The 237,252-nt window shown below is 44.5% G+C and overlaps 3 protein-coding genes across 12 annotated transcripts in view; 2 read left to right on the top strand and 1 right to left on the bottom strand.

Annotated features, from left to right (window-relative positions):
• LOC147620018 (Nucleotide-diphospho-sugar transferase family protein) overlaps positions 1–7,220 on the top strand; it is an 8,229-nt gene extending 1,009 nt beyond the window's left edge. For 2 of the 5 annotated variants that reach the window (XM_086772152.1, XM_086772154.1), the window contains exons 3-6: positions 4,469–4,721; positions 4,814–5,788; positions 5,887–6,130; positions 6,277–7,220. In XM_086772152.1, coding sequence (XP_086628278.1) covers positions 4,469–4,721; positions 4,814–5,788; positions 5,887–6,130; positions 6,277–6,719 — 1,915 coding nt within the window. In that variant the 3' untranslated portion in view covers positions 6,720–7,220. Of the gene's footprint in view, positions 1–4,468; positions 4,722–4,813; positions 5,789–5,886; positions 6,131–6,276 lie in introns of those variants that run through there. The other 3 variants (XM_086772155.1, XM_086772153.1, XM_086772156.1) reach the window with 3 other exon arrangements.
• A 38,356-nt stretch (positions 7,221–45,576) lies between these two features.
• EMB2757 (Transducin/WD40 repeat-like superfamily protein) lies at positions 45,577–166,979 on the top strand. 6 transcript variants are annotated; one of them, XM_086772146.1, is made up of 16 exons: positions 47,958–48,450; positions 48,568–48,777; positions 71,588–71,679; positions 72,892–73,012; positions 73,826–73,888; positions 98,774–98,842; positions 98,977–99,033; positions 99,323–99,453; positions 99,605–99,675; positions 99,804–99,894; positions 137,791–137,857; positions 138,022–138,104; positions 138,238–138,329; positions 153,182–153,288; positions 153,496–153,559; positions 166,340–166,979. In XM_086772146.1, exons 4-16 carry the CDS (start codon positions 72,909–72,911, stop codon positions 166,454–166,456), a joined length of 1,116 nt encoding a protein of 371 aa, XP_086628272.1. In that variant the 5' UTR covers positions 47,958–48,450; positions 48,568–48,777; positions 71,588–71,679; positions 72,892–72,908; the 3' UTR covers positions 166,457–166,979. The 6 variants fall into 6 exon arrangements, with proteins under 6 accessions (XP_086628275.1, XP_086628272.1, XP_086628276.1 ...); XM_086772150.1 differs by lacking the exon at positions 166,340–166,979 and adding an exon at positions 166,048–166,322; XM_086772149.1 differs by lacking the exons at positions 47,958–48,450; positions 48,568–48,777 and adding an exon at positions 45,577–45,601.
• An 11,136-nt stretch (positions 166,980–178,115) lies between these two features.
• LOC147620016 (RING-H2 finger protein ATL2-like) lies at positions 178,116–179,528 on the bottom strand. Its single transcript, XM_086772680.1, has one exon. It carries the CDS (start codon positions 179,376–179,378, stop codon positions 178,467–178,469), a length of 912 nt encoding a protein of 303 aa, XP_086628806.1. The 5' UTR covers positions 179,379–179,528; the 3' UTR covers positions 178,116–178,466.
• Between the last annotated feature and the right edge of the window lie 57,724 nt (positions 179,529–237,252).

Genomic DNA, 237,252 nt, shown 5'->3' with positions numbered 1-237,252 from the left:
AGCCTTAGCTCCTCCTTTGAGGACCGCTTTGCAGCCAGTTTGATCAGAGTTTGGGTTCATTTCAAGCCAGTCCTTCTCCGGTTGCCTCCGGCCACAGATGAGGAGAGACACAGCCCTTTGATGTGGAACCCCTTCTTTAGGATGCTCAGTTGCCATCCCTTGGGCGCTCACTCTCACATTGCCTGGGGTCCGGGGGGGGGGTCGGGGATGGGGGATGGCTGAGTCGATAGTGAAGGTAATCTGATCTCTACCCCAGATCCCAGCAAGGCGTCTGTCCTACGTCTCTGGGGGGGGGAGTCTCTTGAAGCTGACCCACTCTCCCAAAGACTCCACCACAGTGGCTTGACGCCTTCACCCGCTATGATATCCCCCTACCAATCCTTGGTTCAGATGGGGGGCCCTTGCTGATTTTCTCAATTGGTCCCTAGGGTTGGTTGACCCTTTCCCCCTCTAAGGATTTCAGCGGTGGATCTCTTCAGCGGGTGAGGATTCTTGGCTTTCATGATCATTGGTGGCATATTGACCTCCCTCCCATCAAGGTGGCTTGAGAGAGCTCTTGGTGATTACGGATTTGGGAGAGCCGACCTCTGATGCATGTTCAGTGGGATCCATGCAGATGGGAGTGGTAAGACTCCCTAAGCCCGGAGAGCCCGACTACCCCCTTCTCTCATTACACGGTGAGGATGGTCGGAGATGGCACCTCGGTAGCTGCTTGCCTCCCAAGTCATTCCCTCCCGCTTCTTGGAAATTTTTGGAAGCGTTTGCGGGACACAACTATCGGTGAAGGAAGGTTGCACTCTTCCTTAGACAGTTAGCCCACCATCCTCGCTGTCGGCACTTGGCTGGCCGCTGGAGGTCGGCCGGCACAGTGTGTGCGGTTAAGCTATCCCTTGAGTCGCATGAGCATTGCCTTTGGGACTGTCCCAAAGTGCAGCAAGTCTGCGAGAGGATTCTTCGCCTCTACACAGGGGTGTGGTCCGCACTGCTAGTCTGGGTGACTGAGGCTGGCCCTGCCCGCTTCTTTGAGGAGGCAGTAGGAGGGTAGGCTCTTCGACTATTGTACTCTATTGTACTGCACATTGATGAAGTTCCTACTCTTGTCAGAGATGGGAGATCATCAGCAGCATTGTTGCATGGCATATATGGCGGGCCTGCTGCAGCGAGGTCATCAAGGCCACTCTCGCTGTTGGAGTATGCACAGGTAGAAGCATAGACAAAAGAAATAGAGAGAGCAATTGTTGACAAGATCACCTTTTGATTAGCACGAGGCTTTACAGTGGCAATAGCCAATAGATAAGTGTTACAATGTGCTTGGGGATTGGATGCTAAACAAGTAATGAGGGATTTCCTTTATATAGCAAGGCAAGAAGCTGGCAGGCTGCTCATGAAGTGGCCGACAGAAGCCCATGACCCTTAAAACATGAGAAAATACATAGTATGCCAAATAAAAGGCCATATTCCCTCACACAGATGCACAAAATTCTAACACCCCCTATGTAGCTCATATTGTGCAAAAGTCTGAAGAAGATGAAGATGCAACCATGGACATTGCAGTATTGTGCAGTACTGGACACACCTCGGAAAGAGCACCTGCGAACTTGACGACTCCAAACAAAATGCCACCCTAAACATCAAAGAAATTTGCTTGGCTTTGAATTCCCACACCAGTGTGCATTGAACTCCAAGTATATAGAATGTTGAGCTGTGGGACAAACCATACCCATAATCCCCCAACAGTGGACTATGAACACATCACATTCCAAAACCTCGAATAATGAACTCGGAACACATCTTGTCCATAGTCTCTGCTACACCAAGCAATGAACCTGGAACACATCTAGTTCATAGCTCCCAAAGTTGACCTTGTCTTGCTAGATTTTCATGCTTGGAACTACGACTCACGGTTCCCAGGTTCCAAAAAATTGGAGTTGCTACTAGCAGCTCCCTCTCTCGCCCACAAGCCTCCTTTGGTTGGAAGCACATGGGGGAAAACTATCTCTATAATTAGAGAAGAACACCATCTTGGTCCTCTCGAGCTGGAAGCGCCTTGGGAGCCCTAGATGAGTCACTAGAAGTATCTGAATCACTGTTCTGTGTCGTGTCTTTGTCCTTCTTTTGGGATGAAGACTTTCCCTTGTTCTTGTCCTTCTTCTTGGACAAACAGTCTTTAGACAAATGTCCTTATTTCCCACACGAGGAGCAACGACTCCCACCTTTCTTTTGCAGCGAAGAAAGTGCCCAATGAAGAAAGTGCTTGATCCTGACCATTCTTGACCTTACCTTGTAAAATGAGGATGGGCTCTTCCAAGAGAAGGGAGTTGAGGTCGTCAAAATCCAGTTGACTTGTTGACCTGGCACCTCAAAGTCTGAGAAACCACATCATACTCTGGGGGAAACTCTTTGAGGATTAGTGCAACCAATTGAGGAGAGGACAAGGCATCACCCATTGCTAGTAATTGGTTATGGATAACCTTGGCCTTCATAAGAAAATGATTGCATAGAACTACCAGTAGGAAATACTAGACTGTAGAGTTGCCGTTGCAGAGTAACTATCCTCATCGAGGGATCTTGAGCGTAGAGATCCTCCAACTTAGACTAAACTTGATTTACACTAGCAAGAGTTTGCACGGCATGTGTGACCTCCTTCGTAATGGTCCACACAAGCATTGAGTGCTCCTTCGAATCACGATCTTACCAGTCTTGTAATTCTGCAAGGAATTCATCTTCTTGAACGTGGGTCCAACGCCTCGAGTTTTGAAGACGCTCGGGCTTCTTCTCAGATATAGGACAGCAGAGTGCATGTCCACGATATGAAACTAGCACCAAGGCACAAAAGATTTAGTTAAAGAATGAGCTTTATAATGTGGAGAAGAAAAATATTTATGTGAACGATTATGCCTTGAAGATCAAGGGCATTGTGGAATCCCTTGCATCAATTGGTGTTTCTATTTGATGATGATGATAAGGTGGAAGTGTGTCTACATGGTCTTGGGCCACAATACAAGGCGTTCAAGATGTCCATTCAAAGGAGAAACACCTAAATGGACGGGCACACCCACAACAATGGCTCTGGTGTGTAATGTACAGACAGGAGATGACTGCTAACGGTTCTATGCAGAATTCTTTTGCCCCCAAATGCTGGAAAGAAGATCATCAAGAAGTGGGACAAGATAGAGCAAAAGAATAACAAGACCGTGCATGCCCGTCACAAAGTTTTGGAAGGTCCTCTTGGAAGTTGCACCTTTCATGCATATTAGTGACAAAGAGAAGAAGAAGAATCCGGGCTGCATCTAGTGTACCAATTAGGGTTGGAATTGCATCTAAATCATACTTTACAACAGCTCATAGCATTCGCTCTTGCCTCCGAGCAATTGGAGCAAAAAATAAAGCAAAGATGTGCTTGAATACAGCGCAAAGAGAGGGCCGTCCTAAACCCACAAAAAGGTGGACAGCCACCTAAACGGGGCTCAAAAAGGGCCAAAAGCGGGGGTAAGGCTGAAAATGCCTCTAGGACAACCCCAACAAGAGGCACTGGTTTGGGGTAACCGTGGAGCAAAGAGAGCAGTATCCAAGAGAGGGGAAGTGCTTCTCATGTGGTAGCAAAGACCACATGTTTAGAGAGTGCCCACAACTCAAGAAGAAGGGTGAAGAGAAGAAACCAAGGGTGAATGTACATGCAATTGTCAATGTGCAAGGGAATATGGAGCATGGAGGCAAAGAGAGGGTTGTATGCGAAGCTTGGGGACAAATCAAGGATTAGCTTGCTCTCTTTATGTTTGATGATTGTGCGGTAGATAACTTCATCTCCTTACAAATGGTAGCCGCTTTGGGCAGTGAGGTAGGAGACATGGGATCCCAAATTGAAGCAAGAGGGTGCCTTTGTGGGGGAGGAGGTGTGTATTTCTCCGCTCATTTGAAGGTGTGTGCATATACAGGGGTATTTGGATCATGAAAACTTTTTAGTTGCACCCCTAAATGGATGTGATGTGTTGCTTGGAAAGCTGTGGTATCATCTTGAGCCCGGAAAGGAAGTCAAGACGAAAAGGATCACTTTTATGCATAAGGGCTGTATGCATGCTATTGATGCCGGCAAAGAGGGTGCCTTTTTCAGGACTCAGTGCCCCACTTGAGCATAATTCAGCAGCAAGAAGGTTTCCAGAACCAGCCATAAAAATCATCAGCGAGTTCGAATGAGAGGATGTTGTGTAGGGTAATCAAGTCTGATTCATATATTGGTTGTTGTTTTGCAAGTCGGCATCCCAAGTTCGTTGTGAATGAGCAAAACTGAAACTATTTTGTATGTTTTGGTGCACATTATTCTCCTCCTCTGCTTGTGTTTTGTATTTTAGTTACTTATTTCCTATGTATAAAAACCTTTTTTTGTTCAGTTCCAAAGTAAAGCTATGATTTGAACCTCGATATCTCTTATGATTTATTTTTACATTTCTGTAATCACATGGGCTTGCAGGTTTTCAGGTGCACCTCTCTTCAACAGCATAATGGCCAGAGCATGTTTTTCAACCTCTGACATCTCAGTGCTTATAGATCCACAGTTTGTACTCATGCAGGACTTCATCAACACCCTTGAGCATGCCCACAGTCTTCAACACAACTGGCTGCTTGTTGCCATTGCCAAGAGCCTCCATGCATTTCCTTTTGAGCTGAACTCCCTGAACAGCTTTTGGGTTGATGAAGATAGTCAACCTGTAGGGGATGAGCAGGTGTGTGCTTGCTGAAGTTTTTGATTACTTGTGTTTTATCAACTACATGTGATTGGTCTTGTTGATGCAAAAATCATGGAGAAAATCAACAGGTACGTGCCTATGTCAAAGATCATGGTGTATGGAAAAGTTGCACCGGCAGATACCTTTGGGCTTGGAGCACAGAAAATGTACCCCTGCATGTTGGGGTCATGCCATCGTTTGTGTACGGATATGGTTTTCATCACGAGTGGCTCTTGAATGAGGCATTATCATCGGGGATTCGCTTTATTTTTGATGCTAGTGATGCTATTATGGCATTTTTTCCCTCTGATTTTGAAAATAACTATCATGACCACAGTAGCGCTGCTAATGCGAGAGACAGGTCTTGGGAAGCAGATAACAATGCCCACCTGGCAGCTTTATATGGCTCTTTCTATTTTCGCCCTTTTGACTTTGCAAATACGCCAGCAAAGCTTGTAAGGTGTGGTGATCCAAGCTTTAAAGTTTTTCGGTTTCTGTATCCATTATTTGGTATCAGGGCATCCGTTGAGGTCGGGATGCCTGCTTCTTTGAGTGGGCGTGATTCTGTTGAAATGCAGGATGTTTCAAGTGGTCAGCAGCCTTGGAATGAGAGCTTCCTGACTAGCTTTAGAAGGTTTGGTCTTGCTTGGAGGCAGACAAGTGTTATAGGATATCCATGCCCTTCAGCAGAAGTAAAAATCAAGACTAGGGGTCACACAAGCTTGAAGAAGAAGCTTATGATAGGAAGGCTAAGGGTAAGCTGCGATTGCAGCAACAACACACAAGAAATGAGGTTAGATTGTCCTTCCTCTAAAATGAGGAGACTGCCAAAGCTTATACCATCTAGGTCGTCTATGAGGGCAACAAGTGAGTCAATGCCTATGTCATTGGACTCTTTGCTTGCCAAAGTCTCAAATATCGACAAGGTTGTAGTCCTGTCTGTTGTTGGAAATAATTACAGAGATATGCTAATGAATTGGGTATGTAGGCTAAGGAAGCTTCAAGTTACGAGCTTTATCATTGGTGCAGTTGACACGGAGCTTTATGAGTTTGCTCTTTTGCTGGTATATGCTTTGCCACTCTACATCTACTTGTGAATTTAGGTAGTGGGTTTACCTTTTACTGCTTTGCATTTACCTGGTTCTTGACTTAAATGATGCAGGGACTGCCAGTGTTCATGAGTGGTCCAAGTATGAATTTGAGCTTTAATGACTGCCACTTTGGAACAGATTGCTTTAAGAAGGTGACAAAGATGAAGTCACGGATGGTTTTGCAAACATTGAAATTGGGCTACAGGGTGCTCTTCAGCGACGTGGATGTTTACTGGTTCAAAAATCCCATAGAGTACTTGATGTCCTTTGGCCCAAGGACAGTCGTTGCACAGAGTGACCAATGGAATGTAACAGGTAATCTCATTAGCATAGTAAGCTTTGTGCTTTGAGCATCTCTAATGCAGGGAGCCTATTTGTTTTTGTGGTGGGAGAGTTGTTTTACAATCATATTGAAAAACATAGTCCAAAGCAGCTCAACCAACCATTTTACATGTTTGCAGAGGCCCCTAATAAGCCGCGGCGACTCAACTCAGGGTTCTATTTTGCCTGGCCAGATTCTTCAACCATTGCAGCCTTTGAGAAAATAGTCAAGCATGCCTCGGCCAGCAACATGTCAGAGCAGCCGAGCTTTTATGATGTGCTTTGTGGGGAATCCGGACGGCATAGGCTTGGTGATCTGCATTGCTTGGAGCCTGAAACTAACGTTACTACCCATTTCTTAGATAGAGAGTTGTTCCCAAATGGAGCTTTCAATGACCTCTGGGGTAAAAAGAATGTAAGTGAGGCATGCAGGATTCAGGGCTGCTTTGTATTGCATAACAATTGGGTAAGTGGAAGACAAAGGAAATTTGGTAGGCAAATCGCTTCGGGACTGTGGGACTATGATGTAAAAAACAGGATTTGCTTGAGGAGTTGGCATGGCCACAAACACAGCCACGCTTAACCTAACATAATGAGAAGGATTTTTACACACTAAGGTGGGCAGCTGGCTGCCCTCCTTTCAGCTCAATCCCACTGTGGATTTGAACACTTGCTGGAGCGGCTGCTTAGATTTAAGATCAGCCCCCCCAGCCCGTTCCTGAGGTGGTTGCAGCAGGTGAAAGGTTTTTTAATTGCAAGGCTTGTCCTCATTATAGGTTGCCTGCTCATACTTTAAACCCTGCTGAGATTAAAGCCGGCTACTGGATTATAGGTTGCCTGCAATATAAGTTTCTAAAAAGCACGTTAATCATACTTTAAACCCTGCTGAGATCAAGCGGCTACTGGACCTCGAGGCTCCTGCGAATCATGAGAACAGGCCCTTTGTACCATTATTTGTCATAGTTACCATCAATGCTGTATTGGTAATGGAGGAGTGACTCACAGTTGAGGATTTGGGTGTATTTTCCATTGCCTCGCTTCTAAGGTTATGTAGCAAGGAAATAAACTCACTGTGTGAAACAAATGCATTTTGTGCCTTCTACATGTGCCATTTGAGCAACGGTTGCATTAGACAAGCACAACATAAAGCCCTGGAGTATGCCATTGAGGTACACAAGATGCTAATGTATGTACATCATCAAGCTCAATGTCAAACATGTACTTGGATATCATGGCACACGGTTAGTTTATATATACACATAGTAGTTGAGATAGACAAAAGTCTTGAACTAGGAGGAAAAATTTAAGGGGGTGGGCTTTCCAAGAACATAAACGCAATTGAAAGGGTGTAAGGAGGAAGAGAACATGGAAATCAGGGCTCAAGGTCCTTTGTGGGTATTGAAATCATCATGCCTTCACACTCCATAGTGGGAGGTGGGTGGATTTGAAACCAGTAGCTCTTGGTAGAGGTGCAGAAGCGCTACCGTTGAGCTATAATCCAAGAGGCAAGTGTCTAATTTCTTAATCATATCCTCATCCAATACTCTGGATGGGGATATGATGAATATAAGTTCCTTCTCAACTTCTTCGAAAACAAAAGAGAGAAAATTCCAAAGTTATTTGCAATGACAAGGGCATAATTTAATCAAACAACATGCTAGACCGTGGTCACTATAGCTTCCCAGGGAGCTGGTTGTAGACAATTATAAAAGTAATAGAAGACCAATACAAACATTGGACATGTTATTGCTTGTAATAGAGCCAACCTCTGACGTGTGTTTGATGGGACCCAGGTGAGTGGGAGTGATAAGACCCCTTCTCAGCTTGGAGAGCTCGACCACCCCCTTCTTTCAATACATGGTGAGGATGGGTCGTAGGATCCAAATGCATGTGATAGATGGCACTTTGGTAGCTGCCAGCCTCCTACGACATTTTCTCTTGCTTCTTAGAGATTTTTGGATTCCTTTGTGGGACATTATTGGCCAAAAAGGTCACACTCTTCCTCTAGCTTGCCCACCATTCTCGTTGTTGGCACTTGGTTGGCCATTGGAGGTTGGTCGGCACAATGTGTAGGGTTCAAGTATCCCTTGGAATCTCAGTGGCACTGCTTGTGGGACTACCCCAAAGCACAATAGGTATGGTAGAGGTTTCTTTTTCTCTACACAGCGGTGCAAACCACACTGCATAGTTTGGGAGATTGAGGTCAGCCTTGCCATGTTCTTTAAAGATGCAATAGGATGGCTATCTGTAGGATTGATGAAGTTCCTATAATCGATTTAGTCTCTAGGGACTTGTCAATGATGGGAGATCATCAACATTATTACACGGCACATATGGCGGGCCCCTTTTAGCAAGGTCATTGAGAGCACTCTCATCCCTCCTCCGGATTTCATCCCTACGGATTGACATCATTCATATCCTTCGTGGCATGGAGAGCATAGCTCAAGATCTGTTGTGGGTATTGAAATTACGATGTCGTCACACTCCATAGGGGTGGTGGGTGGATTTCTTAATCATATTCCCATTTGTACAAATCATGAGCTTACCTTAGCCTTGCTGAAGCATGTGTTGTTGGGTCTTGTTGTTGAGTTGCAACATCCCATGTGGATGTGCTAGCTCGTCTATATCTCGTGCTCACTTCGTTGTCAAACCGGAATGCTTCTTGTCAAAGGGGTCAAGGGAGAGCTCTCAATGCCTAGATGGAGGTAAGAAGAGACGATGCTTCATGATTGTTCTCTCACAAAAAGGAGGGAAAGAAGAAGCTAATTGAAGAGGGAAGCGTATAGTCAAACCTACTCAAGCATGCATCCATTTAGCAAGCATAAATTCGAAAGCATACAAGCAAGGAAGAAGAGGGAAGGAGAGCTCACAACTAAACTATTGGAAGGGAAAGATTGTGTATTGCGTATTGTGAAAGATGACTTATATACAAGTGACTAGTTCTCACACTAGGTCAGGCAAACTTAAAACTGGTTCGACCTCTATTACTAGTCTTAAGCAACTATGTATAGTAAGTTTGTAGGCTTTTCCTAATGGACATTAAGCACATAGTAAGGCAGCTTTATATGTCCAAGTAACCTCTTACAATAGTTAAGTGTCTCTTCTCATGTGAGTAAGGTGGCATGGTGGAATGAGTGTCAAGTCCAATGGAATGTTGAGCATGGATAAATGGAGGTTTAAGATACCTTGGCATAACAAGGTATTATGCTTGGATCTCATAGCGTGATGTTCAGAGATTAGGCCTTTGCTTGACAAATATCGCAGCCAGGTCGAGGTTTTGTTGGTATTGAATTTGAGTCGAAGAAAAGGATATAGGCATAGAAGCTCATTGGAAGTGTCTATGATGTCGAGGGTTCTTAAGGTGATCATGGGCCGGCTTGCGCTTGCCATGGTCCCCCCATCCAAAGATGTACCTAGAGGGTTGGTGTTGACGAGGTAATGTGTAGGTGCATGGGTTTGTGTGTCCGTGAGATGAGAAGTGAAAAAAATATAATACTCGTGATATATGTAGGTTACGTGCATGGGCGATATATGGAAGGTGTGTCCATGTGGGTTCAAGGACTTCTCTTAACATAATTGCTTTCTTTGACTCTTTTTTTTTGCTATCTTTGACATTTACTTGACATCCCTTTTCTTGGGGGTCAAGATTAGTAGCTTGTTAGAGGCATGGTAGCGTATTTGCACATGGTGGTCCCCACCACACAGCTGCAAGGAAGCAAGGCGCCCTCTGTGGTTTGAGGGATTTGGTGGTGTCGAGTGCTTGGGATAGGTGGATGGTGAATTAAAGGGGTGGGGTGGTCAAAGAAGAGGCATGGAAGGGTCTTGCTGATTGTAGGAAGGTCTAGGCGATGGGTCGTACCATGGGCCAGGCTTGCGCGTGCCATGTTCCCCCCATCTAGAGATGTCATGACGGTTGTCTGTGATGAAGCTCATTGTAGGTTCGTGAAAGCACAATGTCTATATGTGTATTATATGTAGAGTAGGTGACGTAAATGGGCATTGGGCAAAAAGGTGGACCCATGTAGAAGCTTGTCTGGTGACAACTCCAACACACTGCTTTCTTTGCTGTTTTCATTGTGCTTTCTTGGACTCTTACATATGGTTTTGAAATAGGACATTAGTAGTTGATGTGTAACGAGGCTGTAATTCGATAAGGCGGGTGTGACTAAGGTTGGGTTGTCCATGAGAATGGAAGAATTTTAAAACACTTAGGTGGGCTAGAACCTTGGTAGGCCATGAACTATGTGTAGCTTGTTAGACATGGCCAAATGGATCCGGGCACTTTATGAGCCTCTTTTTAAAGTGTTGGTGGCTCTTTGGTCTACTAGCTTGAAGAGTAGGGTAATGCCAGAAGGGAAGCATTATAGAGTGGTTGCGGCTTGGGGGTGAAATGTTGGAATGCCGAACATTGCTGACATGGCATATAGCGTTGCTTTGATCCTTTGGCATCTCTACCTAACTTGAGTAGCACGGATGTAGGCCTATTGTGTGATGTGGAGGGAGATGTAGAACACGCTTGATGGAGTTACCACTTTGTGATCTCCACTTGGGTGCATGGACCCAATATCTCCATAGACCGCAATTGGGATGCCCATGTGATTAGGCAAGTTGGAGGTTTTCATGAAGTCCCAGTGTGCCAGACATGGATGGAAATCTAGTAGCCATATGAGATAGGATGGCGGAGAATGAGAACGAGACACTCAATGAAGCTGAGATAAGACAACCAGATTGAAGGCAAGTATGCAAAGTGTTGGCATGGGGCATGGATGTTGCGTCCAAGAGTGGCAAGTGTTGGTGGAGTGCCTTGATAAGGTGTGGTGTAGACCATGGGTGCAATCGGAGCTAAAGGCATGAGTGCAAAATGGGTGCATGATAATACCACAAGGTACGAAGGGCACTCTGGTATGTGTGGCAGTGGTGAAAGGATGTGAGTGTAAAGGATTATTTGCAAACCGAAAACTTGCAAGGGTTTGACTAGAATCAGAAACTAATTTGAATTTGGTGGTGGCAATATTTTCTTTGAGATTTGCAGGTGGTTTGGTGATTGGGCTATCCGACGATGTACGAGCAAAGAATCCTAGTTGAATGAGCTCTACCCTCAATGAGGAGTGCTTTACCCACTCAGTGAGGAGCGAAAGTAAGTAGTAAAAAGAGAATGAAGGCCCACACAAGATAATCGGGTTCTTCAACACCACCACACCAGCATGCTCGACTACCTCACCAACAAGCTCCCTCACAAAGCCATTAGCAATGCTACAAGCCTGGTAAAGAGACCCAACTGCTTGCCCATCAACCTCGAAGCCCCAGTGCTACCGCAAGCTACTAGGCCGACCATCATCAACACCAATAATAAGGCAAACCATAGTAGGCACGAAGCTATCAGCACACAAGCACTTTCATTTGGCTGCTACTATCATTTTGGCAAGCAACAATCAACGTAACGTCGGTGCTTGCATTCTTCTCAACAACCCCATAGGTGCAGGTAACCCATATCAGTGGAGGTTTTGGTGAAGCCAGGTCGTGTTGGAGATGGCTAACACACTGATGATGCAATTTGTGGTTGCGATTCATTCCCTCATGAGGATGATGCTCTCTTTCTTGTGGTGGGTCACATTTAATGTGTACGATACAGATTTAAATCCAATAAGATACTTAGCTTCAAAATAATCGATAGTCATAGATTAAGGATTATTTACCGCTCGTGGGAATGGTTGATGGGTGGACTAATGAGGTCCATATCTCCCAAGATAAAATATTGTGGTAGCCTTGGTGTCAACTAAGGCTGGCCATGCTGCTTGGTGCTGTTTTTGGGGGAACTCTAGCCGGTTCTGCTCTACTGGTTCTGCCTTGAATGCATCAAACACAAACATGGATGTGATTTTGGCACCTTCTAATCATGCAAACCTTGTCCCAAGATTTTGTGGAAAGAGTGCCCATGGTTGCAAGAACGTAAATATAGTCCTCAAAGTTGGCAGGCTTCGGGAGAGGTTCATATTCTTGGTCCTCATCTTCACCATCAAATATCTTGTTAAAAGCTCTACAGATGTCAACTGATGTGGTGTGAGGTTCTACGTTGCATCATGCTCTCTGCAAATATCGTCTGAAGCGGCCCGATTGGTTGTGTTTCACTTGTTGGCAAGAATACCTCGTCCCATGAGATGAGTCTTTCCTATTTTCAAGTTTATTTTCAAGGATTGGTTAGCCTTACGTATATAAATGTGATTGGTTTCCTAATCATAAACACTTGCGTCTCCTCAATTATATAAGGCCTTTCAACAAGGATCATAGTGTATGACCCTCTTGTTGCCATATATATATATATATAGGCAGTGATGTGTGTGAACACACTTAGGACCGTCGGGGCACTTTTTCCCTCTTTAGGAGGTTTTTTCCCCCGGCTTGTATATACGCCCATCCTTCTAGGGCTAACTTATCTTTTGTACATTGACACAATCTAATACATTGTGTGTTGTGTGCATTCTTGCTGCTTCTTCTCCAAGCTTTGTGTGCTTTCCTGCAACCCTAATTCCAACAATTGGTATCAGAGCAGGCATCGGCTCCCAGGGCTACACCGCCAACACCCTCCGACTCACGTTCTCCGATTGAGGTGAGCTTTCACGAGCGCTTGCAAGTCCCTATACTCTGTAAATAAGCCCGTATGGCTTAGCGTTCTCAGAAATCGCATCTGAGGTTGTTTCAGGCTCCGTTTTTGCATTTCAAGTTCTGCAGGTGTTTTCGTCATTTTGTGCAGAAATTTCGACAGTGTAGTTTTCTGCAAAACAGGCATACGTATTCTATTGTGGACCGTGCTACATAGCACGAGTTGTTCTCTGTTCAGTCTTTGCTTCATTACAGGTAGCTTTTGCATCAATTTCAGTCAGTGGCCATGGCTGATAACAACAATGATGTATTTCGCATGTTGTCTGCTGAAGACAAACTGGATGGAGATAGTAACTACCCACTTTAGGCATACATGATGCAGCATGTTTTGGTTGCAAAAGGAGTGTGGAACATTGTGCATGGTATGGATGTACGTCCAGGTTCTTTGGATGTAGGATCTATTGCGGATGTTGCAGGTTCTGGCAGCTCTACTGTTACTGCTGTTTGGATGTACGTCTAGGTTCTTTGGATGTAGGATCTATTGCGGATGTTGCAGGTTCTAGCAGCTGTACTGTTACTGCTGTTTTACCCACTACTGAACAAGCTCGTTGGGATGGTAAAGATGCGCAAGCTCATGCCTTGATTGCACTTTGTGTCAAACGTAACATCACCCCACATATTCGTTTAGCTAAAACAGCAAAACAGGCTTGGGATATTCTAGCTGGTTTGTATGCAGGTCGTAACGAGGCAAAAATCTCTTACCTACGTAAAGAGCTAGAATTGAAGATTATGCAGGAAGATGATGACATGAATGTTTTTCTTGCTGAGATTAAAGATCTCAAGGAACAGTTGATTTCTGCAGGTGAGATTATTCCTGATCATTCTCTTGTGCAGACTGTTCTTGATGCTTTACCTGAGACATATCAGATTTTTGCTTCCACGTGGAGACTTCTTGCTGATGAGGACAGACCTGATGCTGTCAAGTATGATACTTTAGTCAACAAGCTCTTGCAAGAAGCGCAGTCCAGGCAAAACAGGGCCAGACAGCGTGCAGTTGATCAAGCATTTATTGCTGCCCAGCAGCAGAGAAGAAGTGGTAAGGCAGCCCCTTTCACTGTTTCTTCTCCTATTAGTAGGTCTGTAACTTCTTCTCCTTCCACACAGGTAGCAACAATAAGTTTGAGAAGGCTCTTGATAAAGGTAAGAAAAAGACCAGGTGCAACTATTGTAAGGCAAATGATCATGTCATTAAGAATTGCTATAAGCTAAAGGCTAAAGAGGCAAAGAAGAAAGAGTCAAATGCAGCCACAATAGCGGATGCTTCTACAAATGCAGATTCTGCAAATGTTGTGCAGGATACAGAATGGACGTTTAGCGTGTATTGCCAGTATGACCCATCTGTACATGATGCATGTTTGGCAGTTTTTGTTGACTCTAATGTATGGTATTTTGATAGTGGTGCTACAAAGCACATTACCTCGCATTGTGATATGTTCACTTGTCTTGAGGTTGTCTCTAATGGGAATACTGTCACATGTGCTAATAATGCTTCTTACCCAGTGAAGGGCGTTGGTAAAATTATGCTTACTGCTGCAAATGGCAGCGCTTTCATACTTTCAGATGCTTTGTATTGTGCCAGGGATAAAGAAGAATCTATTGTCTGTCTCTGCGCTTGCTAGACTTGGACTTGTAGTCAAATTTGTGGATGACAGATGTACTGTTCAATGATTTGACTTCTGGTGATACGATTATTACATCTGGCACCTTGTTTCGTGGGCTGTATAGGCTCAATTCTTATGATAAGTGTGTGGAAGATTCAGCAAATGCAGTTTCTGATGAAAAGGCAGTTTCAGATGCAAAACTATGGCATGCTCGTTTTGGTCATCTGAACTTTGCTAGTTTGCTGCGTTTGCAGAAATTTGATATGGTTGCTTCATTGGCCCCTCTTGAGGCACCATTGAAACATGTTTGTGAAGGCTGTATTTTGGGCAAAATGCAGCGTTCTATGTTTCCAAAGGATGGTTCTGTGCGGGCCACTCGCAAATTGCAACTTGTACATAGTGATGTATGTGGGCCTATGCAAACTCCGTCATTTGGTAAACACTTGTACTTCGTGACTTTCATTGATGATTACTCAAGGCATGCATGGGTATATCCACTGAAGGCAAAGTCGAAGTGTTTTTGTGCTTCAAACAGTTTTTTCTTATGGTTAAAAATGTATCCAATTATACTGTGGGCACCCTCCGTTCTGATCGAGGGGGGGAGTACACGTCTAAAGAGTTTGATGCATTTCTGGCTAGTCGTGGGATAAAACACCAATGTACAGTGCCGTATACCCCTCAGCAAAATGGTGTTGCTGAGAGGAAAAACAGGTCACTTATGGAGATGGCACGATGTATGGTCAAGAGCCAAGCTTTGCCACATACGTTTTGGCTTGAGGCTGTCATGTGTGCTGCATATGTACTCAACAGGTGTCCCACTAAGGCCTTGCAGTCTATTACTCCATACGAAGCTTGGCATGGCAAGAAGCCTTCTATTGGTCACTTGCATGTCTTTGGTTGCTTGCCCTATGCTTTAGTGCCTGTGCAACAACGCAGGAAATTGGATGATAAGGCTATCAAATGCATTTTTGTTGGTTACAGTGCTGAGAGCAAAGGTTACAGATTGTATCATCCGCAGTCAAAGCGTATCTTGATTAGTCGAGATGTTGTTTTTGTGGAAGATGCTGTGCAGCCTTTGTTATCATGTACCAAAGAGACAGGTGTGAGCTCACGGGATGTATTTGATACATTGTTGCCTCTATTTACAGGTGGGAATTCAAATATAAGTCCTAATGAGGTAAATATTCAGCCTATGTAGATTTCAAACGACATCATAGATCAGCCTATTTCTGATGCAGATTTACAGGATGTAATTTCTGAGGATAGGGCTGAAAATGAGCAGGCTAGAGGTATGCCTAAATGGCTGGTGCAAACCTTGCGTGAGTAAAATTGATGCACCTATATCTAGTCATACTCGTTCAGGTTTTCAGCATGCCTCTTATGTTATGCTTTGGCTGTGTCTAGTATGTGTGAAGAGGAAGAACCTCTTTCATTTGATGAGGCACAAAAATCAGAAAATTGGTTGGCTGCAATGCAAAGTGAATATGATGCTATAATGAAGAATGGTACATGGTCTTTGTGTGATTTGCCTATTGGTAAAAAGGCCATTGGATGTAAGTGGGTTTTTAAGTTGAAACGAAAGCCAGATGGCAGTGTTGATCGCTATAGGGGCTAGACTTGTTGCAAAGGGTTATGCTCAAGAAAAGGGCATTGATTTTGATGAGACCTTTGCTCCCACTTGTCGTATGACTACCATTCGTAGCATTTGTGCATTGGCAGCTCATAATGGTTGGAATGTACATCAGCTGGACATAAAGAGTGCGTTCTTGAATGGAGATTTGCATGAGGAGGTGTATGTATCGCAGCTTCGTGGTTTTGTTCAAAGAGGGCAGGAAAACAAAGTGTGCAGGTTGAAAAAGGCTTTATATGGTTTAAAGCAAGCTCCATGAGCTTGGTATGAAAATATACATGCATATTTGACTGCACATGGGTTTCAGAATAGTCCAACAGAAAGCACTTTGTATGTTAAACGTGTGGATGGTGTACATCTAATCATTGCTCTCTATGTCGATGACATGCTGCTCACAGGACCAAATGAGAGTCATATTGCTGATTTTAAGACTGATTTGAATGCCTCTTTTGAGATGTCAGATTTGGGGCATTTACATCATTATTTGGGGATACAATTTAAGCAGTGTGATGGAGACAAAGTATATTGAGACATTGTTGCGGAGATTTGGCCTTGAAGACTGCAAGCCTATTGCTGCTCCAATGGAGACAGGTTTGAAGTTGAGTCTTCATGATGCTGGAGATCACTTTGATGTCACACTCTATCAGCTATTGGTTGCCTCATTTATGTATTACGAGGCCGGACATTACGAGACAGCTATTGGTTGCCTCATTTATGTATGCATTACGAGGCCGGACATTCAGTTTGCAGTCTCACAGGTGAGCAGGTTTATGCATGTGGCCACTTCTAGTTGTGAAGCTGAGTACAGTTTGCAGTCTCACAGGTGAGCAGGTTTATGCATGTGGCCACTTCTAGTTGTGAAGCTAAGTACAGGGTTGCTTTCACAGCTACGGTTGAGTGTGTGTGGCTCAAACGGCTTATGGTGGGCTGACTTGGGTGTTGGACAGGAGTCTGCCACCTCTATCTTCACTGACAGTCAGAGCGCATTGGCAGTTGCGAGAAACCCAGTTTTTCATGCTCGCACAAAGCACATTGAGGTGCATTATCACTATGTCAGGGAGAGACTCTCAGACAGCAGGAGAGATCAGCTTGGCGCCTATGTGCCAACACAGGACAACCTCGCCGATCTTTTCACAAAGGCACTTCCTCGTGAGAAGTTCGAAGCTTTCCGCAAAGCTTTGGGCTTGCTCCCCTTTGTGGACTGATCTACTTCGAGCATGGCACTCCCCTATACATGAGTGCCAGCTCTCGTTCACACCATCACTCCCAGGGGGGATTTGTTGCCATATATATATATAGGCAGTGATGTGTGTGAACACACTTAGGACCGCCAGGGCACTTTTTCCCTCTTTAGGAGGTGTTTTCCCCCGGCTTGTATATACGCCCATCCTTCTAGGGCTAACTTATCTTTTGTACATTGACACAATCTAATACATTGTGTGTTGTGTGCATTCTTGCTGCTTCTTCTCCAAGCTTTGTGTGCCTTCCTGCAACCCTAATTCCAACACCTCTCCTCTAAAAGTCCATTACCATGAATGTGTGGTGGAAGCTTAGCCCAAGGGTCTTAATCTTTACATCTTGAAGAATGCCCAAAGGTTTAGTTATGTTCCCATCGGCGACAAGTTTGACCACCATAAGGCTTGTGCCTATGAGTGGTGGGATTTGCCAGGCCTCCCAATAATCCAGTGATTATGCAAGTAACCTTAGTAAACAATCATTTTGTAAAGAAATAAAACATTAAGAAATCAATGAAGACACTTCTCATTATTTTGAGTTTTGTTATTTATCCTATTACCAATAATATTTAGTAATTTGTTTCTCATTATTGATACACCACAATTCGATTTATACAAGTCATCTAAAAAGACTCTCTTAAAAGGGGAAAAAGATGAATCTCCGGGTGTATCAATCCATCTATGTACATTTGAACGAACATTCCTATACTCATCGACTCAAAAGGGAATAAATGCTCTATGTTATCTTTCCATTCCAATAAAGGCCTAAAAGGGGAGTACCAACCTAGCAAGAACATAAGACATTGGCATCCAAGCATTGGTTTAGGATATTAAAACATCACAATTAGAAGGGTATTGATACAATACTTCAATGGCATCTTCCATGAAAACCCAAACCTGTAAAAATCTAGTCTAGGATGCTAGGCTCATCGATTTTCAACATGCCATGTGTTCGCCAGATGACATTGATCTTCTGATCATCAAAGAAACACTACATGTAGTAGGGATCTACAATGCAGTTCATCTCATCATGGAACCTGTTGATCTAGAGTTAAACAAGGCCTTTTTCACTAGTTGGGATCCACAAACCAAGAGGTCCTCAATCCGGAGGTAGGGGGAGGATGCCTTAAGCATCCATTTATCAATACCACCGGTTAGACAAGCATTTGGGTTATTAGAGCTTACACAAAACCTGCCACTTAAGGATGCATAGTATATGGATCCTTTTATTGCAAATATTTCAAGGTCCACTGCTAAAGAAAAAACCTTAGATAGAGTTCTTATCTCGATCGTAGTAATTCTCAACTGTAGAAAATCCTGGAATAATAGGCACCATTCAACTTAATCTATTGCTACAAGTTAAACATAAACGAAACTTTAGAAATTAACACATGAAAATACTCGAAAATACTTAACTCTTGTATAACACAAACATTGGGTGCAATCTTTCTCCCTCACATGTGTGGCCTATTCTCCACACATGAGTATTTTTAAGCTTGTAATTGCTAAAATAGGCCATAGCCTCCAAAAATACAAAAGTTGTGCTTTTTCTTGCACGATGCTCTCTCTTTTCCCAAAATAGAGAGCTCTTCAATATTACATTACTTGGGGCTAGGGGAAAGCTTTTAATATTTACAAAATAAATATTTGTAAGTCTAATCTTGTAAAAATAAATAAATAGATGTGTATAAGCTAACACATATATACAAAGTTTGTCTAGAATAATTAATGCCTTCCAAAAATAATAATTTATGTGCTTTTGTCCCAATCTTCCGAGTCCTCTTTACTTATAAAATATCCAACAAGAATTTGGTAAATAATTATTCCATAGGTATACAAACCGTCACCACACACATGTTCACATTAGGCGTAAGTACTTCAGGAATTACCTTGCTATACACACCAATTGCAACAAACATTATGAAGCCACAAGCATACGTCAATGTGCACCAAATGTATTAATATATGGCATCACCATGATATTAACATAATTTAGCATGACTCAAAGATAATCTAAGCATCCTCAAATTATCTAAGAGCGTAGAATAATATTTTTAATAACGCTTAAAATATATTCTCATAACATTCCCTCTTGCTTGACTTTGCAATTACCCTCAATTATGGGTTTGTTAAAAAGAATGGAGGATCTTAAGGAAGGCATAGAAATATTTATTAGGCACCCATCTCGCATCCTTATGAGAATGATTTAGAAAAGTCACTAAATATTTGATATATTAATTTCTAGTACAAGTTGATGTAATCCGCTAGTCAATGGTAGTATCTAGAATCAAAACTTGTCCCTCATCCACAAATAAGAGCTGGATCCTCTACACAAGATAAGTGGGAAGTGACTCCTAAAAGGTTTAAGTGAACTAACATGAAATGAATTGTGAATCTGCTAATGAGAAGGTAATTCTAGTATGTAAGCAATATCATTAATTTTGTGAATTGCCTTAAAAGATCTATAAAATCTTGGGACTAGCTTAATAGCTCTAAACACTCTTAAGTCCTGTTTCTTAATTCTCAAAAAAGTACATAATCTCCAATTTTAAAAGAGATAGCTTTACATTTGCAGATTGCGTTCTTAACATATTGCTCTTTAGCATGTGTAATAGAATGTCTTACCTCATTCAAAATGCAACTAAAATCAATAATGAATTGATCAATAGCTTTGATTTGGTGAAAATTTCTTGTAGCCAGAATAGGCAAAGCTTTTCCATATACAATCTCGAAAGGTGCTTGACCAGTATGTGAATGAGGAGTATTATTATATACAAAGTGTAGAAAATAAATATACTTATCCCCCATGAACTAGATTGTTGGATAACATACGCTCTAAGTAGATCGAAGATAGTGCTATTGGTAACCTCATTCATTTCTAGATGGACTATGGTGGAGAAGTCTAACTTAGTGCCTAAGTTGGAGAAAAGAGTGATCCAAAAATTGCTATAGAATTTAGAGTCTCTTTAAGAAACAATGACTTTTGGCAAACCGTGATGCACAAAAATTTTCTTGATAAACATAATCGTCACTTATTGAGAAGTCAATGTTTTCTTAAAAGGTAAGAAATAGGCTGGCTAGTCCAAATTATGTCATTATGACTGGATATAGTATGCACTCGTAAAATGAAGTCCATTGATATTTATTCCCAACAAGTATCATTAGGGATTAGTAAAGGTGTGAGAAGTCCTTGGGTCTTACCTTTATAACTTTTGGGGATTTTCTAATATTTTATGGCTATTTTTATGCCTTTCTTTGCTCAAAATAAGCCAAACTTTGAGTTTTAGGCCCAGAAAAATTATTGAAAAATCACCAAAAATTTTAAAATTTCTAGCTAAACCTCTAAGTACCCACTAGAGATTTACAATAATTCATTTAACTAACCAAATTTTAAAAAATAGACGATTTAAGTCTTTTTAAAGCCTTTTTAGGCTTTTGAGATTATGAAGCTTAATCATAATTAATCAAGACCTCCATGGCTGAAAGTAGGCACTTTCTAAAAACCTTTTGAAGGAATGATAGAAGTCTCCTAGAGCCCTTGAATTGTTGGAGAAGAAATTGCATGTTATGATGAGATTAAAGCAGTTTTGAAGCCCTCAAGCTTTGCTAATCACATCCATGTCTTTCGATTAAGAAGAATGTTAAGAAATTGAATAGTTGTTTAAACTTTTTGGGTGGTTTTGAATTAACAAGATCATTTTCAACCTTCCTTTTCCCTTTGGTTACTAACCAATGGTCACAAAAACCTAACCTTTGCCTTTAGCCTTAAATTTCTTCAATCCTTTTCAATTTCTTCCACAAATTAACCTAGCCCGTGCTCTGATACAAGTGACACAAGGATCCCCATCTAAGAATTTACAAAATAATAACTCAAGGAAAATAAACTTAAGCTATTACTACTACAGATTAAACACAAACCAAGCTTTCAAAATTAACACATGAAAATATGACACAAACATTGGGTGTAATATTTCCCCCTCACATGTGTGGCCTATTCCCTACACGAGTATTTTTAAGCTTTCAATTTCTAAAATAGGCCAACCTCTAACAATACAAAAGTTGTGCTTTTCCTTGTGCGGCACTCTTTCTTTTTCCAAAAAAAAAGAGAGATCTTTTATATTAGATTACTTGGGGCTAGGGGAAAGCTTTTAAGCTTTATAAAATAAATATTTATAAGTTTATGTTTTAAGTCTAAACTTTTATAAATAAATAAATGGATGTGTACAAGCTAGCACATATATACAAAGCTTGTCCAAAATAATGAATGCCTTCCAAAAATAATAATTATTCTCCTTGCAATTCAATCTTCCGAGTCCTCTTCACCTATAAAATATCAAACAATAAATTGGTAAACAATTATTCTATAGGCATACAAACTATTACTACACACATGTTCATCAGGTGTAAGTACTCCACGAATCACCTGCCATATATACCAACTGCAAAACAAACATAAGAAGCTGTAATTATATGTCAATGTACATCAAATGTATTAATATTTAAAATGGTATCACCCATAATATTAACATAATTTGGCATGACACAAAGATAATCCACACGTCCCCAAATTACCCTACGAGGGTAGAATAATATTTTTAAGAGGGCTTAAAATACCACATGAATAATATAATATGCCTTGAACCTTACAGAGACGTCATAAGCCCATATCATAGGATACTTGAAGGCCATCATTACGGACATTCTAACAGACTTGAAGTTGCCAAATAATCAATAATAAAGAATCACCTTTAATATGTGTTCAAGCATTGATCGTCAATCTCACCAAGCTCATCGCATTTCAAAGTTAAAAAAAAAACCCCATACTCCATTTCATTATTGGTATGCACATGCATGCACTAGAGACATGTAGAAAGAGAGACCATCTCCTCTCCTTGTGGGTAGAAGACAACCATGCCTCCACTCCCTTGTGCAATGAAACATCAAAATTAACCATAAAAAAAATAGATCATATGCATCAACTAAAGGCACAATCAGGATCCTATATACTTCTTTGGAGCCCTTAGGAGATGATGTAGCAAGCCCTTTCTAACTCTTGTTCTCCTTGTGAGCCAAGATGTTTGTAAAAGTAGAGCCTTGGGAAGAAGATAAGAGCAAGATTTCCTCAGGACCCTTCTCTCATGATAAGACCAATTCAGTAAAGTGGTTGCACAACTCTCTTCTCATATTTTTGCATGAAGATAACATCCAAAGCATCAATGCTCACAAAGAATTCTACTCCCTAATTGGATGGATTTAAGATGGGAACCTCCATGATAGCCTTGTTTGTTACCAAGAAGACCTCTTCATGCTTTCCTTTCCATGAGCTTTCTACCAAAAACAATTTGCTTGATGAGTAAGTTGATGAAGAGAATATAAAATTTGGGTAAGATTCTCCAAGAATCGAGTGTATTTTTGCACAAAAGTCTTAAGTCTCCACATTGTATCTAAGATAGGAAAACCAAGAATTGCTTCCACCATCTCAGGATCCATCACAATGCCTTTAAGAGAGATAAAATGTCCCAAAAGCACCAACTTTATCTTTGTAAAAATGACACTTTGTCGGATTAAGATTCCCATGAGTATCATCTACTCTCATAGATGCCAAATGAACCTTTTCAAGATGTGCAAATGTCCTAAGGCTTTATTGCAAGTATTTCTCAAATGAGTGTTTGGTGAATCACTAGAGGGTTTGAGGAGGGTTTTGTGGGGAGGTGGTTTGTGTAGCTGTGCAGATTAATAGGCAGGCACTTGTGTTGCTTTCCTACATTTAGGCATGCAATCAAGCAGGATAGGTAATTTTGTTAGAAAAGTGGTTGAGGGTGCATGTGAGCTAGGGAGGCTCAAAGCTTAATACAAGATTGAAACACATAATGAGTAAGAAATGGTAGAAAGGGTTGTGCACACAAGAGAGACAACAAGGTTGGGAAAAATAACTTGATTGATTACTTCATAGGCAAGTGCCCTTTTATAGATTCCATACAACTCAATATCACCTAGTGGTTTCATCAAAACAAGTGGTTTAACACAAAACTAAGTGCTAGAGAAGCTTCACCCACAAGCTAAGTGTTTTGGTCCCTTTCACATGTACATGGTCCATTTGGCCCCATCCTTCTAGGGATGTGTTTGGTGCATATTTAAACACCCCCTTCAAACACATATATTGATGACCTTTGATGACTCACTAAAACTTATGCTTACCTAAAATCCATGCAAGATGATTTCCCTCTTACTATGATTGCTTACGATGACCATACAAGTTTAGGATGAAAATTTAAGCTTGAGGCTAGTTTAGGAGTAGTTGGGCTAGAGGTTTAATGGCTGATTTACAACAAAGATTTACAAACACTTATGTAAAGTTGGGCATTAAGAGTTTGGGGTTGAGCCCAAGATATGATCTAGAAGAGATGATCACTTTACATTATGAGGGCTTCATGTTGCCCCTTGTTGTTCTCCTTTGGTTGTCCATGATCTTCTTCTTGATCTCCATACTCTTCATGCATAATATAGGCCTTTTGAGCCTTCTTTTAAAATAAATAATCTTTCTCAATGTGTCCAAGTTTGTGACAAAAATCACAAATGATTGAAGAGTTATACTTAGCCTTCCCTTTGATGTGTAGAGAGCCACTTCATTTGATGAAGTGTTGGACAAGGTGTCCTCTTTTACTTTGACCTTCAGCTTATTCTCTTCCTCCAAAAGAGAAGCTTCAACATCAACAAGCTTTGTGATAGGCATGTTGGTCAAAGTTGTCACAATGTTTTTGAAATCGGGAGGAGGCAATGACTTGAGTATCACCGTAATAACAATGTCTTCATCCACCTTTAGTGAGATGCCTCTGCAAGTTGGGTCATAAGACTTTACATATAGTTAAGATGAGATGCAAGATAAGTTATAGACTTCATATCAAGTTAAAAAACTCAATGAGCAAACCAAACTTAGAGCTCCTAGATTGAGGCCCAAATAGGGTACCCAATTGATCCCATGAAGCCTTGGAAGATTCACACCCATCCACATGGTGAATGTATGTGTCATCCAACTCAAGATTTATGATGGCTCTTGCTTTATCATCTCTGGTCTCGCATGCTAGAATAGTAGCTTGGTCCCTTGAGTCACTTGAAGATTCAAGCTTTTAGTGAATGAGAGATTTGAACTAGAAGCTTGTGAAAGGCTTGGAAGATGCTTGGATTTGATTTCAAGAAACTTGTTGGGCCTTGCAAGAGAGGTCAAGACTAGCATTGAGGTGGAACAACTGATAAGGCTTAGAGAGAACACTTGATTAGCCAAACACAAGTAGTATAAGTGATTATTCTTCTCTAATTAATATTAGAGAAGCTTTTGGCTATGGCTATGAGAAGACGCAGCTCTAATGAAGAGCTTCGTTCTCCTTATTGAGAAAACTATTGGACAATCCCTCTTAGGGAAAGCAAGCACACATATGGGCACACCTGCAGCTAAGATGAATTAGGTTGCTTGCAACCTAATCCACCGAATTAAAGTGATAGGCTAGAGCACCCAAAGGTAGGGAAGATGCTCACAAAGTTTGGTGGGCAATGGTTCACTGAGCTGGGAGCATTGAATCCTCCACCAGGGTCAGGCTATCAGCTTTGGAGCTTTGTGGAGAAAGAGTCAAAAAAGCTATAAATGAGATGACCTACCAAGAAAATGTCTTCCCCTCATAACTTGGCTTTAGATCTCATGTTAGAAAAGTGGTTGAGTGTGAGCTAGGGAGGCTCAAAGATTTATACAAGATTAAAACACATAATGAGTAAGAAATGGTAGAAAGGGTTGTGCACACAAGAGAGACAACAAGGTTGGGCAAAATAAATTGATTGATTACTTCATAGGCAACTGCCCTTTTATAGGTTCCATAGAACTCAATACCACTAGTGGTTTCATTAAAACAAGTGTTTTAACACAAAACTAAGTGCTAGAGAAGCTTCACCCACAAGCTAAGTGATTTGGTCCCTTTCACATGTACATGGAATATTTAGCCCCATCCTTCTAGCGATGTGTTTGGTGCATATTTTAACAAATTGTGGCGATGCTACTCCAGCTATGTGGCTGTCGGATGTGCGATGTGGCAAGTTGCACCCGTGTGAAGTTACGCTATGAGGCTATTAAAGAACAAGGTAGGAGGGCATCATTCCAACAAGAAGCTATCCCTTCCCATTCCCAAAGAACCAATTTTGTAATCATCATAAGACATGCGAGTATGAACCTTCCCTTATACGAAACGTTCAATAAATATGGCTTATGGTTTGAGTCTAGAATGATGACCTTCAAAGCATCTCCCTAAGGAATTCAATAAACATGGCTTATCTTTTTAGTCACACCATGATGACCTTCAAAATGAGCCCCCTCCTCTCTATGCATGGTGTAGGCATCAACTCAACCCCTCCTCCTTCCTCTTTCTTTGCATGCAGTGTTCTCAAGCTCCACATGTTGAGAAATGTGGTGACAAAGAGCATAGGAAAAGATATGGAGTGAGTTGAATTAGCCAAGCAAGAACAAAGTCCAATAAGAAGCCGCATGAGCAAAGGGAATTATCCCACATTGATGTACAAGCCAAAGGGTGTACCTCATATAAAAGGGGGCCATTTCAAGTAATGAAACATGAAGCAAGCTCTTAAGACTCTTTATGAGTACAAGTCTCAATCTTGTAACCTAATTGTGGTTGAGTCTAAGCTTTATTAGTTTAGTAGTTAATCATTATGTTTAAGCTTATACATCACCCACCTTAGATTAGCGTAATCACCATATTAATGTAAGATTAAAGCTAATCACCATAATCATGCACGTGGTACACATAATTCTCAATATGGTATTAGAGCCTTCCCTATCCCCACATCTCAACTCACATTAGTTCAAAAGCTTCACTAATCATCTAATCACCCACTAATCTCAATCTTATCCTCTTGTCTCTCTTGTGGCCGTGATTTGCCAAGCTTCATTCTCTTCATTTCCTTAGCCATTGCTCAAGCTATTCAAGGGGGACCTCCATCACTCCTAGGTGGTTACTTCCACCAAGGGGATTCTTAAAAAACGCCATCATTTGCTTGATTTTTGCGCTACTGTGTTTATTGGTTTTTTGCTCCATTTTCCTTGTGTGCACTGAATTGGGATAAGCCCCTTTAGGGTTGGCTTAACATTGCTATTACCTACATCCAACCGAAGTTTCATCTAATTTCATCATCGAATCACGATGGGAGGAGAGAAAACACAATCGCCCGTTTTTCAGCATAATACACCAATTCTAGGGTTTTTGAGCTAGCTTTCTCTACTCAATCCTTCACATCTCATCAATTTTAAGAAGCTTGTGCAAAAATCCCCATCAAACTTTCTTTCCACAAGCTCAATTGAAGGCTCCAACTTTCAGCCCTATTAATCACTGTGATTAGCACATAATCACTACCATGATCAATCATTTAGCAAAAATTGAGCTAATTAAAGTTCAAAATTAGAAAATTAGGGTGTAAATCCATTGTGGGAAACTCTCTCTTGCATCAAAAACCATCTCATCCACTTGCATTACTCAATTTAAGAGATCTTTCACCGCACACGTAGTTCTTTTTTTAGCACATAGTTTGCATCTTGTCACTTGCATCAACTTGAAATCATTATTGCATGAAAATTCAAAGCACATCACCAATTTTGTACGAGATTAGACACTGTCAATGAAGCAAAACACAAGCTCATTGTTGGTAAGACCTTCTCAAATGGCAAGTATTTTACCCTTCACGGCATCATTTGGGGAAGGGTTAAATCCTTGGGAAGCTCGTCATGGGAAAATACATGTGCATAAGCATCAAAAAATAGAGAAAATGTGCATTCAAGACTATTATAAACATGCTCAAAGCACCAGTGCATGAGATGACCACAACACACAGCATGGCATGCACACTAAAATGCATTAAAAGCACATAAGAAAATCAAGAACAAGCATTAAAGCAAGCAAGCAGTCAAAGAGCCAAGAGTCAAGCCAAAGAGCTAGAAAGCAGTCAACAAATCAACATGAAGAATAAAGAAGGCAACCAGGGGTCTTCATCAAGTAAAAGTAAGGAGATCTCAAGAAAGTAGTAGCACTAAACAAAAAAGGAGCTACCAACAATTACCCATTTTCTAAACAAAAATTTGTTGTAAAAAAATCCTACTTACTACAAAAAGTGCTTGTAAACAACCTCTGGGACCAATGACGTACCCAAGATGGAAGTTTATCTCTCACCTAGTGCCAAAGTAGCACATGAGCCAAAGTTGCTCATAGAACAAAGATGAATGTAGAAAGTCAAAATCATTTTGTAACCCTACTCTTAGAAGAGACCTCTAGACCTCAAAGATAGGTCGTCTTTATCAAGGAGGGGTCCTCACTCTTAGAAATAACCTCTAGGCCTCAAAGATAGTTCAAGTCACCATCGAGGGGGGGGGTGAAAATATGTTGTAAAACTGACATCCAACCACCTTGAGTAGCCCAAACATTTAGGACCAAGGGAGGGGGGGTGTTGAGAAATGTGGTGGCAAAGAGCACAAGGAAAAGATATGGAGTGAGTCGAGTAAGCCAATCAAGAACAAAGTCCAGCAAAGAAGCCACATGAGCAAAGGGAATTATCCCACATTGATATACAAGTCCAAGGTTGTACCTCCTCATATAAAAGGGTGCCATTTCAAGCAATGAAACATGATGCAAGCTTTCAAGCCTCTTTATGAGTATAGGTCTCAATCTTGTAACCTAATTGTGCTTGAGTCTAAGTTTAATTAGTTTAGTAGTTAATCATCATGTTTAAGCTTAGGCATCACCCACCGTAGATTAGCTTAATTACCATATTAATGTAAGATTAAGACTAATCACCATAATCATGCACGTGTTATCCATGATTCTCAACACCACAGCCTTCACCTTCCATGATGGCGGCTCCTCATGCCTTTTAACATCTGTTGCCACACTCATCACTTGGTTTTTATTTAAACCTTTAATTTATTGACTACCTTTACCTTATCCAATATGGCATGCCTTCATGCTTCGACTGTGCTTAAATTCATGACCTTTATCCCCTAAGGTTCTAAAGCCTTCAATGTCACCCCACTTATATTCTTCTCCAAGGTTGGTGACTCCTTATTTAATCCTCTCATTATCACAATTTATATACACACTCACAACATTTTGTCCATTTTGATACCCATTCTCTAACCATAAATCACATATCTACATATATAAGCTTGCCATTACACTTGCCTTTGTTGACCATCATTGACAACACTCAAATATCATGTACATAAGGCATCAAACAGTTATCTTGTATATGTATTCCCACCAATGATTTCTAATTATGCCCTATCTTTAATACAGAACCAAACATATGTGGGTACTTTAATGCAAACCCAAATGTATCTGGGTATAAGTGCTATACATGTCATAATTGGTACACGATCATTGGCATTCTAATTCCAAACATCATCTTCATGTAGGGTCTATGTTCAATAACATCGTCATCATCATGCATTGACAAAGCATACATGACCTCTTAAATGATCTATTACCCACCCAAGCACATGCCCAGACTAACTTCGCATTCTCCAAACCATGGTTAAGTCTCTCTACCACACCTGTACAAGCTACCCTAATGCTGACTGCTCTCTCTCTCTCTCTCTCTCTCTCTCTCTCTCTCTCTCTCTCTCTCTCTCTCTCTCTCTCTCTCTCTCTCTCTCTCTCTCTCTTTGCCTATGAAGTATACTCGATGGTTGGGGACTGTTTTGAATGCTTCCATCAAAAAGAAATATTAATGGTCAAGTGTTTTGTGAAACCCTTGTACCCACTTGGAGTTCCATTGATATCAGAGCTTTGACGCTTTCACATATGAAGATGATTATCCGGGGATAAACACTGGCTATTAGTGTAGTTAAACACGTCGAGTCTATCCACTTCTGAAAGCAAACATTCATCATTTACAGTATGAGAAGAAGAATTCTTAGCTTATGGATATATGAGTTCATGCAATCTATTTTGTGAGAGCATAGACTTTGCTTTTGTGTGCCTGGACCTGTTTAGCATTTGGGTTATTCTATTGAAGCCCATAGAAATCTCTTTCAAACTCACAAACAAACTTGAGAAACAAGAGATAAGTACTTTTCCATTGTTATTTGTTTTGTGTTTAGCAAATATTCATTTTGGATAAGTGCATACCCTTGTATGTGTATACAAGGAAAAGGGTGAATTGTTTGTCTTGAGTTGTTTGAAAAGCCTGGTATTTATGGTATACATGATTATCAATGGATTTATTGCTCCTTTCACTAAGATGTATGATAATTCATGGAGCACATGATAATTCATGGATTGAGGATTTTTATTGGCGGGGCTGCAATGCCTATAAAACTATTAGTGGCCAAAATGCCTATAAACTGTGTGGCAGAAGTGTTTTTTGAGCACCAGGCTATCTATGCCTGTGAGTAATTTTACATACTTGAGTCCACCCCTCCTCTAAGGTGTGTGGTGAGAGTGCCAACATGGAGTGCAAGTGGTAGAGTGGACATGATGAACTTGGTTGTTTGGTAGGGGACTTATGTCTATGCCAAGGGTCATGTGGATATGAGGCTTGGTTGGCACAGGACTTATGTCTATGCTAAGGGTCATGTAGGTATGACACTTGGTTGGAAGCGGACTTATGTCTATGCCAAGGGTCATGTGGACTATTGCATTGTTAGCAGGGGACTTATGTCTACACCAAGGGTCTTGTGCAGGGGACTTATGTCTACACCAAGGGTCTTGTGGACTAATACCTTATTGGCAAGGGACTTATGTCTATGCCAAGGGTCAGTCAACTGAAATTTGGTACGTTGGCGACTTGACGCTATGCTCAGATCCAATTGATGTTATCTGCATGCACGATCAATCGATCCAGTTGACGTTATACATCTGCGTGCACAATCAATCGATCCAGTTGACGTTATACATCTACGTGTATGATCAATCGATCTTCTATTTCTTGACTTGGTGTTTGCATGTGTAAGCATGGAAGCCAATGGAGAGTAAGGCATTTGACATGACATTGGCTTAAAGCTTAAAGTTGTAGACAATTTTTAAGAAGCGGGGAGGATGTCACCATCCTACTAGGAAATGTCCTATAGGATGTCACCATCCTATAGGACATTTCCTAGTATGAAAGGGGTTTGGTGGACTCCAAGACGTAAAATTTAGAAATGGAGGAGTATCCTATACAAAAGATCTAGCACCACCTAAAGCTTGGTCTAGGCACTCGAGATGGTTTCTTAAACATAGAAATGGACATTAGAGCTCAAGTGTCAAGTGAAAAACATGTATGGCGAGCTCTCGAGGATTTGGGAAAGATCTAGTATTGAAACATGCTTCTACGTGGTGCTCACATAAATGTTTAATAAGGTGGAACACAAAGGATCACACTCTTAAAATCTAGAAGGATACTAAGTGATCAGCTTAGAGATGTTGGTAGGTTTATTTCTCTCTTGTCTCAACCCTTGTGTTGGTGGCTGGACTGGTATCGGAGGTGTGATTTCGACGGCTACCCCCCTCCCTGTTTCCATGGCTATCCTCAACATTTTAGGGGTTACCTTGCCATGGCTGGAGCGAGTGCTGGTTGGGGTAAGGTAGGTGGGTGAGCTAGGCCAAGTGGATAATAGACCATTGGGGTCCTTGTCTTAAGGAAGGTCCGGGCTATGCTTCATACGACCCTATATAATATCCTGAGTATGCTCCATGAGGCAAGTACTACTGGTACATTGGTGCCCCCAGGTTGATATGATTGGGCTGGGTAGGTTCTCTCTCTCTGATAGGACCATCTCGGGCCCTTGGAGATCTAGTTCTTATCTTAGGTATGCCCCATGAGGTGTAGGTATTATTGGTACATTGGTGCCCTAGGTTGATATGATTGGGCCGAGTAGGCTCTCTCTCTCTAATAGGACATCTCGGGGCCTTGGAGATTCAATTCTTGTCCTGGGTTTAGCACTGGCCTCTGGGGCAATTCCTCCAGGATAATTTACTCTAACATAGTCAAAAGCCTTAACTAACTGATCTGATCTGATCGAACCCGTAAGTCCCATAGTCAAATCAAGGAAAAGATTGCACTTGGATCATGGAGACCAACGCTTTTTTTCTCTTTGAGAGGCACAGTTGTTGATTCTTTTCTATAGAATAATTTTTATCCGAGATTTATTTCATCTATCGTACCATAACAGAATTGAGTCTCATTTTAGGGATCCATCAATCCAGCCTAACCCCATCCAGTCCCGTGGGTTAGTCAACCACCCAACCACTGTAGTGATGGGATCCAATTAAGAATTTGGTTAGGTTTTGTCCCGAGCGGCGGGTACCAGGGAAAAGAGTTCCCAGGCCCCCTAGCCGGATATTCATGTAAACTTAGAACTAGTCACACCACTTACACACCCAATATTAAATTGCCTTTTTCACAGATTGAGCTGTCTTTAAAACAATCTTTTAATGAAACCATAGTATCACTGATCATAAACTTCCAAATTATCTGGTTGAATCCTAATTTCTAATTTTTTCTTCATCGGTGTACCTATGGCATCATTGGCAACCATAACGCTCACCACCTGTCCACTTAGGGGCCTTTTCGATAGTTCCTAGCTCATAGTAACTGGCAATATTTTCACTTATAAAAATCAAAATGGAATCTCCGTTGAAGATCAGCAAGATCAACCAATAGATCCATATAAAAGAGCCATGGACTCATCCGTTTGAGGACCAGCAAGGTCAATCAACCATCGCAGGTCACTTAGCACTTCACTCATAGGCCGCTTCCTTGGTCTCTCATCCACCGTACTGTAAGCTCACCATTTAACTCGAACCGAGGCTCGTCAAGACCTTAGCCGACCTTGCTACGCGAGACATCCTCCATTGACTCTCCGTCAGCTGCTGTTGCAACTTTATCAGATTAAGTCTCCCACGACCTCATTCACAAGACGGTCAAAATGCTTCCCCAACATTCTGGACCTAAAACAATCATTTAAAAATAGGTCATAAATACAACTTCTATAACGAACTCTCGTATTTCCATATCGTTCATATCCATCACATTCATTTACATCACATCACATCACATTCATTCATATCCATCACATTCATTCGTTCATATCCACCACATACATTCTCATAACCATCCCATATCGCATACATTCTATCCACATTATATCACATCACTTCTATCCACATCATATCTCATTCATACACATCTCATCTCATTTATCCACATCCATCCAATCGTTCACATGTACTACTTCTCACATCTATCCATACATTCATATCTATCACTTCACATCCACATATATTCATGTCACATCACATCTCTATACATCATATCATATTTTTTCACGTACACATCTATATCCATTCTTTCACATACATCCACATCCATTCTTTCACATACTCATTCACATCCATTCTTCACATACACATTCACATCCATTCTTTCACATACTCATTCACATCCATTCTTCACATACACATTCACATCCATTTTAATCACATACATTCACATACATTTTCATCACATCCATTCTTTCACATACGCATTCATATCCATTCTTCATATACACATTCACATCCATTCTTTCACATACATCCACTCACATCCCATATCATTCATTTATCATCCTGATTCACATGACATCACATCTCATCCATTCATTCACATCTATCTGACTCACATCACATCTCATCACATCTATTCACCTCACATCTCATCACCTCTATTCACATCACATCCATCCATCCATCCATTCACATGCATCTGATTCACAACACATCTATTCACCTCACATCTCATCACCTCTATTCACATCATATCCATCCATCCATTCATTCACATCTAATCTGATTCACATCACATCTCATCACATCTATTCACCTCACATCTCATCACATCTATTCACCTCACATCTCATCACCTCTATTCACATCACATCTATCCATTCATTCATTCACATCTATCTGATTCACATCTCATCACATCACATCTATTCACCTCACATCACATCACCTCTATTCAAATCACATCCATCCATTCATTCACATCTATTTGATTCACATCACATCACCTCTATTCACATCACATCCATCCATCCATTCATTCACATCTATCATCTGAATCACATCACATCTATTCACCTCACATCACATCACCTCTATTCACATCACATCCATCCATCCATTCATTCACATCTATCATCTGAATCACATCACATCTATTCACCTCACCTCACATCAGCTCTATTCACATCACATCACATCTATCCATTCATTCACATCTATCTGATTCACATCACATCTCATCACATCTATTCACCTCACATCACATCACCTCTATTCACATCACATCCATCCATCCATTCATTCACATCTATCTGATTCACATCACATCTCATCACATCTATTCACCTCACATCTCATCACCTTTATTCACATCACATCCATCCATCCATTCATTCACATCACATCTCATCACATCTATTCACCTCATATCACATCACCTCTATTCACATCACCTCTATTCACCTCATATCACATCACCTCTATTCACATCACATCACCTCTATTCACATCACATCCATCCATCCATTCATTCACATCTATCTGATTCACATCACATCTCATCACCTCTATTCACATCACATCCATTCATCCATTCATTCACATCTAATCTGATTCACATCACATCTCATCACATCTATTCACCTCACATCTCATCACCTCTATTCACATCACATCCTTCCATCCATTCATTCATATCTATTTCATAGAATTTAAATACAGAATTTAAGAGAATTCTAATTTTGATATAAAGATTCTTTACGCATCTATTTATGCATAAAAATCAACTTTAGTGGGAATACACATTTATAAAAATCCTTTTATGCATCTATTTATGCATAAAAATCAACTTTAATGAGAATAACACTTTTGAAATAAAAATAATTCCTTTATGCATCTTTCTATGCATAAAAATCAATTTTAATGAGGATAACACTTTTGAAATAAAAATAAATCCTTTATGCATCTTTCTATGCATAAAATCAATCTTAATGAGGATACCACTTTTGAAATAAAAATAAATCCTTTATGCATCTTTCTATGCATAAAATCAATTTTAATGAGGATAACACTTTTGAAATAAAAATAAATCCTTTATGCGTCTTTCTGTGTTTCCATTATGCATCTTTCTATGCATAGAAATCAATTTTAATAATTAATATCAGTGATATCCATGCATATTTATAGGTGAATATGTACATGGAGTAATTAGAATATTTCTTTTAGAATGCACAAACGGTGGGAATTACTCTTTTGGAATAACATAAAAACAAACTTTCTTTTCCATAAAATTCTGGAAAATTTTACCATAACCTTCTTTGTATGGCTGACCATTTCTCATTTTTATCATTCTACTTTCAACTTAAATTAACCCAATCTAGATGTATAGGACTCTAATCTAGTCAATTTTCATAATTCAAGAGAGTAAACAATAAGAAAAGTTTGATTAATCATTTAACTAATCTTTCTAGGATTAAGAAAGGCTCTGGGGTTCCTTATAGCCTGGTGAACCTAACAGAATCCTGGGAAAAATATCCCTTATATCGAACTCATCATCAGATAACAATTCTTTCAGATCATATCATTCATATCTTTAACACAATAATGGTCCATTAGATTGAAATTTTCATCTGAATAGTCCTCCATGGGAATTTTCAATTATACAGATTTTTAATTTGATATCCCTTAACTTGATCCACTGGGTCAAGTGTTAACATTAGCAATCAGTCCTCAGCACAATTCACTAATCTCATAGTGATTTGCTGAAGTCATTAATGTCATTCCAGTTACGAACATCATAACAGGGACTCGTCCCATTCATCCTCATTGTGGTTTTGCTCAGCTTATCGCTTTTCAACCAAAACTTAGGAATCATCATTTTTCAATCAGAATCCAAATCAACTCATCAGTTCTCAACCAGAGTTTTTAAAATCATATCAACCACATTCGAATTCATCATCTGGATAGCATTTTTGCTTATAATTTCAAGTCTTAGATTTACTCGTATATACTACCAGTAAAGAGTTGCAGTTATACCCTCGGTATATACGGGTAGTCACGGTCCTTGGAATTATAAAGTAAATACCATCATGTCTAGGCCTCAAGCAAGTCAGGGAGTCCATGCAATTGCGGTACTTCCATCTGAAGACCCAATTACTAATTTATGAATTTTAGTCTGAATATCAATTTGTATGAATTTCATCACACAATTACAACCTTTTGCTCTACTTCATAAGTTTTGACATTTTTGGCTTCTCAGTTGATCCACTTTAGCCAATTTGCTCTGATACCAGCTGAAAGATCCCTGTCCCCATCGCACAAGGAATTCAGGGGTGCTAGCAGCGGAAGTAGCACTTCTTGCGCGGGGCAGGGTCCCTCACTCGGGGCCTCGCCCACGTATATCCAGACAAGAGACTAATCCCTCGGTTCTTCCAAAACCGAACCCGAAAAAACTTCACTCACCCAAAAACATGGGCGATTCCTCCAGGATACTTTTACTCTAACGTAGTCAAAAGTCTTAACTAATTGAACTTATATGATCGAACCCATAAGTCCCATAGTCAGATCAAGGAAAAGATTGCACTTGGATCATAGAGACCAATGCTTTTTTCCTCATTGAGAGGCACAGCCGCCGCCGTTGATTCTTTTCCATAGAACAATTTTTATCCGAGATTTATTTTATCTATCGTACCATAATAGAATTGAGTCTCATTTTAGGGATCCATCAGTCCAGCCTAACCCCATCTAGTCCCGTGGGTTAGTAGCCAACCACCCAACCATTGTAGTGATGGGATCCAATTAAGAATTTGGTTAGGTTTTGTCCCCGGGTACCAAGGAAAAGAGTTCCCAGGCCCCTTAGCCGGATATTCATGCAAACTTAGAACTAGTCACACCACTTACACATCCAATATGAAATTGCCTTTTTCACAGATTCAGCTGTGAAAACTTAGAACTAGTCACACCACTTACACATCCAATATGAAATTGTCTTTTTCATAGATTCAGTTGTCTTTAAAACAATCTTTTAATGAAACCATAGTATCACTGATCATAAACTTCCAAATTATCTGGTTGAATCCTAATTTTCAACTTTTTCTTCATCGGTGTACCTATGGCATCATTGGCAACCATAACGCTCACCACCTGTCCACTCAGGGGCCTTTTCGATAGTTCCTAGCTCACAGTAACCGACAATGTTTTCTCTTATAAACATCAAAATAGAATCTCCGTTGAAGATCAGCAAGATCAACCAACAAATCCATATAAAAGAGCCATGGACTCATCCGTTGAGGACCAGCAATGTCAATCAACCAGATCCATGCCCGAATTTAGAAAACATCTCTTACTCCTTGTTCCAATATCTTCCCTGACGTATGTATGGGTATCTTTGGTGACCCCCCAGAGCCCGAGCACTGTATGGTCAGCACCCTCTAGGATCCTGCGCAGGTCACCTAGCGCTTCACTCATAGGCCGCTTCCTTGGTCCCTCATCCACCGTACCGTAAGCTCACCATTTAAATCGAGCCAAGGCTGGTCAAGACCTCAGCTGAACCTTGCTACGCGAGACGTCCTCCATTGACTCTTCGTCAGCTGTTGCAACTTTATCAGATTAGGTTTCCACGACCTCATTCACAAGATGGTCAAAATGCTTCCCTAGCATTCTTGACATAAAACAGTCATTTAAAAACAAGTCATAAATACAGTTTCTATAACGAACTCTCGTCTTTCCATATTGTTCCACATCAATTCTCATTTAGTTCATATGTATTCCCATTCTCATCACATCATTTTCCATCTCATCACATCTTTTCTCATTTATCCGCATCAGATCTCATCCACTCGCATCTACCCATATCCACATCTCATCACATCATATTCGTTCACATCACACATCACATCTATCTCCATTTACATCACATCACATTCATTCATATCCATCACATTCATTCGTTCATATCCACCACATACGTTCTCATAACCATCCCATCGTACACATTCTATCCACATTATATCACATCACTTCTATCCACATCATATCTCATTCATACACATCTCATCTCATTCATCCACATCCATCCAATCGTTCACATGTATGACTTCTCACATCTATCCATACATTCATATCTATCACTTCATATCCACATATATTCATGTCACATCACATCTCTTTACATCACATCACATTTTCTCACATACACATCTATATCCATTCTTTCACATACATCCACATCCATTCTTTCACATACTCATTCACATCCATTCTTCACATACACATTCACATCCATTCTTTCACATACTCATTCACATCCATTCTTCACATACACATTCACATCCATTTTCATCACATACATTCACATCCTTTCTTTCACATACTAATTCACATCCATTCTTCATATACACATTCACATCCATTCTTTCACATGCATCCACTCACATCCCATATCATTCATTTATCCATCGTGATTCACATGACATCACATCTCATCCATTCATTCATTCACATCTCATCCATTCATTCATTCACATCTATTTGATTCACATCACATCACATCACATCCATTCATTCACATCTATCTGATTCACATCACATCTCATCACATCTATTCACATCTCATCTCACCATCTATTCACCTCACATCTCATCTCACCTCTATTCACATCACATCCATCCATCCATCCATTCACATCTAATCTGATTCACATCACATCTCATCACATCTATTTACCTCACATCTCATCACCTCTATTCACATCACATCACATCCATCCATTCATTCACATCTATCTGATTCACATCACATCTATTCACCTCGCATCACATAACCTCTATTCACATCACATCCATGCATTCATTCACATCTATCTGATTCACATCACATCACCTCTATTTTCATCACATCCATCCATCCATTCATTCACATCTATCTGATTCACATCATATCTCATCACATCTAATCACCTCTATTCACATCACATCCATTCATCCATTCATTCACATCTATGTGATTCATATCACATCTCATCACATCTATTCACCTCACATCACATCACCTCTATTCACATCACATCCATCCATCCATTCATTCACATCCATCTATTCATTCATATCTATCTGATTCACATCACATCTCATCACATCTATTCACCTCACATCAAATCACATCCATCCATCCATTCATTCACCTCACATCCATCCATCCATCCATTCATTCACATCTAATCTGATTCACATCACATCTCATCACATCTATTCACCTCACATCACATCACCTCTATTCACATCACATCCATCCACCCATTCATTCACATCTATCTGATTCACATCACATCTCATCACATCTATTCACCTCACATCTCATCACCTCTATTCACATCACATCCATCTATCCATTCATTCACATCTAATCTGATTCACATCACATCTCATAACATCTATTCACCTCACATCTCATCACCTCTATTCACATCACATCCATCCATCCATTCATTCACATCTATTTCATAGAATTTAAGAGAATTTTAATTTTGATATAAAGATTCTTTACGCATCTATTTATGCATAAAAATCAACTTCAGTGGGAATACACTTTTATAAAAATCCTTTTATGCATCTACTTATGCATAAAAATTAATTTTAATGAGAATAACACTTTTAAAATAAAAATAATTCCTTTATGCATCTTTCAATGCATAAAAATCAATTTTAATGAGGATAACACTTTTTGAAATAAAAATAAATCTTTTATGCATCTTTCTATGCATAAAATCAATTTTAATGAGGATAACGCTTTTGAAATAAAAATAAAACCTTTATGCATCTTTCTATGCATAAATCAATTTTAATGAGGATGACACTTTTGAAATAAAAAATAAATCCTTTATGCATCTTTCTATGCATAAAGTCAATTTTAATGAGGATAACACTTTTGAAATAAAAATAAATCCTTTATGCGTCTTTCTATGTTTCCATTATGCATCTTTCTATGCATAGAAATCAATTTTAATAATTAATATCAGTGATATCCATGCATATTCATAGGTGAATATGTACATGGAGTAATTAGAATATTTCTTTTAGAATGCACAAACGGTGGGAATTACTCTTTTGGAATAACATAAAAACAAACTTTCTTTTCCATAAAATTCTGAAAAATTTTGCCATAATCTCCTTTGTATGGCTGACCATTTCTCATTTTTATCATTCTAATTTCAACTTAAATTAACCCAATCTAGATGTATAGGACTCTAATCTACTCAATTTTCAGAATTCAAGAGAGTAAACAACAAGAAAAGTTTAATTAATCATTTAACTAATCTTTCTAGGATTAAGAAAGACTGAATTGTAAAGAAGAGAAGGCGGTGGCCTTTTCCTCAAAGGCATAGCATTTGAATTTAATTCAAGCAACTATAAAACAAGAAAATCAAGAAAACCATAGATTTAAAATTAAAAAAGTAAGAAAATTTAGCTTACATGGAGTTGTAAGCTTTCCTTTGGCTTGAGGGATTGAGGGTTTTACTCTTGTTTGAAGCAAGAGTGGCCACCAATTTCTTTGGAGAGGATTAGGCCAGAAACAATTAAATTATTAAAAAATTCAATGTAAATGGCTCAGGACAAGATCAGAGTAATAGTGTATAAACACCATTAAGCTTTTACAAAGGGGGAGGCTTTTATTTATAGGAAAAAGTGAGCCTCTAACCAAGCAAACTGATTCTAAAAATTTTCGGATGAGTTTGGTCAATTTTTGATCATTTTTTGGTTAGTTTAGCTTACTTTTTGGATCTAGTTGAAACAGGAGAGAGGAGAGATGAAAATATCTCATTATTTTTTAGTTTAAAACTCCTCCACACGTGAAATAGGTGCCTCCTTAATGAGGGGAGATCCCCACACTGAGGTGTCAAAAATGCATCATTTCGTCTAAATATCTCTTAATTTTTAACTAATAAACCTTGTACTCAGTCAACTCTTCATCTTATATGAGCATTTACTCATTTTTGAGGCTTTTTTCTTTTATTCTTCAATTTATCTCCTCCCTACATTTGGGTTAATCTTATTGGTCCCATAGGAACCTTAATTGGACCATAATCTAAGAATTTTTGAAAATCTGGACCCTTAGGCTAAGGTCCTTTATACCTATTTTTAATTAATTCCAATTGCACATAGGAAAGTTCTTTTTGAATTTCTGTTTCAGGGGAGATCATTTTAGACACTAGGAGGATTTTTATATCCAAAAATATCTTAATTTTGAATTACCTCCCTCTAGATATTTTCTCTCTCTAAGCCAAAACATGATCTTTCTTTTATTTCTGAGAGGGGAATAATTATAAGATCAAAAGGGGAGGTTCTTACACCTGCACACCTCAAAAGCTGGAGGGAGGAATCTTACAGGGTTTTTAGCCAAAAGACCAGAAATTACAGCAAATAAAAGGACTGTTTTGTTGAATTTGAGCCATTGGGAGTGTGTAGGAGAGTGATTATCGCCTGGAAACTTTTTTTGAAGCTTGAAAACACTTTAACATGCTTGGATATGGTGTAGGGAAGGAGAAAGTGCAGAAAATACAGCCATAGATCCTCTTGAAGGGGGCGCCAACTTCTAGAGAGAGGGGAGAAGAGAGAGATGATGAGATGTCCACCCTAGGTGTGAGGTAGAGAGGGAAAGTGAGTTGGGGTCCAAGCTGGGATTGACACATGGTTGGTTGCTCTCTTTAAACAAAGGGGATATGGTTTGGGTGGTAGACATTGATCTTTGTCCACCTTGGGACATCAGCGTGTGCGAACACAGGGCTGGTCATAATTTATAAGTGAGTTTTCGTCGTCCAAAACTTAATAAAGTGTGTATACACTCACTTATAAATTAATGCTAGGTCGTAAGGCTCAGTTAGGACCTATACTTACCACATATCACATGCCACATAACGATGTTTGCAGACAGTTTCACACACAGTTTACGGGCGAGCGTCCTTTTACCCGGAACTACACACTGATTTTCAGCCTCCAAACTGTATGGCCAGAAGAGAGAGAGAGAAGGGAGAGAATGTTCTGCTTGCTTCCAATCAATGAAAGGACCACCTCTGGGAGTAATTAATCAGCATAGAAGATGTCAAAGCAGCCATGATTTTTAATTTTTAGCACCTTGGTATGAGTCGCCTACAGATTAAGAGAGCCAGTAGCAAAACGTTTTGGCCTATAGGGGCCTTGGGAACAGTCGACCCACCCATTAAAGCATGAAGAAGTAGTCGGCCAGCCCTGGTACTGTTGAATATGCAAAAAATCAGCCAAGAAATCAAGAGTTCTCCATGACAGAATTGCTCCAAAATCAGAAATCAGCCCTAAAACTGACACTTCTTCAGTGAGACAGAAGTCCACCATAGAATAGTCTACTAGCTTTGGAACACAGCGAGCATTAAGGACCAAGATCTGGAAACAATAGAGAAGAAGTTGCATAGCTGTGTAGCTTCAAAACCAGCCGAGAATCCTCAATTCTGTGCAAGAGAGTAGTAGAAAAGTACATGTGAGAGCTTGGAGAACTAGGCAAGCCAGGGTTTGCTTCTTTTAGTTGGGTGCCCTTCTAAGTATGTGTGTGGAGACCAGATTAGCAACTCGTGGAGTCCAAATAGGATGTCTGAATGCCCAAACTTGATAAATGTCCTTTGTACGTTAAATAAGTCAAGCCTGGATGTGAACCCACTTATAAGTTTGCCCGCCCACATTTGAGTGTGTGTACTTGCAAGCATAAAATTTTAGTAGCATGGCTATAAACATTAAATAGGGCAAAAGTTAGTCCTCAAGATAGAGGCAGCTCTGCGCGAAAAGAAAGTATTAATTGGGGTAGGGCTTTTCAGCATTCATTGGCTACACTACAACTTAGAAAAGCATATTTCCTCTCTATCTTTGGTGTACGCTTAGTTAATGATGTTGTTGATGATCAAGGCAATGTTTCCTCGGTGGAAGGCCTCTTTGACTACAGTTTGGAAGAGTAAATCGCCTCTTAAATAATGACTTTCCTTGTGGAGAGACATTGTGGATGCATTCCTGGTTTTCACCATCTTAGCTAAGAGAAACATTGCACTTGCCTCTTGCAAGAGGTGTTCTCATCGCCAAGAGAAAGTTATTCATTTGTTATGGGGATGGCCCTCTTCTCATGCTCTCCTGGACAGATTGTCAGGGCACTTGAGATTGCAATTTACCAACAACAACTTCGGGAAATTCTTTTGGATGTTCGACCACCTTTGTCTTTGCCAAATTACACGGTTTTCCTTTCCTGGACTAGATATTGGTCTTTATGGACGATCTACCATTCACGAAATTAGCTGATTTTCTACCATGATGAGATCATATGCTTTCGTTTTTTTAGGAAGTCTTTTTACCTTTCACTCCGAGATTCTTTTGACCTTGAAGATCTTTCCTCTCAACAGTTGCTTCCATTGTGTCTGATATTTGTGTAGTGGCTGTCCCACCTTGGGACATCTGTGAATGTACCATACAATGCTGAATGAAGCAGTGGTTTCACAAAGAAAAAAGTGTGTTTTGGGGGGGGGGAGGATGGATGGATGGATGTATATACTATGCATGCATGGATGTAGATCTTCGATTGTCGAACCGAGTTTTTTGTGTATTCAATGTTTTTTAGGAGTAAGCCAGTGATTTTCTGAGCCAGGTGTGTTGCTAATGGTTGGTCATGTCTTAGCTACATAGGGTACATAATCTAGTTGCTGGAGTAATTGGCATTGGCATTAGTCAGAGTCTGGGCAATAAAATCTTGAGGTAATGTGTAGTGTAGCTACATCTAGATTCAAAAAGAATTTTAGATAGATTTAATATGATGATGAGAGAAGCTGGGTGAGCTATCAAGGATTTTGAGAGAGATTTCTAAGCAGTTGTGAAATTCTGTGCATTTTAGTTAGGGTCATGATGGAACAATGAAAATTTGGGAACTTGCAGAGGGATGCCTATCAAGGTACTACTTTTGAGGTGTAAACTCGTCTAATGTGATAACTCAATGTTTAATGGTCCTATGTGACTTCTACCAATGCACAGTGAATATTCTTGCGGATCATGATTTGTATGCCTTTTCATGCTAAGCTGGGACCAAAATAGATGTGGTTGGTGTTGATTTGCATACTAAAGGCTCACCCATTAAACCTCTTTATCTAAAATGTAAAGAACTATTGTACTATCATGATGCAGTGAGAAACTTAAGCTTTTAATTCTGACCTCAAGGTGGTAAAGGGAACTGGTTATGGTAGTGGTGGGGAGGCAACCTTTGATGACTATCTAAACATAGGCATACCATTTTTGCAAGCTTTATGTGCAATGGATCCTCAGATGAGTGAAAACTCGACTGCACCTTCTTGCAAAGATCCAGATGGTGAGAATACTCAAAGAACATGTATAAATCGTGTATGTAACCAGTAATTACTTTAGAATTCTTGGTCTCATTGGTTGATTTGCAAGGTTAAAGCATATAAAGACCATTTAATCTATTAAACCTTTTCTCTTGATTGGGTTTTGGTTGCAGTTAGTGAAGGGTCTCCTATCGACGGCTGGGGAAAGACCTTCTTGGCGTTAGCTGGGAAAAATCCCTCTATGGTACCTCTTTTTGATCCCAATTGTTCATGAGAAATATATGATCACAGTGGTTCTATTGTGCTGATAAATTTTATATTTTTCGTGATAAAAAGCCCTATTTTTATTAGTAGTTTTGGGCTCATGTCAGGTGGAGGTGTGGGATGTGGAAGATGGTAAGCTAGCTATTCAATTTGGCCAAGGTACGTTTGGCGACTCGCAAAATCAAACAAAGTCTTCGGGTGCTACTACAATCAGCCCTTTGTACATACAATTTCGAATTGGGGGGATCTGAGTCAATATGTAAGTGAAATTTTCTGCCCTGTTAACCTACTAAGGCAGAATTGAAAGTACCCTATATAATCTCAAGGTTCTATTTGCTCCCATCTAATGGATCAGCCATGAACATGTCCACAATGTGTGTTGTTGGTGTGGCCTTTCAGAAAATGAAGTTGTTATTGAGGATACTCCTGTCTTGAATGAAGCCTTTGTGTGTGCTGTAAATAATTTCAGAGAGAAAAAGCTATTGGATTTCACTTGGCGAGGATCTGAAATGCAATGCCTGATGGGTAGTGAATATCTAGTGGTTGCCTCCTTCCTTCCTTTGGGATTATGTACATTATCTCTAGAGATGCTTGGAGTGAGGTAGGGGCTCCACTCGCCAAGTGTGTTTGGGCAAGGTATGGCACAAATTCTGTAATAGTCTGTGATGATCTCATGCATCCCCTGTGTGCATGCATGCATGCACTTCTTTTTTTTAAAATCGGGGGGAGGGGGTTGTGTTTTGTAGCCTTATCGATCCATCGTGCATGCAATGAGGCCATGTTGAGGTAAGGAGGTCCTTGATGACCCTATCTCCTACATGGGTTGAAAAGGAGGCCCTTTGTGCTTACTCATACTCCATCGTTGAACTTTTGATGGCCTTGACAACCTTTGATGGCCTCGATTTGAGATTTGAGAGCCTGCTGTGGGGCTCATGGACTGGTGAGGCAAGGCTCTTACAGCTTTTGTTTTTCGAGCCGGGGTCAGAGACGAGCATGCTTGTCTCTGAGACTCGAGTAGAGAAACGCTTTTGTCATTAGCTTTGTTGTCTCGGTTGTGAGAATGGCTCCCGAACAGGTAGCGGTCGAACTATTGAAGGAAGTGGCTAACTTCATAGAGGGTGATTGTGAGTTTTTGAGGAGCCATATGTGCCTTTGAAAAGTTCAAGTGCCAAATTCCATGTATCTGAAGCTCGGAGAGCTGTGAGCGCCCCCCCCGCGAGCTGTGCCTGCCCGCCATCACCGCCAGCATCCTTCTCCCGTGGTTCTGCCTTCGCTGCCCTCCTTCGTGCTGTGGCCTGCAAGCCCCCCCTGCTAGCTGCTCCCTCCCCTGCGTGCCTTCGCCTGGCTTGTGCCGCCTTAGCCCCCCCCCCCTTCCCTCCGCCTCTCCCCCGCGGCCTCTCACGCTTCTCTCCCCTGCAGTTAGTGAAGGGTCTCCTATTGACAGCAGGGGAAAGACCTTCTTGTCTGCAGCTGGGAAAAATCCCTCTGTGGTACCTCTTTTTGATCCCAATTGTTCATGAGAAATATCTGATCACAATGGTTCTATTGTGCTGATAAATTTTGTATTTTTCGTGATAACAAGCCCTACTTTTATTTGTAGTTTTGGGCTCATGTCAAGTGGAGGTGTGGAAGATGGTAAGCTAGCTATTCAATGTGGCCAAGGTACGTGTGGCGACTCGCAAAATCAAACAAAGTCTTCGTGTACCACTGCAATCAGCTCTTTGTACACATACAATTCTGAATTGTTGCAAGTCCTGTTAACCTTCTAAGCCAGAGTTGAAGGTACCCTATATAATCTCAAGGTTCTATTTGCCCCCATCTACTAATGGATCAGCCATGAACATTTATATTTATATATATATAATTGGGTTTCACTTACGGTGCCAGTATTTATATATATATAATTGGGCTTCACTTACGGTGCCAGGTGGCAACATTTTTAGGCCTGTCTAGGTGGTGTTCTAGGTATTCCACGTGCCTCTCCTTTTAAAGTTGAAAAATACATATGGTAGTAAAGGAGTCGTCATTGTGGCTCAGAAAACCAGAGAGCCGTTAGCCATTGCAAACCTCCCCACCTTCACACACAACTCCAATCTTTGCCCTCATTCTCAGTCGGATGCCATAGCTCCCCCCCGCAATGCTATATGCTTACATGCGCATTCTACAGCTTGGTTTGCTCTGTTAATCATCTACCCTTCTTATTTTTGATGGTGTACTGTTGCTACTGCATTAAATACTGTTGCTACCTGCTTAATGCGTCCACAGCCAAGGAACACATCCGTCACTATGCAGATAGTCCTGGGCGTTGCCGCTGTCGTCGCCTCTTTTGAAGCAGCTTCATGAGAAGGTTCTCTAGCAAGCCGCCCATTTGCTCTGTGGCCAATGAAGATGCCCGGGCCATCTCCGTGTTGCCCACCATCGTCCGCCAGAGAGGGTGGTGAGGGAGGTGCTAGGGACGAGCTACGAGCATCTTCAACTGCAGCTGCACAAACGGACGGGGCTTTAACTATAGCTACACAAATGGAAGGGGGTGAGCTGCTGGCGCCTTCAAGTGCAGTCCAAGTGGTGTCGTGGGCACACAAGTGGATGTCCTCTCACACCCCTTCCTCTCCCATGAGTCCCATTGCGGCTGCAACTCCACAAGACCTTTGTGCGGGCGTTGCAATTCTGGGTTGGCCCGTGTTTGCATAGCAATTGTAGGTTCCTGGTGAGGCGAGCGTTGTGGGCAAGGAGGAGGTGGAGAGGGTGGTGAAGGAGGTGCTAGGGACAGAGCAGGGGCGAGCTGCTCTCGCCTAAACCTTCACCGTTAACTTAGTTTATCTTTCATCAAATTTATTACAATTTTAAAGCTTCAACAGTAACTTGGTTTAAATCTTTAAAGGACAAGTGCAACCACACACATGCTCAAACAACCTGAAACAAGGCCACACGGTGGCCTATGCGGGAATAGGCCCAAAGACCTAGGCTTTTTTTCCGTCTCATTGGATAATTTCTTTTGTTTTCCATGTTTTTCTATTATCTCTAAATTTGAGCTTCTACAATGGTCCACTTTATAAGGCTTTGGAGCCTTTATTTTATTCAATCTCTCCATGTAGTAGCTTTTGGAAAATGTCTAAATGTTGTGCATGTTTGTGTTTAATGTAGGTTTTGTGTGTATCCAAGATTGTGTGTGTGAAGAGAGAGAGAGAGAGAGAGAGAGAGAGAGAGAGAGAGTTTTAAGGTGTGTGTGTGTGTTCAATGCGAGTTCCAAGTGTGTGCATGTGAAGAGAGAAAGAGAGAGATTTGATTTATGTGTGTTGTGAGAGAGATTTTAAAATGCATATGTGAGAGAGAGAGAGAGAGAGAGAGAGAGGGAGAGAGGTTTAAATCTTTGCAAATGTGTATTTTCTTAACATGCATAAGAGCAGAGTTTTGTTCTTCTGGTGTGTACTCAAGGTTGGAATGCCTTAACTCTTTTGCTTGATATGTATGAGCAAGGATGCATTCTCCTAGAGTGTGCTCATGTATGTACAAAAGGGACTTTTAGTATATCTTAAGATGGATATCTATGCTAAATTTAATGCTCTTGCAATAGCTTGAGTTCAACTAATTGTAGTATATGCCTAGCATGGCCAATGCAATCGTTCAAACTTTCAATTCATATGTATGCCAAGAGCTTGGGGAATTCCCTTCTCAAGACATCTCTTGTAGTGCATTAATTGCAGTTTATGCTTGAGAGGACCAAGGTGGACAAGTAGGCAAGGGTTGAAGGGGGATGATATTGTGCTTTGCAATGCTTTCACATAGATATGTATGCATGTGCGATGCTCATGGATATGTATGTAGGTGCGGCGCTCTAATGTGTAGTATGCCAAGTGCAATTTCTCTTGGAATGTGCTCATGTATGTACACAGAAGGGACTTTTGGGATATGTTAAGATGAATATGGTGCACTTGCAAAAGAATAATAAGATCCTCGGGATATGTAGAGAAATATGGCCTTGGAATGCATTAGGTGTAAAATTCGCCTTGAAAATAATACCATCTAAAACAAAGATTTTTTTGTCCAGAGGACGGGTCTCCAAGCGTTCCCCCTCTCCCCCCCGCCCCCGAGTTGCGCCAGCCCGCCATCACCCCCCAACCCCCCCTCTCTTTCTCCCGTTGTTCTGCCTTCGCTGCTCTCCTTCGCGCTGCGGCCTGCAAGCCCCCCCTGCTCGATGCTCCCTCCCCTGCGTGCCTCCGCCTGGCTTGTGCCGCCTTAGCCCTGCGCAGCCTCTCTGCACAGGACTGCATACAGGGCTGCGTATAGAGCGCACCTCTCTTTCTCTCTGCATAGGGCTGCATACAGAGTGGTACAGCAAGCCATCATCTTCATCGGCTCTTTCACACACACAGGGACTGCATACAGGGAAGGACAACTGTTTGTCATCACTATCTTATCTCACACACAAGGTGGTGAACCATTCGTAAACTAAGGGTCTTCATCAAATTCTTCTCTTGATACAAGTGCCTTAAGGGAGTATCAAATGGAAGGTATGTGTTAGAAAGAGATGTTGCACACAAATGTTTCAACTTGAGATTTTCATGAGCCACCCCTTTCATATGCTGCGTCTTTTTCTTCCTTCACATGCTGCGTTTTGCTATATCCAGGACACACCCTCTCCTGCACCCGTGCCTTCTCTTGCACCTGTACCAGCCCCTGCTCCTCCAGCCTACTTCCGTATCCAGGTTGCCACACCCACATCCCGTGATTGGGAATTTGACGTGTGGATTTTCAGAATACTTACCTCGCCACGGGACCTGTCCCATTACAATTTCCTTTTGGAGCGGCACTGTTACCTTGGCCTTGCCTTCTCAGAGGCATGTCTCGTCTATCACTAGACCAATACATATCTTGAGCAAGCTCTTGTTATAGGACTGAGTATTTTACCTCTATCATAAGCATTGTAATCATATTTTAAGCATGTTTAAACATTCACTAATCATGTCAGGATCTGTGTATGCATATGTACGTTTGTACACATGTGTGAGGATACAGATACATGTTTAGTATGTGTGTGAGTACATGTTTTTGCATGCCCATTTGCATCCTCATATGTTTGTACATCTGCATGTATGTGTTTTGGGTATCTCTCTCTTATTGTGTTGCAGGTACAGCAACTGAGAACTCCTTTTCTTTTGGGGACAGCCGGGTAACAAACCCTACATCAGCCATCTAGGTGACATGGCATTGCCACGTGGCACCTGGTGACTACAGCCAGCGCAGAGGCGTCAGCAGCCAGCGTAGCATGTACAGCTGACGTGGCAGAGGCGTCAGCAGCCAGCGCAGCTTGTATAGTTGACGTGGCAGAGGCGTCAGCAAGCAGCAGCCAGCGCATCATGCACGGCTGATGTGGCAGAGGCGACTGGACTGCAGGCGAAGCTTGATAAAAGTGATTAAAGTGTGATTAAGTGTGTTCGCCGCCCGTCAAGTTGCTGAAGGCCGGTTTCAAGGTTCCATTGCCGGGATCCATCGTCAACTTTTTCAAGAAGGCGAGCCTGTGGTCGACACATTTAATTATGGCTGGAACTAGTGCACAGATGAAGGATCTATCTTCGGAAGACTACTTCGATGAAGACGAGGAAAGCGAGCAAATATACCTTCCGATATGCCAGAACTTGAAGATGATGATGCCACCTATGAAGCAAAGATGCAGAGTTTGATGGAGGAATTAATGGAACTCGGGAAGGACTCACGTTTTCCACGAAACTTCAAAGCTGGTTCCAAACCACGGAGGTAGGGGTCTGAGAAGAAAGCTAAGCCTGAACATTCGACTCCCATCCACCCAAATTTTCAGCCATACCCCGATTCTTCTTCTTCTTTTCCCCCACCTATCCATGGAAACCCTTTCAATACTTCTCATCCTGGTTACTTTGGCGGAGGCTCTGTCTTTCATTCCATGACGGGTGTACCCAAGATGGGCATGACTGGGAGCTATGGCATGCAACCAGGTATGCATGGAGGTATGCCAGGAAGTATGTATGGAACTTATGGTGGTGGTGGTGGAAGTGCTTTTGGTATGCCTGGTGTATGGGAGGTGGTATGATGGGAATAGGATCTAATGCTGTGGGCAATTCTCTTCTCAAACCACATCCCTGTAATAATCTTGTTCAAGGCGAGAAGCCAAAAGATTATAAAGAGGGTGGTGCTACAGTAACGTTTGATACTTTTAGTGGTGCAAAGGACCGTTTGAAGGCTCTCACCTTCATTCAACAGTTTGATGCGACATTTTCTGGTGGTAACTTCACAGAGGCATCTAAGGTACAAAAGGCAGCTTCTTTCCTAAAGGGTAATGCTCTTCAATGGTGGTCGACAGTTCTTCATCAAGGAATAGCACCTAGCACTTGGGTGGAGTTCAAGCAAATCTTCTCTTCCTTATGGTTAACACCGACTTTTGAGGTGGATGTTATGACAGCTTGGCATCGACTAGATTCTAGAGATTGTAACAATCTGGAAGAGTATAACAAGAAATTTTGGGATGCTCTGCTATCGGTCACATCCTTTAGGCCTGTGATTAGATAGAGACTTATTGTTGTGGGTTATCCAAGGAGCTTCGAGATTATTGCATCAAAACAAAGGTCATTAATATGACTCAGATGATAGAAAATGCTCAGACTGGATATGCCATGCTTACTTGTCAGATCTCAGGATTCAAGGATCAGCGTCTCTTCTCCAAGAAAGCATCAAAGGAGTCGAAAGAGACTAAAAACACTGAACCACGAGAAAAGAGGCAATCCAAGAAGAGAAAATTTCAGCCCTTACCTCAAAGGACATATAAAGAAAGGAAAGAGCTTATAGCTGGCAATAAATGTTTCTCTTGTGGAGAAGCAGGGCATCGGTACTATAGGTGTCCGAAGAGAGCACCTAAAAACACAGATGATTCACAGGAAGAGCCTAAAGCAAAGAAACAGAAACCGTTTGCTGGACTAGTACCTGACTTGATAGAGATGAAGCAAGGGGATGCATCTTCAGAGTTATGTAGAGCATGGGGAAGACTTCGAGATCAAGAGGTTTTGATCTTTTTCGATCCTGGGGCTCGTGCAAACTTCATCACCCTCGAGCTTGCAGCAAAGTTGGACATCAAACCAGAAGAGATGGGTGTGTTTCATGAGGCTACTTTGGCTTGTCCTGGATATTCGGTTGAGGTTACACCGATCATTGGGAAACTACGTCTCAGTGTGCAGACTTACACGGACAGAGAGGATAACTTCTTCATTATGCCTTTGGAGGGTTGTGATGTTTTGTTGGGTATGCCTTGGTGCCATAAGGTTAAAGCGGTGGTAGATACTTTCAACAGGAAAATCTCTCTCACTAATAAGAATAGGAACACACTCTTGATGTAAAGCTTAAAGGGAAATCTATTCCTGTTGTATCGGCCTCGGCCATTTCTCGTCTAATAAAGAAACATCTTTCTGTTTACTTACTCTTTGTTAAAGAGAATCAAGATACTACAAATTCTAACCGATCTGAGCTGGATAAGGAAAGATTGGATTTTCTCAAAAGTTTTCAAGATTGTTTTTCAGAGGCTTTGGCAGGGGAATTGCCGCCTGCTAGGCCTGAGGATCATGGGATTGATTTGATTCCTGGAAGTTCACCACCGAATAAGCCACCCTATAGCGTGAGTGCAGCCCAACAAGAAGAGATTATGAGCCAAGTGCGTGATCTATTGGACAAAAGGTTGATTCAGCCGAGCTTCTCACCCTATTGTTCACCAGTGCTTTTGGTACAAAAGAAAGATGGTTTTTGGCGGATGTGCATTGATTACAGGGCTCTGAATAAGATTACCATCAAGAACAGATTCCCTATACCTCGAATCGATGATATTTTGGATCGATTACAGGGATCAGCTTACTTCAGTTGCATTGATCTGAGGAGTGGATATCATCAAATTCGCATCAGGCCAGAAGATGTGCACAAGACAGCTTTTAGGACAACTTTTGGACTTTATGAGTTTTTGGTCATGCCATTTGGTCTTACGAATGCTCCAGCGACTTTTAACAGGATGATGGATCGGATTTTTCGACCCCACCGTTCTTTTGTGGGCACTTTCTTTGATGATATGATTGTGTTTTCTCACTCAGAGAAGGAGCATCGGGAGCATTTGACCAAAGTCTTTGAGGAACTCAGAAAGCATAGGTTGGTTGTCAATGGAAAGAAGAGTGAATTCTTCATGCAGGAGATTCACTTTCTTGTGCACATAGTGTCTAAGGATGGCGTTAGGATGGATCCAGCAAAAGTTGAAGCGATAAAGAATTGGCCGGATTTACAGACTATTCATGATGTGAGAAGTTTCTTAGGACTTTGCTCATATTACAGGAGGTTTATCCGATTCTTTGCAGAAATTGCTTCACCTTTACATCACCTGACCAAGAAGGATGTAAAATTCCAATGGACAGTAAAGGAAGTGGAAGTTTTCAACAAGCTTAAGGAAAAGCTAACCACTGGTCCAGTTTTGGTTTTACCGGATCTTCATAAACCTTTTGTGGTACAGTGTGATGCATGCGGGACTAGCATTGGAGCTGTTCAGGAAGGACATGTTATTGCTTATGAGAGTAGAATTGTGTCACCAACAGAAAGGAATCTACAAGTGTATGAGAAGGAGCTTCTTGTGATTATTCATGCTCTTTCCACTTGGAAGCATTACCTTCTTGGGGTTGATTTCATTGTTCAGAGTGATCATCAGACTCTTCGATATTTTCTTGTTGTTGCTGGACTCACACACTCACACACACAAACCTGCACATTAGGGTTAGGTGCAGGATAGAGAAGCTCACACACAGAAAATGAGAGAGAGAGAGAGCCAAAAGTGTGGTAGCCACAAAATGCAAGTCAACCCTTGCATGTGTGCCACATCCATATAATATAGAAGTACAAAATACTATATGTAGAGTGTCCTTTCACACTTGATATCCAAGGGAAAAAACCACATGGGAAAAAGTGCCCTTGGTTAAGCCCTGTTCACACATAGCACTACCATAAGTGAGCATATGCCTGCAAATCCCCCCTGTAGTGGAAGTGTGAATCTGTACAAGGTAGCAGATCACTCTCTGTATGAGAGTAAGCCCAAAGCTTTGCGGAAAGCTTCAAACTTTTCTCGAGGTAAAGCCTTTGTGAATAGATTTGCAACATTATCCTGTGTAGGGCAGTAAGATAAACTGATCTCCCCTGCATGTAGCCTCTCTCTGACATAGTGATAATGAATCTCAATGTGCTTGGTACGTGCATGAAATACTGGATTTCGTGCCACAGCCATAGCACTCTTGCTATCAGTGAGAATGGTGGTGGGTGTTTGCTGACACTCACGAAGATCAGCCGATAGTCTCCTCAACCATACACAATCTACTGTAGCTGTGAGGACTGCCCTATACTCAGCCTCACAAGGAGATGTGGCAACAGTGGGTTGCTTTTTACTCAACCAAGATATGCATGAACTGCCAAGAAAAAAACAATTCCCACTGGTGGATTGCCTGGTATCATAATCACCAGCCCAATTTGAATCACTGTATGCATAAAGCTGCAAGCTGCCTCCTCCTGGGATAGAACAAACCAAGATCCAGGGTACCCTTAAGATAACAAAAAATGCGTTTGACTGCTTGCCAATGCTTTGTGCCTGGGCTGTGCATGAATTTGCTCAACAAAGACACCCCAAAAGATATGTCTGGCCTCGTGTTACACAAGTAAATGAGACATCCCACTGCCTGGCTGTAAATGCCGGCCTTAAAAGGCTCTCCAATATCATGCATAGTAAGCCATACACCTGGTTCTACTGGAGTAGAAATGGGCTTACATTCATCCATGTGAAACCTTTTTAGCAAACTTGAAAATAGAGAGAGAGAGGGAGAGATGGGGAGGACACAGTATTGGGTCCCAATTACCCTCTGTAGGGTCCCCACCACGGATGGTGTATTTGCTTTATTAGAATGATGAGAAACTTGAAAGAAAATACAGCAACCTTGGACCTTTTCTTGGCTGGAAAATCCTGCCCTTGACCTTCAGTTCTCCACCCCTTTGCTTAGCAATTCCCTTGGCTTGTCTAGCCCTTGATTTGCTTGAGCTCTTGGTGAATAATGAGATGAATGATTGGGATTATGGCTTCCACTATTTATACTTCCCATCAGGAGCAGTCGGCCAGCTGATAAACAGGCATCCAGCACCAATGTCCCACGACTGGTGAAAATTCAGCAATAAATGCTGAATTAAATCCCAAAAAATGCTGCTTTTTTTTCCTAACAGGCTGAAAGTGATGCACCTGCGTCTGATTGGCTGGACACAGCTTTTGTCCACAATCCCAGGGCTGGGCAGCCTGTATGGGCTGCCCTATACATGCCCTACAGCCATATAAAGGCTGTAAACTCCTGGAAATTGCCTTATCTGTGCCCTAGGGCTGTCCTACAGCCCCTCCATGGCTGGTGGGTTCAGCCTGGGCCTTCCTGGCCCTCGTGGGGGTGGTTCTACACCATTCCGATGCCCACACTCAGATCCGGGGTAGCCCTATGGGCTGGCCCCTTGTCCTAACCACTATGTACTCAGTGATCTGGCATCCAGCGACCTTGGACGACTGAGATGGGTCCCTCGCTGACTCGTCCCGGACTGGGCTCACATGGGACCAGTTCACCATCCCAGGTCATGCACCTTCTATACAGAAATGTCTACGTGGCATCCAAGTGCAGGATGCACGTGACATCCCCTTCTGCTTAACTTGACGGAAGCTGCATAGCCTCCAAATAATTCGTCAATAACGCCGGATAGTCTTCAAAGAACTCTTTGTCGAGCCATACCGCTTCATGAGTTCCTCGGTCCTGAAACTTTGTGAGGAACTGTCGTAGTCTTCGGCCTGAGCCATGCTTGAAACGGTGCAGAAGGATATGTTCTGGAACCATTACTTCTGCTTCATCAACAATGTCTGGTTCCGCTTCGTCTTTGACCTCTGAAGGGGGTCCATGCTTGAAACGGTGCAGAAGGATCTGTTCTGGAACCATTACTTCTGCTTCATCAACAATGTCTGGTTCCGCTTCGTCTTTGACCTCTGAAGGGGGTGGACCTGCATATGGCTTTAACCAACTGATGTGAAATACATCGTGCATAGTCCAATTGGAGGTAGCTTTAACTGCATAGACACCTCATTAATCTTTTTCCGGATGGGAAAAGGTCCGAAGCTCCTTAAAGACAACTTTGGGCATCGCTTGTCCACCTGCTTCAATCTTTGCTTCATAATCCGTAGATAAACCCAATCTCCTTCTGAAAACTTCATATCCCTTCGGTCTTTATTGGCCTGTCGAGTGTAGGCCTCTTGCGCTTTAGCCAATCTGTCTTTTACTGACTCTAAGATCTCCTGGTAAGACTCCGTCCCTCTGTTCGCCTCTGGTACTGAAGACAAAGTCCTGGTTAACAACGACTGGAAAGGCCTTCCAAACGTTGCCTCATACAGAGTCCTGCCAATAGTTGAAGAAAAAGATTCATTCAAAAGAGTTTGAACTAAAGGCAAAAACGATTCCCACTTACCTTGCTGATCGTGGACATAACACTTTAGCACATCAAAGGCCAATTGGTTGTATATAAGGATTCTGGGATGTTCTAAATGATGCACAGGCATATGCATGCATATTATGCAGGATGCAGAGTGCTTTCTGATGCAAACCCTAAGGCTTCTACTAACTCTACATGCGTGAATGATTCTCTCCAAGTGGGTTAAGGGACTTGACTGACTGACTTACCCGCTAAGGTTGAGGAATGACCTACGTAGCTCGTGCCTGACTTATCCTAGATTGAGGATGTACAATGGGGTCACGGCGTACGACAATTATCATCCTACTGGGGGTTCTAATACTGTACAACTGCTGCACTGCTGATGATGAGCCATCTTGTCACCATGCACTGAGTGCAGAGTGCATGTGACATTCCCTCCTGATTAGCTTGGCGGCAGGTTCATGGCTTCCAAGTAGTCTGCCAATAACTGGGGGTACTCCTGGAAGAACTCCTCGTCGAGCCATACGGCTTCGTGGGTGCCTCGATCTCGGAATTTCGTATAGAAATCATGCTTCCATCGATGAAGAAGGATGTGCTCAGGCTCAATAACTTCTGCCTCGTCTACCACGTTTGGCTGCTGTTCATCTGAAACATCAAACACTTCAGGACCAACATATGGTTTTAGCCAAGAAACATGGAAAACATCATGCATTGTCCAACTGGTAGGCAACTTTAACTTCATGGAGACATCACTTAACTTTTTGACTATTGGAAAAGGGCCAAAACTATGGAATGAAAGCTTGGGACAATGTTTGCGCACTTGTTTCAATCTTTGTTTCGTGATGCACTAAGAGACCCGATCCCCTTCCTTGAAGTGGATATCTCGTCTAAACTTACATGCCTGTCTGTGAACTGACTGATGGCCAGGCTCAAAATTGAGGGCCAAACTGGGTTGAGTACCAAACTCTGCGGAATCGACATACTGATCTTCTAAGTCTTTTCCAGAGATGTTGAGAATGGTAGATTCCTGACTGGTCGGGATGCTAGTCTTTCTACTAAGAACATCTGCTACTAGACCAGGGATGTACTTAATCATTCCTCCAACTTGTTGGAAGAGCTGACCCTGTCTAGTGTGTCGAGCACTCCACAGGGCACTTGGCATCGTCGGGAGCCACTTAAGTGCTTGGTGCTCTGTGGTGACTGTGAAAATGTGTCCATAAGGAACATGTTTCAAATGTTTGAGAATTGATTGCTGTTCTAGCTTGCCCTTGAAAGTCTTGGAAAGACAAGAGGGAAACTTGCTAGGAGGTTCTGCTAACTGTGGGATACTGGGTAGGAGATCATCCTTAAAAATGTCTAAATGAGAAAGGAGATTTGCCAACTGAGGGACTGAAGATGATGAGACAGCGGTTATTGATGAGATAGAAGCAGAGTCTGAGCATAAATCAATGCTCCTTCTGCTCCCTTGCACATAGCTCGTCGGGCCTGGAGATGAGAAATCATAGGAATGCCAAGAATGCTCCTATCCCCCCGAATCATTACAGGCTCAGGAAAACCTTTAGAGATGATAAAGGTGTCCTGCCCCCAATTGGGAATAGGTTCATCATGATGAAACCACTGGATTCCTAAGATCATGTCACATCCCAAAAGAGGAGAGACAATGAATTCTCGCTGGAATGAGGCCTTTTGAACTTGAAAAGAAATCTGCTGTGCCTGTTGAGATATGTGGGTGCGGAGACCAGGTGTAAACCCGTCTACCTCCAAACGATAGGGCACTAAGGTACAGCTCATGTTGGTAGCCAACTGGAGAGAGATGGCATCCTCGGAACTGCCCATGTCAAAAAGGATTATGAACTGTCGGCCCTTGGCAGAGCCATAAGCTCGGATCAGGCTTTTCTGTGTGGTTGTTGCCTCACCCTCCTGCTTAGCATCAAGTACCACGGATGGCATGGAATGCATAGAAGGTAAGATCTGAACCGCATTGGTGGTAGCAGGCGGGTCTGGAGGAGCGGGGAATACTGCGGCAACTGTGGCAGAAGGCTCTTTGGAGGCTTGCTCCGCTTGTCTTTTTGGACAATCCTTCTTACCATACCCAATGGTATGACAGAAAAAACATCTGTTTTCTGACTGATACTGTCTTTGCTCCTCTGGAGGAAGATAGCCTCCACTGATGCCTGCTTTAGCCTTTTCATCAGGGGTTTTCATACGTTCTTTATCCTACTTACCCCCTGAACTGGAGCTATTACTGCTGTCCTTCTTAGCATCTTTAGAAGACGCGTTACCTTTCCCTGTCTGTGCAGTTGATTGCTGCTGCTAGGGTTTGGTACTGGACGGAGATGACTGCTTGGGCTTGCCCCCGTTAAGCTTCATTTCTTCATTCTGAGCGAGAGTCAGAGCCCGGTCATATGTACTTGGTTCAAAGTTACGAACTGTGAACCGAATGTGAGTCCAATCCACGAATGAATTGCTCCATCTTAGCCTGCTCAGATAACCCTAACTGATGTGCTAAAGTAATAACCTTACCGGAAAACTGAAGCATTGGGGATCCGTTCTGTCTGAGTCCATAGAACTCGTCTTTTAGACCGGTCATGTACTGGGGCGGGAGAAATCTGGTCTTCAGGTCATGCACTAAGATGTCCCAGTCAAAGGCTGTGACACCTGTGACCTGGTCTGTATGAATACTAGACCAATGCTGCCACCAAGTGACTGCCTCACGAGTGAGATGGGAGCCGCTAAGTGGACTTTGTCTTGTGGGTGTGTGATCCTAGCTAATGGAAAATGAGCATTAAACTGATGAATAAATTGATTAACTGATGAATGATCACACTTACCATCATACTTACTGAAGTTTGGTTGACTGCGAATGATGGTGGTTGATGCTGCTGCGGACTGCTGGTTGGTGACACCTATGACTGGGGAGACTGAGGAGAGCTGCTGATACCTCAAGTGTATGGCCTCCTTTTCCGGTTGGTGCGCGAGTAACATACATTCTCGATCAAGCTCACGTTGTGTTCCCGAGCGGTGAGTTCAGCCTGACGCCGGTCTTCGTCGATCCTGCGTTGGGCTTCCTCTTTTCCTTCGGGCCTCATCCTCTCTCCTTTGTTGTTCCATCTGAAAGAAGAGGGAGATTGAAACTCACGGTGGGTGCCCAGGGCCTTTGACACACTTGTTGATACCATCAATGCATATTAAAACATTTAAACATGGCCACAGCCTTAACACATATCCATCATCACTTTGCATAAAACATAAAGCTGGACAAATCATCCACAAATGCTGAAAATGGAGCTTGCATGTGTGACACCGCATAGAGGCCGGAATGGGCCGACCCCCCCCCCCCCCCCTTGGAGTATTTTATTACCCAAGGAGAATAATATCATGCACAAGCTTTGAGGGCCTTACTCTCCCCACGGGAGATGCCGGATTATCCATATACAAATGCCATAACACAGCCCAACACGAGGCAACCAAGCCGGAACATAGGCTGTAGAAATGCCGAGCCAACAATATAATCCATATGCCTCCGTGTGGGTACTGATTCTTCCCCAAAAACCATGGGTCTTCATGCAATAGAAAGGGTGCAGCAAGTACAACTCTCCATTCAGCCGGTACAATAGGTACAATGGCTGGTACAGTCGGTACAGTGGCTGGTACAGTCGGTACGGTGGTTGGTACATCAGGTACAGCAAGTACAGAAGCTGGTACAGCCGGTACAAATGGGTGGTACAGCAAGTACAGAAGCTGGTACAGCAAGTACAATAAGTACAAATGTTGGTACAACAAGTACAATGGCTAGAAATCATAATAAATGATTAAATACCCTTGCCTTCAGTATTTCTTCGCGATGGAAGCCTCCAAAACAGTCCCCAACAGCTGGTATTCTTCATGGGCAGCCTTCAAGTGAGAGAGAAAGAGAGTAGCCATCATTAGGGCAGCCTGTAACGGTGGTAGAGGCTAGTGTGCAGCAAGAGAGCCTCTATTAATGAAGAGAGAGGGCTCCAATTTATAGATTTGGGCCTCCCATGAGCTAAAATGGCAAGAGAAGGTTACGATGACATGTGGAGAGCCACACAATAGCTGAAGTGAGACAAGTGTGAGGCCACTTGTCTCACTTTGATCCACTTTCTAACAAATGTCAGGCCACTTGTCTCACTTTGGTCCACCTCCTTGCCACATGTCCCAATCTAAGAGATAGGTTCTTCCATAAACTTTATCTCTAAAAATATCCCAATTGGTAGACATTCTGTCATAGGCACTTTGTCAACTCTTGGTATCTGCTCAATTCCAGATGTAATGACGCGAACAGAATTTCCATCGGAGTCGGGCCAAAAATAGCAACTCTCCTAAATTTTAGGAGTGTGGTCCTTTGTATTCTAGGATAATCCCCCATTCCCAAAGCTTGTACTTTCCAAATATTTAAACATCCTGGAGTCCACCAGACCCCTTTCAGACTGGGAAATGTCCAGGCTGGTGACATCCTCCCCAGCTTCTTAAAAGTTGTCCGCAACTTTAAGCTTCAAGCCATATATTCAAGATATAATCATCTCCCATCGATTGGGCGAGACGAGACAGTCTCAAAAATCCAATATAATTGAAGAATCCATGTCCCAAAGAAATGGGCGAGACTAAATAAGTCTCCATAATACCAATATCAAAATCATGTCCCAAGATAAATGGGCGAGACAAAAACAGTCCCATAAGTCCAGATATCATAATCATGTCCCAAGATAAATGGGCGAGACAAATCAGTCCCATAAGTCCAGATATCATAATCCATGTCCCAAGTAAATGGGCGAGACAAAACAGTCCCGTAAGTCCAGATATCATAATCCATGTCCCAAGTAAATGGGCGAGACAAAACAGTCCCATAAGTCCAGATATCATAATCCATGTCCCAAGTAAATGGGCGAGACAAAATAAGTCTCCTGCCAACAAGACATTGGTCCACATGACCCTTGGCATAGACATAAGTCCCGTCATGTCCACTTTACCACTTGCACTCCAGGTTGGTCATGACCACACACCTTCGATGAGAGGTGGGCTCAAGTAACAAGATAAAACAATCACTCGCAGGCATAGATAACCTGGTGTTCCATAAGCATTTCTGCTACACATAGTTTATAGGCATTTCGGCCACCAATAGTTTGTAGGCATTTCGGCCACCAACTCACACTACTCTCTCAAGTGCCCATGTTCCCTTCCATCTGCTCTCTATTGTTCCACCCACACATGGTAGAAACAATCTTCAAGAGAGCACTTAGGACAAGAGAACACTACACAGGGTATGTTGTGCTTGTCACTACCCTTTGAAGTGCCCATGTTCCCTTCCATCTTCTCTCTATTGTTCCACCCACACATGGTAGAAACAATCTTCAAGAGAGCACGTAGGACAAGAGAACACTACACAAGGTATGTGAACCATGAGTTCCATAAGTCCAATGCATCCCAAATAAAGGGAGCCATAAAGAATAATCCATAAACCCGAGGATGAATTCAAATCCCTAGAAAAGAAGTCCAGGAATCCATAGACCTGTATACCATACCTCTTACCACAATGCACATACTCTGTGCTAACCACACACCTTGGAGTAGAGGTGGACTTTATTCATAAAAGCATCATATCCATGAGATATCCAAAGATTTCTTCTCTATAAACTCGGACAGATTCGTCCATAGAAATTGCTTGTGAAGCCCAATATCTATATAAATCTCGTCCAAGAAAGAAATCTCCATAGATATAATCCATCCCAATAAAGGGAGCCATAAACAATGTTTTCTTAAAACCATCTCAAGGCAAACAATAACACCTTTCTCCTTGCATAGCTATACAAGGGTTAGTGAACATCAAAAACACTTCATAGCAAAAGCACTAACATTGCAAACTCAAAGTATACTTAGCTTTTCTTTGCCAGGTTGGTCATGAAGCCAAAAGAAATATCTCATCACCATATCCTTAAGATATCCTGAGATATCCTGAGATATATCTCCATAAAGCTTGCTTGTACGCTTGATAATATAATCCACAATATCCATATGGAAAGAGTTCTAAACTTGTGCACATAAAGCCAACACCATACTTCCAAGATAAATTTTGTGAATTCATAAATTCTTAGATCAACAAGTTGTCTGCTGCTCATGCTCTTGCTTCATAGGCTCTGAAGTGGCTAGCCATGCTTAATAGCAATGATGGTAAGTGTTGTAGAAAATATGAAAGCAAGAGCAAAACTAGAAATGAAACAAGAACAAATGAAAGACAAAGAGTTACCTTGAGATGAGTGTAGACAAGACACAAGATTGATACATTCATTGATGTGACACCTACAATTTATAGGTGAGAAGTACAAGATTGAGTAGACTCACTTATGGGATAAATGTAGAGGTGCCACATGGCACTAGACTCAAGACACAAAGACTGAAACTAGACTAGAGAAATAGTACACCTAGTGTGTACTTATTTCCAACACCCTCCTTAAGTGGACACTAGGAGGAAGGCAAAAGACAAGACTATAACATGACAAAAGATAAGACCAAGACAGAGAGACTAGACAAGGATTGAGAGACAAGCTAGAAGACAAGGTGGACAAGACTAGAAGACAGACATAAAGACTGATAGACTGAGAGACAAAAGATCCTGAGACACCCCTCCTCAAGTGATATCCTCATATGGGTCCACAAGGGTAGGGACAAGATGGATCTAAAACAAGACACAGTCAGATTGATAGACAGATAGACAGACAACAGATAGACAGACAGACAAGACTAGATAAGACTGACTGTAAACAAACAGATGGACCTTGAAGACATCCCCTCCTCAAGGGCAATCTCTGCCTCTTGGGTAGGGACAAGAGAGAGGTCAAAAAGCATAATGAGTAAGACACTAGAACCCCTTGACCTACATCATCGGTGGTCAAAGTGGTAGACAAGAAAGGTGAAGTAATCAGAAAGCCCATTCCTCATCATGTGAGGAATGAACAGCAAGATCTGCTGATGTAGATGCTGCAGCAACATTGGCTGAGGTAGATGCAGGGGCTGATGTAGAGGTTTTAGAATAGCAGTCCTTCTCCCGGTGATTATCACGGCCACAAATGGTGCATGGATGAGCCTTGAAGCAGTCCTTCTCCATATGATTAGTTTTTCCACAATGGGTGCAAGGCTTTCTTACCTTAGAACCTCCTTTCTTTGCTAAAAATGCAGTGTCAGTTACCTTTTGTTGTTTTGTTCTTTCCTCTTCTTGGAGAGCATTGATGATACCTTCAAGAGTAGGATTATTGTGATACTTGAAGGTAGTTACAAGAGTAGCATAGGTGTCAGGTAAGCTTTTGAGAAGCACAGCAATAGCAATATCTTCGGAGATGGGGGACTTCACTGATGCAAGCTGAACCATAAGACTGCGAAAATAATTGACATGAGAGGCTATAGTAGCTCCCTCCTGCATATATAGATCAAAGAATGAGATCATAAGTGCAATCTTAGAGTTTTTAGAGCGGGGTCCAAAAAGGGTATCCAAAGTGATCCATGCTCGAGAAGCAGACTGTATGTCGGAGATGTGATGAATGTAATCATCTCCAAGACCGAGCAAGATGATAGCATAGGCTTTGTCATTCTTGGCAGTGGGAGCATAAGTGATAACTTGCTCAATATCGGAATCTTCGGGAGTATGATGAACAACATCCCACAGGCCTTCTTTCATAAGATGGCACTTGATTTTGATTTGCCAAGTATGAAAGTTGGACCCATTGAATTTGTCGACAGACATGAGAGAATGGGTAGAAGATGCCATGTGGGAAGGTCTTACCTCTTGCTAATGAGGCAAGGGCAGTGTCTATTCCCTTACAAGATAGAGTTCAGTTTTGAATTAATTTTGAAAAAAATAGAACTGAAAATATTGAAGCATACAAAGGATAATCCACTTTGGTTTTTTCCTCAAGTCTTCCACCCTTTCAGGGGTAACCCGAGAGAGAGAGAGAGAGCTGCGAACAGAGATTTTTGCAAATAGAGAGAGATGTAGTACAGGGCCACGATACCCAGAGAGACCGGAGAGCGAGCAGAGGTGGAGAATTTGTTGCAGAACCTCGGGCAGCTCCTGGAGAAGTGCAGCCTGTTGAAGAAGGTGGCGCAGAATTTCAGGAGCAGCACGGGGGCCAGGAGCAGGAGCAGATGTCGGGGCAGATACAGCACAGAAGATGGCGGACAGAAATCTGCGCAGATAGGCAGCAGAACGGCATCTTCCAGAGCAGCTGCGCAGGTCCAATCTTGATGAAGAGGTATAGAAGGGGGGGGGCAGCAGATGTAGAGGCTTGCGCAGCAAATGGCGGGGCAGAAATGGGAGCAGCTCCGGGAGAATGGCGGGCAGCGGCGGCAGGGTAGTGGCAAGACTAGAGGAGCAAACCTTGCTCTGATACCATGTAGAAAATATGAAAGCAAGAGCAAAACTAGAAATGTGTAGACAAGACACAAGATTGATACATTCATTGATGTGACACCTACAATTTATAGGTGAGAAGTACAAGATTGAGTAGACTCACTTATGGGATAAATGTAGAGGTGCCACATGGCACTAGACTCAAGACACAAAGACTGAAACTAGACTAGAGAAATAGTACACCTAGTGTGCACTTATTTCCAACAAGTGTGGTCCCCACTTGAGATCTTTTCTCTTTCTTATTGATAGAAAGAAGCCTCTACTTCCAAGAAAGCCTATGCTCTGATACCAATGAAACTTGCGGCGGGTGCCCGGGGGACTAGGGCCTTTGACACACTTGTTGATACCATCAATGCATATTAAAACATTTAAACATGGCCACAGCCTTAACACATATCCATCATCACTTTGCATAAAACATAAAGCTGGACAAAACATCCACAAATGCTGAAAATGGAGCTTGCACGTTTGACACCGCATAGAGGCGAGAATGGGCTGACCCCCCCCCCCCCCCCTTGGAGTATTTTATTACCCAAGGAGAATAATATCATGTACAAGCTTTGAGGGCCTTACTCTCCCCACGGAAGATGCCGGATTATCCATATACAAATGCCATAACACAGCCCAACACGAGGCAACCAAGCCGGAACATAGGTTGTAGAAATGCCGAGCCAACAATATAATCCATATGTGGGTACTGATTCTTCCCCAAAAACCATGGGTTTTCATGCAATAGAAAGGGTACAGCAAGTACAACTCTCCATTCAGGCGGTATAGCAGGTACAATGGCTGGTACAGTCGGTACAGTGGCTGGTACAGTAGGTACAGTGGCTGGTACAGTCGGTACGGTGGCTGGTACAGTAGGTACAGTGGCTGGTACAGTCGGTACGGTGGCTGGTACAGAAGCTGGTACAAATGGTACAATGGGTGGTACAGCAAGTACAGAAGCTGGTACAGTGAGTACAAGGGTTGGTACAGCAAGTACAAATGCTGGTACAACAAGTACAATGGCTAGAAATCATAATAAATGATTAAATACCCTTGTCTTCAGTATTTCTTCGCGATGGAAGCCTCCAAAACAGTCCCCAACAGCCGGTATTCTTCATGGGCAGCCTTCAAGTGAGAGAGAAAGAGAGTAGCCATCATTAGGGCAGCCTGTAACGGTGGTAGAGGCTAGTGTGCAACAAGAGAGCCTCTATTAATGAAGAGAGAGGGCTCCAATTTATAGATTTGGGCCTCCCATGAGCTAAAATGGCAAGAGAAGGTTACGATGACATGTGGAGAGCCACACAATAGCTGAAGTGACAAGTGTGAGGCCACTTGTCTCACTTTGATCTACTTTCTAACAAATGTCAGGCCACTTGTCTCACTTTGGTCCACCTCCTTGCCACATGTCCCAGTCTAAGAGATAGGTCCTTCTATAAACTTTATCTCTAAAAATATCCCAACTGGTAGACATTCTGTCATAGGTACTTTGCCAACTCTTGGTATCTGCTCAATTCCAGATGTAATGACGCGAACAGAATTTCCATCGGGGTCGGGCCAAAAATAGCAACTCTCCTAAATTTTAGGAGTGTGGTCCTTTGTATTCTAGGATAATCCCCCATTCCCAAAGCTTGTACTTTCCAAATATTTAAACATCGTGGAGTCCACCAGACCCCTTTCAGACTGGGAAATGTCCAGGCTGGTGACAGAGATGTAGTCGGGTGCTGTTGGAGGTGTAGCAGGACGTGCTGCTGCTGCCTCCAAGAGTTGGAGACGCTCCATGAGCAGCTGGTTCTAAGCTCTAAGAAGAGCTATGGTGTGTGCTGTAGGCGGAAGAACCTGGTCTTTTTCGGGGGAGACGTCTTCCGGCTGATGAGTACTCTCTTCTGTAGACATGATGCTGAAGTCGGTGGTCGTGCCGGAACGCAATCTAACCATCCAAGGATGCCCCCACGCTAGGATACGGATTGTGTGGACAATTTGAATCTGATACCAATGTGATATGCAACGGAAGTCTTTGTATTGGAAGATCCTGTCACACAAATGCTCACATCGTCTTCTGTATCCTGAGTTTCGTGAGTTTAGCAATCCACTTTAATACTTCAAACTTTAAAGAGAGATGAGAGAGAGATAAGAGAACTGTACACCAGATTGGGTCCCGAATTACCCACTGAAGGCCCCCCTATCTCGATAACGAGATAGTATTTGCTTTATTTCTTTAGAGAGTATGACTGTGGACTGTAGATAAGCCAAATGCAAGATCTCGGAGGATCGGAGATTGGTTGAACTGTACACGGCTGTAGAAACACCTCGATGAACTGATCTCGAGCCTATGCACTCTTCCCAAGGGCATGAGGTAGGGCTGCACACCTGAGGCTGAGAAAAGGAGATGGTGGACTGTTCTAAGCTATGTTAGAATACTGTAAATGCTTATGAATGTTGTGTTACCTTCACCAGATGACTGTTCCATGTATGGATGATGCACAGAAGGCGGGGTACTGCTGTAGAATTGATGCAAGACTGAAAACGCAGGCTGTAGGACTGAAACGCAGGGCTGTGCTGCTGCTAGACAGAAACGCATGTGTACGGTTGCTGCTGGACAGAAACGCAGGCGTGTACTGTTGCTGGACAGAACTGTAAACGTAGAGGTGTACGGCTGGACAGATGCAGAAAACGCTGGCTGAATTCTGGTGTTGAACTGAGGCTGGACTGTATGCTGAATCAGAGCTGATTTGATGCTGAATGGAGGCGCCTATGGCTGTAGGGACTGCTGAACTGTAGGCGTTGGATGAACAAGGCTGGTTGAAGCAACCTCAAGCACTCCAAGAGCTGGATGAGACTAGTCTAGTGCTGAAGGCAAGGGAACTCCTAGGGCTGAGGAGGAAAGCTCTTAGCACACTGAAGACAAAATGATAAACTAAGCCCTATGCAAGCCTATTTATTCTAACTGGAGGTTGGTCAAGTTGGCTGGTCATTTAATAAAGTTTATATTTATAAATGCCAGTAAATGCTAAATAAATACTATAAAATATGAAAAAAATACCAGATAAATCCTAGTAAATTCCCTAAGGATTCTGGGATGTTCTAAATGATGCACAGGCATATGCATGCATATTATGCAGGATGAAGAGTGCTTCTGATGCAAACCCTAAGGCTTCTACTGACTGTACATGCGTGAATGATTCTCTCCAAGTGGGTTAAGGGACTTGACTGACTGACTGACCCTGAGGAATGACCTACGTAGCTCGTGCTTGACTAATCCTGGACTGAGGATGTACAATGGGGTCATGGCGTACGACAATTATCATCCTACTGGGTTCTAATACTGTACAACTGCTGCACTGCTGATGATGAGCCATCTTATCACCATGCACTGAGTGCAGAGTGCATGTGACACCAGTGTTGCATCCATGCACATAATAAAGTACTTGATGTATCATACCAATATACATGTATCACACGACACAATCCAGAGTATTACCCAACGTATTCTCAATGGTACCAGGATCCAATGGCACCAGAATACAATAATACCTCAAAAAGTGTATGCATATATGCACAAATAGAGTTCGATCCATATATCCATGAACCAAACCAACTCTAGGACTGCTCGCAAGACTTATGTCCTTCATAGAGTCTCGAAGTGTTAGCTCAGGTTGTTGCAGACTTTGAGCTTAACCAAACCATCCCTTTCCAAAGAAGACCAACTCCACAAATAGCATCATCTCAATATCCAATCGACCGATCCTGTGGTCAAGAATAGCCAGAACCATATGCCAAAGATCAATGTCCCAGTCTTCCTCAGTCATACCTTAGTTTCAAAGGCAAAAACCATCTCTGTTAACCATAAGTGTAGACAGAGTTTGCCATAGTTTGCGACGGAAATTAACGCACAAACTGAAAGGAGATGTGCAGAAAATAGAGAGAGAGAGGGAGAGATGGAGAGGACACAGTATTGGGTCCCAATTACCCTCTGTAGGGCCCCCACCACGGATGGTGTATTTGCTTTATTAGAATGATGTGAATCTGAAAAGAAAATACAGAATTCTTGACCTTTCTTGGCTGCGAAATCCCTGCCCTTGACCTTCAGTACTCCACCCCTTTGCTTAGCAACTCCCTTGGCTTGTCTAGCCCTTGATTTGCTTGAGCTCTTGGTGAATAATGAGATGAATGAATGGAATTGTGGTAAATGCTATTTATACTACCCAACATGAGCAGTCGGCCAGTACTACAGTAGTTGGCCAGCTTTAAATGCTCCCACGACCAGAAATTCAGCATAAAAATGCTGAATTAATTCACATTCAATGCTGCGCATTATTCCCAACTGGCTGGGAGGTGAAGCGCTTGCTTCCAGAGTGCTGGACACAGCCTTTGCCCACATTTTAAGGGCTGGGCAGCCTGTATGGGCTGCCCCATACTTGCCCTACAACCATGTAAAGGCTGTAAACTCTTGGAATCTGCCTTATTCTTGCCCTAGGGCTGTCCTACAGCCCCTCCATGGCTGGTGGGTTCAGCCTGGGCCTTCGTGGCCCTCATGGGGGTGGTTCCACACCATTCCCATGCCCACACTAAGATCCGGGGTAGCCCTATGGGCTGGCCCCTTGTTCTAAACACTAACTACTCAGTGATCTGGCATCCGGTACCATATCCGATACACAGAATCACTCACATCATTCTAGAGGGAGACTCACAGTGCGGACTGGCACTGTTTCATGTGTAGGACAGTGCACACTTGACCTTAGACTCCTGTGTAGGACAATGCACACCTAACCTTGGACTTTTGAGATGGATCCCTGGCTGACTCGTCCTGGACTCACATGGGACCAGTTCACCATCCCAGGTCCTGCACCTTCTGTACAGAAATGTTTACGTGGCATTCAAGTGCGGGATGCATGTGACATTATAGTTCAAGGTGCGGCGGATTGTGAACCATACCCAACTGTACCATCTCATGTGCCTAGTACACAATATCATAGAAGTTCCATAAGCAGATGTACTGTCAGCCTCAGTACCTTCGGGTGAATACAAAGATGTCACCAAGCGACTCCTAGATGACAATTCAGCTTGTCTGTAACAAGGGAGCGGAGGTGCTACCCCCCTCTTGAGCATCAGGCAATGCTCTAGACCCCAGTACTGCTGAACCTGAATGAGCGGTAGCAAGAGTCGGCTCCAACTCAAAGGCATCAAGATAAAGCTGCAATTCTTGAAGTGAATCTTCTAAGTCATCCTCCTCCATCCACTTCGCATCCATCGGTGAATAGTTCTTGAACTTCACAAGATAGCGACGGGAAACTTTACCTCGTACCTTTCTTTCCTTATGTGCTAGTATCTACTCGGGAATAAGAACCTCATCCAGTTCCTCAACTTCTGTTTGAGCCTCATCTGATACATCCTCAGGCACCCAAAACCTGCTTGCACTCCACCCAAGTGGTAAGCACAAATCCCCAATGAAGCATAGTAGATCACCACTTCTAAACATAGAAAGAAACTGTCTTCCGAACCCCTGAAGCCTCCGTGAAGATACCACTGGTGACAAAGTGTTGAAAGCCATAGCCTTCACCCCATCTTTTGCACCATAACACTTCAATTGCTTCTTGTTCCTGGCCGACTACTTCTTGTTCTTGGTGTCTTTTCTCCTGAGCTTCATCTTCAGCTTTTTGCTCTTCTCCTTATATAGGCAAAGACACACAATCCTGCACTGCCGCCTACACTTCCTTTTCACTTTCCACATGTTGAAGCTTTTGATGTGACTCTCATGAGACAACCACAAGCTCGCCTCCTTAGGAAAGTTGGCAATTGTCCCGACCAGAGCAACCACGGACTTGCCTACTTGAGAAAGTCGACGATGTCCCGGCAGCGGAACCTTGTAAACTGGCCTCGGACTTCAGACGAAAGCAAAGGGCGGTGCAGAAACAAACTTGCACACAAAACACTTCAACACCTTTGAGGACCAAAAAAAGGTAAACAAACACGGGGAGCTAGAGTGCTCCTGCAAACAGTACACGGACACCGATTGGCCCTAAAACGCAGTGGCGCCCCTTGCAGTATTTCTTTAAATGATTATAAGAGAGCTTTGATTACAATAAGGTTGGAAACTCAGCCGTCACAGTAGAACTCCTGAAGCTTGCAAAGACCCTGCATCATGGCTTCATATCCACTCGGCATCCACAAACAAGCCCAGCCATTGTTCACATCAAAAGACTCACACATTGAGTTTGCATATAGAAGCTTTCTCCCATGATGAGGGCTGCCACAACCATCCATAGCCTCTCACCCTATGAACAGCATCACACCCTGACCCATCCAGTGCTTTTGCATCACAACACAGACTCCCAAACTGTCTCGCAAAAGAGAACTCGCATCACAGCAGCGCATACCATACAGTCGACACACCCGTACCAACCCTCTCTACCTTCCAAGGGTACTATCCATCTCTGTCATGGATTCCCTGTCCCCTGTCCAATTAGTAGCAAGGCTGTACCAAACATGTGTCCATTCTTATACCTTCACTGCCTGCATGTGACCTATCTCTTGGAGAACCCCAAAACATGTTTCCTCAAGAAACCTACGACCTGTTTCCACATGAAACCCTTAGTCCTGTTTCCCTTTGAAAACTTTTCCTGTTATCATACAGAACCATTCACAGCACCATTCAACAACAGTGCCAACAACGGCATACATCTAGTTACTTGTTCCCTCATGAAACATTTGGAAACTTAGAGATGCCCATAACTGCAGGTCCCTCTGTTCCTTTCAGCAGGAAGAAAACAATCTGCTCCATGAGCATGCAGCCATGTGAGCTTGCATCACTCCCATGCCAAGGAACACATTCAATTGACTTGTACTTGCAGCCGGAAACCCAAGCACATAGCTGAATTTGCTGCCAAACAAAAACAGCCCATAAAAAGTCCTTGGATTCCACTCTCCAAGCTGCCAAAACCCCTCCTCCCAAAAGAGAGAGAGAGAGAAAGAAAAACGCATGGGCTGGGCTGCTGCCCAACCCGATGGTCCCTGCTGTCCAGCCTTGCCAGTCTTTAAAGAGAGAGAAAACATGCTCAATCCAGCCCCGCTTCCTAGCAAGAGAGAGAGAGAAACTTGGCAGTTCAGCCCGCCGGTCTGTTGCACAAAAGGAAGGGCCATGCTGAACTGTTCGCTGCCTACAGTCTGCCCATCTGTGCGGGCCTGAACTATGTGCTGCCTGCAGTCTGCCCGCCACCCTCCAAGAGAGAGATAGATAGAGAGTGCGCTTCAATTGTGTGCGCCCTGCTGATCACTTCCCTATGCCGCAGCCCAACTTGCCCGCCAGTCCTCGTCTTGAAAAAGCATCCCCCTAAAGATGCAGCTGGCGCCTCCCAAAAAGCATGAGAGAGAAAAGCGTGTCCTCTAAAAGTGGAGTAGCCTCCCAAATTAGCTTTTGGGCACGAAAGGTTATAAAACCTTTTAAATTAAAATCTCTTTGTCCCCTTCACACTTGGGGTTGTCCACACATGGGTTTCCTTTTTTAACTCCAAACTAATGCCATTCACACTGTCCACCATGTCCCCGTGCAGACCTGCATACTGTCCAGAGAAAAATGGGTCGTGACATGTACTCTCACTTTGGCTTTTTTTATCATATGCATAACCCTAATTTTTAGGTTATGTTTTTGAGTTTTTGCTTTGTTTCTTTGAGGGTATGTATAAACCAATTATTATCTGTTTTGTCATTGCAAGGGTTAAATTTAGTCATGTTTTTTTTTCAATTTTTATGATTTTCAGTGATGAGGGTGCCTTGGATGGGGTGGTAATCGATTAAACAAAGCCCAATATCACTATCCGATTTTGTGTAGCAGATTGATTTTCACATCTAGGTAACGATAATGGTTGTTTTTAAAGATAATCAATTGTGTTTGGATTGTGTTTAAGCCTCTTATCAAGCATATTGCAACGCTGTACATAAACTTGACATCAAATAAATAAATAATTTTCAAGAATGGCAGGGCGTTATTTGCAAATGGCATTTTGCAACTTGTTTGTTTTTTTTCTACTCAAAGGAAAAGCACAAAAGATTACTCACAAATAACGTGTTGAAAAAGCTATTTGGAAACCTAGTCTGATATTTTATAATGAAAAACCATTTCACATTTCCGAACAAAAACCCACATTCTGAAAATGGGATCGAGAAATAATTTTAGAATTTGCATGAAAATGAACAGAGAACCTAAAGTAGAACTTGAGGAACACGTTCCCACTAAAAAAAGAATTTGAGGATCACAATTACTGTTATATCTTGTCAAATATATACCTTTTTTTTAAAGGAATTTGTAATTGCAGCCTTTAAATTGGAAGCCATTGGAACTTGAATAATTTCCGAGATAAACAAGGTGACAGTTTAAGGATGGTCTTCAATACAGAAGAAGAATTTACAGCATGGTAAATAAATGATCTTATGTGTGTGTGTGTGTGTGCGTGCGTGGGGGGGGGGTGTTTGGGAGCGTATATTGATACCAATTTCAACACCCACTATTCGGCGCTGATCACGTTAGTGGGGATGTCGTAGTATCTAGTCCATACTGCATGATGGAGATGATGGTTTATTGTCTTGTGGATGACTAACATGGGGTTATAAATTGCACTTGCTTATAAGGTGAATTTGGGCATGTTCCTGCATTCATCTAGGTATATATAAATAAATCATCTTTTATAGGGCAATAAGTTAGTTTCAATTAATCATGGAAGGTAATTGTGTGTATACAGTACGTACTAAATGATCATTTATAGGACAATAAGCTTGTATACCGTACGTACTTACATACATACATACACACATATGCATGTATGTATGTATGAATGAATCGATAGATAGATAGATAGTTAACAAATATCTGTATTTCGATATCTGGTGGTTATTTGGTTTTTGGTGTTGCTTATATGTAAAATTTTGTAAATTGGATAATGTTGTATGTATGTATGTATGTATCGATAGATAGATGCAGATATTTGCATTTTGATATCTGGTGGGTATTTGCTTTTTGGTGTTGCTTATATGTAAAATTTTGTGAATTGGATAATGTTGTATGCAGTGATTTCTTCTTGGCCAATGGCTGGCAAGGGACCCCCTCCAGATCCCGTTGGTGTTTTGCGTGGCCATAGGGCAGCTGTCACGGCGCTGGCATTTCATGGGTCTTCTCTACTTCTATCAGGGTTTGAGACTTATTCTTTATTTATTTATTATTTATTCAGATGCATGTAATGGTTGCATGTATGCCTCATCATTCACAAATCTCACTTAAATTCAAGTACTTTTCGTTGCAAATACACTTGGCATAGTCATGAAAAGAGTGAGTGTGTGTGTCTGTATAGATGCTTTATATATACACGTGGAGCTGTGCACAAGCATAACTATACTTTCTGTATAAACAGACACCCCTTAATGAATGAAATATTTTCTTTTCTTGACATTGACTGCTGGATTCAAGTGGAACTTTTCGTTGCAAAATACACTTGGCATAGTCATGAAAAGAGTGAGTGTGTGTGTCTGTATAGATGCTTTATATATACAAGTGGAGCTGTGCACTAGCAAAACTATACTTTCTGTATGAACAAACACCCCTTAATGAATGAAATATTTTCTTTTATTCAATTTAAGGTGTAGATTGAATCTATGGTCACAGTTTCACTCTTTTTTTTGAGAGATTTTACTCATGCACCCACAAGTGGGTCCCCCCGCCCCCTTGCAATATTGCTCCCGGCCGTAGCTAGCGAGATCCAAACTCAGGACCTCTCCACGAGACTCTGAATCTCCAAACACTGTGCTACGTGGCAGCAGACAATTTCACACTTGTGTGATATAGTAAGATACATAATAAAAATACAGACATGCACATAAACACATGCATGCATACATGGTCTGTGTGTATGTATGCATATATGTATGTGTATGTGTCTATGTGTGCACATGCACAAACAAATTTATGTAAATATATAGATATATTTACAAATGTTGTTGGTATCCAGGGATTTAGACGGAGAGCTGAAAGTCTGGGACATGGTTAAACGTCGGCCACTCACTTCTGCAAGGTATACATTGGCTTGTGGTTTCTTTTAACTTCTTCAGTGTATGCATCATGTACACACACAGACACACATACACACACACATACTCACACACGTATACATATTTATATGTACGAATACACACACACACACACACACACACACACACACACACACACACACACACACATATGACACAGACATGCACATGTACGTGCGCGTGTGTGTTTTCCTCCCCTTCCCTCCCCGGGCCTGCCCCGGTGCATGTGTGAATTTTTTTGCCCAAACGAATTTGTGTGTTGCAGCAAATGGCGGCTTCTATGCCCCCCATGCTATGTCTATCTACCGTTCATAATCGCCCATTGCGTGTATGTAAATAAGATCTCTTGGCGAGAATAGTTCGCTTTCAAAATGGAGCCTCACTATGATACCGCTCACTGTAAGAGGTTTGGCCCCACTGGAAATCTTATTTCTTGACTTAAATTACTAGAATCAAAAGTATGAGCACAAAGAGTGTACATGATACCACTATAAGAGTGTACATGATACCACTATAAGAGGTTTGGCCCCACTGGAAATCTTGTTTCTTGACTTAAATTACTAGAATCAAAAGTATGAGCGCAAAGAGTGTACATGCACCCCGCTAGGAGTGAACTTGTATTGGGCACCGTATTGAGTTTTAGCAACACTTAAGCCCTTGAAATCCTTATGACAGCTAAGACAAAAGACGAAACTGAAAATAGATAATGCCTAGTGCATTTAAGCCCATAAATACAAAGACGAAACAAGTAATCGGAGAAGAATTCCCTTCATAGTCGATGTCCCTCGAGAAAATCTTCCTGCCCTTCACTGGAGTAAACAGTCACGATACTGGTTTTCCGAGTACACGCATGATGCTACAGTGCCCGTACTGGCGCTTGGACTGGGTACTCTCGGTGGAAGATAACTCGTTGAGCAAATAATGATGCTGTCCACCCTAGTCGTGGAGGCAATGCAGCCTGTATCCAAAAATGATAGGCAACATCCAATAGAATATGGCGACCAACGACAGCGCCTGTATGGAAGGCGACTAGCAGCTACAACACTTGTAAAGATAGCGATCTATAAACCGGCCTTGGTCTTTGGACAAAACCAAAGGGTGGTGCAAAAACAACCTTGCACACAAAACACCTCAACACCTTTGAGGACCAAGAAAAGGAAAACAAACAGAGGGAGCTAGAGTGCTCCTAAAAACAGTACACAGACACCGATTGGCTCCAAAACGCAGTGGTGTCCCTTGCAATATTTCTTTAATTGATTATAAGAGCTTTGATTACAATAAGGCTGGAAACTTAGTCACAGTAGAACTCCTGAAGCTTGCAAAGACCCTGCATCATGGCTTCCTGTCCACTCGGCATCCACAAATAAGTCCAGCCATTGTTCACATCAAAAGACTCCCACACATTGAGTCCTGCATACAGAAGCTTTCTCCCATGATCAGGGTTGCCACAACCATATCACGGCACAACATACCATACATTGGACATACCTGTATCAACCCTCTCTGCCTTCCAAGGGTACTATCCATCTCAGTCATGGATTCGAGAATGTGTCCATTCCTGTACCCATTGCCTGCATGTGACCTATCTCGTGGAGAAACCAAAAAACAAACAAACATGTTTCCATGAATCCAAAGACATGTTCCCTCATGAAACCAAAGACCTATATCCCATAAATCATAGGCCTGTTTCCTCGTATTGCGAAGCGAGGGACAACCCACAGTCCAGCCTTGCGCTCCCTGCAGTCCAGCTTGTCAGTTCTCAAAGAGAGAGAGAGAAATCGAATGAAATGAAATGATATATTAACCTCTCTAAGAGGCCATAATGGCCTATGAGACCAAAACTGAGAGTACATCTGAAGTTGGTGTCTCATCAAAGAGAACAAGACTGAAAAGTACAATAAACTGATTGTCCTACAGTTATAAGAATAGAATTGCAAGACTCCGAGATGATACTGAGTAGAAAATACTGGAAAATGTATATCAGGTAGATCCATGTATGCTGATCAATTGAAGTGTTGCCCTCTCCTTAGATCAAGTATCTCCGCCATGGGGCTGTCTAGAATGGAGAGGTCGTAGAAGCGAGGTAGGCGCCTCCGATGCCGAGCAATAATGGCTCTGATTTGGCGATGGTGAGGATGCCGTGGTCGGGATCCTGGTGGGCGTGGCCGACGAGCACGACATAAGATAACTGCTCTATGAGTGGTGACTCCCTGGGAGCGTGGTCGGTGCTCTGATGGCCCAATGGAGGAGGTATCAGGAGGTGTGTGGGCTGGGTTGCTGGTGCTGGTGCCGAAGAAATCTGTCAGGGTCCTATGTCTAGGTACATCATGGCTCGCCCTCCTGTCTGCCAAGAGGGTCTCTCTATGTCTCCTGAGCTCAAGTAGAAACAATCCGAGGCATCTCTGATCCTCAAACTCCATGACCCTGTGTAACGGCCCAAAACCCTCTCGGAAGAGGCAGTGATATCTCCCTCGGATCTCATAATAGACTGTACATCAGCAAATGTAGTGTTCCTCTGTCTCTACCTCTTGGTCGCATAGCTGACAAATGCGGTCATCCACGATCTGATGCACATATCGCCCTATCTCATTCCGCTGGTGTGATGAGGTCCAGATCTGTCCAATGGCACAACGTATCCCATGTGATAGGTGTACATCCATGTACGCTGGGCGGGTGATAAAATCATCCGGTGAGAGGTGTAGAAAATGGCTCTTGTAATGAGTCATTTTCGTGCCCAAGGGCTCAAGGGGGCTCGTCCATGTCCTCTCTGTGTCCACTCTGATGATATCTAACCTGATCACGCGGTTTTGCTATGAGCGGGTGAGATCCAAAAATGGGCAATCCAGACTGTACTGAAAGGGTGTTAGTGCCTCTATCCGCAAACCATGTAGGTCAAACCATGATGTCATCTGAGCGTACCAACAATGAGTATCTCCATCCTCTGCCAACTGTATGGATGAGGTCAATGCCAAACGGGAGTACCTCTGCTGAGGGAGCTCCCATAGCCGCTGTAAAAAGGTAACTGCCTAGAATAGGGCCTCGGTTACTACTGGTGGGGCACCCAGCTCAGCCCGAACAATCTCATGTGGTACTGATGATTTGCTCCGAATCATGCGGGCAATCATCATAATCAGTGGTCTCTCCATTTGCCTCCATCCCTCATCTGTCCCTCTCTGAGATTTGTGATGTATATTGGGCCCCCAAATTGGAGCTCCGTACAGGAGGGTCTGTGTGACAAGCGTATCAAATAGCCACAATTTGGTGCTTGGCTCCTGAAAGTGTATGTGTGCACACTGCCTCTCAAGTGCCCCCAAGGTTGCATGCCCTCGAGCTAATCTAGCTGCTGCCTGCTGCCTCCTTCAGGGAGAAACGCGGTCTTGTGAAAGTAACTCCCAAGTAGACATATGACCTGACGTACTCTACCGGCTCCCCTCGGAAAGTGAACTGAGGCTCTGATCTCGTCACCCATGCTTGTGTGGTGTTAAACACCATAACCTTGGTTTTCCCAAGGTTCACTGTCAGATCTCTATCCGCACAAAAAGCCTGTACTGCATCCAGGTGTCTCTGTAGTCCTCCCGGAGAGTCTGAGATTAGAACAATATCATCAGCATATAACAAGATGGGTATCAACATCCTTGCCAGGCATGCCCCTGGGCCTCCCAATCTGTCTACATAATCAGAGACTGCATCAATGTACAATCCAAAGAGGGTGGGCGATAGCGGGCATCCCTGCTTCACCCCTATCGTGCTGGTCACCCTATCAGATAGTCCGCCTGGAACTCGGACTCTGCCTGTCACAGACTCATACAAAGCATATATCCCCCACTGCATATCCTCGGGTACCTCAATGTCATGCAATCTGTGCATAAGCCTGGCACGTGGTACGGTATCGAAGGCTTTGCGGAAGTCCACAAAGCAGCAGTATATCCTTCCCTTCTGTGCCCTGCCCTCTTCAATAAGTGCCCGAAGTGTCAGTATGTGATCCAAGGTAGTAAATCCTCTCCTGAAGCCAGCCTGTCCATGTGCTCAATGACCATGCCTCTCTGCCTATCGGCTCAGCTCCGACTCCAATATAGAGCCATATAATTTGGCCAAGTAATGACCAATCATGATCGTCCTGTAGTTGCCTGGTACCATGGGGTCCCCACTCTTTAAGAGTGGTACAATGATATGCTCTGTCCAGCTTGTCGGGAAACCCTCACAAATGGCACGATTAAACACATGTACGATGAGCGGAGCCAAAGTGTCTCGTACATATGAGAAGTGCTCTCCAACTAGCCCATCATGATCCTGTGCCTTTCCATTCTGTAACCTGTTTATCGCATCTAGCAACATCCGCATAGTAAAAAAGGTGCTGCTAGACGGTCTAGCTCCCAGTGGAGGGGGGGTGGGGGGCTGTCCTGGTGCATCATATAGCTCTCTAGCATAAGTATGCCATGCCTCAGGTGCAGTAATCGGAGTACCAGGCTGTCTCTCCTGAAACATCTTCCATGCCCTCTTGCTGTCCTTCCCCAGGAAGAGTTGGTAGATCTCCTCCTCTAGCTTAGCCAGATAGGCTCGTTTCTTCCTCCGCACAAGGCGCCGAAAGATCATCCTGGCCTGTCTATGTGTGCGAGATCCAATGGCAATCTCACGATGTAACTGTGCTTGTGTCTCACGACACTCATCATCATACCAACTGTTCTGTGGGGCAGTGCTGCGGGGGTGGGTGGAAGGGATCATAGTGCAGGGAAACGCATATGAGGCGGATGCATGTAGAACACGTGCCAATCCTCTCATGATCTCGTCCAGAGAGCTATGCGGGTCTAAAGCGAACAAGCCATCAGATACTGCATCCCGGTAAACCCCAACTGTCTCACGTGTAAACTGATATCTCGGGTACCTAGGTAGATGAGTGGTTGGCCCATCTCTCGGGGATCTACCTACTAGTGTGAAACTCAGGTATGCATGATCGGCTGCTATGCCAGTGGGCCTATTGTGAAACCCCGCACATCAGGTATCAATGATGGAGATCCCATCAAGTAGTCCACTGTGCTCGCTCCCCCTTTAGAGTTCCAGTGTGTGAGAGCATCTGATCCTTGCCATCTCAATAAGCCATTGTATATGACCAACCCATGTGCACTCCCGAGTGTGAGAAAATGGCTGCCATAATCTGTAATCTCCCCCTCATCCTGTGCTGATCTCTGCAACCCTACATCCTCTGCCATGATCTCCCGGTACATAGCCTCTTGAGTATCATACAACTCTGTCTGCTCTGTGCCTGTACGTGCATTAAAGTCTCCCAATAGTAATATGTCTCCCATGCTGGCAAACCTCATGATATCATCATATAGTGGTATATAGGGCGACTCTCCTGATGGTGCAAACTTGGAGTGGGCTCTGGGGGAAAGTAGCATACCGCCACATATAGCTCGCGGAGCCCCCCTCTGCATATTCGGACCCACATGTACCTCGCATCTGCATCTCTATGTACCACATGTATTTTGTCACGAAGCTCCTCCCTGTAAAGTATTGCCACTCCTCCCGATCCTCTGGTACCTCACACTGTGCATGGCTGAGGGCGGAAAACTGATTCCCATCTATAACGCCGGACGTCAGGAAGCCTCTTGTTTGTGCGCTGATGGGTCTCCGTATACATAGCAATATCACTGTGTCTGAAAGTATCCTCAAAGTATCCTGCATCTGTTCTAAGGGCTCCGTTGCAATTCCACACCGTGAATCGCAAGGTCTCATAGGCCGCGCACCGTCAAGCGGACCTCCTCTCCGTAATGATGACTCGGCCATCTCTGTATACCGCCCATTTTCCCTCTTTCCTTGCCTCAAGCACACGCGGCATGTGTTCCTTCTGGTGTGCTATTTGTGCCGGTGTAAGGTCCTCATCCAAATAAATCTTTTCCCCCTTAAGGGCCATCCTTTTGGAGAGGAAGGCCTTCTTCTTCTCCAAGTTACCAAGCTTGATGATCAATATCTTCGCCCTGGTTTCATCTCTGCCTACTCGCCATGCTCCGGTAATGGGTACATCAGTGGCTCCAATTTTTGTTGCAAGAGCTTTTGCATCCTCTTGGGGATTTCCCTTATCTTCCCACCCAACTACACGTACATGTAAGGCACGTGCCCGTCTCTTGGCTTCCTCTTCCAATGTAGCATTCATCACCTCTACTTTATTGACTGGTGTATCTTTCTATTTTTTTACTACTTCAATCCATGGGTTGACTTCCTCAATTTGTTTCTTTGTGGCAGTGGCAATTTCAGCCCATGAATGCATTTCCTTCTCACCTGCAGCCACTTTTACCTTACATGATTCCAAAGTGTTTTGCATTTCTGTGATGTCTTTTTCGCGGTCAGCCATACATGTCTTCAAAGTGCCTTGGTATGATGCAACTGTTGTGCCAATCTCTCGGAGCATGTCATCCTTTCATTTCTGCATCTCTTTTTTCATTTCCGTGTGCATCAAGGCTTGGGCTAATTCCATTTCAACCCGTACTTGGGCTTGCATTTCTCCCTTCAATTGGACATATATCTCTTCCTTCAGCATTTCGTATATCACTTTCCTTTGGGCATGCATCTGCTCGGTCCATTACTTTTCAAGCTCCTGTCGCATGGTGTTCATCTCTGTCCTTATGTGAAGCTGTAGCTCCTCATAAAGGGCCTCATCTCGTCGGGCCATCTTCGTAAACCTTCGTGAGCCAGGGGACATGATTCCTTCCCTCAGTCTTCTGCGGTAGGCATTTGGTGCCTTCGTGGGGGTGTGAAAGGTTGTCTCACCATCCTGTTCCCCCTCTAGTGGTTGAGACATGTTTTCCCCTATTAGATGCTGTACCTCCTGCACCTTACTGTTTGCACCTGCGCAGCCTGCCAGTAGGCCTGGAGCCGTCCCTTCTGCGCTTTCTGCAACTACCTGCAAACCTGCAAACCCAGGCGCCTCCTGCAGTCCTATTTGCCTTGAACTTTGAGTTTGAAGAGTCGTGTCCACTCAAGAGTCAGCACTGTCAACAGTCACGATGAGGTATGCTACACGAGGCTGGTCCACAGGCAAGTATGCTATACGACTCAGCCTACAGCGGGTACGCTACACATTGCACGAGGCTTGAGGCGACAACACCGAGCACCGAGCAGGTACGCGGGTAGCAGTGAGGCCACAGTCGCGGGCAAGCAGGTACACGGGCATGTATGCTACACGACTCAGCCTACAGCGGGTACGCTACACATTGCATGAGGCTTGAGGCGACAACACCGAGCACCGAGCAGGTACGCGGGTAGCAGTGAGGCAACAGTCGCGGGCAAGCAGGTACACGGGCAGGTATGCTACACGACTCAGCCTACAGCGGGTACGCTACACATTGCACGAGGCTTGAGGCGACAGCACCGAGCACCGAGCAGGTACGCGGGTAGCAGTGAGGCCATAGTCGCGGGCAAGCAGGTACACGGGCAGGCATGCTACACGACTCAGCCTCGGCCTATGAGAGAGAGAGAGAGAGAGAGAGAGAGAGAGAGAGAGAGAGAGAGAGAGAGAGAGAGAGAGAGCTGTATTAACGTCTACTAGAGGCCGAACTCGACCTATGAGACAAATCAATGTACAACTGTCAATGTCTTCTGGATGTCCATAAAAAAAGGGACAAAATGAACATGAAATAAAGTATGAAAGTACTGAACTAGTGGGGGGGTGTGATGGATGGAGCACTCCTGCTAGAGGCTCAGTATGCAACCTATATGCGTAGGATATACAAGAATGCAATGCAGATCTGTTTGGCTCCAACCAGTACCATAATGGGGGTGTAATATGTGATACATAGGCGATGGCGAGGCAAAAATACCTCGGAGCATGATCTCCGGGTGTGAGTGTAAGTGAGTTGCCGCTCTTGGATATGGTGCTGATGTCGAGTCCGTATCTTTGTGATCTCCCTCTGATGTAGTCTGGGAGTTTGGTAGCCTGGTGCTCTCGGTCTCCGTCTGGCTCGGAGGTCCGCAGTGTGCTGAAGTGTAACCCCCTCCTGTGTCAGGGTAGGCACTGGGATAGATCTGTGGAAGAAATTAGTGAGGTGGAGCTGTCGCCCACCTGCCCCTGTGGTATGAGTCCGTATCAGTCTCTCTGTGGCGCTGTCTCTAACAAGAACCGGCCAAATCTGCACTGGTCTGCGGACTCCATGATCTGGCAGAGTGAGGGATGTCCACTGAAGATGGTGGTGTATCTCTCTCTAATGACACTATATGCTCTGTATCTGCATACATAATGTTCCTCACTCTCAACCTCCTCCTGGCATAGTCTGCATATCCTCTCTGCTCTGGGGATCCGTGCTGCCCTACTTGCCTCAATCTCAAGCTGGTGTGATGACACTCTGAGTTGGCCAATCGCCACTCGGGCGCTGTGAGGATGTACACATCCATGTATCCAGGTCTCTGTATGAATCCATCCGCTGAGATACGCATAAACTGATCTTTGTAGTATAGCATCTTCGGCGGTAGAGGCTGACTGGGTGTAATCCAAGTAGCAAGGCCTGGCGCCCATACTGCTGCTCCATACATTAGTGCCGGTGTGACTAATGTGTCAAATAGCCACCCCTTCGTCCGGGGCTCCCGAAAATGCGCCTGGTGGCACTGTCTCTCTAGCATAGCCAATGCTGCATATCCCTGTGTCAATCTAGCTTTGGCTACTGAACCCATGGTGAAGCGGGTGGCTGTTGCAGAGAAGGTAACCCCTAGGTACACGTTGTCGTGACGTGTGCGGTATAGCCAGGAAAGTACACACTTCTAGCTGTGAGAGTAGGTACCAAACCTAACAAAGAAACTCACATACAAAATTTCCCAAGAAGCATAGGACAAGTCCATTTTTTTATGACATATACATGTGTCAATTCATCTCAATACATCCTTGAATTCGTGTACCAAATGCTTGTCCCTTTCCAAGCATAGATTCACTGGCTTCTTTTTCCAAAACCTTCCAGCTAATCACATGTAGGCATAACATAACCTTTAAGTATTTCCAACATACATGTGACCCTTTTCATTCCATACATCCACTGTCACCATTCCCAACATCTCATAATGTTCTTTATCACCTGAAAATCTGGCTTAAAATTCCAACAACTCACAAACACAAGATGATATATGGCATAACTATAACATATTCACATGATTTTTTTTAAAAAAAATCCATGGCCTGCATTCTAGATCCACTAAGATAGAAACAAAATCAATTTTTACTAGAGTCCTTGCTGTATTTCTGATACTTTGATTCCATGTCTCTTGATGCAATATCCTCACATCTCTTCATATCAAGCCACTTTTTATTTACAAAACCTTTAAAGGTTTATTGACACCACGAATTTTCAAACGTGGTAGGTAGGATAGTAAAATGAAATTTTATCAAATTTTCACTTATCTGAAGGCGGGGGAAGCGGATTTCATACGATTTTCTTTTGTAAAATTATATTCCATGCGTCGCTGCAGACGGCGCACAGCTGGCGCATAGCTGAATTTGTGATTTTGAAGAAAGCATATCAATGGGAAGTAATAACTTTGCTCTTTAATTCAAACCCCTACATGCCATTGACAGTCGCTGATAGCATGAAATCAAGCTCTCTGGTCGAACATGCTTCTGTCCCTGGTTTTTTTTCTGCAGATCCTTCTCTGAGAAGCGCCGCTTGCAATTCTCTGGTTTTTCTCCTCTTTCCCGTGAGGAAATCGGCGCCCCACACCACCTTTTGCAGCTAAAAATACGTTTTTCCCATTTTGAATTTTCTCACTGCGCCTACCATTCCACGCATATAATTTTCAAGTGATAACCATTAAAAAAAATCAACCTTCTTCACACCATAACCTTGCTAAGGTTTCCCACACCACATCAAAGAAAGCATCATTTGGCATCCTTATTACACATATGACCTTGCCATCTGAAGCATATGATCATGACCACGACCATTATGTACCATAACAGTTTTCTGTCTCAGTGTTAATATCAACTCAACCATGATAGGCACAGCTTATGAGCAATTCACCATCTCATGGAATCAATAAAGCAGTCAAACCCACAAGCATAATCCAGTCCTATCAAGGCACAAGGTGTCTGCTATCTCCAAAATTCTCCATAAGCATAAAAAACTCCACAATTCACACCACACTGTCAGAGGCTTCGAGACCTAGCTCAGCCTCAGCTCATCTCATTGAACCTCATTTACAATATGAACATATGTACTCAGGCATCATATAATGACTCATCATGGCACTTAACCCCATGCATCTGGATTTGTATTTGATGGCGTCACATGCATGGTTTCACACCATAGACGTGCCATGGCACGACATCCACCCCCTCTAAACCTGCACATCCTCTGGTATGTGCCAAATCATCATCAAGGTCCACATATAACTGGATGTCGTCTTCATCTTCTGCATTACCAGGAAGATCATCCTCTTCCTCTTCAACCATATCCATACTACCACTGTCAAGCCTCTCATCCTGAGTCTCCTGTGAATCAAAAGGATCACTATCATGCCTTCTTTTAAATATCTTGATTCTTTTGCCTGCCACAAGATTCTTTATTTCTGTTCCATCAAGCTCACACAGAGTATACGTGGCATTTCCATGCACATGCTTGACAATGTAAGGGCCAAACCATCTTTTTGCAAATTTTCTTTGAACAGTGAATTGGTTGTCAAGGCTACTATCATACATTAGAACCCAATCACCTTCTTCAATAGGTTTTGGCCGGAGTCTGTGTCTTCTATCAAACCTTTCTTTATTTTTCAACCTTGCATCTTTTAAGCGAGCTTTAGCAAGCTCTACATCTTCAGGCCTCCTCTCCAACTGTCTTATTCGCAATGCAAGGAGGTCATCTCTGCTCAATCCTTCCACCCAGGGTAATACATTCCAAGTTAGAACTACTTCTTTTACTGGCATCACTGGCTTCTGACCATACATTAATTCTGCAGGCATGTATCCTGTTACTGAGCTATGAGTTGTACGGTCAGCCCACAAGGCATATGGTAGCAGCTTTGGCCACTCTCGCATTCTTTCTCTGCATGCCTTAGCCAAAGCCTTAATGATTGGAGGATGTCCTCGCTCACTTTTTCCATTGCCCTCAGGATTGTAAGCACATGTTAGGGATAGTTTGATACCAATTCTAGAGAAGAATTCCCTTGCTTCTTCAACATCTAGCTCACCCCTGTCAGCTGTTATTTTCCCAACACAACCATACCGGCAGATCACATCTTCCAAGAGAAATTTGCATATTGTTTCCGTACTCTTTGTTCTAAGAGCACGCCCCTCTACCTGATTTGTCAAATCTTTTCTTGCAAGTGCTATATACCGCATCTGCCAAATTCCCAAAGGCATTGTAACTAGATCCACTACCCATTTATAGTGCATGGCAGGTGGGTAGGTTGGTTGCAAACCATCACGATGCCGCACATTTGAGTACATTTGGCATACCATGCACGTTTCCACATATTGGGAAATATCCTTGTACATTCCTTTCCACCAATATTTTTCCTTTATTTTGGTAAAGGTGGCCCACACACTTCTATGTCCAGCCCAGAGACTCTCATGGAATTCTTTCACAAGCTTTCCTTGAGTCTCTTTATCACATATGACTCTCTGTGGTATAGCATTCCTCTGCTTAGGATGCTTCCAGAGATACCCATCCTTTAGGAAATAACCATATGCTTTTCTGCGGATCCTCTTAAATTCTGAGTCAGACCAATTTTCTTGCCTTGTCAGAGTACTCAAATATTGACCAATAAGCAACCAATCTCCTTCATATATTTCCTCAATAAAAGACTCAAGTGCATTTGATAGGCAAATATGGTCCCCTTTTGCATATGCTGTAGTATAGAACTTTGTACCCACATCATCAATGTCACTAATCATCTCTTTCTCATCTTCATACCTGGCTCTTGATAGCATATCTGCAACTGGATTATCTTTTCCCGCAATATGCTCAAACTCAGGATTTAGTGACTTGATATAAGCAATCCACCTAAGCATAGCAATATCTGGAGTGGTACAACTTGCTATCATCCCAAGAAGTGGCAAGCAATCAGTTTCCACAAGTACAGATGCCCCAATAAGATATTCTTTTTCACATTTTAGAGCAGTGACTATTCCCCATAACTCTCTCTTGATCTGTGGATACTTTCGTTGCCGAAAGCTTAATATCTTTGCTCCAAATCTAATTACATACCTATGATCATCCTCATCATCTTGTCCTACTGCCCATCCTATCCCAGTAGGACTAGTATCAACTGTAACAATCACAGGCCTGCCACATTCATAATCTGCCTTTCTCAGAGTGGGTGATGATTGGAGCAAACATTTCAACTTCCGCATAGCTTTAATATGTACTGCACTCCACAGAAATTTTTGATTTTTCCTCAAAAGTTGATAAAGAGGATCTGCTACATGTGCATAATGTGGGATCCAAATAACATAAAAGACACATGCTCCAAGAAATCTCCTCAGCTCTGTAACATTAATGCATGTCTCTTTCATTCTTTGTATTGCATCTATCTTGGCTGGACAAGGTCGGCGTCCACTAGTACTACAAAGATGTCCCACTATTAGCACTTCACCAACTCCAAACACTGATTTCAGCCCAGATAAAGTAAGATTCACTTCTTCAAGCCTGGATAGAATCATGTCACAATCCTTTATATGATTTGCCACAAACTTGCGGCACCCCTTTGAATCCAAATCCCCATCTTTGTCTTTCTCATCACAGCCCTTTATTGGCACATCATCCAAAAATGGCACAGTTTTTTGTGGTATGAAGTCTCGTAAGACTTTATTCATTCCATTCATCATATGTGCCACTGAGTTGGTGGCTCCCTGTGGTAAGGTACACATCCTTACTAATCCCAAAGGAGTTCTCATTGTGGTCAAGTCCCTGCTTTGTATATCCAGCTGGAACTGATCATATCCCGAATACAGATCACCCATAGAGTATATAGCTTTCCCTGCAAATGCTTCTGCAAACTCATCCACAATTGGACCTGCTCCCACATTCCTGATTGTGACTTTGTTTACAGGTTGCATGTCTTGAATAAAGCGCAATGTCCCATTTTTCTTTGGTACAGTAAACCATCTGTTGGAATATGGGGCACATGATGGCTCCAAGATTCCCATCCTGATCTTTTCTTTTAGTAATTCCATCAACTTTGGCAAGAGAGCCTTTGGTACTGGAATTGGCCCCGCAGGTTCCAGGGCACATGTGGAACAGTAAAGATCACCATTGGTGCTGTTACACTTGGATCAACACAGCCTATCTCATGCGGCTGAAAAGCAAAGGCTTTCCCATGTTTTACAAGCATCTCCTCAAAGCATTCCCTTTCAACTGGCAACAGAAAATCCTTCTCACCAATCTTCAGCTCTTTTAGAGTTTCTTGAGTAAACTTATGCCCAATTTCCTTCGGATCTCTAAGATTTGGTTGCATAGAAGCTTCATCTATCTTCTCCTTGCTCCCTGGTGGCAAAGGCAAGGCAACTGGTTTCACCTTCTTTGCAACTGTTTTGTACTTTGTATCAACATGAGCATCCATCTCGCAATTCATGTTTTTACATTCCACCCCCTCGAATTCCTGGATTATATCATACATCTCCACAGATGACACCTCTATCATTTCATTTCCACCCTGTAAGCATGCTCTTCCCATATCAAGAAGCACATCCATAGTATCTACAAATGACACCTCATCAAGCACCCCTGAAATAAACTCATTCTTCCCCAAAAAACCACACTGCTCAAGACTTTTTTGTTCATTTTGTATATATTTTCGCATGCCACGCTTCAAATCCTTGCTTTTTACAAAAACTAGTGACCCATAGCTGGAGAATCCCTGAAAATTTGCTGAAAAGCTATTTACATTGATTGAGTCCTACGAGAACTCACTTTCCCTTGTACCATTGGAATCCCGCTTTACAATGGCACCTGGCCAAAATCCCTCATTTCCCTGTAATTCATAAATTCTCTATTTATCTTTGGGAGTGACTGTGCTCGAAGAGACTCACGATTCCTTTCATGGTTAATGCAAACTGTCAAAAACTGAACAGCTTTTTTGCCATCTTTACTCCTTATTCTTGCATATGCCGAGCCATCATCCAAAACCTTTGTTTCCATCCTCACAGCTGTAATGTAGGGTTGCCCAAGGATAAGGGGATACGATGACATCTCCTGAACAAAGAAGTTCTGATCATCTTTCACATCCCCTATAGTTACCCTTACATTTGGACATGCTGCATAAAGTTCTCCAGATGAGTTATTAGCTGCTTTAATCATCCACCCATGATCCACATCCATTGGCCATTTACATTTGTTGTAGAGATTTTTAGCCATAAGATTTATTTCAGACCCATGATCAATTAGAGCGACATATGGCTCTTCCAAATCACCTATCTTGACAAGGGTTTGAGTGGTTGCTCTTGCCCAATGGCTCCTGGAGTAATGACTCTTTGTAAGAACTTCTTTTTCATCATCCTCTTCCACAAAGCGCACTTGTCGTGCCCCATCAGCAGAGTGATTACATTCCACCACATTTTCTCTCTCTTCCTTTTTCTGTACCTGTACTCCATGAGTCTTGGAAGTGCTTGCCTCCCCTTGTGATGGAATAGATTCAATTATGGACTGCCTTTTCCTTCGTATAATATCAATTATCTCATCATGAAATTCTTTCTTTGCAATCCCCAAGACTTCCCCTAGTGTAAATTCCACCCTGCTGTTTAGAATCCTCTCTTCAAGCACCTTTTTGAGATCTGTTGCAGCTTCAATATCAGATTGAAGCTTGTAGAGTGGACTTTTTCCTTTACCCTTCTCCTTCTCATGCTTCATTTTTGCTGGCACTTCTTCCATTGATACTTCCTGTGGAAGTCTGCTATGCGGTGGAGGCATTTGTGATGGCCCAGAATCCTTCTTTTCACTTCCACGTGTAACTCTTTTTGATGGCCCTCCTTCCTCATTTTCCCTTTTTCGCTTCTCCTCTACTAGTGCCTCATTATTTTGGCATTTGGCAATATAGGCATGAATAGATAAAGAATCCACAGGCTCCTCCCAGCCAGTCTCAAGACGTATACAATCACCTGCCTCATGCAAAGCTTGCTTAGACACTTTCTTTGACGCAATTAATTCCATTGTTGATGGCCAAAAATCCTCATTCTCATAATCCTCATCATTCTCAAATCCCTGCTTTAATTGACCAACCTTTAATCCATAGGTTGCTGCCTCAACCATAGAAATGGCATGACTAGCAGCCATATCCTCTACCAGCTTTTTCATCCCTCCTTTCCCAAAGTTTGTACTCAATGGAAGACCAGTCTCTGTAAGATGGATTTTCCCATCTTTGAAAAACACAAGTTGATTTTTAAGAGCTTCTTTATAACTAGCACAATCCTTCTTTGCATGTTCTGGGTCATCACACCATATGCATCTATATGTAAACCCTTCTTTGCTTTGAGGCCTTTGTATAGAAGCTTGCCCCAATGGTAGACCTTTTTCTTCAATCCTGGACATCTTCAATTTTAGGTCACGCATACCCTTGATAAGCTCATCCATCGGCCCATCTACCTTTGGAATTGTAGCAGCTGGTTTGGGTAGATTCTCCGGGGTAACAGCAGTTATGGGGGTTGCAGAGCCCATCACCATTTTATCCCTCCTCCGCTGCCGCTTTGCTAACATGGTAACTGCATCCTCAACATCATTCCAATCACTCTTTAATCCCTGCTCTGTATCCTTATCCTCAAGGAGGATTTCCAATTTCTCTTGGAGATCTTTCCCAGCTGCTTGTAAGAAGAGCTCTGTCTTTTCTCTATCCAAAGTTGTACGCTCTATCCTTGACAGCTGGGCATAGCGCTTCTCAAACTCTCTTAGCAATTCTGTGGCAGAAATTCCCATTTTAGGTTTTGTGACCCATTCCAAGAAAGTTCGTTTGGTCACTCGCTCAGAATCCTCCATGAAATATTCATCCTTTAAAGCAAGCTTGAACTCCTCCCAATTTCTGCCACCATGTGCTGTCTGCAATCCTCTTATGCGCTCTCTTATTTCAGGAACACATACCAGCTCGAAACTTCGAACCATATCCTCCTCAGTCACCCTGTTTAGCTCCATCTCCTTTATATAATTGCGCAGGTACTTCGTGATGTCCTTCCCATCAAATTGATCCACCTTTTTCACAATTGATTGTAATGCTTTGGTCGTGGAAATTTGTCCTCTCTCAGCAGCTTGTTGCTGTTGCATGTACATGGTAAACATCTGAAACATCTGCATAACCCCAGGGTCAAAATGAACCCCCTGACCCTCAGAATTCTCAGCCATAGCTTCCCTGTATATTTCACCACACTCTCACCCCAACAGTTTCACGTCGGGTTCACCAAAAAGCTGTCGTGACGTGTGCGGTATAGCCAGGAAAGTACGAGACTTCTAGCTGTGAGAGTAGGTACCAAACCTAACAAAGAAACTCACATACAAAATTTCCCAAGAAGCATAGGACAAGTCCATTTTTTTATGACATATACATGTGTCAATTCATCTCAATACATCCTTGAATTCGTGTACCAAATGCTTGTCCCTTTCCAAGCATAGATTCACTGGCTTCTTTTTCCAAAACCTTCCAGCTAATCACATGTAGGCATAACATAACCTTTAAGTATTTCCAACATACATGTGACCCTTTTCATTCCATACATCCACTGTCACCATTCCCAACATCTCATAATGTTCTTTATCACCTGAAAATCTGGCTTAAAATTCCAACAACTCACAAACACAAGATGATATATGGCATAACTATAACATATTCACATGATTTTTTTTAAAAAAAATCCATGGCCTGCATTCTAGATCCACTAAGATAGAAACAAAATCAATTTTTACTAGAGTCCTTGCTGTATTTCTGATACTTTGATTCCATGTCTCTTGATGCAATATCCTCACATCTCTTCATATCAAGCCACTTTTTATTTACAAAACCTTTAAAGGTTTATTGACACCACGAATTTTCAAACGTGGTAGGTAGGATAGTAAAATGAAATTTTATCAAATTTTCACTTATCTGAAGGCGGGGGAAGCGGATTTCATACGATTTTCTTTTGTAAAATTATATTCCATGCTTCGCTGCAGACGGCGCACAGCTGGCGCATAGCTGAATTTGTGATTTTGAAGAAAGCATATCAATGGGAAGTAATAACTTTGCTCTTTAATTCAAACCCCTACATGCCATTGACAGTCGCTGATAGCATGAAATCAAGCTCTCTGGTCGAACATGCTTCTGTCCCTGGTTTCTTTTCTGCAGATCCTTCTCTGATAAGCGCCGCTTGCAATTCTCTGGTTTTTCTCCTCTTTCCCGCGAGGAAATCGGCGCCCCACACCACCTTTTGCAGCTAAAAATACGTTTTTCCCATTTTGAATTTTCTCACTGCGCCTACCATTCCACGCATATAATTTTCAAGTGATAACCATTAAAAAAAATCAACCTTCTTCACACCATAACCTTGCTAAGGTTTCCCACACCACATCAAAGAAAGCATCATTTGGCATCCTTATTACACATATGACCTTGCCATCTGAAGCATATGATCATGACCACGACCATTATGTACCATAAAAGTTTTCTGTCTCAGTGTTAATATCAACTCAACCATGATAGGCACAGCTTATGAGCAATTCACCATCTCATGGAATCAATAAAGCAGTCAAACCCACAAGCATAATCCAGTCCTATCAAGGCACAAGGTGTCTGCTATCTCCAAAATTCTCCATAAGCATAAAAAACTCCACAATTCACACCACAGTGTCAGAGGCTTCGAGACCTAGCTCAGCCTCAGCTCATCTCATTGAACCTCATTTACAATATGAACATATGTACTCAGGCATCATATAATGACTCATCATGGCACTTAACCCCATGCATCTAGATTTGTATTTGATGGCGTCACATGCATGGTTTCACACCATAGACGTGCCATGGCACGACAACGTATGATGTCACCACCTCCACCTGGCGTCCTGCGAGAGTGAATGTCAGCTGACTCCTGCCCTGTCTCGATGTATGAAAGACCATAACCTTGGTTTTTCCAAGGTTCACAGTAAGACCCCTCTGTGTGCAGAAATCATTGAGTGCATGTAGATGCTGCTGTAGACCTCCTGGAGACTTAGACACAATACAATATCATCAGCATAAAGCATAATATGTACTGAGGTACCTGCTAGATCAACTCCATCTCCACCTCCCCGTGTAATGAAGTCAGCCACCTCATCAATGTGTAACCCAAATAGCGTGGGGGAAAGTGGGCATCCTTGCTTCACACCAATGGTGCTAGCAATAGTCTCGGACATACCTCCTGGGCATCTGACTCGCCTAAAAACCTGCTCATATAATGCATAGATGTCCCATGTCATATCTGCTGGTATGCCAAGAGACTGCAGGCGCTGAAAGAGCCTCTCTCGTGGTAGTGTGTCAAATGCCTTGCGGAAATCCACAAAGCAGCAATAGAGCTTTCTCTTCCTCACTCTGGCATGATCAATCATACATCTCAAAGTGAATACATGGTCAGTGGTAGAGAAAGCTCTCCTGAAGCCTGCCTGCCCTGATGAGCATAAACCTGCTCGCTCAGCATATAAGCTAAGCTCTTGCTCCAACACTGCACCATAGAGTTTGGCCAACACATGGCCAACCATAACCGTCCTGTAGTTGCTTGGATCGAGCATATCCCCTGTTTTGTGGATCGGCACAATGGTGTGCATCGTCCACTTCGCAGGCAAACCCTCTGCCAGTGCCCTGTTAAACAGGTGTGCAAGAAAAGGGGCTAAAGAATCTACTGCATATATGAGATGCTCACCCTGTAGGCCCATATGGTCGGCGGCCCTCCGTCCATGCTGTAGGCGGTGGATAGCTTCCTTTACCATCGAGTGGGTAAAGAAGCTAGCTGTGGTAGGTCGAGGCTCCTGTGGCTGAGGTATAGGTGGCTGTGTGGGGCGTGGTATAGGCCCTCTGCATATGTGTGCCATGTGTGTGGGTTTGCAATAGGTGTCGGTGTCCGGGGCTCTCTGAAGTGCCGCCATGAGATAGGGCTATCTCTACTCATGAAGAAATGGAAGATCTCTAGCTCCTGAATCTCTGCGAAGGCCCGCCTTTTGCGGCGAGTAAGTCTCCTCATCTCTCTCCTCGACTCCTGCTTTGTGATGGCTCCCAAGGCTCTCTGTATGCGGAGCCGTGAGTATAGGGCTCTGCAATCGTCATTATACCCAGGAAGAGAGAGAGAGCCGTGGCCCTGTGCTCCCTGCTGAGCTGTGTGGTGCCTGCAGTCTGCCCGCCAGCCCACCAAGGGGGGGAGAGAGAGAGAGAGAGAGCACTTCAGTCCTGTGCGCCCTGCTGGGCAGCCTTCCGGTTTGTTGCAAAGAAAAAGAGGGCAAGAGTTGCTGCCCGGCCAGCCTGTCTACCTTCCAACTTGCTGTCCAGCCCGCTTTACTAAGAGAGCCAAAGCATGTGTATGCTGTCTGACTCCTAGCCAGCGAGAGAGAGAGAGAGTGCAGTCCAACACTGCGCTGCCTTCCATGCGTGGGAGAGAGAGAGAGAGAGCAGTCCCACCTTGCGCTTGGAGCCCCCAATCGCCAAAAAGCACACCTCCCTATGCTGCAGCCCACCTCTTGAAAAAAAAAACCTGTGTAGTTGCCCGACTCCCTCCAAAAGAGGAGTTTTTCTGCAATAATAGCATAGGCCCCAAGAGCCACGATTAGGTAAAAAGGGAGTTCTTTATTTTATTGGGTTTTCAACCGTTTGTCCCCTCCAAACCATTGTTCACAACACCCCCCCCCATGGGGTTTTGAAAAGGGAACTTTAATAATTTGGCCTCAAGTGTGAATGTTTAATAAAAGTCCTGCACACTGTCCACCATGTCCCCGTGCACACTTGCATACTGTCAAGAGAAAAACACAGGGTCGTGACACGATCAGCAACAGTACCTGTATGGGAGGTGGCCAGCAGCAGCACCAGCAGTAGTGTTTGTAGGGGAGGCAGCCAGCACTAGCAGCGCTTGTAAGGGAGGCGTCCAGCACCAGCAGCGCTTGTAGGGGAGGCAGCCAGCACCAGCAACGCTTGTAAGGGAAGGCAGCCAGCACCAGCAGCGCTTGAAGCAAAGGAGGCCAGCGAAAGGAGAGCGGGCAGCCCACACAACGAAAAGAAAAATGATGGATCTTCGCCACCCTCCTTTGAATCTCCTTCAGTGAAAGTGATTCTCCCCCCTGCATGCGCTTGTTGAGTTTGTCCACCAACCCCAACAATATGTGGGGGGTCACCAAGTATGAGTGGGTGGCCCTCTCCACAACCTTTGGTTCTTTGTGTGCACAAGGAAGGGTGCCCACTGGGTTGGGCCCTGGGCACACTCATTAAATGTCCACTCACTTATTACTAGTGTGAACCTGCAAAGGTTATAACTTTATAAAGAGATTTTTAATAAAAATAACCAAAGTTTTTGAGCAAACTTACCCCCTATTCATAGGCCACAAAGCACTTCAGACTACACGGCACTCGCACAGTTCATGGGTAGGCATCCCAGGCTTGTGAACTGGACATTCATAGCGGGCAAACACACGAATACAGGTCACGCGAAAACAATGTCAAGATTGTGAACATGTGTGCATGTGCACTTGATTTATGGACAAATCTCCCGGTCATGGAACATGTACATCACTAGCATTTCCGGGCACGAATCTGGCACATCGGAAAGCGCGGAATTGGGACACAGAACAGTCAGATCCACACAGTGGCCACATTTGGGCGCAAGAAACTAGCCACATTTCGGCATGAGAAATTGGGGGAAACCATACAAATGGCCAAATGATGACAAAAAAAATGTTGTGCACAATTCACTACCACGCTGATGCTGTGCCTGTGCTTGCTGTATACACTACACCAGTGGGCTTGTCCCCACATATGTATTGCAAGATGCTTTGTATGAAGTTGACGGGATCTTTGATCTAGTCCAACACTTTGTGCAAACAATAAAAAAGAAAGCACAGAAAAACAATAACAAATATTGGGGAATATGGTAGTTGATGATGAGGCTTTTTCTTACTGGATCCAAAGTACACGCACTATAACTGGCTATGGGAACCCATGTTCTTCTCACCAGTATTCCTACACCACAGATCATGTTTGGATGCATACTCCCCTTTCATAGTAATCCCTATACAAAAAGTTAGAAAGCAGAGTTCAATAAATAATACATATTAGTGCCTTTATAAGTTATGCAGTTGAAGATATTACTGCACAACTAAATGTATGGGTCGGTCGCATATTTTCTATAAATCTCATGTGTTAGAACTTAGGGGGGCTATCTTTGTACTAAGAAACCCTCAAATTAAATTTAATTCCATGCCCCAAAGCAAGCTATTATTTTACATCCAGATATGATCGATCAAGTGTTTAATTAACAGACTGGACTACATGAAGAACATTATTTGTGTGGGGCTCCCATCTTACAAAGCATGGTTTTCTGTTGCTCTCATTAGTGATCCAAGCCTATCCTACATCCAGGAAATTCCCAAGCCTGTATCTTCTACCCATCCGAGCACCAGCATGTACAAATATGAGAGTTATGTCAGATGTGATACAGGACTGATTGCAAGATACGTGCTTGCATCTGCATTGAGTGCAAGATATAGGCTTGCATATGCCTTGCATGCAAGATACATACTTGCATCTGTTTTGAGTGCAAGTTACAAATTTGTTCTGTAGGGAGATCAGAATAAGGCTTGCTATAGGACTCCGATGAGAGCAAGAGAAACAATGTTTTGTAAGATGTGAGATTTCTTGCAATGAAAAACTTTTTGTATGAATTCCTGATTGATTGGGCATGGATCTGAAAGTAAGAATTGCTTGGCTTTTACTGCTTGTGACTTTATTTGGTTGTTTCACAAGATGGATTTGTTCTCTGTTTCATAAATAAATATGTGGCTGATTGGAAGATTTATTTCTGCTTTCTAGCTTCTCGTTTTGCAAATTATTAAATAAAAGAGGGTGGCGGGGGGGCTTACAAGGCAACCTGTAGATTATCTACGCAAGAAGACCAACTACAACAACTCCCTCCTCTTGTTGCTCGTGATAAGGTAGAGGGAGGAGTCAATGGGATGTGTACAGGTAGGTGTGTTTGCATGGACAAAAGGGGCTGCTGGTATGTGTGCCTCGACCAGCATAGGATCCATGCCCGTGTAAGGGCTTTAAAAGGCTGTGAGAAGCAGTATGGAGGCAATCAGGCTGCTCATGTATAACCAGCCATGTGAGTGCAGGTGGGCATAGGTAGTGGACTACATGTGTGTGAGGTGGCTATCAGAACATTTGTGGGCCACTCTTAGTGCACATGTGGGCTTGCTATCAGCACACATGAGGACAACCACCAGGCACACATGAGACAGCCTTGAAGTGCATGTGTGGCAAGCAAGGATTGCATGTGAGGCAATCAGGTATTGTCCAACGTGTGGCAAGATGGGTTTGCACATGTGGCAACCTATATATCGGGTCACACTTCTGGATGAGATACATTCTTCGAAATGAACAGATGTCCCATTCAGGTGTGGCTTTAAACTTGTGAGATTATAGCTTGCCCAAAATCACATCTGCACCTCTCAAAGGTGTGACGAGGAAATTATGCATGAACTCAACACGTTGAATTACTAATTTGGGATTATCCTATGTATGCCACCTATGGGGTAGCAAATGCCTGATGAACAATCTATAGAGCAGATGATTTGATAGATAGGTTGTAGGATGGTTGCCTATTTTACAAAGGTTGACCTTTATACTGATTATCACCACATATGTATATCCGAGGAGGATGTCTTTAAGACAGGTTTCTGTACGCGATATCGCCGGTACGAGTTTCTCGTCTTATGTTTTGGGCTTACGATTGGTCTTGCTACTTTTCAAGAGATGATGAATGATCTCTTTCAAGATTATTTAGGGAAGTTCTTTGTGGTATTCTTCGATGATATTTTAGTTTACAGTGGTACCGTCGAGGAGCATATTAAGCATCTTAGGTTAGTCTTGGGGATTCCTAGACAGGAACGACTGTTGCTAAACTCTGTAAGTGTGAGTTCCTATGTAAGGAGCTCACAAACCTAGGTCATCGGATTTCTTGGGATGGTACGAGCATTGATCTTGAGCGGATCCAAAAGGTGTTGGACTGGTCGGTTCCTTGGACAGTGAGGCAACTTCGGGCATTCTTGGGATTCATTGTCTTTCTTAAAAAGTCAGTGAAGGATTATTTGAATCTGACCGTTTCTTTCACGAATCTTTTGAGAGATCGGGGATGAAAGTCCATTACTTGGAATGAGAGGTGTGATGAGGCTTTTCATACTCTCAAGATCAAGGTGAGAGAAGCACCAATTTTAGCAATATGGGATCTTGGCCAACCATTTTTGGTTGAGAGACTGATGCAAGTGAATACGCAATAGGGGTTGCCTTATTCCAAGGGAGTTGACTTGTGGCATTTGAAAGCAAGAAGCTTGAAGATAGCCAGGTTAGGTGGCATACTCGAGAGAAAGAATTGTATGTAGTTATACATGCATTGAAAATTTGGAGATATTATTTGTATGGATCCAAATTTGCTGTCTTGACTGACCATGAGTTGATCAAGTACATTTGTGATAGACGTGAGTTGAGACTAGAGAGGGAGGAAGGCAGGGTGGGCGGAGCTTATTCCCGACTCTGATATGGAGAGTTAGTATAGGAAGGGTAGTTTGAACCGGGTTGTAGATGCTTGAGTCCAATTGGAAAGGTGAATCTTTTGAGTTTCATCGATATTAGTGCTGACTTGTATGATTCCTTGAGAGGGCTGTGTCGAACCGATAGGCATTTTAGTCGGTATTGGCAATTGGTTATGGCAGGGAGCTCCATAGTTTTAGACCAGGACTATGCGGTCAATGCGGTCATGGGTGGCTGGTAGTTAGTATTTGATCAGAAACGGATTATTGTTTCGGGATGATAGTCTGTGTATGGGATTGTGCTGAGATCATAGTTGTTTCACGTACTGGTACGAATGGGTTCGTACTGTACGGTTCGTACGGTACGATTTCTTTTTGAATGTTTCCTCATAATCAATGCCATATGTCTACACATATCCTTTGGCTACCAATCTAGCCTTGTACTATGGCTCCTCTTACAGCTGAGTATATCGGATCTTTGGATAATACAAAAGTTATGAAGCAGGACCGGCTAGTGTCGGATCTTTGGATGATACAGAAGTTATGGAGTATATGGCTCCTCTTACAGTTGAGGACAATTGTTAGAGACAGTTATTCATTTGTTATGGGGATGCCCCTCTTCTCGTGCTCTCTTGGACAGACTGTCAAGGCACTTGAGATTGCGATTTCCCAACTACTTCTTCGGGACATTCTTTTGGATGTTCCGCCGCCTTTCTTTGTCTTTGCCAAATTACACAGTTTTCCTTTCGTGGAATAGATATTGGGCTTTATGGGCAATCTACCATTCACGAAATTAGCTGATTTTTTGCCATGATGAGATCATATACTTTCCTTTTTTTAGGAAGTCTCTTTACCTTTCACTTCGAGGTTCTTTTGACCTCGGAGATCTTTCCTCTCAACAGTTGGAAGTGTTTTTCCATTGTTTCTGATATTTGAGTAGTGGCTGTCCCACCTTGGGACAGTTGTGAATGTACCATACAATGCTGAATGAAGCAGTGGTTTCACAAAGAAAAAAAGGTGTGTTGGGGGGGAGAGGATGGATGGATGTATGTATGTACGTATGCATGGATGGATGTAGATCTTGGATTGTCGAACTGAGTCTTCTGTGTATTGAATGTTTTTTAGGAGTAAGCTAGTTATTTTCTGATCCAGGTGTTGCTCATGGTTGGTTATGTCTTAGCTGCACAGGGTACATAATCCAGTTGCTGGAGTAATTGGCATTGGCGTTAGTCAAAGTCTGGGCAATAAAATCTTGAGGTAATGTGTAGTGTAACTACATCTAGATTAAAAAAGAACTAGATATATTTAATATGATGATGAGAGAAGCCAGGTGAGCTATCAAGGATTTTGAGAGAGATTTCTGAGCAGTTGTGAAATTCTGTGCATTTTAGTCAGGGTCGTGATGGAACAGTGAAAATTTGGGAACTTGCAGAGGGATGCCTGTCAAGGTACTACTTTTGAGGTGTAAACTAGTCTAATGTGATAACTCAATGTTTAATGGTCCTGTGTGACTTCTGCCAATGCACAGTGAATAGTCTTGCGGATCATGATTTGTATGCCTTTTCATGCTAATAAGCTGGGACCAAAATAGACGGTTGTTTTGCATACTAAAGGCTCACCCATTAAACCTCTTTATCTAAAATGTAAAGAACTAGTGTACTATCATGATGCAATGAGAAGCTTAAATTTTTAATTCTGACCTCAAGGTGGTAAAGGGATCTGTTTATGGTAGTGCAGGCAACCTTTGATGACTATCCAAACAGAGGCATACAATTTTTGCAAGCTTTCAATCTGCAGACCCGCTTCATGTGCAATGGATCCTCAGATGAGTGAAAACTCGGCTGCACCTTTTTGCAAAGATCCAGATGGTGAGAATACTCAAAGAACATGTACAAATCGTGTATGCAACCAGAGAATTACTTTAGAATTCTTGGTCTCATTGGTTTATTTGCAAGGTTAAAACATATAAAGACCATTTAATCTATTAAACCTTTTCTCTTGATTGGGTTTTGGTTGCAGTTAGTGAAGGGTCTCCTATTGAGGGCGGGGGAAAGACCTTCTTGGCTTTAGCTGGGAAAAATCCCTCTGTGGTACCTCTTTTTGATCCCAATCGTTCATGAGAAATATATGATCACAGTGGTTCTATTGTGCTGATAAATTTTGTATTTTTCGTGATAAAAAAGCCCTGCTTTTATTTGTAATGTTGGGCTTATGTCAGGTGGAGGTGTGGGATGTGGAACATGGTAAGCTAGCTATTCAATTTGGCCAAGGTACGTCTGGCGACTCGGAAAATCAAACAAAGTCTTCAGGTACTACTGCAATCAGCTCTTTGTACATACAATTCCGAATTTGGGGAATCCGAGTCCATATGCAAGTGAAACTTTCTGCCCTGTTAACCTACTAAGCCAGAGTTGAAAGTACCCTATATAATCTCAAGGTTCTATTTGCCCCCATCTAATGGATCAGCCATGAACGTGTCCACAATTCGTGTTGTTGGTGTGGCCTTTCAGAAACTGAAGTTATTATTGAGGATACTCCTGTCTTGAATGAAGCCTTTGTGTGTGCTGTAAATAATTTCAGACAGAGAAGGCTATTGGATTTCACTTGGCGAGGATCTGATATGCAATGCCTAGGAGAGTGATGGGCAGTGAATATCTGGTGGTTGCCTCCTTCCTTTGGGATTAGGTACATTATCTCTAGAGATGCTTGGAGTGAGGTAGGGGACACTCGCCAAGTGTGTTTGGGCAGGGTCTGGCACAAAGTCCTGTAATAGTCTGTGATGATCTCATGCATACCCTGTGTGCGCGCATGCATGCACTTCTCTTTTTTATCTGGGGGAGGGGGTTGTGTTTTGTAGCCTTATCGATTGCAGATGCCGTCGTGCATTCGATGGGATCATGTTGAGGTAAGGAGGTCCCTGATGACCCTCTCTCCTACATGGGTTGAAAAGGACGCCCTATGTGGTCACTCATACTCCATCGTTGAACTTTTGTTGGCCTTGACAACCTTTATGGCCTCGATTTGAGTTTTGAGAGCCTGCTGTGGGGATCATGGACTGGTGAGGCAAGGCTCTCACAGCCTGTTCCCTAACAGCTAGCAGCCGAACTAATGAAGGAAGTGGCTAACTTCATAGAGGGTGATTGTGAGTTTTTGAGGAGGTTTCTTTGAAAAGTTCAAGTGCCAAATTCCATGTGTCTCAAGCTCGGAGCTGTGAGCGCCCCCCCCTCGAGCTGTGCCTGCCCGCCATCACCACCAGCATCCTTCTCCCGTGGTTCTGCCTTCGCTGCCCTCCTTCGCACTGCTGCCTGCAAGCCCCCCCTGCTCGCTGCCCCCTCACCTGCGTGCCTCCGCTTGGCTTGTGCCGCCTTAGCCCCCCCCCCCCCCCCCCCCCCCCCCCCCCCCCGGCCTCTCACGCCCCTCTCCCTTGTCTCCCTTTTGGTTTCGCCTCTCCATTCACGCCTGGTCCCCTGTTTTATCAGCAGGCAGTTTTTTTTTCGTTTCTTGGGCATCTTTATCCTTCAGCAAGAATCAGCCTCTTCTGGTCTTCACCCCTCAGGAGGGCAACCGCTTTGTCATCCTTGACCGAGGCTACCATCCCTTGCCTATCGTTCTCAGAAGCGGACCTCCAGCTCCTCGCTTCGACAGTCACATCCCTAGGAGCCTCCACTCTAGTGTGCAATATTGTTGGTAGGTGCCCGGTGCACGGACAGCTAAGGGGTTATTTTATAGGCTAGCCTCCTTGGAGTGCCTGTAAAGATTACCAATATTCATGCTTTGGGGCGTGGCTACTATTAGATTGAGTTTGACTCGCCAGCGGTGTCAAATAGAGTCATGCAACTAAGCCATGTTGCTCTACGCACGGCATAGGCCTTTTCTTTGTTGTGAGGTGGCAACACGGCTTCGACCCAGCATCTGACCCACTGGCTGGTGTTTCAGGCTTTCTTGTCGTGACAGTCTTCTTCCCATGCCTCAGGAAGGAATACCTTCCTCTCCTCCCGGTGATTGGTGGAGCCATTTGGAGAGAGATGGAATCCCTCCCCACTGCCACTTCGGCCCTCACTTGGGCCGCCTAGATTCCATCCCTTCGCATTTGTGTTGCCTCTCTAGAGGAGACAGTGCCGCATGTCATATCCCTTCCTTGTCTCCGGGGAGACCCCATTATGTAGAGATTAGAGTACTTTGGTCTCCCAGGCCAATGCTTCATATGCAGGCAAATGGGACATCTTGCTAGAGCTTCTTCTCGTTGCCAGTCATGGAGACCACCTCTGGTGGTCCCTACTCTCGGTCCCAACACAAATCCTCCTTAGGGGGCTGGGAGGGATGTAAGCCCCCAAGCAGCAAAGCCCCAGGACCCGGCGGCGGACGACACTATTGTTGGAGAGTGGCAGACCGTTGGGCCGCTAGCTGATTTCCAGAGCTAAGTGGCACCGCCGTGCACGCCAAGTTGGCAGAGCACAGAAGGATTTGGTTGTCAGAGAAACGTTCCAAGCATTTATCACAGCGTCCACCCGACGGCGATGCTCCCCAAGTCACTTCGAGGAACCCTCCTCCGGCCCCTCCGGTTTGGAGGCTGTCACCCCACCGAGTTTCCTCTTCAGGTTCACAGATTCAAGTGAGGCCAGCTGGTCCTAGCGAGCCCCCTCCCCACCCTCCCTTTCTGGAGGATTCCTCCCTACCGCTTCCATCTCCCTCTTCCCAACTTCCCTCCTCCCTCTCCTTTCCCCAACCCTTGCCTCCGAATCTCTCTCTCTTTTTTTTTTTTTTCGTGAAATGGTGTTTTATATTATATGTAAAAATGTACATCAACCACATGGCTCACACAGAACCTATGGCCCCAAAAAACCCCCCACAAAAGATCCTCTAAAGGATTATGACCATGCAAACCTGTACACTAATAAGAAAGCCTCCTAGCCAAATAAGCATCCCAGATAAAAGCATCAAGATGAGCCAGCCGAGCCGCCGTAGACCATTACGAAATAACATCTGCATCCACTAGCTGAGCTGAGAGAAGAGAAGAAAACTGCCAAAGCAGCAAACCGTGGATATGTAGAATGTGCCCATGTATTCCAGACGAGGAATCAAAGATGAACCCATTCCGTGTAGTCCAAAATATGCCAAAGTCCTGTCCATCTAAGGAAATGGAATATCACAAGGTGACTGTCCGAAGTAATGACTTGAGGACAAATCCCAAATATCCACTGATGAGCCGAAATAGTAGACCTCTCTACTGCCTCCCAAACGAATCTGACGGGCCACTGGACAACTCATGAACAGATGCATAACTGTTTCAGTGCATGTCGTGCAGAAGAAGCAAGAGGCCAATGTAATTTTACGACGGCTGAGCTGATCCCGTGTAGGTAACCCTCCCGTGTAGGTAACCCTCCCACCAACATCCTCCAAATGAAAACCTTACCTTGGTAAGGGAGTAACCCTCCCACCAACATCCTCCAAATGAAAACCTTACCTTGGTAAGGGAGTTTAGACTGCCAACCACGCATAAGAGTTTTCTACCACCATGATTTAGACTTGTGCAATCCCCACACCTTATTGGCCTTGGCTGAAACCCAATCTTTCTCTGATACGAGCTTATGATAGACCTGGTTAGCTGAAAGTGATATCAAGTCACCAGATTTACATAGTGCCCAATCAAGCCAAGGCTGATCTGCAGATGGCCGAGGCAATGGAGTAAAAGGCTCAACTGCATGCATGATGTCAACCCAGAGTGGCTGAAATGTCCGAGGAATCCTAAAGTGCTGCCGAATTCATAATAACCTGAGCTACCTTAAACCTCACGTGCATAGGCCACCCTTGAGCTTTCCAATACATAAATTTACCCGAGATCCGAGCAGAAATCCAAGCAAGAAGCGCTTGGGGGTCCACATCCACACCCACCGGATACCCAAGATGACGAACAATGTCTCCTGTATGCACCACACGGCCTTGCCACCCTAATGCCTCAAGATCGAATTCCGTGCATACAATGAGGGCTGATTTTGTTGAATTTATTTTCAGCCCAGAAGCCAATGCAAAATTATTCCAAGCTTCCATTGCTCGATCTATATTGGCTTTTTCGGCCCTGAGAAACATAAAAGTGTCATCCACAAGGGCTTGAGCAACCAATTGCTTGCCATGAGGGAGATGCAAACCAACCACTTCACTATGCGATGCCATAGCATCTAGGCGAGATAACATAGGATGAGTGGCAATGGCAAAGAAAAGAGGGCTAAGAGGACAGCCCTGCCGGAGAGAACGGGTGAGAGAAATACCATCCGAAAGTCCTCCATTGAGCATAATCCGCGTGATAGAGCTAGGGCCAAGTAAATGCACCAAATTAGCCATTTTGGGACCAAAGCCCATGGCTGTCATTAACTGAGAAAGGAAAGACCAGCTGACATGATCAAAAGCTTTTTCAAGATCCAACTGCACCATCACAATCTCTTGCTTCTTTGCCTTGGCATAATCCACTCCAATTTGAACATTAAGAATATTATGCAAAATATTCCTGCCATGCACAAATCCATATTGATATGGATGAATAAGAGTAGGAAGCACCTTCTGCAAGCGATTGGCAAAAATCTTTGTAAAGATTTTATACATAATACCCATAAGTGAGATTGGGCGCCATTGAGCCAAAGAAGTAGGCGAAGGGACTTTGGGCAACAAACGAAGTATGCCCAACTTCCAATCGGCAGGCATATATCCCTCATCCCAAACCCTTTGACAAATAAGTGTCAAAGGCTCTGCAAGCTGATCAACATATTTTCGGAAAAATTCATTTGTCAAACCATCCCAACCAGGGCTCTTTCCTTGCCTCCGAATCTCTCTCTCTCTCTCTCTCTCTCTCTCTCCCCCCCCCCCCCCCGCCCGGTCCTCTTCTAAGCCCACACTCCCCCCTCCCTCCGCCTCTCTTGAGCATCCCAACCGGCCTCCGGCTGTGCCAAACCCTAAGTGGAGGCAGCCACAGCGAGTTCAGTCCGCCAATTGATTCATAGCTTCATGGAGCCGGTAGATATGACCATTGCCACCTCCCCAGTGAGGGCTTTCCCACCAGAGTCGCCAGGTGCCCCCCCCTCTAGGATCTTGGGGCAGCCAATGGATTACAATTTCTTCCGGTGTCTCCCTGTCAAAGGAACTGATATTTTCAAGGAGACCATGGCTCCCATCTAGATCTGTGTGGTGTTTCATTATGCCAGGCCATCCACGCCAGAGAGTGGCACGATGATCTTCTCCTTTCCCTTGAGTGCAGCCCTGGGGATAGATTGGGATTTGGAGTTAGTGTCTGCCGCCATGAGCATTCTCGTAGATTCACCGGAAGTGGAGCTTTTGCATCATCTACATGATTTGTGCTTCACCGACGTGCTTACCCTTCTTTGGCCCCTAGCTCGGATGGAGCTGGGAGGCTCAGGCAATAGAGATTAGGACAAGGAGGTGGTGTCCTCTAGCTTGGAGGTGTTGCTCTTTGTGTACCTTCATATCTCAGTTGCAGTACCCCTTCCCCCCTCCTATAGGTACGTGCATTGTGATCGATGGAGGGATAGCAAGAGTTGTATGGAAGAACAGGAGAGAATGTCCCATCCAATTTTGACCCCTTTGCCCAATTTTACATGATTAGTCATTTTCTCCCAAATTTGTATCCATGTGCTAGCAGGCTGTCCCGTGTCCTTGTGGAGGTCCTGAACGCCTAAATCGTCATCATCAAGGAGGTGCCACTATTTGGGTTCAAGGCACGATTGCTCACGTTAAAAAAAAAAAAAACGTGACGTTTCACCATTAAAAAAAACGATTAAACCTCAGCCTCATACATAAAAGTTTATTTTTTTAAAGACTAAGCCACGTGGGTACCAACAAAAAACGGCTAGTTTCATAGCCAAAAAAAAAAAAAAACGAATCGTTCGTTCCCGACCCGACAGGCTGTGTACGTGCTTCTTCTCCAGAGGCCAACAGTCCGCGTTTTTTTTTCTTCTTCCTCACGGTGGCTCCCCTCGACTACATGCTGGCGATTGCCCTTGCCAATGGGCCCTGCTTGACATGGCTGGTGGACTCCCATTACTACTGGCTCGTGCAACCGGCCTGCTTCTGTTAAACAACAATTGGTGGTGACAAGTCCATCACAGCAGGCTCCACCGGTGTGATCTTTCCATTTAAAAAAAAAAAGAGTTCAGACACAACCCAAGAATGTGGTATTTTTATATCAGAGAGACCTGTCGTTTCATCATCTTTAGAGCATAACACACTTCGGGCACTAATGTCACATTCTATAGACTGAAGGCACCAACTTATATCTGCTGGACACACTTCACCGTTTTACATTAAATTTTCTTACGGCGGTGGCTTATGGCCGAGGGACCATACGAATTCAGCTATATCTAGGAAACACCCTCTCCTGCACCTGTGCCTCCTCTTGCACCTGTACCAGCCCCTGCTCCTCCAGCCTACTTCCCCGTATCCAGGTTGCCACACCCACATCCTGTGATCGGGAATTTGACGTGTGGATTTTCAGAGTACTTACCTCGCCCACGAGACCTTACCCATTACAGTTTCCTTTTGGAGCAGCACCCTTACCTTGGCCTCGCTGTTACGACCCTGTTTTTTTCTTTGGACAACAAGCAGGTGGGCACAGGCACGGGATGGACAATGTGAATGGCATGTCTGAAATTGAGAAGGGAACTCATGTGTGGACAGCCCAAGTGTGAAGGGGACAAAAGGATTTTGAGTTTATAAGGTTTTAGAGCCTTTGATGATAAAATAATATTATTATATTTGAAGGCATGCGTTTTTGCTATTGCTTTTAGTTTTTGGAGAAAAGCAGGTTGAGGTGCCTCCTTTTAAAGCCTAGGGTGGAGGATTCCGAAGTATGGTGGCGTGTGGCGCTTCTCTTGGTTTTTGGTTGTGGCGTGTGGCATGTGGCGTGTGTCGTTTCTCTCCATTAGTGGCTGGTCGTCAGAGAGCGCTGGCGACTCCCAAGGATTGTGGCAAGCAGCGTTGTACTTGGGCTAGGCTGCAGCAATCGCATCCAGGCACAACACGCATACGTGGGCTGAGCTGGAGGCGTACAGGTTGGCAGGACAAGAAGCACAAGTAGGCTGGGCTGCAGGGAGCATTGGGCGACCTTCTGCAGCGTGGAGCAGTCCACATGCACGTGGTGGCTGCGTGTGTGGAAGCAGTCAGGCTACCCGGCGACGTGCGACGGGTAGCCCGGCAACCTACTCACGCGCACCAGCACTACACACGACTGGCCTTCCTTTGCTCGCCAGTCCTATTCTGAACAGTACCCATCCGACCGCAGGTACGAGTACCCCTATGAGGAGAACGCCTCTCGCGTCGCTCGTACTCTCAGCAAGCGACGACATCTCTTGCACGGCTGCGTCTGCTTGAAACGTCGCAAGTAATAGCGTCGACGCCGCTGCACCCAGGCCTACGGCGCCTACTAACCCCTTCGACGACCTCATCTTGCTAATCTGGTTCAGCGCCGGCTGCAGAATGTTGAAAAGCACCCAGGCTACGGCTGGCACTAGCGCGTGAGTAGCAAGCCTAGCCCTCTATTATCATCCCCAGCCTAGCCCTCTATTGTCAGTGTGTACAGCAGCATCAACAGCAAAAATCGACGCCTCCTTTTCTGCAACAGCATCAACAGAAATTCAGCCTGCAAATCTCAGAGAAATTCAAAAATTAAGAGGTATTTGCCTTCAATTTTGGGAATTTCTTATCAATTCAATCCATTGAGCAGGTACAGGTGCCGAATTACTCAATGTCTGAGCAAAATTGGCAAAATTGGGTGACATTGGTCACAATCAGGATCAATTTGCAGGAAATTATATGTTGAAATTTGGGGCTTTTGATGTAATTGTGCAATTAAGCATTCATACATGCTGTATGATGTGAGAAATCGCACATTCGGGCAAAATTGCAGCAAATTGCAGTGCAAATCAAGGGGCTTTTGTGCCGATTAAGTTGATTTGCATGCAGGCACTCGCAGTTGATGCTTTGGGCAACGTGTTGATGCCTGTCAAGCACTCAATGTGCCTGTAAATCAAGGGGCTTTCATGTATTGGATGTATATGTGACCAGGGGGAAGCACTGTGAAGACTCTGGATGCCTTCATGTGCGTCAATGTACCATGTATGATCAGCAATTGATCTTAAATCAAGGGCTTTTCAAGATCGTATGCTTGTTGAGCTTGGCAAAGCAGCAGGCAAGACTCTTATGCCTTGAATCCTCAGAAATCAGCTTGCAGTCAAAGGGGCTTTTGCCCAATTTCTGTTCGGGACTGTTGTATGCAGTGTTCGGGACTGTAAAAGTCTGATTTTCACTCATTTGGACAGCCAGGAGAGCATTTATTGCTACTGTACCTGCTGGTACAGATTTGGCACAGCTTTGTGCAAGTTTTGGCATGGCTGTACACTGATTTGAGTGAGGAAAAGGTTCAATTTCAGCTTCTGTACTTGCCGGTACAAGTTTGGTACATCATTGGTGAGCACTTGGTACTGTTGTACAGTACTTTGGAAGGGCAACAGAGCACATTTAAGGTGCTGTCCTAAATCTGCAGCAACCAGATTTTGGTGATTTCATCACATACAGTGGGAGAAAAGTTGCATTTGTGCTTCCGCAGTGGGAGATATACTTTGGAGGAACAACTGTGAGCACTTTGTGTGCTTTTGGTGCAGTGTTTGCACACTTGCAGGGAGTCAGGCATTGACAGGTTGCATATTGCTATGGCAACCACAGGTGAGAGCTCTTCATTGCTTCACATCAAGAAGCTTGAAGGCTCACATAACTATGATATTTGGCAAACCCAGTGCTATAATGTGTTGCTCCAGAAGAAGCAGCACAAGCCTATCAAAGAAAGGGGTGTAAAGCCCGCTTCTCTTACTGCTGAAGAGTGGGAAGATATGGATGAGCTAGCAAGATCCACCATCATGTTGTCTGTGTCAGACACTTTACTTTTCAGCATTCGTGAAGAAAAGACAGCTTGGGGAATGTGGCAGAGATTGCAGGACTTGTATGCCCAGCAAAGTGCCTCAAGCAAAGTGTATTAGTTGAAGAAACTCATAGGTCTTCAGATGAAGGAAGGGGCGTCTATGGTGGCAGTACATCTAAATGAGTTTAATGGTATTGTGAGCCAGGTTATAAATCAAAAGTTGGCAATGGACGATGAGTTCAAAGCCACTTTTCTCTTATGCACTTTGCCATAGAGTTGGGACACATTCAGGACAGCCACTAGCAATTCGAATGCTATGCTGTCATATGCAGATGTTGAGGGTGCTCTTCTTCAAGAAGAGATGAACAGGAAAAACAACTCTGTTGGAAAGTCCAATGCAATGAATGCACGTGGGAGATCCCAGCAAAGGGGTAAAAGCCAAGAACGGGGAAGGAGCAAGTCTCGCTCCAAAAAGGACTTGGAATGCCATTATTGTGGCAAGAAGGGACACATCAAAAAGCAATGCTACAAATGGAAAAATGATCAAAAGGAAAAGGGAAAAGGCAAAGACAAAGACAAAGATGAAGCCAAAGATGTAAAGCCAAAGGGCAAAGAGCGGGAGAAGGCCTCATGCTGCCATGCATCAGTGATCCTCAGTGTCATGCAAAATCGCTCCCAAGCTGCAAGCTCCGTACCGTGCACTGTAACATGACTGCCTCCCACCCTATCGGCCGGGTCCTCAAGCATGTTGAAGTCTCCCTCGACACACCAATGCATCGGTAACCTGGGTCCAGAACTCTGCTCTGGCACTAGCATGGTTGGGCGCATAGACATTGAGCACGCCAAAGAGCTCATCATGCATCCTCAGAATGACATACTGTGCTCTACTAGGCACAATGATCCCGCGATCCACAATGGCCTGCCGCCATACATGCGCAATGACCATACATACTCCTCCCTGCCCACCCAAAGGGCCAAATCCTACAGACCAAAAGGTGTCCCATCTACCAGGCATCACCGAACCATATCTCCGGATCCTGCTCTCACCCAAATGGTGCTCCTGCATCAACAGAATATCAATACTGCCCCCAACCAGGCATCTCTGAAGCTCCTGCCTCAAGCAACCACGATAACGTATATAATGTGCGCCGCCAAGGCCCTGTACATTCCATGAGATGATCCTCATGGATGACCTGCTGAGGTGGATGCTGTCTCAGCCGTACGGCGGGCCTTCGCAAGCGGCTTGGATGGAGAATAGTCCCCATCCGAGTGGCTACGAATCTACCCACCCGCCGCTGTACTGCAAGAATCTCGGATCAGGCACCAGTGGCTGTGTCCCATGGCGACTGCCTCCCGCTCAGACAGAGCACCCTCGTGTATGCATACATATCCAGGGTCGCGTGCTAAGTCTGCCACAATGCGAACGACCAAATGTCGAATCCCTGAGGCATCCACACTCCCGGGATCAATGAAAAAATGAGCCAACTCCCATAGTCGGCCTATCACATCTGTCACCTCCAGATCACTCACATGGTGAGAAAACTCAACTGCCTGAGTCTTCAAAGTGCTAAGAGCGAGCTCCAGGGTCCACTCCCGGTCGCAAGGGCCACAGAGAGGGAATGAGAAGGCCACTGCTGAATCAAGTGCCTCCTCCCCGCGGGCCGGAGGTATCACTACATGAACTCGGATGGGTGCCCGCTCATGGGGGCCCTCTGCTCCAAAAAGCCGTGTGAAGGAGTAATCAAAAGCCTCCGAGCGCTGTCTAGTGTCGAGACGACTCAGCCGACTGCGGATAGAGGATATCCGTGAAGCCCGAATCGGCATGGTAAGTCTCCTCTGCGGTGCTCAAGCAAGGTTGGTGCTCAGAGCCCTCCGGACTGCAGGTGAACGCCAGGGGACTGCCAGGGCCTCCCGAGGAGCTGAGGCGAGCGGGGGAGGAGGGAGGGGAGAAGGGGGTGGGGAAGGAGCCGCTGCTGCCAAAACCGGAACAGGGACGGGAGGAGGCGAAGGAGGAAGCGAGGCAGGAGGGGGGACGGGGGACGGGGGACGGGGGGGATGGGGGAGGGGGGGTGGGGGCGAAGGAGGGGGTGCTGGCATCTCCTGGTCTTCAGTCGGCGCTGGGGTCTCCTCCTGGAGGGAAGCAAAGCTGTTCCTCACGGGAACCCAGTGATGCTGAGTCTGTGGGTGGCTGCTGCTGCATCGGTCTCTGGGCGTGCTGCTGGGGCTGTCTCCCTCGACGGCGCCCCTGTCCAGGCTACCACTCCGAGGTCTCTGTGGGCTGAGCAGGTGTCCCGGAGGCTGCCTGCCGAGCCGCATCTGTGGGCGGGCCATCAGGGGCCTGCTGCTGCGGTGCAGGTCGGGGTCTCCTGCGAGGGCAGGCCTTGGCCAGGTGGCCGACCTGTCTGCAAATAAAGCACTGGTTCGGGAGGCCCGAAAACTCCACTCTCTGATCAATCCATCCCCCCCCCCCCCCCCCATCCTAGGTAGCTGAATGACCTTCGAAAGGGAGGAGATGTCAGGAACCAAGACTCTGACCGAAGGTAGCCCAGCTACTCTAGCCACCACTGAGGCTGCAGTGGGGCCAGTCTCGAGCACCGAGCCCACCAGTGCTCCTAGCCTCGAAAGGAGCGAAAGGTACTCGCGGCGGAGTCCAGGGAAGCAAATAGTAACATGGAAAAGGCGCTCTCCCTGCTCCGCCCCCGTTGCGGGGGTCAAAGCCATGCTGCCAAGGTCTGAAGAATGTCGGAGCGCCCCTGATGTTAAGGGGACTCATGGCAAGGACCTGGGCCACGCTTTGGACAGTCTCGAACTCGATCTGGTAGTGTCCACGGCCCAGAAGCTGAACGTCCAGGATCTTGCCCACGTCTGCAAGAAGGGGACCTGAAGAAGATCCTGGATCTCCCTCTGCTGGGGCGAGTGCCGACTATACGGCAAATGGTGGAATGTGCCTGGAGGCGTTCCACCTCTGTGGCGAGGCTCGCTTCCTCTTCTGGCGAAAGAGAAAGCCTGATGGGGGTATCCTCAGGGGCGGTCGAGGGGGCTGCAGAAGAGTCCTTCTGAGGTGGGGCGGGAGGAGCCTCCATCAGAGTCTAAAGCTGTGGCGAAGGCGGAGCGAATGCGATACCTGCAAGAACCGAGCTGCACACGAAGGGCGGAGAGGGAAGGTGGAAACATTAAAAAAAGGAAGAACCCCTAGGGGGCGGAAAAACCAGCAAGAAGGGGAGGGGGGGGGGTAAGGCGGCGAAGAAAAATACCCCCTAGGGGGGGGAAGGGGAGGGAGGAGCACGAAAGGAGAGGCGGGGGGAAGAGAGGGCTGCTGGAGGGGGGGGGGCGGGGCGCTGAAGAGGTGAGGGGGGCGCGATGGGGAGCTGAAGGGGGGCGGGCGCTTCAGCGCGAGAGAGGGCGAGAAGGCGAGATGAAGGGGGGGGGGCGCATAAGCGAGGGCAGGCGGGGGGGGGGGGGGGGGGGGAAGGGCGCGAGGGAGGGAAGGCGAGGGGGAGCAGGCAGCGTGAGCAGGGGTGAAGGCCGGAGCCTCAACGAGTGGGCGTCTCCCGTGTCCTCTCCTCAAGTGTCAAAATAACTGGCGCATGGTCTGAAAAAGAGGTGCCAGCGAGAATGCCAATGGAGCCCCTCGCTCCCCTAACCTATCGCCCACATAGAAGCGATCAATCTGTGATAGATTAGTCCCTCCTTGCCGGCGATCCGACCAAGAGAAACTAAGACTGTCCTGAGAGCGGAGAAAGCCTCATGCTGCCATGCATCAGTGATCCTCAGTGTCATGCAAAATCGCTCCCAAGGTGCAAGCTCCGTGCCGTGCACTGTGACACGACTGTCTCCCACCCTATCGGCCGGGTCCTCAAGCATGTTGAAGTCTCCCCCGACACACCAATGTGCGGCCTCTGGCAATGCATCCGTATAACCTGGGTCCAGAACTCTGCTCTGGCACTAGCATGGTTGGGCGCATAGACATTGAGCACGCCAAAGAGCTCATCATGCATCCTCAGAATGACATACTGTGCTCTACCAGGCACAATGATCCCGCGATCCACAATGGCCTGCCGCCATACATCCGCAATGACCATACATACTCCTCCCTGCCCACCCAAGGGGCCAAACCCTGCAGACCAAAAGGTGTCCCATCTACTAGGCATCACCGAACCATATCTCCGGATCCTGCTTTCACCCAAATGGTGCTCCTGCATCATCAAAATATCAATACTGCCCCAACCAGGCATCTCTGAAGCTCCTGCCTCAAGCAACCACGGTAACGTATATAGTGTGCGCCGCCAAGGCCCTGTACATTCCATGAGATGATCCTCATGGATGACCTGTTGAGGTGGATGGTGTCTCAGCCGTACGGCGGGCCTTCCCAAGCGGCTTGGATGGAGAATAGTCCCCATCCGAGCGGCTACGAATCTGCCCACCCGGTGTGCTGCAAGAATCTCGGATCAGGCGCAAGTGGCTGTGTCCCATGGCGATTGCCTCCTGCTCAGACAGAGCAACTCGTGTATGCATACATATCCAGGGTCGCGTGCTAAGTCTGCCACTATGCGAACCACCAAATGTCGAATCCCGGAGGGATCCACACTCCCGGGATCAAGGAAAAAATGAGCCAACTCCCATAGTCGGCCTATCACATCTGTCACCTCCAGATCACTCACATGGTGAGAAAACTGAACTACCTGAGTGTTTAAAGTGCTAAGAGCGAGATCCATCGTCCACTCCCGGTCGCTAGGGCCACAGAGAGGGAATGAGAAGGCCACCGCTGAATCAAGTGCCTCCTCCCCTCGGGCCGGAGGTATCACTACATGAACTCTGATGGGTGCTGGCTTTGGGGCCCTCCGCTCCAAAAGGCCGTGTGAAGGAATAATCAAAAGCCTCCGAGCGCTGTCTAGTGTCGAGGCGACTCACCGACTGCGGATAGAGGATATCCATGAAGCCCGAGTCGGCATGGTAAGTCTCCTCTGCGGTGCTTGAGCAAGGTCGGTGCTCAGTGTCCGCCGGACTGCAGGTGAGCGCCAGGGAACTGCCAAGGCCTCCCGGGGAGCTCAGGCGAGCGGGGGGGTGAGGAGGGGGGGGGAGAAGGGGGTGGAGAAGGAGCCGCTGCCAAAACCGGAGCGGGGACGGGAGGCGGCGAAGGTGGAAGCGAGGCGGGAGGGGGGACGGGGGAGGGGGTGCTGGCATCTCCTGGTCCTCAGTCGGCACTGGGGTCTCCTCCTGTAGGGGAGCAAAGCTGTTCCTCACGGGAACCCAGTGATGCTGAGACTGTGGCTGCTGCTGCATCGGTCCCTGGGCGTGCTGCTGGGGCTGTCTCCCTCGACGGCACCCCTGTCCAGGCTGCCACTCCGAGGTCTCTGTGGGGCTGAGCAGGTGTCCCGGAGGCTGCTTGCCGAGCCGCATCTGTGGGCGGGCCCATCGGGGGCCTGCTGCTGCGGTGAAGGTCGGGTCTCCTGCGAGGGCAAGAAAGGGTGTGACTCTTGAATGAATAGTTATGTCCTTTGGACGTAGAGATGTGTCTTTTGATCAACAGATGTGTCCCTTTGAAGAGACGTGTCCTTTGATGATGACCCATGTGATAGGGTGTGACCCATAGTCACAAGGGACGGGGAGACGGTGACGGGGGACGGGGACCGGGGACGGGGACGGGGGACGGCCATAAGTAGGGAACGGGGACGGGGGAGGGAACGACACTCAAAAAATACTTTTTTTAAAAAAATTTTCTACTCTACACTTATTCTACTTTGGAAGTACATCAAAATGAGCACAAATTTACACTAAAATGGTAAGCTTTCAGTCATATTAATAATTAAGTAGATACAAAATGAGTCATGGCTCAAGAATCAGGAGTCAGGACTAAGCCTTAAGGAGGCAGAATACATGGACGGACTCAAATGAGTCAATGACAAAAAAGTGCTGAAGACTAGAGGCTAGAGGCTAGAGCTAAGTAGTAAGCCCATGATTCATGAATCATGATCCATGAATGATCATCCACGTGAAGTGCTCGCTGCATGGTCATGGGTAGCTTGTGCCAAAGAAGCATCAAGCTCATCCCCAGTCTCATCCTCACTGGCATGGTGCTCCTGCACCTCATCCTCTTGTTGCTCTTCTTGTTGACTCATCTCCCACTCGGTGAAGGAATCTGCCTTCTTGGTCACGCTCTTGCAAAGCATTCGCAAGTTCGCGCTGACCAAGACAAGGTCATTGGCACGCTCTACCCCGAGTCGGTTCCTCTTCCTAGAGGCAATGTGGTTGTAGGTACTCCAAAGTTGCTCCAAGCAAGAGGAGCTGACGGCCTGGCTAAGTATGCGGATGGCAAGCTACTGCAGCTCCGGTCCATCTGAACCAACGTCCTCCCACCATAGAGCAACACCAACTTTGGAGTGGTCAACTTGTGCATCATAACAGCCATAGGAGCCATGAAATGACCTGTACATCGAAAGCTGGTCCCTGATCTTACGCCTAACCGATGCATTAGGCACAAGACGATCCAAGATGATTCTCCATCCAGCGCTCACCTCCCGGTCGCTCTCCTGCTTGTTGCCTTGGAATTCTGGGTCCACCACATAAGCTGCTGCATGCAATGGAGAGTAGTAGGAATTCACCTTCCTAGACACAAAGCATGGATCTCCTCGTATCTATCTTCATCAGGCACGAAGTCTTTCAACTTCTCTATCATGCGATCCATGGCCTCGTAGACCTTGCCTATGCATGTTGCATAGCGTCTACAATCCTCAATAGGTGGACTATGGGCCTCACCATAGCATCTGTGGTCTTCACACGCTCCCACCAAGAGGCGTCATCCGCCCGTAGCCTACACTCTTGGCCAATGTTTGTATGGGACTCTTGCATGGCGACAAACTCATCGCTAAGGAAAAGCCCCCTGAAAGCACCGCTACAATCCTTCAACCGGCCCAACATGAGAAAGTTGTAGGCAAACCGGGTGTCAGAATATTTGAGGAGAGAGAGACAGGACGTCTTGTTGAACTCATGCCGAAGTCTTTGGTGGTTCAGGACAAAGGAGACCATGGTGTTGGCCGCCTCAATGAGCGGGCTGATCCATGGTAATGCCCCGATGTCCTTGAGGAGGTTGTTTAGGCAATGAGCCATACAAAAGGACACCGTGACATGTCCATACATACCTTGGAGAATAGCTCCCGCCGCCCTATTGGAAGGCTCCCCATCCGCAACAAAGCCCACTACATGCTCGGGGCCAACGATCTCCATGGTGGTAGGCCCACACCGCCGCAAGCACATCCGCGCTCTTCCCATGCCAGATGCATCATGAGATGAGATGAAGTACATCTCTCCACGGGAATATGCAACCATGCCGTGAATACTCCTCTTGCGGGTGTCACTCCATCCATCCACAATGAGGAAGACTCCGTTCCATCCCCAATCTTCTTAACCATGACCTTGAAGTATTCCGACCTATTCAAGAAAGTAATTTACTAATGAGAAGGGGACTAGGATGCTGAAAACATGAATGATGAATTGGCAATGATCGATTGCACTTACCTAGCCGCTTGAAAGGCAATGTGGTCGTGGAAGAAGAAGCGGGCCACCGCCATATCCACCTCCTCCTTCAACTTGGGGTTCCAATTCTCCCCAAGCGTAGATTGTCGTCGTGGGCCACGTAATGGTTGAGAGGCCGTGGAGATGGAGGGTGCCGGCGTCGTGGATGGAGTAACATTCCGACTTGATGGTGAAGGTGATGGTGTGCATGATCCCGATCCACCACATGACTCCATTGTAGAGGCTTGAGTTCCTCTCCCCATCGTCGCGGGATCCACGGCCACTCGTGGTGTCCTTCTTGTCGCTTCGACCGCCTCGTAGACGCTAAGCTTGTCAAGAAGTTCCCGCCTCTTCTCGGGCGTGACATTCGTGCAAAACCTCACCTCATGCCCACTCTCATGCAAGAGGTGGGCTCGCACTTTGTCGGCGCCACCCGTTCGCCGCTAAAGGGCAAAGCTTACATACACATGGCCGAGAACCGCCTCCATGAGCGGATGGGGTGTAGTTAACCTCCTCCCACCATGTCCATCCCGTTGTCCTTCTACGGGAAGCCCCCGCACGTGAGGAGGATGCCATGGTTGAAGATGGCTTGACTCTTGAGCCTTGAGGAATGAGAGAGAGAGAGAGAGAGAGAGAGAGAGAGAGAGAGAGAGAGAGAGAGAGGCCTAGAGCCTAGAGGCTTGGAAGTTGGAAGACTCAAGACTCAAGAGGCCTTGAGGCCCGAGGGAGAGGTGAGAGAGAGAGAGAGAGAGAGAGAGAGTCTAGATAGTAGGGCGGCGGCCCGCGGGCCTTGTGTGAGAGGCTTGGAACTTGGAAGTTGGAAGCTAGAAGAAGCTTGAAAGCTTGAGAGTTGTGTGTGCTTGTAGCCTTGTAGAGGCTTGTTCTTATATAGATAGGCAAGAGAGAGAGGCAAGCCTCAAGGGCAAGAGAGAGAGAGAGAGAGGGCCAAGCCTCAAAGGCTCAAGGGCCAAGGCCCAAGGCCAAGGCCCTAGCAAGCGGCGGCTGGAAACGGCTGGAAACGCGACTGCAACAGCTATAAACGGCGGGCGCAACGGCTGAAAAAACACGCAAATGGCTCCTTGCTGTCCCCTCACAGAACCGTCCCCACCGGCGTCCCCGTTCCTGAACCGTCCCCGTCACCGTCCCCTGTGAGAAACGCCTCTTAGGGGACGTCCGTCCGTCCCCTGCCGTTCCCGTCGCTTGTCCGTCCCGTTTCGGCGTCCCTCCGTTCCAAGCAGTCGTCCCTTCCGTCCCCTGTGACTATGGTGTGACCCTTCACTCGTGTCCCTTTAATGATTAAGAGTAATTAGGAGTAATTTAAGGGTAATTAAGAGACATTCCCTCCCACTTAAAATAAGATCCATGGTTATATAAGTGATTGTTGTTGAATGAAGAACTCTAAAGTAATTCCGGGTATTGTTGTAGATCTTCATCACTTTGCCAAGTTGAATCTAAATCATCCAAATCTTTCCATTGTACCAAGAATTGTGTAATAATCTTTTGTCGAACATCAAGAATCTTTTCTGGAATTAAGATTATATGCTCATCTTCAATCTCTAGAACATAATCGAAAATGTCTGGAATGGGAGAATCTCCTTGTACAAACTTTTTTTTTTTTTTTTCCGAGAAAAGATCCTTTCATTAGTTATGTAGAAAAAACGCCCGTAGGGCTACAAAAGAGATCTCTCCTGCTCCTAACAGAGAGAAGAGCAGTGAATACATCATGGCAGCCCGGGAGACTCTCCTAGGTGCTGCAAAATACAAGCATCAGTCTAAAGGACTGAGCGGCTAAATCATACAATGGGGGGGGGGAAGAGCCAAACAGGTGGCCTGTAGTGCCAACGGGGGGATCCCGTGTGTAGGGTGTAGAACGGGCCGCAGCGCCAAGTGGTATGAAAGGCCTGGCGCCGTAAAATCGCCTCATCCGAGTCTCCCCGGATGCGGTCGTACTGTCCTCGCAGGGTGTGGATCAACTCCTGCCAAATCCCCGAACAGTCTCTGCTGGTGGCTCTAATCTCCCCTCAAAGGCCGTGAAGCACCGGGCCCTCCAGGTGAACCAGATGGTGAGGCTGCTGAGGAGCTCCCATCGTAAATCCCTCTCCTGTGTCCAGCTGTCGGACGAGAAATCCGGTGCCGGAACCAGGCGAGGCTGGCCCCTAATAAATCTGATGGCCTGACTGCCCTGCTCCATCTCATAGCCCATAGCAGGCCCTGACAAAGTCGACCAAGCAGCGGCACCCCACGTAAACATACCCTCTGGAGAGAGGGGGGCTAGAATACGCAGCATCCGCAGCCAGATCTGCTGTGCCTGAGGGCAGTCCCAAAGGCAATGTCTCTGTGTCTCCATAGGGTGGCCGCATCGGACGCAGGCCGCCGGAAGACCGCTATAAACAAGCCAAGTGCCAACTGCTGAGCCCCTGTGGGCGACCAGCCACTGAAAAGCCGAGATCCTGCGGGCCTGTCGACTAGCCCAGAGTCGAGCCCAGAAATCCTCCAGGAACTCCTGTGATAGTCCCTGCAATCGCCAATGCCCAGCTGCCGCTGGAGAAACCGTCCTCCTCGCCGTCAAAATATGCCGTCCCAGCCGAACAGTATACTGGAAAAAAGTGATCTCTGTGGCCTCAAGGGATGCATAAGGATCATGCCACTCGTACTCTCCGGGGTCCCACTGTAGCCGGGCCAAGGGGCGTGCTGCATATGCCCATATACGCCAATCCGGGAGCACGTCAGCAGGGTCGGGGTCAATATGCCACTTCCGAGAAGCGGCAGCTACTACCCGAATCCTCTGAAAGGTGCACTCTGCAACCAAGGGCGACTCCACCTCCACTCTCTGGAGTCGGCCCTCATCCTGAATCTCATAATAGAGGCATCTGCCATCCTCAGTGCTAGCTCTGACAGCAATCAGGATCTCCAACTTGTGTGAAGGCACCCATCCACCGTGGGGCCACTGGCTCGAGAGGTGTGAACCACTCCTCTGAAAGTGCCTCCTGAATATCATCCCGCATAGTCAACCCCCCTCTGAAGTGACTCAGCCTCTCCACCTGGGTCTCCTCTGGTAGACTGCAGAAAGCCTGCCAGTCTCCAAAACTACGAGCTGGGCCTGCCGCTAAAGGTCCCCAGGCTAGACGAGGCCGAGAACCCAGCATATGACCCTGCTCTGTACGAACCGCTGGGCTCCAGATGAGCGGCTGCCTGGCCCGCTCCTCAACACAAGACGGAGGCCGCTGAGAGAGCCCCGGTCTCAGCAACTCCCAAGCTCTCAGGATACTCAAAGCAAATCTGTCCTCCCATCCTCTACTGAGGCCTGTCCTCCTCATCTCTATGAATATCCAGCGAATCTCTGGTGCCCAAGTACCCCCTGCAGGAGGCGCCCGGGCCTGCAATCGCTGCAAGAGGAGCTCTTTCCAAGGCTCAGCGCCTGGAAGCAACCCCCGAACAATAAGCTTCCCCAATAAGGCTCTACTCTGATCAACTGGATCTATAATGCCCAAACCGCCCTGAGCCAGCGGGAGTGTAATAACTGCCCATGCAACCTTTGCCCGAGCTGGCTGACCGTCCCGCCCAGACCACAGAAAGTTCCTGATCAGCCTCTGTACCTGGCTGATGCAAGAGCTCGAAAAAATCCAGCAAGACGTAATGTACCACATGGTCGCTAACAGCACCTGATTTGCCACCACCACCCTCCCAGCCAAGGATAGTCGAGCTGTACTCCAATACAATAGCTTCTTCCGAATGCTCAGAAGAAGCGGGGCAATCTGCTGCTCAGGTGACAAATCGAGGCCAATCTGGCATCCCAAATACCGCACTGCTGTGCCGGGAGGAATCCATCTAAAACCGGGGTCCGGACTCCATGCCGGAGTGGGAGCACTACTGATCCAAAAGGCCACTGTCTTGCGCCAATTGATCAATGCTCCCGAAGCTGCACTAAAAACCTGGAGCGACTGCTCTGCCCGAATAAGATTGGCCTCTTGGCCATGCAAAAATAAGCCCGTGTCGTCTGCAAACTCAGCATCAAGCAAATCCTCCCCCCGGACTGGGAGCTGAAGTCCTCTCAAACCAACCTCCTCTGCCGTCAAATACATACTCATAGCCTCCGCAAAGAAGAGAAAAAGGAAAGGGGCGAGAGGACACCCCTGACGGACTGATCTGGTCAGCTCAAAACTCGGCCCCCGACCTCCTGCAATCAGCACCTGGCTGCGAGCTGTGGAATACAAAGCTGCCACCCCTCTGATCCATCCTGGCTCAAAGCCCAGGCGTAGCATAGTGCCCTCTAAGAATCCCCAATCAACTCTATCGTATGCCTTCTCAAAATCGAGAAGCATCACGACCAAGTCCTCGCCAAGAAACCTAGCTCGGGCCGTCGCCTCCCAGAAAGTAAAGATGTTGTCAAGGATACTGCGCTCCTTGACAAATCCTGTCTGAGTAGCATGAATCAACTCCCCCAGGAAGGGCTGGATCCTCAAACTCAAGGCCTTTGCCAAGACCTTGTATACAGTATTGAGGATCGTAATAGGCCTCCAATGCCGAATGTCATCCGATACTCCCTCCCCCTTGGGGATAAGATAGATCAAGCCCTCTGAAAAGCTCTGCGGCATCACCCCAGTGTCCAAAACATGCTGAAAGCCCCTGCGGAGGCCTGGCCCCAAAAGGTCCCAATAGCGCATAAAAAGGCCGGCGTCAGTCCGTCCTCCCCTGGGCAACTATGTCGCGGCAGGACCCTCAAGGCCTCGGCAAGCTCAATCTCTGACAGAGGCGCACCTAGAACTGTGCGCATATGGTCTGTGACCCTCCTCTGCACATGGGCCCACACAGTCTGTCTGCATACATCTCGATCCTCAGTGGCTGGCTCCGCTGAAAGCAAGTCACGATAAAAAGCAGTGGCAATGGCTCTGATCTCCCCGAGCTCAGTAGCTATCGATCCATCCGGTCTAGCAAGCTGGCGAACCCCTGCTCGCGCATGACGGGGTCCAGTGATCTCAAAAAACTCCCAGTCACTCTATCACCAAGCTGCGTCCACTGAGAGGCCCGACGACGATAGTAAAACTCATGTCTCTGCTCCTCTGCCTCTCTAACCTCCTGGCGTGCCTGGCTCAGCTGGGACGCCACCCACTCACATGCAGGCTGCTGCTCCTGAAGGCGCTGTAGCGAAGCAAGGCTGCGTCTCAGCCGTTGCTCCCGCTCGCGAATCTCTCCCAGTCGTGTCAAAGCTGCAGCGTGTAGAAAAGAGCTAAGATCAATGAGTCCCTGGGCACACTGGCCCGCTGCATCCTGGTCAGAGCACTGACTATCATGCCAGATCCTCTCAATGTCCTCAGCGAGACTGGGGTCTGCAAGTACCCTCTCTGGGATCCTCAACTGCAAGCTGGGCTCCCGTGTCCCCTCCTCCAAAGTCAGTATAACTGGCGCATGATCTGAAAATGAGGTGCCAGCAAGAATGCCGACGGAGCCCCCTCGCTCCCCCAACCAATCGCCCACATAAAAGCGATCAATCCGAGATAGATTAGTCCCTCCCTGTCGGCGATCCGACCGAGAGAAACTAAGACTGTCCTGAGACCGGGAGCAAGCCCCATGCTGCCATGCATCAGTGATCCTCAGTGTCATACAAAACCGGTCCCAAGCTGCAAGCTCCGTGCCGTGCACTGTAACATGACTGCCTCCCACCCTATCTGCCGGGTCCTCAAGCATGTTGAAGTCTCCCCCAACACACCAATGTGCGGCCTCTGGCAATGCATCTGTAACCTGAGTCAGAACTCTGCTCTGGCACTAGCATGATTGGGCGCATAGATGTTGAGCACACCCAATAGCTCATCATGCATCCTCAGAATGACATACTGTGCTCTACCAGGCACAATGATCCCTCGGTCCACAATGGCCTGCCGCCATGCATCTGCAATAACCATGCATACTCCTCCCTGTCCACCCAACGGACCAAACCCTGCAGACCAGAAAGTGTCCCATCTACCAGGCATCACCGAACCATATCTCCGGATCCTGCTCTCACCCAAGTGGTGCTCCTGCATCATCAGAATGTCAATGCTGCCACCAACCAGACATCTCTGTAGCTCCTGCCTCAAGCAGCCTCGATAGCGTATAAAGTGTGCTCCGCCAAGGCCCTGTACATTCCATGAGATGATCCTCATGGATGTCCTACTGAGGTGGATGCTGTCTCAGCCGTACGGCGGGCCTTCGCAAGCGGCTTGGATGGAGAGTAGTCCCCATCCGAACGGCTGCGAGTCTGCCCACCCGGTGTACTGCAAGAATCCCGGATCAGGCGCCAGTGGCTGTGACCCATGGCGACTGCCTCCTGCTCTGACATAGTAACCTCGTGAATGCTCACATATCCTGGGTCGCGCGCCAAATCTGCAACTATGCGCACGACCAAATGTCGAATCCCGGATGTATCCACACCCTCGGGATCCAAGACAAAATGAGCCAACTCCCAAAGTCGGCCTAGCACATCTGTAACCTCCAAATCGCTCATGTGATGTGAAAACTCAACTGCCTGAGTCTTCAACGTGCTGAGAGCGAGCTCTAGAGTCCACTCCCGGTCACAAGGTCCACATAGAGGGAACGAGAAGGCCACTGCTGAGTCTAGTGCCTCCTCCCCGCGGGCCGGAGGTATCACTACATGCACTCGGATGGGTGCTGGCTCATGGGGGCCCTCTGCTCCAAAAAGCCGTGTGAAGGTAAAATCAAACGCCGCCGAGCGCTGTCGAATGCCGAGGCGACTCAGCCGACTACGAATAGAAGAAATCCGTGAGGCCCTAATCGGCATAGGTCTCCTCTGTGATGCTCGAGCGAGGTCAGTGCTCAGCGCCCTCCGGACTGCAGGTGAGCGCCAGGGAGCTGCCAGGACCTCCCGGGAGGCGAGGCGGGCGGAGGGGGAGGAGGGGGAGGCGAGGGAGGAGGAGAGGGAGCCGCTGCCGAGACCGGAGCGGGGGCGGGAGGAGGCGATGGTGGAAGCGAGGCGGTGGGAGGGGATGGGTGTGGAGGAGGTGAAGGAGGGGGAGCTGGCATCTCCTGGTCCTCGGTCGCTGCAGGGGTCTCCTCCTGAAGGGGAGCAAATCTGTTCCTCACGGGAACCCAGTGAGGCTGAGACTGTGGCTGCTGCTGCAGCGGTACCTGGGCGTGCTGCGGTGGCTGTCTCCCTCGACGGCGCCCCTGTCCAGGCTGCCACTCCGAGGTCTCTGTGGCCTGAGCAGGTGTCCCTGAGGCAGCCTGCCGAGCCGAATCTGTGGGCGGGCCATCCGTGGCCTGCTGCTGTGGTGAGGGCCGAGGTCTCCTGCGAGGGCAGGCCTTGGCCAAATGACCGACCTGCCTGCAAATGAAGCACTGGTTCGGGAGCCCCGAGAACTCCACTCTCTGATCTATCCACCCCCCCCTATCCTAGGTAGCTGAATGACCTTAGGAAGGGAGGAGATGTCAGATACTAACACTCTGACCGAAGGTAGCCCAGCTGCTCTGGCCACCACTGAAGCTGCTGAGGGGCCCGTCTCAAGAACCGAGCCCACCAGTGCTCCGAGCCTGGAGAGGAGCGGAAGATACTCCCGGCGGAGACCAGGGAAACAAACTGTAATGTGGAAGAGGCGCTCTCCCTGCTCCGCCGCAGCTGGGTCAAATCCATGCTGCCAAGGCCCTGAAGAAAGCCCGAGCACCCCTGATATCCAGAGGACTCATGGCAATGACCTTGGCAACGCTCTGGGCGGCCTCGAACTCGATCTGATAATGTCCCCGGCCCAAGAGCTGTACATCAAGGATCTTGCCCACATCTGCAAGAAGGCGAGCCTGAAGTAGATCCCTGATCTCCCCTTTGCTGGGGCGAGTGCCGACTATACGGCAGATGGTGGAGTGAGCCTGAAGGCGTTCCACCTCTGCGGTGAGGCTCGCTTCCTCTTCCGGCGAAAGAGAAAGCCTGATGGGGAGGACCTCGGTGGCGGGCGAGGGGGCTGCGGAAGAAGTCCCTCTGAGACGAGGCGGGAGGAGTCTCCATCAGAGTCTGAAGCTCAAGCGAAGGCGAGGCGAAAGCGGAAAACCTGCAAGAAGCGGGCTGCACACCAAGAGGCGGAAGGATGGAAGACGAAGAGGGAAAAAACAAAAACCCCCAAGGGTGAGAAGCAGGGAAGGGGGGGGCGGCGAAAAGAGGAAAGGCCCAGAGGGGGGGGCGGCGACAACGCGAGGAGGAGGAGGGAGGCGGGGCGCTGCTGATAGGAGGCGGCGAGAGCAGGCGAAAAGGCGGGGGGGGCGACCAGGCGGCAGCGGGGGGGGGGATGGCAACAGGCGACAGCGGGGGGGGAAGGCGAACAGGCGGCAGCGGGGGGGAACAGGCGGCAGCGGGGGGGTGAGGCGAACAGGCGGCAGCGGGGGGAGGGTGGCGAAATGGCGAAGAGGGGGGCAGCGGCGAGGAAGGAGGGGGGGCGGCGCAGCAGCGAAGAAGGAGAGGGGGGCGCAGCGGCGAGCAGAGGGAAGCAAGCGGGGGGCGGAAGGCAAACAGGCGCGAGGAGGGGGGGGAGCGACGGTGCGCAGAGCAGGGTGAGGCGGGGAGCTTCAGCGAGCGAAAAAGCCAAGATTTTAGCATATCCCCTTGTACAAACTTCTTGATCCATGATATGTGAAAAGTCGGATGAATCTTTCAACATGAAAGTGGTAGCTCCAACTTATAACTCAAAGGAGAGTTCTTCTTCATAATCCGAAAAGGACCATAGTAACGTGGTCTTAACTTTGGAAAAACTGATTTCACTCTTTTATATTGGTGAGGAGCCACGAACAAAAGAACCATATCACCTTCTTTGAATTCATCATGTCGGCGACGTCAGTTAGCTGCGTGTTGATATTGTTCCTGAACTCGAATCATTTGATCTCGAACTTGAAGAAGAACATGTTGCCTTTCTTGAACTAACTGATCCGCTAATGCCACCTTCTGTTAAAGAACAAAGTTCGATGGCACAATTGGTGTATGACCATAAGCGGCTTGAAAAGGACTCATTCCTATTGTTGTGTGATGAGAATTGTTGTAAGCAAATTCCATTAATGCTAGATAATCTTCCCCAAGATGCTAAGCAAGACTAAATATAATGTCTAAGCATCTCTTCAAGGATTTGATTAACTCTTTCAGTTTGGCCATTTGTCTGTGGATGATACGCTGAACTGAACAATAAATTCATGCCAAGTGACTTGAAAAGTGAAGTCCAAAAATGTCCTATAAACTTAGGATCTCGATATGAAATAATGGACCTTGGCAATCCATGTATCTTGAAAACGTACTGGATAAATAATGAAGCAATATCCGGAGCTTGAGCTGTCTTCTTGCACGGTATAAAATGTGTCATTTTAGACAATCTGTCGACCACCACCATTATCTGTGTATTACCTTTCGAAGAACAAGGTAAAGATGTCATGAAATCCATATTGATACTTTCCCAATGTTCATTTGGTACTAGAGGTGGTTGAAGAAGAGCTTGTTTATTTGCTTTCATTTGTTGACAAGAGAAACATGCTGTAACAAACTTTATAACATCTTGCTTCATTTAAGGCCAATAATAAGAAGCTGTCAACAACCGATATGTCTTGTTGATACTAGGATGAGCTGCATAAGGAACCTCATGATGTTCCTTCACCAAGATTTTACGCATACTTGTGTTATGAGAAACACAGATACGATCTTGATAATATAATAATCCATTGATGAGAGAATAAGCTGCATAAATCTTCAAATCAGAAGGACTAGACTGTGGAGTCGTAATCACTCGAAAAGCATTTGCAAAATCTCGATCATCTGCATAATGATCCACAAAAGGTGCTGGAATGTCGACTTGGACTATAGAAATTGCCATTGCTAAGGCCTGAGGCATTCTGCTAAGAGCATCGGCCACCACATTAGAAAGACCAGAACATATTCAATAGTCATATGGAAGTTTGCCAAATGCTCGACCCATCTGCCTTGTTGTGCATTCATAACCAGTTGTGTGAAAATATACTTCAAGGAATGATGATCTGTCTTCACAACAGAATCTGCTCCTAAAAGATAATGTTTCCAGGCTCGATATGCATGGACAATTGCCAAGAACTCCTTATCATACACTCGATAACATGTTTGAATTGTTGAATGCTTATGACTGTCAAAGGCAATGGCTCGGCCTTGTTGCATGAGACATAGCTGTCACGGTACGAAAATACGATACCGTACGGGGATTTTTGGTACGATATGAAATTTTTGGATATCGTACAATAAAATACGGTTTTTTTCTTTTTTAACGCTTACAAACTATGAAGCTTCAAGCTTGAATGTGAGGGAAGTTTGGGGGGGGGGGGGGGGGGGGGGGAGTCTACAGTGCTTGAGGAACCAGAACATGGAGATGTGTCTCTCCCAGTTGGATCTCCCAATTGTCTCCAAAAAAGAACCTGCATGGATAATGCACTACCAAAGGTCTCCCAGTGTAGCGTTTATGACTAAGGGACCGTCCTTGCACAAATATGAGCAGTGCATCTAGGGTGATAGGTTTAGGGACTCCTCTCTAGATCAAAATGGCCATGTCCAAATCTTCTCCCTCGTAAATAACTTGAGGATCTGACTATCTAGCCTACCTATACCAAGGATCTCCAAGTGATGTAGCAACATTCTCTCATCCTACCAATCAAGTGTACACTACCAGTCTACCTTGCCAGAATTTTTAGGTCTCTCAGCAATCCCATATGGAATATTGAGGATACGAAAGTTGCGAACTATTGCGGGAATTTGGGATCTTCATTAAGCAAGATTTCTATATTCTTTTTTAGCATTTGGAATTTTTTTCTCAAGGTGGGGGGGGAGGGAGGGAAATAATTTTTTTTTCAAAAAGCATACCATATGAAACCGTACGGTACAAATGGGTTCGTACTGGTACGAGAAACAACTATGGCATGAGAACTGCGCCAGTTGCAATATCAGAAGCATCTGTCAAGACTTCAAAAGGAAGATTGGGATTTGATTGCCATTACTGCGGTTGTTGTTAAAGCAACCTTTAACTTACTAAAGGCGTGAGAAGCATCATCGGACCATCGAAAAGCAAGTGCTGATTTTAAAACCTCTGTCTCAAAGGTGCTGAAATTTCTGCAAACTTAAAGACCTTCGTATGATAAAAATTGGCAAGACCCAAGAACGATCTGACATCATGAATATTTTGCTGTGTCGGCCAATCCTAAACAACTTGTATCTTCTTAGAATCAACGGAAATGCCATGAGGTGAAATGATGTGCCCAAGGTACTCCAGTGATGTCTTGAAAAATTCACTTTTCTCTAGATTGACAAAAAGTGCATTATCTCGTAAAACCTGAAAAACTTGATGCAGGTGCTTTTTGTGCTCATCGATTGAAGCACTAAATACCAAAATATCGTCCAAATAAATAATCACGAACTTGTCCAGAACGAAAAAGGTCATTCATGAGACTCATAAAAGTTGCCAGGGCATTGGTTAACCCGAAAGGCATGACCAAATACTCATAATGTTCATACTTCATGCGGAAGGCAGTCTTGTGTTCATCACCTTCACGAATACGGATCTGATGATATCTAGACTTTAGATCAATCTTGGAAAATACCTTGGTGTGAAGCAACTGATCAAATAATTCATCAATCCGAGGAAGATGATATTTATTCTTGATAGTGAGTTTGTTGAGGGCACGATAATCAATGCAAAGTCGCATTAACTTATCTTTCTTTTTTATGAGCAAAACTGGTGCACCAATAGGACTCTTACTGGGACGAATATGACCTTTGTCCAAGAGCTCCTTTAACTGGCGTTGAATTTCTTGGGATTCTGTAAAAGAGACTTGATATGGAGCACGAGTCGGTGGCGAATTGCCAGCAAGTAAATCAATCGGATGATCTACTATGTGTCGAGGAGGTAAAACTTGGGATAGTTCCGCAGGAAACAGATCCAAATGTGGGGCAAAGAAGGTCGGGCCAAATATGCCACCTTGGAATTTTGGTCAGGCACCGTCTCCTTTGTAGAATAAACCATTAAGAGTGTCGAAAAAGAACCGGCCTTTCAAACCCACCACTTTGCTTGTAGTGTGGACAAGGTTGGTGTGGAGGGTTGATCACGAAGACCTTGGAGATCGATGTCCTTACCATCTTTGACAAACTGTAAGGTGTGGCTGCGAAAACTGATGAGAGGATCATACTGATGTAACCATTGCTCACCCAAGATCATATCCTATCGGGATAAAGGCATAACCTCAAAATCCATCTTATCGCGATATTGGTGAATGCGGAAGGAGAGTCGAGGAGCCATAGTGTTGCAATTAAAACTCGATCTATCTGCCAACTCGTTCTTGTAGCTGTGGGGGCTGCGAATAGTGTGTATCTTCAATCGTTGCACCATCGCAATGCCACAAAATTGTGAAAACAGCCGCTATCAATTAGAGCTGTGATAGGACAGTCGAAAATTGAGCCAAGCAGTGTCAACACCTGAGTGGACACGAAGGTTGGAATTTTAGAGGCATCTTGTATTTTTACCACTGAAGTAATTACGCAAGCTTGTGTGTGCTGGGATATAACCATAACACGTTTGCCTTTAGAATTATCTGAAGGCTGAGCCTCATACTTGTCTTCGGAGGTGGAAGGTTCTACATTGGAGTTTTGCCGAATACTGAATTGTTTAGGGCATTCGAACCATCAGTGGTTTCTAGAACAAATGGTACATAGACCTATCTTCTGTTGACCTGTAGTAGCAAGGGACTGCTTCGGGTTATGGGATTGGTCGCGTCCAAAGTCATGACCACGGTTTGATCCTCGTGGTTGATAAGACTGTTGGAGTCACGACCACGGTTTGATCCTCGTGGTTGATAAGACTCGCGCCATGGTCGATCAGAAAAGGACCCCTCTCGTTGCCGAGGCTTCTGCAAGGGCTGCTGCTGCTGCTGAGAATTGGGTCGAGGTTGAGAACCGCCAAAAGATTTGGAACCATCACGAACAAATTTATGCCGTTGCCGAAAGTAGAAGAGCCTCGGCGACCTTGTAACGAAGATCCCCGTTGTGTAATTGGAATATCGGCTATGCGTTCAGCATAGCCAATAGCAGCTGCAAGATCAACTGGGTCATATTTGTGAAGATCCCTCAACAAAAGCATGTAGCTTGTCTTCTGGGAATAATGTTGAAATCTCCAGTACCAAACTGGTAAACTGCGAGATATAAGAGGCCAATGATCTAGTTTGGGTCAAATGTCGAATTTTTCCCACGTGTTGACGGTCTTTCCGTTAGAAAGTCGCCGTTGCACCATAAGAATGCATTGTCTTTCAGCAAAGACGCGGCGAAGGTAATCTTTCTTGCATCGGTGAGGTCCATAGTGAATGGGAGAGTTAATTAGGGTTATTCATGTGGGAGACATACACAGAGAAACAAGGGAGAGAGAGAGAGAGAGAGAGTTGTGGGGATAAGTCAACTCACCAAGAGATGAGTGTGTGACTCCCCTATCACACATGTATATTGCACTAGTACACATAGTGCACTTAGTACATTAAAAGTACTAAGTGTACTATGTACTATAACTTATGGGCTTGTACACACTATAAGGGTGGGCATAGTGCCTTTACCCCAACAACCTCCCACTTAAAGGCAAAGTGCCCTTAAGTAAAGGAAAAATCAGCATGTACATGATAATATACAAGGCCATATCAAGGCTGAAACTGGCCTCATCCAATGCCCATCAAGTGTCTGCAATGAGCAAACCGCTCCGGAGGCAAACTCTTTGTCAACAGATCAGCCGGGTTGTCATCCGTGTGAATCTTAACAAGCTGAATTTGCTTGTTCTCTATCACCTCTCTGATGAAGTGATACTTCACATCCACATGCTTCGTCTTTGCATGAAAGACAGGGTTCTTTGCCAACTGGATGGCACTCTGACTGTCACAATGCAACAATGGAATATCCCCTGTATAGCCCAAATCAACCAATAACCGAGATAGCCATAATGCCTCCTTGCAAGCCTCTGTGGCTGCAATATACTCGGCCTCTGTAGTAGATAAGGCAGTGCACTTCTGCATCCTGGATATCCATGACACAGCACCTCCTGTGAATGTAAACACATAACCGGTAGTAGACTTCCGGTTATCTGGATGACCGGCATAATCCGAATCCGTGTAACCATGCACTAATGCGAGACCTATTACGATCCTCAATACTGTCTACAAGGTCTTAGCAAAGGCCTTGAGTTTGAGGATCCAGCCCTTCCTGGGGGAGTTGATTCATGCTACCCAGACCGGATTTGTCAAGGAGCGTAGTATCCTTGACAACATTTTCACCCTCTGGGAGGCGACGGCCCGAGCTAGATTTCTTGGTGAGGACCTGGTCGTGATGCTTCTCGATTTTGAGAAGGCATACGATCGAGTCGATTGGAGTTTCTTAGAGGGCACGATGCTTCGCCTGGGCTTTGAGCCAGTTTGGATTCGAGGAGTGGCGGCTCTATATTCCACAGCTCGTAGCCAGGTGCTGATGGCAGGAGGACGGGGGCCGAGTTTTGAGTTGACCAGATCAGTCCATCAGGGGTGTCCTCTCGCCCCGTTTCTTTTTCTCTTCTTTGCTGAGGCTATGAGCATGTATCTGACGACAGAGGAGGTTTGTTTGAGAGGACTCCAACTCCGAGTCCGGGGGGAGGACCTGCTCGATGCTGAGTTTGCTGATGACACGGGTTTATTTTTGCATGGCCAGGAGGCCAATCTTCAGAGGGCAGAGCAGTTTTAGGTTTTTAGTGCAGCTTCGGGAGCATTGATCAATTGGCGCAAGACAGTGGCCTTTTGGATCAGTAGCGCTCCCACTCCGGCATGGAGCCCAGACCCGGGTTTTCGATGGATTCGTCCTGGCACAGCAGTGCGGTATTTGGGATGCCAAATTGGACTAGATTTGTCAGCAGATTGCCCCGCTTCTTCTGAGCATTCGGAGGAAGCTTTTGTATTGGCTTACAGCTTGGCTATCCTTGGCTGGGAGGGTGGTGGTGGCGAATCAGGTGCTTTTAGCGACCATGTGGTACATCACGTCTTGCTGGATCCTCTCGAGCTCTTGCATCAGCCAGGTACAGAGGCTGATCAGGAACTTTCTTTGGTCTGGGCGGGACGGTCAGTCAGCCCGGGCTAAGGTCGCTTGGGCAGTTATTACACTTCCGCTGGCCCAGGGGGGCTTGGGCATTATAGATCCAGTTGATCAGAGTAGAGCCTTATTGGGGAAGCTTATTGTTCGGGGGCTGCTTCCAGGCGCTGAGCCTTGGAAAGAACTTCTTTTGTAGCGGCTGCAGGCTCGGGCTCCTCCAGCAGGGGGCACTTGGGCGTCGGAGATACAATGGATCTTCATAGAGATGAGGAGGACAGGCCTCAGTAGAGGATGGGAGGACAGATTTGCCTTGAGCATCCTGCGAGCTTGGGAGTTGCTGAGACCGGGACTCCTTCAGAGACCACCTTCTTGTGATGAGGAGCGGGCCAGATAGCCGCTCATCTGGAGCCCAGCGGTTCGCACAGAGCAGGGTCATATGCTGGGTTCTCGGCCTCGTCTAGCCTGGGGACCATTGGCGGCAGGCCCAGCACGTAGTTTTGGAGACTGACAGGCCTTTTGCAGTCTCCCAGAGGAGATCCAGGTGGAGAGGTTGAGTCACTTCAGAGGGGGGCTGATTATGAGGGATGACATTCAGGAGGCACTCACAGAGGAGTGGTTCACGCCTCTCGAGCCAGTGGCCCCACGGTGGATGGGAGCCTTTACACAGTTGGAGATCCTGATTGCTGTCAGAGCTTGCATTGAGGATGGTAGATGCCTCTACTATGAGATCCAGGATGAGGGCAGACTTCAGAGAGTGGAGGTGGAGTCGCCTTTGGTTGCAGAGTGCATTTTTCAGGGGATACGGGTAGTGGCCGCCGCTTCTCGGAAGTGGCATATTGACCCACACCTTGCAGATGTGGACTCTCATTGGCGCATATGGGCTTATGCAGCGCGCCCCTTGGCCCGGCTCCAGTGGGACCCTGGCGAGTACGAGTGGCATGATCCTTATGCATCCCCGGAGGCCACAGAGATCACCTTTTTCCAGTATACTGTTCGGTTGGGGAGACATATTTTGACGGCAAGGAGATTGGTCTCTCCAGTTGCATCGGAGCATTGGCGGCTACAAGGACTCTCACAGGAGTTCCTGGAGGATTTTTGGACCAGGCTCTGGGCTAGTTGATAGGCACGCAGGATCTCGACTTTCCAGTGGGCTGGTCGCCCACAGGGGCTCTGCAGTTGGCACCTGGCTTGTCTACAGCGGTCTTCCGGCGGCCTGCGGCGGCGGTCGATGCGGCCACCCTATGGAGACACAGAGACATTGCCTATGGGACTGTCCTCAGGTGCAATAGATTTGGCTGCGGATGCTGCGCATTCTGGCCCCCCTCTCTCCAGAGGGTATGTATACGTGGGGTGCGGCTGCTTGGTCGACTTCGTCAGGGCCTGCTATGGGCTATGAAACGGAGCAGGACAGGCAGGCCATCAGATTCCATCAGATTCATTAGGGGCCAGCCTCGCCTTGTTCCTTCACCGGATTTCTCGTCCGCCAGCTGGACACAGGAGAGGGATCTACGATGGGAGCTCCTCAGCAGCCTCACCATATGGTTCACCTGGAGAGCCCGGTGTTTCAGGGCCTTTGAGGGGAGACTGGAGCCACCAGCAGAGACTGTTCGGTGGATTTGGCAGGAGTTGATCCACACTGTAGGAGGATAGTATGACCGCATCCGGGGTGACTCGGATGAGGCGATCTTGCGGCGTCAGGCCTTCCACACCACTTGGCGCACCGGCCCCTTCTATACCCTACACGTGGGTTCCCCCCGCTGGCACTACAGGCCACCTGTTTGGCTTTTCCCCCCTCCTATTGTATGATATAGCCCCTCAGTCTTTGTACTGATATTTGTATTTTTCTGCACCTAGGGAGAGTCTCCCTAGCTGCCTTGCTTGGATCTCTGCTTTGTTTTCTTATGAGCAGGAGAGGATCTTTTGTAGCCCTACGGGCATTTTTATATAACTAATGAAAGGATCTTTTCTCGGAAAACCGTTCTCTAATTGTCTTTAGTTATTGTATTCAATCTTAGTTATGTCTCTTAAAGTATTAAAAGACTAGGAAGTCCTCAGAGAGGCATACTTCATCAACATCATCTACAACATGAGTGGTACCTTTCCGATGGTTCTCTAATAAGATGTTTAATGGATCATAAGCTTTTTCAACGGTTTTCTTCCTTCAAGGAGGAGGCACATAGAGCACAAACAGGTGCTTCAACTTATGATGCTGAGACCACCACAAGGTCTACCTCCTATGCTTCTTTCATGCAGCCATGGGATCTTCTTGATTTAGCATCAATGCGTGTCTACGTGCATGTGTTCAGCACCAACACACTTCTTCGACGAACACATCTTAACTCTAGGTCGTCTTGGCCCATGAGCCTAAAAGGATGATCCAAGCATCCATTGCTTGGAAACGACGCCAAAAAAGGATCTTTATTGGCATCGAGGGGGGAATCTTCCTCAATTTTTAAACTGTGTTTGAGTCGAGGGTTCTCTGCTTGGGTTGTCCCCAAAATCTAAATATTTTGGGGAATCTTCCTCAATTTTTAAACTGTGTTTGAGTCGAGGGTTCTCTGCTTGGGTTGTTCCCCAAAATCTAAATATTTTGGATGTCTTTTTAGAGGAGTTGGAATGCCTTGATGCTATAAAAGGCAAAGATGTATTCTCGTGCCATTTAGGAGTCGGGAGAGGTGCCACTCATGTGCATGAAAACCAATCACTCTCACCCTTTGCAAGGTGCATCCCCTAAAATCCTCCAAGGGGGTCTTCGCTCTCGCTAGTCTACCATGAGGTCCAATAGAGAAGGTGAGTAAGGCGGAGCTCTCATCCGCGCCATGAACTGCCAGGGGTATATTGTGCCTGTTGAACACTCCCAGCCACTGTAGGGGAGGAGGGTCCAGTATTGCGGCCAGCCACTCTGGAGGGATAGAGGAGTCAATGTCGAGGCTAAGTCTCTCTCCACCCTAGATCCCAGTAAGGCCCCTCTCCTAGGCCTCTAGGGGCAGCTATCTGAATGGAAGCCAAGATAGTCAAGGCTTCCGGATGCAATATCTTAGCTTCAAAGCTTTCTTGGGTGCTTCCAAGAATATTTAAATGCTAGAATAATTCATCTAGTTTTGAAGAGGAAAGAGATGATCCCATCAAGAGCTCTTGTTCTTAGTCCTTGGGCAAGATATGTAGTACTCAATTAAGTTTCATCGCACTTCCTTAGAGCCTAGCTTTTTTCTGACTCCTAAATTTCTAGATTTCCATAGAGACCTAAAGCCAAGGGTTTAGGCAGCCAACATGTAAGAGGCATGCATGGGGAGTGTTGGAATCATGGCCAAGTCTAGGAGGCAGTGAGTGAGAGTGGAAGGAGAGGTGGAGAGATCAAGCCATGGTGTGTGGATGCATAGACATAGATATGGAGGAGAAATGAAATGAAATGAAATGATATATTAACGTCTCTAAGAGGCCATAGTGGCCTATGAGACCAAAACTGAGAGTACATCTAAAGTTGGTGTCTCATCAAAGAGAACAATTAAATGAGACTAAAAAGTACAATAAATTGATTGTCCTACAGTTATAAGAACAAAACTGTAAGACTCCGAGATGATACTGAGTAGAAAATACTGGAAAATACTGAAAAATGTATATCAGGTAGATCCATGTATGCTGATCAGTTGAAGTGTTGCCATCTCCTTAGATCAAGTATCTCCGCCATGGTGCTGTCTAGAATGGAGAGGTCGTAGAAGCAAGGTAGGCGCCTCCGATGCCGAGTAATAATGGCTCTGATCTAGTATGAACAATAGTACTCAAGTGAGAAAGAGATTGCACATGAACACGATTGTATTATGAATGATAATAGTCACACCATGTACAATGTATTTATAGGCACTAAGGCCTTATCTTCTAACCATAGTTGTTTCTCGTACTGGTACGAACCCATTCGTACCATACGGTTCGTATGGTACGGTACCGTACCGTACGATATCGTACGGTACATTTTTTTAAATTTCTTATCCCCCCCCTCCACCTTGAGAAAAAAATTCCAAATGCTAAAAAAGAATATAGAAATCCTGCTTTAACGAAGATCCCAAATGCCCGCAATAGCTCGCAACTTTTGTGTCCACTCAGTATTCCATATGGTTGCTGAGAGACCTAAAAAATCTAGCAAGGTAGACTGGTAGTGTACACTTGATTGGTAGGATGAGAGAATGTTGCTACATCACTTGGAGATCCAAAGAGAGACTCTGGTGATTTTGGATTTAGGTCGTCCAGCCTCTCATGTGTCTCTAGTGGGACCCCGGAGAGCGGACATGGCATGATCTAGAGGACAGTGAAGAGATGCATGGCACCCCCTTTGTTGCATACATTGCACGGATGGGCCATAGGATTCAAATGCCAAAGGTTGAGGGCATTCCAGCAACAACAAGACACTGGTAGTCCCAAAGTATCCTGCCGCACTTTTATTCAGATTTTTGGAAGTGGTGGTGGGATAGTTTTCGGCCACGGAAAATCACTCTCTTCATGTGGCAGCTGGCACATAGGAGCTTGGCAGCTAGCACTTGGTTGGCCATTGGGGGTAGACCAACATTATGTCCGAGGTGTGGCCATCCCTAGGAGTCTGAGCGTCGTTGTCTTTAGGATTTCCTGAAGGCTCAGCAGGTTTGGTAGTGGATCCTACGCATTTTCACTATGGATCAGGCCTCCACCTGCATTGTTGCGTGGGACACAATCGCTTGGGCCACTAAGGCCGCAGTCGTCATGCATATGGGGAGGGCGGGGGACTAGCCCTTCAAGTCTCTCACCTACATATCTCTGATGTGCCAGTTCCAACTCCACCTATAGGTCACTGGACTCCATGTTTCAGCTAGAGAGATGGGAGATTCGCAGCAGTATTGCTGCGTGGCACATCTGGAGAGCTCGATGCAGCGAAGCCATGGAAGGCACCCTTACCCCGTCAGTGGAGTCCATCCGGAGCATCTGGCTCAACATCACTCATATCCTCCATGGTCAGTGGGGAAGCTTCAAGGTGGCTTAGACCACATGCGGAAGCGCCGGGAGGCCTTCATGAGGATCTGGCATCACGGTCCCTTTCTTACTGATAGTGGTGGCAAGCCCACTTGGCACTACAGACCACCTGTGGTTGTTTTCCCGTCCCCCCATTGTATGAGATAGCCGTCTCCTCCTAGAGCAGCCAGCCAGAGGAGGAGCATACTCCCCTTTTATGCATCGTGACTCTCGCTTCCCATTTGGGGACGAGTTTGTATTTAGCCATCATGGCTGTTTTCTTGGTAACTAATAGGAGGATCTTTTTTTGGAAAAGAAAAAAAGCCTTGACTAACTTGATCTACCTACTGATTTGGAACACTAATGTATAAGCAATGAATAGACAACAGAGAGAAGAGAGAGATGAATTGTATTACTACGGTATAGAAAGATGTATATTGCTTTACAACTACCATGGCCTTTGGCCTTCCAAAAGGGACTGAATTCTTGACCAAAAGATTGACTATGACTTGCCTGGGGATCACATGCGTATGTCTGAACTATTGCTTGCTATTTATAGGCTCATGGGAGAACCCCTACAACAATCCGATTGCTGTCGACCAGCACAAAAAATCATTTAAATATCATGTAATGTTGTTGACTCCCCTATATGGTGCTTATGACCTTGCTGACTGGTGATGCTTGTGGACCTGCTTCTTCTTCCTTGCCTGAGCCTGCTAGTGCCCTAAATCTACCCTAAGACTAAGACTAATATCTAATCAGGGATTAGCTATGCGATTAGCCATGTCTGCGTGTGTGCACTTTGATTGATAAACCTCGTCACTCCTCCGATTCCACTCCAAACCTAGTTTGAGAATTGTGCATCTGTTCCTCCACTGTCCCCATGCCTACAATCTTTTTCCCCTTACCAGAGCTTCTATTGAACTGTGCACCTTACCTGGGACAGCGTAGTGCTTAGATGGTTGAGCTTGAATGCTTTGATACCAATGTTGCATGCAGAAGCCTTGACTAACTGGATCCCACCTACTAATTTGAAACACTAATGCAAAAGCAAGGAATAGACAGGAGAGAGAATAGAGAGATGAATTGTATTTTCAGTATATTACTATGGTACAAAAAGATGTATATTGCTGTACAATTTCCATGACCTTTTGCCTTCCAAAAAGGGACTGAATTCTTGACCAAACGGCTGACTTGACTATGAGGTACCCCCAACTAGGGATCAGATGCTTATGACTGAACTATTGCGTGCTATTTATAGGCTCATGCAGCAATCCGACTACTGTTGGATTGCAGAGACAAGCACAAAAAATCATTTTAATATCATGTAATGCTACTAACTCCCATGTATTGTGCGTATGATCTGGCCGACTGGTGATACTTGTGGACCTGCTTCTTCTTCCTTGCCTGAGCCTGCTAATGCCCTAAATATACCCTAAGACTGCTGCCTAATCAGGGATTATCTATGAGATTAGCCATGTCCACGTGTGTGCAGTTGACATAAGATTCTCTGCATCTCATGGTGACGTATGATAGTCTACGAATACATAGCATGGAAACAAAGCTGTCTGAAATTGGCATTGCAAATGCTCGATCCTTTCATTCTTTTGTTGATGTCCCTTCTTAGCATGCTTGAGCAATCGTGACAGCTCTAGGCAATAGCATCTTGCACGTTTTGTGGCTTTTTATTTGGGGAGATCCAAGTGTTCTGTTGTATGACAACAATGTGAATCAATGTAGGAATGTGTATGGCTATTCAGGCATTTACACAGCCCAATGCAGAAGGATTCTTAAATATCATTGCTGGGTAAGTTCTTTTACTTGATGGGATGACTTTTATTGCAGTAATGTGAAAACCATCATGGTGACATGAGCAATCATTCTGTAGTCATATCCCCACAGACTCGGGAATTACATGGTCAATTTTAATAAAGAGATTCTAAGCTAATCTGTTGATGATACCAATTGAAGGTATGAGGATGGAAGCATGGCGATTTGGGATCTACGTAGTGCAAAAATGCCTTATTTAATGACAAGATTTCATCAAGAGCCAGGTTCCATCTACATTTTTTTAAATAAATTATAACTCTTACAGCATAGCTTTAACAGAGATGAGTTTGTAGTTGTTTAATCTGTGGTCATATGCCTCAGCTTCTTTGCTCTAAATCCATTTTTGCACTTTGACAGTGTTAAGCATAGCACTAGATGGCCCTTGCCACGGTGGTGTCTCTGGGGCAGCTGATGACAAAACAGTCTTTTTTACTATCGATTATCAGCAGGTGCTGCTCTCATCTTTGGATTGCACACTAGAAAAATAACTGCTTATGTCTACAGAATAGATTATTATACTGGAATTGTAGAGTGATTTTTGCATGATACACTGAAGCCATGGTGCCATTTTGCAAAGTACACCTAAGCACGACGGGACTCAGCTGCATCACTCTGACAGCCACTGCAGGTGAATCAAACTCGATCTAAGAGTAGCCAAATCCAAGAAAACGAATGAATGCCGATGGTTTTTCCGAGCTTCTTGATAAGGGCTGTGCCTGGAGCAAGTTGTGGATATGTCCGTGTGGGGGATGGCTCCCTACAATCTTGCAAACCAACGAAGAGGCCAGGAGGAATTACAGTTTCTTTCGATGCCTTCCCGTAGCGGAAGCTGGTATTTTCAAGGAGACGATGGCTCCCATCCGCATCTGTGTGGTTCTACATCACTCCAGGCCTTTCACCACGGAGAGTGGTGCGATGGTCTTCTCTTTCCCCTTGCATGCGGCTTTGGGGACGGTATGGAGCATGGAGTCCGTGTCTGCCATGCATGGGCAGGAGGTAGAGCTCTCTTACCATCTGCAGGACCTCTGGATTACTGACGTGCTCACTCACTTTTGGCCGTTGGCGCAGATGGAGTTGGGTGGCTCTAGCCACAAGGATCAAGGCGGGGAGTTGGTGTCCTCTAGCCTGGAGGTGCTCCTTTTTGTATTTGTTCATGTCTCGATGGTAGGACCCCTCCCCCCCTCCATATACCTTCACTGTGACAGATGGAGTCCAGAGTATGCTTGCTGGAGGGCCCACATAGAGATGTTCCACATGGAGGGTAGGGTTCGTAACCACCTGGTGAGAGGCTTCGCCCCAGACCGGATTGTGATTACTCACCATCCAAACCCATGCCCAAGACTCTCTGAGTGGAGGGCAGTTCCGACAGTTCCGTCTCCCACTGCGCTTAGATATGCGGATTGTCTATGGAACAGTCAGGGTTTGGATGAACTGTAGTGCTTGAGGAGGCGGAGGATCCTCAGAGAGGAGTTTCACAGAGTCGTAATCGGTGGACCTATTGATATACTCTTCCTTTAGGAGCACCATCTCGCCGAGGTCGCACCCCTCCCAAGCCGAGTACTCCGTCCCTGAGACGGTGTCCATGCCTCCTCGAGTCTGTCCTCCGCCACCTAAAATCACCACCCCTGCACCAAAATCAGCTTGTGAGAGGACTCATGGACCGGAATCCAAAAAGTTGCTCTGCCTGCTATGGTGTTCCGAGCGTACAGGCTAAGGAAACCCACTCTGTCCTCTCCAATCCTAATGATCACCCTTTGCGCTCTCCTTGTGACTATGGTGCTTGAATCAATCACTTTCGGTAAGAGCTGCTCACTTACGGAGATGCATACCCCACCTTGGATCCCGGCGGGGCCAAAGGCATGGGACTAGAAGTGTGGCTTTTGCCATGGAGTATCTCCCGTACGAGCTGATTTTGGCTCTACGGGGACAGGATCCACGGCACTTACCAGAGTTTGAGCACAGCCCAGGGAGTCTAAGCTTCTTGAGATCAGACGAGAGGTACAAGCCCCAACCTCTCTAGACTGGACTGTTTTTACATTGATGAGTGGGCTTGTGGACGAGGGAACACGGTTGGCATTCTTGAGGCATGTCATGACCCTGTTTTTTTCTCTTGACAGTTTGCAAGTGTGCACGGGGACACGGTGGACAGTGTGAATGGCACCAGTTTGGGGAAATAATAACATGGACAGATTGGTTCAGTTATTGGGGTCAAAGATGACTCTAGGCATTTAATAAGGTCCTTTTGCAACCCCATGTGGGGGAAGGGGACAAAGGTTTAAAACCTTTAAAAATTAAAGAACTACCCTTTATGGAGGGATCGTGGCCCATAAGCTATTTTTGGGGGAGACCCTTTTTATGAAGAAGTCAGGCTGCAGCTTATGGAGGTGCTTTTTTTTTTTGGCGGGCAGGGCTGAAAGCTGGAGGTGTGTGCGTTTTCTTATAGAGGGGCTGGCGGCTGTAGAGAGAGGCCTCATTCTTGGTGAAAAGCAGGCGGGGCAGAACAGCATGTACATGCCTTCTTCTTCTTCTTTCTCATGAGGGAGTTGGCAGGCTGGGCTGCAGGAAAAGGAGAGCTGAGCAGGGAGCGTAGAGTCCAGCTGGACAACAGGCTCATCCTCTGTCCCCCCCGCCTGCCCTGTCGTCCTCTCCGCCCTCGCGTTTGCTCCCCCCCCGCTGGTCTTCTCGCGTCCCCCGCCCCTGCTCTGTAGCGCCCGCCACTCCTGCTGCTCCTCCTTTGCGCCCCCCTGTTACCCTTCCTCAGCGACTCACCACCCCCTCCGCCTCCCTTTTTGTGGTTTTTCCGCCCCCCTCTGTTTCTCTGTCTTCCGCCTTTCCCCCTCCGCCTTTTGTGCAGCTCGGTTCTTGCAGGACTTTGTGCCTTCGCTTCGCCTTCGACTTAGCTTCAGACACTGATGGAGGCCCCTCCCACCCCACCTCAGAGGGACTCTTCCGCAGCCCCCTCGCTCGCCCCTGAGGATACCCCCATCAGGCTTTCTCTTTCGCCAGAAGAGGAAGCGAGCCTCGCCACAGAGGTGAAATGCCTCCAGGCACATTCCACCATCTGCCATATAGTCGGCACTCGCCCCAGCAGAGGGGAGATCCGGGATCTTCCAGGCCCGCCTTCTTGCAGATGTGGGCAAGATCCTGGACGTTCAGTTACTGGGCCGTGGACACTACCAGATTGAGTTCGATTCCAGCCTAGAGCGTGGCCCAGGTCCTAGCCATGAGTCCCCTTGACATCAGGGGCGCTCGGGCATTCTTCAGACCTTGGCAGCATGGCTTCGACCCAGCAGCGGCCGAGCAGGGAGAGCGCCTACTCCATGTCACAATTTGCTTCCCTGGACTCCGCCGCGAGTACCTTCCGCTCCTTTCTAGGCTAGGAGCATTGGTGGGCTCGGTGCTTGAGACTGGCCCTACAGCAGCTTCAGTGGTGGCTAGAGCAGCTGGTCTACCTTCGGTCAGAGTTTTGGTTCCTGACATCTCCTCCATTCCGAAGGTCATTCAGCTACCTAGGATAGGGGGGGGATGGATTGATCAGAGAGTGGAGTTTTCGGGGCTCCCGAACCAGTGTTTTATATGCAAATAGGTCGGCCACATGGCCAAGGCCTGCCCTCGCAGGAGACTCCGACCTTCACCGCAGCAGCAGCAGGCCCCCGATGGCCTGCCCACAGATGCGGCTCGGCAGGCAGCCTCCGGGACACCTCACCTGCTCAGTCCATAGAGACCTCCGAGTGGCAGCCTGGACAGGGGCGCCGTAGAGGGAGACAGCCACAGCAGCACGCCCAGAGACCGATGCAGCAGCAGCCACAGTCTCAGCAGCACTGGGTTCCAGCGAGGAACAGCTTTGCTCCCCTCCAGGAGGAGACCCCAGGCTGAGGATCAGGAGATGCCAGCACCCCCTCCTTCGCCCCCCCCCCCCCCCCCCCCCCTCCCCCCTCCCCCCCTCCCGCCTCGCTTCCACCTTCGCCTCCTCCCGTTCCCGCTCCCGTTTTGTCAGCGGCTCCTTCTCCACCCCCCTCTCCCCCCCCTCCTTCCCCTCCGCTCGCCCCCAGGGAGGCCCTAGCAGTACCCTGGCGCTCACCTGCAGTCTGGCGGGCACTGAGCACCGACCTTGCTCGAGCACCGCAGAGGAGACTTACCATGTCGATTCGGGCTTCACGGATATCCTCTATCCGCAGTCGGCTGAGTAGTCTCGACACTAGATAGCGCTCGGAGGCTTTTGACTACTCCTTCACACGGCTTTTTGGAGCGGAGGGCCATCATGAGCCAGCACCCATCAGAGTTCATGTAGTGATACCTCCGGCCCGAGGGAAGAAGGCACTTGATTCAGCGGTGGCCTTCTCCTTCCCTCTCTGTGGCCCTAGCGATCGGGAGTGGACTCTGGATCTCGCTCTTAGCATTTTGAAGACTCAGGCAGTTGAGTTTTCTCACCATGTGAGCGATCTGGAGGTGACAGACGTGATAGGCCGACTCTGGGAGTTGGCTCATTTTTTCTTGGATACCGGGAGTGTGGATGCCTCCGGGATTCTACATTTGGTGCTTCGCATAGTGCAGACCTAGCACGCGACCCTGGTTATGTATGCATACACGAGGTTGCTCTCTCTGAGCGGGAGGTAGTCGCCATGGGACACAACCACTGGTGCCTGATCCGAGATTCTTGCAGCACACCGGGTGGGCAGATTCGTAGCCGCTTGGATGGGGACTATTCTCCATGCCAGCCGCTTGCGAAGGCCCGCCGTACGGGTGAGACAGCCTCCACCTCAGCAGGTCATCCATGAGGATTATCTTATGGAATGTATAGGGCCTTGGTGGCGCACACTGTACGTTATCGTGGCTGCTTGAGGCAGGAGCTTCAGAGATGTCTGGTTGGGGGCAGTATTGATATTCTGATGATGCAGGAGCACCATTTGAGTGAGAGCAGGATCCGGAGATACAGTTCGGTGATGCTTGGTAGATGGGACACATTTTGGTCTGCAGGGTTTGGCCCTTGGGTGGGCAGGGAGGAGTATGTATGGTCATTGCGGATGTATGGCGGCAGGCCATTGTGGATCGCGGGGTCATTGTGCCTGGTAGAGCACAGTATGTTATTCTGAGGATGCATGATGAGCTCTTTGGCATGCTCAATGTCTATGCGCCCAACCATGCTAGTGCCAGAGCAGAGTTCTGGACCCTTGTTACGGATGCATTGCCCGAGGCCGCACATTGGTGTGTCGGGGGAGACTTCAACATGCTTGAGGATCCGGCCGATAGGGTGGGAGGCTGTCATGTTACAGTGCACGGCACGGAGCTAGCAGCTTGGGAGCGATTTTGCATGACACTACGGATCACTGATGCATGGCAGCATGAGGCTTTCTCCCACTCTCAGGACAGTCTTAGTTTTTCTCGGTCGGATCGCCGACAGGGAGTGACTAATCTATCACGGATTGATCGCTTCTATGTGGGCGACAGGTTCGGGGAGCGTGGGGGCTCCATTGGCATTCTCGCTTGGCACCTCTTTTTCAGACTATGCGTCAGTTATTTTGACACTTGAGGAGAGGACACGGGAGACCAGCTTGCAGTTGAGGATCCTAGAGAGGATACTTACAGATCCTAGTCTATCTGAGGACATTGAGAGGATAAGGGATGATAGCCAGAGCTCTGACCAGGATGCAGCAGGCCAGTGTGCCCAGAGACTCTTCAAGCTCAGCTCTTTTTTGCACGCTGTAGCCTTGACACGGCTAGGAGAGACACGAGAGCGGGAGCGTCGTTTGAGACCTAGCCTTGCTTCGCTCCAGTGCCTTCAGGAGCAGCAGCCTACATGTGAGTGCGTGGCGTCCGAGCTGAGCCAAGCATGCCAGGAGGTTAGAGAGGCAGAGGAGCAGAGACATGAGTTCTACTATCATCGCTAGGCCTCTCAGTGGACGCAGCTTGGTGATAGAGTGACTGGGGAGTTCTTTGAGATTATAGGACGCCGCCATGCTCGAGCAGGAGTACACTAGCTTAGGAGGCAGGACGGATCGTTAGCCACTGAGCCCGAGGAGATCAGAGCCATTGCCACTGAGTTCTATAGAGACCTGCTTTCAGCGGAGCCAGCCACGGAGGCACGGGATGCTTGCAGACAGACTGTGTGGGCCCATGTACAGAGGAGGGTCACAAATCGTATGCGCACAGTTCAGGGTGAGTCTCTTTCAGAGGTTGAGCTTGCTGAGGCTTTGAGGGTCCTTCCGCACCATAGTTGCCCTGGGGAGGACGGATTGACGCCTGCCTTTTTTATGCGCTATTGGGACCTTTTGGGGCCAGGCCTCCGCAGGGGCTTTCAGTATGTTTTGGACATTGGAGTGATGCCACAGAGCTTTTCAGAGGGCTTGATCTTTCTTATCCCCAAGGGGGAGAGAGTATGAGATGATATTCGGCATTGGAGACCTATTACGATCCTCAATACTGTCTACAAGGTCTTAGCAAAGGCCTTGAGTTTGAGGATCCAACCCTTCCTTGGGGAGTTGATTCATGCTACCCAGACAGCATTCGTCAAGGAGCGCAGTATCCTTGACAACATTTTCACCTTCTGGGAGGCGACGGCCCGAGCTAGATTTCTCGGTGAGGACCTGGTCGTGATGCTTCTCGATTTTGAGAAGGCATACGATAGAGTCGATTGGGTTTCTTAGAGGGCACTATGCTTCGCCTGGGCTTTGAGCCAGTTTGGATTCAAGGAGTGGCAGCTCTATATTCCACAGCTCGTAGCCAGGTGCTGGCAGGAGGACGGAGGCCGAGTTTTGAGTTGACCAGGTCAGTCTGTCAGGGGTGTCCTCTCGCCCCGTTTCTTTTTCTCTTCTTTGCTGAGGCTATGAGCATGTATCTGACGGCAGAGGAGGTTGGTTTGAGAGGACTCCAACTCCCAGTCCGGGGTGAGGACCTGCTCGATGCTGAGTTTGCTGATGACACGGGATTGTTTTTGCATGGCCAGGAGGCCAATCTTCAAAGGGTAGAGTAGTCGCTACAGGTTTTTGGTGCAGCTTCGGGAGCATTGATCAATTGGCGCAAGACAGTGGCCTTTTGGATCAGTAGCGCTCCCACTCCGGCATGGAGCCCAGACCCAGGTTTTAGATGGATTCCTCCTGGCACAGCAGTGCGGTATTTGGGATGCCAGATTGGACTAGATTTGTCACCCGAGCAGCAGATCGCTACTTCTTCTGAGCATTCAGAAGAAGCTTTTGTATTGGAGTACAGCTCGGCTATCCTTGGCTGGGAGGATGGTGGTGACAAATCAGGTGCTTTTAGCGACCATGTGGTACATCACATCTTGTTGGATCTTCTCGAGCTCTTGCATGTCAAAGAAGAACCCCTTCAGTGATGGATGCACTCTGCAAAGAGTGCGGATGATTGGTTTCCATGAACATGGTTGGTACATCAACCCTGCACCAACCAAGGTGGTGAGAGAGGTCTTTTGGCGTTTATGGTTATGGGAGGGCCGCCTAGTCATGGACCTTCCTGGGGGACCCTAGAGAATGGACATGGCACGATCCCTTTGCTAGAGAGGAGGCTCCCGGCACCCCCTTCTTTGCTTGCATAGTAGAGCTAAGCTGTATGATTTAGATGCCTGAGATTGATGTCACTCCAGCAACAGTGGGGCATTGGCAGTCCCAAGGCCTTTCTCAGTTTTTTTTAAGATTTCTGGAAGAGGCTGTGGAACATGCCACCTTTCTGATCTTCAATGGATACATGAATTTGCGGAGTTGCACATCTAGTAGGTGTGTGGAGCGTAGGAGCATTAGCAAGCCTTGCATCATCTCCCCAATGACAAGATTCCCAAGGCCTTTACCAATCAATATGTTTTTAATCATAAAACACCGTAGGGAATAGTTACCACCATAAGCTTGTCATTGTGAAGAATGGCATTGAAAGATTTGCTTCCACACACCATGAGATGTGCAAGAAGAATATTCCAACCAAGAGCGGCACAAACATGCATGGAAATGTACCTTCTTCAGGTTGAAAACGAAATCCACATGACTCGACAAGATGCTAGAGAGTTTGAGACAATCAAGTCAACCAAACGGGATCAAAAGCAACGATAGCTTGGTTAGAAGCAAAGACCAATTAAAGCTTGCGTTTGATTGGTCTGCTAGGTATGTCTTAACTGAAAGTTGGAAAGCCACTTTAATCGTTCCAATAAGTGCATTTCTTGCTTTAAGTGCATGTATGTAGGATTTGATAAGATAGTATCCAACCCAAATTGATTCAATTCCTGGTTCTATCGCTCTATTCAGAAGGCGTGAATTAGTAGAGAATATTTCATGTCGTGAAATAGCAGGATTTAGTTCACGTCGTGAAAAATGGTTCACGTCATGAAACTACAGAAAAAACATGGTTCACGTCGTGAAACAAAAAGTGTTTCACGCCGTGAACAGCTTCAAAAAGTCACATGCCGTGAACTGCTTCAAAAAGTGTTTCACGCCGTGAACTGCTTCGAAAATGGTTCACGTCGTGACAAGAAAGCATTATGCAGCCAGGAGTAGTCACAAATCTCCGCCCATAATGTTGCTCTCTTGTCCAAAGCAATTGGCGTATAAAGAGTTGCAATCTCATACATCTCAGCATTTATCAAACATTGAACCACCAACCAGTGACCATCCGGTTCATTATGCGCTAAATCCGGTTGTACTCATGTCTGACCAACAAGGCAACTCCTGAATAGGCACCCAGGCTTGCATAGAAGATGCCATAACCAGCAAAGTGACCTACTTGCCCTACGAACTCATTTTGATCATGTCTATATCTAGTTTCGTCATATTTACATAACACCAGAAATGCCTCCATTTATTTACATCACAGAGGCCATTGACATTGTACGTAAAGCATTTAAGAGGGACTACCATGAAAAATATGTACATGAACTTTCTTAGGATCTATACTTTGCATGCCATCATTAACAAAGACTAACATTGCTAGTCTGGTGAGTATAAACAAACTGGAGTCAGTTGCAATGAAACTACTCACTAAGAGGATTTTGGATTGAGCGGTTTCTGTGGGTAGTTCTTCTCTTGATTGTTTGAGAAGACTATCCCACAGTTTATATGTACTCTTTTCTTATTATTAATAAAAATACATCTTCACTAAAAAATATATATATATATGTACATGAAAATAGATGACACGGCTTGCTCAGGTGTCTGCCATTTGCATGTGTTCCCTATTATCATTATGTAACATATTTTCTTGCATTTCATCTTCATGTGCCTGCATTAGCAATTCCATCTCTTGCACTTCCATAAGAGTGTGTGCTCTATGTAGCTCCACCATTTGTTCCCACTTCTTTCCGACAATATTATATTGCAAATTTAACGTAGCCGTGTGCGAGGAGGAAGCATCCAAGGCCCAGTTTCTTGCTGGCAATGGCTGCTTGCGGTGCAACACTGGTCTTTTAGGTGTTTGCCAACCATCATTTGCCGACTTTTCTTTTCCCTTTTCTTTGCCTTTTTGCATAGCTTGTGAATACGGTACATTTGCATTTGCAACAGATGAGGCTGCTTTTTTTGCCTTATCGGTTTGCCCTCTTGCGACGACGACAGGAGTTGCATACACTTTCACATTGATGTTTGATGTTGAATGTCGGACTGCAACAGGCGGTGGAGGATGCAACACTGTGGGACATTGAGTGGCCATATGACCAAAATTTACCACACGTGTAACATGCACCAACACATACATCCCATTTCAACTCATAGTAAGCTTCACCCATATGAACCTCGTCTATCCCACTACAATGGACGAGGACGTGGGTTGAGTCGTGTCCCAAAGTATACAAAAACCGTTCCTATTACGCGAAGGAAGAAGGTGGGCATATGATTGTATCAAGAGAAGCAGCAAGCCCAGGCGAATCCCCTTGCATGTAATTGGGGAAGTTGACTACTTCCACCCATAGTGGGCATCTATGTTTGATGAGTCCTTGATAATCTTTAGTGAGCATCCATGGTAAGATACGCTCCATTTGATTTCCAAAGTACAAAGGTGATTTTTCCAACATCTACAGCTTATACTGATTTTCAGTGAGCAGCACTTCATAAAATCCTTTGTCTGTGTAATACACTCCCTCCACGTAAGTGCCACCTAGTAAAGACTGAAGCCATTGTGAAACATCACTTGTCATGAACATCCTACCTGGAAAGAACACTATGATTGCATTTTGCGAGTATTGGCAAGACCACATAAGGCAGCTTGAGTTTGTATTTGCTGGCCTGTGACCTGCTGTGCGCATGCGTCTTGTGACATGCGACCACCTGTGACATGCGTCTTGTGACATGCGACCACCTGTGATCTGCAACATCACCCAAGTATGCCAAATTATACTCACTCCAGATTGTCCAAAGAGCCCAATATCTCACCCAAGAGAGAAATAGTGAGTATTGAGACAAAGACCTCATAAATCTGCCAAAGAGCCAGAAATGTTTCCCAAATCTGTGACTCGGGAAACGGAGCCGAAGATAATCTGAAATTCTCCTGAGGAGGATCCTAGAACACGGGCAGTGCCAAAGCAAATGAAGAACAGTCTCTGCAGGAGCGTGACATCTTAAACATGTGGATGGTGCAATGTGACGTTTAGCAAGTGTGACCCCCACTGACAATGTGCCTGTCATACATCTCCAAAGAAAAAGTCTGTTTCAATGGCATTTTACACTTCCATAACATCCTGAGATTCTTCCGCCACCATGAGAGGGGCTTCCTTATATGCCACAGAGAATTAGCATGTTGCTGAATCCATGGAGCAGGCTGAAGAAGCCTGTAAGCTTTGATGGAGGTTAAGGCGGGAAGAGGAACAGGATGAGTGCATGTAGCAGAGGGTTGCAATTGCCAATCCGTAAGCTTGTCTGTGTCAGCCACAGGAGGAACAGGTAGAAAAGGATGTAATAAATCTGCAATTTTCTTCCATATAGACCTATGATGCATTCCCAATGCATAGGAAGCAGTGGCCTGAGGAAAAGATAAGACATAGCCCTGATCATCTACCACATCATGTATGTATCTAATTCCCAATTTCATGAGATTGTATGCCCGAACAGGTTCCTGTAAAGCAAGTGGAATGTCAAAGATGGCACTCCAATGAATACTTTCTTTCCTTATTGAGTTTGTCCCCGAGCAATTATCAGGAGCCCATTTGACCTTAGAAAGTACTTGTTTCCAGTCAAGTATCAGAGCAGTAGAGAAAGGATAGCCAGGTATCTTCCCTACAAATCTCCCAATGACTACCTCCTCCCAATGATCAGTAATCCAATGACCATAAGCACAAGTCCTCATGTTGACACACATGGATGCTAGCATACAAGTCCATGGCTGTTTGGTGGAAAAAAGTATGCAGCATAGTTGCCTTCCTTGCAAGTACATGATATCTTATATTGAGGACATTAAGTCCACCATGCATCCTAGGAGAGCACACCATTTCCATCTTCATCAGTCTCAATGCTTTCACTGCAGTTTTTGTCCTCCATAACAATTCCATAGCTTGAGACATAAAGGCTGAAATATCCCTGGAGGACCAATGCAGCAAAGGCAAATAGAACTGGACATATGACATTACAGTGGATTGTACTATTCTGAGCCTGACATGAAGAGGCCAAGTAGAAATCCTCCAGTATTCCAGTTTATGTTGAAGTCTTTGGAAGATCCATTTTAGCTGCTGCTTCTTGGTGATATGCCATCCTATGGGATATCCCAAATGCCTGACTACATCTTTGGAATGCACCACCTGATCCGGCCAAAGAATAGAATGCCAGTCACATTGTTTCAGGGAAAGTAATTTAGATTTGTCAAAATTGACATGCAATCCCGCTGCCAAGCCATACAATGAAAGAGTTACACACACACACACACACACACACACACACACACACACACACACACACACACACTCGTGCGCGCATACATACATACATATATACTATTGTGCTTATTCTTTCTATCTTTAGCGGTGCATTTGTCATATCAACTACTTATTTGCTATACTAATTCTTTCTATTTGCTACTTCCCTTAGTGCTAGGCTTCATTATGGTTGAGTCTACCCTGCATCTCCAGAGGTTTGACAAAAACTCGGTACGAAGGGCTTTGTGTGAATATATGCTCTTATGTGTGTGTGTGTGTGTGTGAGAGAGCATATCTTGATACAGAGTTCTACACCCACTATTGGGCACTGATGACGTTAGTGGGGATGTCGTAGTATCTAGTCCATACTATGCATAATGGAGTTGATAGTTATGTAGTCTTGTGGGTTGACTACCATGAGTATATAACATGCACGTTCCTAAAAGATGAATTTGGGCATGTTCCTAGATTCATCTAGATATATAATTCAGCCGTATTAGCGGACATGCAGATTTCACATTGTGAAGTTTTCATCCGAGTTGTGGCCAGTTGATATTGTGCTTATTCTTTCTTTCTTTAGCGGTGCATTTGCCCTATCAACTACTTATTTGCTATACTAATTCTTTCTATTTGCTACTTCCCTTAGTGCTAGGCTTCATTATGGCTGAGTCTGCCCTGCATCTTCGGAGGTTTGACAGAAACTCGGTACGAAGGGCTTTGTGTGAATATATGCTCTTATGTGTGTGTGTGTGTGTGTGTGTGTGTGGACTGCGTGTGTGAGAGCGTATCTTGATACAAAGTTCTACACCCACTATTGGACACTGATGACGTTAGTGGTGGGGATGTCGTAGTATCTAGTCCATACTATGCATAATGGAGTTATATAGTCTTGTGGGTTGACTACCATGAGTATATAACATGCACGTTCCTAAAAGGTGAATTTGGGCATGTTCCTAGATTCATCTAGATATATAATTCAGCCGTATTAGCGGACATGCAAGTTTCACATTGTGAAGTTTTCGTCCGAGTTGTGGCCAGTTGATATTGTGCTTATTCTTTCTATCTTTAGCGGTGCATTTGCCCTATCAACTACTTATTTGCTGTACTAATTCTTTCTATTTGTTACTTCCCTTAGTGCTAGCTAGGCTCATTATGGCTGAGTCTGCCCTACATCTCCAAAGGTTTGATAGAAACTCAGTACGAAGGGCTTTGTGTGAATATATGCTTTTATGTGTGTGTGTGTGCGTGTGTGTGTGTGTGTGTGTGCGGAGTGCGTGTGTGAGAGCATATCTTGATACAGAGTTCCACACCCACTATTGGGCACTGATGACGTTAGTGGGGATGTCGTAGTATCTAGTCCATACTATGCATAATGGAGTTGATAGTTAGAGAGTCTTGTGGGTTGACTACCATGAGTATATAACATGCACGTTCCTAAAAGGTGAATTTGGGCATGTTCCTAGATTCATCTAGATATATAATTCAGCCGTATTAGCGGACATGCAGGTTTCACATTGTGAAATTTTCGTCCGAGTTGTGGCCAGTTGATATTGTGCTTATTCTTTCTATCTTTAGCGGTGCATTTGCCCTATCAACTACTTATTTGCTGTACTAATTCTTTCTATTTGTTACTTCCCTTAGTGCTAGGCTCATTATGGCTGAGTCTGCCCTACATCTCCAAAGGTTTGATAGAAACTCAGTATGAAGGGCTTTGTGTGAATATATGCTTTTGTGTGTGTGTGTGTGTGTGTGTGTGTGTGTGGAGTGCGTGTGTGAGAGCATATCTTGATACAGAGTTCTACACCCACTATTGGGCACTGATGACGTTAGTGGGGATGTCGTAGTATCTAGTCCATACTATGCATAATGGAGTTGATAGTTATAGAGTCTTGTGGGTTGACTACCATGAGTATATAACATGCACGTTCCTAAAAGGTGAATTTAGGATTGTTCGTGGATTCATCTAGGTATATATATGTGTGTGTGTGTGTGTGCGCGCGCGCGCGTGCACGTGTATGTGTATGTGTGTAATACACAATTATTTTTTTTTGTGAAACCACTGCTTCATTAAGGATTGTATATTACATTCATAGCTGCTCCACAGTGGGATAGCTACCACTCAGACATAAGAAACAATGGAAAAACACTTCCAACTGCGGAGAGGAACGATCTCCGAGGTCATAAGTATCGTAGAGTGAAAGGTAAAGAGTCTTCCTAAAGAAAGGAAAACATACGATTTTCTCACATGGTAGAAAATTGGCTAATTTCGTGCATGGTAGATCGTCCACAAAGCCTAGTATCTAGTCTAGGAAAGGAAAACTATGACAGTCTGTCCAGGAGAACACGAGAGGAGAACACGAGAAGAGGGGCATGCCTATAACAAATGAATAACTGTCTCTTGGCGATGAGAACACCTTTTGCAAGAGGCAGGTGCAATGTTTCTCTTAGCTAAGAAGGTGTGAACCAGGAACACACCCACAATGCATCTCCACAAGAAAAGTCGTCGTTTGAGAGGCAGTTTGCTCTTCCAAATTGTAGTCAAAGAGGCCTTCCACTAGCGAAGAGGTATGTTTACATGCCACAAGTGATTTGCATGTGTTTGATTCAAGGTGGGGGGAGAAATCTTTTATAAGATGTAGCTGTCGTGAGGTGATGGAAAGAGAAAGGAGAATAACCTGGGAGTTGCCTATCAAATTTCTAGTTTCTTAATCTTTCCTCGTCCTCAAGTGGAGGCACCGGCTGAAAATCTTGCAATATAGAAATTACTTCTTACCATGTGATGCATACCCAGACAGCCTGTGGAAAGGAGAATATATTGCCTTGATCATCAACATCATCATCAACTAGGCGTACACCAAGTTGGAGAGGAAGTATGCTTTTCTGGGTTGTAGGTCAGCCAATGAGTGCTGAAAATCCCTACTCCGATGAATACTTTCTTTTCGTAAAAAGTTGCCTCTATCTGGAGGTTTGCCCGACCAAGAAAGATGACAAAGAAGCATTTGCCAGTCATGTATAAGTTTGGTGGAATAAGGGCAGCTCACAATCCGGCCTTCAAATCTTCCAAATATGACATCTTGGTGGGAAACTTTCCAATCCGTAAAAGATTTTCTTTTCATTGTTGCAATCAAATGTGCCATTATCAAAGTCCAAGGTTGCTTTTAGTGAAGAAATTCAAATAAAACTCTCACACACACACACACACACACATAGATATATATAAAATGTATATATATGTGTGGGTGCGTGTGTGTGCATTGCATATTCTCCCATCTTTGATTGTAGTGTTGATGTAACTTGGGATTACAATTTTGTGCATTTCTAAAGCTGGTTTGTTCATCTGTCTCGTGTTTGTTGTACAAGACAGATTTTTTTTTAATTAAAATAGAGTTGAATTTGTCCAGCCTTTTACACAGTCAATGAGAGTGTGTTTGCCACTTAACCTATTTTTTTGTACTTGTTGTTTGACAGAATGTATGCAGCTTGCGGAAAGAAATAGTGCATGGGCATCCAGGCATTGCGGACATCTCTATGAGGAGAGATAACAAAATTGTTGCCACTGCTGGTTGGGATCGCCGGTAAGTATGGATGTTAGGCTTGTATGTAATCTATCCACCTTTTGTTTGGAGTTGCATTTTGACTAAAAGATATACACAAAATTTGTTTAGAAATTGTTTTGGGCATGGTTCACTTTCGCAGTGAAGGGTTGGTGAAATGGCAGACATTGTGAATATGCTTTAGATCTTATATCGATGGAGTCTAATTGTTGACTTGTTTTCAATCAGAGTGCGCATATATGATTACCAACGAAGTCGTGCCTTAGCAACGTTGAAGTACCATGCAGATTTGGTAATGATCTATCTATATATAGAAAAAGAAACTTTGGGAATAAAGTGTATGCCTGTTTTCTTGCTTACTTACATGCACATGTGTTCTATGATGATATATGCTAGCAAGCCCGGTGGTGGATCAATGGTAAAGTTAGCTTTAAAATGTTTTGATATGTTGGACTGAAGAAAACAGTTTCGATAAAGAGCAGGAAATAGACTAATAAAAATGTAACCTTGGGATGCTTACACTTTTATTTGTACCTGACGAGAACATTTGAATCAATTGAGGAGTTGATACATAATTGAAACAAGATCCTAAAAACTTCTCTTTAGAATATCCTTGTGTCCAAGCAAGATATTGGTTTGAGCCATGATCAGTGACTGGGATCTCCACACTAATTCCTTAAAAAAGGACTCATAAGATATAGTCTTCATGATCTTCATTGGACATGCAAGACTCAAGAGTTGGATGCAACAAAGATTAAGATTAATGATCCCATAGAAAGGAGTGCAAGCCTTCACAAGCCTAACCTAGGAAACAGTGATGCCCTAAGATTAAATGCTCCCATAGAAAAGAGTGCAAACCTTCACAAGCTGTACCTAGGAAACAGGGATGCCCCATGGTGTATCCCTCGATGTTGGTGAAGCATAAAACATAAAGGGAAAAAACCTAGATGATTGGGCTAAGAGCTCCCATAATTATCTGTTCACCACTCCAAAAGTTGATGTCAATGCAAGTTGATTGAAGCATCCGCCCTTTGGCCTGTAAGTTGCTGCCATTGTCAGTGCAAATAGGTGTTAATCCTCCCAGTGACTCCACCTTCTTTGTAAGTTTCTGCCATTGTCATTGCAAATGGGCGTTAATCCTCCTAGTGACTCCACCTCCTTCTTTGCAATACGATTCAAGAACATTTCATAGCTTCATGAAAGGATTTGAAAACATTTCGTACAATACTTAGTCATTAGGGTTGCTTGGCTCCTGTGAAGTTCCCCGGGACTATTAAGCGTGCAGTGATTCCTCTTGATATGGTGCTCTCGATTCTACTTCGTTTGATGCACTCTCTTCTAGAGCAAGGGATTGTGTACGTGAAAGAGAGAGAGAGGGGGGGCGGGGGGGGGGGTGTTAGGAGTTTGTGTTGTGCAGTGTAAGATTACTAAAAAATTCCCATAAACAATACAATGCATTGGAGAACGTGATTGTCCCACCATTGGCAGCAGTGAGCACAATCTTCCCAACTTCTTTGACTAGATAAGAGGAGTTGTTTACACATGTAACAACACATCCCTTGGGTGCATCTCCCAATGAAGTAAACAAGTAGCAGTGTGACATAATGTGCTTGCACCACTGTCGAAATACCAGTGATGTATGCATGCATCATAAAGAGAAGGATCATAACTACACTAACCTGGAATACTCATTCATCCTTAGCATAGTTAGCAGATTGCTTCCTTTCAGCACTAGGTGATGATGCATCGGCCGTGTCTTTTCTCTCTCTCTCTCTCTTTTGCAAGCCTCTTCATGCATTCATTAATGTAGTTGCTTGACTTCCGATAGTTGTTACATTTGCCCTTCTTCTTGGGATTATCAGTGTCACCCTTGTCAACGTCTTTACCAGAAGAGGCAGCTGAACCACCTTAGGCTTCTCGCCATTGGTAACAAATGATTTGCCTTTACCCTTTCCTTGGGCAACAAAGGCTTAATCCCCAGGCTTTATGCCAGACTTGTTCACCCTAGATTGCTCTTCTTGCGAGAGTAAAGAGATCAACTCATCAAACGAGAATGATGAGTTGGGATTGCCCTTAATCAATAACTTGAGTGTAGTGGCAAAACCCTGATGCGTGTCAGGTAATGCATTGAGAATAGTAGTGACTAGAGAGCTGTCCGGAATGATCTCATCAATGTTGGCAAGTTTCTCTCGAAGGTCTTTCACCTTTGTCAAATACTCATCCATTGAGTCACTCTCATCCATACTCAACAAGTCAAGCTGTTGTTTCAAATAGGCCACGTGAGCTTCATTGCGCACTTGGCCAAGTGCATCCCAAGCCAACTTAGCAAAGACGCATGAGGGTATGTGAGATATAATGCTCTTCTTTACTTATAGAGCAATAAGAGCATGTGCCTGTGCGTCTCAGGCATCCCCTCTTGCTTGCTCCGGAGTAGGAGCATGACCAACATCAGCACCGCCAGTACATGTCGTACTCCTTGAACAACCTGTAGGTGACAAGCCACGTGTACTGGTAGAACCACTTAGACTTGTGTTTTCACTACTTGTGGTCTCCTCTCTGTTGGCTCCTTGTTCACCACTAGGAACTGGCTGCTCCTTTGGTGTAATAGGACTTGTTTCACAGCCACCACTGACTACATCCCATAAGCCTTTGGCAACCAACCCACTATGCATCATGTAAGACCAGAGAGGGTAGTTGGAGCCATCCAACTTTTCCTCTGCTCCTGACCAATTGAATCACTACTAGCCATAGCTCAATGCATATACACTGCAGACGCAAGCAAATGTCATTGCACAATGCATTGCAGACACCCAAAGCCCACTGAAAGGCAACCTTGGAGATACCAAGTGACCCAGTGATGACAAAGATCTACAAATGTACTGAAATGACATAGTTTAGGGATAGAAAAGTTATGTGAATAGAGGCTTGCTGACAAAGAAGTCAGTGATGAGAGGTGTCCGGATGCCGAATGTCAATGCCGATACCACGAATGAGTAGCCCGAAGACTCGCGGATGCACCCTCGATGTTGTTTGAGCTCTATTTTTCGAGCGGCTGCAGAGGACTTTGAGAGGTCAAATCATAGGGCTTTTACGCAAAAGTGGTATGGAGAGACTTGGGAGATGATGAGGAATGGATTCCCGAGGTGTGCTACCTCGGATGCCAGGTCGGCATTTATATCTCAGCCGAGCAACAGATTGCCCCTCTTCCTCCTGAGCATTCGGAGGAATCGTATGTATTGGAGCACCGCGCAGTTATCACTCACGGGCCGCATGGTGGTGGCTAACCAGGTTTTTTTGGCCACCATGTACAACTTTTGCCAGTTGATCTGCGCTCCTGGGGCCAGGCAAACTTGAAATCAAAGAGCTCTGTGAGAGTGCGAATGGGGAGCCGGAGACCCTAGAGTACATCCTGAGCCTGGACATATCAGTGCATCGCCTCCACGACGAAAAGAAAGAGGAAGGACACTAGCAGGTATCCCTGCCGCACAGAGGGAGAGACAGCAAAGCGATCACCTCTCCCTCCCTGTATGAAAACCTGACTGTGGGTGCTGAAGTATAAGGAAGAGATGCCTCTCCCTCCCTGTATGAAAACGTGACTGGGGGCGCCGGAGTATAAGGAAGAGACGCCTCACTGGGCCCACAGCATCTGCTAAGGCCTTGGGATGTAGACACTGGGCATCTCACTGGATCTGCTGGTCTAACCCGTGTGGGGTGGGTTTCAAGGGGGAGTAGTGGCAGTCGGGGAAGTCTCTCCAATTGGGCTCGAATGCAGGTGGAGAGATGCACCCATTCCTCCCAAGCCTGCTACCTGGCCTGCTGTGGCAGGATCTCTTTGTGGACGTGTTGCTAAACCCCATGTTCCATTGTGAAGTTGAGGTGAAAGAAAATGAAGAAGTGCAGCCCCTGACGCCCAGGGATGAGGCAAAGAAGCTCCATCCTAGCAGTCTCCCAGGATGTGCCGATAGCGTGTGACCAGAATGTCTCCCACCATCTGAGAGTGATACACTGTCTGGTCTTGCAGGGTCTTGGTCACAGCCTCTTTGTCCCAGACTGTCTCTGGAACCATGACCACGCTCAAGGGGAAGGAGAAAACCACTTCTCCAACATCGGCAGGGGTGGGGTGGGAGTGGTGCAAGACTATGGAGACCTTGAGGGATGCACAACCCTCTGAGAAGTCTCTCACCTCCACTTGAAGATGGCAGAAGGCGTCAAAGTCCACCGGGTGTCCTATGAGTCTGGGAGGCCCCCAGCTTGTGTGAACCCAGTGACAGGGCTGAGAAGATTTGAGTCGGAGAAGCTCTGGAGGGATCTGCAGCATGGGGCTGGCTGTTGGGTCTGCGAGGAAGATCTCCCGTCAGTGTCGTATGTGGAGGCAGGCCTGGGAGCGGCAGGGAGCCTGTCTTGCGGTGTCAGGTGCCGCCCCCTGAGGGGGGCGAGGCTGGATCTGCTCCAGAAGAAGGGAAGGGGGGGGAGGGGCGTGTGCTGGGGCCGGGCTTCGAGGGCCGGCTCATCAAGCAGTGTCAGGTGCCGCCCCCCTGAGGGGAGCGAGGTGTCATGTGCACAGTGCGTATCTACCGTGTGCTATACGCATGCAAGACTAGTTTCGAGGCTTGGGGAAGCTTGGAACTAGGCAGGCTGATTGACGAGCTGAGTTAGGGAAATACTAACGGGCGGGCACCCAAGTATGGACGGGCGGGCGGCCAAGTGTGGACGCCCGATGACCGGCCAAGAGCCTATAAAAGGGTGGCCAAGGTTAGTTATTGGATATAGAGAGTCTCGCGAGTTTGTGAGAGCTCTATGGTCTTGGAGCCTGGATCTAGTGCAGACGTGCACCTACTTTATGCAGCCGAGGCCGGCAGCAATCTCGAGGCCCGCGAGGGCAGCTTCGCGGCGGTATGGGACGTCGCGTGGAGGAGATTGGTCGGTACGTCAACCTAGTTAGCTCAGCTCGTGGCTCGGTGGGGACAGCCAAGACTGTGGGCTTGCCCACGGCTGTCATGGTTGGGAGGTGAGTCAGGCCTCCACCCCCATGCTTGTTTGTTGTTCGTTTGTTTGCAGGATTCGAGTTTCGAACCAAGATCGATCACGAGGGAAGATCCGTGGGGATTTGACAGTGGTATCAGAGCATACCTCGTGAACGAGCAAGTCGGTAGGTAGAGAAGAAGAGGTCGAAGAACGGTATGTGTTAAAAAAGCTTGCTGTTTTTTCTGTGCATACTGCAGTTTTCAGATTTTGTATGTGTTTTTCTTCATCAAAGACACCCATGTTGATGGGAGATTGTAGGTTGAGTAAGGGTTGATTGCTTTTGCAAAGAAGAGAAGTTTTGGTTGTGCAGTCGCATGTACAGTCGTGAGAGAAAACAGAAAAAAAAAAAGCATGATAATTTTCGTTGCTTTTTTGAGCACGTGAGCGAAGGAGAGCAGCGTTTGAGAAGGTGGCATGTTAGCGGATTTGCACGCTCGCAGGCTGGACAGGTGTCTCTGGCGTTGGCTATAGGCGGCTGCAGGCACCTTAGGCCTGCGCAGCCAGGCGGCCAAGGCAGCTCTGCGCAGCCAACCCAGGCCTACGCTAGGCATATGGCCAGGCTAAGGCAGCCAGCCCAGGCGGCGCCTAGGCCAAGCGGGCAGCGCCCAAGCCTACGCAGGCGCCCCAGCCAGGCAGCGCCCAGGCCTACGTGGCCATATAGCCCTTGCATAGGCTGTCGTCGCAGGCGCCGATTTCAGCTTCCGACGGCAGTCGTGCAGGTGACGGCAAGAAAGCAGCCGGGATATTGACGTCAGCAGTCCACGTTGGCAACCGGCAGCTAATCCAGGCGCCAGGAGGGAAGCGAAAGAAAAAAAAAACACACGTAAGGAAAGCAACGTTTTTTATGCTTTCGTTTTTGTTTTTGTTTTTTTTTAGGGGAGGTTAAAATTTTTAACTTTTAAAAGAACCCCCCCTCTCAAAGGTTTCAAGATGTTTATTTTTTTTAAGAAAAGCGAATATATATATCCATATATATATATATATATATTAAAAATATATATATATATATATATTTATTTATTCAAGAAAAAAAAAAGAAAAAAAAACACAAAAGCTAAAGTAAAAGCTAAGCATAGCTTTTCGAGATTTTTTTTTTTTGGCTTTTGGGAAACCTTTATAAACCCCCTCACATGGGCTTCTTGCCACACATCTCTCGAGTTCTCAAGTTCTCCAGTTTTCAAGCTCTCAAGCTCTCGAGTTCGTTCGCACTTTCATTGTGCAAAGATCGAATTTTCTCTCCGCGTACCCTCTTCACGATGTCGACCCAAGAATCAGAGTTGGAGCCCCTCGTGGAACGCGAAGGCTTGCCGGCTACGGAAGGCACTGGTGCCGATCTTTTTGACGAGTTTGTGTCAAAATCAGATTTCCAAGAGTTCAAAGTAGCTCTCGAAGCTTCTTCGACGGAACATCAGGCACAAATCGCAGCTCAAATGCAAGCTTTGCAGAACTCCATCGCTCTCTTGACCACTACCCTCTCTACTTTCTCGGGAATGGATACCTTGGCTTCTGCTTTAGGCCCCAATATTACTCCGGAACCGTTCGGGGGCGAGCAAAAGCAGAGAACCAAGGAGATCGTGGACACTTGGCTACATAAGTGGCAAGTTCACTTTCAGTTTCATCCATATGATGATGGAAAGAAGATACAGTTAGCAGCAGGTTTCCTGTCCGGCAAAGCTTTGCTTTGGTGGAAGGAACTGAACCCAAAGCCAACGACTTGGGCACAATTCGAAGACATTTTCAAGAAAGAATTCCTCAAGAAAGAGGATGACTATGATGTTGTTGCCCGGTTTTCAGCTTTGACCATGACCTCGCAGCACCTCACTTATGAGGTCTACCTCCAGAAGTTCCGTGACTTGCAGATGAAAGCTACAAAGATGGATCCCACTACTCTTTTGGGGTTTTTCGTAGCTGGTTTACCCGACTCGTACCGATTACAGGTTAAAAATAACAAATGCAAAACATTGGACGAGGCCATTCATTCAGCTCGTATCTATGATGATACGATGGTCTCTTCCAAGTCAAAACCCGTTACCGAGCAGGGGAACAAGCATAAAAGAAAGTTCTCCGCACCTATGGCTAACACGAATGAAGGCAAGTCTTCGGACCAACCTTCGAAGAATTCCAGTTCGACACCAGCGAAGAAGAAACGACTCCTTAAGGCTTTGAAGCTCAAGAAGGAAGGACGTTGTTTTATCTGCGAAGAAAAAGGACATATGCGTAATGAGTGCCCAGCGCAAAAGGGTACCAAGTCAAACGCAGGACCCAAGCCAAAGGCAGCTAACCAGTTGTCTTTGACAGGTACGTCAATTACTGTACTTTCTCGCCCTAGTACTTGTTCTAATTGTCTGTTCAATTCTAAGGTATTTGGCATGCATGATCTTCTCCGAGTTTATGGAGAAGTGAATGGCCATAAAATTCACATTCTGTTAGACCCTGGTAGTTCGCATAACTTTGTTAACTACAAACTTGTGCAGAAATTGAGTCTTGATACGACACTCAGCGACCATACATATGAGGTACGTCTACCTGCGGGAAGACAAGTTTGGGATCGCAAGGTCGAGATGCTTCCAATCCAGATTCAGGACTACAAAGATACTCTGGAATGCTATGTCATGCATCTGGAAAATGTAGACTTGTTATTAGGGATTGAGTGGTTTAAGACTCTTGACGTCCAGATAGATTGGTCTAGTCATATTTTTTCTTTTCAGCATAGGGACACCAAGTATAGTATTTTAGGTGATTGTATTCATCCCTCTCAGGGACCTCTTGTAAATACAATTGATTTTGGAAATATAATGAATTCTTCTTTGTACACCGCTTTCCATTGTGTATTGATTCCACTTTCTTCTTTTCTCATCCCTTCCATGGATGTGAATGAATTAAGTGTGTTTGATAGCAAAGAATTACAGAAGATACTTGATTCGTTTCAAGATATATTTCCTAAGGAATTGCCATCGGGTTTACCACCTGAACGGGCAGTAGATCATCGTATTGACTTGATCCCTGGTGCTCATCCTGTGAGTATTCCACCTTATAGGATGAGCCAAGCTGAGGAAGATGAGTTGGCTAAACAACTCGAAGATTATTTGAGGATGGGCCAGATCCGTCCAAGTAAATCATCTTGGGGTGCACCTGTGTTGCTTAGGAGAAAGAAGGACAATACTTGGAGAATGTGTATAGATTACAAAAGATTGAACAAGCTGACAATTAAGAACCGTTATCCTCTCCCTAGATCAGATGACCTAATTGACCGGTTAGCAGGAGCGAAATATTTCACGAAGATAGATTTACGTATTTGGCTATCACCAGATACGTATTCATGAAAGGCATGTCGAAAGAACCGCCTTTCGGACTAGGTATGGCCATTACGAGTTTCTCGTATTACCTTTTGGGTTAACCAATGCTCCAGCCACTTTCCAGCAAATGATGAACGATCTTTTTCGTGAACATTTGGGAAAATTTGTGGTGGTGTTCCTGGATGATATTTTGATTTATAGTCGTACTCTTGAGGATCATGTCAGACACCTCACGATTGTCTTATCTCTTTTAAGACAGAATCGACTATATGCTAAATTCAGTAAATGTGAGTTCTTTATGACCGACATCATTTACTTGGGACACAAGATCACTAGAGATGGATTGAGCATTGACTATGACCGAGTTCAGAAGGTTTTGGACTGGCCTATACCGCGAACAGTGAAACAACTTCGTTCTTTTCTCGGTTTTGTTGTTTTTCTTAGGAAATCTGTACGGGAGTACTCTCAGCTCACACTACCGATGACCGACTTATTGAAAGGTTGTGGACGTAAGTCCAATTAGCCTATCACTTGGAATAACGATTTGGATATGGCCTTCAGACTTTTGAAAGATAAAGTCAAGGAAGCACCTATCTTAGCATTGCCTGATCCTAATCGGCCTTATGTTCTTGAAACTGATGCCAATGACTATGCTATCGGGGCTGCTTTATTTCAAGATGGTAGACCGGTTGCTTTTGAAAGTAAAAAGCTAGACGACACTCAATCTCGTTGGCCAACCCTTGAGAAGGAGCTTTATGCTGTGATTCATGCTCTCAAGGTTTGGAGACATTATTTATATGGCTCCAAGTTTGTGGTATTGACTGATCATCAGTCAATCAAGTATGTGTGTGATGCGGATAATTTGAGAGGCAGGAAAGCTCGTTGGGCAGAGTTAATGCAAGATTTTGATTTTGAGATCCGGTATCGGAAAGGGTCCATGAATAATATTGCAGATGCACTTAGTCGGATTAGAGAGGTGAATACTTTGTCGTTCACGGAGATTTCTACTGACTTATTTCAGTCATTGAGAGGGCTTTGCAGGACTGGCTGCAGGAGGTCAGTGGATGATTCGGAATGGTTTACTATTCCGTAATGACAAAATTTGTGTACCACAGATCCCGGACATTAGGTCCAAGATTCTGAAGGAGTGCCATGACGCACCTTCTGCTGGACACCCTGGGGTACATAGGACACTATCATTAGTGAAACACACTTTTTATTGGCCGAAGATGAAAGGGTATGTAGAAGATTATGTTCTCAAGTGTCAGATTTGTCAGGCAAATAAAGCTGAACGCTTTAGACAGGCTGGGTTGTTGCATCCTTTGCAAATCCCAGGTAATAAGTGGGAAAGTATTTCCATGGATTTTATTACCGGATTGCCAAGAACACATCAAGGCCACGATTCTATTTGGGTTGTGGTAGATCGCTTGACAAAGATGGCTAGATTTTTACCGACCCGGAAGACTATTACAGCTACGCAATTAGCTCGGCAGTTTATCGAGCAATTGTTTAGACTGTACGGGTTACCGTAGGACATAGTCAGTGATAGGGACTCTAAGTTTACGAGTGACTTTTGGAAACTTGTTTTCGAGAAGTTGGAAACAACTTTGAATTTGAGTTCCTCAGATCATCCTCAATCTGATGGCCAGACTGAAAGAGTGAATCAGATTTTGGAGGATATGCTTCGAGCATATGTATCCAAAAGACAAAGTTCATGGGAGGATTATCTTCCTATGTTAGAATTTGCTTATAACAGTACTAAGCATACGAGTACAGGGTTTAGTCCTTTCATGCTTATGTACGGTTTTCAATCAAGATCACCTGTTACAGTAGGATTCTCAGGACTTCAGCATGATGCAGCACGTAATTTTTTGCAAGATATGCAGGAAATGTTACAAGTTGCGAAGGAATCTATTAGAAGTGCTCAAGACCGAGACAGGTTTTATTCTAATAGACATCGTTCACCTAGAGAGTTCTCTGAAGGAACGATGGTGTATTTGCGAGTTCCGAAAGATTCCGAGACTTTACGGACAGGTAGATCTTCGAAATTATCCCCTAGATACTGTGGACCATTTCGTGTTACACGACGGATTGGTTCAGTTGCATATGAATTGGATTTGCCTTCTCATGTGAAAGTTCATCCTGTATTTCATGTCAGTAGACTTAAGGAAGTACTGGGTGGAGCAGATCAGTTAGTTACTCCTCAAGAAATTATAGATGTCCAGGACATGACATTTGTTCCGCACGAACCTGAAAAGATTCTTGGCTTTCGTGAACGAAGATTGCGTCATACGCTTATCACGGAATACAAGATCAAGTGGAAGGATCGTGTTGAGGAGGACGCTACATGGGAGACATTGACTTCTCTTCAGAGAGATTACCCTGGCTTTCTAGTGAGCTCAGGAGTGAGCTCTTAAAGGAAGGGGAGTATGTCATGTGCACAGTGCGTATCTACCGTGTGCTATACGCATGCAAGACTAGTTTCGAGGCTTGGGGAAGCTTGGAACTAGGCAGGCTGATTGACGAGCTGAGTTAGGGAAATACTAACGGGCGGGCACCCAAGTATGGACGGGCGGGCGGCCAAGTGTGGACGCCCGATGACCGCCCAAGAGCCTATAAAAGGGTGGCCAAGGTTAGTTATTGGATATAGAGAGTCTCGCGAGTTTGTGAGAGCTCTATGGTCTTGGAGCCTGGATCTAGTGCAGACGTGCACCTGCTTTATGCAGCCGAGGCCGGCAGCAATCTCGAGGCCCGCGAGGGCAGCTTCGCGGCGGTATGGGACGTCGCGTGGAGGAGATTGGTCGGTACGTCAACCTAGTTAGCTTAGCTCGTGGCTCGGTGGGGACAGCCAAGACTGTGGGCTTGCCCACGGCTGTCATGGTTGGGAGGTGAGTCAGGCTTGCACCCCCATGCTTGTTTGTTGTTCGTTTGTTTGCAGGATTCGAGTTTCGAACCAAGATCGATCACGAGGGAAGATCCGTGGGGATTTGACACGAGGCTGGATCTGCTCCAGAAGAAGGGAAGGGGGGGGAGGGGGGTGTGCTGGGGCCGGGCTTCGAGGGCCGGCTCATCAAGCAGTGTAGGGGCCATGGCCCCTGAGGGGGCGCCTGGTGATGGGGAACCGGATACTGGAGCGGCTCTCAGAGGCTAACGCTTCGTAATGGTTCTCTGATGTGACTGTTGCCTCGCCTAGGGGGCATCTCCGCAGTGGTGGAGCAAGCGCTGTCCCTGATGCTATCCCTCACCTCAGCTGCCAACAGGTTGGTACTCCTGCTCCCACTCCTCCTGAGGGTGAGGTTCTGTAGGGGGAGGTGCGGGGCCAGTGACTTCGACCAAAGGGTCTGCATCTGGAGAGAAAGCATGGCTCCATCAGACGAAGAAAGCCCGTGCCTCCGAAATCATGATCGGGCTCTGCTGACAGGGTACTCTTGGCCAGGGCCGCGAAGGCGAAGGTGGAAGGACAAAATCTCAGGGGATGGGGGCGTCGGGCTCTCTGAAGGGTCAGTGTCCGATCTCTGATGACTCCAGCACTAGTGAATCCTAAGTCGCACAGCACTCTCATGGTGAGCTCAAGTGTCTCGTCTGTGGAGTCTGTGCCTAGGCTGAGTATATGGTACCACAATAACCTGGTGATGCCCAATGAAATCTGTGATGGATGTCCAAGTGGTGTCAAGGTGCCTCTGTGTAGTCCCTCTGCTGAATTTGGACTATGTCATCATTTGCATATAGGAGGATAGGCACCACAGTTTGAGCTAGCCATTTGTCAATAGAGTCAACATACAATACAAACAGTGTAGAGAGAGAGAGAGAGAGAGAGAGAGAGAGAAAGAAAGAAAGAAAGATGTATTAAACGTCCACTAAAGACCCAATGGGCCTATGAGACCAAAGTTATACAATAATGTCCATGGCATATCTCATCGTGGAACGGAAAATGAAATAGAAACAGAACAAAACTATCTCACTAAAGTAATACAAAACTGTCCATGGAAATCTCATCATGGAATACCAGGAACATGAAACATGAGAGGAGCACTAGTCCCCATTAGATGGCATACCACTCTCCAAAATATCAAGCATGGGGCTAATGAGTATGGCCGAGAGGTCTCCCTCAGCTACGTTCCAAGAATATGAAAATAAAACTCCAAAACCTAGCCACAGGGCAAGATCACGAACCAACCGCCGCACAAGTCATGATGAGATTACATACGAGAGAGAGAGAGAGAGAGAGAGAGTTATATCATACGTCTACGAAAGACCTGAAGAGTCTACACAACCAAAATGAGTTACAATAGTTCCATGAGGTGACAACCTTGCATTTACTTGCTGCCATCCGTGTGTCACAGTGGTTATGGCTTTGAAAACTTGGGGGGGCAGTTGTGGGGAGGGCCAGCTTACGGATGTGTTAAAAATCTCTCAAAATATTTTTTTTGGGTACTTTAACAGTTGTTGTGCTTGATAGGTCAATGCACTTAACTTTTTGGATGATTGCAAGCTCCTTACTTCTGCTTCAAAGGATGGAACCATTGATTTATGGTCTCTTTATCCACCACAGAAAGACCTATTGATTGTATCATAAGGCACTAATGCACATCCACCATTGAATTTGCACCTACTCTTGGGCGCTGATGATGTGACTGGGGATGTCATATCATGTAGTCTATGCTATGCATGATGGAGTTGATGACTTCAAGCATTGGGAGAGTACTTTTATGGAGTCAAGATTACACTTTGGTTTTTGTTTTGCTTGATAGGTCAATGCTGTTAACTTTTCGGATGATTGCAAGCTCCTTACTTCTGCTTCAAAGGATGGAACCATTGCTTTATGGTCTCTTTATCCACCACAGAAAGACCTATCGATTGTATCATAAGGCACTAATGCACATCCACCATTGAATTTGCACCTACTCTTGTGCAGTGATGATGTGACTGGGGATGTCATATCACGTAGTCTATGCTATGCATGATGGAGTTGATGATTTAAAGCCTTGGGAGAGTACTTTCATGGAGTCAATATTACACTTTGGTTTTTGCTAAGTTTAGAAAATAACCTGAAATTTCCATTGGTGTATATATTGTTGTACATTGTATTGAATGCATGTGCTTGCTTCTTATGGTGAGGGATATGGTCTCATTATTGTGGGTTATTATTGAGCACTTTTTTGTATGGTGGTATGAAAGATGTGCTCATGCAAACTGAACAGTGCTCACGGCAACATCAATTGTAGGAAAAAAAACAAATATTTTATAGAGGAAGTGACATCACATGTGGGCACATGCAAGGCATGCATATTGCAAACTGTCTCTTGCCTTAATCAAAGCCTCTGGAAGTGATTTGTAAGTTGCGAGGCTACAAACTACATGATGCACAAAGATGCGTAATTTGATCTACTATTCAAAAATCAGTACATCTTGTTGGCTTTTCTGTTATCCACTCTTGAAATAGTGAGTACACCCTAGCACAAGGTAGTACATCTTGTTGGCCTTTATCTTTTCCACTATTGAAAAAGTGAGTGCACCCTGGCGCAAGTGACATGATGCCAAAACTTATCTTTAATCCCATCTAATTTGTGAATTGTGAACACATTCTCTCTCTCTCTCTCTCTCTCTCTCTCTCTCTCTCTCTCTCTCTCGCGCGCGCGCGCGCACACACACACATTGGCATGGTGTATCAGCCATGGAGCTACTTGTAAGCACCCCTCATTGACACATTTTTTGCATAGCTAGTCTCTTTTTTTAAAATCCTTGACTTAGCATATATCATGGAGATATTGTACTACTTTGTTGGTCTCATAGACCCTTTGTTCTTATGAAGACGTTAATAATTTTTTCTCTCTTTTCTTTCTTTCTCGCACTCGCGCTCGTGCTTGTACTCTCTATCATGCAAGCATGCATGTGCACACAAACTTAGCTATTCCTATGAACATGTCCAGCCCAAAACTTATTGTCTTTGCAACCAAAGCTGACATTCAAAAGAACAAGTTTGACTGTAGAAGCAAAGTATTGAGGCTTGAAGGCTAGCATGTGTGGACAAGCCTTATGCAAGTGGCTGTGAAATATAAGATGTGATATTTAGCCAAAAGAACAAACCAAAGTAAAGGAAAATGCCCTCTAGAACTTGTAAGAGTTGAAGGTGTGACCATTCATCTGTATCTGCATGAGAGTTGAAGGTGTCAACGTTCATGTTTAGCACCTTGAGAGCAACTCACAAATCATTATCTTGAGTAACAGATTTTTAAAATGTAGTATGTTGCATACTTGAGTTCTTTCCTAGATGGTTGTGGTGTGGTCACTAGTAGTCTTCAACTTGACTTTGATACTAGCAATCAAAGGTTAAGTCGTCATCTTTTCTACCAAGTGGCTTTTGAGGAAATGGTAGTAGAGCCTTCAGCATTTATGAAGTTACTAGCGAGTGAGCTTAATGACTAGTATTTGCAAGAGTTTTGTAAGTTATTCAACCACCTCTCCTCTTCATTGATATCATATTTGAAGAATTATTATATACTAATTAATAATACTTGAAGATTTAGTCACCAATTTTCATGCCATAAACTTAAAAGTTTTATGAGTTGTATGTATATTGTTCGAAGGGTGTCTCTACAGTCCAAAAGACATTGAGACAAGTCTCTTTTTATAATACACAAAAGTCTTTAATGTGGAGGAATTCTATATACCTTTTGTTGTAAATGTCAAATCTTTTTCAAACAAAATCATTGCTAAAGTTTACTTATTTCATGATTTTGTTTTAAACAAGGTCAAAGAATCCTTAGAAAATATGTTAGATTAGTGGATTCACGTGGATTTTAGTACTAGCATGTGCTTTGTACGAGCATGGAAATGAGTTGAGTCCAACCATTGTTTAAAGTTTGAAAACATTCGATTGGAATATATGTGTATTAACCTAAGACCAACGCATAGGCATACCATTGATTGAGATACTCTCCAAGTTTTGTTTGATTCGTGAATAAGAAGCACAAAGGTGGGTGTTTTCCTTAATCTCGCCATTTCGAACCGTGCTTGAACCTCGCACATGCGGAGTATCATCATCCTAATGGCTAGTTGCCTCAAGCCACTACAAGAGAAAAGCATTGCACTCAAGAGTCTTACAGCCTTGTAGAGGAGCCCCCATTGAGACATCAATATCAAAGGCACACTTACACACCAACGTAGGTTTTTTTGTAACCGTATCAATTTTCCACAAGATGTTAGATAACTACAATACCCTATGATCCTACAACTAATGGATGATACGCACCTTCATTGTAGGAAAGAGTGAGGTGATTCTAGTGTTTCCTTTTAGTTATGGCATTTCTACCATGCTTTTGGATGCCTTATATCGCTATGCTACCAATAAGTACGAATTGTTTTAGGTTTCATGGACTCTTGTATAGTTTTGTTACTTAATACATCTCTCTCTCTCTCTCTCTCTCTCTCTCTCTCTCTCTCTCTCTCTCTCCACACGCATGCGTGCACGTGTGCACAACTTCTACAACTACTACAACAATGACAACTTGTACTACTAGTATTCCTCCTCCCCAATAGCTAGGATGCCAAGTTTTCTTCTATCTTATAGCTTCATGAAATAGATAGCAAAGTTACTTCTATTTGTTACATCTTCATGAGTGTAGACTTTATCTTGAGAGAGAAATAAACAAAGAAAGTAATACTAATGTCTACAAAAGACCCCAATGGTCTATGAGACGATTACCATGATACCAGGCCTTATGGGAAGTATCATGTCGAGGTTGCCTCTTAATATGATGTCTTAATAATGCATCTTTATGACGTCTAATCTCTAGTAAGTACATGCTTAGGTATCTCTAATCATTAGAAAGGAGAGGTGGATGTACTTTTGAAGTATCATTAGGAAGGAATTTGCTTCAATCAAATAATCATGGATGAAATAGTTGACCACAGTGAGAACTTTCTCGATGCAATTGGTATAATAAATAAGTTGTGTGTGCGTGTGGGTGTGTGTGTGTGTGTGTGTGTGAGAGAGAGAGAGAGAGAGAGAGAGCGTGCAAATGTATAAATTTGCTAAATGGTGTAAATGTCAAGTGTAATATCACCAATCACGACACAAGCATTATTGATACAGTTTTAGCTTATAATTGATAAAGAAAAGAAGATATATTTTAGAATCTTTGTTAATGATATATTTAATGGTTCACTATAGGTAACATAATGTTGGCAGGGCATGGCTTAAGATATCTTTCTCTTTGGGTATAGAGTGATATATTAAATGGTTGATGTCTTGTTTATATATGTTTTGGGTATAGATTGTGATCTAGGGTCTAATAAATTTTAAGACCATATTAGGGAGTTTGGAAAAATCCCATTACTTTGGGAATTAGCTTTTCAATATCTTTTTTGGTGTATCTTGATCCTACTCTTCAAAAGCTAACGATATATCTCCCATATGAGGGGGTTTCAACAAAATCTTAAAAGGGTATACTATGTCTCCCATTTTTTGATCTTGCAAAATGGGAATTGGGAGCCTTTTATTTACATGCTCCAAACCAGCCTAGGGCTTTACACATGGAAGCCTAGACCATTAATTTCATGAACATGAAAGAAGAATTGAGTTAATAGATTAAAATGTTACTAAAGATAATGAGTTAATAGATTAAAATGTTACTAAAGATAATGAGCTTGATTTTTGTTTATAAATGTCAAATCTTTCTCAAACAAAATCATTGCTAAAGTTTACTTATTTCATGATTTTGTTTTAGACAAGGTCAAAGAATCCTTAGAAAATATGTTAGATTAGTGGATTCACGTGGATTTTAGTACTAGTATATGCTTGGTACAAGCATGGAAATGAGTTGAGTCCAACCATTGTGTAAAGTTTGAAAACATTCGAGTGGAATATATGTGTACTAACCCAAGAGCAACGCATAGGCATACCATTGATTGAGATACTCTCCAAGTTTTGTTTGATTCGTGAATACGAAGCACAAAGGTGGGTGTTCTCCTTAATCTCACCTTTTCGAACCGTGCTTGTACCTCACACATGCGGAGTATCATCACCCCAATGGCTAGTTGCCTCAAGCCACTACAAGAGACAAAAACATTGCACTCAAGAGTCTTAAAGCCTTGTAGAGGAGCCCCCATTGTCATTGTCAAAGGCACACTTGCCCACCAGCCTAGGTTTTTTTGTAGCAACTTTCACAAGATGTTAGATAACTATAATACCCTATGAGTCTACAACTAATGGATGATACACACCTTCATTATAGGAAAGAGTAAGTTGATTCTAGTGTTTCCTTTTAGTTATGGCATTTCTACCATGCTTTTCAATGCCTTATATCACAATGCTACCAATGTATGAATTGTTTTTGGTTTCATGGGCTCTTGTATAGTTGTGTTACTTAATACATCTCTCTCTCTCTCTCTCTCTCTCTCTCTCTCTCTCTCTCTCTCTCTCTCTCTCTCTCACACACACACACACACACACATGCATGTGTGCACGTGCATGTGCATGTGTGTATGACTACTACAACAATGACAACTTGTACTACTGGTATTCCTCCTCCCCTATAGCTAGGATTCCAAATTTGCTTCTATCTTATATCTTCATGAAATAGATAGCAAAGTTGTTTCTATTTTTTACATCTTCATGAGTGTCTAGACTTCATCTTGAGAGAGAAATAAACAAAGAAATTAATATTAATGTCTACAAAAGACCCCAAGGGTCTATGTGACCATAAGTGATACCATGATACCATGGGTATAATGAGCCATGGAAAAGTAACTGAGAGAAAAGAAAGAACTACTATGACTAGTGTATACAAATGTGATATCAACAAGTGACCTTGTACTTGAGAAACTAGCCATAATCAACTAATAATGAAGCCCTCCTCGTAGTGAAGAGAATATTTGGTATTTGTGATGGAAGCACATCATGGTGTCAACGAACCTCTTGAATCCGCATATGTCTGGTGGAGGGTTGTGATCGTGATGCTCTAGGTTGGGGACATCTAGCCAGCAAAATAGATTGAACTTTATCAAGGACCCCTAATGGGTAGAGGAACGAACCGCTTGTGTGGGAGGTGGTGGGTTTTGATGTGGATGCATGGATGGCAAACTCAAGAAATTTGTAATGACCTTATGGAAAGTATCATGTCGAGGTTGCCTCTCAATATAATGTCTTAGTGATGCATCTCTATGACGTCTGAGCTCTAGTAAGTACATGCTTAGGCATCTCTAATCATTAGAAAAGGAGAGGTGGATGTACTTTTGAAGTATCATTAGGAAGGAATTTGCTTCAGTCAAATAATCATGGGTGACATGGTTGACCATAGTGGGAACTTTCTCGATGCAATTGCTATAAGAAATCAGCTGTGTGTGTGTGTGTGTGTGTGTGTGTGTGTGTGTGTGTGTGTGAGAGAGAGAGAGAGAGAGAGAGAGAGAGAGAGAGAGAGAGAGAGTGCGTACGTGCAAATGTATAAATTTGCTGAATGGTGTAAATGTCAAGTGTAATATCACCAATCACCACACAATCATTATTAATACAATTTTAGCTTATAATTGATAAAGAAAAGAAGATGCATTTTAGAATCTTTGTTAATGATAGATTTAATGGTTCACTATAGGTAACATAATGCTGACAGGGCATGGCTTAAGATATCTTTCTCTTTGGGTATAGAGTGATATATTAAATGGTTGATGCCTTGTTTATATCTGTTTTGGGTATAGATCGTGATCTAGGGTCTAATACATTTTAAGACCATAATAGGGAGTTTGGAAAAATCCCATTACTTTGGGAATTTGCTTTTCAATATTTCTTTGGGTGTATCTTGAGCCGACCAATTCCAAAGTTGTTGGAGAATGTGGATTTAGAACCTACTCTTCAAGAGCTTTCCAACGATACACGAGGGGGTTTCGACAAAATCTTAAAAGGGTTTACCACCATGACTCCCATTTTTTTATCTTGAAAAATGGGATTTGGGATTTTCCCAAACTCCCTAATACAATCTTTTTTCCTTTTATTAACATGCTCCAAACTAGCCTAGGGCTTTACACATGGAAGCCTAGACCATCAATTTCATGAACATGAAAGAAGAATTGAGTTTATAGGTTAATATGTTGTCAAAGATAATGAGCTTGATTTATTTTGATATAATTAGTTAGAATTTAAAATCAAGCTTTAGGAGGATAACAATAATTTTGATATAATTAGTTAGAATTTAAAATCAAGCTTTAGGAGGATAACAATAAAAAACAATCCTCTTGATTACTTAAGTGCATAAACAATAATATATCTCCCACAATCGATGGTAGAATGCAACAATTTCAAATATGAGATGATTTCTTAAGTTCCTTGCACCATGTTATGACAATTCACAAGGTAAGAGCGCACACAAACCAGCTCACTCACATGTAAAATAGAGAAATGAGACATGCAATCTAGGCATGATCTCTAGACTGTCATTTCATCATGCTGTAAATATGTTACTTATTAAGGAAAAAGAAAGGTGTAATGTTTCCCTTATCATTTGCACTAATCAGTTGTCTTTTTTTTCTTTTCTATGTTGTTTTATGATGCGGGATCTTGAAATACTTTTGAAGAATTAATCAAAACTCACAAATACAAAACTCTTTAGCTAATAATAGCTGTGCGTATAATTTTTGGGCTTGCTTTTCTACTTTTGGACTTTTCCTTACATATTAATAATCATATCAAGGTTTCTAAAGTTTGTACATATCAAAACCTTTGCCCAATGAAAAATACTAATGGCCTTTACACATACAATAATTTTGTGCCCACTCGCACATAAAATAACCTAGCCATATGAAAGGCTATAAACGATTAATGAAATTCTAATACATGATTAGCAAATGATCTCCATCTTCACGCGCCACCACTCAATCCACAATCCATACGACACCTCAATCGGTACCCTCATATAGTATATCTCAATCGGTACCCTCGCACATCTCATTTCATACGACACCTCAATTGGTACCCTCGCACATCTCATTTCATATGACACCTCAATCGGTGCCCTCATATAGTACCACACCTAAATCAGTATCCTCGCATATCTCGGTACCCATACTCATAGACACAATCCACATTAGTTAAATAATTAATTGAATCAATTAATCCCAATATCGTCGTGAGACATAGGCAACCATAATATCAAATTACACATACCAACAAACACGGCACACACAGGCATCCCCGATATAAAATAAGAAATATAATTCCCAGTAAGCAAGAGTCATTCTCATAACATTTCCTCTTGCTTAGCAAATGTCCTCAGTTGTGTAAATCCATGAGAGGATGGATTTATGATTGGTGTGGAAAACTAGATCAACACATAATGCAAATATGAAATGAACCAATCAAATGAACATATGTGAAATGAGTCTAAGTGTCCCATACCACAAAGGCGCATACCACCAGATTAATTCCACATATCACTCCTTCAGAATAGAAGTTTTAGACGGAGTGGCCAGTTCCCTCTGAAACTTAAATTTCGACACAAATTTTTTTTACCATTAATTTGTTTATTTAATAGCTAAAGTAAGAAAAATATTAAAAGCATGTATGCAAAAATCTAATTTTACTTGAGAAATGAATGATAATCTAATGAATTTATTTTTGAAATCGTATTGTAAAAGTGAAGATGGTTTTTTAATATTTCTTCAGTATGGTAAACTAGTGTTTACTTTTTAGGTCTTTAGATAGTAGAAATGATAAAATAAATGCAAAAACGAATGTGAAGCATTTGAGAAATAAAGTCAACACATACCTCCATGGTTGTGGTGTGGTTGAAATTATCTATCAAAAATAATTTTTAAATACTCCAAAGAGATGTCAATCGTTATGCTTTCATGGATAGGCAATATAAAGTGCTTTAAACATAATTCTTGAGAAACTTAACACCATAAGAATAAAAGATAACTTGATTATGAATATAAAGATAGTAGATACTAACCTTGAGTTGATTGAGAGGGTGTGAGATTATAAATAAACAATGTATAGAATTGAGTTTTCAATATATCCAAAATTTAAGCATAAATATAAACATGAATATAATGAAAGACTACCAACAATTTTAACAATCTTGATTGATAAAGAATGGAAAAATATATCTTCTAGAGTTTGTAATTCAAACTAGGTCAAACAAAATAAACTTGTACACATTTTTCGCCTAGGGAGAAGGATGCCAAGAGCCTTGTTCATACAATCTGAAGAGATGACGGGAAAAACTACTCATAAGATGGGTAATGGATATTATCGAAAATTCTCCTATGAAATTGGGAATGTGGATGCATATTTCGGACACCATATTAAAGAAGAATAAAATATGTAATTTGGATAAGGCATCTAGGTAAGCGTTATGGGTCAAGGCTATGATGTCACTTTTGTAGCCAAATCCCAATCGATTCCACATGTCCATGAAATAAGAGGTCCCGATCCAAGGAGGAAAGTCCAAGGAGGAGGTTCGTGGTTGATGAGCTTTTCCACCAAGAGATAAATGTGTGGTCCTGATGTGTCTCCAAGAGCCAAAAGGAGTAGGCAGATCGAAGACTAATTAGCCATTGTCGATATAAAGTCTAAGCCAAGATAATAGAAGCTTTGTCTCAAATTCATGGCAAATTAATTTGTGAACAAAAGGTATTTTATCGAAAATTGAGGCACTATTCTCATAAAAGTTTCGAACTAGAAACCTTTAAAAAAAATGAATATGAGACTTTACTAAATAAGAAACATAAATTTAAGTTAAACTCTTTGTTTATGCTATGCTTTAAGATTTAACTAATTTGGCTTGATTTGAACGCGGTTGAAAAACACCTAAAGATGATAAAATAAAAAAAAAGATAAAACTTGAAAATGGCCTTGCCAATTTTTAAAAACTTAGAACAAGACTTGGTTTTAAGCTTTTAGTCTAAAACCTCCTAATCATGTCCACGGCTAATTACGCTCTAAGATTTAAAGTAAAACTTTCTTTTCTTTTCTTTTTCTTCTTCCAAAACTTTTTGCAAGGTGTGAAGGTGAGGATAGGCTTTTGAAGCTTGCAAAAGCTTTTAAGCTTATGTTGAGTTGAAAAGCTTATAAATTGTTAACCTTATGATATAAAGCTTCAATATATCCAAGGTTTAGACTTAGCTACTTTAGAGAATGAATTATATAGCTATATTATAGATTTAATATTTAAGTTTTTACAAAAAAAATAACAGAGAAACAAGGCTTAAAGTAAAGCTTGGGTTAAAGAAAACTAAAGCTTGGCTTAAACTAAAACTTGGTTTAAAGAAACTAAGGCTTAACTAAATCTTGACGAAAGTTTGAATTAAGGGCTTTTTTTAAAGCTTTTAAATAAAAAATTTCTTGTAGAAGCCATAAGAGAGAGCATGAGGCTTATATATATATATGTATGTATGTATATATATATATATATATATGTATGTATGTATATATATATATATATATATATATATATGAACTAGGCTTGGTATAAGGCTTTTAAACCAAGCCTCTTCATGGTAGCTTTTAAAAAAATATCCAGCCCCGTAGTATAGGTAAGCTTTTCTCTTTTCTTTTCTTTTTTAAATAATAAATAAATAAAAGCTAAACTTAACTTAAGCCTAATATATTTAAGCTTTTCAAACTAAAGCTTCTCCACAACTGAAAATCCACGACCGCACGCTACGCGTAGGGAGGAAAGCGAATCGCTAATTTAAATGATATTAAGTTTTTAAGGCTTCAAAGCTTAGGCCTTTTTTCTTCTAAGGGATATTTAAAAAAAAACATATTCTTATGGAACCAGGAAAGGAAAAAAAATTTATGTTGCTCCTGATTCGTCATCGCTATCACCAGGGGTGGAAGGGAGAATAAGGATTTTATTAATTTAATTTAAAAAAAATCCTTTGCTTCTCTTGATTTAACCAATTAATCTCGCTTTTTTTCCAAATTCATTTATGAGAAATTCTTCGCCTTCGATTGTGGAATTTGAGCTCCCCAATTGCTTAGCAATTCTGAGGATAGGGCTTTGATTTTCTCAACTTTTTTATATATATAGATGGATTAGAGAGAGAATGAAGATTCTTGAAGGTAGTTTAAGGTAGTTTAAGGTAGTTTAAGATTCTTGAAGGTAGTTTAAGGTAATTTTGGTTTCACCTAGGTGGTTTTGATTAAAAGTTGACATTCAACCATACCCCTTGATCTCAATTTCCATCTAACAGCTCCATAAATTTCACATGCTTTTGTCCATGGGTTCTTCGCTCTTTCACTAATCTACCCTTTCAGTTTTAGTGAGTTTCTCCCTATTCTCCAAATCAAAGTATCCCTAGGCTCTGATACCACTTACATCCAATCTTGAAATAATTTTGAAAAATTAATCAAAACTCCAAATACTTTGAATATAGCCATAAAATTGAATTCAGATTGTACATAAAATAAAATAACAACAGGAGATAGAGTTGAAATATTATCACCACACGAGACAAAAACTGGGTGCAATCTCCCCCCTCAAGCGTATAGCTCCCACTTCCACAACATGAGTATTTTTTTAGAATTGTATTCAATAAAAATAGCCCAAGGAGCTAATAATAGTTGTGCGTATAATTTTGGGCTTGCTTTTTCACTTTTGGGTTTTGCTTTACATATTAATAATCATATCAAGGTTTGTACATATCATAATCTTTGCCCAATGATAAATACTAATGGGCCTTTACACATAAAATAATATTGTGCCTACTCACACATAAAATAACCTAGCCATATGAAAGAGTATAAATGATTAGTAAAATTCTAATACATGATCAGCAAATGATCCCCATCTTTACACCACCACTCAATCCACCATCCATACGACGCCTTAATTGGTACCCTCGTATAGTGCAACACCTAAATCGGTACCGCTGCACATCTCGGTACCTATACTCATAGACACAATCCACGTTAGTTAAACAATTAATTGAATACATCAATTAATCCCAACGTCGTCATGAGATATAGGCAACCATAATATCAAATTACACGTACCAATTGGCACGGCACACACCGGTGTCCTCGATATAAAATAAGAAATATAATTCCCAGTAAGCAAGAGTAATTCTCATAACATTTTATTTATTTATTAGTCCTCATAGATGCATCCGAGGTGCAAGGAGTGACATGAATACATGTATGGCAATGTTAAGAATATTGCAATTACATGCTATGTTTCTCTCATTTATCAAACTTATATCATTAACTAACTTATTCACATACTTTTTACATGTTGAGCATGTTTCTTCAATAAGAATGCAAAATGCTTTAGTCCCAATACTTGCAATTGCTTTGTTAAAATTTGACGTTCTCTCATTATATACGCTTTGAATAATCTTGTCTTTACAATATACAAGCCTCTTAATTTGAGGTTATTTCATCATGTACGGTTTGAATAATATCTTATCTTTACAATATTCAAGCCTCTTTTGCTTGCTTGCTTAATGCAGGTCAATCCACAAGCTCCATTGAGTGTTGAACAAGAAGAAAACTTCAGTTAATGGCATGCCTTATTGTGGATCCAAACATGCACAATAAGCTTGATCCCCATAAGTGGAAGCTTGGTTTGCATTGATGGCACATATCATATATTATAGTTATTGCCATAGCATCCTAGCTACACATCAAATCAAGCCATGGCACATGTAGCTCCAATCTTTACTTGGAGGTTCCTCATGTATGGCAGCATCCCAACAGTGTTGTAGTGATAGCAATGCCTTATCATATGTAGCACCTTATCAATTGGATGAGCAAGATTGCATGAGAGTCAAGATAGTACAACCCCTTAGGGGTCTTGGTGGACAAGCAAGATTTCTTGACATTGAAGGTGATAAAGATGGCCCAATGACAGAACAAAGGGGGCACATGTGAAATCATACTCAATTGCAAACTGATGATCCTGCTCCATCATGGTGTGTTTCGCTTGTCTCTTGATCAGAAGGTAGCACCCTCTTTTCTTGGCCGAGTCGTCTCTTGAAGGACATCCCGAGGCCCGCGGAGGGGAACTTGAGAGCATGCAGAGTTGGAGAGGAGCATCCTTGTTCGAGTGGAGATGAGCACCTAGACAAGTCGAGGGACAAGCCTCTGGGGCTAGTGAAGTTGGAACCCCCTCTCCTTCTAGGGATGTCAATGGCAAGATGGGGCAAGGATCTTGTGGAGGAATATTCGTGGGGTGAGCTCAATATCAATCTCAAGTCGTTGAGAAAGGAGGTATTTTGTGCTTGAATGGCATCTATTTCAATGTGGCCTTGCCCTTGTTGTGGTGGTGGTGGTGGTGGTGGTGGTGGTGAAAGAGGGGGCAATGTTGGTGAGACCACCATGGCCCTGCATAGAGGGCATGTAGAGTGTGAAAAGAACCACATGTCAATGCAATCAGTGTGGAAGCTGTGCTTGCAATTGGGCAGCAATCTGCATTCCTCATCCTCTTGAAACTCACAAAGGCAGACTGCACATTCCAGCGAGGCTTCTTTCTCGTCTCGTGATTTCTCTTGGTTGGAGAAGGAGAAGGTTGGGAGAGAGTTGATGATGGATTTGTCTAGGCCAGTGGCGACCTCTTGGAAGGGGTCCTGTCCAATTGCTGATGATGATGTTGTTGGTATGAAGGAGAATCGATGGCGTCTGCGCGGGGTAGGCCAAAAATAGTTGATATAGACGTGGAGGGCGAGGATGAAGACGATGACGATGATGAGCACCACTATGGCAGAGACCATGATTTTGCTGTGGAGGATGTACTGCAAGGCCGGCGAGGGATTGGAAGGAGGAGGAGGAGGAGGAGGAGGAGGAGAGGACATATTGAAACCCCTCTCTCTCTCTCCCTCTCACACTCTCTCACACACACACACACACAGACTCGGAGAGACAGACACTCTCTCTCTCTCATAAATAAAGACGCACAAGCGAGCGAGCGCGCACGCACACCAGCCCACCTGCAAGATACAACACACAGAAACGTTCTCTCTCTTTCTCTCTCACACACACGCAAGACTCTCTCTCTCTCTAAATAAACGTGTGGCGTGTGGCGTACGCTGCCATCTTCATTTTAATTGAATTTTTATTTCCAAAGACCCCCCCCCCCTTCCGCCTTCTGACGTGCCGTTTTGGTATTGGCTAAGGCATGGCCAAGGGCCTGCCAACTGGGACCCTCTTGTTGACACGACCACGCGCAAGAGCCCTATCGGAATTCAACGTTCTATTTGAAGGTTTTCATAGGAGTCGAATTTGAAGGGCCTTGAATTTCCTTTGGCCCTTGAATTTTCTACGCCACTATATTGACTATTTCCCAAGGCTTTTTCAAAGTGCCCACTGTCACCCCTAACCCTCCCTTGAAAGATACTTCGGCCTTATCAAGAATTTGCTTCATTGAAGTTTCGGCCATAGCAGTTTGCTGATGCACATGGAGTCCAAGATCACAACATTATAGTCTTCGATTTTTAAACAGAGTATTATAAATGCAATTAAGCTTTTAATCAAACACAACCTTGTTATGACCATTTCCAATTTTAAATATAAGACGAGAGTGATACACCCACTAACAAGAACTAATTGAGCTTCCCCTTACACTGGCCATCAAGGGATCATTGCATCATTGCATTCTTTGATTGATTTTTTTTAATTCTCCATACATGCACCTCTAATATGTTTTTAAAAAAATACATAATTGATAAGTAAGCATAGATGGCCATGTAGCAATGCACTTGTGTGTGTGTGTGTGCTCCTGCACTCGTAGCATATCATGCCACTACTTGGTGCGTAGACTAAGACAGTGTTGCACCTTGTTTGGACCTGTCCACATTCCAGATTGCTCCTGGGCAGGGTTTCAGCTTGCTTGCGCATTAGATTTCCCGCAAAACAATTCTGGATATTTGGAGTGCTGACAGTTGCACTCCGGTCTTATGCTCCATTCTTCTCATGGGTATGGTTCTAGGCTATGTGGACAATTTAGAGCAGCCAGAACCAATTCATGTTCGGACAGCATTGTCAGACACCTTCTCCTCCTTCAGGCTCTCCTCGGGAGAGACAGACACTACACTGTTGTTATGCGAGCCAAGATGTTGATTTGCAGACTTTCTAACTTTTCTTTGACTGTTTCATAAACTCTAGTATGGGTCCTTTTGAGACCTCGCCATTGTACAATGCATATTTCTTCTTGGGTTTTCACCTCGCATTGAGGTTTCACACTAGTAATATATTATTACTATTAAAAAAAGGTGAGTGAGTGTGTGTGTGTGTGTGTGTGTGTGTGTGTGTGAGAGAGAGAGAGAGAGAGAGAGAGAGAGAGAGAGAGATAGAGAGAGAGAGAGCACGAATCATCTAGGAGGCGAGATGCCCTATGAGACTTAAAGAATGATGGTCATGCACATACAAAGAATAGAGCAAACTCGATTGTATATGGGGAAAAAAAGAAAGTGAAAAGAAAAGGTTTGTAAATGATGAGACTTGTATTAAATGTCAATAATGGTGGGGATAGTATGTTTACTTCTTGAGGACCTAAGTACACACACACAACATTCACCTCAAGAAGTTCACTATCATCGGGAAGATCTCACCTATTATTTGTCCATGCCCATATAACAAAGGTGGAGTCTCCTTTTATACACCACAATTAAGGGATTTTGTTCACACATGAAACATCACTACCCTTTGTGGGCACCTCATGCTAATGTATTACAAAGTTATTAAACCACTACTATCCCAAAAATCAACCAAATGCACAACCATATGGCCTTCAAAATTCTTAAACGCCTCTTCTGTCTCATGCAAATACTAAGACTACCTCTTTGTACACATGTATAAATTCAAACATCAATTTAACACCGTGAGAGAGGCTTTGTAATCCATCTAGTGCTCATTCATAAAGTTGCACTATCTAAGGTATCAAGCATTATCTCATGGTCATAGACCTAGAAGTTCTTAAACGTTTCTTCTCTCTCATTGCAAATACTAAGGCTACCTCTTTGTACACATGGTATAAATTCAAACATCAATTTACCACTGTGAGAGAGTTTTGGTTCTAGGCCTTCAAATTGGCCACCCATGGTCTACCCATGAGCTGATTGGATTTCTAAAGACTTCTAGGGCTAAGCCTGGCGACTAGCCATACATGAGTTGTTTGAATCATAAATACAATGATCACAAGTGCAGGTATCATGTGGTGTGATCGCTTCGCATCTTTAAAAGTTTGCAATGTTAGTTGCTTGTTTTGATAGAAAATCCTCGATCCTCCAAGTGAAGTCCAAAATATTTTTTAGATATTTATGATACTACTACAATGAGGTCATGTACTAATGCTATGGGATCTTTTGTTCCACCAGGTTTTTCCCCATGGTCATCCAGGTGTGAACGAACACCTTAGGGTCAGCTAGTATATAAGCAACCTCATCCATTGTTTAGGATTGCTGCTCATTTATACTTTCTCCTTTGTACTTATAGCTCTCCCCTTTGGGCTAGCCATTCTCTCTCTCACACTCTACACCTTAACGTTCTTATCTCATTGAGCATTGTGTGTGAGAGAGCTCAGCTCCATTGTGAGCTAATAGTGGTATTAGATCAGGTTTCCATGTCTCCAACACTTGGAGGTTTTCTTCTTGGTTGTGATGTTTGCTTCTTACTAGAGATTTGGTGTTTTTGCAAGCTTCCATTGAAGCTTCTCTTGCTAACTTTGCAAGTTGGCACACACTTCAATTGCAATGAAAGATGCCCAATTGTGGCATGCTAAATTTGGCCATACATCGATTAGTAGATTAATGCTTTTGAATGATGACTTATGCAAGAAGAAGTCTATGTGAGTCAACCAACTAGATTTGCCCAACCCAGTCAAGAACAAAAGGTATGCAAGCTTAAGAAATCTTGTTAACCAAAACATACTACCTTATACAAGAGAGGGAGAGAAGAAGAGAATGATGCCATGTGTCAGGTGAAAATCTGAAAGGTGTTTTGAGTCTGTGTACATATGGGATGCGTGGTGTGTGAATAAACTTTGCTCTAAATGCCCTGGCAAATGTATAGGCCGGATGGTTTTGCAGTGAGCTGGTATGCGTGTCGTTTTTTTTCGGAGCGGATGCTAGAGATCTGGAAGTTTTATTGCAATAGTGTGAATGTGGAGATGGTTGCATGGCACCGACTGGAATGGTCGTGTTTGGTAATTATGATGCTGATGATTACGAGCTTGTGGGCAGCTCTAGCATTGTTTTGGAAGGCCGTGGTGGGTAGCTCTGGCACTGGAAGGAAGGTCGTGGGCGCGGCGTGATGACCTGAAGCATAAGGAAGGATGGAGCCATTATAGTGTGGTGGCCATTATTGAGCTTTAAAAATAAATAAAAGAATATATAATACAAGTGGCCAACTAAGGGTCCACGTGGAAGGTTTTGTAGCTGCCAGCGGGTTCCCTCTAGAAGCTGGCAAAGGCGCGAAGAAGGAAAGGTGACCGCCTGAAGTAGCTGCCTGGTGTTGAGGAGGGCTCTCAAGTGCTGAGACTGAGGCACTGCAGATAACCAGACGCGAAGAAATTGTTGCTGGTCGTGGCATCTGCACAAGCGTAAGGGTTGCCGCCTCGTCCAGGAGGGAGTCGCCCTAGTGATTCATCGTGTGAGCGTGGAGCGCAGCCTCCATAGGTGCAGGTGAAGAGCTGAAGGAGGGTTAAAGGCCGCCTTGGGTACAAGAAGTGGTGACAGGTGCAGTGGAAGCTCTCGGGTGATTCTGCAGGTTGCGCTAGAGTGGCCGAGGGGGACTTATGAAAAGGTTGCAGCCTAGAGTGGGGCTCGCGGGTAGCCCAGCTACAGAGACAGAAGCTGGCGAAGAAGTGAAAGTGGCAGCCTAGTGGTTTTACTGGGGGGCGCTGCAGAGAAAGTTGACGGGCTGGTGTGGGCCGCGTGAGAAGGGAGCCGTGTTGGCGACTGGGGAACAGTGTACAGGAACCGACGAGAGTAGTTGGGCTGGATGCTGCATTGAGCAGTTAGTGTTGGTGCTGGGGAGATTGTGCAGAGGCTCTGTGGTTGGCGAAGCTGCTGGTCACGACACACAGGGAGTGAAAGCTGCTGAGTTGAGGGTTAGCTGGTGTGGGCGCCCTCTGAAGAGAGAAGTGGCTGGTTTTGTGTGGGCAATGACTGCAGGCAGAGAGTGGATGCTGACGAGAGAGAAGTGGCTGGTTTTGTGTGGGCGATGACTGCAGGCAAAGAGTGGATGCTGACGAGAGAGAGAGAGAGCCTGGGTTTTTTGTGTGTGTTGGCTGCAGTAGAGGTGCTGATGTGTGGGCTGGAGACAGTGGGGCTCGCCTACGACACTTGGCAGGTAGCAGCTGGACAGAGAGTAGCCGGGCTACAGACGTGAAGTGAAGAAGGGTTGCTGGTGGGGCGCCCTCTGGAGAGTGCAGAGACCGGGAGACAAAGGCTTGGTTGTCAGACGCAAGGGTGAATTCCCTTGGCAGTAAATCTTGGCCAGAGTCCTGGTTTTTGGTGTAATTGCTGAGTTTATACAGTGTGTATGGAGCTGTGTATCTTTTTGTTGAATGATCATCTGTTTATCGGGGTTTTGAGCTGTCTTTATGGTGTGGGTGGGTGGTGAAGTGTGAGAAGTGTTCCAGCCGGTGGCTGGTGGTGCCCCCGTTCGTGTGTGTGTTTCCAAGTTTGGGAGGTGAAGGGCTATAGAGGCAATGGTCTTTCTTTCTTTTTTTCACCTCACATTCTTCTGGTGCCCCCACTGAGGATGAGCTCAGGGATTTCCCTTACGAGGGTGTATGCCCCAGAGTGAGAGATTGAAGGAAGGTGTTTCTAGTTTTTCTTGGGATTTGAAGTGAAGCTTGGGGATCAAAATGATGTCGTATCCAGAGTTTTTTGGTGGTCCTAATGAAGATGTGGCAGATTTTCTGGAAAGGATGGAGGTTGCATGTATAAGCAATCACATCAATGAGCCGACACAGGTAGCTGAATATCTGCTTGAAAGGGGATGCAAGGATTTGGTACAGAGCTTATGAGGAGTCGTTAAAGGATGCTGAGCCACGCATTCCAATGACTGAGGATGGATTGAAGATTGCTCTTTTGAATAGGTTCAAGAAGGTTGAGGATCCAGACAGAGTTTGGCATGAGGTGCAGGGGTTGACACTGGGTGAATTGGAGCCGATTGATGATTATGTGAAGAAATTCTCTTTGCTCTCTGGGAGACTTTGTGCAGGGCTTTGGGAGATGATCAGGTACCTCCAGACATGATGAAGAAGGATCGTTTTATTGCAGGATTGAAGGGAGGCATTCGCTGGAAGGTGGAATTAAAGAAGCCCAAGTCTTATGAGGATGCGGTGGAGATTGCCAAATCAACGGATTGGAAATTGCAAACGGATGAACCAGCTGGGGATGTTCCAGTGGCAGTGAGGCCTCAAATGAGAAGGGTAGAAGCGGTACCGATGAGAACCATGCTGGAAAGAGTGCAACCGATAGAAGCTCAGGTGAATAATGTCACACCACAGGGGACAAAGGTAGCACCTACAGCTGTTACAGCTTCTGATGAAGGGCTTAAACAGGAAATGAAGCAAATGGTGGATTGTATGAAGAATCTGAGTTTGAAGATGATGGAGAACACAGGTGGTGGACGTGGCCGAGGTAGAAGCTATAATCAAGAAGGGATTGAAGGTCAGACAGGCTATGGAAGTGGCCGTGGTTATGGTGGCAGGGGTAGACGGTTTATTCCTACATGCTGGAATTGTGGTGAACTTGGACATCTAAGTACAGACTGTGATAAGCCTCAGCGAATGGGGGGTGATATGTATCCTTTACCCTCTCAGATTCCCAACAGGGCAAATGATTATGGAATTGAAATTAAAGGTGAAGCAGGGACCAGTGGATTGACAAATGAAGAGAAGGGCAAAACTAAGGTGATAGATGTGGTCATCCTTGAGAAGATGAAGGAGACAAAAGCTGATGTGATGCCTTTGGGAAAACGGATGCCACAGGAAGGGAAAGCAGGGATGCTGCAGGGCCTAGCAAGAAGAAAGGTAAAGTGAAGGAAGGAGGGGATGTAAAGGTCAAGCAGAAGCGGAAGTCTCGCAGGAAGTTTCAGGTAACTGATTTTCCACTGGGGGTTGGGCAGGATAGCTACAATTTACAAGAGGACATGGCTGGAAGGAAAGCTAATATTACTTTTGGGCAATTGATAGAGTTAGCTCCCAAATTGAAGCGTCAGTGGAAAAGACTTGTGAACCCGAGAGAGAAGGAGCCTGCCAAAGGGATAGTGACTGTTTTATCTGTTCAGGAGTTGCCTGATATATGTCCTGTGGTGGTGAATGTATGGTACAAAGGAAAGAATCTGGGAGAGGCATACATAGATGGTGGTGCACAAATTTGTGTAATCACATTAGCAGCTGTGGAGAGGCTTGGTCTTAATTTTACTGAAGCATCTGGTTCCCATATTCGGCTAGCCAATCACCAGAAGGTCAAATGCTTAGGTATGATCAAAGAGTTAGAACTGCAGGCTTTTGATGTAAACGTGCTTGTGGATTGTCATGTTATGCCGGCAGGAATGGGTGCATTCCCCATCATTTTGGGAAGACCATGGCTGAGAGCAGTGAAGGCTGTTCAGGATTGGAGGAAAGGGGTTATTACTTTGTATGACAGGAGAGGGGATAAAAAGCAGTTTAACATGGATAACCAGAAGCCTGTTGATGATGAAAGGGAAAGTGAAGCTGATTCGAGTGTTGATGATACGACCAGTAGCACCACTACTAGTGAGGGAACAGAGGATACTTCATCCAGTGAGGAGGATGCAGAGATAGATGCCCAGGTTATTGATGAGAAAGTGCTTGGTGATGAGGTTGCCCAACAAGAAGAGGCCATACAGGAAGAATGCGAGGAGGTACAAGTGAATCATGAGCAAAGGTATGCATGTGATGTGAAAGAGTCTGCTTTTGAGTCTTTGGATGATAAACCTTTGTGGGATGAGTGGGATATAGAAAGTCTGCAGGATGATGAACCTGAGTTGGAGTTGGATGACCAGATGTGCATCAATGTTAAGAAAGCCACGACTAGAATTGATGCTATGAAGGAGGAGCAACACCAGAAGTCTATGAATGATGTTGATGCTATGGATATGGATGCTGTGATAGATGAATTTCTTATTGGCCTTGATAAAGATGAGCATACAGGAACTGAGGTGGATGCTTTGGGAATGGTGCCTGTTGAAGGGGAGTTTGTTTTGCCTGCAGTGGTTGGCTTTGATGATGATGCCCCTTATGTGGATGGACAAGGAAATGTTATGGCACAGCAGGTTTATCTTGACGAAGCTTTTATCAGTTATTACCCTCAGCAGAAATTGCTTCACTGGTTCTCCAATATTGGTGTTGATCACATCAGTGATTTTGGAATTGAAATGAGGCAGGATGGTATCTATGTCAGGAGCTTTGTTTCCAGAAGTTCTTATGTTATGTGGTGGAATGTGAGATGGCAAGTTACATCTGGGGAAGATGACAGTGTTTCTTTGATCACATGGAATAGAGATGTTTTGATTACACTGTATGATGCTCAAAGGATTGACGGCAGAGGGAAACAAGGTCATATGCTGCTTGCTGCTGATCATGAATGATTCAGCAGGCTAGGGGTTGGGCAAAGTATGTCAGGTGAAAATCTGAAAGGTGTTTTGAGTCTGTGTACATATGGGATGCGTGGTGTGTGAATAAACTTTGCTCTAAATGCCCTGGCAAATGTATAGGCCGGATGGTTTTGCAGTGAGCTGGTATGCGTGTCGTTTTTTTTCGGAGCGGATGCTGGAGATCTGGAAGTTTTATTGCAATAGTGTGAATGTGGAGATGGTTGCCAAATGCATGGCACCGACTAGAATGGTCGTGTTTGGTAATTATGATGCTGATGATTACGAGCTTGTGGGCAGCTCTAGCATTGTTTATAAGGAAGGCCGTGGGTAGCTCTGGCCACTGGAAGGAAGGTCATGGGCGCGGCGTGATGACCTGAAGCATAAGGAAGGATGGAGCCATTATAGTGTGGTGGCCATTATTAAGCTTTAAAAATAAATAAAAGAATATATAATACAAGTGGCCAACTAAGGGTCCATGTGGAAGCTTTTGTAGCTGCCAGCGGGCTCCCTCTAGAAGCTGGCGAAGGCGCGAAGAAGGAAAGGTGACCGCCTGAAGTAGCTGCTTGGTGTTGAGGAGGGCTCTCGAGTGCTGAGACTGAGGCGTTGCGGATAACCAGACGTGAAGAAATTGTTGCTGGTCGTGGCATCTACAGGCGTTGTCATGCCACGGCACGTCTATGGTGTGAAACCATGCATGTGAGGCTATTAAATACAAATCCAGATGCATGGGATTAAGTGCCTGTGTACATATGGGCTGTATGGCGTGTGGAGAGTTTTGCTTTGGAATGCGTTGCCAGATGTACAGGGTGGAATGGTTTGTGTTGAGCTTGTTGTTGCAGGCCTGTCGGGTGAGAGGTCAGATGATGGAGATGATGTCAGCTGTACGATGGCTCGTATGTGTGCGCGGCCGTTTGATATGTTTGGGCGCGTCAATAATACAATGAGCACTCAAGGTTGCTATTTGAAGAGGTATGAGGTGCATGGGCAAATAAAGATGAAGTGGCCAAGGTAGGCATGGGCATTGGTGTGAAAGCTAAGGGGACGGCCATCTTGTAGGCCTTAAAAGAAATAAAAATATGGTTGTGTGGCCAACTTGGGAAGAGCCACGTGGGGGTTTTGTGGGCTGCCAACTCGAAAGTCTGGAAGCTGGCGAAGCATGGAGCGGTGAGGGGTTGCTGGCGATAGGCAGAGAAGCCGCCTAGGAGTGTGAAGGGTAGCTGGTAGCGGTAAGGGGAGAACATCAACATGCTAGTTTACTGGCCGGCGATGACTGGTAGGGACGAAGAGAGCCTATTCATGTAAGGGTGGCGGCCTCTAGGTGTGCGCAGAAGGAAGCATAGCCTTGTTGGAGTTGGCCGCTAAGAAGAGGAGAGCCGGGGTTCAGCAGTGAAGGGAGTGTTGCCGCCTCGTGAGCTGGAGGTCGCTGTTGGCTGGTGACAGTGAAAACAGATGCGGGGAATTGTTGCTGCAGAGGCTGGCGAAGAGAGAGGACCAGCCGAAGGCACTCTGGTGCGTGGCTAAAAGCTCCAGCAAACGGGCGTGAAGAGGAGAGTGAAGAGCTGCCTGCTAACATTGTTGTTGTTGGTGTCGGTGCACGACCGCTTATAAGTAGCTATCATAGTTGGTGGGGGCTATATAGGGTTGGAACTTGCTGCAGATTTGATCATAAATAAGTTGAAGGTTACAATGGTTTATCCAGAGCCATGGTGCATGCCACGTCTCAGAGATAGCAGCCTTCTATGAGGGCTTTTACCAAAATAAGGGTGTGAAGATTGTGAAGGGAATTGTAGCTACATGCTTTGATCTGATGCAGCTGGGAATGTGAAGCTTGTGAAGTTGTTGAAAGATGGACGAGATGCTGCCTGGCGAGTGGAATCAGGGCATTTTTCAGAACATTGGATTGAAAAATGTGAAGCTTTTGCAATATTCCTTATACAGAGATAAGTTTTTTTTTATAAATACGATTTCTAAGTTATAAAAGCTTAAGAGGATGGAGTTCTGAGTATATAGTTTTTTTTTATTCCCTTTGTAATCTTAAATAAGCATGGTTTTGGAGAGCTTCTGGGATTGGTGATCTTTGAAAGTTGTAAGCTTCAAAACAAAGGAAAGTTGTGAAGATGGCAACATGCAAAATATGTGATGTGCAAGTTCACATGTATTGGGAACTTGTTGAAGTCTATGTGATGCCAATATGTGACATGTATATGGCATTTGGATAAAGGGTCAGGAGATCTATGCTTGGTTCTGGTCATGCTCTTGATACACATTTTATGTGCAATCATCAGGCTGAATTTGGGAATGTATTGAAGTGAGTTGGCACATGTATATGTCATCAAAAATGGAGATGCCTTCTGCTCCTTGGAGAGTTATGTGTGTGTGTTTCCTTGTTGGGATTAGAAGCTACTCTCACAGCTAGAAGTCTCGCACTTTCCCAGTGACACGCCCACGTCACGACAGCTTTTTGGTGAACCTGACGTGAAACCGCTGGGGTGAGAGTACGTGGAGATGGCTAGCAAAATGGAGCATTTATATGCAGAGATGAAAGAGCTTGAAGAGCGGTTCAGGAAGATTGAAGAAGAAAAGCGAATTCAGGAAGCGGTGGAAATTGCGGTGCAATTGGTATATAACAGGGTCAATATATTTGATGGTTTCGATCCAGAAAGCTATCTAAGGTGTTACGAGACAGAGATGAAGAATCAAGGGGTTCCAGAAAACATGATGATTGCATCTTTTGCATACCTTATAAGTCCTGATTTAAAAGATGAACTGCTGGAACTAGCAGAGTATCACTCCAAACGATGGAGTGATTTTGCAGATGCACTTATTTATGCGAGTTCCATGAACCTAAAGCAGGAGCAACTTACTTGGGAAAAGAAAAAGCAAAAGGGTGATGAAATGAGGTATAATGTGAGCTGTGATAGTGTTCCAGCATCGATCCGAGCCAATTTAGAAGCGGTTGTCGATGCATGTCTTATGGAGGATAATCAATTGCTATTCAAGGCTGATATAGAGATTGTGGAGGATAATCAATTGCTATTCAAGGCTGATATAGCGGTTGTCGCGATGCATGTCTTATGGAGGATAATCAATTGCTATTCAAGGCTGATATAGAGATTGTGGAGGCTGTTTATGCTAAATTGGGACTGCAAAAAGCCATTAGTGAGCAACAAGGCCTTCACAGTGCCAAAAGGGATGCTTTGCTACAGCCTCATAAAGATGCAATGGGTGAACTGTGCAAGTATAATCTGTCTTCCTTGTTTGAGGGTGCAGACATACAGGGTCCTATCATCATACCACATGATGTATGTATGCCTATGCTTGAGGAGACACTTGATTCAGAGAGCTTCAGAACAGGTGCTCAAGACCCAGTACACGAGGAAGAGGACATTGCTAATAGTTTCCTCTTGGGCTGTGAAGCATGTAAGCTGTGTAAACTTGAGGATTCTCATTACGAAAGTGCTCCTTCGAAGGGTATTCCTCACGTGTCGTATCATATGTGTGAAGAACAGCAGGAACCAATGCTTCTTGCTGAAAACATGATTGCAGAGTTTGAAGATCTAAGACAAGAAGAAGATGCTATCATTACTGCATTCTTATCTGGTTATGATGCTTATAAGCAGGATGATGTACATGAATATGCATGCGAGGAAAATAAAATATTACAAGATGGGCCACAAGTATGTGTGATTGATTTAAAGGGGGTGAGTGATATGGGTGATTCCAACAGTGATGTTGCTTCTGAAGCTGGTTGCCAAGGTTCTTTGGATTTGGGTTATCCTGGAATGCTAACTGGGTGTTCCAACAATAAACAGGGTGATGCTATGTCATCAGTGTCAGGGTTACCTTGCAACCACATTTGTGAGCAACAATCTCGAGCTTGGAAGCCTGTTTATGATGATGATTTGGAGAGGGAAATTGAATCTGTCTTTTTGGATCATACAGGATTCAATGACATACAGATTCAAGGGTACTCGGGTGAGGGACCCATAATTCTAAGCCCATCTGCAGACAGGTATCAAGAAATACTGGGAGATAACATGCAGGATATGCAAAGTGTGGTCACATAGCCTCATGAGGCTGCATATGAGCAACCAAATGGATATAGCTATGGGGGTATGAATGTTCATGATAATCAACATGTGGGATTGCAAGATGATAATGGCTTCAATGCGATTGATCTTGAATTGGATGCTATCCTAGATGATGCATTGGATGATTTCATGATATATAATAGATCCCCATCAGCTTTGGGCTCTTCTATGTTTGATGCTAGTCAACTGTCGGTTGCAAGTGAGGATGTGCAGGTGTTATGTAAGCCAAATGATTGTGATGAGATTGATTCAGATCTGAAGGCTATTCTCGATGAAGCCTTGTTGGACTTTGTATGTGTTGATGGTGTGGATGCTTTGCATACTTTGCAACAGCCTAAAGAAGAGGTATATAATAGCATAGAGGAAGCCAATGAAGACCATGCTTTTCCGTCTTTGGATGAGAAGAATGAATGCTTGTCAGTGGGTGAGCTGGATCCGGGCAAGGTAGATTTGGATGGGATGTTACCAAGTGTGTGTTCCATGCTGTTAATGCAGTTGTTACTTGGTGTGGTCATACAATATGTGGTGCAAAGGCTTCAAACATGGCCTGAGGAAAATTTTGAAGGAAATTATTTTGAAGAGCATCCCACTTTGAATGATGAGGATAATTATGCATATGCAGAGAATCTAAGTGAGGATAGGGCTTCATATGAGCAAAGGATATGGCACATATGCCAAAAGCGATTGGTATTTGATCCAGGTGGGAAAGCAGAACCATTCAGATGTGATTGCTAAGATATAAATATCTTGCAGGCTAGGGGGTAGGTTAAGATGTCATGCTATGTTTCAACAAAGGATAACCCCTTGTGAGTGGCACTATGTATATTCTTCTACTGTTTCATGTTTACTAGGGTGATACCAACTGGGTCAGATTTGACAGGGTTTAAGACGCCTAGTTGGATGCTTGTACATATACCAATGTTGGTGTGCAAATAATGCATGGACACTGAATTCCAGGACCTGTGTGGCACATACCAGAGGATGTGCAGGTTTAGAGGGGGTGGATGTCGTGCCACGGCACGTCTATGGTGTGAAACCATGCATGTGAGGCTATTAAATACAAATCCAGATGCATGGGATTAAGTGCCTGTGTACATATGGGATGTATGGCGTGTGGAGAGTTTTGCTTTGGAATGCGTTGCCAGATGTACAGGGTGGAATGGTTTGTGTTGAGCTTGTTGCAGGCCTGTCGAGTGAGAGATCAGATGATGGAGATGATGTCAGCTGTACGATGGCTCGTATGTGTGCGCGGCCGTTTGATATGTTTGGGCGCGTCAATAATACAATGAGCACTCAAGGTTGCTATTTGAAGAGGTATGAGGTGCATGGGCAAATAAAGATGAAGTGGCCAAGGTAGGCATGGGCATTGGTGTGAAAGCTAAGGGGACGGCCATCTTGTAGGCCTTAAAAGAAATAAAAATATGGTTGTGTGGCCAACTTGGGAAGAGCCACGTGGGGGTTTTGTGGGCTGCCAACTCGAAAGTCTGGAAGCTGGCGAAGCATGGAGCGGTGAGGGGTTGCTGGCGATAGGCAGAGAAGCCGCCTAGGAGTGTGAAGGGAAGCTGGTAGCGGTAAGGGGAGAACGTCAACATGCTAGTTTACTGGCCGGCGATGACTGGTAGGGACGAAGAGAGCCTATTCATGTAAGGGTGGCGGCCTCTAGGTGTGCGTAGAAGGAAGCGTAGCCTTGTTGGAGTTGGCCGCTAAGAAGAGGAGAGCCGGGGTTCAGCAGTGAAGGGAGTGTTGCCGCCTCGTGAGCTGGAGGTCGCTGGCTGGTGATAGTGAAAACAAATGCGGGGGATTGTTGCTGCAGAGGCTGGCGAAGAGAGAGGACCAGCCGAAGGCACTCTGGTGCGTGGCTAAAAGCTCCAGCAAACGGGCGTGAAGAGGAGAGTGAAGAGCTGCCTGCTAACATTGTTGTTGTTGGTGTCGGTGCACGACCGCTTATAAGTAGCTATCATAGTTGGTGGGGGCTATATAGGGTTGGAACTTGCTGCAGATTTGATCATAAATAAGTTGAAGGTTACAATGGTTTATCCAGAGCCATGGTGCATGCCACGTCTCAGAGATAGCAGCCTTCTATGAGGGCTTTTACCAAAATAAGGGTGTGAAGATTGTGAAGGGAACTGTAGCTACAGGCTTTGATCTGATGCAGCTGGGAATGTGAAGCTTGTGAAGTTGAAAGATGGACGAGATGCTGCCTGGCGAGTGGAATCAGGGCATTTTTCAGAACATTGGATTGAAAAATGTGAAGCTTTTGCAATATTCCTTATACAGAGAGAAGTTTTTTTTTTATAAATACGATTTCTAAGTTATAAAAGCTTGAGAGGATGGAGTTCTGAGTATATAGTTTTTTTTAATTCCCTTTGTAATCTTAAATAAGCATGGTTTTGGAGAGCTTCTGGGATTGGTGATCTTTGAAAGTTGTAAGCTTCAAAACAAAGGAAAGTTGTGAAGATGGCAACATGCAAAATATGTGATGTGCAAGTTCACATGTATTGGGAACTTATTGAAGTCTATGTGATGCCAATATGTGACATGTATATGGCATTTGGATAAAGGGTCAGGAGATCTATGCTTGGTTCTGGTCATGCTGGCATTTGGATAAAGGGTCAGGAGATCTATGCTTGGTTCTGGTCATGCTCTTGATACACATTTTATGTGCAATCATCAGGCTGAATTTGGGAATGTATTGAAGTGAGTTGGCACATGTATATGTCATCAAAAATGGAGATGCCTTCTGCTCCTTGGAGAGTTATGTGTGTGTGTTTCCTTGTTGGGATTAGAAGCTACTCTCACAGCTAGAAGTCTCGCACTTTCCCAGCGACACGCCCACGTCACGACAGCGTAAGGGTTGTCGCCTCGTCCAAGAGGGAGTCACCCTGGTGATTCATCGTGTGAGCATGGAGCGCAGCCATAGGTGCAGGTGAAGAGCTGAAGGAGGGTTAAAGGCCGCCTTGGGTACAAGAAGTGGTGACAAGTGCAGTGGAAGCTCTCGGGTGATTCTGCAGGTTGCGCTAGAGTGGCCGAGGGGGACTTGTGAAAAGGTTGCAGCCTGGAGTGGGGCTCGCGGGTAGCCCAGCTGCAGAGACAGAAGCTGGCGAAGAAGTGAAAGTGGCCACCTAGTGGTTTTACTGGGGGGCGCTGCAGAGGAAGTTGACGGGTTGGTGTGGGCCGCGTGAGAAGGGAGTCGTGTTGGCGACTGGGAAACAGTGTACAAGAACCGGCGACTGAAGTCGAGAGTAGTTGGGCTGGATGCTGCGTTGAGCAGTAAGTGTTGGTGCTGGGGAGATTGTGCAGAGGCTCTGTGCTTGGCGAAGCTGCTGCTCACGACACAGAGAGTGAGAGCTGCTGAGTTGAGGGTTAGCTGGTGTGGGCGCCCTCTGAAGAGAGAAGTGGCTGGTTTTGTGTGGGCGATGACTGCAGGCAGAGAGTGGATGCTGACGAGAGAGAGAGCCTGGGTTTTTTGTGTGTGTTGGCTGCAGCAGTAGAGGTGCTGATGTGTGGACTGGAGACAGTGGGGCTCGCCTACAACACTTGGCAGTTAGCAGCTGGACAGAGAGTAGCTGGGCTACAGACGTGAAGTGAAGAAGGGTTGCTGGTGGGGTGCCCTCTGGAGAGTGCAAAGATCGAGAGATAGAGGCTTGGTTGTCAGACGCAAGGGTGAATTCCCTTGGCAATAAATCTTGGCCAGAGTCTTGGTTTTTGGTGTAATTGCTGAGTTTATACAGTGTGTATGGTGCTGTGTATCTTTTTGTTGAATGATCATCTGTTTATCGGGGTTTTGAGCTGTCTTTATGGTGTGGGTGGTGAAGTGCGAGAAGTGTTCCAGCCGGTGGCTGGTGGTGCCCCCGTTCGTGTGTGTGTTTCCAAGTTTGGGAGGTGAAGGGCTATAGAGGCAATGGTCTTTCTTTCTTTTTTTCACCTCACACCATGCAAGGGTCAATTCGGAGACTAGCACTTAGCCAACCCTAATGAGGGTTAACTCCTCGATGTGAGGCCACTAGGGGCTCACTCCACCTCCACTTGTATCACTCAAATGCAGATCCACAAGCTAGGTAGTGAGCAAAGAATAAGGGAGCTATGGAAAGGTCTACCTCCACTCAATGCCAATGTACATGCAAGAGGGATCTTGAGAGAAGGAGACAAGAAGAAGGAGAAGACAAGACAAGACAAGCTAGGTAGTGAGCAAAGAATAAGGGAGCTATGGAAAGGTCTACCTCCACTCAATGCCAATGTGCATGCAAGAGGGATCTTGAGAGAAGGAGACAAGAAGAAGGAGAAGACAAGACAAGACAAGACTCATCCACTCCATGCACGCACTACAATCAAGCAAGCAAGCATTCACCAACACAAGCTCACTACCATAACCACATGAGAGAGAGAGAGAGAGAGAGAGAGAGAGAGAGAGAGAGAGAGAGAAGGCAAGACTCAATTGTGACAATGGGATTGTGTCTTTTCATATTTCATAAATGACTTATATACATGAGCTCACTTTTTACAATGGCCAACTGCTCATTTACAATTGGGGCTCCAAAACTTACTTCCTAGCTCTATGTACATATAGGCTCATTCCTAGGGCTGGCATTACACGTCATAAGCTCAGTCATCCCATTTATCTTTTTTCATTAAGCGCTTAACGTGGTTACATAATAATGGATTACAAGAAGCATAACCACACTTGAAAAATGATGTTAACCAGTGTGGTTAACATACCTCCTTCCTAATTTAGATCCATTCCTCAGAGCTGGAAGGGATCTAGCGGTAGTAGATCAGGCGCTAGTCTAGGAATGTTTCCAAGAGAGTGATGATGAGGTGAAAAAACCAAATAGTGGCCACCACCACTGCGGGATCAGGCACTTGCTCGTATCGATGAAGGCGTATATATGTTTGAGCATGGTGTCCTCAGTGCAAGCGTTCTGGGTACTCGGAGGAGCAACCAAACCAGGGGAAGTTGTAGAGCGAAGCTTAGCGTTCTCTGCTTTCTCCCAATGAAAAAGGTCCCATGCCCAAGCGGCGGATGGGCAGATAGGCTAGATCAATGCATAGTTGCCGCAGTGCCTTGCCGCAGCGAAGCTTAGCGTTCTCTGCTTTCTCCCAATGAAAAAGGTCCCATGCCCAAGCGGCGGATGGGCAGATAGGCTAGATCAATGCATAGTTGCCGCAGCGCCTTGCAATATTGTTCCCAGATGAACGATTTGAGAAGGGCAACACCAAGCCGGCTGCTCTCCCATGATGTCGAACATGATGGGGCGAGTAGTGGCAGGGAGCCTAACCTCCATGTTGATGGGGGGTGCTCGCGCTTCCATTTGCTATGCTTGGCATTGGGGTAGGGCTACTTGACATGGATGTCCATGTGGTTGATCACCCTGGCGATGAGAGCTTCCTGCATTTGTCGACCGACGAGCAGGATATTTATTGCTTGCTCGAACTATATGCGATCTAAGGGATCGTGATAGTTGAGGGGGTTAATGGGTGGATCTACCTCATCCTGTTCCTCGAGTGGGGATGGGGGATTTCAATTTCCTCCAAAGGTGTGGGGTAAGGGATGTCGAGGGGTGGTTGTGATGATGGTGGAGGGAGTGGCATGATGAAGAGGCTAGCACGGTGGTGAGGGTTGCATGAAAGAGAGGGGGAGGCCTTGTTGATGTTGAGGGAATTTCTTTGAGGGATAGGGGAAGTTTGAAGTGAAGATTAAGGGTGGTGGGTGAAGCAAGTGTTGGTGATGGAGGCGGAGTGGGGAGGTTAGGGGGTGTAGAGGATTTTGAGGGGAATAGAGAAAGTGTGGTGGTGCCGAGTGGGCGTGGGGGTTGTGGGGGTTGGGTGCTTGTGCTGGGATGTGATGGACTGGGAGGAGGGGGTTGGTGCAGGGGAGATGAGGGTGGGGGTTGCCAATGGGGGTGGTTGCCAGGCGCTCCTCCTCCACTATCATCATTGTCGTTGTCGACATCCTTAGAAGAGGTGTTGTCGGGGCTTTTGGAGTGGAAGAAGTTGTAGGTGTCAGTGGCTTCTTGGGGGTGAACTCCATGGGAAGACCACGTGGGTGTCATCGAACTGCATGATCTCCATGGCCTGGATGATCTCCATCTGAAGATGGCATCGCTGGTAAACAATGAGGAGGCCCTCGGTTGTATAGGGCGGAAGCTCATAGTGCGGAGGGATTTGTAGGCAGCGCATACAATATCCTAGCCAGTGCAGTGGAGGTAGTGAAGGGCATCGGCGGTGCGGGGGGAGGAGTATGGATAAGGGCATAGCCCATCTAGGACCGCAAGGATGGGATCGGTTTGCTTTGTGGGTTGCCTGCGAGAGTGAAATGGCTTGGAGGGGATGGGTAGGGAGATCAAAAAAGATGGTGTGGTGTGTGAAAGAAAGCTAGCCTTGAAAGAAAAAGGTGGCTAGGAGGGAGATGGAGGCGAGGGGGAGCTTGGTGAGGACATATGAAAATGTAGTTTGGGAGGAGAGGGGTTCGTCGATGAAGATATTGTGTTGGAGTAGCTTTAGGCGAATGGTGCAAAAGTGGAGCTCGAGGAGTTGGGCTGGGTTCTAGGGAGGGATGGCGACGAGGATGAGGAGTTTGGTGGCAATGTCCAGCAGCACGTTGACCTTTTTTTTTAGCGCGTTGGGGATAGGACCAGATGGGGTTGGGTGGCTAGAGATTTTGCGACTTTGAGCTGAGAGGATTTGTGGCAGAGGGCTTCCTTGGTGACCTTGTGGTACTGCTGGAAGACCAGGGTGGTGGTGGTGAGGTTCTCTTCAGCTTGCACCGCTTTCTATCGAAGGTCCTAGGCTTTGTCTTGGGTAAGAGAGAGGGCGTGCAATGCCTGCTATTCGGTGTCATGGGCTGATTAGAGTTGTCTCACTGAAGCTCTGAGAGCAAGGAGAGGGTGTTTATGATAGTTAGCTCACAATCCTCCAGCGCCCATTGGAGAATAAGGTTGGCAATGGTGGCATCATAAAGGGCTTCCCGGCTCTATTGCTCTTGGGACTTTGCTAGCAAGATCTGTTGTTTGCTGCACCACGGTCACTTGCTCTTGTTGCCTATACGTGCAATCCGTCATCTGCTAATGAGCCCTCGGGCCAAGTTGAGAGCCTTGGGCGAAGTCCAACACTGCTCCATGAGTTGAATGGATGCCCTCTGAGTAAGCCTCCTGTGAAATCGAAAATTGCTTGTTTGTGCCTAATGGAGGGTTTCCAATGTGTTTCCCTGGGAGGAGGTAGAGAAAGAGGGGCCGACTTCCGAGAAGTGAGGAGGGAGTGGAGAAGAGCTTGGGGGTGGGGGTGTCTCGTACAAGTTTTGATCAAAAAAGCCCTGCTACACCTCTCTTCTTCAGCAGCCTTGGTGGGCTTCAACATCTTGTGCCTCATTATTTGGTTCAAGGATGGAGTGGGGAGGAGCCTGCTCCTGTTTGCTGAGGATCGAAGTGATGGCGCTTGGGGGGTGGAGAGGTGGGAGAGGAGCGAGGGGGAGGGAGAGGGATAGAGACTGGAATGGAATTGGGACCCTCCACCTGGATGGCCCTAGGGAGCTCATTCCACCCTTTGGCATGATAAAGAACCTTTGCGAGCAATGATGCACCCCCACAAGCTTCCCCTGTGGGTTTGCACATACCGGTCCAGCTCCTTGTGCAGGTACTCAGCCCAATTGACAGCGCAGGTACTCCATCCTTGACCCGGGCTAGTGTGGACAGGCTGCACCGACTGAAAATATTCTATCTAGCGGGTGGGTAGTAGAAACGATAGGGCACGGGCATGCATGATTAGGTGATAGTGGACCACTCTACCCCATCCTTGGTGGTGGTGCCCTGGTAAGTGCCACGAACATGGTAGTCGCAATGGTGAGGCACACATAGGGGTGGTCCATCCGTGGAAGATGAAGAGCTTCTAGGAGTAGGTCAGGACTAAGATGGATGGGGTGGGCTTGGCCTGTTTTTCCAGTACCTGTCATATGGCAGTGTTAGCGTCATAAGTTTCTGTAAAGTAGAGGCAGTTCAATAAATCGGGCCCCCATGGTTCCAATGTGGGTAGGCCGCTGAGCCCAATCTTCTCCAAGCGAGTGACAATAGCCGGGTCTACGATGGCTTTGTAAACAAGGCCCTATATACTAGAGAAGCTTATGCTCCACCTTATGATTGTTTTCCATAAGGTTGTGGATGGTGTGCCCACTAACCTGACGCATCAAGGTTTCACCCAAGTGTGTGACAGCTGGGTGGGGTGCTTTGCATATTCTTCAAAGTGGCCCCCCGCTCTGATCGCTTCTTCTTCTTCAGGGGCGTATGGTTGAGGACCTCGAGCTAGGAGTCTAAATGTGCAACCATACTGCTGAGGATAGGAGGCTAGAAGGTTCAAGAAAAAAATTAGCAACGGAGAGAGCAAAGAGTAAGGAAAATGAAGTGGTGGGCCCAGTATTTATAGTTTTCCAAGAAGGACACCACCGTGGGCAATCTGAAAGGTATGGGCGTCTTCATCAGGGTATGGGTGTGTCTTTAGGTTGGTACGGCCATGGCGGGGAAGAAGGAACATGCATGGCTTCAGGTTGGTACGGCCCTGACTTTAGGTACTGAGAAGGGTACGACTGTATCTTCTTGTTGGTAGGGCCGTGTCTTCTGATTGGTATGGCCATGACTTCAAGTTCGTATGACCGTGACTTCAATGCTAAGAAGGGTACGACCGTGTCTTCTTGTTGGTACGACTGTGACTTCAGGTTGGTATGGTCTTGTCTTCATTTTGGTATGACTGTGACTTTAGGTTGGTACGCCCGTGTCTTCAGTTTGGTACGGCTGTGTCTTTAGTTTGGTATGGCCGTGACTTCTTCTTTTTTTAGGGGGGGGCACCCTGTGAACAAGTTTTGTACCTCTGGGCTATGTAGGCAGCACCCCATTACGGGTTTTGTACTGATTCCTTGCCCAGTTTGCCAAAGTGAAGAGGCGGCTCCAATTTGGTTGTGGCAAGGTTGGTATATCCTTTAGAAGTTCAGAGGCTTCCAAGGAGGGAGAATTTGAGGGTGGATAGGCAAGGGGTTGATTGGTGGGAGTACACCGAGGGGAGAGTCGGATAATGAGTTGTGGGAGAGTAGCCGAAGTCGACGGGATATCACAGTGGGAGACCGTAGGCCTCTGTTGGAGGGGCAAGGGTTCTTTTTAAAGTTTTTGTTTCCCTTTGTCCTATGCAGTAGTGGTGGTGGAGGCCACTTTGGGCTTCCATTAAAATGTGGGTGCCCTTGGGTTCTAGGGGACCCAAATTGTGGGTGCCCTTGGGTGCTAGGGGACCCAAATTTGTTTATTGCCTTGATAGAAGTTTTAAGCTTGAAGCAGAGGCTTAGGAATCTAGCAGTAAGTCGCCATCTCACTGGGCAAGGATGGATCGACCTTAGGGAGCATTTGGGCCAATGAGTTTCTTATACCTGGTGGGCTTGTGGTTGTTGTCGAATGGGTTGTGGTTGAGAGGGATAAGAGTTGGTGTTGCTGGTGTGTGAGTTTTGGAAGTGGATAGGTGGGGGATCCACAGAGTTGTGGTACCTTCATAATATCCTTGGGCCCCGTGAGAAGCTTCTTAGGTTTCCACTGGCAAGAGTACTTGCCCTTGTTAGTAGGGTTAGCCTGGTGAGTGGGGTTAGTGTTACGAGGGGGGTCAGTAGCGGTGGTGGAATTTGTGATGCAAGGTTGGGTTGTTGTAGAGTTGGGTAGTGGTGAGGGTAAAGGAGGCAACTGGGTAGGCATAGTGGAAAGAGGCCTCTTTTTAAATGGCATGGATTTGTATTGGTTGGAGGGCGGAGTAATAGTGGGTGAGGGGAGGAGGGGGGTTATTAGCCTAGGATGAGTGATCGGGTGGCAAAGTCTCTTCTTCTGTCAATCATTAAAACTATAACTTGGCCGGAGGCCAATTGGAGGGTGGTAGCCCTTGCATCCTAATCGATGTTGCAACGATTGTGTCCCACCCATCCTCGTCCGAGAGGAATTTCTTCACACGTGGTTCCTACAAGCATCACATAAAACTTCCCTTCCAAGGGATTATTTCCAATGTGGAATAAGGTTATGATGGTGCCTAAACATTGAACCGACTGTGAGGCCAGTGTTGTGATAGGGGCCTCCCAAGGGAGAGCCAAGTGTCATAGGACCTTAAGTTGTCATTAGCGCCTGTATTGACAAGAGCCAATTTTCGGGTGAAGCTTGTCGGGGTGGTCATTCCTAACCACAACTGAGCAGGTTTCACCTCCCAGTCTTCTTCTTCTAGGTCTACTACTTGGGCCATGTTGACCACAATATTTTTCTCTCGAAGTTCTGTGTGGCACTCCTTGGCCTCTCGTTGAGCTATTTCTTTCATCTCTTCATGCTGTGTTTTTTGTTATTTTTTGGAATGGTCCTTAGTGTGGATTCAATGTTGAGTGGGCCATAGTAACGTTTGAGTTTGCTACCATTGAAATATCCCACCATCTCGACGTTGTCGAGTGTTTCGATGCACACAGCGCCTTGCGGGGTTATCTCAGTGACTAGGAAAGGTCCTACGCCTTTGAGTTTGAGATTATTTTTGTGGTTTTTTGTGCTAAAGAGGAGGACCATGTCGCCCTTGTTCATTTGTTTGTCCTTAAGTTAGTTATCAACAAACAACTATTTATGGCTCAGTTTTTTGACAATCATACTATATACAGCAAGGAGGTGTGTTTCATCAAGCTTTTCTAGCTCAAACAGCAGTAGCCGAGGACATTGCCTGTGAGTTTTTCCTTTACTGCAGTTCGTAAACTGGGGACCAAGAACTCCATAGGCATGACTGCTTCAATACCATAGGTTAAACTAAAGGGTGTTGCATTGGTGGTAGCCCTATAGGATGTTCAATATGCCCATAGTGTCGCAGGCAATTTTTGTCCCCAATCATTGCGGCTGGCCTCAACTGTTTTGGTTAAAATGGCACAAAGGACTTTATTTGTGCTCTCTGCTGCTTGGCCATTGGCTTGGGGGTAGTAAGGGGAAGATTTCCTATGAGTGACTAGGAATTCTTGTAAGAGGAATTGTATCACCTCATTAATGAAGTGTGTGTCATTGTCACTCACGATCTCAAGAGGGCATCCGAAGCGAGTGATCACTGATTCATACAGGAATTTGGTAGTGGATTTTGTGTCAACCTTGCGGGTAGCCCTGGCCTTGAACCCATTTTGTGCAATAGTTCATGGGTGCGATGATGTATCGAGCTTGAGTGTATCAAGCCGCTAGACATTATAATGGGTCCTATGAAATCAATGCCCGATTTTTCAAACGATTGCAAGGACACAACGAGGTTCAAGGGCATGCTGTCCTTGAAGCATGAAATTACCACTCGTTTGGCATTTGTCACACTGTTTGACATATTCGGTTATGTCTCCAAGGTGGGCCACCATTTGTCACACTGTTTGACATATTCGGTTACGTCTCCATCAAGGTGGGCCACCATTTGACATAAACAACTACCATGAAAATGGGCCACCATAGCCCTACCGTGAGAACTTTGCGAACAATGATATCTGATGCGAAGTGCCCCCTAGCACAGGTGAATTGAGCGTGTTCTAAAAGGAAGACATACTTGTCTTCTTGGACACAACATCTTATAATTATGTCCTTCCCTGCCTGTAGAGTTGGCTTGCAAATTAATTAGTAGGGGGGCACCTTTTAAATGAGGTTCCTTGCTCGAGGAGTGGGTCAACGGGTAGGCCATTGGCCAGGAAGTGTGCAACCTCCTCTCCCCATTCAGGAATTAAGCACAGTTGGAACAAGGCGACGTCAGGTAAATCATCATCGACTCCCACCGGTGGCAGCTCGCCATTGGGAATGCGTGACATATGGTGGTCTGCCAAGACATGTTGTGAGCCCCTCCACATTGTGACATTGAAGTCAATTCAAGCAAGATCAGCAACCATCGGCGGGTGATCCTTCCGGTTGTGCAGGGTTTATTTACCAGATAGAGAAAAGCTTGATGGTCTATAAAGAAGATAAATTTGGTTGCCAGAAGATAATGGCAAAACTTTTTAACCGTGTAAACCATTGCTAACCCTTCTCTCTCAGTGGTGGTATAATTTCGTTCTACATCGTTGAGTTAGCCGACTGACAAAGCTAATAGGGAAATCCATCTTATGTTCACCAGCGGGTTGAGCCAGCACACACCCAATTACAAAGGCGGAGGTGTCAATGTGGACATGAAATATAACATCCCAGTTGGGGGACCTCAAAATGGGAGCACTTGCTAAGGCTTTCTTTAGGGTCTTATACGCCTGCTGGCAATTCTCTGTCCACTCAAAGTCCATAAAGGGAGCGAGCTATATCATTGTATATGAAAATGAAACTCCAATAGTACCCAATGTGCCCCATGAAGCGCTGGACTCCTTTAAAGTTGGTTGGTGGTGGTAGCTCAAGAATGAGCCACACCTTACTACTGTCACATCAATGGGAGATTCCTTATTTTGATACAATATGTCCCAAGATGACTCCATGCCAAACCCAAATTTGGCATTTGAGAGGGTTTAGGACGATACAGTAGAGCCTAAATCTCTCTAGCACCTTCCGTAACCATTCAAGGTGTGCTTTCCACGTGGAATTCACACAGAGGTCATCCATGAAGACTTCAAAGAATTTCTGGAGATACTCCTTGTAGGCTGTGCACATTAAATGTTGGAAGGTGCCAAGAGCATTAGTTAGTCCAAAGGGTATGACACGGTATGCATAAGTTCCCCATTCGGTTGCAAAGGCTGTTTTGTGTTGATCTTTTGGATCTATCAACACCTGGTTATATAAAGAGAATCCATCTAGGAAGCTATAGGCTTCCTTCCCTGCAACTCTCTTGAGCACATCCTTTGTGAAGGGCAAAGGATAGTGATCTCGTATAGTGGCGGCATTGACCTTTTTGAGGTCCACGCACACTCGCACCTTTCCATTCTTCTTAGGCACTATCACTATGGGTGAGACCCATTCCATGTGCTCAATTTCATAGATGAATCCAGTGTCTATGAGTCGATCAATTTCTTACCAGTGCTCAATTTCATAGATGAATCTAGTGTCTATGAGTTGATCAATTTCTTACCAAACTTTCTTGGAGTATTTTGGATTCATGGGGTAAGCTCTCTACTTGACCACTCTTACTCCATCTTCCCTAGGTATTGTATGTTTGACCACTTTGGGAGGTACACCCTTCATATCTATGTACTTCCAGGTGAAGCAATCCTAGAATTCAGTGTGAGGAGAGCGCCGAGTTCTGTTTCTTCCTCGGTCGAGAGGTCATCCCCAATGTAGATAGGCCTCGAGTCTTCGTCTTTGCCTGCCAGGGTAACTTCTTTCACCTTGGCCGGCGGACCATCATACGAGGTCCTTGGCTCTCCGTTGTCCTGTGGGCCAAGTCATATTGTACAAAATGATTGGCCATCTTAAAGGTTTTGAGGACTTGTTTAGTCTCCTCTTCTTTAGCGCTTTCTTCTTCTATCAATTTTTTGGTTTCTTTCTCTACAAGGGCTAACTTCTTGTTGCATGCTTTGCGCGCAAAGCGGCAAAGCTTTTGGGCTTCGGGTTGGGGGTCAACGGGTTCCATTGGTTTGGGGGTGGTCGTGTGGACCAAGAGGGAGTTATTGGTGAAGTCCTTTTGCCAGACTTGGCTGAAGTACTCATGTACTTCAATTGCCCCTAAGTATTTAAGCTAGTGCGTGTCTGAGTTAGTAGGGAAGACATAGGTCTCTTGTCCGGGGAACCCATCTAGTTTGCGAGTTCTATGTGAGTCTTTTTCCCATAATGGTTCCATATTATTGGCCTTTTCAGGCTCATGAGTGGTGACTTTGGGCAAGTATGTGATGCTAAGCATGTAGAGAGACGTAATCTCTTGCCCATCGACTGTCACGAATCGAGTTCCTATGCACCTCAGAAGTATGTCCAAGGTAGCACAAGGATATGCATCCAATTCTCAGATTCTTCTGACTCTGGGAGGGGTGTACATTCCTTGCTATCCTTTTCCTCATCAATGGTTTTGTGGTAGGTTTGGCACAGGTGGACTGCAGTGAAGCAGAGTCCTCTGCAAAGGGTCAACCGCTCATGGGATGGACCTTTCAAGTGCGTAGGTTGATCTTGATTGTTTGGTCCTTTCTCCAAATATAGATGTGGTTGGTATCCCAATCATGGATCATTTTTGTCTCCCTCATAAAGGGTCGTCCAAGGATGCAATCAAAGGAAACTGGTTGTTGTCGGTTGAATTTCACCAGGAATGTGTGGTAGAAATTGGTCTCAAGGATCTTGATCTTTAAATCCTTCAAGAGACCTATGGGCCTAGTGGTGGCTCCATCAGCTAGTTTCACCGATAAGGTTGTGTCATCCATGGTAGGTGCTCCCCATTTTTCCCAACATTGTTTGGTGACAATGCTTACTCTTGCTCCCCCATCCAGAATGGCGGTGACCTGTAGGCCATCGAAGGTTATGGGTAATGCTGCATTGAGTTCATCACTTTCAAAATATTGTCCGAGTTTGTTGACTCAAATGGTGGGGGTGCCAGTGATCCCTTGAGGTTCAATGAGTTCATCGTCTTCTATCTTTGCAGAGCTATCTAGCTCTACAGACTCTTGCATCCCTACTCCAAGACGTCCCTCCATCTAATCCTTTAAATCCTTCCATAACCTTGGGCTACCTCTTAAGGTGCCAATGGGGATTTGGATTTGAGAAGAGAGGAAGGAAGAGAGACCTACAATGTCTCTGACAACAAGTGCGATTTCATGAGGTGGGTCACTTGGGCTACCTCTTAAGGTGCCAATGGGGATTTGGATCTGAGAAGAGAGGAAGGAAGAGAGACCTACAATGTCTCTGACAACAAGTGCGATTTCATGAGGTGGGTTACTTGTACTTGTCCTTAAGCTCTTGCTCATATAGGGTATTCGAATCTAGACTTCTGTGTCCGTCCTTTTAAGACGGTCATCCCCCAAGTTTTTGAGATATTAGGGGGTGCTTGTTCTTAGAACTCTTTGGTATATACACTTGAGCTTTCTCAATAGGTCGCATGTTGGAAATCGAGGGGCATGGTTCAAGGTATGCCATTGAAGTTTCATCCTCTAGTTGAGCTTGGCAATCCTGGACCAACTCTTGGGTTACATTTAGCCTCTCTATTTCCTCAATGGGATTAGGGTATTCAGCTGGATTATTGGGAAGCTGGTTAGGGTCAATTGGCTCCTTGGCATGGGTAGCTGAATGTAGCAGTTACTCCTTTTCAGATGAAGAGGTTGATGCATGGGTGGTTGTGCCATCTTCCAAACTACTTTTTATGACTACCCAGCTATCCCCTTTTCCAATTTTTGTGGCCTTCTTTCGCGAGCATCTAGTTGCATGCGCTTGTTCTAGGACATTCTTTTGAGATAAAACTTTTGTGTGTCCCTGGTTTTGCAAAGTTGATACCTCTACTGCAACGTGAGTTGTGGCCCTTCATCTGTTCTGTAATCTGGTCACTACATTAAGAGGGACCGTGTGGATGAAGTCGTCTCTTATACTCAAAAAGTTAATGCTGTTGCTAGGATTACCTTCACGAGCTTTTCCCATTGTGCCTACTGTACATGTGGTTAATTTTGCACCTGATGTATAGAGGGGTTAGTGTGGAAGCACCTACGAGAGTACTTGCCATCCCCTTTTTTTATCAGACACTCAGCTACTCGATGAGGTCTTGCACAATGGTAACATTGCATGGGTGGTCGTTTAGCCATAGTGTTCATGTCCCGTCCTCGTGGATTTGGGGTGGCTAAGTATACAAGGTACATCTAGTCGCCCTCCATCACAATAGTGGCTTAAAATTTGGGAGAGTGGACTATTTGGTTCAAGAGGCTCGAAGGTGGGTCCTTCCCCCTCATCACCTTCTTTGAAAATTTCTATCAAGGTTAGCTGATGAATAGGGGTGTGACTTGAGGTAATGGGGGTTGGAGTGGAAGTATAGGAGGGGGTGGTAAGGGCATCTCTGGTACCCTAAGGATTCCTCTTTAGGCCACTTCTTGGCTTGTTTGAGGTGCATTATGAAGTATAGGTGCTGGCAAGGCCAGCGATTGGCTGGGGTTTGCTGGCAAGGCTTGAGGCAAGGCAAGGCTCGGGCTTGTTGAACAGCTCTTTGCTGATAGCAATTTGTAATTCCATGACTACCCCATCTTTAGCATTATGTGCAGTAGAGGGTGGGACGAGGTCTCAGATGTGGACACTCTGTGCTAGTATGGTTAGCTCAATAAATCGGGCACCACACTAGTTCCCTCATGGGGTAGAGATGGGGTTGACCAACTCGATCCCACCCTTGGCCGGTTCTCCAGTGTTGGGTCATTTGCTACATTAATATAGCGGCCAATTGTTTGACTTGTTGTCCCAAGGTGGACTCCTTGCCTTTTCCATCAGATCTGGTGCTGGTTGTTTTGAAGGAGGCCTCAGATATGCCCTCATGTAGTTCTCGGGGAACACGTTCCCTTGAAGTCCATAGCACTCCTGCAACATTGCTTAAGGAAGTATGGGCCAGGGCATACAAATAATTATGTAAGGGTACATCGTCAAGGCCTTCAAGAAATCTCCCAATTGTTTGACTTGTTGTCTCAAGGTGGACTCCTTGCCTTTTCCGTCAGATCTGGTGCTGGTTGTTTTGAAGGAGGCCTCAGATATGCCCTCATGTAGTTCTCGGGGAACACGTTCCCTTGAAGTCCATAGCACTCCTGCAACATTGCTTAAGGAAGTATGGGCCAGGGCATACAAATAATTATGTAAGGGTACATCGTCAAGGCCTTCAAGAAATCTCCCAATTAGCCTTTTGTCATAGAACTTGTCTCTTCTTGAAGTAAAACGGGAATGGAGATACCTCACCCTGTTGATGTAGTCCTAGATGGTTTCACCATCCTTTTGTTTGACATTGTGTAATTGCTCAACGGGACTCCATCAGGTTCCCTGACAGGAGTATCCAACTTTGAAGGCCTCTTTTAAGGCTTCAAAGGTGGACTTATCCTCTGTCTTCAGGGATCTAAACCATTGGCGAGCTTTGCCATCTAGGGTGAGGCCAAAGGCACTCATCTTGACTTGATTGTCCATGTGGCCGAATGCTTTGTAGATCTGATTAAACATCTCTAGGTGCAGTATGGAATCTTCAATTCCATTGAACTAAGTGATCAGCTTAGAGATGTTGGTAGGTTTATTTCTCTCTTGTCTCAACCCTTGTGTTGGTGGCTGGACTGGTATCGGAGGTGTGATTTCGACGGCTACCCCCCTCCCTGTTTCCATGGCTATCCTCAACATTTTAGGGGTTACCTTGCCATGGCTGGAGCGAGTGCTGGTTGGGGTAAGGTAGGTGGGTGAGCTCGGCCAAGTGGATAATAGACCAGTGGGGTCCTTGTCTTAAGGAAGGTCCGGGCTATGCTTCATACGACCCTATATAATATCCTGAGTATGCTCCATGAGGCAGGTACTACTGGTACATTGGTGCCCCCAGGTTGATATGATTGGGCTGGGTAGGTTCTCTCTCTCTGATAGGACCATCTCGGGCCCTTGGAGATCTAGTTCTTATCTTGGGTATGCCCCATGAGGTGTAGGTATTATTGGTACATTGGTGCCCTAGGTTGATATGATTGGGCCGGGTAGGCTCTCTCTCTCTAATAGGACATCTCGGGGCCTTGGAGATCCAATTCTTGTCCTGGGTTTAGCACTAGCCTCTGGTCTTGTTGGTATGAATCGGCCATTTTTCAGGGCATGCCCCCCCCTCGACTGGTGGGATAAGTCTGGGTTGGGTTACTTTCACTTTGCCCCATCTCCATTCTATGGTCTAGAGGCAGCATGGGCTCTCTTTTAAGTTGGTGTTCCATGCCTCTATCCTTGGGATGTGGATTGTCTGACTGTGTGTTTCCCAGGCTTCGGAGTCTCGAAGAAACAAGGCTTCTTTGTGAATGGGTAGGGGATGTTGGGTCTTGCTCCAGGAGGGCAGGTAAGTCAAGAGTAGCACGTCTCGAGCTGGGATGCTCCTTGCTCTCACACTGGTGTTGTCAAATACCAACACTGTTTGGCTCCAAGCTATGTTGACCAACAAAAGATCTGATCTTATGAGCAAGCGAGCATCAGGAGAATTTATATCATTAAGCAGAGGGTTGTTACGCACCAATTTTCCTAAGCGTAGGCACACGAATGTGAGAAATAGCAGTGCTGGACCACCTTGTGGAGACAGTCTCTCTTTTTTTTGCAAAGGAAGATACAACCGCATGCTTTTAAATAAGAAGGTATGGGCATATGCTTTTAAGAAGGTACGGGTGTACGTTTCAAGAATACACGGGCAGAAGGTACGAGCGTATGCTTAGATCAGGACATGGGCATATGTTTCAAGAAGACACAGGTGTGGCAAATCGAAAGGTATGGCGTACGCTTAGTAGAGATGGAGACACGAGTGTGTCTTAAGATGTCACAGGCATACGCTAAAAAGGAAACAGGTGTGTTAAATAGAATGGAGATGAAGACACGGGCATGTCAAATAAAGGGAACGAACATATGCTTAGAAGATGAAAACCCAGACGTGTCTTGAGGAAAATAATGGGGATGCGCTTTTAGAAAAGGAAGACACAGCCATGGTGGGGTAGAAGAAATAGGCATGGCTTCAAGGAAGGAACAAGCATATGCTTCTGAAGGTACAGTCGTATGGCCATACGCTTGTCAGGTTGTTCAGAGAGATCTTTAATTGTGTAGATACTACTGACAGCTACCCCACTGATATTCCCTGACAGTATAGCATTACCTAGTTGTACCCCTTGTTTAATTCCCTTTATGCCTAGTTAATGCAATGTATTCCCTTTGATTGCCCTCTGCTCATTTTATTGCAGTTGATTTTGGAAGATTTTCTCTAGGGAAGACACGGGCATGGCAAAGAAGACACGACTATGGCACTGAGAAGGGTATGGCATACGTTTCTTAAAAAACAATCCATAGTGAAAAATTCACCTCTTCTCATCTAATTTCTAATGTTTTGAGCTCTTCCTTTATGTTTTTTTGTGTTTTTCTTTTTGTGAGAGGCTAGAGCTAGCCTCTAGCTACCCAATGATGCCTAGAATGCATAAGAAACCTAATTACCTAAGATTAATTAGAGGATTAAGCTAATTGAGCAAAACTTGACAAATATTGAATAAAACCGAAAATTGCATGAATCTCAAGAGTAAGGTTTAAGCACCTACTTGTGTCTCCCGCATCCCGATGTGAAGACTTCGACGCTCCTCATGCTCCATTAATCTCCATGGCGGCAAGAGTTAAAAAAATCCAACAACAAGAAAATAAACACATCCAACATGCAACCATCAATGGATTTGCACTCCAACTGGGCTATGTGATGACTCTAGCAAGTGAAAATGTATGGAGGACTCTAAGCTAAATGCTAATCCCTGGCAGTGGTGCCAAAGATATTAACCAAAACATACTACCTTGCATAAGAGAGGGAGAGAAGAAGAGAATGATGCCATGCAAGGGTCGATTCGGAGACTAGCACTTAGCCAACCCTAATGAGGATTAAATCCCCCAAATGTGAGGTTGCTAGGGGCTCACTCCAGCTCCACTTGTGTCACTCAAATGGAGATCTACAAGCTAGGTAGTGAGCAAAGAAGAAGGGGGATATGGAAAGCTCTACCTCCACTCAATGCCAATGTGCATGCAAGAGGGATCTTGAGAAGGAGACAAGAAGAAAGAGAAGACAAGATAAGACAAGACTCATCTACTTCATGCACACACTATGTAACATACCCATCTTCACTAATAAAGAAATGTCCATGTAATAGATAAATTTGAGTTTTTATGGTATAAAAATCAATGATTTTATTAAATGAGTCATTTCTACTTAGAACCTTCAAATTTTGAGCCCAAATTTGGAATTTGCACGCGATTTTACCCTTATATAGGATTTTACAGCATCCAAAACGGACATCGGATCAAGCTTATACGCAAATTTCAGTCATTTTTAGTTAAAAAGCGACGACCTTTAAAGCTTAATAAATGCACGATCGGGCATCCGATTGACGAATGGTCTGCACCCCAATGACCACGAAAACCTCCCGGATTAAAAAAAAATCGCCCCCCCGGGACCGGCACCCAAATCGAGGCCGGGCCAGTGTCCCAAATTTGGAGACCCCGCCCCAAAATTTGGACCGTACACACTTACCAAGGTGCTCATACGATGGCCGCACAAGAACCAAAGGACGACCGCCCACTGTGTGGTCCACACGTACCGCTATGTGGACACCCATGCTACCCCTGACCAGATAAGGTACATGCGTACCACTCCTTTCCCTGTTAACCGACACCGTACTTTTCTCCTAGACCCATGTAGGCCACTGATCTACAGCCTTTGCTGGTACACCGTCCTTGCTTTGCGCAACGCCCGTACCCATACCCCACAGTTATATAAACCCCCAACCAGGGTGCTCCATGGGCAACACGCATTTCTGCGTAGCTTATGCTCTGCTGTGCCGCCGTCCGTCCCTATGCGGTGTGCTTGCTGTAGTACAACCGCCCCTTATAGCCACCTCTCTCACACCCCATCATTTGCCACTTTTCAGATAAGGCAATTTTCATCTATCCCCCTCTTGCTACTAGGAGGTAGTGTCCTTAACTCTTCTCCCCACCCCTCCCCCCCGGTGTGAAGAGACTTACAGTAGCCCTTAGCCCTTCTCCCCTTTAGCAAAACGTTTTTGTGTTAAAGACATCTCACAATCCCCCCCCCCCCCCCCCCCCACCCCCTTGCTTGGAGTTTAGTAAGAGGGTTTTAGCCTTAAGAGAGAGTTCATGCACTGTGGTCTTTTGCTCATACGGTGAGCAAACGATCTCAGAATTGAGATCCAACTGGAGCGTTTCGACCGCGATAGCGAGCCCTACAAGATGACGTCCAAGATGGCCCCTTCCCAAAAACGTCAAAATATTGCCTCGGGAGGAGCGCGCAACAACGAGATTAGAGGAGATGCTCCCGATGCGGCTCCAACCCTCCCTTTACAAGCTCCTCAAGGAAATGGTGGCTAGGTTAGCTTGGTTATCTTTTAAAGAAGAGTTTTTTTTTAATATTAGTGTTAATAAATGTGTATCTTTTCCTTTTAAAATAATGACATAAAATTGTATGAAGTTACGAATTGTGTGATGTTGTATTCAATAAATTGCATTGAAATTGTTATCTTTAAAGAGTGCAAGTTTTTCCTAGCTTTGACACTAACTCCGTTCTGTGCTTGTGTAGCCGGGTGGCATCGTTAGCAAAGCCCGAGAATGGCCGAAGGTATCCCTCATACCATTGGGAGAATAAGGTTCGCCGATTGAGGCGAGAGATTATGATGCTGCCTAGTTCTGAGGGCCCAGGCTAGTGCGGTGAATAAGCCCACCCTAGTGTGCAAACATCCCTCTAAGGGGCGGGAGGATCGAGCAATGGAGCTTGAGAGGGCGACAGGCCGCCTTGAGTCCTCGCCCCACCAGCGGCGGCGACCAACGACGATGAGGTGTATGGTCCCGTAGGGTTTTGCCCAGCATGTAGAGGGCTGGAAGGCTGAATTCTAGATCATCGGCAGTATAAAGGAAAAGAATGAGTAGGGTGGAAAGTGGGAGGATGGAATGCCCCAACGGCACCATCCTATAGACGGCTGGACCCGATTAGTAGGGTAGCTTTCCAATAGATTAAGTGAAAGCCCTACGCTAGATAAATAAGTTCTTGGGCAACTCTATTCTAGAAGAGTAGGCCAGCGGCGGCTGTGCCTTGCATGGATGAGGAAAAAAGCGTTGCCTCTAGGAATCAAGTCTAGTAGTTGCCCAATTTATGATCAATTACCCTATGGGTGATTTGATTTTTAGAAGATCACGCTCCCCCTACGGGATAGGACTAGGTCTTACCTATGAATCGTATCCTTGAATCTCTACATGGTCAAGGTGTCGATGATGAATAGGAAATTTTCTCCAAGTTAGGACTTAGTGGACTATCTTAAGTGTTTCCCCTATTTTAGAAGGGGGAAACCTTACAATTGGTATCAGAGTCGTCTTAGCTCCTAGGAATTACCATTTAAGGACTGTTTTGCAATGAATGTTTTACCTAACATAATGCTAATTAATAAAAACATCCTACTAAAAAAACAAGTTGAATTGATGTTTGAATGATTGTAGGAAGAGGAAAATGCCTACTCGCAGTTTCTAGTTTTCCAATGCATCTTCGAGACTGCTAGTCACTCCTCAAATTTCAAGTTCCGTGAAACCATGGTGCAGATACTAGAGAAGATGTCCCTTCCTCATTTCTCTCGTATTGAAAGAGGATGGGGTAGAGATTTTTGGAGTCGTGGGCCGAGATATTTCTTCATCCGAGTAGATCGAATTGGGAACCTTACCACACCAACCTAAAGCGGATTCGTTGGATTGAAAAGTTAAAGATGATCCATTTATTTTTGTTCGTCGCTCAGTACCCCCAGGGCTCTGTGACTATAGATGGGATTCACATACCTCAAGATTGCTGGGTGTATGACCGAGTGATGCAGGTCTTACCTGCTGACAGAGTAGCTGTGTTGGGACCTACCCCAATCCAGAGTCTACCACCCTTACCATCAGTTTTTAGAGTCTTAGAAACTACAGCGGAACCCCCATATTTCACCTATGTGGACTGCTCTACCCTTATGTCATAGTCAAGCCTAGGAATTTCCCTTGATAGCAAATAAGACTAATTATATTAGTCTCAGATCTTTATAATAAAACTCATCCTTGTAAATATTTGAAAATAAAATGATTTCCATGTTTTAATCTCCAAAATAAGTGTTGTGCAAATATGAATCTTGTAATCTTAAAATTGTTTTTACAATGATGGCCAAGATGATCACCCTCCACTTTCCCATGCGCTTTACACTGATATCCAAGAGAAGAAGCTCTTGCTCAAGCAAATGCAACCTCCCTCCTTTAAAAGGAGAAGGTTCAAAGATTGAGAAATATGGTGAAGTCTGGATTGAAGCGATGGACGATTATTTCTCTGTCGCTCGCCGCCGGTACTAGAGTAGCAAATCAGTCTATGCTTGCATGGTTTCGCCTCATCGGAGATGCTTAACTCTGGTGAAAACAGTGGTGCCATGACAAGGGAGCCACTGAGCATTCTCAAACGTGGTAAGACATCAAGCAGGCCATGAAGGAAAGATATCTTCCCCCATCCCATGAATCCATAAAGATGAATGAGTTTTTTAGTCTTAGGCAGTGCAGCTTAACTCTTGAGGACTACTATTCCAAATTTATCACTATTCGGAAGTATGCCCCAGCTATGACTACTTCCCAGCAAGTGGCTCGTTTGTGCCAAGGGTTAAATGAACCCTTAGATTCCCGCCTTGAAGCAATGAGGCCAAGCACATTACAGGATGCTCTCATACGAGCAAAGCCCCTTGTGAAAGAAATGAGGACTGACAAACCTAAGCATCAAAAGAGATCTTACCCCGAGGCAAATCCTAAACCCTAACAGAATTTCCCCTACTACAACAGAGGGTGACAAGGCAACTCTTTTGTCCCCCACTCATATGCTGCTTCTTTCAGAGAAGGCCCTTTGTGTTTTGAGTGCAATGAGCTGGGCCACTTTAGGGCCAACTGCCCCAAGATGGCAACATCATTTCCCCAAGGTGGCAGAGGAAATCAAGGCCGTAGAACCCCTATCCACCAAGGTGCAAGAGGCGATGGGCATGGCAGAGGCCACGGAGGAGCAGTTGCTAGGACCGCCTGTATTATAAGTGAAGAACCGACCTTGGAAATGGCTGAAGAAGAGCGCGCCACCGTCCATGCGGTAGTAGAACACCAAGGTCCGAATAAACAATTTGGTGTAATCCAAACCCCAGCCACTCATCTCACGGTAAGCCATTTCAGCTTTTAATTGATTGTGGCAGTACCCATTCATTTCTTTCTCCTAGGTGTTTGCAAAAATTAAACTTGGGTCAAAAAATAACTAGAAGAATGACTGTAGAGTTAGCCAATGGGAAAGAAGTAGTATCTCGCCACTCTATAGGAAACCTTGATTTTGAGCTGGGTAATGAGCAAACTCATGGCCACTTTAGAGTCTTGCCACCATTAGGAATTTATGATGGAATCCTTGGGATGGATTGGTTAATTGCAAACAAAGCTAGCATTCATTGTAACCAGGGGAGTATCACTTTTGAAAATGAGCATGGCCAAGTAATATTCGTTCAAGGGATAACAAGAAAACCTAAATCCAGGATAGTCAAGGCAAAACATCTTCTCAAGGGAACACGTAAGGGTTAGTAAGTTTTCTTAATCAAGCTCAACAAAAGGGTCAGGAAGTTTTCTTAGTCAAGCTCAACAAAACCATTGAACCTAGTAAGGAGACAGAACCCTCTTGGCTCCAAGAATTCTCTGACATCTTCCCTAACGAGCTTACAGGGCTACCGCCTCCTCGAGAAGTTGATTATGAAATCGAGGTGATCCCTAGGGCTCAACCCGTCTCAAAAACGCCCTATAAAATGTCCCTTCCTGAAGCCATTGAACTTAAAGAGCAACTTTTCCAACTCATGCAAGGATTCGTATGCCCCGATAGCTCTCCTTGGGGGGCACCTGTCCTTTTCCAAAAAAAGGACGGAACTCTCCGCCTCTGCATAGATTATCGAGGGCTGAATCAAGTCACTGTCAAGAATAATTATCCTATCCCTCGTATGGACAAACTTCTTGACAGGCTTCATGGGGCCAAAGTCTTCTCAAAAATAGATTTGAGGTCTGGTTACTATCAGATCAAAGTCAAGGAATCAGATATACCCAAGACAGCCTTCAATACCCGTTATGGCCACTAGTCTGTAATGTCATTCGTCGGGTTAACCAATGTCTTACAACCTTCAACCGCCTAATGCAAGATATATTCCGTCCTTACTTGGATGAATTTGTGCTTGTTTTCTTTGATGACATCTTAATCTACTCGAAATCAATGGAAGAGCATGAGGAGCATGTGCGTAGAGTTTTGCAATTGTTGCGCAAACACAAACTCTATGCCAAGAAGAGCAAATGTACCTTCTTTACTCATCAAATTGAGTATCTTGGGTTCATCGTCTCCAAAGATGGCATTTCAGTAGACCCCGCCAAGGTCAAAGATATTCTGGAGTGGCCATCCCCTAAATTAGTTTGTGAAGTTCATGGGTTTTTGGGAATCACGGGATGGTATAGGATTTTTATCAAAGATTATACCTTGGTAGCTGCACCTTTGACGGATCTTCTTAAGAAGGATTGCAAAATAGTGTGGCTGCCAATCCATCAAAACATTTTTGATCAGCTCAAGGTCATTATTACTTCTGCGGCCCCAGTCTTGAAACTTCCTGATTTCACCAAGGAATTTGAAGTGGTTATACTGATGCCAGTAGTCTAGCACTTGGTGGTGTCTTAGGCCAAGAAGGAAGAACATTCGCTTATACTTCCCGCAAGCTGAAGCAATATGAAGCAAATTATGCCACCCATGATTTGGAGCTCTTAGCAGTTGTTCATTGCCTCAAATTATGGAGACATTACCTCTTGGGGGGCAAATTCCAGCTTGTAACTAACCACAAAAGTCTAAAGTAGATCTTCACCCAGCCTAACCTCAACATGCGGCGAAGGAGATGGATTGAAATTCTACAAGAATATGACTTTGACATCAAATTCCACCCTAGGAAAGATAATGTGGTAGCAGATGCACTTAGCCACAAATCTTTCTTGAGTGCAATTTCAATGCCAAATAATCCCATACTGGTCAAGGTGGAAGAAGTCTCATCTCATGATCCAGATTATCAGAGGATGATGAAGTTAGTAGAAGAAGGGGGAAATTTAGAGAAAGAGAAGAATCTAATCAAGGGATACTCCACTCATGAAGGAAGCCTCTACTTCAATCACAAGCTAGTAGAAGAAGTTAGTAGAAGAAGGGGGAAATTTAGAGAAAGAGAAGAAGGGGGAAATTTAGAGAAAGAGAAGAATCTAATCAAGGGATACTCCACTCATGAAGGAAGCCTCTACTTCAATCACAAGCTATGTATCCCTAAAAGAATCCTGCTTTAAAGAAACTAATCCTCCATGAAGCTCATGATAATCCTGCTCTGCAGGACACCCAAGCTATGCAAAAACATTAAATGCCATAAGAAGGAGCTTTCATTAGGCAGGCTTGAAAAATAATGTCCTTCGGTACTTGAAGCAATGTCTCTCATGCCAAAGGATCAAAGCTGAAAGGGTCAAGATGCCTGCAAAACTTCAATCCTTGGATATTCCCCAAATGAAGTGGGAGTGCATTAGTATGGATTTTGTCACAAGTCTCCCCACTGTTCAAGGAGGATATGACTCCATTCTGGTAGTAGTGGACTTACTTACCAAAGTAGCTCACCTTATACCAGCAAAAAAGACCTTCAAAGCTTCTGATGTTGCTCGAATATTCATCAAGGAAGTCCTCAAACTTCATGGTCTCCCAAAAAGGATAGTAAGTGACCAGGATTCTCACTTCACTTCAAAGTTCTGGCAGTCCTTATTTCAAGCCATGGGAACTCAACTTTGCTTTAGCATAGCTTATCATCCAGAGACCGATGGCCAGACTGAGAGAGTCAATCAAGTAATTGAAGACATTCTCAAAGCATATTGTGGACGGGAACCAAGAAGGTGGATTCAATACCTTCCTCTGGTAGAATTTGCCTACAATGCATCTTATCATCAGAGCATAGGAATGTCACCATTCAAAGCACTCTATGGGCAAGATTGCTTGTCTCCTCTAAATTTCTCTGATCCGACCATAAGAGTTGAGGCATCCAAGAAAATGCTTGAAGAGATGGAGGAACAAACCAAGGCAATCCAAAAGGATATTAAAGCTGCCCAAGATCGACAAAAACATTATGCTGACACCAAGAGGTCTAAAAGGATCTTCAAGGAAGGAGACAAAGTTCTTCTACGAGTACGACCCAAACGAAGTTCTCTATCACTTGGGAAATATAAGAAGCTCAGCCCTAGGTATTGTGGCCCCTATACAGTTATCAAGTGTCTAGGTAAAAGTGCCTATAAACTCCAACTCCTAGCCCATATCAAAGTCCACAATGTATTTCATGTAAGTTTGTTAAAACCTTATGTACCCAGTCTCGATCATATTCTTGATGATGAATAAGTTGTAATCCCTACTCAAGGAGTCCTTGAATTACAGCCCAGTAGCATCATAGATTCTAGGGAAAGGCAACTCCGAAATAGAACTCTTGTAGAACATCTAGTACAGTGGAAAGATTACCTTGAAGAGGATGCAACTTGGGAAGATGAAGCTACACTCTTAAAGGATTATCCCCAACTCATGACGAGATGAGGACATCTCGATTTCTTTAAGGGAGGAAGGATGTAACATACCCATCTTCACTAATAAAGAAATGTCCATGTAATAGATAAATTTATGAGTTTTTATGGTATAAAAATCAATAATTTTATTAAATGAGTCATTTCTACTTAGAACCTTCAAATTTTGAGCCCAAATTTGGAATTTGCGCATGATATCACCCTAATATAAGATTTTACAACATCCAAAACGGACACGAGATCAAGCTTATACGTAAATTTCAGTCATTTTTAGTTAAAAAGCGACGACCTTTAAACGTTAATAAGTGCACGACTAGGCGTCCGATTGACGAACAGTCTGCACCCCAACGACCAGGAGAACCTCCCGAACCAGAAAACAAAATCGCCCCCCAGGGCGGTCTGACACGCAAATCGAGGCCGATGCCCTAAATTTAGGGATCCCGTCTTAAAATTTGGACCGTACACACTTACCAGGGTGCTCGTATGATGGCCGCACAAGAACCAAAGGACGGTCGCCCACTGTGTGGTCCACACGTACCGCTACGTGGCCCATGCTATCCCTGACCAGATAAGGTACATGCGTACCACTCCTTTCTCCTGTTAAAACTGACACCGTACCTTTCCCCTAGACCCATGCAGGCCAGTGATCTACAGCCTTTGCTGGTACACCATCCTTTCGTCCATGCTTTGCGCAGCGCCCGTACCCGTACCCCATAGTTATATAAACCCCAGGGGTGCTCCATGGACAACACGCATTTCTGCGTAGCTTATGCTCTGCTGTGCCGCCGTCCGTCCCCTGTGCAGTGTACTTGCTGTAGTACAACCGCCCCTTGCAGCCACCCCTCTCACACCTCCTCATTTGCCACTTTTTAGATAAGGCAATTTTCCTCTATCCCCCTCTTGCTACCTCTTGCTAGGAGGCAGTGTCTTTAATCTTCTCCCCCCCGTGTGAAGAGACTTACAGCAGGCCTCAGCCCTTCTCCCCTTTAGCAAAACATTTTTGTGTTAAGGACATCTCACAATTCGCGCCCCCCCCCCCCCCCCCCCCCCCCTTGTGTGGACTTTAGTAAGAGGTTGTAAGGTCCTTCCCAAGCCATGTATGTATGTGTCTCTTTTAATATAGAATTCAATAAAGAAAGAGAGTGTAATTAGAGAAGAGTGAGACAACAAGGCTAGAAACATTAGAAAAGGTTAGAATAAAAATATTAGCTCCAAAAATCCTAAAAGAAATAAGAACATAAGAATAGTTCTATTAAGAGATAAGTATTCCCAAAAATAGAATTTCGAGTTTAGGTGATAAGAGGTCATATTTAGAGTACTTTTACACATTTAGAGTCCATGCATACTAAAAATGTAGAAAAACAACGTGTTTCCAAAGATAGCGCGTTTGTGGCTATATACAGACGTTTGTGCCTATTCTGCCCACGCTAGCTTGTAAACCAGATGCCTTCCCGTTCTTTTGACTGGTTACATGACCATATTCTGAGTTTTTATCAGAGAGTTATGGCCGAAACAATTTGCTGTTTCTGTCAGGGTCTTTACATAGAGAAAACTGTGAGAAGATAGCAAGTAGCCTCAAGGTAATCCTAGAGTTTGAGATGCATTTATCCCTTAATTCTTATCTAATATCTCAGAAAAGAAGCTTAGATTGCTATAGTCTTTCGGAGGAAGAGACCAAAACTCCATAGCTTTTCTTTTAGAGAAAGAATAGTATGCCGTAGCCCTGTAAGAGAAGGTTATTTTGCCATAGATCTTAGAAAGAGAGAAGAGTCACAGTATGAGTAAGAGGAGATAAAGCTTGGAGATTATTGGATGATTTCAATCAAAAGACAAGGTATTAGAAGACTCTATTCTCATATGTCAAGTTCTAAAGCTCTTATTAATACGAGCAAAGACAACGATAAACGACAAATTTCTATAAGGTATATACATATTTTGTTTTTCAATTATATATCATTCTTAGGGGTTGAGGTATGGCCCCGGCTTCTCTATTGATTGTTACAGTGATCTATTTGATTGATTTACCATTTAAAGTTTGTATTCATTTAAACAACAGCGTATACCTTAATAAAGAATGTCTTATCGTAATCTCAAGTTGAAATGCTAAAATCTTTGTGAAAAAGATTGTTTTCTTAAAGAAGGTGACATGGATCCTAGTCATATGGTTTAGTGAGTAAATGGATTGTTATCTTGGTTAAATTAAGGTACACGTACAACTTCTCCCTGCCTTAACACTGCCCCGTTCTTGTGCTTGTGTAGCCGGACGGCGGAGACGTTAGTAAGGCCCGGAGTTGGCCCATGGTATCCCTCATACCATCGGGAGAATGAGGTTTGTCGATTGAGGCAAGTGATTGTGATGATGCTGCCTAGTTCTAAGGGCCCAGGCTAGTGCGGTGAATTAGCCCACCCTAGTGCGCAGACATCCCTCCTCTGAGGAGCGCGGGAGGATCGAGCGATGGAGCCTGAGAGGGTTTTGCCCAGCATGTAGAGGCTGGAAGGCCGAATTCTAGATCATCGGCGGTATAAAGGAAAAGAATAAGAGAGCCAGTTTGGCTTGTATGAAATTGATTCATGATTAAACTTTGTTTTTATAAATCTTGTCTTTGGTATGATTGTATTGTAGAAAAAGGCTGTTTTAACAAACCTTGTGAAAAGGGCCTTAATTAAGGAACATGTTTATTTATGTCAAACAGTGTGGTAGGATTAATTAGAAAACAAATTGACGCGTGAGTAGGGTGGAAAGTGGGGGATGGAATGCCCCGACGGCACTATCCTACGGACGGGTGGACCCGATTAGTCGGGTAGCTTTCCAACGGATTAAGTGAAAGCCCTACGCTAGATAAATAGGTTCTCAGGCAACTCTATTCTAGAAGACTAGGCTAGCGGCTGTGCCTTGCATGGATGAGGAAAAAAAGCGTTGCCTCTAGATAAATAGGTTCTCAGGCAACTCTATTCTAGAAGACTAGGCTAGCGGCTGTGCCTTGCATGGATGAGGAAAAAAGCGTTGCCTCTAGAAATCAAGTCTTGTAGTTGCCCAATTTATGTGATCAATTACCCTATGGGTGATTTGATTTTAGAAGACCACGCTCCCCCTGCGGGATAGAACTAGGTTTTACCTATGAATCGTATCCTTGAATCTCTGTATGGTCAAGGTGTCGATGAGTAGGAAATTTTCTTTAAGATAAGACTTAGCGGACTATCTTAAGTGTTTCCTCTATTTGTGGAAGGGGGGAACCTTACAGAGGTTTTAGCCTTAAGAGAGGGTTCATGCGCACTGTGGTCTTTTGCTCATACGGTGAGCAAACAATCTCAGAATTGAGATCCGACTGGAGCATAGAGTTTACATCAAGCATCAAATCCCATTGATTTCTCCATGATTCACTCCCAGAATATCTCCACCTCTTGCCTGATTCTCTCCACCTCTTCTCTTTTCCCTGAATATCTCCCAGAATAACTCCACACTCCTAAATTCTCTCATACTACCCTTTATTCTCTCCCCGTAGATTCTTCTCACCTTTTCACAGGTTCTTTCACAATTACATCTTCTTTTTTACATCCTCTAACCAAGGGCTTGTTCCCGCACACACCCTATTCACTTGTATATTTCAACACCTCCCCTCAAGTGAATAATCCTAGCACACCTGGACCCTATACCAAGTTTCCCTCTTACTTGATAGCCCGCGACCAGTGCCTCAAGTCCCTAAACTCCATAGTCCTTGACACACTCTCTCTCTATGTGTCCAAGGCTACTATAAGTGCCCGCGACCTTGACTAAAGTGCTCACATATACATCTACCATGTGGCCTACATCATTAGTGGCTCAGAGGTGGTTTTACTTTATTGGGGCAGGTTACATTGGGTTGTGGGGTCTCTCTCTCTCTCTCTTAGAAAAGATGATCCGACTCCACTTCCTTTGAAGCCTCCATGAAGTTTGCCGATGTTGTTCCTTCTTCACTGGGTTTGCTGTAGCAGTCTCTCGCCATGTGTCCTGGCTTTCCACATTTGTGGCAATTGAAGGTCCTTCCTCCTACTCTACCTCTTCCTCGTCCTCGTCCTCGAGAGAATCCTCCTCAGGTGAAGAATGCTTTTTCCTCTCCTGCTGTTGAGTCAAGCCCTTTCTTCTCTTCGCCTCTGCTCTCTTGCTCTAGTAGAGCTGCTTCTATCTCGTGTAACTTCAATTGAGGTACATTCTTTAGTGTTGCTACAATGTTTTCATAATCTCCTTTGTTCACACTCTTCAGAAGTACAGCTAATGCTTCATCATCTTCTACCTTTTTGCCAATAGCTGCAGAGCTGTTGCTTAATGCTTTTATATTTGTTCAAGTGTGTGATTAAAGGTTCACTTTCCTTCATGTCCAATTTGTAGAATTGCATTAACAGATTTATCTTTGAATTTTTTGCTTGTGTACCAAATAATTTATTGAGTTCATCCCATGCATCTTTTGCCCATTGTATCCCTGTGATGTGATGAATGATTTCATCATTTAAACTGAGTGCAATAAGTCCCAATGCTTTTTCATTCCTGCTCTTCCACTCATTTTTTCCTCTCTCTGGGCATTCATCTCTCCCTTCAACTAATCCCCATAGATTTTTCCTCATCAGCAAATACATGGTTTTTATCTGCCATGTATAAAACTGCTCCCCATTAAATTTGGCTATTTCCTGTGCTGAACTCATGGTGATGTGAAGGGGGTCTTACCTCTTGATCCAATTTCAAGATTCAAGGGTAGTGTCTACCCTTTTACAACTCAATCTGGTGTTTAATAGATGATTACAATAATTTTATCAGCATAAAATCACCAAAAATTACATTAAATTACGGGTAACCAATTTGTACGGGATGGTTGGAGTATCAAACCAACTCCGATTTGCAATCTAAAGCTATAGGGATCTGTATCAGATACCTAATGGTTAATTTGAACCCTCAATTGCACCAAAATATAGTGATTAGCACTAATTAATCATTGATTAGCAAATTAATACTCTGTTTTATGTGCAAAAAACAGAGTATGCGGGGAGTCCAGATCTGGTGTCTTACACTTCAAATGAGCTCAAATGCTTTCAAAGGCATCAATAGCAATGAGTCTAGTAGAGGATTAAGCCAAGAAACACAAGATTTGACCAAATATTGAAAGCTTAATCTCTGTTTTACCAAAGTCACCTGCAGATTTGATGAAGAGCTTGGATCTCACTATAGACTTGATGAAATTGAATTCTGTCTTCACCAGCTTGTAGAGCATGCTTGAAAACCCCCGGGGCTAAGAGGAATTGAAGCAATTTGATTTGATGAAGCTGCAATGTTCATTTTCCTCAGAAAAAAATGCGCCTGCAGAATCGTCGATTTCTCCTGAATGCCTTCGCGGTTTGCTGCACCGTTTTGATGTGCTTGAAGCCAAGTGAGTTGGCTAGCTTATGTTAGAAGGGCTTGCCCTAATTCTATGTGTGCAAGCTGAATGGAGTCCTCTACTGGCTGGGGGTGAAGGGGGGAAGTGAAAAATAACTAAAATTTGGATTATTTCCTAATTATCTCCTAATCTTGATTAATTAACTAATGGGCTCATAAACCTGATGGATTCTAGGCATGGCTCTGATACCATGTTGAAATTTGAGCATAATGATGAGCTATGGTGGATCAAACACTAGAATCAACATCATTAATAAAGTGATTAGCAAATAATTAAGATGTAATTAGTAGGTAATTAGCAAATAGATTAATGTAGGCATGCATGGATACTCAAAAACCAGGAAGTTCTCATTAGGGCTATGCCTCAATTTATAGAGTTTACATCAAGCATCAAATCCCATTGATTTCTCCATGATTCACTCTCCCAGAATGTCTCCACCTCTTGCCTGATTCTCTCCACCTCTTCTCTTTTCCCTGAATATCTCCTAGAATAACTCCACACTCCTAAATTCTCTCATGCTACCCTTTATTCTCTCCCAGTAGATTCTTCTCACCTTTTTACAGGTTCTTTCACAATTACATCTTCTCTTTTACAGCCTCTAACCAAGGGCTTGTTTCCTGCACACACCCTATTCACTTGTATATTTCAACAAGCGAGCCCTACAAGACGACGTCCAAGATAATCCCTTCCCAAAAATGTCAGAATATTGCGGAAGAACGAGATTAGAGAAGATGCTCCCGATGCGGCTCCAACCCTCCCTTTACAAGCTCCTCAAGGAAATGATGGCCAGGTTAGCTTGGTTATCTTTTAAAGAAGAGGATTTTTTATATATTAGTGTTAATAAATGTGTATATTTTCCTTTTGAAATAATGACATAAAATTGTATGAAGTTACGAATTGTGTGATGCTGTATTCAATAAATTGCATTGAAATTGTTATCTTTAAAGAGTGCAAGTTTTTCTTGGCTTTGTCGCTAACTCCGTTCCGTGCTTGTGTAGCCGGGCGGCGTCGTTAGCAAAGCTCGGGAATGGCCCAAGGTATCCCTCATACCAATGGAAGAATAAGGTTAGCCGATTGAGATGAGAGATTATGATGCTGCCTAGTTCTGAGGGCCTAGGCTAGTGCGGTGAATAAGCCCACCCTAGTGTGTAGACATCCCTCTGAGGGGCGGGAGGATCGAGCGATGGAGCCTGAGAGAGCGACAGGCCGGCTTGAGTCCTCGCCCCAGCAGCCGACGACGACGATGAGGTGTATGGTCTCGTAGGGTTTTGCCCAGCATGTAGAGGCTGGAAGGTCGAATTCTAGATCATCGATAGTATAAAGGAAAAGAATACGAGAGCCGGTTTGGCTTGTATGGAATTGATTCATGTATAAACTTTTTTTTATAAATCTTATTTTTGGCATTATTGTATTGTGGAAAAAGACTGTTTTAACAAACCTTGTGAACAGGGCCTTAATTAAGGAACATGTTTATTTATGTCAAACAGTGTGGTAGGATTAATTAGAAAACAAATTGACACGTGAGTAGGGTGGAAAGTGGGAGGATGGAATGCCCCGACGACACCATCCTACGGACGGCGAGTGGACCCAATTAGTCGGGTAGCTTTCCAACAGATTAAGTGAAAGCCCTACGCTAGATAAATAAGTTCTTGGGTAACTCTATTCTAGAAGACTAGGCCAGCGGCGGCGACTGTGCCTTGCATGGATGAGGAAAAAAGCATTGCCTCTAGGAATCAAGTCTAGTAGTTACCCAATTTATGATCAATTACTCTATGGGTGATTTGATTTTTAGACGCTCCCCCTGCAGGATAGGACTAGGTCTTACCTATGAATCGTATCCTTGAATCTCTACATGGTCAAGGTAACGATGAATATGAAATTTTCTCCAAGTTAAGACTTAGTGGACTATCTTAAGTGTTTACTTGAACAAGAAACCAAATTCAAAGATAAAGAATCATTCAAATCACATTCAAGTGAGCAAGCACTGTATACAAAGGGTGGGAGATTCCAAAGGACAAATCAATCAACATCTCAACTTCCAAGATGCTATGTGGATAACTTGGTCATACCAAGAACGAATGTCGCAATAAAGATAAACCAATGCTTGTTTGTGACTATTGTGGAAAAATTGGTCACCTAGAAGAAGATTGCTATTAAAAAAAAAGAAGCAGGCAAACTACATCGAGGCCAAAGCTGTCCCAGGCTGAAGTCATGCTCTTCTAGAAAAAGAACCATTGTACCACCCCTCTTGTCTCTAAATGTAGTCAGCCTCGGAGGCCATAGGATGCACTCAAGTTGAAATTCATAGCCAAAGTAGCTATAATGCCAAAGCAGCATAAAGGCCAAAGTACCCTAGCACAAGGGGAGAGAGAGGAAGTGTGAAAGCCTAAAAAGTGTACCCAATCTAGCATCAAGGGGGGGTGGAAATGAGTGATGCTAGAGTGCCAAGTCACCTAGCTAAGTTATCCCACATGAGCTATCATAGCTTTGTTGTACTTTTCTCATATAAAAGGAGGACATTTGAAACATTGGAATACAAGCACAACATCTCAAGTCTTTTTATGAGTACAAGTTTCCATCTTGTAACCTGACTGAACTTGAGTCTAAACTTACTTAGCACACACTCATCACCATGAGTATTGTTCATTTTTATCCACCTTAGATTAGTGTTGTCATTAGTGTAGGATTAGATTAGGATAAGGATCTAATTAGATAGTTGATTGTCATAAGGGATCTTGATCCATGAATTTCATTATGGTATCAAAGCTTGGTTTAAGCTCTCCATTAGCTTAGCCTTAGCTCACACTAGTCTAATTACTTCATTAATCACCTAATTATTCACTAAGCTCAAGCTTATCCTTCTCTTCTACTTGTGGTCCAAACTTGCTCAAGCTTGTTCTCCTCAATATCTCAATTATCAGCCAAGTCCTCTTAGGAGAGTGTTGCTGAACCCTAGGATAAACCACAGCCGGCAGGGTTTCATTGATTTCACTCTAATCCGGCCAAAATCGGTGCATTTTTGCGAACCGGTCTTTTTGATCATTCTCCACGTACGCTTCATAATAGGCCAAGCCCTACTGGGTGTGTCTTTCACATACCCTAAGGCATCTACAAATCAAATCTTATGCCAAATGGTTAAGTACATTGGCTGCTAGGACCGAAAAACAAGTCGCCTTAAATCTGCAGAGTACAGTCGTTTTTCGAGTTTTTGAGCTGGATCTTCTTTGTGGTCCTTATCTTCTCATCAAGGGCAAAGAGCTAAAGCAAAAGGCCTCTTCAATGCTTGCTCCCTCGTGCTCAATCAAAGGCTCCAAATTTTAGCTCTTAATCATTGTGATTAGGCACTAATCACTATCATTAGTGTAATACTAGCATAAATTGGGCCAACCAAAATTCAAAATTGGAAAATTAGAGTGATATTAAATTGTGAAAAACTCTCTGTTGCATCAAAATCCATCTTAACCACTTGCATTGCTCAACTTAAGTGATGTTTTCACCGCATTGAGCTTATCTCTAGCATATAAATTGTAATCACTTGTAAAAGGATCGGACACTGCCTGAGTTTGAAAATCAAGGCTCAAGGTAAGACCCCCTTCCAATCATGGAGCATGTAGAAGTTGTCTCCAGATTTAATAGTGATGGTTTTTCCACATGGCAAAGCAAGACCATGTACTTGCTTATGCGTAAGGGGCTTTGGCACCTTATTAAGGATAAAGAAGTGGAGATTGAGCCACTTCAAAACAACAAAGAATTGGGCCTCATCGCTCAAAATCTTCCTCATCGCTCAAAATCTTGGTGATGATGTGATTAGTCACATTGGTGGAATCAAGGATGCCAAGTTGGCATGGCAAGAACTTAACAAGATTTTCGGCACTGACTCAAAAGAGCTCAAAGATCAACCTTCTCATGCAGTTCTACAAGCTCGACAAGAAGGAGACAGAGACCATGGCACAACACATCAGTAAATTCAAAGGTATCAAACAACAACTTAGTGCATTAAAGAAAGTCATTAAGGAAGATGAATCTATTGCTGTATTGCTAAAATGTGTTGACAAAGAACCTTATGAATCAATTGTTGCTACACTTAAAAGTGTGCCCAACACTAAACTTCAAGATGTAGAATCATCTCTACTTGAACAAGAATCCAAATTCAAAGATAAAAAGTCATTCAAATCACATTCAAGTGAGCAAGCACTGTATATAGTGAAAGCCTAAAAATTGTACCCAATCTCTAGCATGAAGGGGGGGGTGTTGAAATGAGTGATGCTAGAGTGCCAAGTCACCTAACCAAGTTATCCCACATGAGCTATCATAGCTTTGTTGTACTTTTCTCATATAAAAGGAGGACATTTGAAGCATTGGAATACAAGCACAACATCTCAAGTCTTTTTATAAGTACAAGTTTCTATCTTGTAACCTAACTGAACTTAAGTCTAAACTTAATTAGCACACACTCATCACCATGAGTATTGTTCATTTTTATCCACCTTAGATTAGTGTTGTCATCATTAGTGTAGGATAAGATTGGGATTAGGATCTAATTAGATAGTTGATTATCATTAGGGATCTTGATCCATGAATTTTATTATGGTATCAAAGCTTGGTTTAAATTATCCATTAGCTTAGCCTTAGCTCACACTAGTCTAATTACTTTATTAATCACCTAATTATTCACTATGCTCAAGCTTATCCTTCTCTTCTACTTGTGGTCCAAACTTGCTCAAGCTTGTTCTCCTCAATCTCTCAATCATTAGCCAAGTCCTCTTAGGAGAGTGTTGCTCAACCCTAGGCTAAACCACAGCCGGGAGGGTTTCATTGATTTCACTCTAATCTGGCCGAAATCGGTGCATTTTCACGAACTGGTCTTTTTGATCACTCTCCACGTACGCTTCATAATAGGCCAAGCCCTACTGGGTATGTCTTTCACATACCCTAAGGCATCTACAAATCAAATCTTATGCCAAATGGTTAAGTACATTGGCTGCTAGGACCGAAAAACAAGTCGCCTTAAATCTAAAAAGTACAGCCGTTTTTTGAGTTTTTGAGCTGGATATTCTTTGTGGTTCTTATCTTCTCATCAAGGGCAAAGAGGTAAAGCAAAAGGCCTCTTCAATGCTTGCTCCCTCGTGCTCAATTGAAGGCTCCAAATTTTAGCTCTCTTAATCATTGTGATTAAGCACTATCATTAGTGTAATATTAGCATAAATTGGGCCAACCAAAATTCAAAATTGGTAAATTAGAGTGATATTCCATTGTGGAAAACTCTCTGTTGTATCAAAATCCATCTTAACTACTTGCATTGCTCAACTTAAGTGATTTTTTCACCGCATTGAGCTTATCCCTAGCATATAAATTGCAATCACTTGTCAAAGGGTTAGACACTGCCTGAGTTTTAAAATCAAGGCTCAAGGTAAGACCCCCTTCCAATCATGGAGCATGTAGAAGTTATCTCAAGATTTAATAGTGATGGTTTTTTCACATGAAGCAAGACCATGTACTTGCTTATGCGTAAGGGGCTTTGGCATCTTATTAAGGATGAAGCATCTTATTAAGGATGAAGAAGTGGAGGTTGAGCCGCTTCAAAATAACAAAGCATTGGGCCTCATCGCTCAAAATCTTGGTGATGATGTGATTAGTCACATTGCTGGCATCAAGGATGCCAAGTTGGCATGGTAGGAACTTAACAAGATTTTCGGCACCGACTCAAAAGAGCTCAAAGATCAACCTTCTCATGCACTTCTACAAGCTCGACAAGAAGGAGACAGAGACCATGGCACAACACATCAGTAAATTCAAAGGTATCAAACAACAACTTAGTGCATTAAAGAAAGTCATTGAGGAAGATAAATCTATTGCTGTATTGCTAAAATGTGTTGACAAAGAACCTTATGAATCAATTGTTGCTACACTTAAAAGTGTGCCCAACACTAAACTTCAAGATGTAGAATCATCTCTACTTGAACAAGAATCCAAATTCAGAGATAAAGAGTCATTCAAATCACATTCAAGTGAGCAAGCACTTTATACAAAGGGTGGGAGATTTCAAAGGACAAATCAATCAACATCTCAACTTCCAAGATGCTATCACTGTGGATAACTTGGTCATACCAATAATGAATGTCGCAATAAAGATAAACCAAAGCTTGTTTGTGACTCTTGTGGAAAAATTGGTCACCTAGAAGAATATTGCTATAAAAAAAAAGAAGCACGCAAACTACATCGAGGCCAAAGCTATCCCAGCTGAAGACATGCTCTTCTAGAGAAAGAACCATTGTACTTTTTACCCCTCTTGTCTCTACAAAAAGTGAGATGTAATCAGCCTCTGAGGCCATATGATGCACTCAAGCTGAAATTCATAGCCAAAGTAGCTATAATGCCAAAGCTGCATAAAGGCCAAAGTGGCCTAGCACAAGGGGAGAGAGAGGAAGAGTGAAAGCCTAAAAATTATACCCAATCTCTAGCATGAAGGGGGGGGTGTTGAAATGAGTGATGCTAGAGTGCCAAGTCACCTAACCAAGTTATCCCACATGAGCTATCATAGCTTTGTTGTACTTTTCTCATATAAAAGGAGGACATTTGAAGCATTGGAATACAAGCACAACATCTCAAGTCTTTTTATAAGTACAAGTTTCTATCTTGTAACCTAACTGAACTTAAGTCTAAACTTAATTAGCACACACTCATCACCATGAGTATTGTTCATTTTTATCCACCTTAGATTAGTGTTGTCATCATTAGTGTAGGATAAGATTGGGATTAGGATCTAATTAGATAGTTGATTATCATTAGGGATCTTGATCCATGAATTTTATTATGGTATCAAAGCTTGGTTTAAATTATCCATTAGCTTAGCCTTAGCTCACACTAGTCTAATTACTTTATTAATCACCTAATTATTCACTATGCTCAAGCTTATCCTTCTCTTCTACTTGTGGTCCAAACTTGCTCAAGCTTGTTCTCCTCAATCTCTCAATCATTAGCCAAGTCCTCTTAGGAGAGTGTTGCTCAACCCTAGGCTAAACCATAGCTGGGAGGGTTTCATTGATTTCACTCGAATCCAGCCGAAATCGGTGAATTTTTGCGAACTGGTCTTTTTGATCATTCTTGAGATACGCTTCATAATAGGCCAAGCCCTACTGGGTGTGTCTTTCACATACCCTAAGGCATCTACAAATCAAATCTTATGCCAAATGGTTAAGTACATTGGCTGCTAGGACCGAAAAACAAGTCGCCATAAATCTACAGCAGCAGAGTAGAGCCGTTTTTCGAGTCTTTGAGCTGGATTTTCTTTGTGGTTCTTATCTTCTCATCAAGGGCAAAGAGCTAAAGGAAAAGGCCTCTTCAATGCTTTCTCCCTCGTGCTCAATTGAAGGCTCCAAATTTTAGCTCTCTTAATCATTATAATTAAGTACTAATCACTATCATTAGTGTAATATTAGCATAAATTAGGCCAACAAAAATTCAAAATTAGAAAATTAGAGTGATATTCCATCGTGGAAAACTCTCTGTTGAATCAAAATCCATCTTAACCACTTGCATTGCTCAACTTAAGTGATTTTTTCACTGCATTGAGCTTATCTCTAGCATATAAATTGTAATCACTTGTAGAAGGGCTAGACAAGGTAAGACCCCCTTCCAATCATGGAGCATGTAGAAGTTATCTCAAGATTTAATAGTGATGGTTTTTTCACATGGCAAAGCAAGACCATGTACTTGCTCATGCATAAGGGGCTTTGGCACCTTATTAAGGATAAAGAAGTGGAGGTTGAGCCACTTCAAAACAACAAAGCATTGGGCCTCATCACTCAAAATCTTGGTGATGATGTGATTAGTCACATTGCTGGCATCAAGGATGCCAAGTTGGCATGGTAGGAACTTAACAAGATTTTCGACGCCGACTCAAAAGAGCTCAAAGATCAACCTTCTGCAGTTCTACAAGCTCGACAAGAAGGAGACAGAGACCATGGCACAACACATCAGTAAATTCAAAGGTATCAAACAACAACTTAGTGCATTAAAGAAAGTCATTGAGGAAAATGAATCTATTGCTATATTACTAAAATGTGTTGACAAAGAACCTTATGAATCAATTGTTGCTACACTTAAAAGTGTGCCCAACACTAAACTTGAAGATGTAGAATCATCTCTACTTGAACAAGAATCCAAATTCAGAGATAAAGAGTCATTCAAATCACATTCAAGTGAGCAAGTACTGTATACAAAGGGGTGGGAGATTTCAAAGGACAAATCAATCAACATCTCAACTTCCAAGATGCTATCACTGTGGATAACTTGGTCATACCAAGAATGAATGTCGCAATAAAGATAAACCAAAGCTTGTTTGTGACTATTGTGGAAAAATTGGTCACCTAGAAGAAGATTGCTATATATAAAAAAGAAGCAGGTAAACTACATCGAGGCCAAAGCTATCCCAGCTGAAGACATGCTCTTCTCTAGAGAAAGAACCATTATACTTTTTACCCCTCTTGTCTCTACAAAAAGTGAGATGTAATCAGCCTCTGAGGCCATATGATGCACTCAAGCTGAAATTCATAGCCAAAGTAGCTATAATGCCAAAGCAGCATAAAGGCCAAAGTAGCCTAGCACAAGGGGAGAGAGAGGAAGAGTGAAAGCCTAAAAAGTGTACCCAATCTAGCATCAAGGGGGGGTGTTGAAATGAGTGATGCTAGAGTGCCAAGTCACCTAGCCAAGTTATCCCACATGAGCTATCATAGCTTTGTTGTACTTTTCTCATATAAAAGGAGGACATTTGAAGCATTGGAATACAAGCACAACATCTCAAGTCTTTTTATGAGTACAAGTTTCCATCTTGTAACCTGACTGAACTTGAGTCTAAACTTATTTAGCATACACTCATCACCATGAGTATTGTTCATTTTTATCCACCTTAGATTAGTGTTGTCATTAGTGTAGGATTATATTAGGATAAGGATCTAATTAAATAGTTGATTGTCATTAGAGAGCTTAATCCATGAACTTCATTATGGTATCAAAGCTTGGTTTAAGCTCTCTATTAGCTTAGCCTTAGCTCACACTAGTCTAATTACTTTATTAATCACCTAATTATTCACTAAGCTCAAGCTTATCCTTCTCTTCTACTTGTGGTCCAAACTTGCTCAAGCTTGTTCTCCTCAATCTCTCAATCATTAGCCAAGTCCTCTTAAGAGAGTGTTGCTCAACCCTACGCTGAGGGTTTCATTGATTTCACTCGAATCCGGCCGAAATCGGTGCATTTTTGCGAACTGGTCTTTTTGATCATTCTCGACGTACGCTTCATAATAGGCCAAGCCCTATTGGGTGTGTCTTTCACATACCCTAAGGCATCTACAAATCAAATCTTATGCCAAATGGTTAAGGCAACTTGTTTTTCGGTCCTAGCAACCAATGTACTTAACCATTTGGCATAAGATTTGATTTGTAGATGCCTTAGGGTATGTGAAAGACACACCCAGTAGGGCTTGGCCTATTATGAAGCATACGTGGAGAATGATCAAAAAGACCAGTTCGTGAAAACGCACCGATTTCGGCTGGATTAGAGTGAAATCAATGAAACCCAACACTCTCCTAAGAGGACTTGGCTAATGATTGAGAGATTGAGGAGAACAAGCTTGAGCAAGTTTGGACCACCTGTAGAACATAAGGATAAGCTTGAGCTTAGTGAATAATTAGGTGATTAATGAAGTAATTAGACTAGCGTGAGCTAAGGCTAAGCTAATGGAGAGATTAAACCAAGCTTTGATACCATAATGAAATTCATGGATCAAGCTCCCTAATGACAATCAACTATCTACTTTGGAAGTTGAGATGTTAATTGATTTGTCCTTTGAAATCTCCCACCCTTTGTATACAATGCTTGCTCACTTGAATGTGATTTGAATGACTCTTTATCTTTGAATTTGGATTCTTGTTCAAGTAGAGATGATTCTACATCTTGAAGTTCAGTGTTCGGAACACTTTTAAGTGTAGCAAAATTGATTCATAAGGTTCTTTGTCAACACATTTTAGCAATACAGTAATAGATTCATCTTCCTCAATGACTTTCTTTAATGCACTAAGTTGTTGTTTGTTGATACCTTTGAATTTACTGATGTGTTGTGCCATGGTCTCTGTCTCCTTCTTGTCGAGCTTGTAGAACTGCATGAGAAGGTTGATCTTTGAGCTCTTTTCAGTCGGTGTCGAAAATCTTGTTAAGTTCCTGCCATGCCAACTTGGCATCCTTGATGCCAACAATGTGACTAATTACATCATCACCAAGATTTTGAGCAATGAGGCCCAATGCTTTGTTGTTTTGAAGTGGCTCAACCTCCACTTCTTCATCCTTAATAAGGTGCCAAAGCCCCTTAGGCATAAGCAAGTACATGGTCTTGCTTTGCCATGTGAAAAAACCATAACTATTAAATCTTGAGACAACTTCTACATGCTCCATGATTGGAAGGGGATCTTACCTTGAGCCTTGATTTTAAAACTCAGGCAGTGTCTAACACTTTTACAAGTGATTGCAAATTATATGCTAGAGATAAGCTCAATGCGGTGAAAAAATCACTTAAGTTCAGCAATGCAAGTGGTTAAGATGGATTTTTTGATACAACAGAAAGTTTTCCACAATGAAATATCACTCTTATTTTCCAATTTTGAATTTTGATTAGCCCAATTTATGCTAATATTACACTAATGATAGTGATTAGTACTTAATCACAATGATTAAGAGAGCTAAAATTTGGAGCCTTCAATTGAGCACGAGGGAGCAAGCATTGAAGAGGCCTTTTGCTTTAGCTCTTTGCCCTTGATGAGAAGATAAGAACCACAAAGAAAATCCAGCTCAAAAACTCAAAAAACGACTGTACTCTACAGATTTAAGGCGTAAGATTGGATTTGTAGATGCCTTAGAGTATGTGAAAGATACACCTAGTAGGGCTTGGCCTATTGTGAAGCGTACGTGGAGAATGATCAAAAAGACTAGTTCGCAAAAATGCACCGATTTCGGCCGTATTAGAGTGAAATCAATGAAACCCTCCCGCCTGTACCTAGGGTTAAGCAACACTCTCCTAAGAGGACTTGGCTAAGGATTGAGAGATTGAGGAGAAAAAGCTTGGGCAAGTTTGGACCACAAGTAGAAGAGAAGGATAAGCTTGAGCTAAGGCTAAGCTAATGGAGAGCTTAAACCAACCTTTGATACCATAATGAAATTCATGGATCAAGCTCCCTAATGAGAATAAACTATCTAATTAGATCCTAATCCTAATCTAATCCTACACTAATGACAACACTAATCTAAGGTGGATAAAAATGAACAATACTCATGGTGATGAATGTGTGCTAAGTAAGTTTAGACTCAAGTTGAGTCCGGTTACAAGATGGAAACTTTTACTCATAAAAAGACTTGAGATGTTGTGCTTGTATTCCAATGTTTCAAATGTCCTCCTTTTATATGAGAAAAGTACAATAAAGCTATGATAGCTCATGTGGGATAACTTGGCTAGGTGTCTTGGCACTCTAGCATCACTCATTTCAACACCCCCCCTTGATGCTAGATTGGGTACAATTTTTAGGCTCACTCGTCCTCTCTCTCCCCTTGTGCTAGGCTACTTTGGCCTTTATGCTGCTTTGGCATTATAGCTACTTTGGCTATGAATTTCAATATGAGTGCATCATATGGCCTCAGAAGCTGATTACATCACGCTTTTTGTAGAGACAAGAGGGGTGAAAAGTACAATGGCATTATAGCTACTTTGGCTATGAATTTCAACTTGAGTGCATCATATGGCCTCAGAGGCTGATTACATCACGCTTTTTGTAGAGACAAGAGGGGTGAAAAGTACAATGGTTCTTTCTCTAGAAAAGCATGTCTTGAGCTGGGACAGCTTTGGCTTCGATGTAGTTTGCCTGCTTCTTCTTTTTTTATAGCAATCTTCTTCTAGGTGACCAATTTTTCCACAATAGTCACAAACAAGCTTTGGTTTATCTTTATTACGACATTCATTCTTGGTATGACCAAGTTATCCACAGTGATAGCGTCTTGGAAGTTGAGATGTTAATTGATTTGTCCTTTGAAATCCCCCACCCTTTGTATACAATGCTTGCTCACTTGAATGTGATTTGAATGACTCTTTATCTTTGAATTTGGATTCTTGTTCAAGTAGAGATGATTCTACATCTTGAAGTTCAGTGTTGGGCACACTTTTAAGTGTAGCAACAATTGATTCATAAGGTTCTTTGTCAACACATTTTAGCAAGACAACAATAGATTCATCTTCCTCAATGACTTGTTTTAATGCACTAAGTTGTTGTTTGATACCTTTGAATTTACTGATGTGTTGTGCCATGGTCTCTGTCTCCTTTTTGTCGAGCTTGTAGTACTGCATGAGAAGGTTGATCTTTGAGCTCTTTTGAGTCGGTGTTGAAAATCTTGTTAAGTTCCTGCCATGCCAACTTGGCATCCTTGATGCCAGCAATGTGACTAATTACATCATCACCAAGATTTTGAGTGATGAGGCCCAATGCTTTGTTGTTTTGAAGTGGCTCAACCTCCACTTCTTCATCCCCTTAGTAAGGTGCCAAAGCCCCTTATGCATAAGCAAGTACATGGTCTTGCTTTGCCATGTGAAAAAACCATCACTATTAAATCTTGAGACAACTTCTACATGCTCCATGATTGGAAGGGGGTCTTACCTTGAGCCTTGATTTTAAAACTCACGCAGTGTCTAATCCTTTTACAAGTGATTGCAAATTATATGCTAGAGATAAGCTCAATGTGGTGAAAAAATCACTTAAGTTGAGCAATGCAAGTGGTTAAGATGGATTTTGATACAACAGAGAGTTTTCCACAATGAAATATCACTCGAATTTTTCAATTTTGAATTTTGGTTAGCCCAATTCATGCTAATATTACACGAATGATAGTGATTAGTGCTTAATCACAATGATTGAGAGAGCTAAAATTTGGAGCCTTCAATTGAGCACGAGGGAGCAAGCATTGAAGAGGCCTTTTGCTTTAGCTCTTTGCCGAAGATAAGAACCACAAAGAAAATCCAGCTCAAAAACTCAAAAAATGGTTGTACTCTTCATATTTAAGGCGTAAGATTTGATTTGTAGATGCCTTAGGGTAAGATTTGATTTGTAGATGCCTTAGGGTATGTGAAAGACACACCCAGTAGGGCTTGGCCTATTGTGAAGAGTACGTGGAGAATGATCAAAAAGACCAGTTCGCGAAAATGTGCCGATTTCGGCCGGATTAGAGTGAAATCAATGAAACCCTCCTGGCTGTGGTTTAGCCTAGGGTTGAGCAACACTCTTCTAAGAGGACTTGGCTAATGATTGAGAGATTGAGGTGAACAAGCTTGAGCA

This window comes from Cibotium barometz, chromosome 32, assembly GCF_041138505.1.
Source record: "Cibotium barometz isolate CiBa-2024 chromosome 32, ASM4113850v1, whole genome shotgun sequence".
NCBI classification, from domain to species: Eukaryota; Viridiplantae; Streptophyta; class Polypodiopsida; order Cyatheales; family Cibotiaceae; genus Cibotium; species Cibotium barometz.
The sequence above is the reverse complement of the archived record's forward strand: the minus strand, read 5'-3'. Positions and strand labels throughout refer to the sequence as shown.

Excerpts from the sequence above, each read along its gene's own strand:
- EMB2757 (XM_086772149.1), top strand. The coding sequence starts at position 72,909 with ATGGCTGGCAAGGGACCCCCTCCAGATCCCGTTGGTGTTTTGCGTGGC. Across the intron at positions 137,858-138,021 it reads TTCTTAAATATCATTGCTGG|GTATGAGGATGGAAGCATGG; the intron begins GTAAGTTCTTTT and ends TACCAATTGAAG. Across the intron at positions 138,330-153,181 it reads TTACTATCGATTATCAGCAG|AATGTATGCAGCTTGCGGAA; the intron begins GTGCTGCTCTCA and ends GTTGTTTGACAG.
- LOC147620016 (XM_086772680.1), bottom strand. The coding sequence starts at position 179,378 with ATGTCCTCTCCTCCTCCTCCTCCTCCTCCTCCTCCTTCCAATCCCTCG.